This window comes from Cherax quadricarinatus, chromosome 15 (genome assembly GCF_038502225.1).
Source record: "Cherax quadricarinatus isolate ZL_2023a chromosome 15, ASM3850222v1, whole genome shotgun sequence".
NCBI lineage: Eukaryota > Metazoa > Arthropoda > Malacostraca > Decapoda > Parastacidae > Cherax > Cherax quadricarinatus.
The window spans coordinates 20,874,581-21,126,983 of record NC_091306.1 but is presented as its reverse complement, the minus strand read 5'-3'; the positions used below and the strand labels follow the sequence as shown (position 1 = coordinate 21,126,983).

Genomic DNA, 252,403 nt, shown 5'->3' with positions numbered 1-252,403 from the left:
TAATGATAATAATAATAATAATAATAATAATAATGATAATAATAATAATAATAATAATAATAATAATAATAATAATAATAATAATAATAATGATAATAATAATAATATTGATAATAATAACAATAATAATAATAATAATAATAATGATAATAATAATAATAATAATAATAATAATAATAATAATAATAATAATAATAATGATATAATAATAATAATAATAATAATAATAATAATAATAATAATATAATAATAATAATAATAATAATAATAATAATAATAATAATAATGATAATAATAATAATAATAATAATAATAATAATAATAATAATAATATGTTTTTTAGTACAAAACATTATTCACAGTTTTGTCTTGTACGTCGGGAGGCATGAGAAATGTCTCTCCCGACGCAGGTCATTTTCTGATGACCCGCTGAGTGATCAAGTATTTGCTAACTTATCGTCGCTAAAAACCATGAGAATGTACTGGCCATTGCTAGGTAGGCCCAACTTACACCCAACAACGCTCACTCGTGTACACATCCAGCCAATTTTTAAAGCTACCCAAAGTTCCTGCTTCAGTGATGCTGCTTGAGAGATTATTCAAGCAATCCGCTGTTGTGTTGTTCAGTTTGCATTTAATTTTAAATGGTATAGTGTGTAATGTTGCGCTGATTGATAATCTCTGATGAAATACCTTTTTATATAATTAATGTTTGTTCGTATATGTATACCTCTGATAACTGCTCGTGTATATATATATATATATGTATATATATATATATATATATATATATATATATATATATATATATATATATATATATATATATATCTATATATATCTATATATATGTATATATATATATCTATATATATATATATATATATATATATATATATATATATATATATATATATATATATATATATATACATATATGTGTGTGTGTGTGTGTCGTGCCGAATAGGTAAAACTTGCTATTTTTGGCTTAAAAAGCAACGCTCTTCTTGCCGAATAAGGTAAGCGAACATTTCTGTATGCAATAATTTCGCAAAAATCATTCTGATCCTAACGAAAAAAAAATATATTCCATTGTTTTTGTGTATAATAAACTCGCTATCCTATTCATTTTTAATATATTCAATAGTTTTTTCTTTTTTAAAAACACTCGAGCTGAGCTAACAATTTTGCACTCTGGAATAGGTTGAATTTATTCGTTGATTTATATATACTGAAGGTATATATAACGATTTTAAAAAAACTTATGGAAAAGATAAAATTAATTAAATGTAAGGAATGTTAGCCATTTGTGTCGCGTTCGACCTGCAACTCGGGAAGTTAGCTTTCCGTCACATTATTTTTACTTTCGTTTTGTACACCGCATCTTGTAAGGTGATATATATATATATATATATATATATATATATATATATATATATATATATATATATATATATATATATATATATATATATATATATATGTCGTGCCGAATATATAAAACTGGTCAATTAGCAAGAACTCATTTAAAATTAAGTCCTTTCTAAAATTTTCTCTTATACGTTTAAAGATATATTTTTTCATTAATGTTAATGTATTTTTTTTAATTTTGCTCCAAAAGAATCTTAGAAAACTTACCTAACCTTATTATAACAAGAACAATTTATTTTAGCCTAACCCAACTATATATATTTTAGATTTGTTTACAGTAATTTAATATCAAACAAACACAATCAAATATATTTTTTTCGTTAGGTTCAGAATGATTTTGGCGAAATTATTGCATACACAAATTTTCACTTGTCCTATATGGCAAGATGAACGTTGCTATTTAAGCCAAGATCGCAGATTCTGCCTATTCGGCACGACATATATATATATATATATATATATATATATATGTCGTGCCGAATATGTAAAACTGGTCAATTAGCAAGAACTTATTTAAAATTAAGTCCTTTTTAAAATTTTCTCTTGTAAGTTTAAAGATGTATTTTTTTGATTAATGTTAATGTAAAAAATTTTAATTTTGCACCTAAAGGTACTTAGAAAACTTACCTAACCTTATTATAACAAGAACAATTTATTTTAGCCTAGCCCAACTAAATATATTTTAGATTTGTTCACAATAATTTAATACTAAACAAACACAGTGAAATATATTTTTTTCGCTATGTTCAGAATGATTTTGGCGAAATTATTGCATACACAAATTTTCGCTTGTCCTATATGGCAAGATGAGCGTTGCTATTTAAGCCAAGATCGCAAGTTCTGCCTATTCGGCACGACATATATATATATATATATATATATATATATATATATATATATATATATATATATATATATATATATATATATATATATATATATATTAATCATGTATTTATATACATGAGAGAGAGATAGAGAGAGAGACAGAGAGAGAAGGGTAAGGTGATACAGTTGAACAGACAAATAGATGCTGATATAGACGGTTTTATAGACATTTGGACAGACAGACAACAAGACAGGTGACAGTGACAGACCCCAGACGTCGCCCACCGGGAATAACTACAGAACCACTAAGAGGATATTCCCTATTCTAGCAACGCCTTGTCCCTCTACCTACATTCTCTCATTTTTTCCTGGAGAGGTGGAACACACTCAGAAAAAAACAGACAAAACCCTATCGTCCATGACAGCTCTACTGCCTGTTTCCTATAAATAGAATACAGCGAGTTTTGAGGAAAAAGAAATTATATACATGACACAGTAGGAATCCAGGTTGACAAAGTATTGTGTAAATATTAAATTCCATAGTTTCCAATAACTGAAATCTCAATACAAATGACTAGAGATACTGACAATCGATGTAAATCATCCTCGGCAACTATGATTTATGTTAGACTCTAATGGGATATAATAAATCGGCTGGGCTTTCAGTATGCCATTTAGATAGTCTTGCTTTGATGCATCGTCAAGGCTTCAGTCAGAGGCTTTTCAAAGATTTCGAAATGAATATATTTGGATTCTGACACATTTCCGCTTCTGATGTATTAAATCAAAATTTACCTATTCCCTGCTGGAGTTATGTTCCCACAACGTAACAATAACTTTACATATATATATATATTATATGCATTCGAGTCCTGGTATTATGGTTACTAAGATGTTAGGCACGAAGCACCTGATGTTCGGGTGACACCAGGAGGTATCATATTACCATAATACTTCGTGAATCTCCTTTTACATTGTTTTCTCAATGTTTTAACAACCGTACAGGAGTAACAGTGAATACAAGAAAGTGACCAGGCTTTACTGACAGTTCCATAATAAAATTATAACTTCCTGATGTTCCTATCTCTGCTGTCCTCCTCACACCTCTGTAAACCAGGTATACCAGGTATACCAGGTATACCAGGTATACCAGGTATACCAGGTATACCAGGTATACCAGAAAATGCTTATGATAAATCACTTGTTTTTTATCCCAGGTTGGAAACCATGATCTAGTGTCTCACAGCTCACACCCTTGTTCTAGTCTCTCACAGCTCACACCCTTGTTCTAGTCTCTCACAGCTCACACCCTTGTTCTAGTCTCTCACAGCTCACACCCTTGTTCTAGTCTCTCACAGCTCACACCCTTGTTCTAGTCTCTCACAGCTCACACCCTTGTTCTAGTCTCTCACAGCTCACACCCTTGTTCTAGTCTCTCACAGCTCACACCCTTGTTCTAGTCTCTCACAGCTCACACCCTTGTTCTAGTCTCTCACAGCTCACACCCTTGTTCTAGTCTCTCACAGCTCACACCCTTGTTCTAGTCTCTCACAGCTCACACCCTTGTTCTAGTCTCTCACAGCTCACACCCGTGTTCTAGTCTCCACAGCTCACGCCCTTGTTCTAGTCTCTCACAGCTCACACCCTTGTTCTAGTCTCTCACAGCTCACACCCTTGTTCTAGTTTCTCACAGCTCACACCCTTGTTCTAGTCTCTCACAGCTCACACCCTTGCTCTAGTCTCTCACAGCTCACACCCTTGTTCTAGTCTCTCACAGCTCACACCCTTGTTCTAGTCTCTCACAGCTCACACCTTTGTTCTAGTCTCTCACAGCTCACACCCTTGCTCTAGTCTCTCACAGCTCACACCCATGCTCTAGTCTCTCACAGCTCACACCCTTGCTCTAGTCTCTCACAGCTCACACCCTTGTTCTAGTCTCTCACAGCTCATACCCTTGTTCTAGTCTCTCACAGCTCACACCCTTGTTCTAGTCTCTCACAGCTCACACCCTTGTTCTAGTCTCTCACAGCTCACACCCTTGTTCTAGTCTCTCACAGCTCACACCCTTGTTCTAGTCTCTCACAGCTCACACCCTTGTTCTAGTCTCTCACAGCTCACACCCTTGTTCTAGTCTCTCACAGCTCACACCCTTGTTCTAGTCTCTCACAGCTCACACCCTTGTTCTAGTCACTCACAGCTCACACCCGTGTTCTAGTCTCCACAGCTCACGCCCTTGTTCTAGTCTCTCACAGCTCACACCCTTGTTCTAGTCTCTCACAGCTCACACCCTTGTTCTAGTTTCTCACAGCTCACACCCTTGTTCTAGTCTCTCACAGCTCACACCCTTGCTCTAGTCTCTCACAGCTCACACCCTTGTTCTAGTCTCTCACAGCTCACACCCTTGTTCTAGTCTCTCACAGCTCACACCTTTGTTCTAGTCTCTCACAGCTCACACCCTTGCTCTAGTCTCTCACAGCTCACACCCTTGCTCTAGTCTCTCACAGCTCACACCCTTGCTCTAGTCTCTCACAGCTCACACCCTTGTTCTAGTCTCTCACAGCTCATACCCTTGTTCTAGTCTCTCACAGCTCACACACTTGTTCTAGTCTCTCACAGCTCACACCCTTGTTCTAGTCTCTCACAGCTCACACCCTTGTTCTAGTCTCTCACAGCTCACACCCTTGTTCTAGTCTCTCACAGCTCACACCCTTGTTCTAGTCTCTCACAGCTCACACCCTTGTTCTAGTCTCTCACAGCTCACACCCTTGTTCTAGTCTCTCACAGCTCACACCCTTGTTCTAGTCTCTCACAGCTCACACCCTTGTTCTAGTCTCTCACAGCTCACACCCTTGTTCTAGTCTCTCACAGCTCACACCCTTGTTCTAGTCTCTCACAGCTCACACCCTTGTTCTAGTCTCTCACAGCTCACACCCTTGTTCTAGTCTCTCACAGCTCACACCCTTGTTCTAGTCTCTCACAGCTCACACCTTTGTTCTAGTCTCTCACAGCTCACACCCTTGCTCTAGTCTCTCACAGCTCACACCCTTGCTCTAGTCTCTCACAGCTCACACCCTTGCTCTAGTCTCTCACAGCTCACACCCTTGCTCTAGTCTCTCACAGGTCACACCCTTGTTCTAGTCTCTCACAGCTCACACCCTTGTTCTAGTCTCTCACAGCTCACACCCTTGCTCTAGTCTCTCACAGCTCACACCCTTGCTCTAGTCTCTCACAGCTCACACCCTTGCTCTAGTCTCTCACAGCTCACACCCTTGTTCTAGTCTCTCACAGCTCACACCCTTGTTCTAGTCTCTCACAGCTCACACCCTTGTTCTAATCTCTCACAGCTCACGCCCTTGTTCTAGTCTCTCACAGCTTACACCCTTGTTCTAGTCTCTCACAGCTCACACCCTTGTTCTAGTCTCTCACAGCTCACACCCTTGTTCTAGTCTCTCACAGCTCACACCCTTGTTCTAGTCTCTCACAGCTCACACCCTTGCTCTAGTCTCTCACAGCTCACACCCTTGTTCTAGTCTCTCACAGCTCACACCCTTGTTCTAGTCTCTCACAGCTCACACCCTTGTTCTAGTCTCTCACAGCTCACACCCTTGTTCTAGTCTCTCACAGCTCACACCCTTGTTCTAGTCTCTCACAGCTCACACCCTTGTTCTAGTCTCTCACAGCTCACACCCTTGTTCTAGTCTCTCACAGTTCACACCCTTGCTCTAGTCTCTCACAGCTCACACCCTTGTTCTAGTCTCTCACAGCTCACACCCTTGTTCTAGTCTCTCACAGCTCACACCCTTGTTCTAGTCTCTCACAGCTCACACCCTTGTTCTAGTCTCTCACAGCTCACACCCGTGTTCTAGTCTCCACAGCTCACGCCCTTGTTCTAGTCTCTCACAGCTCACACCCTTGTTCTAGTCTCTCACAGCTCACACCCTTGTTCTAGTCTCTCACAGCTCACACCCTTGTTCTAGTTTCTCACAGCTCACACCCTTGTTCTAGTCTCTCACAGCTCACACCCTTGCTCTAGTCTCTCACAGCTCACACCCTTGTTCTAGTCTCTCACAGCTCACACCCTTGTTCTAGTCTCTCACAGCTCACACCTTTGTTCTAGTCTCTCACAGCTCACACCCTTGCTCTAGTCTCTCACAGCTCACACCCTTGCTCTAGTCTCTCACAGCTCACTCCCTTGCTCTAGTCTCTCACAGCTCACACCCTTGCTCTAGTCTCTCACAGGTCACACCCTTGTTCTAGTCTCTCACAGGTCACACCCTTGTTCTAGTCTCTCACAGCTCAAACCCTTGCTCTAGTCTCTCACAGCTCACACCCTTGCTCTAGTCTCTCACAGCTCACACCCTTGCTCTAGTCTCTCACAGCTCACACCCTTGTTCTAGTCTCTCACAGCTCACACCCTTGTTCTAGTCTCTCACAGCTCACACCTTTGTTCTAATCTCTCACAGCTCACGCCCTTGTTCTAGTCTCTCACAGCTTACACCCTTGTTCTAGTCTCTCACAGCTCACACCCTTGTTCTAGTCTCTCACAGCTCACACCCTTGTTCTAGTCTCTCACAGCTCACACCCTTGTTCTAGTCTCTCACAGCTCACACCCTTTCTCTAGTCTCTCACAGCTCACACCCTTGTTCTAGTCTCTCACAGCTCACACCCTTGTTCTAGTCTCTCACAGCTCACACCCTTGTTCTAGTCTCTCACAGCTCACACCCTTGTTCTAGTCTCTCACAGCTCACACCCTTGTTCTAGTCTCTCACAGCTCACACCCTTGTTCTAGTCTCTCACAGCTCACACCCTTGTTCAAGTCTCTCACAGTTCACACCCTTGCTCTAGTCTCTCACAGCTCACACCCTTGTTCTAGTCTCTCACAGCTCACACCCTTGCTTTAGTCTCTCACAGCTCACACCCTTGCTCTAGTCTCTCACAGGTCACACCCTTTCTCTAGTCTCTCACAGCTCACACCCTTGTTCTAGTCTCTCACAGCTCACACCCTTGCTCTAGTCTCTCACAGCTCACACCCTTGTTCTAGTCTCTCACAGCTCACACCCTTGTTCTAGTCTCTCACAGCTCACACCCCTCACGTCTCAGACTAGTATCGTTACAAACGTTTGCACCTTCTCCATCTTTTTGACTTACGTTCTCAGATGTGGGCTCCACACTGGCGCTGTGTACTCCTAGATGAGCTTAACAAATGCAACTATATTGTGTCATAAATGCCTCCTTATTGAGATTCCCTAAGCTTCTTTGTGTTTTGGTCACTGCGTGATCTCAGTGTGATATCCCGGTATTCCACAAGCCCAGCTCCATCTACCTCAATTTACGAAAAAGGAATAGGGCAGAGTATGACGTCAGTTTCAAATGCAGTTAAATATTACTACTGAAGATCTGACACCAATCGGAAGAGGTATTTATTGAAGATCTGAAGCCAATCAGAAGAGGTATTTATTGAAGATCTGAAGCCAATCAGAAGATGTATTTATTGAAGATCTGAAGCCAATCAGAAGAGGTATTTATTGAAGATCTGAAGCCAATCGGAAGAGGTATTTATTGAAGATCTGAAGCCAATCGGAAGAGGTATTTATTGAAGATCTGTAGCCAATCAGAAGAGGTATTTATTGAAGATTTGAAGCCAATCAGAAGAGGTATTTATTGAAGATCTGAAGCCAATCAGAAGAGGTATTTATTGAAGATCTGAAGCCAATCAGAAGAGGTATTTATTGAAGATCTGAAGCCAATCAGAAGAGGTATTTATTGAAGATCTGAAGCCAATCAGAAGAGGTATTTATTGAAGATTTGAAGCCAATCAGAAGAGGTATTTATTGAAGATCTGAAGCCAATCAGAAGAGGTATTTATTGAAGATCTGAAGCCAATCAGAAGAGGTATTTATTGAAGATCTGAAGCCAATCAGAAGAGGTATTTATTGAAGATCTGTAGCCAATCAGAAGAGGTATTTATTGAAGATTTGAAGCCAATCAGAAGAGGTATTTATTGAAGGTCTGAAGCAAATCAGAAGAGGTACTTATTGAAGATCTGAAGCCAATCAGAAGAGTTATTTATTGAAGATCTGAAGCCAATCAGAAGAGGTATTTATTGAAGATCTGTAGCCAATCAGAAGAGGTATTTATTGAAGATCTGAAGCCAATCAGAAGAGGTATTCCAAAGCCAATGAATAAAAATTAACATCCCAGCTTTCTCAATAAAAAGTTGCAAATCCGCACTATAAAGCCCAAACCCACTCAAAAATTTCACTAAGGCGCATCTTAAAAAATCCCACACAGTTTAAAAAAAAAAGAAATGACGCCTACACACTTTAGTAAAAATTCAAACTTTTTTTCTAAAAGTGGTGCTGAAAGTTTGAAGTCGATCAGAAGAGGCTTTCTCAAGTTAACACATAAACCAAAATCGGAAAGAGTTTATACAAATTTAACTAGAGGTCGCCTGCGCATGCTAGTGGTTGCTCGAACCTTTACCCAGAGACAAGTCAACAGAATTTAAAATGTGAAGTCGACTAGATGAAGCGATTTTAAGATCAAAAGAAAGCCTTGGAGGAAGACAAAAATACTGTAGCAGAGTACGTGTACCGTCTCTGGTACATGTACCGTCTCTGGTACATGTACTAGAGTACATGTACTGTCTCTGGTACATGTACTAGAGTACATGTACTGTCTCTGGTACATGTACCAGAGTACATGTACTGTCTCTGGTACATGTACCACAGTACATGTACCGTCTCTGGTACATGTACCAGAGTACATGTACTGTCTCTGGTACATGTACCAGAGTACATGTACCGTCTCTGGTACATGTACCACAGTACATGTACCGTCTCTGGTACATGTACCGTCTCTGGTACATGTACTAGAGTACATGTACCGTCTCTGGTACATGTACCGTCTCTGGTACATGTACCGTCTCTGGTACATGTACCACAGTACATGTACCGTCTCTGGTACATGTACCGTCTCTGGTACATGTACCACAGTACATGTACCGTCTCTGGTACATGTACTAGAGTACATGTACCGTCTCTGGTACATGTACCACAGTACATGTACCGTCTCTGGTACATGTAACCAGAGTACATGTACCGTCTCTGGTACATGTACTAGAGTACATGTACCGTCTCTGGTACATGTACCACAGTACATGTACCGTCTCTGGTACATGTACTAGAGTACATGTACCGTCTCTGGTACATGTACCACAGTACATGTACCGTCTCTGGTACATGTAACCAGAGTACATGTACCGTCTCTGGTACATGTACTAGAGTACATGTACCGTCTCTGGTACATGTACTAGAGTACATGTACCGTCTCTGGTACATGTACCACAGTACATGTACCGTCTCTGGTACATGTACTAGAGTACATGTACCGTCTCTGGTACATGTACCACAGTACATGTACCGTCTCTGGTACATGTAACCAGAGTACATGTACCGTCTCTGATACATGTACCACAGTACATGTACCGTCTCTGGTACATGTACCAGAGTACATGTACCGTCTCTGGTACATGTACTAGAGTACATGTACCGTCTCTGGTACATGTACTAGAGTACATGTACCGTCTCTGGTACATGTACTAGAGTACATGTACCGTCTCTGGTACATGTACCAGAGTACATGTACCGTCTCTGGTACATGTACCAGAGTACATGTACCGTCTCTGGTACATGTACTAGAGTACATGTACCGTCTCTGGTACATGTACTAGAGTACATGTACCGTCTCTGGTACATGTACCAGAGTACATGTACCGTCTCTGGTACATGTACTAGAGTACATGTACCGTCTCTGGAACATGTACCACAGTACATGTACCGTCTCTGGTACATGTACCACAGTACATGTACCGTCTCTGGTACATGTACCACAGTACATCTACCGTCTCTGGAACATGTACCACAGTACATGTACCGTCTCTGGTACATGTAACCAGAGTACATGTACCGTCTCTGATACATGTACCACAGTACATGTACCGTCTCTGGTACATGTAACCAGAGTACATGTACCGTCTCTGGTACATGTACTAGAGTACATGTACCGTCTCTGGTACATGTACCACAGTACATGTACCGTCTCTGGTACATGTACCACTGTACATGTACCGTCTCTGGTACATGTACCACAGTACATGTACCGTCTCTGGTACATGTACCACAGTACATGTACCGTCTCTGGTACATGTACCACAGTACATGTACCGTCTCTGGTACATGTACCACAGTACATGTACCGTCTCTGGTACATGTAACCAGAGTACATGTACCGTCTCTGATACATGTACCACAGTACATGTACCGTCTCTGGTACATGTAACCAGAGTACATGTACCGTCTCTGGTACATGTACTAGAGTACATGTACCGTCTCTGGTACATGTACCAGAGTACATGTACCGTCTCTGGTACATGTACCACAGTACATGTACCGTCTCTGATACATGTAACCAGAGCTCATGTGCCGTCTCTGGTACATGTACCACAGTACATGTGCCATCTCTGGTACATGTACCGCCTCTGGTACATGTACCAGAGTACATGTACCGTCTCTGGTACATGTACTACAGTACATGTACCGTCTCTGGTACATGTACCACAGTACATGTACCGTCTCTGGTACATGTACCACAGTACATGTACCGTCTCTGGTACATGTAACCAGAGTACATGTACGGTCTCTGGTACATGAACCACAGTACATGTACCGTCTCTGGTACATGTACCACAGTACATGTACCGTCTCTAGTACATGAACCAGAGTATACATACCGTCTCTGGTACATGTAACCAGAGTACATGTACCGTCTCTGGTACATGAACCAGAGTACACGTACCGTCTCTGGTACATGTAACCAGAGTACATGTACCGTCTCTGGTACATATACCACAGTACATATACCGTCTCTGGTACATGTACCACAGTACATGTTCCGTCTCTGGTACATGTAACCAGAGTACATGTACCGTCTCTGGTACATGTACCACAATACATGTACCGTCTCTGGTACATGTACCACAGTACATGTACCGTCTCTGGTACATGTACCACAGTACATGTACCGTCTCTGGTACATGTAACCAGAGTACATGTACCGTCTCTGGTACATGAACCAGAGTACATGTACCGTCTCTGGTACATGTAACCAGAGTATACATACCGTCTCTGGTACATATAACCAGAGTACATGTATCGTCTCTGGTACATGAACCAGAGTACACGTACCGTCTCTGGTACATGTAACCAGAGTACATGTACCGTCTCTGGTACATAAACCAGAGTACACGTACCGTCTCTGGTACATGTACCGGAGTACATGTGCCGTCTCTGGTACATAACCCAGAGTACACGTACCGTCTCTGGTACATGTACCAGAGTACATGTACCGTCTCTGGTACATGAACCAGAGTACACGTACCGTCTCTGGTACATGTACCAGAGTACATGTGCCGTCTCTGGTACATGAACCAGAGTACACGTTCCGTCTCTGGTACATGAACCAGAGTACACGTTCCGTCTCTGGTACATGAACCAGAGTACACGTACCGTCTCTGGTACATGTACCAGAGTACATGTGCCGTCTCTGGTATACCACTGTATGAAAATATATTTCTGGACTCAATAACCTCGTGAATTTACAACTGCCATAAAAATGCGAGTTTTCAATATTTCTCAGTTATATTCTCATTTAAATTCTGTACAATCCTATGTTTTTTTAAGTGAAATTTGGACACTCGTCTGAGCTAGCAGACAGGGATCGTTGAGTTGTTGTTATTGGACACTTTAAGTGTCCAATAACAATACAATGCTTCCACTAAGAACGATACATCAGCACTTAAGGTTAGAAGCCGATCAGATGAGACAATCACAAATTATCACATGGAAATCAATATTTTATATTTCGCAAATTACTCAATAAAATTTCGACGTATATTGTGGAGGAGCATTGTGAGTGACCTCCCGACGGAGGAGCTAACCATCCCATGGGAAATATGCCACACTGCTTGGCTTCCGTTATCCCGGGTTACTGACCTTCCAAGGTTAGTAACCTTACATGTCTTCTACCTTTTCCTTGTTATTGCACGATGATTCTTCAGTGTAACATCTAAATGATAAAACTGCATCCCTGTAACTCTTAAAATAAAACCACAAAATGTGTTCCAGTTATAAACGTGTGAGTAAATCAGCTTTGTTTACGGTCGTTGGGTAGTGCTGGCATTTGCATACTAGTCATGTAAGTTCCGCGAAGCAGTGAGTAACAGGTTGTGAGAGCACCCCTTCCTCTCCCTCCCCCTCCCTCATGAACCACTCTGACTCATCACTCCCCAGGAATTTAGACAACATGCGAAAAAGTAATCGATTGGTGGAGGTGGGGGGTGAAGGAGGAGGGAAAGGGGGAGATGGAGGGGTCGTGGGAGGGAGGAAGGGAGGGACATAGGGAGGGTACTCTCTCGCCATGGAGGGGAAACAAAGCGGCTGTGATGGCAACTGGCTTACGGACGGTCAGCCTGAGGTCCCCAGTTACCCTCTGCGTTAGTTTCCCTCCAGCCGTCAGAGAGTAGGGAGGTTGGTGTGCTTGGTGCCGTCTCCTGACTGAGCGAGACTCTTAACTAACTTCTCGCTTCCTAGGATAAGTTTCAGTGTAGTGCCTTGGTCTGGGATTACGATGGATATGAGTGTGATCACATTTACCGGTGTGACTTGACAGTTGACATGCGTCGCCAGTTGCCAAGACCTCAGTAACCCTGTCAACTGCCGTGTCCAAGACGAACCATGAATACCATCGATAATATGAACTGGAAAAACTGGTTAATGGAGGTAAGATCTATAACAGCTTTGTAGCAACTACTAATACACAATTTTCTGCGTTTCTACACCCATAGCATCAATGTGCCCTCAAAACTATTGTAAAAAAATTGTTTGTAAAATCATTTTCACATATTCCTACATACCAGCAGTCCTACATAAAAAATTACGAACATAGACGAACTTTATCTCTGGTTTTTCGAGGTTTGCGAGTTCACAACGTATGATATATGTGAGGTATATGTAAACAAAGGAGCAGAGACGAACTATCAGGCAAACTGGAAAACATTGACATATCTGTCCCATCTACCACAAACGATGGTCTTGGAAGTGACATTCCGTCTCATGGAGGCGACAGTTCAATTCTTCTTAGTGAGGTTCTGGCCTAACGATTACTCGTGTTTGCGGTCTGGTAAAAATTATGAATGTAGACGTGAATTATACAAGTTTTTGCGTTATTGTACATTTATATATATTTTTTTACACATCAGTTTTACAGGTTAAACGCTGTTATCCCACCTCGGCTCATTTCAAATGAACACCTACGTACCTACCTACATACTAGGTGAACAGGGACAGCAGACGTAAGATAATATTCCTAATGTTTCTATCGGTGCCAGGGATCGAACAACGGGACATCTTACATGTATGGGTATTTATATTCAGGGGTATATTTTTATATATGTACAATGTACATGTATGCACTACGAATACGCACGCGTACACACGCGCCCGCGCAGGCACATGCACATTACACAGAGATATATGCCCTTGAAGCTGGGAGAGTGGACCTTGTAACGCTCAGCGAAGAGGCGGGGCCAAGAGCTGTGAATCGACCCCTGCAACCATATATAGGCGAGTACATACATGTGCGCCCACAAACGAAAATTCGTACTTGCCCTAATGTTTTTAATTTAAAAAGATGACTCGACAAAAGGAACGGAAAACTGTGTTAATATTTTTGCAGGTGATGCAGAAAAAGTTTAGGTGAAATCAATAATACAAATGACTGTGAACCTCGACAGGATAACTTGGGTAAATTAAACAAATGTAATGATGGATGACAGATTTCATTGTTATATGGGGAACAAGACAATGAAACTTTTGTTACTCCCAGAAGGTGTGTCTTGGGCTGCATTTGATAAAGAATACAAAAAAAAAAAAAAAAGATGCAAATCGAAATAAAGTTCGAGAGAGGTCAGAGAGAACAAAGGTGTGATGAATGGTTTTGAAACCGACAAATTGAAGACTGAGACACTTATGCAACATATGGGAATCTTTAATGAGGAAACGTTTCGCCACACAGTGGCTTCATCACTCCAATACAAAGTAGAAAGATGAACATCAAAATGGTATACAATACCGACAGGTTGTTAGGTAACAAAGTAGAAAGGTGTAAGGAGAGGAGTAGTTTGAGGTAATCAGTCCCTCAGCCTGGAGTCGATGTGTTCAGTCCATCAATCTGTCAGACACTACATCATCATGGGATCTTGTTACAAAGAATTCTTCTACACTTGTCCAACCTGTGGATGAAGACCTACTTCGACTAGTGGATGGTACCACTATGACCCCGCCTCCTCCTGCTTCGCCTCACCTGACTACAGTATATAAGCCACGTCTGCGGCCCTATGCTGTACATTCTACAAGATTGATGGACTGAACATATCGACTTCAGGCTGAGGGACTGATTACCTCAAACTCCTCCTCTCCTTACACCTTTCTACTTTGTATTGGACTGATGAAGCCACTGTGTGGCGAAACGTTTCCTCAATAAAGATTCCCATATGTTGTATAAGTGTCTCAACCAGGACAAGGTGGGGTAAAGCACAAGGTCCACGGGCGACGTACGTGGCGAGACGCTAGGGATGGGGTAATCTCTAATATAATCGTGGATAATATGAGTGATGGTTTCAGCTATCACCTGGAAAATGCTGACGCACCGTCCATCATCACTCGGTTACCCAGATACACTGTTCCACACTGAGACCCAGGCACTCAGTCCAGGGCTTATGTTTTCCACAGACATCCAGTAGCCTGGCCAACACATGATCTTCGTCAACTGAAACTACAGACACAGCTATTCACAATGTATGAAAGGTTACATGTAAGGTATCGTCGCTGGGAATAAAAACACTGGTAGCAGAGAATCTTTATAAATACAACCGGACTTTATTCCCGCTTGTCGGCTTTTGCCATTGTCTACCTACCAGGTAGTATTATCTCTGTTCCTGACGCCAGTCTCTCGCACCTCTATCTATAAATAACAAAAAGGCACAATACCGTGACTGGAATAATACACAGATAAGAACATAAGAAAGAAGGAACACTGCAGGAGGCCTACTGGCCCATGCGAGGCAGGTCCAGTTCACCCACCGGCTTAATCCAATGTCTTAAGGTAGTCAGGTCACGTCCCATTCACTAAGGAAGGAGCACGGCAATTGACCTAGTAGCACAGGCTGGTCAGGTCAACTCACATCCACTCATGCATTTATCTAACCTATTTTTAAAACTACATAACGTCTTAGCTTCGGTCCGACTTGGACCATTTACAAACTTTGTAAATGGTCCAAGTCTGACCGAAACGTCGCCGTAAGCTCCTCTCTCCTATGTGCGGGCTATTTATGTATAATACTACTCTGTCTAAAAGATGCATCATTGACCTTGAAGTCTTAGCCATGAACACTGACATTAGAATAACCACCTCAAACATGGACGGAGGTGTTATCATTCTTGATAGTGATCACTACTGTGCTTCTCTTAATAAGTGACCAAGACACTTCTGAAACCACAGCACCTGACACTCTACCAAAGGATACCAATTCCTTTGAGAAACCGGGAAGATTCTCACCTTTACCACACAAGAAAACTGCTACCACCTTATGAAGCCAAACTTCCACACTTCTTGGCTTCCCGTACGCACACAAACTTGAGCCGTTACGTATGGGATTGGCAGTGTTCTTCACTGCTTGGTGGGCTTTTTCGCCAGACACATTTCCAAACTTCTGGGCATCTTTAGCAACTCTCATCTACGCCACTCCTGGGACCTCCTCCACACTCAACCAGTTGATCATCAAGAATAAAAGACTTCACAGTCTGTATGTCACTTCTCTCTTCACCTGGGTCTCCACTGACCCATGTGAAGGACCTTTCTCCCTAAACAGGATTCTATGGACCTTGTAGTCTTCCGATAGGTTTAACCTTTTTTTTCCTTTCAGTGATGACCTTTATAACAAAAGTATAAAAATTAGACACGTGCGACATCTGAGCTTTATCAATACAGTGGTAGTAGTAGTTGCAGTAGCCGTGAAGAAGGTTATGTAGATGTCCTCTGACCCAAGACTCCATGATGTTGCAGTGTCTGACAAGTTGTACGTGAATAGTATATAATTTTCATCTTGTCGGTATTATATACCATTCATGTACAACAAAAGTATAACATGGTACAGGGATCACTCCTCAGTGCTGTATGGGCCAACATGTATAACATAAGAATGGCGGAACACTGCAGCATCCATATTGACCCATGCTAGGCACTTCCTAATCTCACCCACCCGCACTTAGTAATGTACTTCTCCAACTTATCATAGTTCTTGCTTCTTTGACGCTAGGATTTTGTTCCATTTGTTCACAACACTACTGACACACCAGAGTTCTCCTATATCCTTTCTGTGTTTAAATTTGTTCCATTTGAGTGCACTTCTGCAAGTCCTGGCGTGGTTATTTTTAGAACATTATGTCCTTTATTTATTCCAAGTTTCCATTTACGCACTACAGTCATTCCCCCTCCTAATTCTACGTTTTTCCAAAGAGTGCAAATTGAATGCCTTAAGTCTATCTTCGTAGGAAACGCTTCTGATACAGGGCTTAACTGCGTCATCCTTCTCTGTATGAACGTGAGGACTTCTATTATTTACAGTTTTTGGTAAGACACCAGGCGCCTGGAAAAAGACCGGCTCAGCAATATTATTGCAGGCATCATGTGACTGTGGTATGTGGATGACACTGAGGTCGTCGTCCATTGACTTGTCGACCTTCACCAATCCAAGAAAGCTCTCAAGGAGCAGATCGGCGAGTCTTTGCCAGTAAGGATTATCTAATTTCTCCTCCCAAGCACGGCGTCGTCAGGGATTTCTTCTGTCGAGCCCTCAGGATTTGTGATGACAAATTCCTGCCATGTGAGCAGAAATGCGTGGAGGAGACTTGCCTCTCAAGTTTTCCTCCACACGTCATCGACGCCTGTAATAGGAAGGCCCTACTAACTCACACAACTGCCATTGAGTGCCTCGGTATACCACTGCCATTGAGTGCCTCGGCATACCACTGCCATTGAGTGCCTCGGCATACCACTGCCATTGAGTGCCTCGGCATTCCACTGCCATTGAGTGCCTCAGCATACCACTGCCATTGAGTGCCTCGGCATACCACTGCCATTGAGTGCCTCGGCATACCACTGCCATTGAGTGCCTCGGCATACCACTGCCATTGAGTGCCTCGGCATACCACTGCCATTGAGTGCCTCGGCATACACCCTCGTCTTGTTGTCCTTAAAGAACAAGTAGCCGCATCTGTCACCCCGTTTTTCATTTAGACCTATTGCAGCGAGAGCGCACGCAAACACAAATATACATACACACATCACATAACATCACCACACATCACATCACACACATATCATCTCACATCACACATCACATTACACACATATCACATTACACACACATCACATTACACACATCACATCACACACATCACACATTACATCACCACACATCACATTACACACACATCACATATCACCACACATCACATCACACATCACCACACATCACATCACGCATCACACACATCACCACACATCACATCACACATCACCACACATCACATCACGCATCACACACATCACCACACATCACATCACATCACATTACACACACCACACATCACACATCACACCCCATCACATAATCACATACATTCACATCACATCACATAACACAATCATTCCCACACATTACACACACACGATCACACACACAAATGCACACACACACACACACACACACACACACACACACACACACACACACACACACACACACACACACACACACACACACACACACACAAACACCGTCAGTCAACGATAAGATCACGTAATTGCTTCAACAATCCTGACAATCTGTTCATGGCGACTGACACCTTACAGAGACAAGCAATTTCCTTGGCTCCGGGGACAAGTTATATATTAGAGGGTGATATTCCAAGTTACACTTGTGTCAACAAGAGTGATTGAAACCCCTGGCCGTAACAGTATTGATTGGTGTTACTGGTGACCCTGCTGGCGACACCTGCCAGCGACCAGCACAGCTACACTCTCCTCTTGTTAATGTAATAGCCAGACTTTACTGTTTCTTTATAAATTGAAGTGCAAGATTTTCATGACTGTAAAGTGCTGATTGTAAAGTGCAAGACTTTCATGACTGTAAAGTGCTGATTGTTTGTAAAGTGCAAGACTTTCATGACTGTAAAGTACTGATTGTTTGTAAAGTGCAAGACTTTCATGACTGTAAAGTACTGATTGTTTGTAAAGTGCAAGACTTTCATGACTGTAAAGTGCTGATTGTAAAGTGCAAGATTTTCATGACTGTAAAGTGCTGATTGTAAAGTGCAAGATTTTCATGACTGTAAAGTGCTGATTGTAAAGTGCAAGATTTTCATGACTGTAAAGTGCTGATTGTAAAGTGCAAGACTTTCATGACTGTAAAGTACTGATTGTCTGTAAAGTGCAAGATTTTCATGACTGTAAAGTACTGATTGTCTGTAAAGTGCAAGATTTTCATGACTGTAAAGTGCTGATTGTAAAGTGCAAGATTTTCATGACTGTAAAGTGCTGATTGTAAAGTGCAAGATTTTCATGACTGTAAAGTGCTGATTGTAAAGTGCAAGATTTTCATGACTGTAAAGTGCAAGATTTTCATGACTGTAAAGTACTGATTGTCTGTAAAGTGCAAGATTTTCATGACTGTAAAGTACTGATTGTCTGTAAAGTGCAAGATTTTCATGACTGTAAAGTGCTGACTAAAGTGCAAAACTTTCATGATTGTTTGTAAAGTGTTGATTGTTTAACAGTAAATTAAAGAGCAAGACTGTCACGGGTGTTTGTCAGTGTAACAGCGAGACTTGACTCATTGTTACCAACTAGACTCTGCTGACTGCAAATTAAATCCAGATCGATATTATAGATTAGTTGTGGTTTAGTTGTTAATTATATGTATATTACTGTTGTACTGACGTTAGTGTTGTATTAACTATCGTAATTTATTGCTAATTATAATACTGATAATGCATTGAAGACTATTATCATTATAATATTTTTCTTCCTTCATGTCTATAGGTGCTCCAGATTATATACAGATTATATACATTCGTAAAAATTATATTACGAATAAATGCACTTGATTAAAAATTATATTTTAGTTCTTATCTGTTCATATCAGCAATTTTTGTTTTATCTTCATAAATCAGCATATATATCTGAGTTTAATTAATTGTTAATACATATGTATAAATGTAAATACAGTAAGATGTTTATCAGTGTGTAAATATCTATATATATATATATATATATATATATATATATATATATATATATATATATATATATATATATCTATATATATGTCGTGCCGAATATGTAAAACTGGTCAATTACCAAGAACACATTTAAAATTAAATCCTTTTAGAAATTTTCTCTTATACGTTTAAAGATATATTTTTTTTTCATTAATGTTAATGTAAAAATTTTTAATTTTGCACCGAAAGAATCTTAGAAAAATTACCTAACCTTATTATAACAAGCACAATTTATTTTAGCCAAATCCAACTAAATATATTTTAGATTTGTTTACAGTAATTTAATACTAAACAAACACAGTGAAATATATTTTTTTTCGTTAGGTTCAGAATGATTTTGGCGAAATTATTGCATACAAAAATTTTCACTTGTCCTATATGGCAAGATGAACGTTGCTATTTAAGCCACGATCGCAAGTTCTGCCTATTCGGCACGACATATACATATTTATACATATGTATATATATATATATCTATATATATATATATATATATATATATATATATATATATATATATATACACATATATATATATATATATATATATATACACATATATATATATATATATATATATATACACATATATATATATATATATATATATATATATATATATATATATATATATATATATATATATAAATATATATATATATATATATATATATATATATATATATATATATATATCACCCTGCCTCGGTGGGAGACGGCCGACTTGTTGAAAAAAAAAAAAAAAAAAAAAAAAAAAAAAAAAAATATATATATATATATATATATATATATCCATAATGTACATACACCCAGGGGCATCTCTCAGTATATAAATGCGTATATTTAGTATCACTTGAATGTGTATGAAGTCATACTTGTATATTTCTTTGTGTGTATCTCTCAGCGAATATCTTTTAGTGTATAAAATCCTGAATATATGCGTCTCTGTATATATAATGAGGCGTGTATTTCTGTACAAATACACTGAGTTTACCTTAATTCCTGTTTTAGGTATTAAAGTATTCTTGATGTCAGTGTACAGGTGAAGTGCAGTCTTAATGACTCACCTGCAGTCGATAAGTTTTGCAACTATAAAAATATTGATTGCTTATGACTGTTGTACACTACCTGGAGAGTATCTTAGAAACCAGTGATTGTACATGATTGTTGTCCTGGAAGAATTCACATAAGGAAGGAATACATCCTGTATGGCTTTAATAAATTTGTTGTAGGAACAAGGAAGCAGAGTCAACTAGCCCCTTCCGAGAGGGCAAAACCCCTCACAGGGCTGAAGGGGCTGAGAGATAACCCCCTCCCATTAAACTTGGAGATTTTTTCTCCACAATTATTGTACACTACCTGGAGAGTCTCTACGAAATCAGTGATTGTACATGATTGTTGTACACTACCTGGAGAGTATCTTAGAAACCAGTGATTGTACGTACAGAATACCTCATTCACAAGTTGCTGTCGCAGAAGAATTGATCAGTGCTTGATGATGGAGTTATCGTACCTAGCAATTCACCTTGGAATGCGCCCTTGATCCTAGTACCTAAGAAGGACGGTACTTGGCGCCCAGTGATTGACTTTAGGAAGTTAAATGCAAAAACTATTCCAGATTGCTTACCACTTCCTGTACTTGGTGATCTTTTATGTAACATCGGAGATAGCAAAGTCTTTTCGACCCTGGACTTGTTACAAGGGTTTTGGCAAGTCCCTCTTCACGAGGACAGCCAAGAGTTAACTGCATTCTCCACTCCTACAGGTCATTATCACTTCCTCCATATGGCCTTTGGATTACAATCCTCCCCTATGACGTTCTTAAGGCTCATGACTAATATCTCTAGAGGTCTCATAGGTAATGCACTTATGATGTACTTAGATGATGTAATCGTCATGTCTAAAGACGTGGATACACACTTGAAAAGACTTGATGTAGTACTTGGCAAGCTTGAAGAAGCCAATTTAAAGATCAAACTGTCTAAATGTCAATTTTTCAGATCAGAAATCAAGTCTCTTGGTCATGTAGTCACTCCTAGAGGGGTTACGACTGACCAAAGTAAAATAACTGCAGTACTTAATTTTCCAACTCCCAAAACTGCTGATGCCATAAGATCCTTTGTGGGCTTAGCAGGTTTTTATAGATCTTTCATTGCCAATTTTTCTTCCATAGCTGCTCCTCTAACTGAGTTGCTTAAGAAAGATGCTCCTTTCGTTTGGACCTTCTGTCACGAAAGAGCATTCCAAACTCTAAAAGAAAAGCTAACATCTCCAATTTTGAAATTCCCAGATTTTTCTAAGCCCTTCTGTCTGACAACTGATGCTAGTTCTATTGGCATAGGTGTCGTACTAGCTCAGAAGACTGATGGCAAGTACAATGCAGTTGCATTTGCTGAGTCCTTACGAAGGCTGAATGTAATTATACAGTAACTGAGCAAGAAGCTTTAGCAATAGTATGGTCTTTAAAGCACTTCCGAGACATTGTTTATCAGTACCCTGTCTTGACAGACCACGCTCCACTGATACCTTTATTCCACAACAAACAACCTACTGGAAGGTTAGCCAGATGGACCTTGACTATCCAAGAGTTCAATCCTACCTCTGAACACTTGGCAAGTCAAATGTAGTCGCAGATGCTTTATCGTGACATGTTAGTCTAGTAACTGCAGACCCTCCATTTACTGCCGAGGATGTAAAGAATGCTCAACGAACAGATCCCATGTGGTCTGGTGTGATTCGATTCCTGCTCCAGGAAGATCTTATTCTGACTGTAAAGCCACCAGCACCCATTAGTGACTTTGTCATGAACCAAGAATTATTGCATCGAACAGCCGAGTTCGGTGCTCCTAGCAGAAGGGTATACCAGTTAGTAATTCCACAGTCACTAGTGAATGTAGCCTTACAGCTAGTTCACGATGTACCAGGTGTTGCACACCCTGGTATGGATCGTTCAGTAAAACAAGCCAGATTGAAATACTTTTGGCCTCGTATGGCAACTGATATTTCTGAGTATGTTAAGAAATGTAGTGTCTTCATGCAACATAAAGGTAATGATAATGGTCCTAATCCAATCCAAGTGTATCCAACTACTAGCGAACCATGGGAAAGAGTTGTGCTAGATTTGTTAACTAATTTCCAACGTTCCCTCCAGGGCAACAAACATCTGTGTGTTATGGTAGACCATTTCACCAGATATTGCGAGTTGGTTCCTATTGCAGATAAGACAGCCAAGACAGCAGCTAAAGCATTTAAAGAACACATTATCTGCAGGCATACCACCCCTAAGACCATAGTAACAGATAATGGAGGTGAATTCTGCAATGATATTCTTGAAAATTTGTGCACCTTGTACAAGATCTCTAAATCCACCATTGTTCCTCATCATCCTGCCAGCAATGGGTAACAGAACAAACCAATAAGAAAATACTTGATGTCTTGAGAGCCACTATCAATCCCAACAGTGAAACTTGGGATGAAGTTATACCTGATGTGCAGTGCGCTATAAATTCTGCTTACAGTGTTTCCATAGGTTACACTCCATATTATGCATGGTATGGTGTAGATAAACGTTTGCTTTATGAGTTGTTATATTCTAACTCGAAACCAAATTACAACCCTGATGATTTCATTGCAACTCGTACCAGCTTAGCTCAAAGCGTCATTAGAAGAATCCATGAAACACTTAATAAATCAACAGCAGAATTTACAAGAGTCGCAAACACTCGAGCAAAGCCATCCAAAATCAAAGGTTCGAGAGTTATGCTGTCTAATTTTAACAAAACGTCTGCAATGTCTAAGCTTGATCAAAGGTTTGTTGGTCCTTATCGAGTAGTTGAACATATCAGTGGCAATAAGTATTAGAGAAATTAGTGCTGGTCAGTATAAAAAAATGCATTTAGATCATATGAAGTTAGTATGTGATGATAATGATGTTCCAACCCAGACTAATGTGACAGACTCTGACAATTCTCCTGACTCTGTACCCTCTACCTCTAATACTCAGTCAGACGATCAACCCGAATGTCATTATTCTCTACATACACGACAGGTATTGAGAAATCCTCAAGTATCATTTGTAACTACCAATTCAGAGCTGCCTCAAATACAGCATGAGTTAGCCAGTGCAAAAGAGTTTGATCCTCCCAGAGATGACACCCATTCTGCATATGTCAATCTCACCCTAGCAGAGTTGGGGTTAAATGTAAATAACCTGTATAGATGAATAATTACAGTATCAACTTATTAATATTCAAGAATTTTTTTTTGTGTTCACATTCTCTCCGAATTCTGAGATTTAACAGTCTAGATTTGAGTGCACCAAGTCTGCCTTTTCTGTTAAATACTTCTTTCTTTGTATATATTTCTTCCTCAGAATCCGTAAATCACATGAATACAGATCGATCAATCAAATTTTTTTTATCACTTCTATTGTGTAATCCCAGTGTTGAGTCTCATTCTATGAGTTGTGCTATATCATACCTTGTAATGCATTACAGTCAGTTTCATTACAGTAAATTACATTAGCTTCCATTACAATATTCTCCTTATGTATGTTATAATGTTCAGTTGTTGTGTACTTTGCCATTGTATAGAATCAGCCCAAGCCATTCGCCTGTCATCTCTAGTTAGTATTAGCTATATGTCGGGACAACATATGTTAGCGTCGCTGAGCTCTCAGTAGTATCAGTTCCCAGTAACTAGCTACCAGTGTCAGTAGTGACTCACTACCAACCGTCTGTGTGAATCACTTTATTCACTGTTGCTGACCATAGCATGTTTTTGAAAGCCGCTCACCCCTAGGCATCATTCGTGAGTCAGTCTTAAGATAGAGAGCAGAGAGGCAGGGCGGGCCTGTGCTTCCCATATTTTCCGTTATAATTATACATACTTAACAGCCTATGTGAGTATTCTTACCCAGTCCACATTTCGAACCCCCACATGATACCAGTGATTGTACATGATTGTTGTACACTACCTGGAGAGTACCTTGGAAACTAGTGATTGTGCATGATTGTTCTACACTACCTGGAGTGTATCTTAGAAACTAGTGATTGTACATGATTGTTGTACACTACCTGGAGAGTATCTTAGAAACCAGTGATTGTACATGATTGTTGTGCACTACCTGGAGAGTATCTTAGAAACCAGTGATTGTACATGATTGGTGTACACTACCTGGAGAATATCTTAGAAACCAGTGATTGTACATGATTGTTGTACACTACCTGGAGAGTATCTTAGAAACCAGTGATTGTACATGATTGCTGTACACTACCTGGAGAATATCTTAGAAACTAGTGATTGTACATGATTGTTGCACACTACCTGAAGACTATCTTAGAAACCAGTGATTGTACATGATTGTTGTACACTACCTGGAGAATGTCTTAGAAACCATTGATTGTACATTATTGCTGTACACTACCTGGAGAATATCTTAGAACTCGTAATGACACGATTGCAAACAAACCATACCACAGACGGGGATAGAACCCGCGATCAGAGAGTCTCAAAACTCCAGACCGTCGCGTTAGCCACTGGACCAGCTAGCCACAATAAGATTCATCCAACTAGGTATATTTCTACACCATAGGAAGGTTAGCATAGGCACCATGGTATAGTTTGCAATCGTGTCATTACGATTTCGTGAGTCATGTTGACGGCTTTGAGGGGACTTGAGCTAGAGTTCGTCACGGCCACGCTAGCTGGAGATTCGTATGTAAAAACTTGCATTTGTGGTCACAGTGGTGCCTATGCTAACCTTCCTATGGTGTAGAAATATACCTAGTTGGATGAATCTTATTGTGGCTAGCTGGTCCAGTGGCTAACGCGACGGTCTGGAGTTTTGAGACTCTCTGATCGCTGGTTCTATCCCCGTCCGTGGTATGGTTTAATATATTAAAAAAATTGTGATTGTACATGATTGTTGTACACTACCTGGAAAGTATCTTAGAAACCAGTGATTGTGCATGATTGTTGTACACTACCTGGAGAATATCTTAGAAACCAGTGATTGTACAAGATTGTTGTACACTACCTGGAGAGTATCTTAGAAATCAGTGATTGTACATGATTGTTGTACACTATTTGGAGAATATCTTAGAAACCAGTGATTGCACATGATTGTTGTACACTACCTGGAGAATATCTTAAAATTTAATTTAAGATTTCCATCACTTGAAATTAATCCTGCGAGTCTTCTCTTTAAGACAAAGTCATTCTTTTCATTATAACTTCATCCATCATTAAGATCTGTGATGTGATTTTTATCACATTGTAGGAAGCAAGATGGAGTGCTGGTTGTCACTGTATGTAGCAGGATGGAGTGCTGGTTGTCACTGTATGTAGCAGGATGGAGTGCTGGTTGTCACTGTATGTAGGAGGATGGAGTGCTGGTTGTCACTGTATGTAGCAGGATGGAGTGCTGGTTGTCACTGTATGTAGCAGGATGGAGTGCTGGTTGTCACTGTATGTAGCAGGATGGCGTGCTGGTTGTCACTGTATGTAGCAGGATGGAGTGCTGGTTGTCACTGTATGTAGCAAGATGGAGTGCTGGTTGTCACTGTATGTAGCAGGATGGAGTGCTGGTTGTCACTGTATGTAGCAAGATGGAGTGCTGGTTGTCACCGTAGGAAGCAGGATGTAGTTCTGGTTGTCACTGGTAATGGTACACAAACCGACATGTGTGAGACAACACTTGGGGATCTTTACTATGGACACGTATCGCCAACCAGTGTCTGTCAGTGCAACTGAGACTGTGGAAGACGTGAATAAGAAGTTTCAGGTGACAGTCCCTCAGCCTTGGAGCGACCTGATATCCGTCCTGGGCAACACGTGCGGTCGATCGGGAAGTTATTATTATTATTACAATCAAAATTAATCGGTGAATCCACAAGGATCATTGCGCTCGGAAGTTACAGAGGATCTGATATCCTTCCTGAGGGGATGGTACAGTACCTCCTGCACTTAGAGGATAGATCCTCCGTCCGCTAATTGTCAGGTAGAAGCCATAGTCTTGTAGTCAGGCTGTCTCAGGTTTGAAGTTCTGTTGTGGAGCCTCTGGCCAGCTGCTTATGGCAGGTGAGCCCAGGGTTCGTGTACTCAGATGTATCGCTGAGAGACACCAGTCCATACATGTGGTGTACATTCAACCACGAGGCTCTCTCTGCTCTTTAAGCCGTGGTAAACCTAGCTTCACCAAGCATAACAACCAAACTTGTTTATTCCCAATAAAAATACAGGCTTTAAACCCCACTTTAAAACTTTGCTCCACCTAAACCAGGTATCAATCAAGTGTTTTAACACTAAATAACTGCAGAGGATTCTTTCCACCAGTTAACTGATGATATAATGGACGTAGACTTCCTGTATATATATCGTGCCGAATAGATAAAACTGGTCAGTTAGCAAGAACTCATTTAAAATTAAGCCCTTTCTAAAAAAAATTCTTATACGTTTAAAGATAAATTTTTTCATTTATGTTTATGTAAAAATTAATAATTTTGTATCAAAAGAACCTTAGAAAGCTTACTTAACCTTATTATAATAAGCGCAATTTAATTTAGCCTAATCCAACTAAATGTATTTTAGATAAGTTTACAATAATTTAATAAACACAATGAAATATATGTCGAAATTATTGCATATACAAATTTTCGCTTGCCTTATTCGGCAAGAAGAGCGTTGCTATTTAACTCAATATCGCAAGTTTATATACCTGGAGAGAGTTCCGGGGGTCAACGCCCCCGCGGCCCGGTCTGTGACCAGGCTTAATGATGGATCAGTGCCTGATCAACCAGGCTGTTACTGCTGGCTGCACGCAATCCAACGTACGAGCCACAGCCGGGCTGGTCAGGTACCGACTTTAGGTGCTTGTCCAGTGCCTGCTTGAAGACAGCCAGGGGCCTATTGGTAATCCCCCTTATGTATGCTGGGAGGCAGTTGAACAGTCTTGGGCCTCTGACACTTATTCTATTGTCTCTTAACGTGTTAGTGACACCCCTGGATGTTGCATCATCTGCCGAGTCTTTTGCTTTCGTAGTGATTTATTTTCGTGTGCAAGTTCGGTACTAGTCCCTCTAGGATTTTCCAGGTGTATATAATCATGTATCTCTCCCGCCTGCATTCCAGGGAATACAGGTTCAGGAACCTCAAGCGCTCCCAGTAATTGAGGTGTTTTATCTCCATTATGCGCGCCGTGAAGGTTCTCTGTATATTTTCTAGGTCAGCAATTTCACCTACCTTGAAAGGTGCTGTTAGTGTGCAGCAATATTCCAGCCTAGATAGAACAAGCTACCTGAAGAGTGTCATCATGGGCTTGGCATCCCTAGTTTTGAAGGTTCTCATTATCCATCCTGTCGTTTTTCTAGCAGATGCGATTGATATAATGTTATGGTCCTTGAAGGTGAGATCCTCCGACATGATCACTCCCAGGTCTTTGACGTTAGTTTTTCGCTCTATTTTGTGGCTGGTTTTATACTCTGATGAAGTTTTAATTTCCTCATATCGGAGTAATTAAAATTTCTCATCGTTGAACTTCATATTGTTTTTTGCAGCCCATTGAAAGATTTGGTTGATGTTCATCTGGAGCCTTGCAGTGTCAGCAATGGAAGACACTGTTATGCAAATTCGGGTGTCATATGCAAAGGAAAACACGGTGCTGTGGATGACATCCTTGTCTTTGTCAGATATGAGGATGAGAAATAAGATAGGAGCGAGTACTGTGCCTTGCGGAACAGAGCTTTTCACCGTAGCCGCCTCAGACTTTACTCTGTTGACTACTACTCTTTGTTGTTAGGTAAGACACATATGCAACAGTTAGGTATCTTTATTTCGAAACGTTTCGCCTACACAGTAGGCTTCTTCAGTCGAGTACAGAAAAGTTGATAGAAGCAGAAGAGACTTGAAAACGATGTTATCAGTCCATCACCCTTAAAGTTTTGAGGTGGTCAGTCCCTCAGTCTGGAGAAGAGCATTGTTCCATAGTCTATGGAACAATGCTCTTCTCCAGACTGAGGGACTGACCACCTCAAAACTTTAAGGGTGATGGACTGATAACATCGTTTTCAAGTCTCTTCTGCTTCTATCAACTTTTCTGTACTCGACTGAAGAAGCCTACTGTGTAGGCGAAACGTTTCGAAATAAAGATACCTAACTGTTGCATATGTGTCTTACCTAACAACCTGTTGGTATTTTATACCATTTTAATACTACTCTTTGTGTTCTGTTTGTGAGGAAATTATAAATCCATCTACCAACTTTTCCTGGTATTCCTTTAGCACGCATTTTGTGCGCTATTACGGCATGGTCACACTTGTCGAAGGCTTTTGCAAAGTCTGTGTATATTACATCTGCATTCTTTTTGTCCTTTAGTGCATATAGGACCTTGTAGTGATTCAGTAGTTGGGACAAACAGGAGCGACCTGCTCTAAACCCATGTTGCCCTGGGTTGTGTAATTGATGGGTATATATATATATATATATATATATATATATATATATATATATATATATATATATATATATATATATATATATATATATATATATATATATATATATATATATATATATATATATATATATATATATATATATATATATATATATAGTATGAGATTGTAAATGTTTAGGTTAGAAGTAGGGAGTGTAAAATGGGGAGAGAGCCTTTGTTTTGCTATACTTACCAGAGCTATTTCGACAAATAGCGATATCTAAAGTATAGCAAATTTTAGTTTTCCCCTCAGCAGATCACCTCTGTATAGAACTTAAGGTCTTGCTTCATCGAGGTTCTCTCTCTCTCTCTCTCTTGCCTTGAGGGTTCAACACTCCTCACATCCCGGGGAACTGCTCCAGCGTACACCACTAACTCTTAAGAAATTTGCATGTCTCTAACACAAAGTTGGGCTGTAATGATAAGTTACTGTAGGCGTTGCTCAGGCCTCGCTACATGATGTTTTAACTGCGTGGAGAGAAAAAAAAAGAGAGGAAGAGGGGGGAGGGCGGGTACAAGAGATTGGTGATGCACCGCCGTGTGAAGTGTGAAAGTTCCTCTTAATGGTTGTAAGTAGAAGTGTAACATGAATATATATAATTTTTTACTTTATTTGGTGGAAGAGTCTCGCTTTCTTTGTCTCTCTCTGTCTCTCTCTCTCTCTCGTTTAATAACGGTATAATCAATCGTTTAATCACTGACAGGTTAATTAGTTCTTCAAATGATATGGATTAAAATATTATTGATGGTTAGATGGCTGCCTTGATGACCCAGGCAGTAGTTAGGTCCTTAATGACCCAGGCAGTAGTTAGGTCATTAGTGACCCAGGCAGTAGTTAGGTCCTTAATGACCCAGGCAGTAGTTAGGTCATTAGTGACCCAGGCAGTAGTTAGGTCCTTAATGACCCAGGCAGTAGTTAGGTCATTAGTGACCCAGGCAGTAGTTAGGTCCTTAATGACCCAGGCAGTAGTTAGGTCCTTAATGACCCAGGCAGTAGTTAGGTCCTTAATGACCCAGGCAGTAGTTAGGTCCTTAATGACCCAGGCAGTAGTTAGGTCCTTAATGACCCAGGCGGTAGTTAGGTCATTAGTGACCCAGGCAGTAGTTAGGTCCTTAGTAATCCAGGCAGTAGTTAGGTCATTAAGGTAAACACTTAACCCACTAACACCATTCAGAGATAAATAGTAAAAAGAAAAATACGCCACAGTACTGGAACACTTCAACGATAACTCGTACACAAGAGTGAGGCTCATGGCGACGGTTGGGTCCTACTTGGACCATTCCCAGGTCAGTCAGAGGTGTTTTAAGTGTATATATACCAGGAGTGTACTTTAAACTGTATGCTGGGAATAACATACATCTGAGGGTCACTATCATTTAGATTTTTAAGCTGAGAGAAGAGAGGTAGATCTATGTTTAAGTTTAGCGCAGTTGATGTGTCTGGGGATGATTGGTACAGTAATCATCTGTGTGTTTGTACAGTGATCTGTTTGTACATTGAAATGTGTTATTACAGTGATCTGTGCGTTTGTACAGTGAAATGTGTTAGTACAGTGAACTGTGAGTATACTGAATAAACACATCATTGTATACTCACAGTGATCTGAGTGTTTCAACAGTGATTTGTGAGTGTTTGTACAGTGACGTGTGTTTGCACATTGACGTGTGTTTGTACAGTGACGTGAGTGTAAAGTGATGTGTGTCTTCGTATAGTGATGTGTGTGTTCGTACAGTGATGTGTTCGTACAGTGATGTGTGTGTTCGTACAGTGATGTGTGTGTTAGTACAGTGATGTGTGTATTCGTACAGTGATGTGTGTGTTCGTACAGTGATGTGTGTGTTCGTACAGTAATGCGTGTTCTCGTACAATGATGTTTGTTCGTACAGTGATGTGTGTGCTCGTACAGTGATGTGTGTGTTCGTACAGTGATGTGTGTGTTCGTACAGTGATGTGTGTGTTCGTACAGTGGTGTGTGTGTTCGTACAGTGATGTGTGTGTTCGTACAGTGATGTGTGTGTTCGTACAGTGATGTGTGTTCGTACAGTGATGTGTGTGTTCGTACAGTGATGTGTGTGTTTGTATAGTGATGTGAGTGTTCGTACAGTGATGTGTGTGTTCGTACAGTGATATGTGTCTTCGTACAGTGATGTGTGTGTTCGTACAGTGATTTATGTTCGTACAGTGATGTGTGTTCGTACAGTGATATGTGTTCGTACAGTGATGTGTGTGTTCGTACAGTGATCTGTGTTCGTACAGTGATGTGTGTTTGTACAGTGATGTGTGTGTGTTTGTACAGTGATGTGTGTGTGTTTGTACAGTGATGTGTGTTCGTACAGTGATGTGTGTGTTCGTACAGTGATGTGTGTGTTCGTACAGTGATGTGTGTTCGTACAGTGATGTGTGTGTGTTTGTACAGTGATGTGTGTGTGTTTGTACAGTGATGTGTGTTCGTACAGTGATGTGTGTGTTCGTACAGTGATGTGTGTGTTCGTACAGTGTTGTGTGTGTTTGTACAGTGATGTGTGTTCGTACAGTGATGTGTGTGTTTGTACAGTGATGTGTTTTCGTACAGTGATGTGTGTGTTCCTACATTGATGTGTGTTCGTACAGTGACGTGAGTGTTCGTACAGTGATGTGTGTTCGTACAGTGACGTGAGTGTTCGTACAGTGATGTGTGTCTTCATACAGTGATGTGAGTGTTCGTACAGTGACGTGAGTGTTCGTACAGTGATGTGTGTGTTCGTACAGTGATGTGTGTCTTCGTACAGTGATGTGTGTATTCATACAGTGATGTGAGTGTTCGTACAGTGACGTGAGTGTTCGTTCAGTGATGTGTGTGTTCGTACGGTGATGTGTGTCTTCGTACAGTGATGTGAGTGTTCGTACAGTGATGTGTGTCTTCATACAGTGATGTGAGTGTTCGTACAGTGACGTGAGTGTTCGTACAGTGATGTGAGTGTTCGTACAGTGACGTGAGTCTTCGTACAGTGATGTGTGTTCGTACAGTGACGTGAGTGTTCGTACAGTGATGTGTCTTCATACAGTGATGTGAGTGTTCGTACAGTGACGTGAGTGTTCGTACAGTGATGTGAGTGTTCGTACAGTGATGTATGTCTTCATACAGTGATATGAGTGTTCGTACAGTGATGTGTGTCTTCGTACAGTGATGTGAGTGTTCATACAGTGATGTGTGTCTTTGTACAGTGATGTGTGTCTTCGTACAGTGATGTGTGTCTTCGTACAGTGATGTGTGTCTTCGTACAGTGATGTGTGTCTTCGTACAGTGATGTGAGTGTTCGTACAGTGATGTGTGTCTTCGTACAGTGATGTGTGTCTTCATACAGTGATGTGAGTGTTCGTACAGTGATGTGTGTCTTCGTACAGTGATGTGAGTGTTCGTACAGTGATGTGTGTCTTCGTACAGTGACGTGAGTGTTCGTACAGTGACGTGAGTGTTCGTACAGTGATGTGTGTCTTCGTACAGTGATGTGAGTGTTCGTACAGTGACGTGAGTGTTCGTACAGTGATGTGTGTCTTCGTACAGTGATGTGAGTGTTCGTACAGTGACGTGAGTGTTCGTACAGTGATGTGTGTGTTCGTACAGTGATATGTGTCTTCGTACAGTGATGTGAGTGTTCGTCCAGTGATGTGAGTGTTCGTCCAGTGATGTGTGTCTTCGTACAGTGATGTGAGTGTTCGTCCAGTGATGAGTGTTCGTAAAGAAGATAGTGAGAGTTGAGGGTAAGAATGATCACATCTGTGTCTCATTCATCTCTATTAGATCTCATGGAGTTTTGTGTGTGTGTGTGTGTGTGTGTGTGTGTGTGTGTGTGTGTGTGTGTGTGTGTGTGTACTCACCTAATTGTACTCTCCTAATTGTTGTTGTAGGGGTTGAGACTCGGCTCCTGGCGCCGCCTCTTCACTGATTGCTACTAGGTCTTCTCTCTCCCTGCTCTATGACCTTTATCATACCTCATCTTAAAGCTATGTATGGTTCCAGCCTCCACTACCTCACTTGCTAGGCTATTCCACTTCCTGACTACTCTATGACTGAAGAAATACTTCCTAACATCCCTTTGACTCCTGTGGGTCTTCAACTTCCAATTGTGGCCCCTTGTTTCTGTGTACCCTCTCTGGAACATCCTGTCTCTGTCCACCTTGGCTATTCCACACAGTATTTTGTATGTTGTTGTCATGTCTTCCCTAACCCTCCTGTTCTCCAGTGTCGTTAGGCCGATTTCCCTTAACCTTTCTTCACAGGACATTACCCTGAGCTCTGGAACTAACCTTGTCGCAAACCTTTGCACTTTCTCTAATTTCTTGACGTGCTTGATCAAGTGTGGGTTCCAAACAGGTGCTGCATACTCCAGTATGGGCCTGACGTACACGGTGTACAGTGTCTTGAACGATTCCTTACTAAGGTATCGGGACGCTATTCTCAGGTTTGCCAGGCTCCCGTATGCTGCAGCAGTTATCTGGTTGATAAGTGCTTCCGGAGACGTGCTCGGTGTTATACTCACCCCAAGATCTTTCTCCTTGAGCTAGGTTTGCAGTCTTTGGCCACCTAGCCTATACTCCGTCTGCGGTCTTCTTTGCCCTTCCCCGATCTTCATGACTTTGCATTTGGCAGGGTTAAATTCGAGAAGCTAGTTGCTGGACCAGGTGTCCAGCCTGACCAGGTCTTTTTGGAGTCCTGCCTGATCCTCATCTGATTTAATTCTCCTCATTAACTTCACATCATCTGCAAACAGGGACACTTCTGAGTCTAAATCTTCCATCAGGTCATTCACATATACCAGAAATTGCACTGGTCCCACTGATCCTAGGACCAGTGGGACCCCGCTCGTCACAGGCACCCACTGTGATACCTCATCACATACCATGACTCGTTGTTGCCTCCCTGTCAGGTATTCTTTGATCCATTGCAGCACCCTTCCTGTTATATGCGCCTGATCCTCTAGCTTCTGCACCAATCTCCTGTGAGGAACTGTGTCAAAGGCCTTCTTGCAGTCCAAGAAGATGCAATCAACCCACCCCTCTCTCTCCTGTCTTACTTCTGTTACTTTATCATAAAACTCCAGTAGGCTTGTGACACAGGATTTTCCTTCCATAAAACCGTGCTGGTTGGCATTTATACTCTTGTTCCGTTCCAGGTGCTCCACCACTTTCCTCCTGATAATCTTGCATACTATACACGTCATACTATACACGTCAGTGACACTGGTCTATAGTTTAGTGTCTCTTTTCTGTCACCTTTTTTAAATATGGGTACTACATTTGCCGTCTTCCATACTCAAGTAGTTGCCCAATTTCAAGGGATGTATTGAAGATTGTGGTTAGTGGCACACACAGCATTTCTGCTCCCTCTCTAAGGACCCATGGGGAGATGTTGTCTGGGTCCATTGCCTTTGAGGTATCAAGATCCCTTAGCAGCTTCTTCACCTCCTCCTCAGTTGATTGTATGTCATCTAACACTTATTGGTATATTCCTTGTTGGCGTCCCCCTCTGTTACTGTGTGTGTGTGTGTGTGTGTGTGTGTGTGTGCATGTGTGTACTCACCTATTTGTAGTTGAAAGGGTAGAGACATACCTCCTGGCCCTGCCTCTTCACTAATCAGTACTAGGTCCTCTCTCTCCCTGCTCCATGAGCTGTATCATACTTCGTCTTAAAACTGTGTATGGTTACTGCCTGCACTACGTCGCTTGACAGACTGTTCCACTTCCTGACAACTCTATGACTAAAAAAATACTTCTTAACATCTCTGTGACTCATTTGAGTCTTCAACTTCCAATTGTGACCCCCTTGTTTCTGTGTCTCATTTCTGGATCATTCTGTCTCTGTCCACGTTGTCAATTCCTCGCAGTATTTTGTATGTCGTTATCATTTCTCCCCTAACCCTCCTGTCCTCCAGTGTCGACAAGCCAATTTCCCTTAACCTTTTTTCGTAGAACATTTCCCTTAGGCCTGGGACTAGCCTTGTTGCAAACCTTTGCACTTTCTCTAATTTCTTGACGTGCTTGACCAGGTGTGGGCTCCAAACTGGTGATGCATACTCCAGTATGGGCCTGACGTACACTGTGTGTAGAGTCTTGAACGATTCTTGAGGTATCGGAATGCTATTCTTAGGTTTGCCAGGCACCCATATGCTGCAGCAGTTATCTTGGTGACGTGCGCCTCAGGAGATGTGCTCGGTATTATACTCACCCCAAGATCCTTTTCCTTTTTTTTTTTTTTTTTTTTATTCGTCGGTATTCTTCCGGCCCGGGTCTTTTCCAAGTAGTCATGACTTTGCATTTGGCGGGGTTAAATTCGATGAGCCAGTTGCTGGACCAGGCTTGCAGCCTGTCCAGATTCCTTTGTAGTCCTGCCTGATCTTCATCGGATTTAATTCTCATCATTAACTTCATATCATCTGCAAACAGGGTCACTTTTGTGTCTATCCCTTCTGCCATGTCATTCACACATCAAAAACAGCACTGGTTCTAGGACTGACCCCCTGTGGAACCCCGCTCGTCACAGGCGCCCACTCTGACACCTCATCACGTACCATGACTCGTTGTTGCCTCCCTGTCAGGTATTCTCTGATCCATTTTCCTGTTATGCGTGCCTGATCCTCTAGCTTTTGCACTAATCTCTTGTGAGGAACTGTGTCGAAGGTCTTCCTGCAGTCCAAGAAAACACAATATACCCACCCCTCTATCTCGTGTCGTACTTCCGTTACCTTGTCATAAAAATCCAGTAGACTTGTGACACAGGATTTCCCTTCTCTGAGACCTTGCTAGTTGTCGTTTATAAGCTTGTTCCTTTCTAGGTGCTCCACCACTCTCCTCCTGATAATCTTCTCTATTAATTTGCATATTATACACTTCAGTGACACTGGTCTGTAGTTTAATGCCTCGTGTCTGTCTCCTTTTTTAAAAATTGGGACTTCATTTGCCATCTTCCATACCTCAGGTAGTTGCCCAGTTGTTAGTGGCACAGTGTCTCTGCTCCCTCTATGAGGATCCTCGGAGAGATGTCCGGTCCCACCACCTTTGAGATATCAAGTTCACTTAGCAGCTTAACATCCTCTTCAGTTGTGTGTATTTCATCCAGTAGCTGTTGGTACATCTCTTGTTGGTGTTCCCCACTATTCTGACTTCCCGGAGTGCTTTCTGTCTCCAGTGTAAATACTTCTTTAAATTTCATGTTGAGATCCTCACATACTTCTTGGTTGCTTCTTGTGAGCTCCCCACCTTCCTTCCTGATTACCTGGTCCTTGACTGTCTTTTTCCTCCTGATGTGGCTATACAACAGCTTCAGGTCAGATTTGACTATGTGTGTGTGTGTGTGTACTCACCTATTTGTGGTTGCAGAGGTCGATTCATAGCTCCTGGCCCTGCCTCTTCACTGATTGCTACTAGGTCCTCTCTCTCCCTGCTCCATGAGCTTTATCATACCTCCCCTTAAAACTATGTATGGTTCCCGCCTCCACTACTTCACTTTCTAGGCTATTCCACGGCTTGACTACTCTATGACTGAAGAAATACTTCCTAACATCCCTTTGATTCATCTGAGTCTTCAACTTCCAATTGTGACCTCTTGTGTCTGTGTCCCATCTCTGGAACATCCCGTCTTTGTCCACCTCGTCTATTCCGCACAGTATTTTATATGTCGTTATCATGTCTCCCCTGACCCTCCTGGCCTCCAGTGTCGTCAGGCCGATTTCCCTCAACCTTTCTTCGTAGGACAATCCCCGTAGCTCTGGGACTAGTCTTGTTGCAAACCTTTGCACTTTCTCCAATTTCTTGACGTGCTTGACTAGGTGTGGATTCCAAACTGGTGCTGCATACTCCAGTATGGGCCTGACGTAAATGGTATACAGAGTCTTGAAGGAATCCTTACTGAGGTATCGGAACGCTATCCGTAGGTTTGCCAGGCGCCCGTATGCTGTAGCAGTTATCTGACTGATGTGCACCTCAGGAGATATGCTCGGTGTTATACTCACCCCCAGATCTTTTTCCTTGAGTGAGGTTTGCAGACTTTGGCCATCTAAACTATATTGTGTCTGCGGTCTTCTTTACCCTTCCCCAATCTTCATGACTTTGCATTTGGCAGGGTTAAACTCAAGGAGCCAGTTGCTGGACCAGGCTTGTAGCCTGTCCAGGTCTCTTTGTAGTCCTGCCTGATCCTCATTCGATTTGATTCTTCTCATTAACTTCACATCGTCCGCAAACAAGGACACGTCTGAGTCTATCCCTTCCGTTATGTCATTCACATATACCAAGAACAGCACAGGTCCTAGGACTGACCCCTGTGGAACCCCGCTTGTCACAGGCGCCCACTCTGACACCTCGTCACGTACCATGACTCGTTGTTGCCTCCCTGTCAGGTATTCTCTGATCCATTGCAGTGCCTTTCCTGTTATGTGTGCCTGATCCTCTAGCTTTTGCAGTAACCTCTTGTGAGGAACTGTGTCGAAGGCCTTCTTGCAGTCCAAAAAAATGCAGTCGATCCACCCCTCTCTCTCTTGTCTTACTTCTGTCACCTTGTCATAAAACTCTAGTAGGTTTGTGACACAGGATTTTCCCTCCCTGAAACCATGCTGGTTGTCAATATACACTTGTTTCTTTCCAGGTGCTCCACCACTCTCCTCCTGATGATCTTCTCCATGACCTTGCATACTATACACGTTAGTGATACAGGTCTGTAGTTTAGTGCCTCATGTCTGTCTCCCTTTTTAAAAATTGGGACTACATTTGCCATCTTCCATACCTCGGGGAGTTGCCCAGTTTCAAATGATGTGTTGAAGATCTTTGTTAATGGTACACACGATGTCTTGGCTTCCTCTTTAAGGACCCATGGAGAGATGTTGTCTGGTCCCACCGCCTTTGAGTTGTCAAGTTCGCATAGCAGCTTCTTCACCTCCTCCTTGGTTATATGTACCTCATCCAGCACTTGCTGGTGCACCCCCTGCTCTGATTTCATGGAGTCCTACTGGTTTCCACTGTAAATACTTCTTTAAATCTTGTGTTGAGCTCCTGACATACCTCCCGGTCGTTTCTTGTGAATTCCCCATCACCCTTCCTCAGTCTGATTACCTGGTCCTTGACTGTTGTTTTCCTCCTGATGTGGCTGTACAACAGCTTCGGGTCAGTCTTGACTTTCGATGCTATGTCATTTTCGTATTGCCGCTGAGCCTCCCTTCTTATCTGTGCATATTCGTTTCTGGCTCTTCGGCTAATCTCTTTATTTTCCTGAGTTCTCTGTCTTCTGTAACTTTTCCATTCTCTAGTACACCTAGTTTTTGCCTCCCTACACCTTTGGGTGAACCAAGGACTCGTTCTGTTCTTCCCATTATTTCTGTTTCCCTTGGGAACAAACCTCTCCTCTGCCTCCTTGCATTTTGTTGCCACATAGTCCATCATTTCTTGAACTGGTTTTCCTGTCAGTTCCCTCTCCCACTGAATGTCTTGAAAGAAGTTCCTCAAGCCTGAGTAGTTTCCCCTTTTGTAGTTTGTTTTTTTCCTACCCTATTCCTGCTGCTCTCTCCACTTGGAGCTCAACTATGTAGTCAAAGGACAGAACCACATGATCACTAGCTCCCAGGGGCCTTTCATACATGATATCCTCGATGTCAGAACTACTCAAGGTGAATACAAGGTCCAGTCCTGCTGGTTCATCCTCTCCTCTCTCTCTCTGGTAGTGTCTCTAACATGTTGATGCATGAGGTTTTCCAGTACCACATCCATCATCTTGGCTCTCCATGTTTTGGGACCCCCATGGGGCTCCAGGTTTTCCCAGTCAATCTCCTTGTGATTGAAATCACCCATAACTAGTAACTTTGCTCCCCCCATGTGTGCTCTCCTGGCCACCTCGGCTAGTGTGTCGACCATTGCTCTGTTGCTCTCATCGTATTCTTCTCTTGGCCTCCTGCAGTTCTGTGGTGGGTTGTACATTACTGCAATTATCACCTTATGTCCCTCAGACTGGATTGTTTCTACTAAGTAGTCCCTTTCGCCCGTGCCATCCATTCCTTCCATTTTCTCAACCCCCCACTGGTTTTTAATGAACAGTGCAACTCCTCCCCCCCCTCTCCTCCCTCTGTCTTTCCTGAGGATTTGATATCCGGATGGAAAGATTGAATCTGTTATTATTCTGGTGAGTTTTGTTTCTGTGAGTGCTATTATGTCTGGGGATGTCTCCTTGATTCTTTTGTGCCACTCCTCATACTTATTTGTTATTCCATCTGCATTTGTATACCACACCTTCAACTTCTTTTCTAAGATTGTGGTCTGGGAGGTGTATTGTGGTTGGGGAAGTGGGAGACCTGATAAGGAACTATGGATGGTTGCTGTGGGGGTGGAGTTTGTAATGCAGTGGGTGGGGGCATTGGATGTGGCATGGGTGTTTTGGTTTAGAGTCTTTGGTTGCACTGGGGTTGACCTGGTTGGGAGGCTTCTATAGGAAGTTGTGAGGGAGGCTGTATTTGATCTTCCTGTGTCTGGGATCTCCTGTCTGTCTTCTCCATCCCCTCTCTTTCCTCCTTTGTACCATCTCTCTCTGTTTCTGCCTTTCTGCTTGTGTTCTGTCGCGGTCGAGATACACCTTCCTGTATGCCGGCATGTCCCTTAATCGTGCTTTCTCCTGCAGGATCCTGTTCCGAGTCAATTCTGCCTTGAAGGTCACTTTCACTGGCCGGGTTCTTTTTTTTACAAACCCCCCTATTCTCTGAAAATTTTCCAGCTGGGTCATGTCATCTTCTCCTATTGCTTTCATGATGCTTCCAATTGCTTTTTTTCCCCTTGTTTTCTTGCTTCATATGTTTCCCCTTCAACTTCCTGGAGCCCATACACAAAGACTGACCTCACCCTTTCATTCTCCCACTGCATATCCCTGTGTATCCCCTCATTCAAATTGATTTCCTCCATTGCAGCTTTCCTTTCTTCAGTTTCACTAGCTAATGAAGTTGGGCTCAGTGGCCTGTCATTTTCCCTTCTCGGCTTTCTCTGGGCTCTGCTGTGGTCTGTTAGGGCCTCCACATTTAGCTTAGCTCTTTCATTTACTACAGTCTCCACTGATTGAACTTCTACATGCAGTTTAGCTCCTTCTTTCCCTACAGTCCCCTTATTTGTGACTGAGGTAGCAGTCTCTGTTGTCAATCCCAAAATGTTCTTCAGTACTTTAGGCTGTTTCAGATTTTTCAGTTCCTCTTCTAAACTCTGTATCCTGGCCTCTGCTGCTTTGACTTGCACCTCCCACTTCCTGCTTTCCATGTCTATCCTCTCTTCCATTCTCATGCTAAGTTCTTCTAGTTTCTTTTCCCATTCATATTCCCTTTTTGTGAGCTCTGCTGCCCAATCTTCCTTTGCAGTTTCCTCCTCCTGTCCCTTGGTTTTTTTTGTTGCTCTCTGGCAACTCATTTTTGTTTTATCCTGATTGCCTCAGAGTGGGAAACCTATGTAATTCTGTATGTTAGGTTAGTATTGTGTATGTCAGAGTGTGGGGGGGGAGGTAGTGGAGGAACTGTGGCTATGTGGGAGAGTAGTGGGGAGGGGGAGTGGGAAGGAGGGAGAAGCAAGTTGGCGAGTGGGAGAGGGAGAGAGGGAAGGAGGGAGAGGTGGGGAGGGTGAAAGAGGGAGGGGAGGGATCAGGTGAAGGAGTGAGATGCTGGTGGGGGAGGGGGGGGAGTGTATGTGTGAGTCTGGCAATGTGTGTGTGTGTGTATGTTGTGTGTGTGTGTGTGTGTTGTGTGTGTTGCATGTGTGTGTGTTGTGTGTGTGTGTTGTGTGTGTGTGTGTGTTGTGTGTGTGTGTGTGTGTTATGTGTTTGTGTATGTTGTGTGTGTGTGTGTGTGTGTGTGTGTGTGTGTGTGTGTGTGTGTGTGTGTGTGTGTGTGTGTGTGTGTGTGTGTGTGTTATGTGTGTGTGTCAGTGGTCCTTGACTGGCCACAACTTCTTGTGACCTGACCCCCACTCTCCTGGGACTTGACCCCACCTACTTACAATGTTGCCCTTAAAAGCTGTGTGTGTATGTGTGTATATGTGTGTATTCGTGTGTATGGGGGAGGTATGATGGGGAATACTGTTAATACATGTCAGTAATTCTGGGTTGTAAAAAGTGGAAATTGCTACTAGGATCCAAAGCTTCTATGAGTGTCTGCCCTTGTGTGTGTGAGAGAGAGAGGGATGGTTAGGGGGTGGGGTAGATGGTGTGGTTTAAAGATCCATTATACCTCTCTGTTCCAACTGTCTTTCCTAGAAATGCTACTCTCTCCACTTATTGCCCTTTCTGGATTTAAGTATCAATTATTGCTGGTTATTATCCTATTCCTTGTTCACGTTGAGAGAGGACTTCCTAAGTATTCTTACTACTAATAACTACTGTAATAGCTTGCAGGAGTGAGTGACCAGTATCTAACAGCGATGCAAGGCCAGAACAAGCCTGCAACATGCAAACCACAAAATAGGTGAGTGATACTTGCGCTGGCAACGGTCGTGACAAGTTGCCAGATGCTGATGACGAAGTCGTCGTACGTAGTCCTTAAATCCCTATTTTGGAGATCTTCACCCGTGTTGATTATAGCCACATGTCCTCATACATCCCTCGTTCCTCACGCGATTTCACTTTTCACTTATGATAGTATACACTTCACATTATATACACTTCACTTTATATGTATAATGGCACACAACTTGTCTTGACGTCACTGCTTAAGCAGGCCTACTGCTGCCACCTTCCTTTGTTATATATTTTATTTTTCCTTTCCCCTTTTGCTTATTAACTTTTTCACTCTCACTGTATGGTGCCTCACATTTCACTTGTTAGCCAAACGCTGATAATTCTTGAACAGCCGCTTCCACACTCACTTTGATCTTTGTATGTTTGAATCTGTGTGGCAACAGCGCCTATAGACTCACAACGGCTTGGTGCTTTGAAATATTGAAAATTTCAGCTTCCTCTCGACTATTTTTAACTAATAACTTTAGTTATCACTCATATTATTGTTCACTGACTATGTCACTATCACTGATTACTGCTAGCATTTACTGCACGCCTTAAAAACACTAGGGTTCTCGGAGCCTAGTTACCCATGTCTGCAACCCACAAACCTCCCTATTCTCCGAAAAATTTTCCAGCTGGGTCATGTCGTCTTCTCCTATTGCTTTCATGATGCTTTCAATTGCTTTTTTTTCCCCTTGTTTTCTTGCTTCATATGTTTCCCCTTCAACTTCCTGGAGCCCATACACAAAGACTGACCTCACCCTTTCATTCTCCCACTGCATATCCCTGTGTATCCCCTCATTCAATTTGATTTCCTCCATTGCAGCTTTCCTTTCTTCAGTTTCACTAGCTAATGTACTTGTGTGTGTGTGTGTGTGTGTGTGTGTGTGTGTGTGTGTGTGTGTGTGTGTGTGTGTACCTATATTTGGTTTCGGGGGTCGAGTCTGCGTTCCTGGCCATGCCTCAGTTTGGTGCTTGCCACATTCACTCACACACAGCTTCGTGGACTGCCATATCTACTCTCTGCAACTACGCCCAGAGCCTGGCACCACCACTTCTTCGTCCAGATCATTACACTTCCTCACCACCCTGAGACTGAAGAACTTCCTCACATCCCTGTACCTGTTTCCCGTCTGTCTACCCAATCACTTCCTCTGAATATTTTACGTAGTTATTATGTGTGGGAGAGGGGAGGGGGTTACTGGTAGAGGATGACATGTAGGTGTAACATGCATCCCCCTCTTCCCCCCCCCCACACACACAAGCTACGAACAAAAGCTTTGAAATGAAAGTTTTTTCCTCTGTTTGCCGACTTTTGTCGTGTCATTTGCACCTTGTTAAAAGTTAGTAACAAACATACATGAGACACTTTACAACTCGTGCCTTCTTGATTCTCTGATATAAATTTATCTTTTCTATTATTTTAGCTCCTCATGATCAGGTTCTTCCCCGGTCAGCGGGAGGCACAATGCCCACAAGTCGTTATAAAAACACTTAGAACAATTAATTATTAAAGATATTTATTAACACTTACATAGCCACTTCTAAGGTGTCGATCACTAATGAGTTTCTTCAAGTAATGTCTTTTATTACAAGGTCATCTTCGTGAGTCACTGTATATTAAAAATATTTTCACAGAAACAAGCGAAAGTATATGCAAGGGAATATGATAGCCAGCAGGATGGCAGTCAGCTCTCCACGAGTAGCTGGCTGCCATTCTGACGCCTTAAACCACTCAGCTACTGTTTCCCATAAATAACGTGAGGTAGCGTGCTGGACTGCAAGCAATGTTTCTTCTACGCCCGGCACGCTAGTCAGCCTCGAGAATAAATTGAAGTATACATATGTCGTGCCGAATATGTAAAACTTGTCAGTTAGCAAGAACTCATTTAAAATTAAGTCCTTTCTAAAATTTTCTCTTATACGTTTAAAGATATATTTTTTTCATTAATGTTAATGTAAAAAAATTTAATTTTGCACCAAAAGATTCTTAGAAAACTTACCTAACCTTATTATAACAAGAACAATTTATTTTAGCCTAACCTAACTAAATATATTTTAGATTTGTTTACAATAATTTAATACTGAACAAACACAGTGAAATATATTTTTTGTTTAGGTTTAGAATGATCTTGGCAAAATTATTGCATACACAAATTTTCTCTTGTCTTATATGGCAAGATGAGCGTTGCTATTTAAGCAAAGAAAGCAAGTTCTGCCTTTTCGGCACGACATATATATATATATATATATATATATATATATATATATATATATGTTGGAGTGTGAGCAGGGTAATATTTAGTGAAGGGATTCAGGGAAACCGGTTATTTTATATAACCGGACTTGAGTCCTGGAAATGGGAAGTACAGTTCCTGCACTCTAAAGGAGGGGTTTGAGATATTGGCAGTTTGGAGAGATATATTGTGGATTTTTATACGTATATACTTCTAAACTGTTGTATTCTGAGCACCTCTGCAAAAACAGTGATTATGTGTGAGTGAGGTGAAAGTGTTGAATGATGATGAAAGTATTTTCTTTTTGGGGATTTTCTTTCTCTTTGGGTCAATCTGCCTCGGTGGGAGACGGCCGACTTGTTGAAATAAATATATATATATATATATATATATATATATATATATATATATATATATATATATATATATATATATATATATATATATATATATATATATATGTCGTGCCGAATATGTAAAACTGGTCAATTAGCAAGAACTCATTTAAAATTAAGTCCCTTCTAAAATTTTCTCTTATACGTTTAAAGATATATTTTTTTCATTAATGTTGATGTAAAAATTCATAATTTTGCACCAAAAGTAACTTAGAAAACTTACCTAACCTTATTATAACAAGCGCAATTTATTTTAGCCTAACCCAACTAAATATATTTTAGATTTGTTTACAGCAATTTAATACTAAACAAACACGGTGAAATTTATTTTTTTCGTTAGGTTCAGAGTGATTTTGGCGAGATTATTGCATACACAAATTTTCACTTGCCTTATATGGCAAGATGAGCGTTGCTATTTAAGCCAAGATCGCAAGTTCTGCCTGGATTGTGTGGCGTCAGTAAGCTGTGTCAGGGACGGTAGGTGCTAATTTCTTACCACATATAGGTACCAGGTGGTCATCTACAGTACTATATCTGTAATCTGCTTGTGTGAGAATGTTGCCTGAGAGAGGTAGAATGATGCAAAATATGCTGCCAGGTACATGGCAACTTTGTTGCCATTTTGACATTTTTCATCAATAAAGTTAAAATTTCATTCTCACCTGCGGATATGAAGCCCTTTTGCTTATTAACTTTTTCACTCTCACTGTATGGTGCCTCACATTTCACTTGTTAGCCAAACGCTGATAATTCTTGAACAGCCGCTTCCACACTCACTTTGATCTTTGTATGTTTGAATCTGTGTGGCAACAGCGCCTATAGACTCACAACGGCTTGGTGCTTTGAAATATTGAAAATTTCAGCTTCCTCTCGACTATTTTTAACTAATAACTTTAGTTATCACTCATATTATTGTTCACTGACTATGTCACTACCACTGATTACTGCTAGCATTTACTGCACGCCTTAAAAACACTAGGGTTCTCGGAGCCTAGTTACCCATGTCTGCAACCCACAAACCTCCCTATTCTCCGAAAATTTTCCAGCTGGGTCATGTCGTCTTCTCCTATTGCTTTCATGATGCTTTCAATTGCTTTTTTTTCCCCTTGTTTTCTTGCTTCATATGTTTCCCCTTCAACTTCCTGGAGCCCATACACAAAGACTGACCTCACCCTTTCATTCTCCCACTGCTTATCCCTGTGTATCCCCTCATTCAATTTGATTTCTTCCATTGCAGCTTTCCTTTCTTCAGTTTCACTAGCTAATGTACTTGTGTGTGTGTGTGTGTGTGTGTGTGTGTGTGTGTGTGTGTGTGTGTGTGTGTGTGTGTGTGTGTGTGTGTGTGTGTGTGTGTGTGTGTGTGTGTACCTATATTTGGTTTCGGGGGTCGAGTCTGCGTTCCTGGCCATGCCTCAGTTTGGTGCTTGCCACATTCACTCACACACAGCTTCGTGGACTGCCATATCTACTCTCTGCAACTACGCCCAGAGCCTGGCACCACCACTTCTTCGTCCAGATCATTACACTTCCTCACCACCCTGAGACTGAAGAACTTCCTCACATCCCTGTACCTGTTTCCCGTCTGTCTACCCAATCACTTCCTCTGAATATTTTACGTAGTTATTATGTGTGGGAGAGGGGAGGGGGTTACTGGTAGAGGATGACATGTAGGTGTAACATGCATCCCCCTCTTCCCCCCCCCCACACACACAAGCTACGAACAAAAGCTTTGAAATGAAAGTTTTTTCCTCTGTTTGCCGACTTTTGTCGTGTCATTTGCACCTTGTTAAAAGTTAGTAACAAACATACATGAGACACTTTACAACTCGTGCCTTCTTGATTCTCTGATATAAATTTATCTTTTCTATTATTTTAGCTCCTCATGATCAGGTTCTTCCCCGGTCAGCGGGAGGCACAATGCCCACAAGTCGTTATAAAAACACTTAGAACAATTAATTATTAAAGATATTTATTAACACTTACATAGCCACTTCTAAGGTGTCGATCACTAATGAGTTTCTTCAAGTAATGTCTTTTATTACAAGGTCATCTTCGTGAGTCACTGTATATTAAAAATATTTTCACAGAAACAAGCGAAAGTATATGCAAGGGAATATGATAGCCAGCAGGATGGCAGTCAGCTCTCCACGAGTAGCTGGCTGCCATTCTGACGCCTTAAACCACTCAGCTACTGTTTCCCATAAATAACGTGAGGTAGCGTGCTGGACTGCAAGCAATGTTTCTTCTACGCCCGGCACGCTAGTCAGCCTCGAGAATAAATTGAAGTATACATATGTCGTGCCGAATATGTAAAACTTGTCAGTTAGCAAGAACTCATTTAAAATTAAGTCCTTTCTAAAATTTTCTCTTATACGTTTAAAGATATATTTTTTTCATTAATGTTAATGTAAAAAAATTTAATTTTGCACCAAAAGATTCTTAGAAAACTTACCTAACCTTATTATAACAAGAACAATTTATTTTAGCCTAACCTAACTAAATATATTTTAGATTTGTTTACAATAATTTAATACTGAACAAACACAGTGAAATATATTTTTTGTTTAGGTTTAGAATGATCTTGGCAAAATTATTGCATACACAAATTTTCTCTTGTCTTATATGGCAAGATGAGCGTTGCTATTTAAGCAAAGAAAGCAAGTTCTGCCTTTTCGGCACGACATATATATATATATATATCTATATATATATATATATATATATATATATATGTTGGAGTGTGAGCAGGGTAATATTTAGTGAAGGGATTCAGGGAAACCGGTTATTTTATATAACCGGACTTGAGTCCTGGAAATGGGAAGTACAGTTCCTGCACTCTAAAGGAGGGGTTTGAGATATTGGCAGTTTGGAGAGATATATTGTGGATTTTTATACGTATATACTTCTAAACTGTTGTATTCTGAGCACCTCTGCAAAAACAGTGATTATGTGTGAGTGAGGTGAAAGTGTTGAATGATGATGAAAGTATTTTCTTTTTGGGGATTTTCTTTCTCTTTGGGTCAATCTGCCTCGGTGGGAGACGGCCGACTTGTTGAAATAAATATATATATATATATATATATATATATATATATATATATATATATATATATATATATATTTATATATATATATATATGTCGTGCCGAATATGTAAAACTGGTCAATTAGCAAGAACTCATTTAAAATTAAGTCCCTTCTAAAATTTTCTCTTATACGTTTAAAGATATATTTTTTTCATTAATGTTGATGTAAAAATTCATAATTTTGCACCAAAAGTAACTTAGAAAACTTACCTAACCTTATTATAACAAGCGCAATTTATTTTAGCCTAACCCAACTAAATATATTTTAGATTTGTTTACAGCAATTTAATACTAAACAAACACGGTGAAATTTATTTTTTTCGTTAGGTTCAGAGTGATTTTGGCGAGATTATTGCATACACAAATTTTCACTTGCCTTATATGGCAAGATGAGCGTTGCTATTTAAGCCAAGATCGCAAGTTCTGCCTGGATTGTGTGGCGTCAGTAAGCTGTGTCAGGGACGGTAGGTGCTAATTTCTTACCACATATAGGTACCAGGTGGTCATCTACAGTACTATATCTGTAATCTGCTTGTGTGAGAATGTTGCCTGAGAGAGGTAGAATGATGCAAAATATGCTGCCAGGTACATGGCAACTTTGTTGCCATTTTGACATTTTTCATCAATAAAGTTAAAATTTCATTCTCACCTGCGGATATGAAGCCCTTTTGCTTATTAACTTTTTCACTCTCACTGTATGGTGCCTCACATTTCACTTGTTAGCCAAACGCTGATAATTCTTGAACAGCCGCTTCCACACTCACTTTGATCTTTGTATGTTTGAATCTGTGTGGCAACAGCGCCTATAGACTCACAACGGCTTGGTGCTTTGAAATATTGAAAATTTCAGCTTCCTCTCGACTATTTTTAACTAATAACTTTAGTTATCACTCATATTATTGTTCACTGACTATGTCACTACCACTGATTACTGCTAGCATTTACTGCACGCCTTAAAAACACTAGGGTTCTCGGAGCCTAGTTACCCATGTCTGCAACCCACAAACCTCCCTATTCTCCGAAAATTTTCCAGCTGGGTCATGTCGTCTTCTCCTATTGCTTTCATGATGCTTTCAATTGCTTTTTTTTCCCCTTGTTTTCTTGCTTCATATGTTTCCCCTTCAACTTCCTGGAGCCCATACACAAAGACTGACCTCACCCTTTCATTCTCCCACTGCTTATCCCTGTGTATCCCCTCATTCAATTTGATTTCTTCCATTGCAGCTTTCCTTTCTTCAGTTTCACTAGCTAATGTACTTGTGTGTGTGTGTGTGTGTGTGTGTGTGTGTGTGTGTGTGTGTGTGTGTGTGTGTGTGTGTGTGTGTGTGTGTGTGTGTGTGTGTGTACCTATATTTGGTTTCGGGGGTCGAGTCTGCGTTCCTGGCCATGCCTCAGTTTGGTGCTTGCCACATTCACTCACACACAGCTTCGTGGACTGCCATATCTACTCTCTGCAACTACGCCCAGAGCCTGGCACCACCACTTCTTCGTCCAGATCATTACACTTCCTCACCACCCTGAGACTGAAGAAATTCCTCACATCCCTGTACCTGTTTCCCGTCTGTCTACCCAATCACTTCCTCTGAATATTTTACGTAGTTATTATGTGTGGGAGAGGGGAGGGGGTTACTGGTAGAGGATGACATGTAGGTGTAACATGCATCCCCCTCTTCCCCCCCCCCCCACACACACAAGCTACGAACAAAAGCTTTGAAATGAAAGTTTTTTCCTCTGTTTGCCGACTTTTGTCGTGTCATTTGCACCTTGTTAAAAGTTAGTAACAAACATACATGAGACACTTTACAACTCGTGCCTTCTTGATTCTCTGATATAAATTTATCTTTTCTATTATTTTAGCTCCTCATGATCAGGTTCTTCCCCGGTCAGCGGGAGGCACAATGCCCACAAGTCGTTATAAAAACACTTAGAACAATTAATTATTAAAGATATTTATTAACACTTACATAGCCACTTCTAAGGTGTCGATCACTAATGAGTTTCTTCAAGTAATGTCTTTTATTACAAGGTCATCTTCGTGAGTCACTGTATATTAAAAATATTTTCACAGAAACAAGCGAAAGTATATGCAAGGGAATATGATAGCCAGCAGGATGGCAGTCAGCTCTCCACGAGTAGCTGGCTGCCATTCTGACGCCTTAAACCACTCAGCTACTGTTTCCCATAAATAACGTGAGGTAGCGTGCTGGACTGCAAGCAATGTTTCTTCTACGCCCGGCACGCTAGTCAGCCTCGAGAATAAATTGAAGTATACATATGTCGTGCCGAATATGTAAAACTTGTCAGTTAGCAAGAACTCATTTAAAATTAAGTCCTTTCTAAAATTTTCTCTTATACGTTTAAAGATATATTTTTTTCATTAATGTTAATGTAAAAAAATTTAATTTTGCACCAAAAGATTCTTAGAAAACTTACCTAACCTTATTATAACAAGAACAATTTATTTTAGCCTAACCTAACTAAATATATTTTAGATTTGTTTACAATAATTTAATACTGAACAAACACAGTGAAATATATTTTTTGTTTAGGTTTAGAATGATCTTGGCAAAATTATTGCATACACAAATTTTCTCTTGTCTTATATGGCAAGATGAGCGTTGCTATTTAAGCAAAGAAAGCAAGTTCTGCCTTTTCGGCACGACATATATATATATATATATATATATATATATATATATATATATATATATATATATATATATATATATATATATATATATATATATATATATATATATGTTGGAGTGTGAGCAGGGTAATATTTAGTGAAGGGATTCAGGGAAACCGGTTATTTTATATAACCGGACTTGAGTCCTGGAAATGGGAAGTACAGTTCCTGCACTCTAAAGGAGGGGTTTGAGATATTGGCAGTTTGGAGAGATATATTGTGGATTTTTATACGTATATACTTCTAAACTGTTGTATTCTGAGCACCTCTGCAAAAACAGTGATTATGTGTGAGTGAGGTGAAAGTGTTGAATGATGATGAAAGTATTTTCTTTTTGGGGATTTTCTTTCTCTTTGGGTCAATCTGCCTCGGTGGGAGACGGCCGACTTGTTGAAATAAATATATATATATATATATATATATATATATATATATATATATATATATATATATATATATATATATATATATATATATATATATATATATGTCGTGCCGAATATGTAAAACTGGTCAATTAGCAAGAACTCATTTAAAATTAAGTCCCTTCTAAAATTTTCTCTTATACGTTTAAAGATATATTTTTTTCATTAATGTTGATGTAAAAATTCATAATTTTGCACCAAAAGTAACTTAGAAAACTTACCTAACCTTATTATAACAAGCGCAATTTATTTTAGCCTAACCCAACTAAATATATTTTAGATTTGTTTACAGCAATTTAATACTAAACAAACACGGTGAAATTTATTTTTTTCGTTAGGTTCAGAGTGATTTTGGCGAGATTATTGCATACACAAATTTTCACTTGCCTTATATGGCAAGATGAGCGTTGCTATTTAAGCCAAGATCGCAAGTTCTGCCTGGATTGTGTGGCGTCAGTAAGCTGTGTCAGGGACGGTAGGTGCTAATTTCTTACCACATATAGGTACCAGGTGGTCATCTACAGTACTATATCTGTAATCTGCTTGTGTGAGAATGTTGCCTGAGAGAGGTAGAATGATGCAAAATATGCTGCCAGGTACATGGCAACTTTGTTGCCATTTTGACATTTTTCATCAATAAAGTTAAAATTTCATTCTCACCTGCGGATATGAAGCCATTTTTGACGCCATCTCATCAGTGTCAATGTTTGCAACAAATAAGAAACATAAATGTTGTCGAAATCTCTGATAACGTAGTGTAACTCTTTCAACATATCAAATATTGATGAATAAGACAGATGTGCAACACTGGGTATCCTTAGTGACGAGTCCTTTAGCTGCTCAACAAACTTTGGCAATCATATTCAGAGGTGACTTTTAAAACACTGGAGAACGTGGATTGAGAGAGAGTTTTGAGGCTTTCAGTTCACCAGGCTTGATACAAGGCTACAGAAACATCTTCAACTCGTCTTCCAGCTCTTTGTAATCATTAATCGTCTATCTAACGATCTACCAACACTGTTCTACGGTCTACTGGTAGATTGTGATGGTGCTTTAGCCTCACCTGCTCTACATCCCCCTCCCACCCCACCCACTGACATTACATGCCAGCCAGCAGATATTCACAAATAATATTGCCATGCTTCACCTAAAATGCAGTTAAGCCATTACTGCAATTCACGAATGGGATTAATTAACTAGAATTACCACTCATTCATTGTTCATATCTCATTTTTTCGTTATAACTTGATTACTTGGAAATGAATTAAGTTAGAAGAGCAACTCAATGCCATGCCAAATCTGGCGTGTGTTAAAATATTTAATTATCTTTTTTCTTGTTATTTTCTTTGTATATATATATATATATATATATATATATATATATATATATATATATATATATATATATATATATATATATATATATATATATATGTCTATATGTCGTGCCGAATAGGCAGAATTTGAGATGTTGGCTTAAATAGCAACGCTCATCTTGCCATATAGGACAAGTGAAAATTTGTGTATGCAATAATTTCGCCAAAATCGTTCTAAACCTAACGAAAAAAATATATTTCACTGTGTTTGTTTAGTATTAAATTATTGTAAACAAATCTAAAATATATTTAGCTGGGTTAGGCTAAAATAAATTGCGTTTGTTACAATAAGGTTAGGTAAGTTTTCTAAGTTCCTTTTGGTGCAAAATTATAAATTTTTACATTAACATTAATGAAAAAATATATCTTTAAACGTATGAGAAAATTTTACAAAGGACTTAATTTTAAATGAGTTCTTGCTAATTGACCAGTTTTACATATTCAGCACGACATATATATATATATTATATAATATATATTATTTATATATATTATATATATATATATATATATATATATATATTGAGGTGGTTCGGACATGTAGAGAGAATGGAGCGAAACAGAATGACTTCAAGAGTGTATCAGTCTGTAGTGGAAGGAAGGCGGGGTAGGGGTCGGCCTAGGAATTGTTAGAGGGAGGGGGTAAAGGAGGTTTTGTGTGCGAGGCGCTTGGACTTCCAGCGGACATGCGTGAGCGTGTTTGATAGGAGTGAATGGAGACAAATGGTTTTTAATACTTAACGTGCTGTTGGAGTGTGAGCAAAGTAACATTTATGAAGGGGTTCAGGGAAACCGGCAGGCCGGACTTGAGTCCTGGAGATGGGAAGTACAGTGCCTGCACTCTGAAGGAGGGGTGTTAATGTTGCAGTTTAAAAACTGTAGTGTAAAGCACCCTTCTGGCAAGACAGTGATGGAGTGAATGATGGTGAAAGTTTTTCTTTTTCGGGCCACCCTGCCTTGGTGGGAATCGGCCGGTGTGTTAATAAAAATAAATAATATGTATATATATATGTATATATATATATATATATATATATATATATATATATATATATATATATAATTATATATACAGTATATATATATGTATATATATATATATATATGTCGTGCCGAATATGTAAAACTGGTCAATTAGCAAGAACTCATTTAAAATTCAGTCCTTTCCAAAATTTTCTCTTATACGTTTAAAGATATATTTTTTCATTAATGTTGATGAAAATTTTTTTAATTTTGCACCAAAAGAATCTTAGAAAACTTACCTAACCTTATTATAACAAGAACAATTTATTTTAGCCTAACCCAACTAAATATATTTTAAATACGTTTATAATAATTTAGTACTAAACAAACACAATCAAATATATTTTTTTCGTTAGATTCAGAATGATTTTGGCGAAATTTTTGCATACACAAATTTTCACTTGTCCTATATGGCAAGATGAGCGTTGCTATTTAAGCCAAGATCGCAAGTTCTGCCTATTCGGCACGACATATATATATATATATATATATATATATATATATATATATATATATATATATATATATATATATATAATATATACAGTATGTATATATATATATATATATATATATATATATATATATATATATATATATATATATATATATATGTATATATGTATATATATATATACAGTATGTATGTATGTATATATATATATATATATATATATATATATATATATATATATATATATATTTATATATATTTATATATATATATATATATATATATATATATATATATATATATATATATATATATATATATATATATATATATATATATGGGGAGGTACCACCTCTAGAACTGTCATGGGGACCCTCATCCTCAGAGAAAAGAATAAACTTGCTTCAGGGAAAACTCAAGGTTTTCCCTGAAGCTGTTTGAGAATTTTCTCCTACCACCCCCTATATTTCAAGTATGTTTTATTTAAAGACAAAAATGCATTGGCCAAACATTCACAAAAATACAACAGAACGCAAAACAACATAGGTAACTCAGAGGTTCATCTCGAATACTTCGTCCAGCTCCCCTGCAGTGGGCCGCATGCCCAGAATGCTGCAGGCATTTCCTCTCTGGATCGCAACACTGAGTCTCTGAAAGAGAAAGCTGGTCGCCCTGTGGTCCTTGGTTTCTATGATGAGCTTTTCACCCAGCTCTTTGAGGAACTTTAGAGCACACTTGCCCCATGCTCCAAGGGTCTCCGACCCTATTGGAATGAAGTTATAGCAAGGAGGAAGGTCTTCATGTTTTCGGATCTTCTGGGTCTCCCTGTGGCTGGCAGCTCCACCTCCTTCCACTACGGAGTATGACAAGTAGGTGTCTGCCAATGTGGCAGCACAGGTGTAGTCCCAGGCAATCTGCTTTCCATCCTTCCAGGGTAGCATAGTGGCTCCATCAGGACGCTTTTGACTTCCATCAGACCTCTGTACTTGGGGTTCCCGTTGAGCTGGGCAACGGGCTGTGGCGAGGCTTCTCTTTATGATGTCATTGACCTCCTCATGTCTGGCATACTTCCCTTCTGCTGTGTGACACACAAGACCATGGAATCCGAATTGATCAGCTGTCGCCCTGCCGCAAATACACCTATGTTCAATGAGGATGGGGGCGGCTAGGCGAAGAGCAACACCAATCCCAATGGCCTGTGGGTCGAGACGGGTGCCCATGGAGGAATTGGGAACAGCTAACAGGAAATCTCCTGAGTGTGGTGCCTTCACTGCCATGAGACGAGCTTTGTCCTTTCCTGAAGCATTGGAGAGCATTGTGTTGGCGAGTTTTTCCATGATCGGTTTGTCCCAGTGGGACTGTTTGTGCTGTTTGGGAGGAGCTGGTCTACTGGAGAAGTCTGTAAGGGTGTCCCACCGAATCACTGCTTCAGTAAACCTGGTGTCTTGAGCTCCTACCACGTCTCTCAAGCGTTCGGGTACTATCTTCTTGACTAATGCACCGGAAGCCAAACACGAAGACAGAAAATCAGGTAAAGCAACATGCGTTGCTTCACGCACCCCTATACCTCCCAGTCGCACTGGGAGGGTTGCCTGATCCCATTGCTCATCCTCTAGTGACAGGTTCAGTGCCTTCTTAAAAGTTGATCTCAGGTGTGCGTCATATTCATCGAGTGTTGGGTTGTCAAAAGAGGGTGCACACCTCAAGAAGTAAGTGAGTCTTGGCATAGTAAGACACCTTGTGAGGAGATACAGAGCATCATGGGCATCAAGATCGCTTATTCTCTCCTCCATTCTCATCAGGTCATTCAATTTGTCCCTGAGGACAGTGTCGATGGTCCTGGTGACCCAGCGGTGCCCCCAGGAGGGTACTGTTGGACGGAGTGGTAGTTGAGACTTCCGGGAGGATTCTTCGCACAGCAATGATTATTTCCTGGTTCGCTATGATGATTTCACATTTGAAGGGATTGAGGATGAGTCCAAAGTCTTCTCCCTGTGTTTTCACCAGTTGTAGGTCCCCCACCAGGGACTCTTCAGTACCTGCCAGAGTGCCGTCATCCAGGTACCAGATATTGAGCTCACTGCGTAGGCTGGAAATTAGTTCTCTTACTGCCAAGCAGAAGAGAAGTGGAGCGAGTGGGTCACCCTGCTGAACACCCTCTGATGATTGAATTTCATGTTCTCCAAACAAAAGAATTGAGGGTTTGCTGTAGCCGGCTGAAATGAAGGGAAAAAGACTGGGGTACCGATCCCGAACAACTGGCAAAACAGCATCTCTCTTCACCATATTAAAGGCATTTCTAAAATCAAGTTTGACTATAGCCTTGTCTTCTGGTAGGTCCCTGATGTAGGCCCTTGCGGCATGAGCTGCAGCTTCACTGCCTTGAGAGACCCCAAAGCCCAGTTGGTGTGGCTGGAGTAAAGTGGCAGCTTCTAGGCGAATGTTTCTCACTGCTGCTTTGGCAACGAGACGGCGAAGGGTTTTTCCAACTGCAATGGGTCTGATTCCCCCATCCCTCTTCTTCACAGCACATAGTGAGGCTCAAAAAAAGAAAGGTTTAATTTCTTCTGGGATTCGCCCAGCCAGGCAATTGTTGACGAAAGTTGTTAACTCGGTGAGAAGAATTGATGCAGATTCACCGAGTACTGGATTTACCATCTCTTCGAGGTGCTGAGGTCGAATTATAGTGTAACCTCCTGCAGATCCTGCTGGAAATGACACGATCGCCTTATAGACTTCCCATTCTGGCAAAATTAATTGTTCAATGATATATATGTATATATATATATATATATATATATATATATATATATATATATATATATATATATATATATATTTATTTATTTTTTTATTATCACACTGGCCGATTCCCACCAAGGCAGGGTGGCCCGAAAAAGAAAAACTTTCACCATCATTCACTCCATCACTGTCTTGCCAGAAGGGTGCTTTACACTACAGTTTTTAAACTGCAACATTAACACCCCTCCTTCAGAGTGCAGGCACTGTACTTCCCATCTCCAGGACTCAAGTCCGGCCTGCCGGTTTCCCTGAACCCCTTCATAAATGTTACTTTGCTCACACTCCAACAGCACGTCATGTATTAAAAACCATTTGTCTCCATTCACTCCTATCAAACACGCTCACGCATGCCTGCTGGAAGTCCAAGCCCCTCGCACACAAAACCTCCTTTACCCCCTCCCTCCAACCTTTCCTAGGCCGACCCCTACCCCGCCTTCCTTCCACTACAGACTGATACACTCTTAAAGTTATTCTGTTTCGCTCCATTCTCTCCACATGTCCGAACCACCTCAACAACCCCTCCTCAGCCCTCTGGACAACAGTTTTGGTAATCCCGCACCTCCTCCTAACTTCCAAACTACGAATTCTCTGCATTATATTCACACCACACATTGCCCTCAGACATGACATCTCCACTGCCTCCAGCCTTCTCCTCGCTGCAACATTCATCACCCATGCTTCACACCCATATAAGAGCGTTGGTAAAACTATACTCTCATACATTCCCCTCTTTGCCTCCAAGGACAAAGTTCTTTGTCTCCACAGACTCCTAAGTGCACCACTCACTCTTTTTCCCTCATCAATTCTATGATTCACCTCATCTTTCATAGACCCATCTGCTGACACGTCCACTCCCAAATATCTGAATACATTCACCTCCTCCATACTCTCTCCCTCCAATCTGATATTCAATCTTTCATCACCTAATCTTTTTGTTATCCTCATAACCTTACTCTTTCCTGTATTCACCTTTAATTTTCTTCTTTTGCACACCCTACCAAATTCATCCACCAATCTCTGCAACTTCTCTTCAGAATCTCCCAAGAGCACAGTGTCATCAGCAAAGAGCAGCTGTGACAACTCCCACTTTGTGTGTGATTCTTTATCTTTTAACTCCACGCCTCTTGTCAAGACCCTCGCATTTACTTCTCTTACAACCTCATCTATAAATATATTAAACAACCACGGTGACATCATACATCCTTGTCTAAGGCCTACTTTTACTGGGAAATAATTTCCCTCTTTCCTACATACTCTAACTTGAGCCTCACTATCCTCGTAAAAACTCTTCACTGCTTTCAGTAACCTACCTCCTACACCATACACTTGCAACATCTGCCACATTGCCCCCCTATCCACCCTGTCATACGCCTTTTCCAAATCCATAAATGCCACAAAGACCTCTTTAGCCTTATCTAAATACTGTTCACTTATATGTTTCACTGTAAACACCTGGTCCACACACCCCCTACCTTTCCTAAAGCCTCCTTGTTCATCTGCTATCCTATTCTCCGTCTTACTCTTAATTCTTTCAATAATAATTCTACCATACACTTTACCAGGTATACTCAGCAGACTTATCCCCCTATAATTTTTGCACTCTCTTTTATCCCCTTTGCCTTTATACAAAGGAACTATGCATGCTCTCTGCCAATCCCTAGGTACCTTACCCTCTTCCATACATTTATTAAATAATTGCACCAACCACTCCAAAACTATATCCCCACCTGCTTTTAACATTTCTATCTTTATCCCATCAATCCCGGCTGCCTTACCCCCTTTCATTTTACCTACTGCCTCACGAACTTCCCCCACACTCACAACTGCCTCTTCCTCACTCCTACAAGATGTTATTCCTCCTTGTCCTATACACGAAATCACAGCTTCCCTATCTTCATCAACATTTAACAATTCCTCAAAATATTCCCTCCATCTTCCCAATACCTCTAACTCTCCATTTAATAACTCTCCTCTCCTATTTTTAACTGACAAATCCATTTGTTCTCTAGGCTTTCTTAACTTGTTAATCTCACTCCAAAACTTTTTCTTATTTTCAACAAAATTTGTTGATAACATCTCACCCACTCTCTCATTTGCTCTCTTTTTACATTGCTTCACCACTCTCTTAACCTCTCTCTTTTTCTCCATATACTCTTCCCTCCTTGCATCACTTCTACTTTGTAAAAACTTCTCATATGCTAACTTTTTCTCCCTTACTACTCTCTTTACATCATCATTCCACCAATCACTCCTCTTCCCTCCCGCACCCACTTTCCTGTAACCACAAACTTCTGCTGAACACTCTAACACTACATTTTTAAACCTTCCCCATACCTCTTCGACCCCATTGCCTATGCTGTCATTAGCCCATCTATCCTCCAATAGCTGTTTATATCTTACCCTAACTGCCTCCTCTTTTAGTTTATAAACCTTCACCTCTCTTTTCCCTGATGCTTCTATTCTCCTTGTATCCCATCTACCTTTTACTCTCAGTGTAGCTACAACTAGAAAGTGATCTGATATATCTGTGGCCCCTCTATAAACATGTACATCCTGAAGTCTACTCAACAGTCTTTTATCTACTAATACATAATCCAACAAACTACTGTCATTTCGCCCTACATCATACCTTGTATACTTATTTATCCTCTTTTTCTTAAAATATGTATTACCTATAACTAAACCCCTTTCTATACAAAGTTCAATCAAAGGGCTCCCATTATCATTTACACCTGGCACCCCAAACTTACCTACCACACCCTCTCTAAAAGTTTCTCCCACTTTAGCATTCAGGTCCCCTACCACAATTACTCTCTCACTTGGTTCAAAGGCTCCTATACATTCACTTAACATCTCCCAAAATCTCTCTCTCTCCTCTGCATTCCTCTCTTCTCCAGGTGCATACACGCTTATTATGACCCACTTCTCGCATCCAACCTTTACTTTAATCCACATAATTCTTGAATTTACACATTCATATTCTCTTTTCTCCTTCCATAACTGATCATTTAACATTACTGCTACCCCTTCCTTTGCTCTAACTCTCTCAGATACTCCAGATTTAATCCCATTTATTTCCCCCCACTGAAACTCTCCTACCCCCTTCAGCTTTGTTTCGCTTAGGGCCAGGACATCCAACTTCTTTTCATTCATAACATCAGCAATCATCTGTTTCTTGTCATCCGCACTACATCCACGCACATTTAAGCATCCCAGTTTTATAAAGTTTTTCTTCTTCTCTTTTTTAGTAAGTGTCTACAGGAGAAGGGGTTACTAGCCCATTGCTCCCGGCATTTTAGTCGCCTCATACGACACGCATGGCTTACGGAGGAAAGATTCTTTTCCACTTCCTCATGGACAATAGAAGAAATACAGAAGAACAAGAGCTATTTAGAAAAAGGAGAAAAACCTAGATGTATGTATATATATATGCATGTGCGTGTCTGTCAAGTGTGACCAAAGTGTAAGTAGGAGTAGCAAGATATCCCTGTTATCTAGCGTGTTTATGAGACAGAAAAAGAAACCAGCAATCCTACCATCATGCAAAACAGTTACAGGTTTCTGTTTCACAGTCATCTGGCAGGACGGTAGTACTTCCCTGGGTGGTTGCTGTCTACCAACCTACTACCTACATATATATATATATATATATATATATATATATCTATATATATATATATATATATATATATATATATATATATATATATATATATATATATATATATATATGTCGGGCCGAATATGTAAAACTGGTCAATTAGCAAGAACTCATTTAAAATTATGTCCTTTCTAAAATTTTCTCTTATACGTTTAAAGATATATATTTTTTTTCATTAATGATAATGCAAAAATTTTTAATTTTGCACCAAAAGAATCTTAGAAAACTTACCTAACCTTATTATAACAAGAACAATTTATTTTAGCCTAACCAAACTAAATATATTTTAGATTTGTTTATAATTTAATATTAAACACAGTGAAATATATTTTTTTCGTTAGGTTCAGAATGATTTTGGCAAAATTATTGCATACACAAATTTTCACTTGTCCTATATGGCAAGATGAGCGTTGCTATTTATGCCAAGATTGCAAGCTCTGCCTATTCGGCAAGACATATATGTGTGTGTGTCGTGCCGAATATGTAAAACTGGTCAATTAGCAACAACTCATTTTAAATTAAGTCCTTTCTGAAATTTTCTCTTATACGTTTAAAGATATATATTTTTTTATTAATATTAATGTAAAAAATTTTAATTTTTCTCTAAAAGAATCTTAGAAAACTTACCTAACCTTATTATAACAAGAACAATTTATTTTAGCCTAACCCAACCAAATATATTTTAGATTTGTTTACAGTAATTTAATACTAAACAAACACAGTGAAATATATTTTTTTCGTTAGGTTCAGAATAATTTTGGCGAAATTATTGCATACACAAATTTTCACTTGTCCTATATGGCAAGATGAACGTTACTATTTAAGCCAAGATTGCAAGTTCTGCCTATTCGGCACGACATATGTATATATATATATATATATATATATATATATATATATATATATATATATATATATATATATATATATATATATATATATATATATATATGTCGTGCCGAATATGTAAAACTGGCCAATTAGCAAGAACTCATTTAAAATTAAGTCCTTTCTAAAATTTTCTCTTATACGTTTAAAGATATATTTTTTTCATTAATGTTGATGTAAAAATTTATAATTTTGCACTAAAAGGAACTTAGAAAACTTACCTAACCTTATTATAACAAGAGCAATTTATTTTAGCCTAACCCAACTAAATATATTTTAGATTTGTTTACAATAATTTAATACTAAACAAACACAGTGAAATATATTTTTTTCATTAGGTTCAGAATGATTTTGGCGAAATTATTGCATACACAAATTTTCACTTGTCCTATATGGCAAGATGAGCGTTGCTATTTAAGCCAAGATCGCAAGTTCTGCCTATTCGGCACGACATATATATATATATATAAGTAGTCAAAAAAGCGGCTGGGGGCACCCTTCCGGAAAAGGCCTTCCACTGAGCGGTGTATCCGGTTTAGGGGCCTTCCACTGAGCGGTGTATCCGGTTTAGGGGCCTTCCACTGAGCGGTGTATCCGGTTTAGGGGCCTTCCACTGAGCGGTGTATCCGGTTTAGGGCCTTCCACTGAGCGGTGTATCCGGTTTAGGACCTTCCACTGAGCGGTGTATCCGGTCTAGGACCAGCGGCTGGAGGGTCACCTTTTCACACCTAGGTGTTACTTCCGGTTTTGACCATGACCTCGCCCTCGAGACTACCTCACCCTTGACCCCCCAACCAATACCTCCACCCACGACCCCCCCTTCGCAACCCCCGTCGCGCCGCGCGCCCGCGCGCCCGCCCGAGCACCCGCCCGCGCCCACCCGCGCCCTTCGCGACCCCCGCCCCCCGTCGCGCCGCGCGCCCGCCCGCGCGCCCACCCGCGCCCTTCGCGACCCCCGCCCGCGCCCGCCCGCGCGCCCGCCCGCGCCCTTCGCGACCCCCGCCCGCGCCTTCTGCTGCGCCTTCTGCAGCGTCGTCCGGATCGCCCCTGCGCCTCGAATTTTTTTTCTTATGATCTCCTTGGATCAAGGTTTTTGGATTCTCCCCTATGGGGTTTCGATTTTTTTTTGAATTTCGTTTTCTTGTGCTCTCCATCTCCTCAGATCAAATTTTTGAGGTTCCCCCTCCCACTTTCACCCCCCATCCCAAAATTTCTCGAAATCAAAGTCTCCACTTCCTCGGATCCCCCTCCCACTTTCACCCCCCCAACCCCAAAAATTTCTCAATATTACAAGTTTTTGGATTCCCCCCTATGGGGGTTTTCGAAATTCTCCATCTCCTTGGATCAAGGTTTTTTGGATTGTCCCTCCTTCCACCCCCACCCCCCAATCCCAAAAATTTCTCAATATTACCAAGTTTTTGGATTCCCCCCTATGGGGGTTTCGAAATTCTCCAATTCCTCGGATCAAGTTTTTGGATTCCCCCCTATGGGGTTTTCGAAATTCTCCATCTCCTCGGATCAAGTTTTTGGATTTCCCCCCCTATGGGGTTTTCGAAATTCTCCAATTCCTCGGATCAAGTTTTTGGAATCCCCCCTCTGGGGGTAAGCATGCTTACTACAGGTCTAAACAAGTCAAATGAAGGGTGTTTACTCGGCGGTCAGTATTCCTCTCATTAAGTTAAATGAACTAAAAAGGACCACGTGCACACAGGTTGAATCTTGTCGACCCTTTTAATTAATAAGGGGACATAGTAGTGACGTCACGCGCACACAGGCTGAATCTTGTCGATCCTTTTAGTTCATTAAAGTTAATAAGGGGACACAGTACATCAGAAAGTCACATTTTTTTTTCGTTAATACCCACAATTTCTTTACAACACAAGTCTAGACATTTTTCATCTCAGGTCACTCCCCACGAAGTAACCTCCTCCCCACCCTCCCAAACCCTCACACTCCAACCAACACCTCACAATTTTCTCTCATAACCCCCAATTTTTCTCGTTTTAACCCTTTTACTTCATTAAAGTTAATAAGGGGACACAGTGCATCAGAAAGTCACCACATCGCTTACATCCACTTTCGTTAAATTCACTACTCACAATTTTACATATTACGAAGTTAAATACGCACTTTTACTTTGAACATCTTCAAAAACACTCTCATAAATCATCTGAATACTTACAAAAATACCTTTATACATTTCCAAACAACACTGAAATACTCCAAAAACATCATTCGAACACCCCCAAATCACCTCTGAATATTCCCAGAACACCTTCATAAGTACTCTTGCACATCATTTTGAACACCTTCATAAGTACTCTCATAATCATTTGTACACCTTCAAAAAACACCTTTGAATACTCACATAAACACCCTTGAACACCTTCAAAACACCTTCAAAGCACTCTCATAATCATTTGAGCACACTCAAAACACCTTTGAATAACCTAAAAACACCTTTGAACACCTTCAAAACATCCTTGAACACCTTCAAAAACACCCTTGAACACTTTCAAAAAACAACATTTGAACACACTCAAAAACACCTTTGAACACCTTTGAACATTTTCCAAAAACACTATTTGAGTACTCCCAAATAAGATTTGACATCTCTAATTTATCTGCACTTACACATTTCATTAAATTACAACTCATCCCTCAGTCTCCAGACTAGGCATTTTCTCGTTTTTTACCCTTTTAGTTCATTAAAGTTATTAAGGGGACACAATACATCAGAAAAAAAGTCACAAAAACTAACTCAAACACTTTACTTTGAACACCCCCAAAACACTCTAATAATCATTTGAATACTCATATAAACACCCTTGAACACCTTCAAAACACCTTTGAATATCGTTTTTAAACTAATTTCATCACAACCTACTTATATCATCTTTTTTCGGTAACTCTAATTCGAGTACACTACCCTCATCAATTACCAACAAATTTTACTCGTTTTAACTAATGTCATCACTGTAACCAAGATTTTCACAAAAAAAAAACTCTATGACACCTAACACACACGCACACACACACCCCACAACACCCACAATTTTTCTCGTTTTAACCCTTTTAGTTCATTAAAATTAATAAGGGGGCACAGCACATCAGAAAGTCACAACAACAACAACCCACAACCCACAACATCCACAACCCACAATTTTTTCTCGTTTTAGCTAATTTCATCAGAAAAAGTCCCAACAACAACCCACAGCACCCACAACACCCACAACCCACAACACCCCACAACCCACAATTTTTTCTCGTTTTAACCCTTTTAGTTCATTAAAGTTAATAAGGGGACACAGTACATCAGAAAGTCACAACACCCACAACCCACTTCACCCACACCCCACAACACCCCACATCACCCACATCCCACAATTTTTTTTTCTCGTTTTAACCCTTTTAGTTCATTAAAGTTAATAAGGGGACACACTACATCAGAAAAAGTCACAAAAACAACCCACTTATATCATCTTTTTCGGTATCTCTAATTCGACTACATTACCCACAACCCTCATCAATTACCAATTTATTCACATTTTTTTCCCCTTCTTTTTACTACTAAAATTCTAATAAAATCCTCTCCATACCCATCTCCTTGTATCCACATAAATTAATATTATACTCGCATCAACTACCCAACTATTGCGACATGTTTTCAACACCCCTCCATTCTTTTTCCAATATATCATAACTTTTCAATTCTATAATTTCTTTTTAAAATATTCACACATTACCTTTATATTCAGTAAAATCTTCCCAATATTTCTAATTACAACCCTCCCCATACCCCTCTCCATCTCACCCGCATTTCTTCACATCCACTCACCCATCTCCCAACACACCTCTTCTGAACACACACAAAAAAATCACATTTCACATCCACAAATGCATCTCAAATCCACTAAAATCACTGTAACCAAGATATTCACAAAACTCTATGACCACCTAACACACACACACACACACACACACACACACACACACACACACACACACACACACACACACACACACGCACCTAACCTAACCTAACCTAACCTAACCTAACCTAACCTAACCTAGCCTAACCTAACCGAACCTATCCTAACCTTACCTAACTTATCCTAACCTAACCTAACTTATCCTAACCTAACCTAACCGAACCTATCCTAACCTAACCCTACCTAACTTATCCTAACCTAACCTAACCTAACCTAGCCTAACCTAACCTAACTTAACCTAACCTAACCTAACCTAACCGAACCTACCCTAACCTAACATTACCTAACATAACCTAACCTAGCCTAACCTAACCTAACCTAACTTAACCTAACCTAACCTAACCTAACTTAACCTAACCTAACCTAACCTACCCTAACCTAACTTATCCTAACCTAACCTAACCTATCTTAACCTAACCTAACCTAGCCGAACCTATCCTAACCGTTCCTAACTTAACTAACTTAACCTAACCTTTACCTAACCTTTACCTAACTTAACCTAACCTAACCTAACCTAACCTAACCTAACCTAACCTAACCTAACCTAACCTAACCTAACCTTACCTAACCTAACCTAACTCACTCACAAACACCTTTGAACATTTCCAAACAACACTGAAGCACTTCCAAAATATCATTTTGATTACTCCCAAATAAGATTTGACAGCTCTAATTTATCTACACTTACACATTTCATTAAATTACAACTCATCCCCCCAAACTCCTCCCTCATTCTCCAGACTTTACAACATTAGCACAAAAAAAAAACTAACTCATACACTTATGACATGAGACATTACCATATCTAACACACTGACTAACTTTGAACCAACTCTGAACACTACTGATCTTCTTCAAAAATACTCTGCACATCATTTGAACACCTTCAAAAAACACCATCAAACACCTCCGAATACTCCCAAGAACACTACTGATTACTACCAAATCACCACTGATTACTACCAAATCACCGTCAAAATCACCAGAGACTAAGTTTAACATCACCATCTAACATCCTTTTTATAGAAGTCCCCTCAAATCACTATAACCAAGAACTCCCTCCCCATTTGGCGCATAAAAAAAAAGCATGAACACAAACCTAATACGCAAACACTTAGTACATGATCACCATCAACTGAAAACATATCTTGTACACACACATAATCTAAGACAACCACCAACTACATTCACCCATGTTCACTTACCTCAAAATCACTAATATCACAAAAAACAATCATTTTTATAAACATTTCACACACACACACAAAAAAAAATCATATTTGACAATATCTAAGCGCACTCACCTCACTACCACCAACACACGATGTCACACCTCACAGGACCGACGAGCTCACCTCCAGTGACGTCACACTCCCATTGTGTTACTTGGTGGTTGGTAACATCACACCCAACCCACCTTGTTTCAACCTGTTGTACCCTACATTATCTAAGAACACTATATCCAAGACGATTACCGGATTTTATGATCCCCAACACCAAGATCACAGAAAACACACATTTTTATAATTATTCACACAAAAATCACGATCACCAATTCCATATCATGTTTACCGTCATCTATCAACACTAATCACCAAGATCACCAAAAATCTAAGATCATGCAGCTCAAAACTACTATGATCACTGAAAACACTTATTTTTAAACATTCGCACAAAAATAAGACATACACAAAAATACCACAACACTTCCACCAACATCTATAACATACCATGAGCACTATAACATATCACTATCACAAAAAAAAACAAAAAAAAAATAATACACAGACACCCACATATTATACATTTCAATCACAAATTTAAGACATGAGACATACACACCAAATCTAAGACATTCACCTCCAACTAAGACATACACCTCACCCCTAAAACATCCTTCCTTATTCATTCCGTATATCTCCTAGAGCTGTTTTAACCCCGACGGACCCATCACGACGTAGGAGCCAGAGTGTAGTAGGTGGTGTTGGAGTGGTGATACTACACTCTGGCTCCTACGTCGTGATGGGTCCGTCGGGGTTAAAACAGCTCTAGGAGATATACGGAATGAATAAGGAAGGATGTTTTAGGGGTGAGGTGTATGTCTTAGTTGGAGGTGAATGTCTTAGATTTGGTGTGTATGTCTCATGTCTTAAATTTGTGATTGAAATGTATAATATGTGGGTGTCTGTGTATTATTTTTTTTTGTTTTTTTGTGATAGTGATATGTTATAGTGCTCATGTTATGTTATAGATGTTGGTGGAAGTGTTGTGGTATTTTTGTGTATGTCTTATTTTTGTGCGAATGTTTAAAAATAAGTGTTTTCAGTGATCATAGTAGTTTTGAGCTGCATGATCTTAGATTTTTGGTGATCTTGGTGATTAGTGTTGATAGATGACGGTAAACATGATATGGAATTGGTGATCGTGATTTTTGTGTGAATAATTATAAAAATGTGTGTTTTCTGTGATCTTGGTGTTGGGGATCATAAAATCCGGTAATCGTCTTGGATATAGTGTTCTTAGATAATGTAGGGTACAACAGGTTGAAACAAGGTGGGTTGGGTGTGATGTTACCAACCACCAAGTAACACAATGGGAGTGTGACGTCACTGGAGGTGAGCTCGTCGGTCCTGTGAGGTGTGACATCGTGTGTTGGTGGTAGTGAGGTGAGTGCGCTTAGATATTGTCAAATATGATTTTTTTTTATGTGTGTGTGAAATGTTTATAAAAATGATTGTTTTTTGTGATATTAGTGATTTTGAGGTAAGTGAACATGGGTGAATGTAGTTGGTGGTTGTCTTAGATTATGTGTGTGTACAAGATATGTTTTCAGTTGATGGTGATCATGTACTAAGTGTTTGCGTATTAGGTTTGTGTTCATGCTTTTTTTTTTTTATGCGCCAAATGGGGAGGGAGTTCTTGGTTATAGTGATTTGAGGGGATTTCTATAAAAAGGATGTTAGATGGTGATGTTAAACTTAGTTTCTGGTGATTTTGACGGTGATTTGGTAGTAATCAGTGGTGATTTGGTAGTAATCAGTAGTGTTTTTGGGAGTATTCGGAGGTGTTTGATGGTGTTTTTTGAAGGTGTTCAAATGATGTGCAGAGTATTTTTGAAGAAGATCAGTGGTGTTCAGAGTTGGTTCAAAGTTAGTCAGTGTGTTAGATATGGTAATGTCTCATGTCATAAGTGTATGAGTTAGTTTTTTTTTTTGTGCTAATGTTGTAAAGTCTGGAGAATGAGGGAGGAGTTTGGGGGGATGAGTTGTAATTTAATGAAATGTGTAAGTGTAGATAAATTAGAGCTGTCAAATCTTATTTGGGAGTAATCAAAATGATATTTTGGAAGTGCTTCAGTGTTGTTTGGAAATGTTCAAAGGTGTTTGTGAGTGAGTTAGGTTAGGTTAGGTAAGGTTAGGTTAGGTTAGGTTAGGTTAGGTTAGGATAGGTTAGATTAGGATAAGTTAGGTTAGGTTAGGTTAGGTTAGGTTAGGTTAGGTTAGGTTAGGATAGGTTAGGTTAGGTTAGGTTCGGTAGGTTAGGTAAGGTTAGGTTAAGGTTAAGTTAGGTAGTATTCGAGGTATTTGATGGAGTTAGGTTAGGTAAGGTTAGGTTAGGTTAGGTTAGGTTAGGTTAGGTTAGGATAGAGGTGTTTGATTTAGGTTAGGTTAGGTTAGGTTCGGTAGGTTAGGTAAGGTTAGGTTAGGTTAAGTTAGGTAGTATTCGAGGTGTTTAATGGAGTTAGGTAAGGTTAGGTTAGGTTAGGTTAGGATAGGTTAGGAATTAGGTTAGGTTAGGTTAGGTTAGGTTAGGTTAGGTTAGGATAGACAGTTGGTCTGGAAAGAGATGATTTTCTACCTTGGATGTTACCCGCATTTCATGGCGTCTGTCTGTCCTGAGTTGACGCAGGTGTTCATGATTATCTTAAATCTACCTTGGGTGTGAACCGCATTACACAGTGTGTTGGGGGAAGGGGTGACCCACAATGAGTCTCTCAGAGCGAGGAAAGTGTTTCTATTCGGAAATCGAGTAAATATTTCTACCATTGAGTGTGTTTACCAACAAGAAAATAATGTTCGATTTTACGATAAAGTTTTCAAAACTAATTTGGAAATATCCAAAAATGGAGTCGTTCAAAGTAATTCTGGAGTACTCTAATGTATTTTGGAAGTGTTCCAATATATTTTAGGTTAGGTTAGGATAGGTTCGGCTAGGTTAGGTTGGGTTAGGTTAAGATAGGTTAGGTTAGGTTAGGTAATGGTTAGGCAAGGTTAGATTAGGATAAGATAGGTTAGGTTAGGTTAGGTTAGGTTAGGTTAAGTTAGGTAAAGGTTAGGTAAAGGTTAGGTTAAGTTAGTTAAGTTAGGAACGGTTAGGATAGGTTCGGCTAGGTTAGGTTAGGTTAGGTTAAGATAGGTTAGGTTAGGTTAGGATAAGTTAGGTTAGGGTAGGTTAGGTTAGGTTAGGTTAAGTTAGGTTAGGCTAGGTTAGGTTAGGTTAGGTTAGGTTAGGTTAGGTTAAGTTAGGTTAGGTTAGGTTAGGCTAGGTTAGGTTATGTTAGGTAAGGTTAGGTTAGGGTAGGTTTGGTTAGGTTAGGTTAGGTTAGGTTAGGTTAAGTTAGGTTAGGTTAGGCTAGGTTAGGTTAGGTTAGGTTAGGATAAGTTAGGTAAGGTTAGGTTAGGATAGGTTCGGTTAGGTTAGGTTAGGCTAGGTTAGGATAAGTTAGGTTAGGTTAGGATAAGTTAGGTAAGGTTAGGATAGGTTCGGTTAGGTTAGGTTAGGTTAGGTTAGGTTAGGTTAGGTTAGGTTAGGTGCGTGTGTGTGTGTGTGTGTGTGTGTGTGTGTGTGTGTGTTAGGTGGTCATAGAGTTTTGTGAATATCTTGGTTACAGTGATTTTAGTGGATTTGAGATGCATTTGTGGATGTGAAATGTGATTTTTTTGTGTGTGTTCAGAAGAGGTGTGTTGGGAGATGGGTGAGTGGATGTGAAGAAATGCGGGTGAGATGGAGAGGGGTATGGGGAGGGTTGTAATTAGAAATATGGGGAGATTTTACTGAATATAAAGGTAATGTGTGAATATTTTAAAAAGAAATTATAGAATTGAAAAGTTATGATATATTGGAAAAAGAATGGAGGGGTGTTGAAAACATGTCGCAATAGTTGGGTAGTTGATGCGAGTATAATATTAATTTATGTGGATACAAGGAGATGGGTATGGAGAGGATTTTATTAGAATTTTAGTAGTAAAAAGAAGGGGAAAAAAATGTGAATAAATTGGTAATTGATGAGGGTTGTGGGTAATGTAGTCGAATTAGAGATACCGAAAAAGATGATATAAGTGGGTTGTTTTTGTGACTTTTTCTGATGTAGTGTGTCCCCTTATTAACTTTAATGAACTAAAAGGGTTAAAACGAGAAAAAAAATTGTGGGATGTGGGTGATGTGGGTGTTGTGGGGTGTGGGTGAAGTGGGTTGTGGGTGTTGTGACTTTCTGATGTACTGTGTCCCCTTATTAACTTTAATGAACTAAAAGGGTTAAAACGAGAAAAAAAATGTGGGTTGTGGGGTGTTGTGGGTGTTGTGGGTGCTGTGGGTTGTGGGTGTTGTGGGTTGTTGTTGTTGTTGTGACTTTCTGATGTACTGCATCCCCTTATTAACTTTAATGAACTAAAAGGGTTAAAACGAGAAAAAAATTGTGGGTTGTGGATGTTGTTGTTGTGACTTTCTGATGTACTGTGTCCCCTTATTAACTTTAATGAACTAAAAGGGTTAAAACGAGAAAAATTGTGGGTGTTGTGGGTTGTGGGTGCGTGTGTGTTAGGTGACATAGAGTTTTTTTTTTGTGAAAATCTTGGTTACAGTGATGACATTAGTTAAAACGAGTTAAATTTGTTGGTAATTGATGAGGGTAGTGTAGTCGAATTAGAGTTACCGAAAAAAAGATGATATAAGTGGGTTGTGATGAAATTAGTTTAAAAACGATATTCAAAGGTGTTTTGAAGGTGTTCAAGGGTGTTATGTGAGTATTCAAATGATTATGAGAGTGTTTTGGGGGTGTTCAAAGTAAAGTGTTTGAGTTAGTTTTTGTGACTTTTTTTCTGATGTATTGTGTCCCCTTAATAACTTTAATGAACTAAAAGGGTAAAAACGAGAAAATGCCTAGTCTGGAGACTGAGGGATGAGTTGTAATTTAATGAAATGTGTAAGTGCAGATAAATTAGAGATGTCAAATCTTATTTGGGAGTACTCAAATAGTGTTTTGGAAATGTTCAAAGGTGTTCAAAGGTGTTTTGAGTGTGTTCAAATGTTGTTTTTGAAGGTGTTCAAGGGTGTTTTGAAGGTGTTCAAGGGTGTTTTGAAGGTGTTCAAAGGTGTTTTGAGGTTATTCAAAGGTGTTTTGAAGGTGTTCAAGGGTGTTTATGTGAGTATTCAAAGGTGTTTTTTGAAGGTGTACAAATGATTATGAGAGTACTTATGAAGGTGTTCAAATGATGTGCAAGAGTACTTATGAAGGTGTTCTGGGAGTATTCAGAGGTGATTTGGGGGTGTTCGAATGATGTTTTTGGAGTATTTCAGTGTTGTTTGGAAATGTATAAAGGTATTTTTGTGAGTATTCAAATGATTTATGAGAGTGTTTTTGAAGATGTTCAAAGTAAAAGTGCGTATTTAACTTCGTAATATGTAAAATTGTGAGTAGTGAATTTAACGAAAGTGGATGTAAGCGATGTGGTGACTTTCTGATGTACTGTGTCCCCTTATTAACTTTAATGAACTAAAAGGGTTAAAACGAGAAAAATTGGGGGTTATGAGAGAAAATTGTGAGGTGTTGGTTGGAGTGTGAGGGTTTGGGAGGGTGGGGAGGAGGTTACTTCGTGGGGAGTGACCTGAGATGAAAAATGTCTAGACTTGTGTTGTAAAGAAATTGTGGGTATTAACGAAAAAAAAAATGTGACTTTCTGATGTACTGTGTCCCCTTATTAACTTTAATGAACTAAAAGGATCGACAAGATTCAGCCTGTGTTCGCGTGACGTCACTACTATGTCCCCTTATTAATTAAAAGGGTCGACAAGATTCAACCTGTGTGCGCTTGGTCCTTTTTAGTTCATTTAACTTAATGAGAGGAATACTGACCGCCGAGTAAACACCCTTCATTTGACTTGTTTAGACCTGTAGTAAGCATGCTTACCCCCAGAGGGGGGATTCCAAAAACTTGATCCGAGGAATTGGAGAATTTCGAAAACCCCATAGGGGGGGAAATCCAAAAACTTGATCCGAGGAGATGGAGAATTTCGAAAACCCCATAGGGGGGAATCCAAAAACTTGATCCGAGGAATTGGAGAATTTCGAAACCCCCATAGGGGGGAATCCAAAAACTTGGTAATATTGAGAAATTTTTGGGATTGGGGGGTGGGGGTGGAAGGAGGGACAATCCAAAAAACCTTGATCCAAGGAGATGGAGAATTTCGAAAACCCCCATAGGGGGGAATCCAAAAACTTGTAATATTGAGAAATTTTTGGGGTTGGGGGGGTGAAAGTGGGAGGGGGATCCGAGGAAGTGGAGACTTTGATTTCGAGAAATTTTGGGATGGGGGTGAAAGTGGGAGGGGGAACCTCAAAAATTTGATCTGAGGAGATGGAGAGCACAAGAAAACGAAATTCAAAAAAAAATCGAAACCCCATAGGGGAGAATCCAAAAACCTTGATCCAAGGAGATCATAAGAAAAAAAATTCGAGGCGCAGGGGCGATCCGGACGACGCTGCAGAAGGCGCAGCAGAAGGCGCGGGCGGGGGTCGCGAAGGGCGCGGGCGGGCGCGCGGGCGGGCGCGGGCGGGGGTCGCGAAGGGCGCGGCTGGGCGCGCGGGCGGGCGAGCGGCGCGACGGGGGGCGGGGGTCGCGAAGGGCGCGGGTGGGCGCGCGGGCGGGCGAGCGGCGCGCGGCGCGACGGGGGTTGCGAAGGGGGGGGGTCGTGGGTGGGGGTATTGGTTGGGGGGTCAAGGGTGAGGTAGTCTCGAGGGCGAGGTCATGGTCAAAACCGGAAGTAACACCTAGGTGTGAAAAGGTGACCCTCCAGCCGCTGGTCCTAGACCGGATACACCGCTCAGTGGAAGGTCCTAAACCGGATACACCGCTCAGTGGAAGGCCCTAAACCGGATACACCGCTCAGTGGAAGGCCCCTAAACCGGATACACCGCACAGTGGAAGGCCCCTAAACCGGATACACCGCTCAGTGGAAGGCCTTTTCCGGAAGGGTGCCCCCAGCCGCTTTTTTGACTACTTATATATATAATGTCGTGCCGAATATGTAAAACTGGTCAATTAGCAAGAACTCATTTAAAATTAAGTCCTTTCCTAAATTTTCTCTTATACGTTTAAAGATATATTTTTTTCATTAATATTAATGTGAAAATTTTTAATTTTGCACCAAAAGAAACTTAGAAAACTCACCTAACCTTATTATAACAAGAACAATTTATTTTAGCCTAACCCAACTAAATATATTTTAGATTTGTTTACAATAAATTAATACTAAACAAGCACAGTGAAATATATTTTTTTCATTAGGTTCAGATTGATTTTGGCGAAATTATTGCATACACAAATTTTCACTTGTCCTATATGGCAAGATGAGCGTTGCTATTTAAGCCAAGATCTCAAGTTCTGCCTATTCGGCACGACACACACACACACACATATATATATATATATATATATATACACACACATATATATATATATATATATATATATATATATATATATATATATATATATATATATATATATATATATATATATATTATATGTAATATATATGGCAGATATTGTGGCAAGTGTATGGGATATGTGATAGGTTTCTGAAAGCAGTTAAGAGTTTATATGAGGATAGTGACGTTGTGGCCTGGCTGGCAAAGCTCTCGCTTCGCTGGCAAAGCCCGGGTTCGATTCCCTGCAGAATATAAACGTTTCGACGCGTTTTCTTACACCTGTTGTCTTGTTCACCTAGCAGCAAGTGGGTACCTGGGTGTTAGTCGACTGGTGTGGGTCGCATCCTGGGGAGCAAGATTCAAGACCCCAATAGAAATTAGACAGTCCTCGATGATGCACTGCCTTTCTTGGGTTATGCTGGGTGGCTAACCCTGCGGGGTTAAAAATCCGAACGAAATCTTATCTTAGTGAGGCCCTGGTTAGTGTGTAGGAGAGAGGACTATTTTCCAGTAAAAGTAGGCCTTAGACAGAGCTGTTTGATGTCACCATGGTTGTTCAGTATACTTATAAATAGGGTTGTAAAATTGAATGCTGGGGTGTTGGGAAGAGGTGTGGGATTAAAATATAGAGAATCTAATACAAAGTGGGAGTTGTCACACCGTGCTTTTAGGAGATTCTGAAGTTACGAAGGTTGGTGGACGAATTTTGGAGAGTATGAAAACGAAGGAAATTAAAAGTGGGGATAGGAAAGTGCAAGGTGATGAGGGTAACACAAAGACTAGGTAATGAAAGATTGGATATCAGATTGGAAGGAGGGAGTATGAAGTGGTGAATGTGTTCAGATATTTGGGAATGGATTTGTCGGCGGATGAAGTGAACCACTGAACTGACGAGGGAAAAAAGGGGAGTGGTGGATTGAGGCATCTGTGGAGAACATTATCTATGGAGGCAATAAGGGGAATGTATGAGAGTATACTATACCTGGAGGGTGTTTCGGAGGTCAAAGCTCATGCGGCCCGGTCCATGACCTGGTTTCATGAGTTGTGAATAAACCACCGAAAGGATGGTTTGAACCCATGACGAGTGAGTCATAAAACTCCAGGCCAGTGCATAAGCCACTCGTCATGGGTTCCAAACAAACTTGTGCCATGGTTTGTTTGCACTCGTGCTATTACGATTTCGTGAGTCATGAATGTTGCAGCGAGAAGAAGGCTGGAGGGAGTGGAGATGTCGTGTCTGAGGGAAATGTGTGGTATGAATATTGTGCAGAGAATTTGCAACTTGGAGATCAGGAAGTGCGGGGGTTACTAATGGTGTTGTCCAGAGATGGAGGAAAAGTTGTTTAGGTAGTTTGGATATTTAGAGAAGAGGGAGAAAAATAGGATGATTTAGAGGGTGTATAAATCTGTAATGGAAGGAAGGTGGGGTAGGGGTCTCCCTAGTAAAGGTTGGAGGGAGGAGCTAAAGGAGGTGTTGTGTGCGAGGGGCTTGGATATCCAATAGGTGTAAGCGTAGAGGTATATGCTTTTGGTACTTGACGAGATGTTGAAGTGTGAGTATGGTAACATCCTGTGAAGGGATTCAGGGGAACTGGTTACCCGGACTTGTGTCCTGGAGGTGGGAAGTACAGTGCCCTCACTCTGAAGGAAGGGTGGGGATATTTGCAGTTGGGAGGGACATCTGAACAGCAGTATTGGCGCTCCTATGCCAAGACAGTGATATAGTAAATGATGGTGAAAGTATTTTTTTTTTCTCGGGTCGTCCCACCTCGGTGGGAGACGGCCTGTATATATATATATATATATATATATATATATATATATATATATATATATATATATATATATATATATATGTATATATATATATATATATATGTCGTGCCGAATAGGCAGAATTTGCGATCTTGGCTTAAATAGCAACGCTCATCTTGCCATATAGGACAAGTGAAAATTTGTGTATGCAATAATTTCGCCAAAATCATTCTGAACCTAACGAAAAAAATATATTTCACTGTGTTTGTTTAGTATTAAATTACTGTAAACAAATCTAAAATAAATTGCTCTTGTTATAATAGGGTTAGGTAAGTTTTCTAAGATTCTTTTGGTGCAAAATTAAAAATTTTTACATTAACATTAATGAAAAAAATATATCTTTGAACCTATAAGAGAAAATTTTAGAAAGGACTTAATTTTAAATGAGTTCTTGCTAATTGACCAGTTTTACATAGTCGGCACGACATATCTATATATATATATATATATATATATATATATATATATATATATATATATATATATATATATATATATATATATATATATATATATATATATGTGTGTGTGTGTGTGTGTGTGTGTGTGTATATGTCGTGCCGAATAGGCAGAATTTGCGATCTTGGCGTAAATAGCAACGCTCCTCTTGCTATATAGGACAAGTGAAAATTTGTATATGCAATAATTTCGCCAAAATCATTCTGAACCTAACGAAAAAAATATATTTCACTGTGTTTGTTTAGTATTAAATTATTAAACAAATCTAAAATATATAAAGTTTGGTTAGGCTAAAATAAATTACTCTTATTATAATAAGGTTAGGTAAGTTTTTTAAGATTCTTTTGGTGCAAAATTAAAATTTTTTACATTAACATTAATGAAAAAAATATATCTCTAAACGTATAAGAGAAAATTTTAGAAAGGACTTAATTTTAAAAGAGTTCTTGCTAATTGACCAGTTTTACATATTCGGCACGACATATATATATATATATATATATATATATATATATATATATATATATATATATATATAGATATATATATATATATATATATATATATATATATATATATGTGTGTGTGTGTGTGTGTGTGTGTGTGTGTGTGTATATGTCGTGCCGAATAGGCAGAATTTGCGATCTTGGCTTAAATAGCAACGCTCATCTTGCTATATAGGACAAGTGAAAATTTGTGTATGCAATAATTTCGCCAAAATCATTCTGAACCTAACGAAAAAAATATATTTCACTGTGTTTGTTTAGTATTAAATTATTAAACAAATCTAAAATATATAAAGTTTGGTTAGGCTAAAATAAATTACTCTTATTATAATAAGGTTAGGTAAGTTTTTTAAGATTCTTTTGGTGCAAAATTAAAATTTTTTACATTAACATTAATGAAAAAAATATATCTCTAAACGTATAAGAGAAAATTTTAGAAAGGACTTAATTTTAAAAGAGTTCTTGCTAATTGACCAGTTTTACATATTCGGCACGACATATATATATATATATATATATATATATATATATATATATATATATATATATATATATATATATATATATAGATATATGTCTGTCTGTGTGTGTGTGTGTGTGTGTGTGTGTATATGTCGTGCCGAATAGGCAGAATTTGCGATCTTGGCTTAAATAGCAACGCTCATCTTGCTATATAGGACAAGTGAAAATTTGTGTATGCAATAATTTCGCCAAAATCATTCTGAACCTAACGAAAAAAATATATTTCACTGTGTTTGTTTAGTATTAAATTATTAAACAAATCTAAAATATATAAAGTTTGGTTAGGCTAAAATAAATTACTCTTATTATAATAAGGTTAGGTAAGTTTTTTAAGATTCTTTTGGTGCAAAATTAAAATTTTTTACATTAACATTAATGAAAAAAATATATCTCTAAACGTATAAGAGAAAATTTTAGAAAGGACTTAATTTTAAAAGAGTTCTTGCTAATTGACCAGTTTTACATATTCGGCACGACATATATATATATATATATATATATATATATATATATATATATATATATATATATATATATATATATACATATATTTATATATATATATATATGTATGTCATGCCGAATAGGCAGAACTTGCGATCTTGGCTTAAATAGCAACGCTCATCTTGCCATATAGGACAAGTGAAAATTTGTGTATGCAATAATTTCGCCAAAATCATTCTGAACCTAACGAAAAAAATATATTTCACTGTGTTTGTTTAGTATTAAATTATTGTAAACAAATCTATAATATATTTCGTTGGGTTAGGCTAAAATAAATTGCGCTTGTTTTAAAAAGTTAGGTAAGTTTTCTAAGTTCATTTTGGTGCAAAATTATAAATTTTTACATCAACATTAATGAAAAAAATATATCTTTAAACGTAAAAGAGAAAATTATAGAAAGGACTTAATTTTAAATGAGTTCTTGCTAATTGACCAGTTTTACATATTCGGCACGACATATATATATATATACATATATATATATATATATACATATATATATATACATATATATATATATATATATATATATATATATATATATACATATATATATATATATATACATATATATATATACATATATATATATATACATATATATATATATAAATATATATATATATGTATATATATATATATATATATATAAATATATATAAATATATATATATATATATATATATATCTAGGAAAGATTAATAGGGGTCGTCCCAGGAAGAGATATTTTACAATTAAGAATAAAACTAAGTCTGCCCGAAATGCCTAGCCATGCTAAGCGTTCTAGTGGTACACTCTGTAATCACAATTTTACTACATGTAAACCACACAATAACCAAATTTCTGTAAACTCAGCATTGTAATCCTTATAGAGAATAAACTTTGAAGTATGTTAACGAGGTTCCAGGTGAGATGCTTGAGTATCCAGCAGACGTGTGTGTGTTTGATCTTAGTAAAAATAAGTGGTTTTTAGGCTTTGACGTGTTATCGACATGTAAACAAGGTAACATTTATATAGACATGGAAATTGGCTAGTCGGATTTGAGTCCTGGAGGTGAACATCACAATACCTGTACTTTGAAGGGAGGGTGATCATAAACTTCTGGGGAAGTTCATCTGAATTTTAATGGTTGTATAATTCGGGTAAAACAGCTACGGACTGAGTGATGGTGATATTTTTTTTATCATATTGCTGTGAGAGATGTCCAGTGTCATTTAACAAAGGAAACTAATATTAAATTATAAAGATTCATCATAGGATCCGCCAGTAGAGCCAGACAGAATTATTTCCATTCGGTGAACCTATTTCCATACTCGTCATGCAGTATGGTGGTGCCTGGCTGGCCGAGGCACCAATCTTAGCAAGAACAATGACTGCTGGCTGGCACTAAGGGCCAACAACACCCAGTAATAACACCCGGTATTACTGGTACCCCTGAGGTGGCCATCGCCAAAGTGGCCACAAGGACCGGGCCACAAAACACCCTTTATTAGGTCTTCGCTGACAGTAAAGACTCATTTGGTCCTCAACGGGGCCGCTCCACCGGACTGGTCAGACACGATTAGTTTTTCGGGCGCTGGGCTTTATTTCTTATTGTAGGTAGCAGAGAGGCTCCCGGGCCGTGCTGCTACGAGGCATCGTAGAGGCCTCGCTCATGCTGTCTGCTGTTCAGGTGATACCTGAGTGTTGTACACGTGTCAAGCTTCACTGTACGTCGTTATTTATATATTTGGCTCTCGTCTGGGAGGTCAGAGGCTCGTGTCCCTCCGAGGAGGATCGAGTCCCTCCGAGGAGGATCGAGTCCCTCCGAGGAGGATCGAGTCCCTCCGAGGAGGATCGAGTCTGCAGCGTTTCGCACACCTGCACATTTTTTTGTGATTTATTTTATGAATTTATTTTGTTATACTGTTTTATAAACATATTTATTGACACAGAAATCCGTACATAACAGCCTTCCGCGATGCTTTAATTGTTTCTTATATGGAATCAGTTGGCTGTCTTCCACCTGTCCTCCCATGCAGTGACCAACACAGGTGGCAGTCTTCCACCTGTCCTCCCATGCAGTGACCAACACAGGTGACAGTCTTCCACCTGTCCTCCCATGCAGTGACCAACACAGGTGGCAGTCTTCCACCTGTCCTCCCATGCAATGATCAACACAGGTGACAGTCTTCCACCTGTCCTCCCATGCAGTGACCAACACAGGTGGCAGTCTTCCACCTGTCCTCACATGCAGTGATCAACACAGGTGACAGTCTTCCACCTGTCCTCCCATGCAGTGACCAACACAGGTGGCAGTCTTCCACCTGTCCTCCCATGCAATGATCAACACAGGTGGCAGTTTTCCACCTGTCCTCCCATGCAGTGATCAACACAGGTGGCAGTCTTCCACAGTGTCCTCCCATGCAGTGATCAACACAGGTGGCAGTCTTCCACCTGTCCTCCCATGCAGTGACCAACACAGGTGGCAGTCTTCCACCTGTCCTCCCATGCAGTGACCAACACAGGTGGCAGTCTTCTACCTGTCCTCCCATGCAGTGACCAATACAGGTGGCAGTCTTCCACCTGTCCTCCCATGCAGTGACTAACACAGGTGGCAGTCTTCCACCTGTCCTCGCATGCTGTGATCAACACAGGTGGCAGTCTTCCACCTGTCCTCCCATGCAGTGATCAACACAGGTAGCAGTCTTCCACCTGTCCTCCCATGCAGTGATCAACACAGGTGGCAGTCTTCCACCTGTCCTCCCATGCAGTGACGAACACAGGTAGCAGTCTTCCACCTGTCCTCCCATGCAGTGACGAAAACAGGTGGCAGTCTTCCACCTGTCCTCCCATGCAGTGATCAACACAGGTGGCAGTCTTCCACCTGTCCTCCCATGCAGTGACCAACACAGGTGGCAGTCTTCCACCTGTCCTCCCATGCAGTGACCAACACAGGTGGCGGTCTTCCACCTGTCCTCCCATGCAGTGACCAACACAGATGGCAGTCTTCCACCTGTCCTCCCATGCAGTGACTAACACAGGTGGCAGTCTTCCACTTGTCCTCCCATGCAGTGACCAACACAGGTGGCAGTCTTCCACCTATCCTCCCATGCAGTGACCAACACAGGTGGCAGTCTCCCACCTCTCCTCCCATGCAATATTACACTTCTAAACCCCTCGTAAAAAAATACAAGATATTTTTTCAGCTTTTATGGGCATTTTTATTTTTTAACTGACAAATCGGGCGGTGATTGGTCGAGCAGGGGTGATATGAACTGGCACTGTGGCACTCTGCTGGACAGGTTGCTCACGGCACAGGCACTGCACGTCACATTACGTAGGGTAGGCTGCACGCACCCGTGAATATGGGAGGACAGGAAAGCATTGCCTGTAGGAGGGAAGGAGAGAGAGACCGAGTGAGAGAGAGAGAGAGAGAGAGATAGAAACTAAGAAAGGGGGGAGGAAGGAAGAGGAGCAGATTAAAAGAAGGTTGAGGCGGATGAGAGGAATTATTTCCGAGGCGGATAAAGCCGCACAAAATTCCCACAACGACCTGGCCGAGAGAGAGAAAAGTTGTGGCAGGAAGAGTTTTGTCGGGGGATGAATCTGTGGAGTGGGGAGGTAGGTGGTGGAGGTGCAGTCAGGATGGTGGTGGTGGTGCAGTCAGGATGGTGGTGGAGGTGCAGTCAGGATGGTGGTGGTGGTGCAGTCAGGATGGTGGTGGAGGTGCAGTCAGGATGGTGGTGGTGGTGCAGTCAGGATGGTGGTGGAGGTGCAGTCAGGATGGTGGTGGAGGTGCAGTCAGGATGGTGGTGGTGGTGCAGTCAGGATGGTGGTGGTGGTGCAGTCAGGATAGTGGTGGTGGTGCAATCAGGATGATGGTGGTGGTGCATTCAGGATGGTGGTGGTGGTGGAATCAGAATGATGGTGGTGGTGCATTCAGGATGGTGGTGGTGGTGCAGTCAGGATGGTGGTGGTGGTGCAGTCAGGATGATGGTGGTGGTGCATTCAGGATGGTGGTGGTGGTGCAATCAGGATGATGTTGGTGGTGCATTCAGGATGGTGGTGGTGGTGCAGTCAGGATGGTGGTGGTGGTGCAGTCAGGATTGTGCTGAGGTGCAGTCGGAATGGTGGCGGGGGTGTAGTCAGTATGGTGGTGGGGTGCAGTCAGGATGGTGGTGGGGTGCAGTCAGGATGGTGGTGGTGGGGTGCAGTCAGGATGGTGGTGGTGGGGTGCCGTCAGGATGGTGGTTGGGTGCAGTTTGGATGGTGGTGGTGGGGTGCAGTCAGGATGGTGGTGGGGTGCAGTCAGGATGGTGGTGGTGGGGTGCAGCCAGGATGGTGGTGGGGGTGCAGTCAGGATGGTGGTGTTGGGATGCAGTCAGGATGGTGGTGGAGGTGTAGTCAGGATGGTGGTGGTGTGGGTGGCGTCAGGATGGTGGTGGGGTGCAGTCAGGATTGTGGTGGTGGGGTACAGTCAGGATGGTGGTGGGGGTGCAGTCAGGATGGTAGTGGGGGTGCAGTCAGGATTGTGGTGGTGGGGTGCAGTCAGGATGGTGGTGGGGGTGCAGTCAGGATGTTGGTGGTGGGGTGCAGTCAGGATGGTGGTGGTGGTGCAGTCAGGATGATGGTGGTGGTGCATTCAGGATGGTGGTGGTGGTGCAATCAGGATGATGGTGGTGGTGCATTCAGGATGGTGGTGGTGGTGCAGTCAGGATGGTGGTGGTGGTGCAGGTAGGATTGTGCTGAGGTGCAGTCGGAATGGTGGCGGGGGTGTAGTCAGTATGGTGGTGGGGTGCAGTCAGGATGGTGGTGGGGTGCAGTCAGGATGGTGGTGGTGGGGTGCAGTCAGGATGGTGGTGGTGGGGTGCCATCAGGATGGTGGTTGGATGCAGTTTGGATGGTGGTGGTGGGGTGCAGTCAGGATGGTGGTGGGGTGCAGTCAGGATGGTGGTGGTGGGGTGCAGCCAGGATGGTGGTGGGGGTGCAGTCAGGATGGTGGTGTTGGGATGCAGTCAGGATGGTGGTGGAGGTGTAGTCAGGATGGTGGTGGTGTGGGTGGCGTCAGGATGGTGGTGGGGTGCAGTCAGGATTGTGGTGGTGGGGTACAGTCAGGAGGGGGGTGGGGGTGCAGTCAGGATGGTAGTGGGGGTGCAGTCAGGATTGTGGTGGTGGGGTGCAGTCAGAATGGTGGTGGGGGTGCAGTCAGGATGTTGGTGGTGGGGTGCAGTCAGGATGGTGGTGGGGTGCAGTCAGGATGGTGGTGGTGGGGTGCTGTCAGGATGGTGGTGGGGTGAGGTCAGGATGGTGGTGGGGTGCAGTCAGGATGGTAGTGGGGGTGCAGTCAGGATGGTGGTGGTGGGGTGCAGTCAGGATGGTGGTATGGTGCAGTCAGGATGGTGGTTGGGTGCAGTCAGGATTGTGATGGGGTGCAGTCAGGATGGTGGTGGTGGGGTGCCATCAGGATGGTGGTGGGGTGCAGTCAGGATGGTGGTGGAGGTCTCAGTAGTAGTACCAGTTCCAGTAACCAGTTACCAGTAACCAGTGTACCAGTAGATGACTCACTACCAACCGTCTCTGCGTGAATCACTGTCTGTATTTATATTGTTGCTGACCACAGCAGTATTCAAACACCCCCCTCACATATGGGTACTGGGGTTAGTTAGTCTTACGTGAGAGAGCAAGGAGGCAGTTCGCGGCTGATTGGCACTTCCCACATTATCTGTAATATACGTACTTCCAGCCTACGTGAGTATTTCTTTACCCTATCCACGTGTTCGAACCCCACATGATAAATGGTGGCAGCGGTGTGGGAGCGTGGATTTAAGCTTTTTAAGGGTATTTCAAGACGTTAGAAGACTGTTTGTGAGTAGCCGGCGGGTCAAAAGGTGAACCGTAGCTAGCCGCTTACCCTCACTCACCACCTCCACCCTGTACTCCAGCCTGCAAGCCTGTTGCAGCTGTTTTTCAAGCTTCCTGGCTTAGTTCGTGTGCTAATTGCTTCAATCTCCGAGGGGTTGACCCGGATTTTGCAATTAAGCCAATCAGTAAACCAGACTGTGGAAGTGAACGCCAGTCAGTCTGTCATCCAGCCTGTCTCCTGTCATCCACCTGCTCCTTCATGCTGTGTGCATCGTTACCCGTCTTCCATTCAGCCATTCTCGTGGGTTAAGCCAGTCAGCCAACCCAGCTTCTAACCCAGCTGAGAGAGAGAAGTAAGCCACGCAAGTTCCTCTGAAGTATTGTTTCATGTATCGCTTTGTGCGCCCTGTTGGATGCTAAGAGTGAATTTCACCATTCCTGTGGCATAGAGTGGCTTATCAAGCCACCTTCGTGGGTAGTGAGTGGAGTGCGCGCCAGTGAGCGCCAGCGAGCGTCACTCCCACCACCACCCATCCACTCTACTCACACCACCACCAGCCATCCACCTCATCTACCTGTGGTTGTTTGCACCCTTGTACCGGGTCCTAATACTGTTTTGGCTCACATAATTGGTCAAGATTGTAGCTGAGCGCGAACGATAAAGCCAGTTATGTGAGTTCACCGAAAGCGCATTTCTTCCGACAACAGTGAGTGTAGGAGGCGTCAGTCATCACCGCGTAGGACAACCTTCGACAACCTACCCTCGTCGTCACCATCACCGTCGACTACTCCAGACTCCATAATTTTCTGTTTCGAGACATTTTTCTTGCATTTAAAGACATTTGCGGGTGTGAGCCATTTATAGTGAATTTCTTGTGTACTCTAAACCTTGTATTTTCAGTGTAGACTCAGTGTTTCTTTGACTCATTATTTTTTGCAATTTTTTCAGTGTTTTCGCTCATCTTATTTTTTTTTATCTGTGTTTTTTTTTATGCTACTCTCTGTCTGTAGTAAGTATTATTGTGTAGTGTACCAGTCAGTCACTCTGTGTGAAGTGATTCATTTTTATTGTATTCTTTCAGCATTGTATTCTCCAGTAATTGTCATTGTATTTCATGCAGTGATATTCACCCCAGTTTACCAAATTATCCATTTATTTCTATGTGTGTCTTTTTTCGTATGCCAGCAGTGTCTCATTCCTCTAATTTTTTCGCAGACTTGTGTACCATTATTTTTGCCAGCAAATTTTTGTCGTATCAGTCACAGCAAGATTTTGTTGTAAGAATATACTAAAATAATGAATACGTGATTAAGTGTTGTGTGCCCCGCCACTTGTAAGTGTTGTGTGCCCCGCCACTTGTAAGTGTTACACTTGCCTCACCACTTGTAAGTGTTACACTTCCCGTTTTGTTCCTTTGTTTTATTTTTATTCATATTTTTATATTTCTTTGAACAAATTCACTCTTGATGTAATTTCAATTTCTTTTTAACAAAGTGTTTTCTTTACTCTGTTTGAGTAAATTGTTTTGTCTAATTTACAATTAAGAGTTAAAGTGTTCAATCAGTTTTTCTTCATATTTTTATTTTATTATTTAACCTGAGTTTTCCCAGTGAGACTTTATTATTGCAGTGATTATTTCTACACCTTATTTTGTTGCACTTGTTCTGCAGTGAATTATTTTGTTGAACTTGTTCTGCAGTGAATTATTTTCTTTTATTGATATTTTTATGCATTATTATTCTCAGTTCATTATTGCATCTTGTTTTTCATTTTATTAATTTTCCTGATGTTATCTTTGCATTATATTTTAATTTTGTTTATGCATTCTTAGAAAATTAAAATTTCCCAGTTAACAATTTAGTGATTTTATTTTATACTTTTTACATTGATTTAAAATTTTATTAGTTAATTTCTTTATTAGCAAGAGTAAAGACAGCTCATTTTGCATTTAATTCAGTCTCCAGTAATATTTTTACTTGTAAATTTCAATGTAATTTTTATCTTGGCCAACAGTCCTTTACATTGAGTTGTCCTTCCTCTTGCAGTGTATCTTAGACATTTTTTTATTACTTATGCAGAATTGTTAAGCATTTTCTTCCACTTAAGCTTACTGTGTCATTTCTCTATTTTTTTTTTTTTGCCGTATGTCCTTGAGTAAGTTCACTGAGATCATGTCCCAGTCACTTTTGAATGTTCACTTAGTGTATCATGCCAGTCAAAGTCAATATGAATCAGTCCACAGTACCAACATTCCCTTACTGACTGAAAGACAATACCTAGCCCTTGAGCAATGTGTTTGTTCTCACAGCTTGTATCTGAGATTTGTTAAAGTGCTGCGAAATGTGAAGTTCAGATTAAGTTCCTATAGATCCGTGAATTACTTATTAACGTAGCTGAGCGGTCAGGCACTAGTAATATTGTCACTCCTGTCTGGACTCCGTGTTTCAGATTGTGATCCCATCCTAGTTGACAGTAATCAGTGCATTGTAAGAAGTTATTTCTCAAGTAACTTCCACGTTGTTAACGTTTGTAAGTGAAGTTTATAGCTGATACCTCGTGTCACTGTGTGCGACTCAGATTGAATATCAGCATTGTTCACCGTGTTCATTTCTTTTCTCCTGTGCTTGCAGTTTGAGATAGTAGATTCGTTCTCCCTTGCTCATATTGCGTGTTATAGCGTTAATTTTTTTCAACCGGGGGGAGTCATCCACTCCACCGAGTTTGTTCATTCCTCCAGTAAGAAAGAACCGATCCCTTGTGTTCTGGTGATTCGATTCCTGCTCCAGGAAGATCTTATTCTGACTGAAGCCACCGGCACCCATCAGTGACTTTGTCATGAACCAAGAATTACTGTATCGAACAGCCGAGTTGGGTACTCCTAGCAGAAGAGTATACCAGTTAGTAATTCCACAGTCACTAGTGAATGTAGCCTTACAGCTAGTTCACGATGTACCAGGTGTTGCACACCCTGGTATGGATCGTTCAGTAAAACAAGCCAGATTGAAATACTTTTGGCCTCGTATGGCAACTGATATTTCTGAGTATGTTAAGAAATGTAGTGTCTGCATGCAACATAAAGGTAATGCTAATGGTCCTAATCCAATCCAAGTGTATCCAACTACTAGCGAACCGTGGGAAAGAGTTGTGCTAGATTTGTTAACTAATTTCCAATGTTCCCTCCAAGGCAACAAACATCTGTGTGTTATGGTAGACCATTTCACCAGGTATTGTGAGTTAGTTCCTATTGCAGATAAGACTGCCGAGACAGTAGCTATAGCGTTTAAAGAACGCATTATCTGCAGGCATACCACCCCTAAGTCCCTAGTAACAGATAATGGAGGTGAATTCTGTAATGAGATTCTTGAAAATTTGTGCACCTTGTACAAGATCTCTAAATCCACCATTGTTCCTCATCATCCTGCCAGCAATGGGTTAGCGGAACGAACCAATAAGAAAGTACTTGATGTCTTGAGAGCCACTATCAATCCCAACAGTGAAACTTGGGATGAAGTTATACCTGATGTGCAGTGTGCTATAAATTCTGCTTACAATGTTTCTATAGGTGACACTCCACATTATGCATTGTACGGTGTAGATAAACGTTTGCCTTATGAGTTGTTATATTCTAATCCGAAACCAAATTACAACCCTGATGATTTCATAGCAACTCGTACCAGCTTAGGTCAAAGTGTTTTTAGAAGAATCCGTGAAACACTTCATAAATCAACAGCAGAATTTACAAGAGTCGCAAACACTCGAGCAAAGCCATCCAAAATCAAAGTAGGTTCGAGAGTTATGCTGACTAACTTTAACAAAACGTCTGCAATGCCAAAGCTTGATCAAAAGTTTGTTGGTCCTTATCGAGTAGTTGAACATATCACTGGTAATAAGTATAAGGTTAGAGAAATTAGTACTGGTCAGTATAAAGAATCGCATTTAGATCATATGAAGTTAGTATGTGATGATAATGATGTTCCAACCCAGACTAATGTGACAGACTCTGACAATCCTCCTGATCCTGTACTCTCTTCCTCTGATACTCAGTCAGACGATCAACCTGAATGTCGTTATTCCCTACGTACACGACAGGTATTGAGAAATCCTCAAGTATCATTTGCAACTTCCAATTCAGATTTGCCTCAAATACAGCATGAGTTAGCCAATGCAACAGAGTTTGATCCTCCCAGAGATGACACCCATTCTGCATATGTCAATCTTACCCTAGCAGAGTTGGGATTAAATGTAAATAACCTGTATAGATAAATAATTACAGTATCAACTTATCAGTATTCAAGAATTTTTTTTTGTGTTTACGTTCTCTCCGAATTCTGAGAGTTAACAGTCTAGATTTGAGTGCACCGAATCTGCCTTTCTGTTAAACACTCTTTCTTTGTATATATTCCTTCCTCAGAATCCGTAGATCACATGAATACAGATCGATCGATCAAATTTTTTTTATCACTTCTATTGTGTAATCCCAACGTTGAGTTTCATTCGATGAGTTGTGCTATATTATACCTTGTATTGCATTACAGTTTCAGTTACGTAAGCTTCCATTCCAATGTTCTACTTATGTATGTTATAATGTTCAATTGTTGTGTACTTTGACATTGTATAGAATCAGCCCAAGCCGTATACCTGCCATCTTGTTGTATGCCGGGACGACATACGTTAGCGTCGCCGAGCTCTCAGTAGTAGTACCAGTTCCAGTAACCAGTGTACCAGTACATGACTCACTACCAACCATCTCTGCGTGAATCACTGTCTGTATTCATATTGTTGCTGACCACAGCAGTATTCAAACACTCCCCTCACATATGGGTACTGGGGTTAGTTAGTCTTACGTGAGAGAGCAAGGAGGCAGGTCGCGGCTGATTGGCGCTTCCCACATTATCTGTAATATACGTACTTCCAGACTACGTGAGTATTTCTTTACCCTATCCACGTGTTCGAACCCCACATGATAGAGGGGTGCCATCAGGATGGTGGTGGGGTGTAGTCAGGATGGTGGTGGGGTGCAGTCAGGATTGTGCTGAGGTGCAGTCAGAATGGTGGTGGGGGTGTAGTCAGTATGGTGGTGGGGTGCAGTCAGGATGGTGGTGGGGTGCAGTCAGGATGGTGGTGGTGGGGTGCAGTCAGGATGGTGGTGGTGGGGTGTCGTCAGGATGGTGGTGGGGTGCAGTCAGGATGGTGGTGGTGGGGTGCAGTCAGGATGGTGGTGGGGTGCAGTCAGGATGGTGGTGGTGGGGTGCAGCCAGGATGGTGGTGGGGGTGCAGTCAGGATGGTGGTGTTGGGATGCAGTCAGGATGGTGGTGGAGGTGCAGTCAGGATGTTGGTGGTGTGGGTGGCATCAGGATGGTGGTGGGGGGCAATCAGGATTGTGGTGGTGGGGTACAGTCAGGATGGTGGTGGGGGTGCAGTCAGGATGGTGGTGGTGGGGTGCAGTCAGGATGGTAGTGGGGGTGCAGTCAGGATTGTGGTGGTGGGGTGCAGTCAGGATGGTGGTTGGGGTGCAGTCAGGATGTTGGTGGTGGGGTGCAGTCAGGATGGTGGTGGGGTGCAGTCAGGATAGTGGTGGGGCTGCAGTCAGGATGGTGGTGGTGGGGTGCAGTCAGGATGGTGGTGAGAGTGCAGTCAGGATTATGGAGGTGGGGTGCCGTCTGGAGAGTGGTGGGGTGCCATCAGGATGGTGATTGGGTGCAGTCAGGATGGTGGTGGGGGTGCAGTCACGATGGTGGTGGTGGGGTGCAGTCAGGATGGTGGTGGTGGGGGTGCAGTCAGGATGGTGGTGGGGTGCAGTCAGGATGGTGGTGGTGGGGGTGCCATCAGGATGGTGGTGGGGTGCCATCAGGATGGTGGTGGGGTGCAGTCAGGATTGTGGTGGGGTGCAGTCAGGATGGTGGTGGGGGAATGGAGTGTGAATGGTGGTGATGTCGGGGTGGGGCTGTGGTGGTAAGGCTGTAGGAAGGATAGTGGTTGTGTGGGGGTGGTGCTGTGGTGGTAGTGGGGTTGTGAGTTGTGGCCTTAGACTGTGCTGGGAGACAAACGTTGAAGGGTGGGAGGGGAGGCTTGGTGTGTAAGAGAGCGACGGACGGGAGGCCTGGCGTCTCTGAGAGGAGGGAGAGATGGATGGATGGAGGAAGGAAGTGATGGAAGCAGAGGGGGGTGGGAGAATCTGTGATGTATATGGATGGAGGGCCTCCCGTCTCTTAAGATGAGGGATTTCTTTTATTTAAGTAAAATTGGATACACTAGTAGTGTGTTGCTGCAATATTCTGATTGTTACATAGTGGGAACAAAAGCTAGAGGGAGAGACGGATGAAAGGAGGGAGAGAAGAAGCAGTTCTGCGTATGGATATGAACACTGCCGAGGCTCCAGAATAGGCAGGACAGTTATTGGTAGGGGAAGCAAGATTGCTCATCCCCATGAATGGTAATATGGAACCCTAGAGAAGGCCAGACCGGCTTCTGGGCCGTCCCCGGAGCCAGTTAGAATGGAAATGACCGTCACACTTATTGTGGTGGAGAAAAAAAAAGTGTGTGGGGGTTAGGGGATGTTTATGCGCTCCTTTTGCGGTTTTGTACCCGTGTATAACAGCGACGTGTGGATTGCTGGCTCCAGGATATTAGATGGTTTATGGAGAGTATACGTGTTTCTGTAGAGCGGAAGGTGTTTACCATTATGGCCCTCATGAGGCATTGGTGTGAGGCGTAAAGTGGACGCAGATGTGTGTGTAGGAGAACCAGGCTTTGTGAGGTGCTACTCAGCGCGGGGAGAAATGGGTTGTTGTCACACACAATGGAGGACAGTACGCCTGCTGGACGACCTGACAAGTATACCAAAGACACCCTGTCAATTACGAAACTGCTGGATCTAGTATTAACTACATATCCTAAATTTGCTTGCGACAGAGAAAACAATTGTAGATATAAATCCAGATGTGCTTCTCTTAACCCTTCTAGGACCTAGTTTCTAGACCTTTTGTGTATCTGTCCACGGGATGGATATGGGGTGTACAATAAACTAGCAGCTTCGGCGGCAAAATCTATCCCCTCCCCTTCTCCCCCCAAAAAAGAAGTCCACAATCTAGACACGTGAATTTGCTTGGTGGTAACGAGGTCTGGTATGTGTGAAGATTTTAACGCAGGTCGGGAGGCGATCGAGCTGAGTTTGTTACCTGGAGGTTATTCAGGGGATCAACGCCCCCGCGGCCCGGTCCACGACCAGGCCTCCCGATGGATCAGGGCCTGATCAACTAGGCTGTTACTGCTGGCCGCACGCAGTCCAACGTACGAGCCACAGCCCGGCTGATCCGGCACTGACTTTAGGTATCTGTCCAGCTCTCTCTTGAAGGCAGCCAGGGGTTTATTGGCAATTCCCCTAATGCTTGATGGGAGGCTGTTGAACAGTCTTGGGCCCCGGACACTTATGGTGTTTTCCCTTAGTGTACCAATGGCGCCCCTACTTTTAACTGAGGGCATTTTGCATCGCCTGCCCAGTCTTTTACTTTCGTAGGGAGTGATTTCTGTGTGCAGATTTGGGACCATTCCTTCCAGGATTTTCCAATTGTAGATTATGATATATCTCTCCCTCCTGCGTTCCAACGAGTACAAGTCAAGTGCTTCCAAGCGTTCCCAGTAGTTAAGGTGCTTGACAGAACTTATACGTGCAGTGAAGGATCTCTGTACACTCTCTAGATCTGCGATTTCACCTGCTTTGAGTGAAGATGTTAATGTACAGCAGTATTCCAGCCTAGAGAGAACAAATGATTTGAAAAGGATCATCATTGGCTTGGCATCTCTCGTTTTGAACGTTCTCATTATCCATCCTACCATTTTCTTTGCACGTGCGATCGTGGCACTGTTGTGATCCTTGAAAGTGAGATCCTCAGACATTACTACTCCCAGGTCCCTTACATTATTTTTCCGCTCTATTGTATGGCCGGAGTCAGTAGTATACTCTGTTCTAGTTAATATCTCCTCTAGTTTTCCATAACGGAGTAGTTGGAATTTGTCCTCATTGAACATCATATTGTTTGCCGTTGCCCATTGGAAAACTTTGTTTATATCTTCTTGGAGGTTAACCGCGTCCTCAGCAGATGACAGCCTCATGCAGATCCTAGTATCATCCGCAAAGGATGATACGGTGCTGTGATGTATATCTCTGTCTATGTCTGATATGAGGATGAGGAATAAGATGGGGGCGAGTACTGTGCCTTGTGGAACAGAGCTCTTCACTATGGCAGCCTCCGATTTAACTCTGTTGACCACTACTCTTTGTGTTCAATTTGTTAGGAAGTTGAAGACCCATCTCCTCACTTTCCCAGTTATTTCTTTAGCACGTATTTTATGGGCTATTACACCATGATCGCATTTGTCAAATGCTTTTGCAAAGTCTGTGTATATTACATCTGCATTCTGATTTTCTTCCAGTGCATCCAAGGCCATATCATAGTGATCCAGTAGTTGTGAGAGGCAGGAGCGACCTATCCTGAACCCATGTTGCCCTGGATTGTGCAGATTTTGGGAATCCAGGTGATTTGCAATCCTGCTTCTTAGCACTCTTTCAAAGATTTTTATGATGTGGGACGTCAGAGCTTTTGGTCTACAGTTCTTAGCTAATGCTTTGCTGCCACCTTTATGGAGTGGGGCTATATCCGTTGTTTTAAGTGAATGTGGAATTTCACCCATGTCCAAGCTCCTCCTCCATAGTGTACTTTGGGTACGCGAGAGGGGTTTCTTGCAGTTCTTAATGATAACAGAGTTCCACGAGTCTGGGCCTAGGGCTGAGTGCATGGGCATGTTGTCAATGGCTTTTTCGAAATCTATCGGTGTTAGGGTAATGTCGGAAATCTGGCATACATTTATGGAGTTTTGAGGCTCATTCATGAAGAAATCATTTGGGTCGTCGATCCTCAGACTGATTAGTCGTTCACTAAACACAGAGTCGTACTGGGATATCAATATTTCACTCATTTCCTTGTTGTCATCTGTGTAAGTCCCATCCTGTCTGAGTAAGGGCCCGATACTAGATGTGGTATTTGCCTTGTTTCTGGCATATGAAAATAAATAATTTGAATTTCTTTCAATTTCACTAATAGCTTTAAGCTCCTCCTGTCTCTCCTGGTTCCTGTAAGAGCTGAGGCAGAAGTGATATAGGGAGAGAAGGTCAAGATCAAAGATCGAAGAGAGTATAGGTAAGACCCTTGTGGGGTGAGCAGGAAGTGGGGATAGGGGAAGAATAAGCTAGCGAGAGGAAAGGTTGTGAGAGAGAGGGATAGTACCAGGGTTTAACCCAGTTGCTAGGCAGATAGTGGATCAGGAGGTCAGGAGACTAGACTTGGCGAGGATGACTGCTAAGGCAGGAAGGCAGGCGAGTGCACACTCAACTGAGCAAGGTACCAGCGAGAACATCTAGTGAGAAGGGGAAAACAAAGAAAAAAGGGGCGTCTTTCAAAGTCCACACCTGTTAAGACAGGCTAGTGCAGGCAAATTTACTTATAAAGGGGACTTGGATCAGGAGCTAGCAGGGAGTAGACTAGACTGTATGGCTTGGCAGGTCTGCGATTGTCTTCGTCAAGGAGAATGGTCCAGTAGTCACATAGTCTCTAGTTTGTCAATCTGTCTGTCGCTGAGCATCTACCAGTACACGTTCAGTGCCGGAATGTTCGACTGGGCATGGAGTGACTCGTTTGCTATGAAGTTCTCCCAGCTGACATCAAACACCCAACGCAGAGCCTTGTTCTGAGGAAGAGAAGGTACGAGACGGAGCCTACCCATACTCCACTTACCCTACTCACACTCACTCAAGTCTACCCACACAACACACACACACACACCTCACATACACCCCACTCACCCACACTTTGCACCAGATGCCTTCAAGTTTACATTCTCCTGCGGCAAGTTGACTCAGTAATGTGTAGAGGCAGCAGGAGTCTGTTAGTGTGTCCAGGGGGACAAGACTGTCTCATTCTCTATTGTTGGTGCTGTAGTGCTGGAACTAGAAGTGCTATTGTTGTTGTTAGCATGTGTAGCAGTGTTGTTTGTGTTGTTTTTGTTAGTGTTGCTGCTCATTTTTATTATTTTGTTGTTGTTATTGTTGCTTGCTTTTACGGCTGTAAAAGTAAGTGATGTTCCCATTCTAAATTATGTTGTACCCATTCCCAGTGATGTTACCCCCATTATCAGTGATGTTACACCCATTCCCAATCGTGTTACACTCATTACTAGTGATGTTACATCCACGGAGTGCCCCGTGGCCTGGTGGCTAAAGCTCTCACTTCACACGGCGAGGGTCTGGGTTCGATTTCCAGCGAGGGTATGTAGAAACATTTTACGTGTTTCTTTACACCGGTTGTCTATGTTCCCCATCAGTAAAATGAGTACCTGGGAGTTAGTCGACTGGTGTGGGTCACATCCTGGGACAAAACTGACCTAATTTGCCAGAAATGCTCTTCATAACGAGTGGCTTTCTATGTAGTAGTATGTCACTGATGTCACCTAGACCTGTATACCTCGTACATGTACTTGTAGTAAATAACATTACTATTATTATTATTATTATTATTATTATTATTATTATTATTATTATTATAGTGATGCTACCCTTATTATCAGTGACGTTACACCTATTACCAGTGATGTTACGCCCATTCCCATTGATGCTACACCCACTCCTGGTGATGCTACGCCCGTTCCTAATAGTGGTGTTTCCATTCCAAGTGCTTTTACATCTTTTTCTAGCGTTCTTACACCTGTTCTAGTGCTTTCTACTATTCTTATTTTTTCAAATCCATTTCTATTGTTTTACATCCATTTCTAGTGATTTTCAATCAATTCTTATTAATTTTACTCTTATTCCTTGTAATTTTTATTTTGTTATCATTAGTGCTTTAACACCCATTCCTAGTACTTACTCATTCTAGATCTTTTACACCAATTCCTAGTGTTTATATACATTTCTAGTGTTTTTACACATTCCTAGTGTTATATACATTTTTAGTGTTTTATACATACCTAGTGTTTATATACATTTCTAGTGTTTTACACATTCCTGGTGTTTCTATACATTTCTAGTTATTTTACACATTCCTAGTGTTTATATACATTTCTAGTGTTTTTACACATTCCTAGTGTTTTACACCCATTCTTAGTTTTTTAAATCCATTCCCATTTTTTCACTTATCCCAATTGCTTTTACACCAATTCCCATTTTTTCCACACCCATTCCAAGTGCTTTTCGCACCCATCCCGGTGCTGATGTCCCCATTGCCATCTACTTGATAAATATTCAGAGTGGAAAACTCCCTAACACAGGCAGTACTCTCCGTAATGCTTTCCCCATTCACAACATAATTAGCCTAATAACATAACACGGCAGCTTAATTATAGGATTACTAACGGGTAACTGTGCTCCATTTGTTTACAATCTCCATTAATTATCAAGCTTAGTCCGGCGCATCAAACTAAAAAGTAATTTGAGCTAAGTGAGCAGACCTTTGTTTTCTCTCTTTTTTTTGGGGTGGGGGGGAAGGTTAATTCAAGGTTATTAATGCTTCAATTGACCTGCAGACTCGCATTAAAAATACGATGTCTCAAAAATAGGGATGAATGTAAAACTTTCAGTGCATATATGCCGAGAGATGGTTAGATGGTATAGTGGTTATTAAGGTTATCTACTGTGCGAGGGTCATTAAGACCATGTGTCACGTGTACATCGATAGTTAAATATGCCAAACTAGCCAATACAGGGATTAAAGCATACTATGTATAGACACTTAAGCTACATACCTCTCAGTGTATACACACCTGAAAGATCGTTGGTCATTTCATTTACAGTGGAACCTTGGTACTCGAACAGATCCGTACTAGAACAATTCGTTACTCGAACGCTTTGGTAAAAAAGAATCGCTCGGTAGTCGACCCTTTGCTCCGCACTCGACCAAACGCGACAGCTGCAGCTGTCACTCAGTGCAAAACTCCATTGAACTTGACTGTAAACTATTTTGTGTTTCTTCGCATTTTTTTTTTTTGGTGCTTTTTTATATTATTTATATAAATGTCACCATGGGGCCTAAGAAGATTATTGATAACAACCAACCAAAAAGAAAATTGATTAGAGTCACAGCAGAGATGAAAAAAGAGCTCGTAGCAAAATATAAAAGCGGTGCTGGTGTGTCTGATCTTCCTACCTGTGTAAAACATTCATTGTTTTATATTTGCTGTGAAAATCATTTCACTTCATTCATTATTAACGGTGCCACGTCAAGAAATAGGTCAGTATCTAGGAAAACGCGCACTTAATATAGGACTCAGGAAAAAAAAATATTCGGGAAAAATCATGCTCTTTGTGAGCTTTTTGTTAAGATAAATATGATCTAAGTGTGTTTGCCCTGATGTAAACACCGCCTCCACCTCTCCATATAATATGCCTTTTATTATTAATTTTTGGGCCTTTATTGTGCTTCTAGGTTATCTATCATGTTTATATCAAGTTGGAATAAATGTGATAGAGAGATTACCTTTATTACTAATATTAGCGTAATTACACAACATTGTATTCGTGCCATCGCTAGTATCCAGCTATCGAGACGACTCGTCAGATAAATGCTCCTTCTGCTGGCCCCTCCCTCTCTCTCCTATAGCTCCTCCCACTTCGGGCCCCTCTTATATTACGCTTGCTTTCCATTTTGAATTTTTATTCACACAAAAAAATAAAAGATTTACTGTTATGCAGACTACTGCAATATTGTGAAAATGGTATAAATAATATCAGCGCATTTGTGAAAGCACATCAGACGTGTACTGGACGCGTGATGTAATTTGTTTACTCTCGAACATCAGCAAAAATCGAACATTTCTGCTGTTTGAGCTTAATTTCAAGGTACTTGTAAACCATTCAAAGTCATCTCTATTTCTGTAGTATATCTTTCATTCTATCAAATGAGACAAAGAAAACAAGAATACAACCATAAATACCGTAAGAAAATATACCGCAAATTCGCTGTAAGTATATTTTTGTGGGTCTGAAACGGATTAATCTAATTTACATTATTCTTTATGGGAAAAATTCGTTCGGTACTCAAACAGATTGGCACTCGAACAGCCTTCTGGAACGAATTAAGTTCGAGTACCGAGGTTCCACTGTACTTTAAAACGTATCGTATATACCATAGTCATTAAGAGGTGCGTGAGTTTCCCTATCTTCTAATATCATGTTTATTTTTTCCCTGTAATCTATCTTGTCTATAATTACTATCACATTTGCTTTGTCTGCTCTCGTAAGGTGAAATCTAGGATTTTTCCTAATTCATGTTATAACTTACCAAATCTTGCAGATCTGAGCTTCGCTCAGATCTCTGTACACTTCTGTGTACACTTCTCAGTGTACATACCTTTGATGCGTGACTTGTGTGGTTGGTTGCTTAATGGGTGTTTAGCTTATCAACTACACGAGGGTCGTTAAAGGCGCAGGTAACCTGTTCACCACCGAACACGAATAATTTAATGCCGAAAACAGTAATTAATCTTTCGGCATATATACTCTGAGAGATATACACCTCTCAGTGTATATATCCTGTAATAAGAGATGATACACCTCTCGGTTGGCTGGTTAATGGGGTTTAAAACCTATCGACTACACGAGGGTCATGAAGGTTGCACGGTAACCTTTTCACCGCCAGACAAAAATACATTAATTCCTAAAATAGGAATTAAAGTATATACTCAGCATATACTGCCAAGAAAAATACACCCCTCAGGGTGTATATCCTGTGATCTCTCGGTATATATATTCTGTGACTGATAGCACTGTGGTATTTTCATTTTAAATATTAATTTTTGGGTTACACCTATACAATTTTATTCAAATCAGAGGCTCTTAAACTGGCTATAATAACAATGATGTTGCCTAATAAAACATATAATAGATATAGGTGAAAGAACAGTGGTAAAGACTATGCAGAGTCCACGTAACTTTAGAAAAATTAAAAAAAAGCTAGCCCAGATTTTGATATTAAATAAACTATAAAGAGAATAAATCACATTGGCTGCTCTATCAGAAACCTGCAATGGTTTCATCTCGCACGCGTCTATTCATCGCTGGAAAAAGAAAAGCTATCCTCTCATTTTTAACAGGCTAGTTACTTTAATATCAAACAATAGGGACCATTTATTTCTGCAAACCCGTTTTCTGTGGGGGGAAACATTGTGGAGAAAACGAGGTCACTATGGGACGCAGAAAAGTGCTCTCTTTTTCCACTTTTCATTCATTTCTTTGCGGTATTTGCCTAGCGATGGCTCCCACAAGTGTGGTGAGGAGAAATGAGCCAGAAATTGGGTCTAGGAAATAGTGGAAAGACTGGAGATATTTGTGGAATGGAAACTTGGGGGAAGCATTGTAATTTTTTTCCCAGGCAATGAAGGTGGTAGTCATCCGGAGACAATTCCTAAGTGTCCTGGCGGCCCCGGGTCCACGTCAAGTCTTCTGGTGGAAATATATGGTTAGGTAGGACGCGGGTCTTGGATGATGACCCGCCGTTGGAGCTTTTGATCATCTGACCAAGGCCTTCCGCTGGCTTACCAGTCCACCCCTTTAAAAATTAATGGTTATTATTATAACTATTTCTTTACTCAGGAATGATATCTCTCAGGAAACAGGACAAGAGTCATGGCACAGCTCTCTGTGACCAATGTCACACAGAGAGAGCTCTGTCTCTCAGTATATATATACTGAGAGTTTAATTTATATTTTAGGGATTAAAATATTCCAGACTGTTTGAAGAGGTCACATGACTGCCATCACATGAGTGCCGTCGCATGAGTGTCGCTGACTGCCACTAACGGCCGTCACATGACTGCCGCTGACGGCTGTCACATGACTACCACTGACGGCTACCACATGACTGCCACTGACGACCGTCACATAACTACCACTGACGGCTACCACATGACTGCCACTGACGGCCGTCACATGACTACCGCTGACGGCCGTCACATGACTGAAACTGACGGCCGTCACATTACCACTGACGGCCACCACATGACTGCCACTGACGGCCACCACATGACTGCCACTGACGGCCGTCACATGACTGCCACTGACGGCCTTCACGACTGCCACTGACGGTCGTCACATGAATGCTGACGACCGTCACATGACTGCCACTGACGGCCGTCACATAACTGCCACTGACGCCCACCACATAACTGCCACTGACTGCCGTCACATGACTGCCACTGACTGCCGTCACATGACTGCCACTACGGCCGTCACATGTCTGGCACTGACGGCCACCACATGACTGCCACTGATGGCCGTTACATGACTGCCACTGACGGCCGTCACATAACTGCCTCTGACGGCCATCACATGACTGCCGCTGACGGTCATCACATGACTGCCACTACGCCCGTCACATGACTGCCACTGACGGCCGTCACATGACTGCCACTGACGGCCGTCACATGACTGCCACTGACGGCCACCACATGACTGCCACTGACGGCCGTTACATGACTGCCACTGACGGCCGTCACATAACTGCCACTGACGGTCGTCACATGACTACCACTGACGACCGTCACATAACTACCACTGACGGCCGTCACATGACTGCCACTGACGGCCGTCACATGACTGCCACTGACGGTCGTCACGACTGCCACTGACGGTCATCACATAACTGCTGACGACCGTCACATGACTGCCACTGACGGCCGTCACATAACTGCCACTGACGCCCACCACATAACAGCCCCTGACTGCCGTCACATGACTGCCACTGACTGCCGTCACATGACTGCCACTACGGCCGTCACATGTCTGGCACTGACGGCCACTACATGACTGCCTCTGACGGCCATCACATGACTGCCACTGACGGTCGTCACATGACTGTGACATGACTGCCACTACGACCGTGACATGACTGCCACTGACGGTCGTCACATGACTTCCACTGACGGTCGTCACATGACTGCCACTGACGGTCGTCACATGACTTCCACTGACGGTCGTCACATGACTGCCACTGACGGTCGTTACATGACTGCCACTGACGGTCGTCACATGACTGCCACTGACGGCCGTCACATGACTGCCACTGACGGCCGTCACATGACTGCCACTGACGGTCGTCACATGACTGCCACTGACGGTCGTCACATGACTGCCACTGATGGTCGTCACATTACTGCCACTGACGGTCGTCACATTACTGCCACTGACGGTCGTCACATGACTGCCACTGACGGTCGTCACATGACTGCCACTGACGGTCGTCACATTACTGCCACTGACGGTCGTCACATTACTGCCACTGACGGTCGTCACATGACTGCCACTGACGGTCGTCACATGACTGCCACTGACGGTCGTCACATGACTGTCACTGACGGTCGTCACATGACTGCCACTGACGGCCGTCACATTACTACCACTGACGGTCGTCACATTACTGTCACTGACGGTCGTCACATGACTGCCACTGACGGTCGTCACATGACTGCCACTGACGGTCGTCACATGACTGCCACTGACGGTCGTCACATTACTGCCACTGACGATCGTCACATGACTGCCACTGACGGTCGTCACATGACTGCCACTGACGGTCGTCACATGACTGCCACTGACGGTCGTCACATGACTGCCACTGACGGTCGTCACATGACTGCCACTGACGGTCGTCACATGACTGCCACTGACGGCCACCACATGACTGCCACTGATGGCCGTTACATGACTGCCACTGACGGCCGTCACATAACTGCCTCTGACGGCCATCACATGACTGCCGCTGACGGTCATCACATGACTGCCACTACGGCCGTCACATGACTGCCACTGACGGCCGTCACATGACTGCCACTGACGGCCGTCACATGACTGCCACTGACGGTCGTCACATGACTGCCACTGACGGCCACCACATGACTGCCACTGATGGCCGTTACATGACTGCCACTGACGGCCGTCACATAACTGCCTCTGACGGCCATCACATGACTGCCGCTGACGGTCATTACATGACTGCCACTACGGCCGTCACATGACTGCCACTGACGGCCGTCACATGACTGCCACTGACGGCCGTCACATGACTGCCACTGACGGCCACCACATGACTGCCACTGACGGCCGTTACATGACTGCCACTGACGGCCGTCACATAACTGCCACTGACGGTCGTCACATGACTACCACTGACGACCGTCACATAACTACCACTGACGGCCGTCACATGACTGCCACTGACGGCCGTCACATGACTGCCACTGACGGTCGTCACGACTGCCACTGACGGTCATCACATAACTGCTGACGACCGTCACATGACTGCCACTGACGGCCGTCACATAACTGCCACTGACGCCCACCACATAACAGCCCCTGACTGCCGTCACATGACTGCCACTGACTGCCGTCACATGACTGCCACTACGGCCGTCACATGTCTGGCACTGACGGCCACTACATGACTGCCTCTGACGGCCATCACATGACTGCCACTGACGGTCGTCACATGACTGCCACTGACGACCGTGACATGACTGCCACTACGACCGTGACATGACTGCCACTGACGGTCGTCACATGACTTCCACTGACGGTCGTCACATGACTGCCACTGACGGTCGTCACATGACTTCCACTGACGGTCGTCACATGACTGCCACTGACGGTCGTTACATGACTGCCACTGACGGTCGTCACATGACTGCCACTGACGGCCGTCACATGACTGCCACTGACGGCCGTCACATGACTGCCACTGACGGTCGTCACATGACTGCTACTGACGGTCGTCACATGACTGCCACTGACGGCCGTCACATGACTGCCACTGACGGTCGTCACATGACTTCCACTGACAGTCGTCACATGACTGCCACTGACGGCCGTCACATGACTGCCACTGACGGTCGTCACATGACTGCCACTGACGGTCGTCACATGACTTCCACTGACGGTCGTCACATGACTGCCACTGACGGCCGTCACATGACTGCCACTGACGGTCGTCACATGACTTCCACTGGCGGTCGTCACATGACTGCCACTGACGGTCGTCACATTACTGCCACTGACGGTCGTCACATGACTGCCACTGACGGTCGTCACATGACTGCCACTGACGGTCATCACATTACTGCCACTGACGGTCGTCACATGACTGCCACTGACGGTCGTCACATGACTGCCACTGACGGTCGTCACATGACTGCCACTGATGGTCGTCACATTACTGCCACTGACGGTCGTCACATTACTGCCACTGACGGTCGTCACATGACTGCCACTGACGGTCGTCACATTACTGCCACTGACGGTCGTCACATGACTGCCACTGACGGTCGTCACATGACTGCCACTGACGGTCGTCACATGACTGCCACTGACGGTCGTCACATTACTGCCACTGACGGTCGTCACATGACTGCCACTGACGGTCGTCACATTACTGCCACTGACGGTCGTCACATGACTGCCACTGACGGTCGTCACATTACTGCCACTGACGGTCGTCACATTACTGCCACTGACGGTCGTCACATGACTGCCACTGACGGTCGTCACATTACTGCCACTGACGGTCGTCACATGACTGCCACTGACGGTCGTCACATTACTGCCACTGACGGTCGTCACATGACTGCCACTGACGGTCGTCACATTACTGCCACTGACGGTCGTCACATTACTGCCACTGACGGTCGTCACATTACTGTCACTGACGGTCGTCACATGACTGTCACTGACGGTCGTCACATGACTGCCACTGACGGTCGTCACATTACTGCCACTGACGGTCGTCACATGACTGCCACTGACGGTCGTCACATTACTGCCACTGACGGTCGTCACATGACTGCCACTGACGGTCGTCACATGACTGCCACTGACGGTCGTCACATGACTGCCACTGACGGTCGTCACATGACTGCCACTGACGGTCGTCACATTACTGCCCCTGACGGTCGTCACATTACTGCCACTGACGGTCGTCACATGACTGCCACTGACGGTCGTCACATGACTGCCACTGACGGTCGTCACATGACTGCCACTGACGGTCGTCACATGACTTCCACTGACGGTCGTCACATGACTGCCACTGACGGCCGTCACATGACTGCCACTGACGGTCGTCACATGACTGCCACTGACGGTCGTCACATTACTGCCACTGACGGTCGTCACATGACTGCCACTGACGGTCGTCACATTACTGCCACTGACGGTCGTCACATGACTGCCACTGACGGTCGTCACATTACTGCCACTGACGGTCGTCACATTACTGCCACTGACGGTCGTCACATTACTGCCACTGACGGTCGTCACATTACTGCCACTGACGGTCGTCACATGACTGCCACTGACGGTCGTCACATGACTGCCACTGACGGTCGTCACATTACTGCCACTGACGGTCGTCACATGACTGCCACTGACGGTCGTCACATGACTGCCACTGACGGTCGTCACATGACTGCCACTGACGGTCGTCACATTACTGCCACTGACGGTCGTCACATTACTGCCACTGACGGTCGTCACATGACTGCCACTGACGGTCGTCACATTACTGGCACTGACGGTCGTCACATGACTGCCACTGACGGTCGTCACATGACTGCCACTGACGGTCGTCACATGACTGCCACTGACGGTCGTCACATGACTGCCACTGACGGTCGTCACATTACTGCCACTGACGGTCGTCACATTACTGCCACTGACGGTCGTCACATGACTGCCACTGACGGTCGTCACATTACTGCCACTGACGGTCGTCACATGACTGCCACTGACGGTCGTCACATGACTGCCACTGACGGTCGTCACATGACTGCCACTGACGGTCGTCACATGACTGCCACTGACGGTCGTCACATTACTGCCACTGACGGTCGTCACATTACTGCCACTGACGGTCGTCACATGACTGCCACTAACGGTCGTCACATTACTGCCACTGACGGTCGTCACATGACTGCCACTGATGGTCGTCACATGACTGCCACTGACGGTCGTCACATGACTGCCACTGACGGTCGTCACATGACTGCCACTGACGGTCGTCACATGACTGCCACTGACGGTCGTCACATGACTGCCACTGACGGTCGTCACATGACTGCCACTGACGGTCGTCACATGACTGCCACTGACGGTCGTCACATGACTGCCACTGACGGTCGTCACATGACTGCCACTGACGGTCGTCACATGACTGCCACTGACGGTCGTCACATGACTGCCACTGACGGTCGTCACATGACTGCCACTGACGGTCGTCACATGACTGCCACTGACGGTCGTCACATGACTGCCACTGACGGTCGTCACATGACTGCCACTGACGGTCGTCACATGACTGCCACTGACGGTCGTCACATGACTGCCACTGACGGTCGTCACATGACTGCCACTGACGGTCGTCACATGACTGCCACTGACGGTCGTCACATGACTGCCACTGACGGTCGTCACATGACTGCCACTGACGGTCGTCACATGACTGCCACTGACGGTCGTCACATGACTGCCACTGACGGTCGTCACATGACTGCCACTGACGGTCGTCACATGACTGCCACTGACGGTCGTCACATGACTGCCACTGACGGTCGTCACATGACTGCCACTGACGGTCGTCACATGACTACCACTGACGGTCGTCACATGACTGCCACTGACGGTCGTCACATGACTGCCACTGACGGTCGTCACATGACTGCCACTGACGGTCGTCACATGACTGCCACTGACGGTCGTGACATGACTGCCACTGACGGTCGTCACATGACTGCCACTGACGGTCGTGACATGACTGCCACTGACGGTCGTGACATGACTGCCACTGACGGTCGTCACATGACTGCCACTGACGGTCGTCACATGACTGCCACTGACGGTCGTCACATGACTGCCACTGACGGTCGTCACATGACTGCCACTGACGGTCGTCACATGACTGCCACTGACGGTCGTCACATGACTGCCACTGACGGTCGTCACATGACTGCCACTGACGGTCGTCACATGACTGCCACTGACGGTCGTCACATGACTGCCACTGACGGTCGTCACATGACTGCCACTGACGGTCGTCACATGACTGCCACTGACGGCACTCGAGGCTCAACACTTCTAAAGAAACAGTCTTATACTCTGCGAAATTCAAAGTGGAATGTACTTTAGAAATACCTGTTGAAACCTGTTTTACAATCTATTGTGAGTTAAGATTTTCCTCTCTCTCTCTCTCTCTCTCTCTCTCTCTCTCTCTCTCTCTCTCTCTCTCTCTCTCTCTCTCTCTCTCTCTCTCTCTCTCTCTCTCTCTCTCTCTCGTTTAGTTTAGTGATTACGTTCGTCCAAAAAAAAAATTGATTTTGAAAAACCGGTTTTCATTATTTCCTTTGATTTTGAAAGATCAATTTTATTACATATTCTTTTATTACATATTCTTTTATTACATATTCTTTTATTACATAGTCTTTTATTACATATTCCTTTATTACATATTCTTTTATTACATATTCTTTTATTACATATTATGAGGTCACAGAGTCTGAGCTGATGAATTTATTGATCTGTTACTGTTGCTGTCTTTTATCTCCTTTTACTGTTTATCTTCTGTTAGTGTTGCTGTTTATCTCCTCTTATTATTGCTGTCTCTAATCTGTTACTGTTTTTCTTCTTTGTTATATATTGTTTTCCTCTTCTTGTTAATAACTGTAAGGTTTGTTATTGCTTTCTTCTTCTCTGTTATTGCTTTCCACCTCTCTGTTATTGCTTTCTTCTTCTCTGTTATTGCTTTCCACTTCTCTGTTATTGCTTTCTTCTTCTCTGTTATTGCTTTCCACTTCTCTGTTATTGCTTTCTTCTTCTCTGTTATTGCTTTCCACCTCTCTGTTATTGCTTTCTTCTTCTCTGTTATTGCTTTCCACTTCTCTGTTATTGCTTTCTTCTTCTCTGTTATTGCTTTCTTCTTCTCTGTTATTGCTTTCTTCTTCTCTGTTATTGCTTTCCTCTTCTCTGTTATTGCTTTCTTCTTCTCTGTTATTGCTTTCTTCTTCTCTGTTATTGCTTTCCTCTTCTCTGTTATTGCTTTCCACTTCTCTGTTATTGCTTTCCACTTCTCTGTTATTGCTTTCTTCTTCTCTGTTATTGCTTTCTTCTTCTCTGTTATTGCTTTCCTCTTCTCTGTTATTGCTTTCCACTTCTCTGTTATTGCTTTCCACTTCTCTGTTATTGCTTTCCACTTCTCTGTTATTGCTTTCTTCTTCTCTGTTATTGCTTTCCACTTCTCTGTTATTGCTTTCTTCTTCTCTGTTATTGCTTTCCACTTCTCTGTTATTGCTTTCCACTTCTCTGTTATTGCTTTCCACTTCTCTGTTATTGCTTTCCACTTCTCTGTTATTGCTTTCTTCTTCTCTGTTATTGCTTTCCACTTCTCTGTTATTGCTTTCCACTTCTCTGTTATTGCTTTCCACTTCTCTGTTATTGCTTTCCACTTCTCTGTTATTGCTTTCGTCTTCTCTGTTATTGCTTTCCACTTCTCTGTTATTGCTTTCCACTTCTCTGTTATTGCTTTCCACTTCTCTGTTATTGCTTTCTTCTTCTCTGTTATTGCTTTCCACTTCTCTGTTATTGCTTTCCACTTCTCTGTTATTGCTTTCCACTTCTCTGTTATTGCTTTCTTCTTCTCTGTTATTGCTTTCCACTTCTCTGTTATTGCTTTCCACTTCTCTGTTATTGCTTTCCACTTCTCTGTTATTGCTTTCCACTTCTCTGTTATTGCTTTCTTCTTCTCTGTTATTGCTTTCCACTTCTCTGTTATTGCTTTCCACTTCTCTGTTATTGCTTTCCACTTCTCTGTTATTGCTTTCTTCTTCTCTGTTATTGCTTTTCCACTTCTCTGTTATTGCTTTCCACTTCTCTGTTATTGCTTTCCACTTCTCTGTTATTGCTTTCTTCTTCTCTGTTATTGCTTTCCACTTCTCTGTTATTGCTTTCCACTTCTCTGTTATTGCTTTCCACTTCTCTGTTATTGCTTTCCACTTCTCTGTTATTGCTTTCCACTTCTCTGTTATTGCTTTCCACTTCTCTGTTATTGCTTTCCACTTCTCTGTTATTGCTTTCCACTTCTCTGTTATTGTTTTCCACTTCTCTGTTATTGCTTTCCACTTCTCTGTTATTGCTTTCTTCTTCTCTGTTATTGCTTTCCACTTCTCTGTTATTGCTTTCCACTTCTCTGTTATTGCTTTCCACTTCTCTGTTATTGCTTTCCACTTCTCTGTTATTGCTTTCCACTTCTCTGTTATTGCTTTCCACTTCTCTGTTATTGTTTTCCACTTCTCTGTTATTGCTTTCCACTTCTCTGTTATTGCTTTCCACTTCTCTATTATTGCTTTCCTCTTCTCTGTTATTGCTTTCCACTTCTCTGTTATTGCTTTCCTCTTCTCTGTTATTGCTTTCCACTTCTCTGTTATTGCTTTCCACTTCTCTGTTATTGCTTTCCACTTCTCTGTTATTGCTTTCCACTTCTCTGTTATTGCTTTCCACTTCTCTGTTATTGCTTTCCACTTCTCTGTTATTGCTTTCCACTTCTCTGTTATTGCTTTCCACTTCTCTGTTATTGCTTTCCACTTCTCTGTTATTGCTTTCCACTTCTCTGTTATTGCTTTCCACTTCTCTGTTATTGCTTTCCACTTCTCTGTTATTGCTTTCCACTTCTCTGTTATTACTTTCCTCTTCCGTTACTGCTTTCCTCTCCTCTCTTACTGCTTTTACTCTTCTCTCATGTTACGTCTTTGTTAATGGTGGCACCATTAACATCTGTTATCGCTGGAACCATCCACCTGCACAACACACAATGATGGCAGCAACAAACATTTAATCAATGTAAAAAATGTTTTAAACGATGTTTACGCTCGGCTTATTCTCTCGTACACATCCCAATAATTTTCCACCCAATTGCTTTCACTTTAGAGAAGCCTCGTTCTTCCTCTCGTAGAATACTGATGCTGAGGCTCATCTCAGCTCTCTACTTCTTGACTTCTTCAGGAACTGGTCGTCTCAGTTCTGTACTTCTTGACTTCTTCAGGAAGTGGTCGTCTCAGTTCTCTACTTCTTGACTTCTTCAGGAAGTGGTCGTCTCAGTTCTGTACTTCTTGACTTCTTCAGGAAGTGGTCGTCTCAGCTCTCTACTTCTTGACTTCTTCAGGAACTGGTCGTCTCAGTTCTCTACCTCTTGACTTCTTCAGGAAGTGGTCGTCTCAGTTCTCTACTTCTTGACTTCTCCAGGAACTGGTCGTCTCAGTTCTCTACTTCTTGACTTCTTCAGGAAGTGGTCGTCTCAGCTCTCTACTTCTTGACTTCTTCAGGAACTGGTCGTCTCAGTTCTCTACTTCTTGACTTCTCCAGGAACTGGTCGTATCAGTTCTCTTCTTCTTGGCTTCAAGAAGTGGTCGTCTCAGTTCTGTACTTCTTGACTTCTTCAGGAAGTGGTCGTCTCAGTTCTGTACTTCTTGACTTCTTCAGGAACTGGTCGTATCAGTTCTCTACTTCTTGACTTCTTCAGGAAGTGGTCGTCTCAGTTCTGTACTTCTTGACTTTTCCAGGAACTGGTCGTATCAGTTCTCTTCTTCTTGGCTTCAAGAAGTGGTCGTCTCAGCTCTCTACTTCAAGAAGTGTCTCAGCAAGTGTCACAGCGTCCCCTCAGTGGTCCTGAAGGGATACAGATGTTAGGGACGTAAACATACTTTATGTAAGTTAAACCAAGCATAATAAACACTGACTTATTTCTCATCAAAAGGGATTTTCCTCAGTTATTTCACATAAACCAATCTGACCGATAAACCTGACACGTGAAAACTTGTACAACCTTAAATCAAGGTGAAGTTTCCCTTGAGGAAAACACATCAACACTAGAAGTTGGAAGTTGACCAGGAGAGACATTCTCCTGTTATTGAACAAAAGTAAAAATAAAAAAAAAAGTAAGCCTACACAGCCTAAAACCGAAAAACGTTTCATCCATTTCAATAGCTCATCAGGATTTAAAGACTGATGCCATTTTGATTTTTTAACAAGTGGAAAGCGCTGAACCCGTAGGGGGTCACATAGCGCCTGAGGAATGGGAGGTATTCGGATTCGACCCAAGGTAAGACAGAATAAATCTGGTTCCTTGGATCAAGAGCCCCTCACCATCATCAGAGAACATACCCCCCCCCCACCTTGAGGAATGCTAAAGTTATTAAATAAAAAATTAAACTATACTATTTCGAGATTTAAACATGGAAAAAGGCTCCCCCCCCCCCACTCCATTAACAACACCAATGTTGTAAGTAGCCTAGACTAGTTGAACATCAAAATGGTATACAATACCGACAGGTTGTTAGGTAAGACACATATGCAACAGTTAGACAACTTTATTCCGAAACGTTTCGCCTACACAGTAGGCTTCTTCAGTCGAATACAGAAAGTAGGCAGGAACAGTAGAGATGTGAAGACGATGTAATCAGTCCATCACCCTTAAAGTCGTAGAATTTGAGGTTGTCAGTCCCTCGGCCTGGAGAAGTTCAGTTCCATAGTCAGGAACTATCTGAAGATCAAGCGACAGTGCGGAGACTTAAATACTGTCGGAAGGAGAGGTGCAGGGTAGTAGTAGTAGTAGTAGTAATAGTAGTAGTGAGAGGCAACTGAGAGGTCATGTCCCTCTCAGATCCAACCCTTCTTACTTGAAAAGCTTGTTCAAGGTGTTTTCTGTACCAAGATGCCACGTGTTGCAGTGTCTGACAAGATGAACATCAAAATGGTATACAATACCGACAGGTTGTTAGGTAAGACACATATGCAACAGTTAGACAACTTTATTCCGAAACGTTTCGCCTACACAGTAGGCTTCTTCAGTCGAATACAGAAAGTAGGCAGGAACAGTAGAGATGTGAAGACGATGTAATCAGTCCATCACCCTTAAAGTCGTAGAATTTGAGGTTGTCAGTCCCTCGGCCTGGAGAAGTTCAGTTCCATAGTCAGGAACTATCTGAAGATCAAGCGACAGTGCGGAGACTTAAATACTGTCGGAAGGAGAGGTGCAGGGTAGTAGTAGTAGTAGTAATAGTAGTAGTGAGAGGCAACTGAGAGGTCATGTCCCTCTCAGATCCAACCCTTCTTACTTGAAAAGCTTGTTCAAGGTGTTTTCTGTACCAAGATGCCACGTGTTGCAGTGTCTGACAAGATGAACATCAAAATGGTATACAATACCGACAGGTTGTTAGGTAAGACACATATGCAACAGTTAGACAACTTTATTCCGAAACGTTTCGCCTACACAGTAGGCTTCTTCAGTCGAATACAGAAAGTATTGTATACCATTTTGATGTTCATCTTGTCAGACACTGCAACACGTGGCATCTTGGTACAGAAAACACCTTGAACAAGCTTTTCAAGTAAGAAGGGTTGGATCTGAGAGGGACATGACCTCTCAGTTGCCTCTCACTACTACTATTACTACTACTACTACTACCCTGCACCTCTCCTTCCGACAGTATTTAAGTCTCCGCACTGTCGCTTGATCTTCAGATAGTTCCTGACTATGGAACTGAACTTCTCCAGGCCGAGGGACTGACAACCTCAAATTCTACGACTTTAAGGGTGATGGACTGATTACATCGTCTTCACATCTCTACTGTTCCTGCCTACTTTCTGTATTCGACTGAAGAAGCCTACTGTGTAGGCGAAACGTTTCGGAATAAAGTTGTCTAACTGTTGCATATGTGTCTTACCTAACAACCTGTCGGTATTGTATACCATTTTGATGTTCATCTTGTCAGACACTGCAACACGTGGCATCTTGGTACAGAAAACACCTTGAACAAGCTTTTCAAGTAAGAAGGGTCGGATCTGAGAGGGACATGACCTCTCAGTTGCCTCTCACTACTACTATTACTACTACTACTACTACCCTGCACCTCTCCTTCCGACAGTATTTAAGTCTCCGCACTGTCGCTTGATCTTCAGATAGTTCCTGACTATGGAACTGAACTTCTCCAGGCCGAGGGACTGACAACCTCAAATTCTACGACTTTAAGGGTGATGGACTGATTACATCGTCTTCACATCTCTACTGTTCCTGCCTACTTTCTGTATTCGACTGAAGAAGCCTACTGTGTAGGCGAAACGTTTCGGAATAAAGTTGTCTAACTGTTGCATATGTGTCTTACCTAACAACCTGTCGGTATTGTATACCATTTTGATGTTCATCTTGTCAGACACTGCAACACGTGGCATCTTGGTACAGAAAACACCTTGAACAAGCTTTTCAAGTAAGAAGGGTTGGATCTGAGAGGGACATGACCTCTCAGTTGCCTCTCACTACTACTATTACTACTACTACTACTACCCTGCACCTCTCCTTCCGACAGTATTTAAGTCTCCGCACTGTCGCTTGATCTTCAGATAGTTCCTGACTATGGAACTGAACTTCTCCAGGCCGAGGGACTGACAACCTCAAATTCTACGACTTTAAGGGTGATGGACTGATTACATCGTCTTCACATCTCTACTGTTCCTGCCTACTTTCTGTATTCGACTGAAGAAGCCTACTGTGTAGGCGAAACGTTTCGGAATAAAGTTGTCTAACTGTTGCATATGTGTCTTACCTAACAGCCTAGACTAGTGTTGAGAGTTTGAAGCCGATCCTAAGAGGCTTTCCAGATCCACTGCTTGGAAACCTATTTTTGGGAATGGTCTTGATAAAATGAACAGAAGGCACCTACCTACCTGTACATGCAAAATTTCCCGTGAACTTTCACCTAATTACTGTATACGTGAACTTTCACCTAATTACTGTATACGTGAACTTTCACCTAATTACTTTATACGTGAACTTTCACCTAATTACTGTATATTTCACCAAGGTAGAAAATTTGAAGGTGCTCGGGTAATGCGTTGTGAAGTTATAAAGGAAAGTCTTGAAGGAGGTTATTAAGAGACGAGAAAAATGTATAACGTGGCGACTGTGTCAGGAAATCGACCGAATATTTAGTCATTGAAGGATATCTAAACCTGTGAAACGAAAAAAACGCCATAAAAACGCTAGTTTTTTTTTTCAAAATTTCTCATTTTTCTTTCTTCAGTTTTATCCTTTTTTTAAAGTTCATCACACTCCTGTAAGTAATTTTTTTCATCAAGTTCAATTCGAAAAGAAATCTATATCACCCATATTAAACAGGAAAATATTTGCAGTTTCAAGACACCTGTGTTAGTGTCTCAAGACACCTGTGTTAGTGTCTCAAGACAACTGTGTTAGTGTCTCAAGACACCTGTGTTAGTGTCTCAAGACAACTGTGTTAGTGTCTCAAGACACCTGTGTTAGTGTCTCAAGACAACTGTGTTAGTGTCTCAAGACAACTGTGTTAGTGTCTCAAGACACCTGTGTTAGTGTCTCAAGACAACTGTGTTAGTGTCTCAAGACAACTGTGTTAGTGTCTCAAGACACCTGTGTCAGTGTCTCAAGACACCTGTGTTAGTGTCTCAAAACACCTGTGTTAGTGTCTCAAGACACCTGTGTTAGTTTCTCAAGACACATGTGTTATTGTCTCAAGACACCTGTGTTATTGTCTCAAGACACCTGTTATTTTCTCAAGACACCTGTGTTAGTGTCTCAAGACACATGTGTTATTATCTCAAGACACCTGTGTTAGTGTCTCATGAAACCTGTGTCAGTGTCTCAAGACACCTGTGTTAGTGTCTCAAAACACCTGTGTTAGTTTCTCAAGACACCTGTGTCAGTGTCTCAAGACACCTGTGTCAGTGTCTCAAGAAACCTGTGTTAGTGTCTCAAGACACCTGTGTTAGTTTCTCAAGACACCTGTGTTATTGTCTCAAGACACCTGTGTTATTGTCTCAAGACACCTGTTATTTTCTCAAGACACCTGTGTTATTGTCTCAAGACACCTGTGTTATTGTCTCAAGACACCTGTGTTAGTGTCTCAAGACACCTGTGTTAGTGTCTCAAGACACCTGTGTTAGTGCCTCAAGACACCTGTGTCACTGTCTCAAGACACCTGTGTTAGTGTCTCAAAACACCTGTGTTAGTGTCTCAAGACACCTGTGTCAGTGTCTCAAGACACCTGTGTCAGTGTCTCAAGACACCTGTGTCAGTGTCTCAAGAAACCTGTGTTAGTGTCTCAAGACACCTGTGTTATTATCTCAAGACACCTGTGTTATTGTCTCAAGACACCTGTGTTAGTGTCTCAAGACACCTGTGTTAGTATCTAAAGGCACCTGTCTTATTGTCTCAGGACACCTGTGATAGTGTCTCAAGACACTTCTGTTATTGTCTCAAGACACCTGTGTTAGTATCTCAAACCACCTGTCTTATTGTCTCAAGACACCTGTGATAGTGTCTCAAGACACCTGTGTTATCATCTCAAGACACCTGTGTTAGTGTCTCAAGACACCTGTGTTATTGTCTCAAAACACCTGTGTTAGTGTCTCAAGACACCTGTGTTATTGTCTCAAGACACCTGTGATAGTGTCTCAAGACACCTGTGATAGTGTCTCAAGACACCTGTGTTATTGTCTCAAGACACCTGTGTTATTGTCTCAAGACACCTGTGTTATTTTCTCAAGACACCTGTGTTAGTGTCTCAAGACACCTGTGTTATTGTCTCAAGACACCTGTGTTATTGTCTCAAGACACCTGTGATAGTGTCTCAAGACACCTGTGATAGTGTCTCAAGACACCTGTGTTATTGTCTCAAGACACCTGTGTTATTGTCTCAAGACACCTGTGTTATTGTCTCAAGACACCTGTGTTAGTGTCTCAAGACACCTGTGTTATTGTCTCAAGACACCTGTGATAGTGTCTCAAGACACCTGTGTTATTGTCTCAAGACACCTGTGTTATTGTCTCAAGACACCTGTGTTATTGTCTCAAGACACCTGTGTTATTGTCTCAAGACACCTGTGTTAGTGTCTCAAGACACCTGTGTTATTGTCTCAAGACACCTGTGTTATTGTCTCAAGACACCTGTGATAGTGTCTCAAGACACCTGTGATAGTGTCTCAAGACACCTGTGTTATTGTCTCAAGACACCTGTGTTATTGTCTCAAGACACCTGTGATAGTCTCAAGACACCTGTGATAGTGTCTCAAGACACCTGTGATAGTGTCTCAAGACACCTGTGTTATTGTCTCAAGACACCTGTGTTATTGTCTCAAGACACCTGTGTTATTGTCTCAAGACACCTGTGTTATTGTCTCAAGACACCTGTGTTATTGTCTCAAGACACCTGTGTTATTGTCTCAAGACACCTGTGTTAGTGTCTCAAGACAAAACACACATGTTCCTGAGTTGTTGCATGGGAATCAATTTATTTAATAATATGAGCAGTTTAAAACTCGACAACGCTGAAAGTTTGAACCCTATCCGAGAAGACATTCTCTAGATATTGCTTTGAATTCAACTATTTAAAAAAATTTTTAACAACTTAATTTTAACTTAATTTTATGTTAAGCTCTAAACCCATGTGGGTCAGTCAGCACAAGACATGGTGGAGGCTCGATCCTTCGTCTGCTGAATGCCAGATAGACGCGTTTCCTATTTGTGCTGACCTACATGTTAAGCTTTTAACAATGTCAATAAACTTTCAAATTTACACTTACAATGTGTCATCCTTCAGTGTGTCATCCTTCAGTGTGTGTCATCCTTCAGTGTGTCATCCTTCAGTGTGTCACCCTTCAGTGTGTCATCCTTCAGTGTGTCACCCTTCAGTGTGTGTCATCCTTCAGTGTGTCATCCTTCAGTGTGTCACCCTTCAGTGTGTGTCATCCTTCAGTGTGTCATCCTTCAGTGTGTCACCCTTCAGTGTGTGTCATCCTTCACTGTGTGTCATCCTTCAGTGTGTGTTGTGTGTCATCTTTCTGAGTGTGTCACCCTTCAGTGTGTGTCATCCTTCAGTGTGTGTCATCCTTCAGTGTGTGTCATCCTTCAGTGTGTGTCATCCTTCAGTGTGTGTCAATCTTCAGTGTGTGTCATCCTTCAGTGTGTGTCACCCTTCAGTGTGTGTCGTCCTTCAGTGTCATGCTTCAGTGTGTGTCACCCTTCAGTGTGTGTCACCCTTCAGTGTGTGTCGTCCTTCAGTATCATGCTTCAGTGTGTGTCACCCTTCAGTGTGTGTCTTCCTTCAGTGTGTGTCACCCTTCAGTGTGTGTCTTCCTTCAGTGTGTGTCATCCTTCACTGTGTGTCATCCTTCAGTGTGTGTTGTGTGTCATCTTTCTGAGTGTGTCACCCTTCAGTGTGTGTCATCTTTCAGTGTGTGTCACCCTTCAGTGTGTGTCATCCTTCAGTGTGTGTCATCCTTCAGTGTGTGTCATCCTTCAGTGTGTGTCATCCTTCAGTGTGTGTCATCCTTCAGTGTGTGTCATCCTTCAGTGTGTCTCATCCTTCAGTGTGTGTCAATCTTCAGTGTGTGTCATCCTTCAGTGTGTGTCATCCTTCAGTGTGTGTCATCCTTCAGTGTGTGTCATCCTTCAGTGTGTGTCAATCTTCAGTGTGTGTCATCCTTCAGTGTGTGTCTTCCTTCAGTGTGTGTCACCCTTCAGTGTGTGTCATCCTTCGGTGTGTGTCATCCTTCAGTGTGTGTCATCCTCAGTGTGTGTGTCACCCTTCAGTGTTTGTCATCCTTAAGTGCGTGTCATCCTTCGCTTTGTGTCATCCTTCACTGTGTGTCATCCTTCAGTGTATGTCACCCTTCAGGGTGTGTCACCCTTCAGTGTTTGTCATCCTTAAGTGCGTGTCATCCTTCTCTTTATGTCATCCTTCAGTGTATGTCACCCTTCAGTGTGTGTCACCCTTCAGTGTATGTCACCCTTCACTGTGTGTCGTCCTTCAGTGTGTGTCATCCTTCAGTGTGTGTCATCCTTCAGTGTGTGTCAATCTTCAGTGTGTGTCATCCTTCAGTGTGTGTCACCCTTCAGGGTGTGTCATCCTTCAGTGTGTCATCCTTTAGTGTGTGTCATCCTTCAGTGTGTGTCACCCTTCAGTGTGTGTCATCCTTCAGTGTGTGTCACGCTTCAGTGTGTGTCATCCTTTAGTGTGTGTCATCCTTCAGTGTGTGTCACCCTTCAGTGTGTGTCACCCTTCAGTGTGTGTCACCATTCAGTGCTTGTCATCCTTCAGTGTGTGTCATCCTTCAGTGTGTGTCATCCTTCAGTTTGTGTCATCCTTCAGTGCGTGTCATCCTTCACTGTGTGTCATCCTTTACTGTGTGTCATCCTTCAGTGTATGTCACCCTTCAGGGTGTGTCACCCTTCAGTGTGTGTCATCCTTCAGTGTGTGTCATCCCTCAGTGTGTGTCATCCTTCAGTGTGTGTCATGCTTCAGTGTGTGTCACCCTTCAGGGTGTGTCATCCTTCAGTGTGTGTCATCCTTCAGTGTGTGTCATCCTTCAGTGTGTGTCATCCTTCAGTGTGTGTGTGTCACCCTTCAGTGTGTGTCATCCTTCAGTGTGTGTCACCCTTCAGTGTGTGTCACCCTTCAGTGTGTGTCGTCCTTCAGTGTCATGCTTCAGTATGTCATTCTTCAGTGAGTGTCACCCTTCAGTGTGTGTCATCTTTCAGTGTATCATCATTCAGTGTGTGTATCATCCTTCAGTGTGTGTCATCCTTCAGTGTATGTCATCCTTCAGTGTATGTCATCCTTCAGTGTGTCATCATTATGTGTCATTCTTCAGTGTGTCATCATTATGTGTCATCTTTCAGTGTGTCATCCTTCAGTGTGCCACCCTTAATTGTGTCATCCTTTAGTGTGTCATCCTTCTGTGTGTCATCCTTCAGTGTGTCATCCTTCAGTGTGTCATTATTCAGTGTGTCATCCTTCTGTGTGTCATCCTTCAGTGTGTCATCCTTCAGTGTGTCATCTTTCAGTGTGTCATTCTTCTGTGTGTCATCCTTCAGTGTGTCATCCTTCAGTGTTTCATCCTTCAGTGTGTCATCCTTCAGTGTGTCATCCTTCAATGTGTGATCCTTCAGTGTCATCTTTCAGTGTGTCATCCTTCAGAGAGTTATCCTTCAGTGTGTCATCCTTCAGTGTGTCATCCTTCAGTGTTTCATCCTTCAGTGTGTCATCCTTCAGAGAGTTATCCTTCAGTGTGTCATCCTTCAGTGTGTCATCCTTCAGTGTTTCATCCTTCAGTGTGTCATCCTTCAGTGTGTGTCATCTTTCAGTGTCATCCTACAGTGTGTCACCCTTAATTGTGTGTCAACCTTTAGTGTGTCATCCTTCAGTGTGTCATCCTTCTGTGTGTTATCCTTCTGTGTGTCATCGTTAAGTGTGTCATCCTTCTGTGTGTCATCCTTCAGTGTGTCATCATTCTGTGTGTCATCCTTCAGTGTGTCATCATTCAGTGTGTCATCCTTCTGTGTGTCATCCTTCATTGTATCTCATCCCTCAGTGTGTTGTCCTTCTGTGTTTCATCCTTCTGTGTGTCATCCTTCATTGTGTCATCCTTCTGTGTGACATCCTTCAGTGTGTCATCCTTCAGTGTGTCATCCTTCAGTGTGTCATCCTTCAGTGTGCCATCTTCAGTGTAACATCCTTCATTGTGTGTCATCCTTCAGAATATCATCCTTCAATGTGTCATCGATTAGTGTGTCATCCTTCTGTGTGTCATTCTTCAGTGTGTCATCCTTCAGTGTGTCATGCTTCACTGTCATTCTTCAGTGTTTCATCCTTCAGTGTTTCATCCTTTAGTGTGTCATCCTTCAGTGTGTGCCACAATTCAGTGCGTGTCATCTTTCAGTGTGTGTCATCGTTCAGTGTGTGTCATCCGTCAGTGTTTGTCATCCTTCAGTGTGTGTCCTCCTTCAGTGTGTGTCATGCTTCAGTGCGTTTCATCCTTCAGTGTGTGTCATCCTTCAGTGTGTGTCATCCTTCAGTGTGTGTCACCCTTCAGTGTGTGTCATTCTTCAGTGTGTGTCATGCTTCAGTGTGTGTCACCCTTCAGGGTGTGTCATCCTTCAGTGTGTGTCATCCTTCAGTGTGTGTCATCCTTCAGTGTGTGTCATGCTTCAGTGTGTGTCACCCTTCAGGGTGTGTCATCCTTCAGTGTGTGTCATCCTTCAGTGTGTGTCATCCTTCAGTGTGTGTCATCCTTCAGTGTGTGTGTGTCACCCTTCAGTGTGTGTCATCCTTCAGTGTGTGTCACCCTTCAGTGTGTGTCACCCTTCAGTGTGTGTCGTCCTTCAGTGTCATGCTTCAGTGTGTCATTCTTCAGTGAGTGTCACCCTTCAGTGTGTGTCATCTTTCAGTGTATCATCATTCAGTGTGTGTATCATCCTTCAGTGTGTGTCATCCTTCAGTGTATGTCATCCTTCAGTGTGTCATCCTTCAGTGTGTCATTATTCAGTGTGTCATCCTTCTGTGTGTCATCCTTCAGTTTGTCATCCTTCAGTGTGTCATCTTTCAGTGTGTCATTCTTCTGTGTGTCATCCTTCAGTGTGTCATCCTTCAGTGTTTCATCCTTCAGTGTGTTATCCTTCAGTGTGTCATCCTTCAATGTGTGATCCTTCAGAGTGTCATCTTTCAGTGTGTCATCCTTCAGAGAGTTATCCTTCAGTGTGTCATCCTTCAGTGTGTCATCCTTCAGTGTTTCATCCTTCAGTGTGTCATCCTTCAGTGTGTGTCATCTTTTAGTGTGTGTCATCTTTCAGTGTCATCCTACAGTGTGTCACCCTTAATTGTGTGTCAACCTTTAGTGTGTCATCCTTCAGTGTGTCATCCTTCTGTGTGTTATCCTTCTGTGTGTCATCCTTAAGTGTGTCATCCTTCTGTGTGTCATCCTTCAGTGTGTCATCATTCTGTGTGTCATCCTTCAGTGTGTCATCATTCAGTGTGTCATCCTTCTGTGTGTCATCCTTCATTGTATCTCATCCCTCAGTGTGTCATCCTTCTGTGTTTCATCCTTCTGTGTGTCATCCTTCATTGTGTCATCCTTCTGTGTGACATCCTTCAGTGTGTCATCCTTCAGTGTGTCATCCTTCAGTGTGTCATCCTTCAGTGTGCCATCTTCAGTGTAACATCCTTCATTGTGTGTCATCCTTCAGTGTGCCATCTTCAGTGTAACATCCTTCATTGTGTGTCATCCTTCAGAATATCATCCTTCAATGTGTCATCGATTAGTGTGTCATCCTTCTGTGTGTCATTCTTCAGTGTGTCATCCTTCAGTGTGTCATCCTTCACTGTCATTCTTCAGTGTTTCATCCTTCAGTGTTTCATCCTTTAGTGTGTCATCCTTCAGTGTGTGCCACAATTCAGTGCGTGTCATCTTTCAGTGTGTGTCATCCGTCAGTGTTTGTCATCCTTCAGTGTGTGTCATCCTTCAGTGTGTGTCATCCTTCAGTGCGTGTCATCCTTCAGTGTGTGTCATCCTTCAGTGTGTGTCATCCTTCAGTGTGTGTCACCCTTCAGTGTGTGTCATTCTTCAGTGTGTCATCCTTCAGTGTGTCATCCTTCAGTGTGTGTCATTCTTCAGCGTGTCATCATTATGTGTCATCTTTCTGTGTGTCATCCTTCAGTGTGTCAACCATAATTGTGTGTCAACCCTTAGTGTGTCATCCTTTAGTGTGTCATCCTTCTGTGTGTCATCCTTCTGTGTGTCATCCTTCTCTGTGTCATCCTTCTGTGTGTCATCCTTCTGTGTGTCATCCTTCTGTGTGTCATACTTTAGTGTGTCATCCTTCAGTGTGTCATCCTTCTGTTTGTCATCCTTCAGTATGTCATTCTTCAGTGTGTCATACTTCTGTGTGTCATCCTTCAGTGTGTCATCCTTCAGTATTTCATCCTTCAGTGTGTCATCCTTCAGTGTGTCATCCTTGAGTGTCATTCTTCTGTGTGTCATCCTTCAGTGTTTCATCCTTCAGTGTTTCATCCTTCAGTGTTTAATCCTTCAGTGTGTCATCCTTCAGTGTGTCATCCTTCACTGTGTGTCATCCTTCAGTGTTTCATCCTTCAGTGTTTCATCCTTCAGTGTCATCTTTTAGTGTGTCATCCTTCACAGTGTGTCATCCTTCAGCGTTTGTCATCGTTCAGTGTGTCACGCTTCAGTGTGTGTAATTATGTGTCATATTTCAGTGTGTCATCCTTCAGTGTGTGTCATCCTTCAGTGTGTCATCAGTATGTGTCATCTTTCAGCGTGTCATCCTTCAGTGTGTCACCCTTAATTGTGTGTCATCCATTATGTGTTATCCTTCAGGGTGTCATCCTTTTATGTGTCATCCTTCTGTGTGTCATCCTTCTGTGTGTCATCCTTCAGTGTGTCATCCTTCTGTGTGTCATCCTTCAGTGTGTCATCCTTCAATGCGTCATTCTTCTGTGTGTCATCCATCAGTATGTCATCCTTCAGTGTGTCATCCTTCTGTGTGTCATCCTTCAGTGTGTCATCCTTCAATGTGTCATCTTTAAGTGTGTCATTCTTCTGTGTGTCATCCTTCAGTGTGTCATCCTTCAGTGTGTCATCTTTCAGTGTGTCATTCTTCAGTGTGTCATCCTTCAGTGTGTCATCTTTCAGTGTGTCATTCTTCTGTGTGTCATCCTTCAGTGTGTCATCTTTCAGTGTGTCATTCTTCTGTGTGTCATCCTTCAGTGTGTCATCCTTCAGTGTGTCATCCTTCAGTGTGTCATCCTTCAGTGTGTCATCCTTCAGTGTGTCATCCTTCAGTGTGTCATCCTTCAGTGTGTCATCCTTCAGTGTGTTATCCTTCAGTGTGTCATCCTTCAGTGTTTCATCCTTCAGTGTGTCATCCTTCAGTGTGTCATCCTTCAGTGTGTCATCCTTCAGTGTGTCATCAGCATGTGTCATCTTTCAGCGTGTCATCCTTCAGTGTGTCATCTTTCAGTATGTCATTCTTCTGTGTGTCATCCTTCAGTGTTTCATCCTTCAGTGTGTCATCCTTCAGTGTGTCATCTTTCAGTGTGTCATTCTTCTGTGTGTCATCCTTCAGTGTGTCATCCTTCAGTGCGTCACCTTTCAGTGTGTCATTCTTCTGTGTGTCATCCTTCAGTGTTTCATCCTTCAGTGTGTCATCCTTCGGTGTGTCATCCTTCAGTGTGTCATCCTTCAGTGTGGCATCTTTCAGTGTGTCATTCTTCTGTGTGTCATCCTTCAGTGTGTCATCCTTCAGTGTGTCATCCTTCAGTGTGTCATCCTTCAGTGTGTCATCTTTCAGTGTGTCATCCTTCAGTGTGTCATCCTTCAGTGTGTCATCCTTCAGTGTGTCATCCTTCAGTGTGTCATCCTTCAGTGTGTCATCCTTCAGTGTGTCATCCTTCAGTGTGTCATCCTTCAGTGTGTCATCCTTCAGTGTGTCATCTTTCAGTGTTTCATCCTTCAGTGTGTCATCCTTCAGTGTATGTCATCTTTTAGTGTGTCATCTTTCAATTTCATCCTTCAGTGTGTCACCCTTAATTGTGTGTCATCCTTTAGTGTGTCATACTTCAGTGTGTCATCCTTCTGTGTGTCATCTTTCTGTGTGTCATCCTTCTGTGTGTCATCCTTAAGTGTGTCATCCTTCTGTGTGTCATCCTTCAGTGTGTCATCTTTCAGTGTGTCATCCTTCTGTGTGTCATCCTTCATTGTGTCTCACCCTTCAGTGTGTCATCCTTCTTTGTGTCATCCTTCTGTGTGTCATCCTTCATTGTGTCATCCTTCTGTGTTTCATTCTTCAGTGTGTCATCCTTCAGTTTGTCATCCATCAGTGTGTCCTCCTTCAGTGTGTCATCCTTCAGTGTGTCATCCTTCAGGATGTTATCCTTCAGTGTGCCATCCTTCAGGATGTCATCCTTCAGTGTGCCATCCTTCAGTGTGACATCCTTCACTGTGTGTCATCCTTCAAGAATGTCATCCTTCAGTGTATCATCGATCAGTGTGTCATCCTTCAGAATGTCATTCTTCAGTGTGTCATCCTTCAGTGTGTCATCCTTCAGTGTCATTCTTCAGTGTGTCATTCTTCAGTGTTTCATCCTTCAGTGTGTCATCCTTTAGTGTGTCATCCTTCAGTGTGTGCCACAATTCAGTGCGTGTCATCTTTCATTGTGTGTCATCGTTCAGTGTGTGTCAACCGTCAGTGTTTGTCATCCTTCAGCGTGTGTCATCCTTCAGTGTGTGTCATCCTTCAGTGCGTGTCATCCTTCAGTGTGTGTCATCCTTCAATGTGTGTCATTCTTCAGTGTGTCATCATTATGTGTCATCTTTCAGTGTGTCATCCTTCAGTGTGTGTCATTCTTCAGTGTGTGTCACCCTTCAGTGTGTCATTCTTCAGTGTGTCATCATTATGTGTCATCTTTCAGTGTGTCATCCTTCAGTGTGTGTCATCCTTCAGTGTGTGTCACCCTTCAGTGTGTGTCATTCTTCAGTGTGTCATCATTATGTGTCATCTTTCTGTGTGTCATCCTTCAGTGTGTCAACCATAATTGTATGTCAACCTTTAGTGTGTCATTCATTAGTGTGTCATCCTTCTGTGTGTCATCCTTCTGTGTGTCATCCTTCTGTGTGTCATCTTTCTGTGTGTCATCCTTCTGTGTGTCATCCTTCTTTGTGTCATACTTTAGTGTGTCATCCTTCAGTGTGTTATCCTTCTGTTTGTTATCCTTCAGTATTTCATCCTTCAGTGTGTCATCCTTCTGTGTGTCATTCTTCAGTGTGTCATCCTTGAGTGTGTCATCTTTCAGTGTGTCATCCTTCAGTATTTCATCCTTCAGTGTGTCATCCTTCAGTGTGTCATCCTTGAGTGTGTCATTCTTCTTTGTGTCATCCTTCAGTGTTTCATCCTTCAGTGTTTCATCCTTCAGTGTTTCATCCTTCAGTGTTTCATCCTTCAGTGTGTCATCCTTCAGTGTGTCATCCTTCACTGTGTGTCATCCTTCAGTGTTTCATCCTTCAGTGCTTCATCCTTCAGTGTTTCATCCTTCAGTGTCATCTTTTAGTGTGTCATCCTTCACTGTGTGTCATCCTTCAGTTTTTGTCATCCTTCAGTGTGTGTAATTATGTGTCATATTTCAGTGTGTCATCCTTCAGTGTGTGTCATCCTTCAGTGTGTCATCAGTATGTGTCATCTTTCAGCGTGTCATCCTTCAGTGTGTCACCCTTAATTGTGTGTCATCCATTAGTGTGTTATCCTTCAGGGTGTCATCCTTCTGTGTGTCATCCTTCAGTGTGTCATCCTTCTGTGTGTCATCCTTCAGTGTGTCATCCTTCAGTGTTTCATCCTTCAGTGTGTCATCTTTCAGTCATCCTTCTGTGTGTCATCCTTCAGTGTGTCATCTTTCAGTGTTTCATCCTTCAGTGTGTCATCTTTCAGTCATCCTTCTGTGTGTCATCCTTCAGTGTGTCATCCTTCAGTGTTTCATCCTTCAGTGTGTCATCTTTCAGTCATCCTTCTGTGTGTCATCCTTCAGTGTGTGTCATCCTTCAGTGTGTGTCATCCTTCAGTGTGTCATCAGTATGTGTCATCTTTCAGCGTGTCATCCTTCAGTGTGTCACCCTTAATTGTGTGTCATCCATTAGTGTGTTATCCTTCAGGGTGTCATCCTTCTGTGTGTCATCCTTCAGTGTGTCATCCTTCTGTGTGTCATCCTTCAGTGTGTCATCCTTCAGTGTTTCATCCTTCAGTGTGTCATCTTTCAGTCATCCTTCTGTGTGTCATCCTTCAGTGTGTCATCTTTCAGTGTTTCATCCTTCAGTGTGTCATCTTTCAGTCATCCTTATGTGTGTCATCCTTCAGTGTGTCATCCTTCAGTGTTTCATCCTTCAGTGTGTCATCTTTCAGTCATCCTTCTGTGTGTCATTCTTCAGTGTGTGTCATCCTTCAGTGTGTGTCATCCTTCAGTGTGTCATCAGTATGTGTCATCTTTCAGCGTGTCATCCTTTAGTGTGTCACCCTTAATTGTGTGTCATTCATTAGTGTGTTATCCTTCAGGGTGTCATCCTTCGGTGTGTCATCCTTCTGTGTTTCATCCTTCTGTGTGTCATCCTTCAGTGTGTCATCCTTCTGTGTGTCATCCTTCAGTGTGTCATCCTTCAATGCGTCATTCTTCTGTGTGTCATCCATCAGTATGTCATCCTTCAGTGTGTCATCCTTCTGTGTGTCATCCTTCAGTGTGTCATCCTTCAGTGTGTCATCTTTCAGTGTGTCATTCTTCTGTGTGTCATCCTTCAGTGTGTCATCCTTCAGTGTGTCATCCTTCAGTGTGTCATCCTTCAGTGTGTCATCCTTCAGTGTTTCATCCTTCAGTGTGTCATCCTTCTGTGTGTCATCCTTCAGTGTGTCATCCTTCAGTGTGTCGTCCTTCAGTGTGTCATCTTTCAGTGTGTCATTCTTCTGTGTGTCATCCTTCAGTGTATCATCCTTCAGTGTGTCATCCTTCAGTGTTTCATCCTTCAGTGTGTCATCCTTCAGTGTGTCATCCTTCAGTGTGTCATCCTTCAGTGTGTCATCCTTCAGTGTATCATCAGCATGTGTCATCTTTCAGCGTGTCATCCTTCAGTGTGTCATCCTTCAGTGTGTCATCTTTCAGTGTGTCATCCTTCAGTGTGTCATCTTTCAGTGTGTCATCCTTCAGTGTTTCATCCTTCAGTGTGTCATCCTTCAGTGTGTCATCCTTCAGCGTGTCATCCTTCAGTGTGTCATCTTTCAGTGTGTCATCCTTCAGTGTGTCATCCTGCAGTGTGTCATCCTTCAGTGTGTCATCCTTCAGTGTGTCATCCTTCAGTGTGTCCTCCTTCAGTGTGTCATCGTTCATGTGTCATCTTTCAGTGTTTCATCCTTCAGTGTGTCATCCTTCAGTGTATGTCATCTTTTAGTGTGTCATCTTTCAATTTCATCCTTCAGTGTGTCATCCTTTAGTGTGTCATACTTCAGTGTGTCATCTTTCTGTGTGTCATCCTTCTGTGTGTCATTCTTAAGTGTGTCATCCTTCTGTGTGTCATCCTTCAGTGTGTCATCTTTCAGTGTGTCATCCTTCTGTGTGTCATCCTTCATTGTGTCTCATCCTTTAGTGTGTCATCCTTCTGTGTGTCATCCTTCTGTGTGTCATCCTTCAGTGTGTCATCCTTCAGTGTTTCATTCTTCAGTGTGTCATCCTTCAGTTTGTCATCCTTCAGTGTGTCCTCCTTCAGTGTGTCATCCTTCAGTGTGGCATCCTTCAGGGTGTCATCCTTCAGTGTGCCATCCTTCAGGATGTCATCCTTCAGTGTGCCATCCTTCAGTGTGACATCCTTCATTGTGTGTTATCCTTCAAGAATGTCATCCTTCAGTGTATCATCGATCAGTGTGTCATCCTTCAGAATGTCATTCTTCAATGTTTCATCCTTCAGTGTGTCATCCTTCAGTGTCATTCTTCAGTGTGTCATTCTTCAGTGTGTCATTCTTCAGTGTGTCATCCTTTAGTGTGTGCCACAATTCAGTGCGTGTCATCTTTCATTGTGTGTCATCGTTCAGTGTGTGTCAACCGTCAGTGTTTGTCATCCTTCAGTGTGTGTCATGCTTCAGTGTGTGTCATCCTTCAGTGTGTGTCATCCTTCAGTGTGTTTCATCCTTCAGTGCGTGTCATCCTTCAGTGTGTGTCATCCTTCAGTGTGTCATCAGTATGTGTCATCTTTCAGTGTGTCATCCTTCAGTGTGTCAACCTTTAGTGTGTCATCCTTTAGTGTGTCATCCTTCTGTGTGTCATCCTTCTTTGTGTCATCCTTCTGTGTGTCATCCTTCTGTGTGTCATCCTTCTGTGTGTCATACTTTAGTGTGTCATCCTTCAGTGTGTCATCCTTCTGTTTGTCATCCTTCAGTATGTCAATCTTCAATGTGTCATCGTTCTGTGTGTCATCCTTCAGTGTGTCATCCTTCAGTATTTCATCCTTCAGTGTGTCATCCTTCAGTGTGTCATCCTTGAGTGTGTCATTCTTCTCTGTGTCATCCTTCAGTGTTTCGTCCTTCAGTGTTTCATCCTTCAGTGTTTCATCCTTCAGTGTGTCATCCTTCACTGTGTCATCCTTCACTGTGTGTCATCCTTCAGTGTTTCATCCATCAGTGCTTCATCCTTCAGTGTCATCTTTTAGTGTGTCATCCTTCACTGTGTGTCATCCTTCAGTGTTTGTCATCCCTCAGTGTGTCACGCTTCAGTGTGTGTAATTATGTGTCATATTTCAGTGTGTCATCCTTCAGTGTGTGTCATCCTTCAGTGTGTGTCATCTTTCAGTGTGTCATCAGTATGTGTCATCTTTCAGCGTGTCATCCTTCAGTGTGTCACCCTTAATTGTGTGTCATCCATTAGTGTATTATCCTTCAGGGTGTCATCCTTCTGTGTGTCATCCTTCAATGTGTCATACTTCAGTGTGTCATCGCTCAGTGTGTCATCCTTCAGAATGTCATACTTCAGTGTGTCATCCTTCATTTTGTGTCATCCTTCAGTGTGTCATCCTTCAGTGTGTGTCATCCTTCAATGAGTAATCCTTCATTGTGTGTCATCCTTCAGTGTGTCATCCTTCAGTGTGTGTCAACCTTCAATGAGTAATCCTTCATTGTGTCATCCTTCAGTGTGTCATCCTTCAGTGTGTGTCAACCTTCAATGAGTAATCCTTCATTGTGTGTCATCCTTCAGTGTGTCATCCTTCAGTGTTTGTCAACCTTCAATGAGTAATCCTTCATTTTGTGTCATCCTTAAGTGTGTCGTCCTTCAGTGTGTGTCAACCTTCAATGAGTAATCCTTCATTTTGTGTCATCCTTCAGTGTGTCATCCTTCAGTGTGTGTCAACCTTCAATGACTAATCCTTCATTTTGTGTCATCCTTAAGTGTGTCGTCCTTCAGTGTGTGTCATCCTTCAATGAGTAATCCTTCAGTGTGTCATCCTTCAGTGTGTCATCCTTTAGAATGTCATCCTTCAGTGTGTCATCCTTCATTGTATGTTACTCTTAAGTGTGCCATCCTTCAGTGTGTAATCCTTTAGAATGTCATCCTTCAGTGTGTCATCCTTCAGTGTGTCATCCTTTAGAATGTCATCCTTTATAATGTCATCCTTCAGTGTGTCATCCTTTAGAATGTCATCCTTCAGTGTGTCATCCTTCAGTGTGTCATATTTCTTACAGCATAAACCAGCGTTAAAATTCTAAGTTCACTCAGAAGAGATATTATTTTAGTTACATGAAGTAAATAAATATCACAACTCATTTAATCACATTATCAAATATACTCACATGCAGCCCAATAACATCACGAACCTTGCGGTTAGAAAAACACAATACCACTACAAATTCGTAGCCGATCAGAAGAGGCAATCCTCAGTTAGCGCACAGATACCACTTCGATTTCAGTCGCCACAGTCGTCTTGTCTGAACGGTGCAAACAAGCAGCAGAGGCTTTTGCAAGTTATCGGACCTGCTCCCGGAATCTTACATGAAGAATCTTGAAATCAGTTAGTATCAGCTTTGGTTATATGACATCTGTGCGTGGCAATAGTTACGCTGCTTGCGTCGTATACTAGCTACCCTGCATCTTGCACTAGCTACCCTGCGTCTTACACTGGCTACCCTGCAACTTGCACTAGCTACCCTGCATCTTACACTGGCTACCCTGCATCTTGCACTAGCTACCCTGCATCTTGCACTAGCTACCCTGCAACTTACACTAGCTACCCTGCATCTTGCATTAGCTACCCTGCATCTTACACTGGCTACCCTGCAACTTGCACTAACTACCCTGCATCTTGCACTACCTACAATGCATCTTACACTGGCTACCCTGCAGCTTGCACTAGCTACCCTGGATCTTGTACTAGCTACCCTGCAACTTACACTAGCTACCCTGCATCTTGCACTAGCTACCCTGCATCTTACACTGGCTACCCTGCAACTTGCACTAGCTACCCTGCATCTTGCACTAGCTACCGTGCATCTTGCACTAGCTACCCTGCATCTTACACTGGCTACCCTGCAACTTGCACTAGCTACCCTGCATCTTACACTGGCTACCCTGCAACTTGCACTAGCTACCCTGCATCTTGCACTAGCTACCCTGCATCTTACACTGGCTACCCTGCAACTTGCACTAGCTACTCTGCATCTTACACTGGGTACCCTGCATCTTGCACTAGCTACCCTGCATCTTGTACTAGCTACCCTGCATCTTGCACTGGCTACCCTGCATCTTGCACTAGCTACTCTGCATCTTGCACTGGCTACCCTACATCTTGCACTGGCTACCCTGCATCTTGCACTGGCTACCCTGTATCTTACACTGACTACCCTGCATCTTGCACTAGCTACCCTGCGTCTTGCACTAGCTACCCTGCATCTTGCACTAGCTACCCTGGGTCTTGCACTAGCTACCCTGCATCTTGCACTGGCTACCCTGCATCTTTCACTAGCTACCCTGCGTCTTGCATTAGCTACCCTGCATCTTGCACTAGCTACCCTGCATCTTGCACTGGCTACCCTGCATCTTGCACTATCTACCCTGCATCTTGCATTGGCTACCCTGCATCATGCACTAGCTACCCTGCATCTTGCACTGGCTACCCTGCATCTTACACTGGCTACCTTGCATCTTGCACTAGCTACCCTGCATCTTGCACTAGCTACCCTGCGTCTTACACTGGCTACCCTGCAACTTGCACTAGCTACCCTGCATCTTACACTGGCTACCCTGCACCTTGCACTAGCTACCCTGCATCTTGCACTAGCTACCCTGCAACTTACACTAGCTACCCTGCATCTTGCACTAGCTACCCTGCATCTTACACTGGCTACCCTGCAACTTGCACTAGCTACCCTGCATCTTGCACTAGCTACCCTGCATCTTACACTGGCTACCCTTCATCTTGCACTAGCTAACCTGCGTCTTACACTGGCTACCCTGCATCTTGCACTAGCTACCCTGCATCTTGCACTAGCTACCCTGCAACTTACACTAGCTACCCTGCATCTTGCATTAGCTACCCTGCATCTTACACTGGCTACCCTGCAACTTGCACTAGCTACCCTGCATCTTGCACTACCTACCCTGCATCTTACACTGGCTACCCTGCAGCTTGCACTAGCTACCCTGCATCTTGTACTAGCTACCCTGCAACTTACACTAGCTACCCTGCATCTTGCACTAGCTACCCTGCATCTTACACTGGCTACCCTGCAACTTGCACTAGCTACCCTGCATCTTGCACTAGCTACCGTGCATCTTGCACTAGCTACCCTGCATCTTACACTGGCTACCCTGCAACTTGCACTAGCTACCCTGCATCTTACACTGGCTACCCTGCAACTTGCACTAGCTACCCTGCATCTTGCACTAGCTACCCTGCATCTTACACTGGCTACCCTGCAACTTGCACTAGCTACTCTGCATCTTACACTGGGTACCCTGCATCTTGCACTAGCTACCCTGCATCTTGTACTAGCTACCCTGCATCTTGCACTGGCTACCCTGCATCTTGCACTAGCTACTCTGCATCTTGCACTGGCTACCCTACATCTTGCACTGGCTACCCTGCATCTTGCACTGGCTACCCTGTATCTTACACTGACTACCCTGCATCTTGCACTAGCTACCCTGCGTCTTGCACTAGCTACCCTGCATCTTGCACTAGCTACCCTGCGTCTTGCACTAGCTACCCTGCATCTTGCACTGGCTACCCTGCATCTTTCACTAGCTACCCTGCGTCTTGCATTAGCTACCCTGCATCTTGCACTAGCTACCCTGCATCTTGCACTGGCTACCCTGCATCTTGCACTATCTACCCTGCATCTTGCATTGGCTACCCTGCATCATGCACTAGCTACCCTGCATCTTGCACTGGCTACCCTGCATCTTACACTGGCTACCTTGCATCTTGCACTAGCTACCCTGCATCTTGCACTAGCTACCCTGCGTCTTACACTGGCTACCCTGCAACTTGCACTAGCTACCCTGCATCTTACACTGGCTACCCTGCACCTTGCACTAGCTACCCTGCATCTTGCACTAGCTACCCTGCAACTTACACTAGCTACCCTGCATCTTGCACTAGCTACCCTGCATCTTACACTGGCTACCCTGCAACTTGCACTAGCTACCCTGCATCTTGCACTAGCTACCCTGCATCTTACACTGGCTACCCTGCATCTTGCACTAGCTAACCTGCGTCTTACACTGGCTACCCTGCAACTTGCACTAGCTACCCTGCATCTTGCACTACCTACGCTGCATCTTACACTGGCTACCCTGCAGCTTGCACTAGCTACCCTGCATCTTGTACTAGCTACCCTGCAACTTACACTAGCTACCCTGCATCTTGCACTAGCTACCCTGCATCTTACACTGGCTACCCTGCAACTTGCACTAGCTACTCTTCATCTTACACTGGGTACCCTGCATCTTGCACTAGCTACCCTGCATCTTGCACTGGCTACCCTGCATCTTGCACTGGCTACCCTGGATCTTACACTGACTACCCTGCATCTTGCACTAGCTACCCTGCGTCTTGCACTAGCTACCCTGCATCTTGCACTAGCTACCCTGCGTCTTGCACTAGCTACCCTGCATCTTGCACTGGCTACCCTGCATCTTTCACTAGCTACCCTGCATCTTGCATTGGCTACCCTGCATCTTACACTGGCTACCTTGCATCTTGCACTAGCTACCCTGCATCTTGCACTAGCTACCCTGCATCTTGCACTGGCTACCTTGCATCTTACACTGGCTACCTTGCATCTTGCACTAGCTACCCTGCATCTTGCACTAGCTACCCTGCATCTTGCACTGGCTACCCTGCATTTTGCACTATCTACCCTGCATCTTGCATTGGCTACCCTGCATCTTGTACTAGCTACCCTGCAACTTGCACTAGCTACCCTGCATCTTGCACTAGCTACCCTGCATCTTACACTGGCTACCCTGCAACTTGCACTAGCTACCCTGCATCTTGCACTAGCTACCCTGCATCTTACACTGGCTACCCTGCAACTTGCAATAGCTACCCTGCATCTTGCACTAGCTACCCTGCATCTTGCACTAGCTACCCTGCATCTTGCACTAGCTACCCTGCATCTTGCACTGGCTACCCTGCATCTTGCACTACCTTCCCTGCATCTTACACTGGCTACCCTGGATCTTACACTGACTAGCCTGCATCTTGCACTAGCTACCCTGCGTCATGCACTAGCTACCCTGCATCTTGCACTGGCTACCCTGCATCTTGCACTAGCTACCCTGCATCTTGCACTAGCTACCTTGCATCTTACACTGGCTACCTTGCATCTTGCACTAGCTACCCAGCATCTTGCACTAGCTACCCTGCATCTTGCACTGGCTACCCTGCATTTTGCACTATCTACCCTGCATCTTGCATTGGCTACCCTGCATCTTGTACTAGCTACCCTGCAACTTGCACTAGCTACCCTGCATCTTGCACTAGCTACCCTGCATCTTACACTGGCTACCCTGCAACTTGCACTAGCTACCCTGCATCTTGCACTAGCTACCCTGCATCTTACACTGGCTACCCTGCAACTTGCAATAGCTACCCTGCATCTTGCACTAGCTACCCTGCATCTTGCACTAGCTACCCTGGATCTTACACTGGCTACCCTGCATCTTGCACCGGCTACCCCGCATCTTGCACTGGCTACCCTGCATCTTGCACTGGCTACCCTGGATCTTACACTGACTAGCCTGCATCTTGCACTAGCTACCCTGCGTCATGCACTAGCTACCCTGCATCTTGCACTGGCTACCCTGCATCTTGCACTAGCTACCCTGCATCTTGCACTAGCTACCCTGCATCTTGCACTGGCCACCCTGCATCTTACACTAGCTACCCTGCGTCTTGCACTAGCTACCCTGCATCGTGCACTAGCCACCTTACATCTTGCACTAGCTACCCTGCATCTTACACTGGCTACCCTGCATCTTGCACTAGCTACCCTGCGTCTTGCACTGGCTACCCTGCATCTTGCAATGGCTATCCTGCATCTTGCACTGGCTACCCTGCATCTTGCACTGGCTACCCTGCATCTTACACTGGCTACCCTGCATCTTGCACTAGCTACCTTGCATCTTGCACTGGCTACCCTGCATCTTGCACTGGCTACCCTGCATCTTACACTGGCTACCCTGCATCTTACACTGGCTGCCCTGCATCTTGCACTGGCTACCCTGCATCTTACACTGGCTGCCCTGCATCTTGCACTAGCTACCCTGCATCTTGCACTAGCTACCCTGCATCTTGGACTACCTACCCTGTATTTGCACTAGCTACCCTGCATCTTGCACTGTCTCCCCTGGATCTTACACTGGCTAACATGCATCTTGCACTAGCTATCCTGCATCTTGCACTGGCTACCCTGCATCTTACACTGGCTACCCTGCATCTTGCACTGGCTACCCTGCATCTTGCACTGTCTCTTCTGGATCTTACACTGGATACCCTTCATCTTGCACTAGCTACCCTACATCTTGCACTTGCTACCCTGCATCTTGCACTGGCTACCATGCATATTGCACTGGCTACCCTGTATCTTGCACTGCCTACCCTGGATCTTACACTGGCTACCCTGCATCTTGCACTGGCTACCCTGCATCTTGCACTGGCTACCCTGCATCTTGCACTAGCTACCCTGCATCTTGCACTGGCTACCCTGGATCTTACACTGGTTACCCTGCATCTCGCACTAGCTACCCTGCATCTTGCACTGACTGCCCTGCATCTTACACGGGCTACCTTGCATCTTGCACTGGCTACCCTGCATATTGCACTGGCTACCCTGCATCTTGCACTGGCTACCCTGCATCTTGCACTGGCTACCCTGCATCTTACACTGGCTGCCCTGCATCTTACACTTGCTACCCTGCATCTTGCACTGGCTACCCTGCATCTTGCACTGGCTACCCTGCATCTTGCACTGGCTACCCTGCATCTTGCACTGGCTACCCTGCATCGTGCACTGGCTACCCTGCATCTTACACTGGCTACCCTGCATCTTACACTGGCTACCCTGCATCTTGCACTGGCTTCCCTGCATTTTGCACTGGCTACCCTGCATTTTGCACTGTCTACCCTGCATCTTGCACTGGCTACCCTGCATCTTACACTGGCTACTCTGCATCTTGCACTGGCTACCCTGCATCTTACACTGGCTGCCCTTCGTCTTACACTTGCTACCCTGCATCTTGCACTGGCTAACCTGCATCTTGCACTGGCTACCCTGCATCTTGCACTGGCTACCCTGGATCTTACCCTGGCTACCCTGCATCTTGCACTGGCTACCCTGCATCTTACACTGGCTATCCTGCATCTTGCACTGGCTACCCTGTATCTTGCACTGGCTACCCTGCATCTTTCACTGGCTACCCTGGATCTTACACTGGCTACCCTGGATCTTACACTGGCTACCCTGCATCTTGCACTGGCTACCCTGCGTCTTGCACTAGCTACCCTGCATCTTGCACTGGCTACCCTGCATCTTACACTGGCTGTCCTGCATCTTGCACTGGCTACCTTGCATCTTACACTGGCTACCCTGCATCTTGCACTGGCTGCCCTGCATCTTACACTGGCTGCCCTGCATCTTACGCTGGCTACCTTGCATCTTACACCGGCTACCCTGCATCTTGCACTAGCTACCCTGTATCTTGCACTGGCTACTTTGCATCTTGCACTGGCTACCCTGCATCTTGCACTGGCTACCCTGCATCTTGTACTGGCTACTCTGCATCTTACACTGGCTGCCCTGCATCTTACACTGGCTACCCTGCATCTTGCACTGGCTACCTTGCATCTTGCTCTGGCTACCCTGCATCTTACACTGGCTACCCTGCATCTTGCACTGGCTACCCTGCATCTTGCACTGGCTACCCTGGATCTTACACTGGCTACCCTGCATCTTACACTGGCTACCCTGCATCTTGCACTGGCTACCCTGCATCTTACACTGGCTGCCCTGCATCTTGCACTGGCTACCTTGCATCTTACACTGGCTACCCTGCATCTTGCACTAGCTACCCTGCATCTTACACTAGCTACGCTGCATCTTGCACTAGCTACCCTGCATCTTACACTGGCTACCCTGCATCTTGCACTAGCTACCCTGCATCTTACACTGGCTACCCTGCATCTTGCACTAGCTACCCTGCATCTTGCACTGGCTACCCTGCGTCTTGCACTGGCTACCCTGCATCTTACACTGGCTGCCCTGCATCTTACACTGGCTACCCTGCATCTTGCACTGGCTACCCTGCATCTTGTACTGGCTACCCTGGATCTTACACTGGCTACTCTGGATCTTACACTGGCTACCTTGCATCTTGCAATGGCTACCCTGCATCTTGCACTAGCTACCCTGCATCTTGCACTGGCTACCCTGCATCTTACAATGGCTGCCCTGCATCTTGCACTCGGTACCTTGCATCTTACACGGGCTACCCTGCATCTTGCACTAGCTACCCTGCATCATACACTAGCTACCCTGCATCTTGCACTAGCTACCCTGCATCTTAGACTGGCTACCCTGCATCTTGCACTAGCTACCCTGCATCTTACACTGGCTACCCTGCATCTTGCACTAGCTACCCTGCATCTTGCACTGGCTACCCTGCATCTTGCCCTGGCTACCCTGGATCTTACACTGGCTACCCTGCATCTTACACTAGCTACCCTGCACCTTGCACTGGCTACCCTGCATCTTTCACTGGCTACCCTGCATCTTACACTGGCTACCCTGCATCTTACACTAGCTACCCTGCACCTTGCACTGGCTACCCTGCATCTTTCACTGGCTACCCTGCATCTTACACTAGCTACCCTGCACCTTGCACTGGCTACCCTGCATCTTTCACTGGCTACCCTGCATCTTGCACTGGCTACCCTGCATCTTTCACTGGCTACCCTGCATCTAACACTGGCTACCCTGCATCTTGCACTGGCTACTCTACATCTTGCACTGGCTACCCTGCATCTTGCACTGGCTTCCCTGCATCTTGCACTGGCTTCCCTGCATCTTACACTGGCTACCCTGCATCTTGCACTGGCTTCCCTGCATCTTACACTGGCTACCCTGCATCTTGCACTAACTACCCTGCAGCTTGCACTAGCTACCCTGCATCTTGCACTAGCTACCCTACATCTTGCACTAGCTACCCTGCATCTTGCACTAGCTACCCTGCATCTTGCACTGGCTACCCTTCATCTTGCACTAGCTACCCTGTATTTGCACTAGCTACCCTGAATCTTGCACTGGCTACTCTGCATCTTACACTGGCTACCCTGCATCTTGCACTGTCTCCCCTGGATCTTACAATGGCTACCCTGCATCTTGCACTAGCTATCATGCATCTTGCACTGGCTACCCTGCATCTTGCACTGGCTACCCTACATCTTGCACTGGCTACCCTGCATCTTGCACTGGCTGCCCTGCATCTTACACTGGCTACCTTGCATCTTGCACTGGCTGCCCTGCATCTTACACTGGCTACCCTGCATCTTGCACTGGCTACCCTGCATCTTGCACTGGCTACCCTGCATCTTACACTGGCTACGCTGCATCTTGCACTGGCTACCCTGCATCTTGCACTGGCTACCCTGCATCTTACACTGGCTACCCTGCATCTTACACTGGCTACCCTGCATCTTACACTGGCTACCCTGCATCTTGCACTGGCTACCCTGCATCTTACGCTGGCTGCCCTTTATCTTACACTGGTTACCCTGCATCTTGCACTGGCTACCCTGCATCTTTCACTGGCTACCCTGCATCTTGCACTGGCTACCCTGGATCTTACACTGGCTACCTTGCATCTTGCACTGGCTACCCTGCATCTTGCACTCGCTACCCTGCATCTTGCTCTGGCTACCCTGCATCTTACACTGGCTACCTTGCATCTTACACTGGCTTCCCTGCATCTTGCACTGGCTACCCTGCATCTTACACTGGCTGCCCTGCATCTTTCACTGGCTACCTTGCATCTTACACTGGCTACCCTGCATCTTGCACTAGCTACCCTGTATCTTGCACTGGCTACCTTGCATATTACACTGGCTACCCTGCAACTTACGCTGGCTACCCTGCATCTTGCACTGGCTACCCTGCATCTTGCACTGGCTACCCTGCATCTTGCACTGGCTACCCTGCATCTTACACTGGCTGCCCTGCATCTTACACTGGCTACCCTGCATCTTGCACTGGCTACCTTGCATCTTGCACTGGCTACCCTGCATCTTGCACTGGCTACCCTGCATCTTGCACTGGCTATCCTGCATCTTGCACTGCCTACCCTGCATCTTGCAATGGCTACCCTGCATCTTACACTGGCTGCCCTGCATCTTACACTGGCTACCCTGCATCTTGCACTGGCTGCCCTGCATCTTGCACTGGCTACCCTGCATCTTGCACTGGCTACCCTGCATCTTACACTGGCTGCTCTGCATCTTACATTGGCTACCCTGCATCTTGCACTGGCTACCCTGCATCTTACACTGGCTGCCCTGCATCTTACACTGGCTACCCTGCACCTTGCACTGGCTACCCTGCATCTTGCACTGGCTACCCTGGATCTTACACTGACTACCCTGCATCTTGCACTGGCTACCCTGCATCTTGCACTGGCTACCCTGCATCTTACATTGGCTTCCCTGCATCTTGCACTGGCTACCCTGCATCTTGCACTGGCTGCCCTGGATCTTACACTGGCTATCTTGCATCTTACACTGGCTGCCCTGCATCTTACACTGGCTACCATGCATCTTGCACTGGCTACCCTGCATCTTACACTGGCTACCCTGCATCTTGCACTGGCTACCTTGCATCTTGCACTGGCTACCCTGCATCTTGCACTGGCTACCCTGCATCTTGCACTTCCTACCCTGCATCTTGCACTGGCTACCCTGCATCTTACAATGGCTGCCCTGCATCTTACACTGGCTACCCTGCATCTTGCACTGGCTTCCCTGCCTCTTGCACTGGCTACCCTGCATCTTGCACTGGCTACCCTACATCTTACACTGGCTGCCCTGCATCTTACACTGGCTACCCTGCATCTTGCACTGGCTACCCTGCATCTTACACTGGCTGCCCTGCATCTTACTCTGACTACCCTGCATCTTGCACTGGCTACCCTGCATCTTGCACTGGCTACCCTGCATCTTGCACTGGCTACCCTGGATCTTACACTGGCTACCCTGCATCTTGCACTGGCTACCCTGCATCTTGCACTGGCTACCCTGCATCTTGCACTGGCTACCCTGCATCTTACACTGGCTTCCCTGCATCTTGCACTGGCTACCCTGCATCTTGCACTGTCTCTCCTGGATCTTGCACTGGCTACCCTGGATCTTACACTGGCTACCCTGGATCTTACACTGGCTACCTTGCATCTTGCACTAGCTGCCCTGCATCTTGCACTGGCTACCCTGTATCTTACACTGGCTGCCCTGCATCTTGCACTGGCTACCTTGCATCTTACACTGGCTACCCTGCATCTTGCACTGGCTACCCTGCATCTTACACTGGCTACCTTGCATCTTACACTGGCTACCCTGCATCTTGCACTGGCTACCCTGCATCTTACACTTGCTACCTTGCATCTTACACTGGCTACTTTGCATTTTGCACTAGCTACCCTGCATCTTGCACTAGCTTCCTTGCATCTTGCACTGGCTACCCTGCATCAGCGTTAGAAACTTGAAGGTGATTGGATGAGGATTTCCTGTGTTATGACCCGAAACTTTGGAAGGTACTTAAAGTCAGTTTCGGATCAGCCGGGCTATGGGTCGTACGTTGGAGTACGTGCGGCCAGCAGTAACAGCCCTGTTGTTCAGCCCCTGATAGAGAAAAAATCTGGCAATCGCTTAAAAATTCCCCATCAATGATTGTCAATAATTGTAATAAATAATAATAATTATAATAATAATAATAATAATTATAATAACTTATTATTATTATTATTATTATTATTATTATTATTATTAATTGATTTTTCAATTAATTATGGTATTTACTCTATTACGGTGCCACTGATGGTCAAATTATACAAGTTGCCTCTAACATGTTGACTTGACTCAACTTAGCGGCGCCATGATTGTGTCAGTGGCACGCTGCAGGGTGGCTGCCGTCATGCAGGTGAAAGGCCATTGTTCCAAGGAACTGGAGCTGCCCCCTCTTTCATTGGCTCATGTCTGGTTGCCTCCCATTTCCCATGAGCTCTGCGACCCATACGGGTTTAGAGCTACGAATGTCATGATAAGGATTATCAGTGTAAACACTGAATGAGTCTTGTTACTCTTGACTTTGGGTCTGCCCGCTGGTTCCAGGGCATCATCGCCATGATCATCCAGGCTGTTGGAACTCGCTGCAAACATTCGTCAGTTTTTTTTTTTTTTTTGGTGCAGCAGTGATGATATCATTATTTTAATGGTATAAAATAGCGATGAGCTGATGAGTAAGACACGTGTGTAATAGTTCGGTATCTTTATAGACCAGAGGATTTAAATCATTTCTGTATTTCGACTGAAGACGCCTGCTGAGCAGGCGAAACGTTTCGCTGATATATATACTAAAACGTCGCTCCTGTATCTTACTCAGCAATGATAGTGTATAGCAATATTCTAGTTTAGATAACCCCCTCAAGGGAGGTTCCTTGACGCTGGTGAGGGGCTCTTGATCTAGGGAATTGGATCTGTGCTCCAGTTCCCTGAATTTTGCCTCAATACCCTCCATCCCCTCCTCCCCACAGGCGCTGTATAATCCTACGGGTTTATCGCTCCCCATGATTATATAATATAGTTTAGATAATACAAGGTTGTCTAGTAGGGCAGTGAGAGCGACGCTTCTAACTTCACTGCTAACATCACTCAGTGTACTTATCCACCTGTTATCTCCTCTACATTCACTGGCACATTGAACACGTACTATAGATAAGAACCTTTATTACTGCGGATTTTTCTGCGTGTTTCACTATGGTTCTAGACACAGTATTAATCCTCGGGTTGGCACTTATTTTTAGGGATTTTTTCCTTTGTTATCCAATGGTGTTGTGACAGTAGCATTCTTGTGCTTATTGAGCTCCGATTTACCAATACATTCCCAGGTCCTTCACATTCCTCTTCCACTCTATTCAGTATTTTCCTTACGTTTTTTTCCCTTACTATTTTCCATTTTTCATTTACTTATTTTTTTCCACAGTGACTGAAATGTATCTTTGTTGAAGGTCACGTTAAGTATTTTATGTCGCCAACTGGATGACTTGGTAATGGTTGGCTTGGAGGTTTCTTGGGTTCCTGACCGAGGCTTCCATCGTACAATATTCTCCAGCTTTGTGATTTATGTCTGAGAATACGAGAGCAAGAGAATAAAAGGGCACCGGGGCGAGTAATTTCCCCTGAAGAACAGACATTTTTCACCGTGATGGCCTCAGATTTTGCTTTGTTGACTATTACTGTTTGTGCCGTGTTTCTTCAAAATTTAAAAGTCATTCCTTCAGCATTCCTCAGTGTGCTCTCATACCACGTTCACAAGTGTCAAATTCTTTCGCTAAATCAGTACATACCAAGTTTTGTCTACCTTCTAATGTGACCAAAATCTGTGTCTAACAATGTAACAAACTGTTTTACAAACTTTACTCTATTGTAAACATACATCACATATTTCGAGCCCAGCAAATGCACTCTAACAGATTGTTATTCTTGTGAAATTGTGATCTCTGGGTGAGTAATGACAGGGAGTAACACTGGAATATGAACTCGGTGTTATAGCTTCAGTAACGAGCATTGCGTAAATCATTTTGTCCTATTGTCAGCGTACAATTTTTTTGTATGTATTTATGCAGGTTTCTCTGTATACTTTATTTGGGTTAGGTTAGGTAAGGGTGTCACTGAATAGTATACAATACCGAGAAGATGAAGAATTAGATACATGTGCAACATCTGGGTATCTTTATTTGTACACGTTTCCCGTCCAGTGACTTTATCAATACAAATTTAAGGACATAGTGGGAATACTGTAGATGAGCACCGTACTTTTGAAAATTCTGAAGCACAGGCATGAAGACTGGCGCTTATATCCTGGCGTCAGGTGAGGGAGGTGCAGCAGACGAAGGCAGTCACTGGTAGGCGGGTAAATTAGATTAATTTCATTTAACTAAACATAAGTGGTAAATGTAAAAAATGCATTAAGTCGAAACTATACTTTGAAAACCAAAACAAAAAACGGGGACTTAACGAACGTAAAAAAAAAAAAATTACAATTTAGTGTCAGTCACTTAACGGAGGATCTTGAAGCGCAGCAAAACCCGATCTGCCTTATGTGGTTTCAAGGTCCCGAGTCTTAGCTCAACCTGCTATTCTCCATATTCACTCGCTCTTAGCCTTGTGGGGATCCTGTCGTACCTACTCTTAAATCTGTATAGAGCCTACCTCCCCCACTTCCACCCTGAGACTAAAGATATACTTGTGACGCATCTGTGTCTTTAACTTATAGCCGTGCTCCCCAGTACTTGTTTCCCGCCTCTCAAACAGCTTATTCCTGTCTACCCTATTAATTCCACTGAGTATTTTGTATATCATGTTTCCCCTAGACTTTAGTCTTCTTAAATCTAGACTTAATCTTTCTACTTCTAGATTTCTAGTTCTGCCTCTCCTCCTCCACCAAGATTTCTACCAATATATATTAATATACTGTTGGCAAGGAGCCATCTTAGGGGGATAAAAGTCTCAGGCAATAATCTTGGAAGTCATAGTCTGGAGCCTTGATAAAGGCTGAGTCATCACTGAAGTCTGACCCCGGAGCAACTTTGTGCAATCTCGTGCCAGGAAGAGAAATGCAACGAAGCTTTTTCCACCGCTCGGGGCGGAGTTAATTAAGCTTGAAGAGTGTGACACCAAGATCAAATGCCGCTCATGGCTGAGTTTGGTGACAGTATTCACCATTCTTGTATGTGCAGACACTACCTGAACGGTGTTCCAGGGGCCAACACCTCTGCGGTTCGGTCCTTGATCAGGCGTCCCGGTGGATCAGGACCTGATCAACCAGGCTGTTACTGCTGGCCGCATGCAATCCAACGAACGAACCACAGCTCGGATGGTCGGGCACTGACTTTAAATATCTATAAAGTTCCCTCTTGAAGACAGCCGGGGCCAATATCTCCCTTATGCATGATGGAAACCTGCTGAACAATCTTGGGCCCCAGACACTAATTTTGTTTTCTCTTAGTGTACTCACGGCACCTCTGCTTTTCATTGAAGGGATGTTGCACCGTCTACCGAGTCTTCTGCTTTCGTAGGTAGTAATTCCTGAGTGCAGATTTAGGATCAAGCCTTCTATGATTTTCCAAATGTAAATTATAATGTATCTTTCTCGCCTGCATTCCAAGGGACTTCAAATGTTACCAGTTGTCAAGGTGCTTGACTCAACTTATACTTGCTGTGAAGGTTCTTTCTACATTTTCTAGAGCTGCAACTTGCCTGCCTTGAATGGGGTTGTTAGTGTACACTAGTGTTCCAGCCTAGACAGGGCAAGTGACGTAAAGATAATCGATCAACACACATTTTCTGGCCAGTGATATTACACCGCTTTTAGGATAAGTTTCTGGTGAGTCCGAATATGTCATCAATTTTGCTTGATTGGCTCTAGTTTTTGATAAATTTGGTATCCCATTGAAGAACATAAAAGGTGTAAAAAATATATTGATCAGGCGGGGCTAACTTACAAATCGCATTGATTTTTTTTAGATCATGTAAAAGTCAAATAATGTAATACATAATAGCACTTCATTCTATATAATAACAGAATAATATAATAAGACAATTCAGATACCACTAATTACTGCATATGAAAACGTTGTTTGTACTATTTTCTTCTATGTTGCTCATTAACATAGATTTGTTGAGTGAGCAGTTGGAAGAGATGTACATTGGTTACCATTGTGCAATAAGACACATTTCAAGGCTCTAACTCAGCTGTTTATAAAAACCCGCCAATCTCCTGGTCAATATTCAAGTCTTATTCGACGAAGAAGTCCAGGGATGTTATTTCAGTATACAAGTTCTTCATCTTGGCAGAAGTAAGGAAAGAGTTCAACGTCTCTTGTCCGATACGCTGTTATTTTAACTTATTGTTGTAGACAGTTATTTTTCTTTTAGTCTGGATGTTAAAAGTTGTGATGCTGACTCTGACAGGCTGAGGTCACGATCAGATCATTGAGTTCTTCTTGGGAGAACTGCTGAAGTGTTCAAATGTTTACTTCATATTCACTTCCACTGCTAACACCTGTGTTACATCCAAAACCCTGAGTTTCTTCAACATCTGACAACGTAGGGTCAAGCAGTGTTGTAAACACTGGTATGGGAACATCTTCACTGTGTGGCACAGGTCTTCTTGCTGACTCTAAATCAGGATATTCCCACTTGACTTTCTTGTATCGACTGAAAATTTTCACATTCACCATACACATATAACAATCATCGTGATGGTTTTTCGGGTCTCTCCACACCATAGACACACCCAAGTTTAAAATTTTTCCTGTGCCTGTTTTTTCATTGTCGTAAGCATTCTACACAGATGTTGCAAACCATATGAGGAGCCCAAGACTTGTCTTGTTCTCCAAGTTCTCCAAGTTCTCCAAGTTCTCCAAGTTCTCCAAGCTTGTTTTACAAAATCTGTAATGTTTTTTGTTTTTGCTTTTGCTAAGAGTATTAGCCAAAAATGGTGCAAAATGCACTGGGATTGTTTAAGCAGACTCTTTGTGAAGAACTCATGTTTATCTGGAGAAAAAATTACAAAATAAAAGTTAGAATATTGTCAGGTGATCGTTGTTGATACAACTACTGTCTTTAAATACTAAATAATTTAAAAATAAATTCTAATCTTCATTAAAACTTTCTGTATATACAAATTGTCACTACATATGTATATACGCGCGTTATGGCTAACTTCCCTGTTACTTGAAGTATGCAGTTTATCACAAACTTGAGCTAATTTTAAAAACCTACTGCCATTTTCTAATTCATCAACCTCAAAATACCTTAAATACCTTCACATATCTTTGATAACGAATATTTTCGTTGTTGACCAGGATGGATAATGAGAACTTTCGATGCCATGATATATATATATATATATATATATATATATATATATATATATATATATATATATATATATATATATATATAATCATTGGCATGGCATCCCTTGTTTTGAAGGTTTTCATTATTCATCGTATCATTTTCCTTGCAGATGTGATGGCGACACAGTTGTGATCCTGAAAGGTGTGAACCTCTGACATTATCAATTCCTTTTCCTTCACATTAGTTTTTCGCTCTGTTGTATAGTTAAAAATCTGTATTATATTCTGTTCTAGCTTTTATTTCCTCAAGTTTTCCATAATGGTGTAGCTGAAATTTGCCCTCATTGAACATCATATTGTTTTCTGAAGCCCATTAGTTGTCTTGATTTATATCCGCCTGGAGATTTACAGTGGCTTTAATGGATGTCACTCATGCAGACTCTGGTATCGTCAGCAAAGATACTACGTACTATGGCTTACATCTCTATGTCAAACATGAGGATGAGGAATAGGATGGGGCCGAGTACTGTACCTTATGGAACACAGCTTTTTCACTGTGCCAGCCTCCGAATTAACTCTGTTCATTATTACCCTTTATGTTCAGTTGGTTAGAAAATTTTAGATACATTTGCTAACTTTTAAAGTTAGCCCTCGGGCACGCATTTTGTGCGCTGTTACACCGTGATGGCACTTGTCGAAGGCTTTTGCACAGTTTCTGTATACTACGTCTGCATTCTGTTTGTCCTACAGTGCATCCAAGACCATATCATAGTGGTCCAGTAGTTGTGAAAGGCAGGAGCAACTTGCTCTAAACCCGTGCTGCCCTGGGTTATGCAAATGTTGGGAATGAAATTGGTTGGCGATCTTGCTTCTTAGAATCCCCTTTTCTCAGAAGAATGTGCCTTGAGGATATTTCAACTGGTTTGAATTGAATCCATGTTATTTAAGATATTTTTCCCAGCATGTATCATTAAGGACGTAATTAATTTGATCTCAGTTGATGTTCTTGTTTTCACTTTGTTGGTCACCGTGATCACATCAAAACCACGAAGGTGATGGAGTGTTGGATAGTGGAGAGAGAGAGAGAGAGAGAGAGAGAGAGTGGAGGTAGTTCATGACGGGTGGTGAGCGAGGAAGGATGAGAGGTGAGGGAGAGTGTTGGATAGTGGAGAGAGAGAGAGTGGAGGTAGTTCATGACGGGTGGTGAGCGAGGAAGGGTGAGAGGTGAGGGAGAGTGAGAGGTGGTGGAGAGTGAGGGAGAGTGAGAGGTGGTGGAGAGGAACGGTTTCGATTACTGCTTGGTGTCCTTGTGTACTACCAGTACTTGATATCATCATCACCCTACTGAAGTCTCCCAGCTCAGGCTGACACTACTGAAGTCTCCCAGCTCAGGCTGACACTACTGAAGTCTCCCAGCTCAGGCTGACACTACTGAAGTCTCCCAGCTCAGGCTGACACTACTGAAGTCTCCCAGCTCAGGCTGACACTACTGAAGTCTCCCAGCTCAGGCTGACACTACTGAAGTCTCCCAGCTCAGGCTGACACTACTGAAGTCTCCCAGCTCAGGCTGACACTAATGAAGTCTCCCAGCTCAGGCTAACACTGCTGAAGTCTCCAAGCTAAGGCTGACACTACTGAAGTCTCCCAGCTCAGGCTGACACTACTGAAGTCTCCCAGCTCAGGCTGACACTACTGAAGTCTCCCAGCTCAGGCTGACACTACTGAAGTCTCCCAGCTCAGGCTGACACTACTGAAGTCTCCCAGCTCAGGCTGACACTACTGAAGTCTCCCAGCTCAGGCTGACACTACTGAAGTCTCCCAGCTCAGGCTGACACTAATGAAGTCTCCCAGCTCAGGCTGACACTGCTGAAGTCTCCAAGCTAAGGCTGACACTACTGAAGTCTCCCAGCTCAGGCTGACACTACTGAAGTCTCCCAGCTCAGGCTGACACTACTGAAGTCTTCCAGCTCAGGCTGACACTACTGAAGTCTCCCAGCTCAGGCTGACACTGATGAGGTCTCCCAGCTCAAACTGACACTACTGAAGTCTCCCAGCTCAGGCTGACGCTACTGAAGTCTCCCAGCTCAGGCTCAGACTACTGAAGTCTCCCAGCTCAGGCTCAGACTACTGAAGTCTCCCAGCTCAGGCTCAGACTACTGAAGTCTCCCAGCTCAGGCTCAGACTACTGAAGTCTCCCAGCTCAGGCTGACGCTACTGAAGTCTCCCAGCTCAGGCTCAGACTACTGAAGTCTCCCAGCTCAGGCTCAGACTACTGAAGTCTCACAGCTCAGGCTGACACTAATGAAGTCTCCCAGCTCAGGCTAACACTGCTGAAGTCTCCAAGCTAAGGCTGACACTACTGAAGTCTCCCAGCTCAGGCTGACACTACTGAAGTCTCCCAGCTCAGGCTGACACTACTGAAGTCTCCCAGCTCAGGCTGACACTACTGAAGTCTCCCAGCTCAGGCTGACACTGATGAGGTCTCCCAGCTCAAACTGACACTACTGAAGTCTCCCAGCTCAGGCTGACGCTACTGAAGTCTCCCAGCTCAGGCTCAGACTACTGAAGTCTCCCAGCTCAGGCTCAGACTACTGAAGTCTCCCAGCTCAGGCTCAGACTACTGAAGTCTCCCAGCTCAGGCTCAGACTACTGAAGTCTCCCAGCTCAGGCTGATGCTACTGAAGTCTCCCAGCTCAGGCTCAGACTACTGAAGTCTCCCAGCTCAGGCTCAGACTACTGAAGTCTCACAGCTCAGGCTCAGACTACTGAAGTCTCCCAGCTCAGGCTCAGACTACTGAAGTCTCCCAGCTCAGGCTGACACTACTGAAGTCTCCCAGCTCAAGCTGACACTACTGAAGTCTCCCAGCTCAGACTGACACTACTGAAGTCTCCCAGCTCAGACTCAGACTACTGAAGTCTCCCAGCTCAAGCTGACACTACTGAAGTCTCCCAGCTCAGGCTGACACTACTGAAGTCTCCCAGCTCAGGCTCAGACTACTGAAGTCTCCCAGCTCAGGCTGACACTACTGAAGTCTCCCAGCTCAGACTGACACTACTGAAGTCTCCCAGCTCAGGCTGACACTACTGAAGTCTCCCAGCTCAGGCTCAGACTACTGAGGTCTCCCAGCTCAGGTTGACACTACTGAAGTCTCCCAGCTGAGGCTGACACTACTGAAGTCTCCCAGCTCAGACTGACACTACTGAAGTCTCCCAGCTCAGGCTCAGACTACTGAGGTCTCCCAGCTCAGGTTGACACTACTGAAGTCTCCCAGCTCAGGCTGACACTACTGAAGTCTCCCAGCTGAGGCTGACACAGTTCAGCACAGGAATGTGACGTCCTGTGTGATGGAACATGACAGTCATGTGCTGAAGAACATTGTAGCAGCACACTGCAGATATATACAATTTTGTTAAACAAATATACAATTTCCTGGCCAGGTTGCCTCTCCTGAGGAAGGTCACATCTCCTACCTTACTTTCCCTGACTTATCTCTCCTCCTTTCTCATTTCTTTCGTTACTTTTCATTCTTCCTTCACATTCAATCTTCTTTAATAAAGACCCAGTCGAAGTTCCAATATTCTCTTAGGACTTTCTTCTCAATGACATTTTTCATCGTGACTCCAGTGGCAGCGGCTTTGACTCTCGTCTAAAGGATTCGAGTTCGGTTCCAGTGCCAGTGGAAACGTTGGCCATGTTTCCTTATACTTGTTGCCCCTGTGTCACCGTGCAGTGGACAAGTATGTGGGTGTTTATCGACTGCTGTGGGTGGCATCCTGGGAGGATTCACTGTGTACCTTAAACAGAGCTAGACTTTGAAATAAGCTGAGATAAGATAACAGCCCGTGAACTATACACTGACTCAACTGTGTAGAAAAATCGTTAAATCAGTGGACGTAGTTGTGAAAAATGAGAAGAGTAAGAGGGTCATTATGTCCTCAACGGCGACATTTATAATGTTAAGTGCTATTTAACATCTAGTGTTTAACATTTATTTAGTCCTCTGTAAACCGAGTATAAATAATTTTTTACAAAAAAAAAAAACAATATTGTATTTTGTTAGAAAAAGATACTATGATTTTTGTTTGAGTCGATGTAGGGAAAAACTCCCAGCTCACCCTCGGAAAAAAAATTAGTTGTGAAGGGCAGACGAGGCTTGGACGGAGGTGAAAACAAAAGAGGATCACAAAATACTCCATGTGACGGGAAGCGGGTTGCCAGTGAGTCTTTTTTTTTTTTTATCTTTGGAAATATAATAGGTAGAAATAGAATCCTAAAATTCCCCTTTCCCCCTTTTTTTGAGGTGGAGGAGGAAGGTCATGTTTCTATTTTTTCTAAGGGAGAAGGGTGGATGTTGGTCTTTTTTCTTTTTGGAAAGGGGATATGTTACTCTTTTTTGGGAAAGGGGAAGAATCTCTTTTGTTGTTGTTGTTGAGAGGGGTTGTTAGTCTTTCTTGAAGCCTACGGGAACCTTGACTACCCTAACTAAACCTAGCTTAACTGAGTCTAACTTGACATTGTAAGGTAGCACATGACCCTCGGTGCTACCCTCCCACTTAGTGGGTAGCACATGACCCTCGGTGCTACCCTCCCACTTAGTGGGTAGCACATGACCCTCGGTGCTACCCTCCCACTTAGTGGATAGCACATGACCCTCGGTGCTACCCTCCCACTTAGTGGGTAGCACATGACCCTCGGTGCTACCCTCCCACTTAGTGGATAGCACATGACCCCTCGGTGCTACCCTCCCACTTAGTGGGTAGCACATGACCCTCGGTGCTACCCTCCCACTTAGTGGATAGCACATGACCCCTCGGTGCTACCCTCCCACTTAGTGGGTAGCACATGACCCTCGGTGCTACCCTCCCACTTAGTGGGTAGCACATGACCCTCGGTGCTACCCTCCCACTTAGTGGGTAGCACATGACCCTCGGTGCTACCCTCCCACTTAGTGGGTAGCACATGACCCTCGGTGCTACCCTCCCACTTAATGGGTAGCGCAGAACTTATTTTTAGTTAAAACTTAATTACTCGTCTTCTCTGCTATTCCTCAGTAGTTGTATAACTTCCCGTCAGTACAATAATTAACCCTCGAGTTAATCTAATGTAGTGAAGTCAACCTAATCTGACGTGACTCAACATAATCTAACCGAAAAAAAACATGACCTCATTTAACTGCCCTAACAAACTCTAACTTAACCTTATCTAACAACATCTAATATACTTTAATCGAACAAATTAATGTAATGTAACCTAATTTATTCTAAAGAAATAAATCTTAACCTAACTTACTGCAGCTTAAATTACCAGCAGTTTTCGCTCACATGAAAGGGGAGAGAAATCAATACAGAAGAAAAAAAACGAAAAATTTAGAAAAAAAAATCTTACCACAAAATAGTGTATAAATCTGGCAACATGTTCATGCAATCAGCTTGTTTTTATTACATTTCTAAGTATCTTTTTTCGAAAATGTATTTTTTTATGTTCTTGCTGTCATCAAGAGGACATGATGCCAATTCGTGTTTGTTTTACTTTAAAAATTACGATTTTTATGATTGTTAATTTCGAAATACACAGCATGGCATCATGTCTGTACACTCCATATTAGTGCTCAGAGTGAGAGCTGCTCAGTCGCCTTCGGGCTTCCCTCAGGAGTGGGTGTGTATGGTGCACCGTGCACTCATACAAGTATAAGTTATTGACCTTTCGATACACAATGGTTCTACACATTGGTAACGGGGATTTGCGATATTCCTTACCGTTTTGTTTTTATTGATTTTTTTACCAAAAAAAAACATTAAAAATAAAAAAAATCAATATTTTTTTAATAGACATGGTATGGACACAATGATAATACCCCGTTGCCACGCAACTATCATGGTCTTTATCTTTCATGTGAGGTCAATTAAAACATTGCCTATCAACCCAGTTGTGCATTAGGCGTATCGAAAAATATCCCATAAAACAGCCAACATTTTTTTTCTCTATTTTTGAAGGCAATCTTCGTAATAACAACGGTTATTATGAATCCTTTGAAGTTCATTTCACAGACACAGCAAATGTTGTTACCATCAACACGTACCGCCAGTCACCCCGTGAAGGTTTCTTTGTGTTCTAAGCACTTTTAATTCGGTATTGTTGGACATCACTTACAACATGATACAGTGCATGATCTAAATGCGTCACTTGATGTTTTACTGCTTATCTTAGAAGAAATTTACAAGTTTAACATCTCTCCTCGTTCATCCAAAACTCCTCAGAGATCAGCCCTCGTTTATTGTTATGCATTTTACTCACTGAAGAGTCACAGGCTCAGACGACGGCTTTAAGCAGGGACGTCAAAGGTTTCCAATAGTGGGCCACATAACCAGAAATGCGTATGTGTGCCCGCCGCATGAATCTTGCACTGATAACAACGGCAAAGTATAGCCCACTTGTTATTCAAAAATATATTTATAGCCGTGTATTGAATTAGGGAAGCGCTCTTCAGTTGTGACTTGTGCTTTACAGAAGGTAGTGACGGGGAGTTGGTTAGACGCTGCTGGCGTAGTTCATGTGTCCTAGCTAATTATGTATACAACAATTTGCTAAAAATCTAAAGTGGTCCCGCACATTGGATGGCCCGGATACCTTTATAAAGTAAATATCAACCTTCCATGTGTAAGAAACACTGGGTGATGGACCGTCGTCCTCGCTGTTACAACGGCCCACCACACTATCTGTACCACCTCAGTTACTTCCTTTATATGCCTGACATTATCTCTTTTTTTTATCCTTCCATTTTTAGGAAGGAGGCAAACAGGATGGCGAATAAAACATGCAAGAGGATAATGGATGGTTAATGGTGTTTTAAGCCTATCTACTACACAAAGGTCACCACCACACAGAAATTATTAAATTCATAAAATAGAACTTAAACTCACAGCAAACATGCCCTTAAAAACACCTCTCAGTGATGGATAAATGGCCCCACAGCACTATACAAGCACTTTACTAGTCAGTTTTGCTCTCGTATTGAGACACAAGTGAGAACAAACTTTTAATTCTCGCTGCTTTTCAGTTTGTAAACAATCTTTTAAGCAGTTCAGATCCAAGCTACACAAAAACCGCATTTTCATTTATTTTTCATCATTGAATTGAATTTATATCGAGTCAACAAATTTATGGAGCAGGGAACACTCAGGAGAACACATTAAATGAACGAGTTTCGTAAACGAATTTCTGGAAATGTAGTGAGCGAACTCGTTTATATAATTGGTGTGAGCGCTTCCAGTATTTAATATGAAATGCAATCATTTTCCAATACAAAAATATTTCTTCATCAGATCTACCTGGAAAATTAACAGATATTAATTGAGGAATGCAGGGATAAGGAATGGAGAGAGAGAGAGAGAGAGAAAGAAAGAATTTGCCCCAGCATACTCTTATTAGTACTCGTATATCAGCACTTGTTCTACTCGTTACATTTTTACTTTCTACAATATTCATTTCCGTAACTGACAGCACTGCTGTGTCTACCCTCTCTGTACTGCTTCTCTCAACAATAAATACTCCCATGCGTTAAATACATACCTTCCATATAGATCCTTGCTGCTTTATTTCTCACTTGTTTTCTCCTACTCAAGTGAGCAACTCTCTCCTCAACCCTTTCCATCCCCCCTCAACCCTCTCCATCCCCCTCAACCCTCTCCATCCCCCTCAACCCTCTCCATCCCCCCTCAACCCTCTCCACCCCCGCTCAACACACTCCATCCCACCTCAACTGTCCCAACTAGCACACTCTATCACGCCTCTCACCTCGTTTCAGTGGCTACTTAATTGCCTTGTTTGTGACATTTTCCAGTGACTTCGAATTCTGGGCGTCAATTGGTAATTTCTGCAGCTGCAGTGACTTGAACTGACTGGAGGCTTAAAAACAAATAACCCGGGGCAAAAGCCAATACTTGAGAAGATTAACTCCCTTCTTCTAATCTATTCACTTTAGATCGTTTGGTTTATTAAGTTTAAAGCCTATCGACTACACGAGGGTCATGAAGGCCTCATGACACCAACCGTAGATATTTTAATCCCTGATGTAAGGATCTAAGTAAACCCTTAAGTGTGTATGTATTGTGGTGTGCACATTACTGTGTATGTACTGTGTGCACATTACTGTGTATGTACTGTGGTGTGCACGCTTGTGTATGTACTGTGGTGTGCACACTTGTGTATGTACTGTGTTGTGCACGCTTGTGTATGTACTGTGGTGTGCACGCTTGTGTATGTACTGTGGTGTGCACGCTTGTGTATATACTATGGTGTACACGCTTGTGTATGTACTGTGGTGTGCACGCTTGTGTATGTGCTGTGGTGTGCACGCTTGTGTATGTACGGTGGTGTACACGCTTGTGTATGTACTGTGGTATACACGCTTGTGTATGTACTGTGGTGTGCATGCTTGTGTATGTACTGTGGTGTGCACGCTTGTGTATATACTGTGGTGTGCATATTACTGCGTATGCACTGTGGTGTGCACGCTTATGTATGTACTGTGGTGTGCACGCTTATGTACTGTGGTGTGCACGCTTATGTATGTGCTGTGGTGTGCACGCTTATGTATGTACTGTGGTGTGCACATATCATAAGAAAGAAGGAACACTGCAACAGGCCTACTGGCCTATGCGAGGCAGGTCCAATTCTCCCACAGGCTTAAGCCAATGCCTTGACCTAGTGAGGTCAGACACGTCACTTAAGGGAGGAGCACGGCATCCGACCTAGTAGCTCAAGCTAGTCAGGTCCAACTCACTCCACCCACACCCACTCATGTATTTATCCAACCTATTTTTAAAACTACACAACGTTTTAGCTTCTATGACGGTACTCGGGAGGTTGTTCCACTCATCCACAACTCTATCACCAAACCAGTGCTTTCCTATATCCTTCCTGAATCTGATTTTTTCCAATTTACAACCATTGCTGCGAGTTCTGTCTGTGTTAGATATTTTTAGCACGCTATTTACATCCCCCTCTATTAATCCCTGTTTTCCATTTATACACCTCAATCATATCCCCCCTAATTCTACGCCTTTCTAGAGAGTGCAGATTCAGGGCCCTGTGTCTATTCTTATAGGGAAGATTTCTGGTACATGGGATCAACTTTGTCAACCTCCTTTGTACGTTTTCCAGTGTATTTATATCCATTCTGTAATACTGTGACCAAAACTGCGCAGCATAATCTAAATGAGGCCTAACCAAGGATATATAGAGTTGAAGAACAACCTGAGGACTTCTATTACTTATACTTCTTGCTATGAAGTCAAGGATTCTGTTAGCTTTATTGCGAACACTTATGCACTGTTGTCTTGGTTTCAGATTACTGCTAACCAGAACTCCTAAATCCTTTCGTAATCCGTAATATTAAGAATTACATTATTTAGTATATATGTGGCATGGTTATTTTCCAGTCCAACATTTAGAACTTTGCATTTGTCAATATTAAACTGCATCTGCCAGTTCTCCGACCATTGTATCAGTCTATTCAAATCATCCTGGAGTGCTCTAGTGTCCTCATTAGAATGAATTGGACGGCCTATTTTGGTGTCATCAGCAAATTTGCTTATGTTGCTGTTTATTCCCTCATCTATGTTGTTCATGTAGAAAGTGAACAGCAAGGGGCCCAACACTGACGCCTGTGGATCACCGCTTGTGATGTGCCCCCATTCTGATTTCTCCCCATTTATGCAAACCCTCTGCTGCCTATTTGTCAACCATGTCTCTACCCAGGAAAAAATTTCTCCTATTCTGTGTGCCTTAATTTTCGTCAATAGTTTCTGATGTGGAACTCTATCGAAAGCCTTACTGAAGTCCATATACACAATATCATATTCAGTACCATGATCTACCTCCTCAAATACCTTAGTTAAGAAAGTTAGTAAATTCGTAAAACAGGAACGCCCCTTTGTAAAACCGTGTTGAGATTCATTAATCACTCTGTGCCTATCAAGATGGCTACGAATTGCTTCGGCAATTATCGATTCCATAAATTTATCAAATATAGAGATAAGGCTTATTGGCCTATAGTTCGAAGCTAAGGACCTGTCACCTGCTTTGTAAATAGGCATTACATTTGTCATTTTCCACTTATCAGGCACTATGCCAGTTTGTAGTGATATATTGAAAAGATTAGCCAAAGGTATGCTAAGTTCCTCTTTACATTCCTTTAAACACCTGGGGATTTGTTAGACTTTAATTTCTCTATTTATCTGAGGACCATGTCACTAGTTGCCCTAATCGTGCATAGTTTATTATCGCCCTGTTCTACGTAATTTATTATTTCTGGCATTTCGCTAGTATCTTCCTGAGTAAAAAGTGAGAGGAAGTAGGTACTGAAAAGTTCACACATTTCCTTATCACTGTCAGTGATCTGACCAGAGTTACTCTTAAGTGGGCCAATCTTGTCCCTAATCTTACTTCTGTATACCTGAAAGAACACTTTTGGGTTAGTCTTCGAATCCCTTGCGACTTTAGCCTCATAATCCCTTTTTGCTTTTCTTATTCCTTTTTTTATTTCTCTTTAATTGAATATATTGATTTCTTAACTGTCCTTTCCCTCTTTTGATACGCCTATATATGCCTCTCTTTGAACCAGTGAGATGTTCTTATCTCTTGTTTATCCATTTGAGATCATTTTTGTTAGATCTAATTTCCCTACTTGGGACAAAAGTCGTCTGGTCAGCCAGCACTATGCTCTGAAATGCGTCATATTGGCAACCAACCCTACCTAGCTGACACATAGTAAGGTCGTCCCAATTTAGCCCACCCCGGTGATTTCTCATACCTATGAAGTCGGCCAAACAGAAATCGGGGACAGTGATTTGATTGCAGTTATCTGGGCAATTCCTTGATACATTGAAACTAAGTGATTTGTGATCACTTTCCTCTAGCTCATCACTATCCTCAGCATTATTAACTAGTGATTCTTTGTTGACAAGAACCAAGTCAAGCAGATTGTTTCCCCTAGTTCTGTCACAAACTATTTTCAAAAGCCGTCTTGAACTGTATCAAGAAAGTCACTAGACTCAAGATTTCCTGTCACATTGTTCCAATCAGTTTGTCTAAAGTTAAAATCTCTCATTAACACATTTTCGTATCTAGACTCCTTATGAATTTCGTCCCATAGCAGCCTACCATACTCCCTATCAAGGTTTGGGGGCCTATAAATTACACCCAAAGTTAATTTTCACAACCTTCGAGAAACTGTAGCCAAACACAGTCTGTGTCCGATGTTTCTAATCTTACATCATGTCTAACACAACAATTTAAATTATCTCTGACATACATCGTCACTCAACCACCCTTCCTGTTGACCCTATCAGTGTGGAATAGTTTATAACCCTTTAGATTGCATTCAGAACGTATTTCTCAATCTTTCAAGTTGAACCAGGTCTCTGTTATAGCAATAATATCTATATTACCTGCAATTGCAAGTAATCTTAGCTCATCTATCTTATTTCTTAGACTATTACTATTTGTATAGTAAACCTTAAGGGAGCTAGTCACTCGTTGCCCTCTACTCTCTTTGTTGAGCAATTGCTTTGCCTTTACTAGCAACTGTATTTTAAATATTGCCTTTTAAACATATCCCTGTGGTATCCTGGTAATATCTGATGTTTTCAACCCTAATACTGCAGTCTGATTGTTTCCCACAGACACCCATACCTCTATAATTTATCAATTTAAATTCCTAGACAAGTCATCAATAACCCACTTAATTGAATTGGCTAATGCAACCACTCAAGAACCAGAGAGATGAACCCCATCCCTTGCATACATATCATGCTTCCCATAGAATTTGTCCCAGTTATCAATAAATGGGATTGCAAGTTCCTTGCAGTACATGTATAGTCAGGGATTGCCCACACTTGTGTATGTACTGTGGTGTGTATGCTTGTGTATGTACTGTAGTGTGCACATTACTGTGTATGTACTGTGGTGTACACGCTTGTGTATGTACTGTGGTGTGCACGCTTGATGGATGTGTCTATAAGTTTCCTTGTAAAATTTGTGATAAAGTTTATTACGGTCAAACTGGTAAAAATCTCGAACTAAGATTAAAACAACATAAATATAGCATTAGAACTGGACAAGATTCCAATGCTCTATTTATTCATGTAAGAGATTTTAACCATCCAATTGATTTTCAAAAAGTTGAGAAAGTAGTATCAAGCAAGTCCATGGTCGACAGGAATATAATTGAATCTTGTTTCATAAAAAGGAGTTTTGACAATAATATGAATATTTCTTTTGGTTTATATAAATTAGATGCATTTATAATTAATAGAATTTGGGAAGAATTTAATAATACAATGGACAAATAATAATTTTTAAAATTCTTACTTCTTGGGTAGAATAGTTTGTTGGTGGGTTGTGTGAAGGACCCGTCTAGTTGGGCCGGCGGGCCTGCTGCAGTGTTCCCTTTCTTATGAGTCGCACGTCAGGTGTTTCTTTGTTGTGGGATCTGATAGTGAGTTGTGGGCTACCCCTTTATATACCTTCCTTTGATGCTTTACTTTCATTGTTCCTTGATAATGTGAGTAGTCACGAAAGCGCTTGGAATTTCTCTATTCTTTCACAGTGGTTGTTTTGCATATATATATATATATATATATATATATATATATATATATATATATATATATATATATATATATATATATATATATATATATGTATATACATACACTAAGAGTTTAATTCCTATTTAAGGGATTAAAAGTATTTTTGAATTTAAATGCAATGTGAAAGATCCGTCTTCAGTCGATAGGCGTTAATGTAACAAACTAACTAGGGTGTAAAATTCTAGGAGGCTGTTATGGTATGCTTCAATGTTTCATATTGGGTGGCCATCTACTCATAAATCTTATATAATAGAATCGTTAAATCTTCTATAGTGTGGACCGGAAAACCAGTGAGTGGGTCATCCCATAACTAAGACTCACAGCATTGGATTCAAGTTGGAAAAATTTGGATTTAGAGAGTATATAGGGAAATACTGGTTTGGCAATAGAGTTTTATGTGATTGGAACAAACCCTCAGGCAGCGTCACCGAGATAAGAACCTTTGTGTGACTAAGAATGTAGGTTGGATGGACACGAGTGGGTGTGGGTGGGTTAAAGTTAGATCTACCTAGCACGGGCCAGTAGTACTGGTCAACAGAGTCAGTGGTGAGCATAATTACCAACACGTCTCACGGCAGAGTTCCTTCATTCTTGTTTTCCTCTGTGTGTTCTCGGGACAAATAAATTACAGTATGTACTACCTTCACCACTTAGGATGTGAAATAAATTTTCGACTGCTGGAGCAGCTTGTAGCCTCATTCGTGTATATATGTTCCAATTTCATATATTTTTAGCTGTGATAAAAATGTATGAACCTAACCTTAGTCTTCTCTGGCTTATGTACTGATTTTACGAGGCTCTGAAAATAAAAAAGTTTCCGCTTCACACGTACAAAACATTACATAAAATGACTTGTAAGTTGTTTCGCTAGTTTTATTTCCTCATCTGTTAGAATAAAATTTTACAACGGAAAATAAAGTTTTATAACAATATGCATTTTTGAAGAAGAATTTTTTTATCATTTTGTAGTTGTTACTGTTGTGTCATTCTCATATATTTACCTTCATAATCAGTTGTAACATTCTTTAATATAATGATTCAAGTCAATGGAGTCATTACCACTCATGACCAGTGATTCATCGACACCATGCCTGACCCTTCTAGGGTAGGGTAGGTGCCTGAGCCCGAGCCTTTAGCTCATAAGACTGTCATTCCCATTTGCTCCCTTGGGGCGGGGATGGCAGACCAGAGAGGCCTAGCTTGTGGCTAGGCCTGGGGACAGTTGGTCCCAAAGATGAGGAGGTACTTGTGCCTCCTCCCATGGGAGACTTAAGTCTCAGACACTCCCTAAAAAGGGAGCCAAGGCCGGGCCACCACTTGGACAAGGCCCGGGCCGGGAGAATACCGGCTAATCTTTAATAATAATAATAATTACCAGTGAAGGGAGCCAAGGCCGGGTCACCACTACTTGGAAAAGACCCGGGCCGGGAGAATACCGGTGAATAAAAAAAAAAAAATACCAGTGATTTCGTCTTATAATGAATTCTTGTTACTTCATTATTTCTGTAATTATTGTGACACCAATTGAACAGCATCAGTTTATCGGATTTTTCCCTACTTAGAATTTAGTTACGAGAGTCACTTAAGGATGCACAAGAGAATCTGTACAATACTATCAAGGATAATCTAATTCTTAACAGAGGGATTAAAAATAACTCGTAATTGTGCACATGCTAAGATATACACCGTTCCAGGTGTATACACACCGCTGCTTTCAATACATACAAATGAAAAAGATATATACACCTCAAAACATATACAAGGTGAGCAAATGTTGGTTGGTTAATGGGGAATAAAGCATATTGACTACACTAAGGTCACTAAGGCTGCAAGTAACCTTTTAAATACCAGACAAAAATATTTTAATCCCTAAAACGGGGATTAAAGTAAACTCTCAGCATAGATAAGCAGAGGGAAACACACCTCAGACTGTGTATGCTGTGAGAGGATGTGTGTATTAACTAAGGATTCGCTCGTCTTACCCAGGGACAATAATTTAATAAGCAATTTTCTGATACGCGAATTTTTAATTTTCTCGAAAAATAAGCCTATTTTTTGGCACGACACATATATATGTATATATATATATATATATATATATATATATATATATATATATATATATATATATATATATATATATATATATATATAAATATATATTTATATATATATATGTATATATATATATATATATATATATATATATATATATATATATATATATATATATATATATATATATATATATATATATATAATGTGATAATGGGAGCCCTTTGATTGAACTTTGTATAGAAAGGGGTTTAGTTATAGGTAATACATATTTTAAGAAAAAGAGGATAAATAAGTATACAAGATATGATGTAGGGCAAAATGACAGTAGTTTGTTGGAATATTTATTGGTAGATAAAAGACTGTTGAGTAGACTTCAGGATGTACATGTTTATAGAGGGGCCACAGATATATCAGATCACTTTCTAGTTGTAGCTACACTGAGAGTAAAAGGTAGATGGGATACAAGGAGAATAGAAGCATCAGGGAAGAGAGAGGTGAAGGTTTATAAACTAAAAGAGGAGGCAGTTAGGGTAAGATATAAACAGCTATTGGAGGATAGATGGGCTAATGAGAGCATAGGCAATGGGATCGAAGAGGTATGGGGTAGGTTTAAAAATGTAGTGTTAGAGTGTTCAGCAGAAGTTTGTGGTTACAGGAAAGTGGGTGCGGGAGGGAAGAGGAGCGATTGGTGGAATGATGATGTAAAGAGAGTAGTAAGGGAGAAAAAGTTAGCATATGAGAAGTTTTTACAAAGTAGAAGTGATGCAAGGAGGGAAGAGTATATGGAGAAAAAGAGAGAGGTTAAGAGAGTGGTGAAGCAATGTAAAAAGAGAGCAAATGAGAGAGTGGGTGAGATGTTATGGAGTGAGATTAACAAGTTAAGAAAGCCTAGAGAACAAATGGATTTGTCAGTTAAAAATAGGAGAGGAGAGTTATTAAATGGAGAGTTAGAGGTATTGGGAAGATGGAGGGAATATTTTGAGGAATTGTTAAATGTTGATGAAGATAGGGAAGCTGTGATTTCGTCTATAGGACAGGGAGGAATAACATCTTGTAGGAGTGAGGAAGAGCTAGTTGTGAGTGTGGGGGAAGTTCGTGAGGCAGTAAGTAAAATGAAAGGGGGTAAGGCAGCCGGGATTGATGGGATAAAGATAGAAATGTTAAAAGCAGGTGGGGATATAGTTTTGGAGTGGTTGGTGCAATTATTTAATAAATGTATGGAAGAGGGTAAGGTACCTAGGGATTGGCAGAGAGCATGCATAGTTCCTTTGTATAAAGGCAAAGGGGATAAAAGAGAGTGCAAAAATTATAGGGGGATAAGTCTTCTGAGTATACCTGGTAAAGTGTATTGTAGAGTTATTATTGAAAGAATTAAGAGTAAGACGGAGAATAGGATAGCAGATGAACAAGGAGGCTTTAGGAAAGGTAGGGGGTGTGTTGACCAGGTGTTTACAGTGAAACATATAAGTGAACAGTATTTAGGTAAGGCTAAAGAGGTCTTTGTGGCATTTATGGATTTGGAAAAGGCGTATGACAGGGTGAATAGGGGGGCAATGTGGCAGATCTTGAAGGTGTATGGTGTAGGAGGTAGGTTACTGAAAGCAGTGAAGAGTTTTTACGAGGATAGTGAGGCTCAAGTTAGAGTATGTAGGAAAGAGGGAAATTATTTCCCAGTAAAAGTAGGCCTTAGACAAGGATGTGTGATGTCACCGTGGTTGTTTAATATATTTATAGATGGGGTTGTAAGAGAAGTAAATGCGAGGGTCTTGGCAAGAGGCGTGGAGTTAAAAGATAAAGAATCACACACAAAGTGGGAGTTGTCACAGCTGCTCTTTGCTGATGACACTGTGCTCTTGGGAGATTCTGAAGAGAAGTTGCAGAGATTGGTGGATGAATTTGGAAGGGTGTGCAAAAGAAGAAAATTAAAGGTGAATACAGGAAAGAGTAAGGTTATGAGGATAACAAAAAGATTAGGTGATGAAAGATTGAATATCAGATTGGAGGGAGAGAGTATGGAGGAGGTGAATGTATTCAGATATTTGGGAGTGGACGTGTCAGCGGATGGGTCTATGAAAGATGAGGTGAATCATAGAATTGATGAGGGGAAAAGAGTGAGTGGTGCACTTAGGAGTCTGTGGAGACAAAGAACTTTGTCCTTGGAGGCAAAGAGGGGAATGTATGAGAGTATAGTTTTACCAACGCTCTTATATGGGTGTGAAGCATGGGTGATGAATGTTGCAGCGAGGAGAAGGCTGGAGGCAGTGGAGATGTCATGTCTGAGGGCAATGTGTGGTGTGAATATAATGCAGAGAATTCGTAGTTTGGAAGTTAGGAGGAGGTGCGGGATTACCAAAACTGTTGTCCAGAGGGCTGAGGAAGGGTTGTTGAGGTGGTTCGGACATGTAGAGAGAATGGAGCAAAACAGAATGACTTCAAGAGTGTATCAGTCTGTAGTGGAAGGAAGGCGGGGTAGGGGTCGGCCTAGGAAAGGTTGGAGAGAGGGGGTAAAGGAGGTTTTGTGTGCGAGGGGCTTGGACTTCCAGCAGGCATGCGTGAGCGTGTTTGATAGGAGTGAATGGAGACAAATGGTTTCTAATACTTGACGTGCTGTTGGAGTGTGAGCAAAGTAACATTTATGAAGGGGTTCTGGGAAACCGGCAGGCCGGACTTGAGTCCTGGAGATGGGAAGTACAGTGCCTGCACTCTGAAGGAGGGGTGTTAATGTTGCAGTTTAAAAACTGTAGTGTAAAGCACCCTTCTGGCAAGACAGTGATGGAGCGAATGATGGTGAAAGTTTTTCTTTTTCGGGCCACCCTGCCTTGGTGGGAATCGGCCAGTGTGATAAAATATATATATATATATATATATATATATATATATATATATATATATATATATATATATATATATATATATATATATATGTATGTATGTCGTGCCGAATATGTAAAACTGGTCAATTAGCAAGAACTCACTTAAAATTAAGTCCTTTCTAAAATTTTCTCTTATACGTTTAAAGATATATTTTTATCATTAATGTTAATGTAAAAAATTTTAATTTTGCACCAAAAGGAACTTAGAAAACTTACCTAACCTTATTATAACAAGAACAATTTATTTTAGCCTAACCCAACTAAATAAATTTTAGAATTGTTTACAATAATTTAATACTAAACAAACACAGTGAAATATATTTTTTTCGTTAGGTTCAGAATGATTTTGGCGAAATTATTGCATACACAAATTTTCACTTGTCCTATATGGCAAGATGAGCGTTGCTATTTAAGCCAAGATCGCAAGTTCTGCCTATTCGACACGACATATATATATATATATATATATATATATATATATATATATATATATATATATATATATATATATATATATATATATATATATATATATATATATATATATATATATATATCGTGGTGAATAGGTAAAATTTGCTATTTTGGCTTAAATAGCAACGCTCTTCTTGCCGAATAAGACAAGTGAAAATTTGTGTATGCAATAATATCGCAAAAATCTTTCTCAACCTAACGAAAAAATATATTTCTTTGTGTTTGTTTATTATTAAATTATAGTAAGCGTATCTAAAATATAGTTACATGGATTATGCTAAATTAAATTGCGCTTGTTATAATAAGGTTAGGTAAGTTTTCTAAGTTCCTTTTGGTGCAAAATTATTAATTTTTACTTTAAAACAAATGAAAAAATGTATATCTTTAAACGCACAAGAGAAAATTTTAGAAAGGACGTATTTTTAAATGAGTTCTTGTTAATTGGTAGACAGCAACCGCCCAGGGAGGTACTACCGTCCTGCCAAGTGAGTGTAAAACGAAAGCCTGTAATTGTTTTACATGATGGTAGGATTGCTGGTGTCTTTTATCTGTCTCATAAATATGCAAGATTACAGGTACGTCTTGCTACTTCTACTTACACTTAGGTCACACTACACATACATGTACATGTTTATTTATACACACTCATCTGAGTTTTCTTTGATTTTATCTTAATAGTTCTCGGTCTTATTACTTTTCCTTTTATATCCATGGGGAAGTGGAATAAGAATCTTTCCTCCGTAAGCCATGCGTGTTGTAAAAGTCAACTAAAATGCCGGGAACAATGGGCTAGTAACCCCTTTTCCTGTAATAATTACTAAAGATAATAATAAGAAAATTGCCAAAGTGTGAAGTCTGAATGTGCGTGGATGTTGTGCAAATGATAAGAAAGAGATGATTGTGGATGTTATGAGTGAGAAGAAGCTGGATGTCCTGGCTTTAAGTGAAACAAAGCTGAAGGGGGTGGGAGAGCTTCAGTGGAGAGGAATAAATGGGATTAGGTCAGGGGTTTCAAATAGAGTTAGAGCTGAAGAAGAAGTAGCAATAATGTTGAAGGATAAGCTATGGCAGGAAAAGAGGGACTATAAATGTATTAATTCAAGGATTATGTGGAGTAAAATAAAGGTTGGATGTGAGAAGTGGGTTATAGTAAGCGTATATGTACGTGGGGAAGAGAGATTATGGGAAATGTTGAGTGAATGCGTGAGGAGTTTTGAACCAAGTGTGAGAGTACTTGTAGTTGGGGATTTTAATGCTAAAGTGGGTAAAAATGTTGTGGAGGGAGTAGTAGGTAAATTTGGGGTGCCAGGGGTAAATGAAAATGGGGAGCCTTTAATTGAGCTATGTGTAGAAAGAAGTTTGGTAATAAGTAATACATATTTTATGAAAAAGAGGATAAATAAATATACAAGGTATGAAGTAGCACGTAATGAAAGTTGTTTGTTAGATTATGTATTGGTGGATAAAAGGTTGATGGGTAGGCTCCAGGATGTACATGTTTATAGAAGGGCAACTGATATATCGGATCATTATTTAGTTGTAGCTACAGTTAGAGTAAGAGGTAGATGGGACAAGAGGAAAATGACAACAACAAGTAAGAGGGAAGTGAAAGTGTATAAACTAAGGGAGGAGGAAGTTCGGGTGAAATATAAGCAACTGTTGGCAGAAAGGTGGGCTGGTGCAAGTATAAGTAGTGGGGGGGGGGGTTGAAGAGGGTTGGAATAGTTTTAAAAATGCAGTATTAGAATGTGGGGCAGAAGTTTATGGTTATAGGAGGGTGGGTGCAGGAGGAAAGAGGAGTGATTGGTGGAATGATGAAGTAAAGGGTGTGATAAAAGAGAAAAAGGTAGGTTATGAGAGGTATTTACAAAGCAGAAGTGTTATAAGAAGAGCAGAGTATATGGAGAGTAAAAGAAAGGTGAAGAGAGTGAAAAAGGAGAGCGTACTGTCAAGAAATTTTAATGAAAATAAGAAAAAATTTTGGAGTGAGTTAAACAAGTTAAGAAAGCCTAGGGAACAAATGGATTTGTCAGTTAAAAACAAAGTAGGGGAGTTAGTAGATGGGGAGATGGGGGTTTTGGGTAGATGGCGAGAATATTTTGAGGAACTTTTAAATGTCGATGAAGGGAGGCGGTAATTTCATGCACTGGCCAGGGAGGTATACCATCTTTTAGGAGTGAAGAAGAGCAGGATGTGAGTGTGGGGGAGGTACGTGAGGCATTACGTAGAATGAAAGGGGGTAAAGCAGCTGGAACTGACGGGATCATGACAGAAATGTTAAAAGCAGGGGGGGAGACTAGTTGAAATATATATATATATATATATATATATATATATATATATATATATATATATATATATATATATATATATATATATATATATATATATATATATATAAGGAGGGGTGTTAATGTTGCAGTTTAAAAACTGTAGTGTAAAGCACCCTTCTGGCAAGACAGTAATGGAGTGAATGATGGTGAAAGTTTTTCTTTTTCGGGCCACCCTGCCTTGGTTGGAATCGGCCAGTGTGATAATAAATAATAAAAAAATATATTTCAATAAAAACACTGCGACTAGCCAAGGACTCGAACCCATGTTGTTTTGGCCCGCTTCATGCTGAGCGAAAACCACGTGACCCCGTAACCCATAGGATCACCAAATCCTACAAGAATCGCAGCAGAGCTAGGTGTTTTGCCGTGATCCGAGGACATACGGTGGTGTGGACGCCTCTGAGCTAGTTTCATTCTACTCCCCTTTTAGTGTACTAGCCTCAGCGAGCAGTATTTTATATTATTGTAACCACGAACAAGTTGTATTGATCAATAACAACACTGCGACTAGCCATGGGTTCGAGTACTTGGCTAGTTGCAGTGTTGTTGTTGATCAATACAACTTGTTCGTGGTTACAATAATATGAAATACTGCTCGCTGAGGCTAGTACACCAAACGGGGAGTAGAATGAAATCAGCTCAGAGGCACCTACACCACCGTATGTCGTCTGATCACGTTAAAATACCTAGCTCTACTGGGTGTGCGATTCTTGTAGGATTTGGTGGTCCTGTGGGTTAGAACATGGTGTGGTTTTCGCTCACCATGGGGCGGGCCAAAACAACATGGGTTCGAGTCCTTGGCTGGTGCAGTGATGTTATTGATAAATTTAACTTCTTGTGTAATGTCATATAGCAGTTTACTGCGTCATTTTCAATGTTCACTTGCTATAATTAATAAAACTAATAGCATAAAACAGCAGTTAAGTGCCCGAAGGTAATGATGGATATGATATTACATGCAACTGCTGTCACTCATTAAATGTCAACTTCACATGTTGCAAATTTTAGCTCATTTCAGATATATCGAGAAATGTACGAACCATTAAACACTTTATTTCTAATACTATTACTACCCCCTCCCTCCCTTCTTCCACTGCCCCCCTCCCACACTGTCTTCTGGCCTTCTCTTCGTTTCTCGCCCCAGTTGTAACTAGACAATGGTCCGGGAAGGACCGAAACACCGTCATACCTAGAGATCTGTATTAATAAACTCCAGAATGTATTACTGGTACATAAATACATACAAATGATAACCGGAGTGACGTAAACAAAGTAATAATAATAATATAATAATAATAATAGAATGTAGCAGCTCTTAGCTTGTCAATAAAGCTACGGATCCTTAACCTAACCTTGTCAAACCCTGTGTGAAAAAAAAGACAGAGAAAGAAAATAGAATGTAGCTTTGAAGAGAGAATTTAATATAGCTTTGAAGAGAGAATATAATATAGCTTTTTTTTTTTTTTTTTTTTTTTTTAAAAAGGGTTTGACAAGGTTAAGGATCCCTAGCTTTATTAATAAGCTATTTACAGGTTTAGAATTCCTAACTTTATTGGCAAGCTAAGAGCTGTTACCTACATCAACTCATTTGAAAGCATTTTTATTGTTATGAGACATACAAGTAGGGAACAGGATGAAGTTGGAGCCATCTGTGGGCCAGCATTTTCATTTGATCAACTGACTTTATCTCGTTGACATCATTATGTTGTACGAATGTGTTCCATACTCGAGTCATCCTGGGTATGTATGATCTCAGATGGAGTGATGTTCTGGAGAAGGGTACAGCCAGAGTGAAGTTGCTGCTTTCTGCCCGTCTTGTGGCATAAAAGCTTGTTTCACACTGCCCTCGAAGTGGATCCAAGTGTGGTACTTTGACAATATTGGCCTTGTACATAACAGTAAGGCCACCCACATCCCTCCTATGTTGAAGGCTCTGCTGAAATGACAGATCCATCCAGGATGGGTCCAGGCGAGAGATGAGACGTCTTGCTCTGTTTTCTACTCTGTCAAGCAGTCGCAGATGAGAGGGGGGGGGGCAGGCAAACCAAGAAAGTGGAGCATACTCAAGGTGTGAGCGTAGTTGTGCCTCGTACAAAATCTTGCAACCCCTACTGTCAAGCAGATGCGAGATACGGCGAAGTGCTGTAAGCTTCCTGGCTGCCTTGTTTGCAAGATTTACAACATGGTTCTTCATGGTTAGTTTGGAGTCAAATTTCACCCCAAGGATATCAACTTCTTCTCCAGGTGCCAACACCCTCCCATTCATCCTTACTACTGCACCAGCATTACCATCATGGTGCCTAGAGACGATCATCATTTGCGTTTTCTCAGGTGCAAATGTTACTTGCCATCTATTTCCCCAAGCTGATATAGCTCTCAGCTGGTGATTGATGTAGCTTAGAGCAGCTGGCATTTCTTCTCTTGGATAAGTGAATGTCAGTGTGCAGTCGTCTGCATATGCATGTGATTTTGGGATGAGATGAAGAAGGTCGTTGAAGTAGACATTTCATAACAATGGACCCAGCACGCTTCCTTGTGGAACACTTGCCCCAATAGGATGTCTTGCTGATTCCGTTCCATTGAGAACCACACTTAGAGATCTACCATGAAGGTAATCACTGAGGAGACATAGCGTAGAGCCTGCAATTCCCAGTGCTTGAAGTTTTGCTAAGAGGCCCTGGTGCCACACCCGGTCGAAAGCGCCAGCAATGTCCAGTGCTACCACACAGCTGACTTTGGATTCATCCAGTGACTGGTGCCACTTAGTGGAGAGGTTTAACAACAGATCAGCAGCAGAGTAACCTTTCCTGAAGCCATATTGACGATCACAAAGTAGTGAGTGGTAGTGAAAAAACTGTCATTTGTCTTGAGATTATTGTCTCGAGGATCTTACCAATGATAGACAGAAGTGACACTGGTCTGTAGTTGCTGATTTCTGCTTTGCTCTTCTTTTTGTGAACAGGGACTACATTTGTCTCTTTCCATAGAGAGGGCCATTTACACTGTACTAGGCAGTGCTGAAAGATGCGAGTTAGAGGTGCTGCTAGCTGGTCTGCACATCTTCTCAACAATCTTGGGCTCAACTTGTCTGGGCCCACAGCCTTTTCTTGGTCAAGTGATTTAAGAAGGAAATGCTTTGAAGAGAAAATAGAATGTAGCTTTGAAGAGAGAATATAATGTAGCTTTGAAGAGAGAATATAATGTAGCTTTGAAGAGAAAATATAATGTAGCTTTGAAGAGAGAATATAATGTAGCTTTGAAGAGAAAATATAATGTAGCTTTGAAGAGAGAATATAATGTAGCTTTGAAGAGAGAATAGAATGTAGCTTTGAAGAGAGAATATAATGTAGCTTTGAAGAGAGAATATAATGTAGCTTTGAAGAGAAAATAGAATGTAACTCTTGAGAAAGAATTGAATATAGCAGTTCGGAGAACAGAATGTAGCTTTTAAGAGAACAGAATATAGCTTTTGAGAGAGAATGTAATGTAGATATTGAGAGAATAGAATGTAGTTCTTGAGAGAACAGAATGTATCATTGCGAGAGAGAACAATGTAGCTCTTGAGAGAGAACAGTGTAGTTCTTGAGAGAGAGAACAATGTTGTTATTGAGAGAGAGAACAGAATGTAGCTTTTAAGAGAATAGAAGGCAGGTTTTGAGAGAGGCCGCAGTGATGGAGTCGGACCTCCAACATTCCACCACCTCCGGAGATGTGATACCAGACTAGTCCATGAGCTAAGAGGAATGTACAAGGGAGAAGGATTAAAGCAGTTAATCCTTGCAACACTGAGAGACCAAAGCCAGGGGAGAGATGTTTATAATGTACAATATATATGCAGAGGACTCCATATGGCAGACGCTGTTTGAAAGGAGAGAGACAAACAAAACCCAGTGTATCACAGGAGAGAGACAAACAAGACCCAGTGTATCACAGGAGAGAGACAAACAAAACCCAGTGTATCACAGAAGAGAGACAAACAAAACCCAGTGTATCACAGGAGAGAGACAAACAAGACCCAGTGAATCACAGGAGAGAGACAAACAATTCCCAGTGTATCACAGAAGAGAGACAAACAAAACCCAGTGTATCACAGGAGAGAGACAAACAAGACCCAGTGAATCACAGGAGAGAGACAAACAATTCCCAGTGTATCACAGAAGAGAGACAAACAAAATCCAGTGTATCACAGGAGAGAGACAAACAAGACCCAGTGTATCACAGGAGAGAGACAAACAATTCCCAGTGTATCACAGAAGAGAGACAAACAAAATCCAGTGTATCACAGGAGAGAGACAAACAAGACCCAGTGTATCACAGGAGAGAGACAAACAAGACCCAGTGAATCACAGGAGAGAGACAAACAATTCCCAGTGTATCACAGGAGAGAGACAAACAAAATCCAGTGTATCACAGGAGAGAGACAAACAAGACCCAGTGTATCACAGGAGACAAAAAATTCCCAGTGTATCACAGGAGAGAGACAAACAAAATCCAGTGTATCACAGGAGAGAGACAAACATGACCCAGTGTATCACAGGAGAGAGACAAACAAAATCCAGTGTATCACTAGAGAGAGACAAACAAGACCCAGTGTATCACAGGAGAGAGACAAACAAAATCCAGTGTATCACAGGAGAGAGGCAAACAAGATCTAGTGTATCACAGGAGAGAGACAAACAAGACCCAGTGTATCACAGGAGAGAGACAAACAAGACCCAGTGTATCACAGGAGAGAGACAAACAAGACCCAGTGTATCACAGGAGAGAGACAAACAAGACCCAGTGTATCACAGGAGAGAGGCAAACAAGACCCAGTGTATCACAGGAGAGAGACAAACAAGACCCAGTGTATCACAGGAGAGAGACAAACAAGACCCAGTGTATCACAGGAGACAAACAAGACCCAGTGTATCACAGAAGAGAGACAAACAAGACCCAGTGTATCACAGGAGAGAGACAAACAAGACCCAGTGTATCACAGGAGAGAGGCAAACAAGACCCAGTGTATCACAGGAGAGAGACAAACAAGACCCAGTGTATCACAGGAGAGAGACAAACAAGACCCAGTGTATCACAGGAGAAAAACAAGACCCAGTATATCACAGGAGAGAGACAAACAAGACCCAGTGTATCACAGGAGAGAGACAAACAAGACCCAGTGTATCAGAGGAGAGAGACAAACAAGACCCAGTGTATCACAGGAGAGAGACAAACAAGACCCAGTGTATCACAGGAGAGAGACAAACAAGATCCAGTGTATCACAGGAGAGAGACAAACAAGACCCAGTGTATCACAGGAGAGAGGCAAACAAGACCCAGTGTATCACAGGAGAGAGGCAAACAAGACCCAGTGTATCACAGGAGAGAGACAAACAAGACCCAGTGTATCACAGGAGAGAGACAAACAAGACCCAGTGTATCACAGGAGAGAGACAAACAAGACCCAGTGTATCACAGGAGAGAGACAAACAAGACCCAGTGTATCACAGGAGAGAGACAAACAAGACCCAGTGTATCACAGAAGTGACAGAAAGTACTTCTTCAGTTTGTAGGTGATATGGATACGAGTGGTTCGTCAGAGGAATGATCCGGATGACTGAATAGGAAGTGGAATGATCCGGATGACGAAGTGGTGAAGGTAGAGTCCATATAAAGTATGGACTCGGCAATGCTTTAAACACTCACTTATATGTTGTTGTGAGAGGCTGAGAATCGACCCCCTGCCAATCACAAAGGTAAACATACATACATACATACATACATACATGAAGTGGAATAGTTTGGGAAGCGATTTAGGCAGGATCCATTCATAGCTTTAAGCAGAGGTATGATAAAGGTCATAGTGCAGGGAGAGTGACCCAGTTGCGGCCAGTGAAGAGGCGGGGCCAGGAGCTGTGGCTCGACCCCAGCAACCACAACTAGGTGAGTACATACATGTATACGTTACACACAAAAAAACTGACAAGTTCAAGGTAAAAACAGAGAGAAAAATCATTCAGACTGAGCGTGGAACATGTACTGTGAAAACTACTGATACTAAAAACTATTAATGAAGATATAGACAAAGAGCAGCAGCAATAAAGGCGTCAACAAGGTGAAATTTACTAATATTGGTTTAAAGCAAAACAAATAATTGGACATCGGGTACAAAAAACACTGATATTTCCATACTTACTATTGTAATACTCCCTTCTTTGTTATTATTATTATTATTATTATTATTATTATTATAAGAAGCAGTAGTAGTAGTAATGGTGGTGATGGTAGGAATAGTGGTGCTGGTCATGGTAGTAGTAGTGGTGGTGGTGATGATAGTAGTAGTGGTGGTGGTGATGGTATTAGTAGTGGTGGTGGTGATGGTTGTGGTAGTAGTGGTGGTGATGGTAGTAGTAGTGGTGGTGGTGATGGTAGTAGTGGTAATGGTGATGGTAGTAGTAGTGGTGGTGGTGATGGTAGTAGTAGTGGTGGTGGTGATGGTAGTAGTAGTGGTGGTGGTGATGGTAGTAGTAGTGGTGGTGGTGATGGTAGTAGTGGTAATGGTGATGGTAGTAGTAGTGGTGGTGGTGATGGTAGTAGTAGTGGTGGTGGTGATGGTAGTAGTAGTGGTGGTGGTGATGGTAGTAGTAGTGGTGGTGGTGATGGTAGTAGTAGTGGTGGTGATGGTAGCAGTGGTAATGGTGATGGTAGTAGTAGTGGTGGTGGTGATGGTTGTGGTAGTAGTGGTGATGGTGATGGTAGTAGTAGTGGTGGTGGTGATGGTTGTGGTAGTAGTGGTGATGGTGATGGTAGTAGTAGTGGTGGTGGTGATGGTTGTGGTAGTAGTGGTGATGGTGATGGTAGTAGTAGTGGTGGTGGTGATGGTAGTAGTAGTGGTGGTGGTGATGGTAGCAGTGGTAATGGTGATGGTAGTAGTAGTGGTGATGGTAGTGGTAGTAGTGGTGGTGGTGATAGTAGTAGTAGTAGTGGTGGTGATGGTAGCAGTGGTAATGGTGATGGTAGTAGTAGTGGTGGTGGTGATGGTTGTGGTAGTAGTGGTGATGGTGATGGTGGTAGTAGTAGTGGTGGTGGTGATGGTAGTAATGGTAATGGTGATGGTAGTAGTAGTGGTGGTGGTGATGGTAGTAATGGCAATGGTGATGGTGGTGATGGTAGTAGTGGTAATGGTGATGGTAGTAGTAGTGGTGGTGGTGATGGTAGTGGTAGTAGTGGTGGTGGTGATAGTAGTAGTAGTGGTGGTGGTGATGGTAGTGGTAGTAGTGGTGGTGGTGATGTTAGTAGTAGTGGTGGTGGGGATGGTAGTGGTAGTAGTGGTGGTGGTGATGGTAGTAGTAGTGGTGGTGGGGATGGTAGTGGTAGTAGTGGTGGTGGTGATGGTAGTAGTAGTGGTGGTGGGGATGGTAGTAGTAGTGGTGGTGGTGATGGTAGTGGTGGTGGTGATGGTAGTTGTAGTGGTAGTGGCGATGGTAGTAGTAGTGGTGGTGATGGTAATAGTAGTAGTACTGTTGGTGACAGTATAGTGCTGGTTGTGATATTAGTAGTAATAGTAGTAATGGTGGTGATGGTAGTAGATGTGGTAGTGGTGGTGATGGTAGTAGTAGTAATGGTGATGGTAGTTGTATTAGTGGATGTAGTGATGGTAGTCGTATTAGTGGGTGTGGTGATGGTAGTAGCAGTGGCTGTTGTGAAGGTAGTAGTAGTTTTTGTGGTGATGTTACTAGTAGTGTTGGTGATGATAGTAGTAGTAGTAGTAGTGCTGATGGTTGTAGTAGTAGTGGGTGGTGATGGTAGCAGTAGTGGTGGTGGTGATGGTAGTAATAGTAGTGGTGATGAGAGTAGTAGTAGGAGTGGGGGTTATGGTAGTAGTAGTAATAGTGATGGTGATGAAATTAGTAGTAGCGGTGGATATGATACTAGTAGTGGTGGGGTTGATGGAAGTAGTAGTAGTAACGGTGGTGTTGGTGATGGTAGTAGTAGTAGTAAAGGTGATGATGATGGTAGTAGTAGTAGTGGTAGTGGTGGTAGTAGTGGTGGTAGTGGTGGTGATGGTAGTAGTAGCGGTAGTGGTAGTGATGGTAGTAGTAGTGGTGGTGGTGGTGACGGTAGTAGTAGTAGTGGCAGTGATGGTAGTAGTAGTGGTAGTAGTGGTGATGGTAGTAGTAGTGGTAGTAATGGTAGTAGTAGTTGTAGTGATGGTAGTGATAGTAGCAGTGGTAGTAGTGGTGATGGTAGTAGTAATGGTGGTGGTGGTGATGGTAGCAATAGTAGTGGTAGTGATGGTAGTAGTGGTGGTAGTGGTGGTGATGGTAGTAGTAGCGGTAGTGGTAGTGATGGTAGTAGTAGTGGTGGTGGTGGTGACGGTAGTAGTAGTAGTGGCAGTGATGGTAGTAGTAGTGGTAGTAGTGGTGATGGTAGTAGTAGTGGTAGTAATGGTAGTAGTAGTTGTAGTGATGGTAGTGATAGTAGCAGTGGTAGTGGTGGTGATGGTAGTAGCAGTGGTAGTGATGGTAGTAGTAGTGGTGGTGATAGTAGTAGTGGTGGTGATGGTAGTAGTAGTGGTGGTGATGGTAGTAGTAGTGGTAGTGATGGTGATGGTAGTAGTAGTGATAGTGATGGTGAGGGTAGTAGTAGTAGTGGTAGTGATAGTAATAGTGGTGGTGATGGTAGTAGTGGTGGTGGTGGTGACGGTAGTAGTAGTGGTGGTGGTGGTGGTGGTGGTGGTGATGGTAGTAGTGGTGGTGGTGGTGATGGTAGTAGTTGTGGTGGTGATGGTAGTAGTAGTGGTGGTGGCGATAGTAGTAGTAGTGGTGATGGTAGTAGTAGTGGTGATAATAGTAGTAGTGGTGGTGATGGTACTAGTAGTGGTGGTAATGGTAGTACTAGTGGTTGTGATGGTAGTAGTAGCAGTGGTGATGGTAGTAGTAGTAGTGGTGATAGTAGTAGCAGTAGTAGTGGTGATGGTACTAGTAGTGGTGGTAATGGTAGCACTAGTGGTGGTGATGGTAGTAGTAGCAGTGGTGATGCTAGTAGTCGTAGTAGTGGTGATGGTAGCAGTAGTAGTGGTGATGGTAGTAGTAGTAGTGGTGATGGTAGCAGTAGTAGTGGTGATGGTAGTATTAGTAGTGGTGATGGTACTAGTAGTAGTGGTGATGGTAGTAGTAGTAGTGGTGATGGTAGCAGTAGTAGTGGTGATGGTACTAGTAGTAGTGGTGATGGTAGTAGTAGTAGTGGTGATGGTAGTAGTAGTAGTGGTGATGGTACTAGTAGTGGTGGTAATGGTAGTACTAGTGGTGGTGATGGTAGTAGTAGCAGTGGTGATGGTAGTAGTAGTAGTGGTGATGGTAGCAGTAGTAGTGGTGATGGCAGCAGTAGTAGTGGTGATGGTAGTAGTAGTAGTGGTGATGGTAGCAGTAATAGTGGTGATGGTACTAGTAGTAGTGGTGATGGTAGCAGAAGTAGTGGTGATGGTAGCAGTAGTAGTGGTGATGGTAGCAGTAGTAGTGGTGATGGTAGTAGTGGTGATGGGGGCAGTAGTAGTGGTGATGGTAGTAGTAGTAGTGGTGATGGTAGCAGTAGTAGTGGTGATGGTAGCAGTAGTAGTGGTGATGGTAGCAGTAGTAGTGGTGATGGTAGTAGTAGTAGTGGTGATGGTAGTAGTAGTAGTGGTGATGGTAGCAGTAATAGTGGTGATGGTAGCAGTAGTAGTGGTGATGGTAGCAGTAGTAGTGGTGATGGTAGTAGTAGTAGTGGTGATGGTAGCAGTAGTAGTGGTGATGGTAGTAGTAGTAGTGGTGATGGTAGCAGTAGTAGTGGTGATGGTAGCAGTAGTAGTGGTGATGGTAGTAGTAGTAGTGGTGATGGTAGCAGTAGTAGTGGTGATGGTAGTAGTAGTGGTGGTGATGGTAGCAGTAGTAGTGGTGATGGTAGTAGTAGTAGTGGTGATGGTAGCAGTAGTAGTGGTGATGGTACTAGTAGTAGTGGTGATGGTAGCAGTAGTAGTGGTGATGGTAGCAGTAGTAGTGGTGATAGTAGCAGTAGTAGTGGTGATGGTAGCAGTAGTAGTGGTGATGGTAGTAGTAGTAGTGGTGATGGTAGCAGTAATAGTGGTGATGGTACTAGTAGTAGTGGTGATGGTAGCAGTAGTAGTGGTGATGGTAGCAGTAGTAGTGGTGATGGTAGCAGTAGTAGTGGTGATGGTAGCAGTAGTAGTGGTGATGGTAGTAGTGGTGATGGGGGCAGTAGTAGTGGTGATGGTAGTAGTAGTAGTGGTGATGGTAGCAGTAGTAGTGGTGATGGTAGCAGTAGTAGTGGTGATGGTAGCAGTAGTAGTTGTGATGGTAGTAGTAGTAGTGGTGATGGTAGTAGTAGTAGTGGTGATGGTAGCAGTAATAGTGGTGATGGTAGCAGTAGTAGTGGTGATGGTAGCAGTAGTAGTGGTGATGGTAGTAGTAGTAGTGGTGATGGTAGCAGTAGTAGTGGTGATGGTAGTAGTAGTAGTGGTGATGGTAGCAGTAGTAGTGGTGATGGTAGCAGTAGTAGTGGTGATGGTAGTAGTAGTAGTGGTGATGGTAGCAGTAGTAGTGGTGATGGTAGTAGTAGTGGTGGTGATGGTAGCAGTAGTAGTGGTGATGGTAGTAGTAGTAGTGGTGATAGTAGCAGTAGTAGTGGTGATGGTAGCAGTAGTAGTGGTGATGGTAGTAGTAGTAGTAGTGGTGATGGTAGCAGTAGTAGTGGTGATGGTAGCAGTAGTAGTGGTGATGGTAGCAGTAGTAGTGGTGATGGTAGTAGTAGTAGTAGTGGTGATGGTAGCAGTAGTAGTGGTGATGGTAGCAGTAGTAGTGGTGATGGTAGTAGTAGTAGTGGTGATGGTAGTAGTAGTAGTGGTAATGGTAGCAGTAGTAGTGGTGATGGTAGCAGTAGTAGTGGTGATGGTAGCAGTAGTAGTGGTGATGGTAGTGGTAGTAGTGGTGATGGTAGCAGTAGTAGTGGTGATGGTAGTAGTAGTAGTGGTAATGGTAGCAGTAGTAGTGGTGATGGTAGCAGTAGTAGTGGTGATGGTAGTAGTAGTAGTGGTGATGGTAGCAGTAGTAGTGGTGATGGTAGTAGTAGTAGTGGTGATGGTAGCAGTAGTAGTGGTGATGGTAGCAGTAGTAGTGGTGATGGTAGTAGTAGTAGGCAGGAAGGAGAGAGATACGTTCATGGAAACTAACCACAATTAGAAATGTAATGTTGCTTGGTTACTACACCTGTCATCATACAGTGCTACTTGGTTACTACACCTACCATCATACAGTGCTACTTGGTTACTACACCTGCCATCATACAGTGCTACTTGGTTACTACACCTACCATCATACAGTGCTACTTGGTTACTACACCTGCCATCATACAGTGCTACTTGGTTACTACACCTGCCATCATACAGTGCTACTTGGTTACTACACCTGCCATCATACAGTGCTACTTGGTTACTACACCTGTCATCATACAGTGCTACTTGGTTACTACACCTACCATCATACAGTGCTACTTGGTTACTACACCTGTCATCATACAGTGCTACTTGGTTACTACACCTGCCATCATACAGTGCTACTTGGTTACTACACCTGTCATCATACAGTGCTACTTGGTTACTACACCTGCCATCATACAGTACTACTTGGTTACTACACCTGCCATCATACAGTACTACTTGGTTACTACACCTGCCATTATACAGTACTACTTGGTTACTACACCTGCCATCATACAGTACTACTTGGTTACTACACCTGCCATTATACAGTACTACTTGGTTACTACACCTGCCATCATACAGTACTACTTGGTTACTACACCTGCCATTATACAGTGCTACTTGGTTACTACACCTGCCATCATACAGTACTACTTGGTTACTCCACCTGCCATTATACAGTGCTACTTGGTTACTACACCTGTCATCATACAGTACTACTTGGTTACTACACCTGCCATTATACAGTGCTACTTGGTTACTACACCTGTCATCATACAGTGCTACTTGGTTATTACAACTGCTATCATACAGTGCTACTAGGTTACTACACCTGTCATTATACAGTGCTACTTGGTTACTACACCTGCCATCATACAGTGCTACTTGGTTACTACAACTGCTATCATACAGTGCTACTAGGTTACTACACCTGCCATCATACAGTGCTACTTGTTTACTACACCTGCCATCATACAGTGCTACTTGGTTACTACACCTGTCATCATACAGTGCTACTTGGTTACTACACCTGTCATCATACAGTACTACTTGGTTACTACAATTGTCATCATACAGTGCTTCTTGTTTACTACACCTGCCATCATACAGTGCTACTTGTTTACTACACCTGCCATCATACAGTGCTACTTGGTTACTACACCTGTCATCATACAGTACTACTTGGTTACTACACCTGCCATCCTACAGTGCTACTTGGTTACTACACCTGTCATCATACAGTACTACTTGGTTACTACACCTGCCATTATGCAGTGTTACTTGGTTACTACACCTGCCATCATACAGTGCTACTTGGTTACTACACCTGTCATCATACAGTACTACTTGGTTACTACACCTGCCATTATACAGTGCTACTTGGTTACTACACCTGTCATCATACAGTGCTACTTGGTTACTACACCTGCCATTATACAGTGCTACTTGGTTACTACACCTGTCATCATACAGTGCTACTTGGTTACTACAACTGCTATCATACAGTGCTACTAGGTTACTACACCTGTCATTATACAGTGCTACTTGGTTACTACACCTGCCATCATACAGTGCTACTTGGTTACTACAACTGCTATCATACAGTGCTACTAGGTTACTACACCTGCCATCATACAGTGCTACTTGTTTACTACACCTGCCATCATACAGTGCTACTTGGTTACTACACCTGTCATCATACAGTGCTACTTGGTTACTACACCTGTCATCATACAGTACTACTTGGTTACTACAATTGTCATCATACAGTGCTTCTTGTTTACTACACCTGCCATCATACAGTGCTACTTGTTTACTACACCTGCCATCATACAGTGCTACTTGGTTACTACACCTGTCATCATACAGTACTACTTGGTTACTACACCTGCCATCCTACAGTGCTACTTGGTTACTACACCTGTCATCATACAGTGCTACTTGGTTACTACAACTGCTATCATACAGTGCTACTTGGTTAGTACACCTGTCATTATACAGGGCTACTTGGTTACTACACCTGCCATTATATAGTGCTACTTGGTTACTACACCTGTCATCATACAGTACTACTTGGTTACTACAATTGTCATCATACAGTGCTTCTTGTTTACTACACCTGCCATCATACAGTGCTACTTGTTTACTACACCTGCCATCTATTACAACCTAGGATTTCAAATGGCCTGTTATCCCAGGTGTAATGGGAGCAAATAAACACAGTAGAAAAAGTTTAGACTTATATTATCCTTCACCAATTATAACAGCAATATGTACACTATGTACAGTGATAAATATAGTGCACTCCACGGTAAGCAAGGCAGAAATAGAAGCCACAAGATAGCAGACCGTGCTTCAACCAGCTCTAGAGTGGGAATTACAAGGGCAGACAGGAGAGCCGTATCCACATAACCTCTGCGATTGTCAATCCCACCTTCTTATTGGCTAGAACCTGGTCACTAGTTGAACGATGGGGCCCCATCATCAACTCTTAGCAACCTGGTTCGCTGGTTGGGGGAGATAGCCTGTAAATGAGGGTGTGTCCATGCGCCGAATAAAGGTTACGTACTCTTTGCATGCCACACCCCCACCCCCGAGAAGGCTCAGGATTAGGCTGCCACCTCCCAGTGGTAACCGTGCCGCCATGGCACCAAATAATGGGACCGCCTATCCTCTCCACCATCCAACTCTTAGATAGAGCTCAGCTTTCCTAGTGACCAAAAGCCAAACCCTAAACTCAGAGTGAGACAGCAGTCAGATAGGCCAACATAGGTCCAAGATACAAGCGGACGGTAGCCCGTATCCCCTCACTAAAAAAAAACCCCACATCAGGGGATAAAAAAAAGAGCTTGAAAGGGGGGTTACCACAAATACATCCTAACCTAAATAAAATATTAAACTAGACTCTTGACAAAGAGTCTGCCAACACATTTTCTTTGCCGGCAATATAATGAATTCTGATATTGTAGGGCTGCAGCCTGAGCGTCCAACGCATAAGCCTTGTGTTGTGATTCTTCATGGCTTGGAGATAGACTAACGGGTTGTGATCACTGTAGACTGTGACCACCTGCGATGTCTGGCCCACATAAACATCGAAATGCTCCAAAGCCATTACCAGCGCGAGGGCTTCTTTTTCAATGGTAGAGTAAGCTCTCTGATGTGGCTGGAACTTAGCTGAAAAGTATGCGATTGGCTGCAGCTCCTTGTTCCCGATTTGTAATAGTACCGCCCCAACCCCAGACTCACAAGCATCAACCTGTAATGAAAAAGGTTTGGAGAAGTCTGGAGACAGGAGAATGGGTGCAGAGCACAATAATCTTTTTGCTTTATTAAAAGCAGTGTTACAATCTGACGTCCAATTAAAGGGAACTTTATGACTGGTAAGAGAGGTAAGAGGGGCTACAATATCTGAGAAATTCTTACAGAATCTTCTGTAAAATCCTATCATGCCTAGGAAACGTTGAAGAGATTTCCTATCATGAGGAACTGGATAATCTTTAATAGAAAGAACTTTAGCAAGTTTAGGTGCAACATTACCACTACCTACTTCATGGCCTAGAAAAGTGATAGTGGCCTGGCCAAAGGAAGATTTAGATAAATTAACTGTTAATTGGGAATTCTTAAAGGTCTCAAACAGAGCTTTAAGTCTAAGTAGGTGTTGATCCCAAGTATCAGACACCACAACAATATCATCTAGGTATGCTGCCGTGCCTTCAAGTCCTTTAATAGCCTGATGGATGAGTTTCTGGAATGAAGAGGGGGAATTTTTCATTCCGAAGGGGGTAACTGTATACTGATAATGACCTCCTGGAATCACGAAGGCAGAGATTTCCTTCGCCTTATCTGTCAAAGGTACCTGATAGTAACCTTTAAGGAGATCTAATTTGGACACAAAAGTAGCCTTACCCACAAAGTCAATTACGTCATCCAGACGAGGAAGAGGGTAAGCATCTGTGATTGTGACCTCGTTCACTTTACGGTAGTCTGTGCACATACGAAACCCTCCATCAGCCTTTTTTACTAGGATGCACGGTGAAGCCCATGGACTAGATGACTCCTCCACTAAACCATGTTCTAACAAGAAGTCTACTTCCTGCTGAAGTAGCCTTTGCTTTTCAGGATTAGCTCTGTAGGGGGAGAGTTTAATTGGTTTAGATTTTCCCACATCTACATCATGGTAACCTAACGTACATTTTTTCGGCACATCCGAAAAAATATTAGGATATGACTGTAGAAGCTCAGTTAAATTGGTTGCTTGTATTTCAGATAATCCAGCCATTAAAGGGCTAGGATCCTTGAGGAGGATAGAATTTGAAAGTTTAGTATTAATTTCAGAGATAGAGTGCAAAGAGTCAGAGTCGTCCTCAGAGGTAGAGGACAGAGTCATTACTGGGACTTTATCTGGTGTATGAAAGGCCTTGATTTGATTAATGTGGTAAGTTTTTGTTTTTGAGGTCTTATCAATGGGAGCTACCACATAATTTAAATCAGATAATCTACTTACTATCTGCATAGGTCCCGTAAATCTAGCTTTCAAGGTGTGGCCAGGTATAGGTTCCTGCACCAACACCTTGTCTCCTGGATGGAAGGAGCGGAATTGTGCACTTTTGTCATACCTCTGTTTCATCTTACTTTGAGCTATCTTTAGGTTAGCCGTGGCTAACTCACGTGCCACCTGCAACCTTGAAGACGGGTTGTAGAGTGCTGAGCTTACGTCTTCTCCCATCCATCCTTCTTTGAGCACCCGAAGAGGACCTCGTACATTGTGCCCAAAGATCAGCTCAAACGGACTATACCCTGTAGACTCTTGCACCGTCTCTCGTACTGAGAACAGCAACAAAGGTAGAGATTCATCCCAATCTGTCGGAAAGTGCATGCAAAAACTTCTCATCATTGTTTTTAATGTTTGGTGGAATCTTTCCAAGGCGCCTTGGGACTGAGGGTGATAGGCAGTGGATAAGTTGTGAATTATCCCTAACCTAGTTAATACTTCCCTAAATGCTTTGGCAGTGAAGTTAGTACCTTGATCACTTTGTATAGTTTTAGGAATGCCAAAACAAGAAATGAATTTTGTTAAAGCTTTGAGAATAGCTTTAGTATTGATACTACGCATTGGGATCGCTTCAGGATATCTGGTTACTTTATCCATAATTGTAAATAAATACTGATTTCCAGACTTTGACTTAGGTAGTGGACCTACACAATCTATAATTAAATCTGCAAAAGGTTCTCCATCAGCAGGTATGGGTTGGAGAGGTGCAGGTTTAATGGAATGTCCAGGTTTCCCAACTTGCTGACATTCTCGGCAACACCTAATATGATTCTTCACATCTTTCTTTAATTTTGGCCAATAAAATTCTTTTGTGATTCTATACAAGGTTTTTGTAATTCCTAAGTGACCTCCTGATGACGTATTATGAGCTATATTTAATATCTGAGGTCTATACTTGGTTGGAACCACTAACCTGTCGTATAATTGCCGGCTCTCTATCTCCTTACCAGTCTCAGTGCAAACCAAATAATCATTTTTAACTTCATACTTGACTGGATGACCCAAAGAGGATTTACCCATGGCTGCCTGAAAAGCGAATTTTAAAGAAGGGTCCTTTCGTTGTTCCTCCCGGAAGGACAGTCCCTCGGGCATGGAAACAGAGACATCTGGCAATCCTGCAACCTGGGAATAGGAAGGCTTGATCGGGGTCTGTTCACTTGATTTACGAGACTCCGGCCGGTGTGTCTCATAAAACAACGTGGCTATTCCGAGATCGGAGTCGTCCAAGGATAGGTCAACATTCTCCCCAGACAACCCTTGGGATGTTGCCCGAGTTATGGCCAACACTGGAGAAGCATTAATCATTATAGGTTCAGGACACGAAGTAACAGTAGTAATGTTATTACCCAGTAATAACATGGCATTTTTCATGGGAAATCCTTTTGAGATACCTACAGTCAAGTACCCAGTGTAATATTTGCACTGTACATAAATTTTATGCAAAGGAACTGAATATATAGCTCCTCCGTAAGCTTCCAATAAAACTGAGGAATTCAAGGAAGTATTCTCTGAAAGGGGTAATTTTCCTTCTCTGACAAGTGAGCAATATGCTCCAGTATCTCTAAAGGTATTTACTTTAATTGGTTCTGAGTTTTCCTGAAGGGAAATAAGACTTTCGCAATAATAAGGGGCCATACCTTTTTCTACTTCTCTAGGGGACATGTTACTAGGGATATTAGAGATTTTCCCGATGGGTTGAGGTTTTTGGGGGCAGTTGGAACTGATGTGACCTACTTTATTGCACCTGAAGCAGACGACAGGCTTGCCCTTTACTCCCTGATGACGTTGCAAGTGGTGTCGTTCTGGCTGGTGCCTCTCTGGATATTGTTGTCGAGATGCTCCATAAGTAGTTTGCCTCTCCGCAGGGGGACCATATGTTGAGAAGCGTGGCTCACCAGGTGACTTGGTTGGATGACGTAGACGCTCTCCCTCCGGCTGGCACTTCATTCTCCAATGTTGTCGATCTCTGCTCACGCCAGACTGTTGAAAAGAGAGACGGGACCGCTCGGACAAGGAGCGGTTCGTTTCGAAGGTATCAGCCAACCTGGCCGCCTCCAATGCAGTGGTTAAGTCACGATCCTGCAGAAAGACACGAACCTCTGGTCCCACAGACTCCAGCAGGTTATCAATCAGAATAAGCTGCACCAGCTCCTCAAAGTTAGAGACACCACTCGCTTTATACCAGCTGGTAAAAGCTTTGGTTTGCTGTCTCACAAAGTCCACCAGGGATTGACCAAGCTGCCGCCTGTTCAATTTGAAGGTCTTACGATATTTAGCTGGGATACATGTATATGCTCCCAACACTGTGGTCTTCACTACTTGATAATCAGAGAATTCAGCGTCAGTTAATACCGACGTAAATTCCTGTGCCTTACCCAATAATGCTGTATGAACCAACGCTGCCCAGTGCTGTTCCGGCCACCTCAAGGCTCGAGCCTGATTTTCGAAGCTTTCGAAAAATTGCTCTGGTTCGGCCTCATTGAAGCGGGGAACAAGCTGTACTGCTTTTTGTAAACTGAAATCGTTTACAGAATGCGAAAACTGCCTCCTTTCTCTTTCCCTATCAAATTCTTCCCTTGCGAATGCTCTCTGTTCCCTAGTTTGCTCAAGATTGATTTTTGCCAGCTCAAGTGCCAACGACGCTGATTCACCCTGAGACAACCCAGCTGCACTATACTGACCATTTTGCTCCGTAGGTATATCATCTTCCTCCTGCGAGAACATAGTAGTTTTTGCCCTAGCTCCCGTAGAGGGAGGAGTTTGATGTGCCATCTCTTCTTCAATAAGTATGTCAGCAATAAGTGAACGCAGTTGCGCAGCTGTGAGAGTGCGTTTATAGGGAATGCCAATGGAACGAGCAATTTGCCAACAACGCTGTAGAGACAATTTAGGTAGGTTATGCAAAGTATATGCCGACACCAGGCGTCTGACTCGTCTAGGTGGCATAAGTTATTCGCTATGCACAGTACGAATACCCCAACGTAACACGTTAATTTGCAGAACACGCTTAGCTATGCACAGTACGAATACCCCAACGTAACACTTTAATTTGCAGAATACGCATACAAGCAAAGCCGACTGCACACAAGATTGACCGTAGCGAAGCGAGCACACTGAACAAGCTAGTAGCGAGCTGTTGAACGATCACACAATAGCAAGGCTGATCATAAGCAACTGACACGCAAAATTTGTAAAGCGAAGCGAAACAGCAAGCTACACAATGTTCCTGCTACAAGCTTCACCCTAAGCTCAACCGTTTCTCTAAGTCCAGCTCTCGGACAGGCTACCCATATTACAACCTAAGATTTCAAATGGCCTGTTATCCCAGGTGTAATGGGAGCAAATAAACACAGTAGAAAAAGTTTAGACTTATATTATCCTTCACCAATTATAACAGCAATATGTACACTATGTACAGTGATAAATATAGTGCACTCCACGGTAAGCAAGGCAGAAATAGAAGCCACAAGATAGCAGACCGTGCTTCAACCAGCTCTAGAGTGGGAATGACAAGGGCAGACAGGAGAGCGGTATCCACATAACCTCTGCGATTGTCAATCCCACCTTCTTATTGGCTAGAACCTGGTCACTAGTTGAACGATGGGGCCCCATCATCAACTCTTAGCAACCTGGTTCGCTGGTTGGGGGAGATAGCCTGTAAATGAGGGTGTGTCCATGCGCCGAATAAAGGTTACGTACTCTTTGCATGCCACACCATCATACAGTGCTACTTGGTTACTACACCTGTCATCATACAGTACTACTTGGTTACTACACCTGCCATCCTACAGTGCTACTTGGTTACTACACCTGTCATCATACAGTGCTACTTGGTTACTACAACTGCTATCATACAGTGCTACTTGGTTAGTACACCTGTCATTATACAGGGCTACTTGGTTACTACACCTGCCATTATATAGTGCTACTTGGTTACTACACCTGTCATCATACAGTGCTTCTTGGTTACTACACCTGTCATCATACAGTGCTACTTGGTTACTACACCTGCCACTGCCATCATATAGTGGTACTTGGTTACTACACCTGCCACTGCCCTCATACAGTGCTACTTGGTTACTACACCTGCCACTGCCATCATACAGTGCTACTTGGTTACTACACCTGCCACTGCCATCATACAGTGCTACTTGGTTATTACACCTGCCATCATACAGTACTACTCGGTTACTACACCTGCCATCATACAGTGGTACTTCGTTACTACACCTGCCACTGCCATCTTACAGTGCTACTTGGTTACTACATCTGCCATCATACAGTGGTACTTGGTTACTACACCTGCCACTGCTATCATACAGTGGTACTTGGTTACTACACCTGCCATCATACAGTGGTACTTGGTTACTTCTCCTTCCATTGCTATCATACAGTGGTACTTGGTTACTACACCTGTCACTGCCATCATACAGTGGTACTTGGTTACTACACCTGCCACTGCTATCATACAGTGGTACTTGGTTACTACACCTTGTACTGGCATCATTTAGTGGTACTTGGTTACTACACCTGTCACTGCCATCATACAGTGGTACTTGGTTACTACACCTGCCACTGCCATCATACAGTGGTACTTGGTTACTACACCTGGTACTGGCATCATGTAGTGGTACTTGGTTACTACACCTGTCACTGCCATCATACAGTGGTACTTGGTTACTACACCTGGTGCTGCCATCATTCAGTGCTACTTGGTTACTACACCTGCCGCTGCCATCATTCAGTGCTACTTGGTTACTACACCTGTCACTGCCATCATACAGTGGTACTTGGTTACTACACCTGCCACTGCCATCATACAGTGCTACTTGGTTACTACACCTGCCACTGCCATCATTCAGTGCTACTTGGTTACTACACCTGTCACTGCCATCATACAGTGGTACTTGGTTACTACACCTGTCACTGCCATCATTCAGTGCTACTTGGTTACTACACCTGTCACTGCCATCATTCAGTGCTACTTGGTTACTACACCTGCCACTGCCATCATACAGTGGTACTTGGTTACTACACCTGGTACTGCCATCATTTAGTGGTACTTGGTTACTACACCTGTCACTGCCATCATACAGTGGTACTTGGTTACTACACCTGCCACTGCCATCATACAGTGGTACTTGGTTACTACACCTGGCGCTGCCATCATTCAGTGCTACTTGGTTACTACACCTGTCACTGCCATCATTCAGTGCTACTTGGTTACTACACCTGTCACTGCCATCATACAGTGGTACTTGGTTACTACACCTGCCATTGCCATCATACAGTGGTACTTGGTTACTACACCTGCCACTGCCATCATTCAGTGCTACTTGGTTACTACACCTGTCACTGACATCATACAGTGGTACTTGGTTACTACACCTGTCACTGCCATCATTCAGTGCTACTTGGTTACTACACCTGTCACTGCCATCATTCAGTGTTACTTGGTTACTACACCTGTCACTGCCATCATACAGTGGTACTTGGTTACTACACCTGCCACTGCCATCATACAGTGCTACTTGGCTACTACACCTGCCACTGCCATCATTCAGTGCTACTTGGTTACTACACCTGCCACTGCCATCATACAGTGCTACTTGGTTACTACACCTGCCACTGCCATCATGCAGTGCTACTTGGTTACTACACCTGCCACTGTCATCATGCAGTGGTACTTGGTTACTACACCTGCCACTGCCATCATACAGTGCTACTTGGTTACTACACCTGCCACTGCCATTATACAGTGCTACCTTGTTACTACAACTGCCACTGCCATCGCACAGTGCTACTTGGTTACTACACCTGTCACTGCCATCATACAGTGCTACTTGGTTACTACATCTGCCCCTGCCATCATACAGTGCTACTTGGTTACTACAACTGCCACTGCCATCATGCAGTGCTACTTGGCTACTACACCTGCCACTGCCATCATACAGTGCTACTTGGTTACTACACCTGCCACTGCCATCGTACAGTGCTACTTGGTTACTACACCTGTCACTGCCATCATGCAGTGCTACTTGGTTACTACACCTGCCACTGCCATTGCTAATGAACCTAAAGGTGAGAAACGCTTTGGGAAGTGGAGGTGGTGACGACACTGCTCTGGGAGCACCTCTCACTCTCCTCCACCACACTCACTATCCTCCCCACACACTCACTATCCTCCCTGATCTCACTCTTCTCCCTACACTCACCATCCTCCTCACACTCTCAGTATCCTTTTCCACATTCACTCTCCTACCCCACACTCACTATCCTCCCTCACACACTATCCTCCCCCACACTCACTATCCTCCCCCTCACTTACTATCTTCCCCCACACTCACTATCCTTCCCACACTCTCTATCATCCCCCGCACTCTCACTATCCCCCCCCCGCACTCTTACTATCCTCCCTCACACTCACTCTCTCCTCCCCCATTCCCACTCCATTCCCCCCCCCCCATGTACACATACTCTCTCCTCCTTCCCAGTTTCTAAGTGATAGTAACTTCAGATGTTCTGCAACGAGACCTCTGAAACTCCAGATGAACCCTGTCTAGAATACTTGACGATATCGTCATTGTCCTACTGAAGTCTTCCAGTTCAGGCTGACACTACTGAAGTCTCCCAGCTCAGGCTGACACTACTGAAGTCTTCCAGTTCAGGCTGACACTACTGAAGTCTCCCAGCTCAGGCTGACACTACTGAAGTCTCCCAGTTCAGGCTGACACTACTGAAGTCTCCCAGTTCAGACTGACACTACTGAAGTCTCCCAGCTCAGGCTGACACTACTGAAGTCTCCCAGCTCAGGCTGACACTACTGAAGTCTCCCAGTTCAGGCTGACACTACTGAAGTCTCCCAGTTCAGACTGACACTACTGAAGTCTCCCAGTTCAGACTGACACTACTGAAGTCTCCCAGCTCAGGCTGACACTACTGAAGTCTCCCAGCTCAGGCTGGCACTACTGAAGTCTCCCAACTCAAACTGACACTACTGAAGTCTCCCAGCTCAGGCTGGCACTACTGAAGTCTCCCAGTTCAGGCTGACACTACTGAAGTCTCCCAGTTCAGACTGACACTACTGAAGTCTCCCAGTTCAGACTGACACTACTGAAGTCTCCCAGCTCAGGCTGACACTACTGAAGTCTCCCAGCTCAGGCTGACACTACTGAAGTCTCCCAGTTCAGGCTGACACTACTGAAGTCTCCCAGTTCAGACTGACACTACTGAAGTCTCCCAGTTCAGACTGACACTACTGAAGTCTCCCAGCTCAGGCTGACACTACTGAAGTCTCCCAGCTCAGGCTGGCACTACTGAAGTCTCCCAACTCAAACTGACACTACTGAAGTCTCCCAGCTCAGGCTGGCACTACTAAAGTCTCCCAGCTCAGATTGACACTACTGAAGTCTCCCAGCTCAAACTGACACTACTGAAGTCTCCCAGCTCAGGCTGGCACTATTGAAGTCTATCAGCTCAGGCTGGCACTACTGAAGTCTCCCAGCTCAGGCTGGCACTACTAAAGTCTCCCAGCTCAAACTGACACTACTGAAGTCTCCCAGCTCAGGCTGACACTACTGATGTCTCCTAGCTCAGACTGACAGTACTGAAGTCTCCCAGCTCAGGCTGGCACTACTGAAGTCTCCCAGCTCAGATTGACACTACTGAAGTCTCCCAGCTCAAAATGACACTACTGAAGTCTCCCAGCTCAGGCTGGCACTATTGAAGTCTATCAGCTCAGGCTGGCACTACTGAAGTCTCCCAGCTCAGGCTGACACTACTGAAGTCTCCCAGCTCAAACTGACACTACTGAAGTCTCCCAGCTCAGGCTGACACTAGTGACGTCTCCCAGCTCAGGCTGGCACTACTGAAGTCTCCCAGCTCAGATTGGCACTACTGAAGTCTCCCAGCTCAAACTAACACCACTGAAGTTTCCCAGCTCAGATTGGCACTACTGAAGTCTCCCAGCTCAGATTGGCACTACTGATGTCTCCCAGCTCAGATTGGCACTACTCAAGTCTCCCAGCTCAGATTGGCACTACTCAAGTCTCCCAGCTCAGGCTGACAATACTGATGTCTCCCAGCTCAAACTGACAATACTGAAGTCTCCCAGCTCAGGCTGACACTACTGATGTCTCCCAGCTCAAACTGATAATACTGAAGTCTCCCAGCTGAGGCTGATACCACTGAAGTCTCCGAGCTCAAGCTGGCACTACTGAAGTCTCCGAGCTAAGGCTGACACCACTGAAGTCTCTCAGCTCAAACTGACACTACTGAAGTCTCCCAGCTCAGACTGAAACTACTGAAGTCTCCCAGCTCAGGCTGACAGTACTGATGTCTCCCAGCTCAAACTGACAATACTGAAGTCTCCCAGCTCAGGCTGGCACTACTGAAGTCTCCCAGCTCAGACTGACACTACTGAAGTCTCCCATCTCAGGCTGATACCACTGAAGTCTCCCAGCTCAGGCTGGCACTACTGATGTCTCTCAGCTAAGGCTGACACCACTGAAGTCTCTCGGCTCAAACTGACAATACTGAAGTCTCCCAGCTCAGGCTGACACATTTTAACACCCTGTATGACTCCCATCCTGTGAGATGAAATGTGACAAGGGAACAGTTAACAGTGTAACTCTCATATAGACCAGGGCAGCAGCACACTGCTGGTGTATCCAATTTTGTTCAAAATAGATATAAACACTCGTCGAACCTTCATATATACACGCGTTACCCCCCCCCCCCTCAAACCTACCTGTCATATACCTCTCACACTCCCTCTCCCAGGCACCTCGCACCTGTGCCTGCCCCCGTGTACCAGCATTCCTATACTGCGTGTACCAGCATTCCTATACGGGTTCAATCCCGGCCGGGATTGAACCCGCGGTCATAGAGTCTCAAAACTCCAGCCCGTCGCGTTAGCCACTAGACCAGCTAGCCACAATAAGATTCATCCAACTAGGTATATTTCTACACCATAGGAAAGTTAGCACAGGCACCTCTGTGACCACAAATGCAAGTTTTTACAGACGAATCTCCAGCTAGCATGGCCGTGACGAACTCTAGCTCAAGTCCCTTCACTGCCGTCAACATGACTCAAGAAATCGTAATGACACGATTGCAAATAAACCATACCCGGCCGGGGGTATGGTTTATTTGCAATCGTGTCATTACGATTTCTTGAGTCATACTGGAGTACTTCCCTTCCTCCTCCATCTCTGCCTACTTCCCTCTATCTTTACCAAATGTCCTCCATCTCTACCTACTTCCCTTCATCTCTACCTACTTGCCTCTGCTTCAGCTTTTCTTCTATACTTATCTATCTCACGGCCTTCATATATACTTTTCTCATTCGCTCCCTGTCTACCTTCTTCCCGCCCACGAGCCTTCCGTGGGTATCCTCCCTGTCCGCCCACACACCTCCCTCACCACAAACATTCCCACCCTGGCCGCCCACAAACTCTGGCCGCCCACACACCTCCCTGACTGTCCCTACCCCTACGGTGGGAGGTGTGGCAATGCGTGGTGCCGAGCCAGGGGGAAAGCACACGACCCACATAACAATTATAGTAGCGAGAGTGCCACAAACTGCCACGTTACTTCAGGCGATGTGTCGCTACTGTCACGACCAACGACCTTACCAGCCCTGACGCACGACCCCTCCCTCCCTTTCCCCTCCCCAAGGTAATGTTCAACTCATCGTCCCTCACCCCTTGTTCCCCCTTATACCACTTTGCTGCAGACTCACAGTTCATCACTGACTCAGGTAGGTTTGTTGATTAGTTGAGTTTGAAACCTATCGACTGCACATTAATCGCTGCATTAATCTATTCATCTCCAAATAAACCAAATAGACCTCTCGGTGCATGTACATCCTGCTGCCTCACACCTAGCTACCCGCCATGCTACAGGTGCTGCCTCTCACCTGGCTACCAGCCATGCTCCAGGTGCTGCCTCTCACCTGGCTACCCGCCATGCTCCAGGTGCTGCCTCTCACCTGGCTACCAGCCATGCTCCAGGCGCTGCCTCACACCTGGCTACCCGCCATGCTCCAGGCGCTGCCTCTCACCTGGCTACCCGCCAAGCTCCAGGTGCTGCTTCTCACCTGGCTACCCGCCATGCTCCAGGCGCTGCCTCACATCTGGCTACCCGCCATGCTCCAGGCGCTGCCTCTCATCTGGCTACCTGCCATGCTCCAGGCGCTGCCTCTCACCTGGCTACCTGCCATGCTCCAGGTGCTGCCTCTCACCTGGCTACCCGCCATGCTCCAGGCGCTGCCTCACACCTGGCTACCTGCCATGCTCCAGGTCCTGCCTCTCACCTGGCTACCTGCCATGCTCCAGGTGCTGCCTCTCACCTGGCTACCTGTCATGCTCCAGGCGCTGCCTCACACTTGGCTACCCGCCATGCTCCAGGCGCTGCCTCACACTTGGCTACCCGCCATGTTCCAGGCGCTGCCTCACACCTGGCTACCCGCCATGCTCCAGGTCCTGCCTCTCACCTGGCTACCTGTCATGCTCCAGGTGCTGCCTCTCACCTGGCTACCTGCCATGCTCCAGGCGCTGCCTCACACCTGGCTACCTGCCATGCTCCAGGTGCTGCCTCTCTCCTGGCTACCTGCCATGCTCCAGGCGCTGCCTCTCACCTGGCTACCTGCCATGCTCCAGGTGCTGCCTCACACCTGGCTACCCGCCATGCTCCAGGTCCTGCCTCTCACCTGGCTACCTGTCATGCTCCAGGCGCTGCCTCACACCTGGCTACCCGCCATGCTCCAGGCGCTGCCTCACACCTGGCTACCTGCCATGCTCCAGGTGCTGCCTCACACCTGGCTACCCGCCATGCTCCAGGTGCTGCCTCACACCTGGCTACCCGCCATGCTCCAGGTCCTGCCTCTCACCTGGCTACCTGCCATGCTCCAGGTGCTGCCTCTCACCTGGCTACCTGTCATGCTCCAGGCGCTGCCTCACACCTGGCTACCCGCCATGTTCCAGGCGCTGCCTCACACCTGGCTACCCGCCATGCTCCAGATCCTGCCTCTCACCTGGCTACCTGTCATGCTCCAGGTGCTGCCTCTCACCTGGCTACCTGCCATGCTCCAGGCGCTGCCTCTCACCTGGCTACCTGCCATGCTCCAGGTGCTGCCTCACCCCTGACTACCCGCCATGCTCCAGGTCCTGTCTCTCACCTGTTTACCTGTCATGCTCCAGGCGCTGCCTCACACCTGGCTACCCGCCATGCTCTAGGCGCTGCCTCACACCTGGCTACCCGCCATGCTCCAGGCGCTGCCTCACACCTGGCTACCCGCTATGCTCCAGGCGCTGCCTCACACCTGGCTACCCGCCATGCTCCAGGTGCTGCCTCACACCTGGCTACCCGCCATGCTCCAGGTGCTGCCTCACACCTGGCTACCCGCCATGCTCCAGGTGCTGCCTCACACCTGGCCACCCGTCATGCTCTAGGCGCTGCCTCACACCTGGCTACCCGTCATGCTCTAGGCGCTGCCTCACACCTGGCCACCCGTCATGCTCTAGGCGCTGCCTCACACCTGGCCACCCGCCATGCTCTAGGCGCTGCCTCACACCTGGCCACCCGTCATGCTCTAGGCGCTGCCTCACACCTGGCCACCCGTCATGCTCTAGGCGCTGCCTCACACCTGGCCACCCGTCATGCTCTAGGCGCTGCCTCACACCTGGCCACCCGCCATGCTCCAGGTGCTGCCTCACACCTGGCTACCCGCCATGCTCCAGGCGCTACCTCACACCTGGGTACCCGTCATGCTCCAGGCGCTACCTCACACCTGGCTACCCGCCATGCTCCAGGCGCTGCCTCACACCTGGCTACCCGCCATGCTCCAGGTGCTGCCTCACACCTGGCCACCCGTCATGCTCTAGGCGCTGCCTCACACCTGGCCACCCGCCATGCTCCAGGTGCTGCCTCACACCTGGCTACCCGCCATGCTCCAGGCGCTACCTCACACCTGGCTACCCGTCATGCTCCAGGCGCTACCTCACACCTGGCTACCCGCCATGCTCGAGGTGCTGCCTCACACCTGGCTACCCGCCATGCTCCAGGTGCTGCCTCACACCTGGCCACCCGTCATGCTCTAGGCGCTGCCTCATACCTGGCCACCCGCCATGCTCCAGGCGCTGCCTCACACCTGGCCACCCATCATGCTCCAGGCGCTGCCTCACACCTGGCTACCCGCCATGCTCCAGGCGCTGCCTCACACCTGGCTACCCGCCATGCTCCAGGCGCTGCCTCACCCCATACTGCTACTAATAATTAAATTATGAAGTGGCTCAGAAGAAACATTCTATTGTTACCTAACGCAATCAAACCATTCCAATATTTTAAAACTGTTAGTATACTGGAAAATTTTCACCTACTCAGCCTAGACGTAGAAACCCATCATGATCCTCGCAAGAAAACATCAAGAGTTAACTACCGGAGCGGTATAAACGAGGCGCAGTCAGCATTAAAAGTTGTAATGAACGACTATGGATGAATCAGGAGAATACTGGGCGGGGGACTCGAACCGTGGTCCTGGGGCCCGGTATGCACGGTTGGAATCCCCCGCCCAGGATGCTCCTTGTGCATAGTCAAGATCATTATATCTTACGAGGCACAGTAGGCCACACTTTTTTATGGAATATAATTGGCAAATTCACATCTACACACACTAATAACGATAATAGTGTTCTTCTAAGTAAGGTACATTAGCGTTGAAAGTTTGAAGACGATCGAATGAGGCGTTCTTAATTTACAAATTATGACTCTGGAGGAATAAAAAAAAATCAGGCAACTATTAATAGGTATACCTTCAGGGATACCTCTTAATAATATTATATATGCCTTCGGTGACACCTATTAACAATATTAATATTAGGTATCCTTTCAGGGATACCTAATATTAATAGTTATACCTGTTAAATTTAGGTATGCCCTCAGGCATACCTATTAACATTAATATTAGATATACCTTCAGGGATACCTATTAATAATAATAGATGTACCTTCTGGGATACCTATTAATGTTAATAATATACCTTCAGTGATACCTATTAATAATAGATATACCTTCATTGATACCTATTAATAATAATTATACCTTCATGGATACCTACTGATAATATTAGGTATACCTTCAAGGATACATATTAATAATATTAATATCAACTTTCTCAATCTTCAGGAAATGACGTAAAATTTGAAGAAAGAAAAAATACTTGGTCTAAAAAGTCAAATTCCAGCTGAAGTAGCCATTTGTAGCCTAGAACAACACAATGGAGCACCAGTATGAGCTGTGTTTCCAGGCTGACTTGGCTCGACTTCAATTAATTTGTGCCTGGAAATATGACTTGGTAAAGCTGTGTTCTTTTTAGCCTGCTGGTGGAGTCCAGGCTGCTGGTGGAGTCCAGGCTGCTGGTGGAGCCCAGGCTGCTGGTGGAGCCCAGCATGCTGGTGGAGTCCAGCCCATGCTGCTGGTGAAGTCCAGGCTGCTGGTGGAGCCCAGCATGCTGGTGGAGCCCAGGCTACTGGTGTAGCCCATGCTGCTGGTGGAGTCCAGCCTGCTGGTGGAGTCCAGCCTGCTGGTGGAGTCCAGCCTGCTGGTGGAGTCCAGCCTGCTGGTGGAGTCCAGCCTGTTGGTGAAGTTCATGCTGCTGTTTAAGTCCAGCCTGCTGGTGGAGTCCAGGCTGCTGGTGAAACTCATGCTACTGGTGGAGTCCAGGGTGCTGGTGGAGTCCAACCTGCTGATGGAGCTCATGCTACTGCTGGAGTTCAGGCTGCTGGTGGAGCCCAGCCTGCTGATGGAGCTCATGCTACTGCTGGAGTTCAGGCTGCTGGTGGAGCCCAGCCTGCTGCTGGTATATCTTACCTTTGATAAGTTATCAGAGTTTTCCTACTTCTGGAGCCCGGCCCTGGGCCAGGCTTGTCTGGTTAACCAGGTTGTTGCTGCTGGCGGCTCCTTGGCCTATATTTTCATCACAGCCTGACTGATCTGGTACCTTGTGTAGATACTTGTCCAGTTTCCTCTTGACTACTTCTACACTTGTCCCAGCAGTGTTTCTGATATCTTCTGGTAAGACGTATAGTCTGGAACCACGGATGTTGATATAACGTTTCCTTATTGCGTCCACAGTGCCTTTGATTTTCACTGGATTTATTTTATACTCCCTCCAATATCTATCAGTCCAGTATCTTGTTATGGTAGTGTGCATATTCGGAAGAGTACTTTCGCATAAATATTACCACTACCACCATCACTGCCACCACCATCACCACCACCATCACCACCATCACCACCACCATCACCACCACCATCGCCACCACCATCACCATCACTGCCACCACCATAACCACCATCATTGCCACCAGTACCACTATCACTGCCACCACTATCACAACCACCACGATTACCACCACCATCACTGCCATTACCGCCATCACTGCCACCATTATCACCACCACAATCATTGCCACCACTATCATCACTGCTACAACTGCCATCAGCACTGCCACCAATATCACTGCACCACTACCACCACCACTGTCACTACCATCATCACTGCTACCAACGCCATCACTACCATAGCGACCACCACGACTACCACTACAGAGAACGATCCACAGCACACCTTCACTCACACATCTCTGAAGCCAGTATTGAATTCCCGTGGTCTGTTTTCCTATCACTGGGTTTACATACATACACACACACACACACACACACACACACACACACACACACACACACACACACACACACACACACACACACACACACACACACACACACACATACACACACACACACACACACATACACACACACACACACACACATACACATAGTAAGGAATCATTCAAGACACTGTACACCGTGTATGTCAGGCCCATACTGGAGTATGCAGCACCTGTTTGGAACCCGCACTTGATAAAGCACGTCAAGAAACTAGAGAAAGTACAAAGGTTTGCGACAAGGTTAGTTCCAGAGCTAAGGGGAATGTCCTATGAAGAAAGATTAAGGGAAATCGGCCTGAAGACACTGGAGGACAGGAGGGTCAGGGGAGACATGATAACGACATATAAAATACTGCGTGGAATAGACAAGGTGGACAAAGACAGGATGTTCCAGGGAGGGGACACAGAAACAAGAGGCCACAATTGGAAGTTGAAGACACAAATGAGTCAGAGAGATAGTAGGAAGTATTTCTTCAGTCATAGAGTTGTAAGGTAGTGGAATAGCCTAGAAAATGACGTAGTGGAGGCAGGAACCATACACAGTTTTAAGACGAGGTTTGATAAAGCTCATGGAGCGGGGAGAGAGAGGGTCTAGTAGCAACCGGTGAAGAGGCGGGGCCAGGAGCTAGGACTCGACCCCTGCAACCACAAATAGGTGAGTACAAATAGGTGAGTACACACACACACACACACACACACACACACACACACACACACACACACACACACACACACACACACACACACACACACACACACACACACACAAACCCTAAGGAAGGTAGAGAAAGAGGGAGACTTGCCCTTCATCAGCCTTACCCTCTCTTTGTTAGCCCTGCCCTCTCTTTGTTAGCCCTGCCCTCTCTTTGTAAGCCATGCCCTCTCTTTGTAAGCCATGCCCTCTCTTTGTAAGCCATGCCCTCTCTTTGTTAGCCCTGCCCTCTCTTTGTTAGCCCTGCCCTCTCTTTGTAAGCCATGCCCTCTCTTTGTTAGCCCTGCCCTCTCTTTGTTAGCCCTGCCCTCTCTTTGTTAGCCCTGCCCTCTCTTTGTTAGCCCTGCCCTCTCTTTGTTAGCCCTGCCCTCTCTTTGTTAGCCCTGCCCTCTCTTTGTTAGCCCTGCCCTCTCTTTGTTAGCCCTGCCCTCTCTTTGTTAGCCCTGCCCTCTCTTTGTTAGCCCTGCCCTCTCTTTGTTAGCCCTGCCCTCTCTTTGTTAGCCCTGCCCTCTCTTTGTTAGCCCTGCCCTCTCTTTGTTAGCCCTGCCCTCTCTTTGTTAGCCCTGCCCTCTCTTTGTTAGCCCTGCCCTCTCTTTGTCAGCCCTGCCCTCTCTTTGTTAGCCCTGCCCTCTCTTTGTTAGCCCTGCCCTCTCTTTGTCAGCCCTGCCCTCTCTTTGTTAGCCCTGCCCTCTCTTTGTTAGCCCTGCCCTCTCTTTGTTAGCCCTGCCCTCTCTTTGTTAGCCCTGCCCTCTCTTTGTTAGCCCTGCCCTCTCTTTGTTAGCCCTGCCCTCTCTTTGTTAGCCCTGCCCTCTCTTTGTCAGCCCTGCCCTCTCTTTGTTAGCCCTGCCCTCTCTTTGTTAGCCCTGCCCTCTCTTTGTCAGCCCTGCCCTCTCTTTGTTAGCCCTGCCCTCTCTTTGTTAGCCCTGCCCTCTCTTTGTTAGCCCTGCCCTCTCTTTGTCAGCCCTGCCCTCTCTTTGTTAGCCCTGCCCTCTCTTTGTTAGCCCTGCCCTCTCTTTGTTAGCCCTGCCCTCTCTTTGTTAGCCCTGCCCTCTCTTTGTTAGCCCTGCCCTCTCTTTGTTAGCCCTGCCCTCTCTTTGTCAGCCCTGCCCTCTCTTTGTTAGCCCTGCCCTCTCTTTGTTAGCCCTGCCCTCTCTTTGTTAGCCCTGCCCTCTCTTTGTTAGCCCTGCCCTCTCTTTGTTAGCCCTGCCCTCTCTTTGTTAGCCCTGCCCTCTCTTTGTCAGCCCTGCCCTCTCTTTGTTAGCCCTGCCCTCTCTTTGTTAGCCCTGCCCTCTCTTTGTTAGCCCTGCCCTCTCTTTGTTAGCCCTGCCCTCTATTTGTTAGCCCTGCCCTCTCTTTGTTAGCCCTGCCCTCTCTTTGTTAGCCCTGCCCTCTCTTTGTTAGCCCTGCCCTCTCTTTGTTAGCCCTGCCCTCTCTTTGTTAGCCCTGCCCTCTCTTTGTTAGCCCTGCCCTCTCTTTGTTAGCCCTGCCCTCTCTTTGTTAGCCCTGCCCTCTCTTTGTTAGCCCTGCCCTCTCTTTGTTAGCCCTGCCCTCTCTTTGTTAGCCCTTCCCTCTCTTTGTTAGCCCTTCCCTCTCTTTGTTAGCCCTGCCCTCTCTTTGTTAGCCCTGCCCTCTCTTTGTCAGCCCTGCCCTCTCTTTGTTAGCCCTGCCCTCTCTTTGTTAGCCCTGCCCTCTCTTTGTTAGCCCTGCCCTCTCTTTGTTAGCCCTGCCCTCTCTTTGTTAGCCCTGCCCTCTCTTTGTTAGCCCTGCCCTCTCTTTGTTAGCCCTGCCCTCTCTTTGTTAGCCCTGCCCTCTCTTTGTTAGCCCTGCCCTCTCTTTGTCAGCCCTGCCCTCTCTTTGTTAGCCCTGCCCTCTCTTTGTTAGCCCTGCCCTCTCTTTGTTAGCCCTGCCCTCTCTTTGTTAGCCCTTCCCTCTCTTTGTTAGCCCTGCCCTCTCTTTGTTAGCCCTGCCCTCTCTTTGTTATCCCTGCCCTCTCTTTGTTAGCCCTGCCCTCTCTTTGTAAGCCATGCCCTCTCTTTGTTAGCCCTGCCCTCTCTTTGTTAGCCCTTCCCTCTCTTTGTTAGCCCTGCCCTCTCTTTGTTAGCCCTGCCCTCTCTTTGTTAGCCCTTCCCTCTCTTTGTTAGCCCTGCCCTCTCTTTGTTAGCCCTGCCCTCTCTTTGTTAGCCCTTCCCTCTCTTTGTTAGCCCTGCCCTCTCTTTGTCAGCCCTGCCCTCTCTTTATTAGCCCTGCCCTCTCTTTGTTAGCACTGCCCTCTCTTTGTCAGCCCTGCCCATTCTTTGTCAGCCCTGCCCTCTCTATGTCAGCCCTGCCCTCTCCTTGTGAGTCCTTCCCTTTCTTTATGAGCCCTGCCCTCTCTTTGCCAGTCCTGCCCTCTCTCCTTGCCAGTCCTGCCCTCTCTTTGCCAGCCCTGCCCTCTCATTGTCAGTCCTGCCCTCTCTTTGCCAGTCCTGCCCTCTCTTTGTCAGCCCTGCCCTCTGTCAGTCCTGCCCTCTCTTTGCCAGTCCTGCCCTCTCATTGTCAGTCCTACCCTCTCTTTGCCAGTCCTGCCCTCTCTTTGTCAGTCCTGCCCTCTCTTTGCCAATCCTGCCCTCTCTTTGTCAGCCCTGCCCGCTCTATGCCAGCCCTGCCCTCTCTTTGTCAACCCTGCCCTCTCTTTGGCAGTCCTACCCTCTGTTTGTCAGTCCTGCCCTCTCTTTGCCAGTCCTGCCCTCTCATTGTCAGTCCTGCCCTCTCTTTGCAAGTCCTGCCCTCTCTTTGTCAGCCCTGCCCTCTCTTTGTCAGCCCTGCCCTCTCTTTGTCAGCCCTGCTCTCTCTTTGTTAGCCCTGCCCTCTCTTTGCCATCCCTGCCCTCCCTTTGTCAGTCTTGCCCTCTCTTTGCCAGTCCTGCCCTCAATTGCCAGTCCTGCCCTCTCTTTTTCAGTCCTGCCCTCTCTTTGTCAGTCCTGCCCTCTATTTGTCAGTCCTGCCCTCCCTTTGTCAGTCCTGCCCTCTCTTTGCCAGTCCTATCCTCTCTTTGTCAGTCCTGCCCTCTCTTTGTCAGTCCTGCCCTCTCTTTGTCAGTCCTGCACTCGCTTTGTCAGTCCTACCCTCTTTGCCAGTCCTACCCTCTCTTTGTCAGTCCTACCCTCTCTTTGTCAGTCCTACCCTCTCATTGTCAGTCCTGCCCTCTGTTTGCCAGTCCTGCCCTCTGTTTGTCAATCCTGCCCTCTCTTTGTGAGCCCTGCCCTCTCTATGCCAGCCTTGCCCTATCTTTGTCAGCTCTGCCCTCTCTTTGCCAGTCCTGCCCTCTCTTTGTCAACCCTGCCCTCTCTTTGCCAGTCCTACCCTCTCTTTGCTAGTCCTGCCCTCTCTTTGTCAGTCCTGCCCTCTCTTTGCCAGTCCTGCCCTCTCTTTGCCAATCCTGCCCTCTCTTTGTGAGCCCTGCACTCTCTTTGTGAGCCCTGCCCTCTCTTTGCCAGCTCTGCCCTCTTTTTGTCAGACCTGCCCTCTCTTTGTCAGTCCTGCCCTCTCTTTGCTAGTCCTCCCCTCTCTTTGCTAGTCCTCCCCTCTCTTTGCCAGCTCTGCCCTCTCTTTGTCAGCCCTACCCTCTCTTTGTCAGCCTGCCCTCTCTTTGCCATCCCTACCCTCTCATTGTCAGTCCTGCCCTCTCTTTGCCATTCCTGCCCTCTCTTTGTCAGTCCTGCCCTCTCTTTGTCAGTCCTGCCCTCTTTTTGCTAGTCCTTCCCTCTCTTTGTCAGTCCTGCCCTCTCTTTGTGAGTCCTGCCCTCTCTTTGCCAGTCCTGCCCTCTCTTTGCCAATCCTGCCCTCTCTTTGTGAGCCCTGCACTCTCTTTGTGAGCCCTGCCCTCTCTTTGCCAGCTCTGCCCTCTCTTTGTCAGACCTGCCCTCTCTTTGTCAGTCCTGCCCTCTCTGCCAGTCCTGCCCTCTCTTTGCCAGTCCTGCTTTCTCTTTGCTAGTCCTACCCTCTCTTTGTCAGTCCTGCCCTCTCATTGTCAGACCTACACTCTCTTTGCCAATCCTGCCCTCTCTTTGTGAGCCCTGCCCTCTCTTTGTAAGCCCTGCCCTCTCTTTGCCAGCTCTGCCCTCTCTTTGTCAGACGTGCCCTCTCATTGTCAGTCCTGCCCTCTCTTTGCCACTCCTGCCCTCTCTTTGTCAGTTTTGCTCTCTCTTTGCCAGTCCTGCCCTCTCTTTGTCAGTCCTGCCCTCTCTTTGTCAGTGCTGCCCTCTCTTTGCCAGCCCTGCCCTCTCTTTGTTAGTCCTGCCCTCTCTTTGCCAGTCCTGCTCTCTCTTTGTCAGTCCTGCCCTCTCTTTGCCAGCCCTGCCCTCTCATTGTCAGTCCTGTTCTCTCTTTGTCAGTCCTGCCCTCTCTTTGCCAGCCCTGCCCTCCCTTTGTCAGTCCTGCCATCTCTTTGTCAGTCCTGCCCTCTCTTTGTCAGTCCTGCACTCTCTTTGACAGCCCTGCCTTCTCATTGTCACTCCTGCCCTCTCTTTGCCAGTCCTTCCCTCTCTTTCCCAGTCCTGCCCTCTCTTTGTCAGTCCTGCCCTCCCTTTGTCAGTCCTGTCCTCTCTTTGCCAGTCCTGCCCTCTATTTGTCATTCCTGCCCTCTCTTTGTCAGCCCTGCCCTCTCTTTGTCAGCCCTGCTCCCTCTTTGTCAGCCCTGCCCTCTCTTTGCCATCCCTGCCCTCTCTTTGCCATCCCTGCCCTCTCTTTGCCAGTCCTGCCCTTTCTTTGTTAGTCCTGCCCTCTCTTTGTCAGTCCTGCCCTCTCTTTGTTAGTCCTGCCCTCTCTTTGTCAGTCCTGCCCTCTCTTTGTCAGTCCTGCCCTTTCTTTGTCAGTCCTACCCTCTCTTTGCCAGTCCTACCCTTTCTTTGTCAGTCTTGCCCTCTCTTTGCCAGTCCTACCCTCTCTTTGTCAGTCTTGCCCTCTCTTTGTCAGTCCTGCCCTCTCTTTGTCAGTCCTGCCCTCTCTTTGTCAGTCCTGCCCTCTCTTTGTCAGTCCTACCCTCTCTTTGCCAATCCTGCCCTCTCTTTGTGAGCCCTGCCCTCTCTTTGTGAGCCCTGCCCTCTCTTTGTCAGCTCTTCCCTCACTTTCCCAGTCCTGCCCTCTCTTTGTCAGCCCTGCCCTCTCTTTGGCAGCCATACCCTCTCTTTGTCAGTCCTGCTCTGTCTTTGCCAATCCTGCCCTCTCTTTGTGAGCCCTGCCCTCACTTTGTGAGCCCTGCCCTCTCTTTGTCAGCTCTGCCCTCTCTTTACCAGTCCTGCCCTCTCTTTGTCAGCCCTGCCCTCTCTTTGTCAGTCCTACCCTCTCTTTGTCAGTCCTGCCCTCTCTTTGTCAGTCCTGCCCTCTCTTTGTGAGTCCTGCCCTCTCTTTGTCAGTCCGACCCTCTCATTGCCAGTCCTACCCTTTCTTTGTCAGTCCTGCCCTCTCTTTGCCAGTCCTACCCTCTCTTTGTCAGTCCTGCCCTCTCTTTGTCAGTCCTGCCCTCTCTTTGTCAGTCCTGCCCTCTCTTTGCCAGCCCTACCCTCTCTTTGTCAGTCCTGCCCTCTCTTTGCCAATCCTGCCCTCTCTTTGTGAGCCCTGCTCTCTCTCTGTGAGCCCTGCCCTCTCTTTGTCAGCTCTGCCCTCTCTTTGCCAGTCCTGCCCTCTCTTTGTCAGCCCTGCCCTCTCTTTTCCAGTCCTACCCTCTCTTTGTCAGTCCTGCCCTCTCTTTGCCAGTCCTGCCCTCTCTTTGTCAGTCCTACCCTCTCTTTGCCAATCCTGCCCTCTCTTTGTCAGACCTAATCTCTCTTCGTCAGTCCTGCCCTCTCTTTGTCAGTTCTGAGCTCTTTTTGCCAGTCCTACCCTCTCTTTGTCAGTCCTCCCCTCTCTTTGTCAGTCCTACCCTTTCTTTGTCAGTCCTGCCCTCTCTTTGCCAATCCTGCCCTCTCTTTGTGAGCCCTGCTCTCTCTTTGTGAGCCCTGGCCTCTCTTTGCCAGCTCTGCCCTCTCTTTGTCAGACCTGCCATCTCTTTGTCAGTCCTACCCTCTCTTTTCCACTCTTGCCCTCTCTTTGTCAGCTCTGCCCTCTCTTTGTCAGCTCTGCCCTCTCTGCCTGTCTTGCCCTCTCTCTGCCAGTCCTGCCTTCTCTTTGCTAGTCCTACCCTCTCTTTGTCAGTCCTGCCCTCTCTTTGTCAGTCCTGACCTCTCTTTGCCAATCCTGCTCTCTCTTTGTGAGCCCTGCCCTCTCTTTGTGAGCCCTGCCCTCTCTTAGTGAGCCCTGCCCTCTCTTTGCCAGCTCTGCCCTCTCTTTGTCAGACCTGCCCTCTCTTTGTTTGTCCTGCCCTCTCTTTGCCAGTCCTGCCCTCTCTTTGTCAGCCCTGCCCTCTGTTTGCCAACCTTGCCCTCTCATTGTCAGTCCTGCCCTCTCTTTGCCAGTCCTTCCCTGTATTTCTCAGTCCTGCCCTCTCTTTGCCAGTCCTACCCTCTCTTTGTCAGTCCTGCCCTCTCTTTGCCAGTCCTGCCCTCTCTTTGTCAGTCCTGCCCTCTCTTTGCCACTCCTGCCTTCTCTTTGTCAGTCCTGCCCTCTCTTTGCCAGCGCTCCTTTCTCATTGTCAGTCCTGCCCTCTCTTTGTCAGTCCTGCCCTCTCTTTGCCAGCCCTGCCCTCTCTTTGTCAGTCCTGCCCTGTCTTTGTCAGTCCTGCCCTCTCTTTGCCAGCCCTGCCCTCTCTTTGTCAGTCCTGCCCTGTCTTTGCCAGCCCTTCCCTCTCAATATCAGTCCTGCCCTCTCCTTGTCAGTCCTGCCCTCTCTTTGCCAGCCCTTCCCTCTCAATATCAGTCCTGCCCTCTCTTTGTCAGTCCTGCCCTCTCTTTGTCAGTCCTGCCCTCTCTTTGCCAGTCCTGCCCTCTCTTTGTCAGTCCTACCCTCTCTTTGCCAATCCTGCCCTCTCTTTGTCAGTCCTGCCCTCTCTTTGTCAGTCCTGCCCTCTCTTTGCCAGTCCTGCCCTCTCATTGTCAGTCCTGCCCTCTCTTTGTCAGTCCTACCCTCTCTTTGCCAGCTCTGCCCTCTCATTGTCAGTCCTTCCCTCTCTTTGTCAGTCCTGCCCTCTCTTTGCGAATCCTACCCTCTCATTGTCAGTCCTGCCCTCTCTTTGTCAGTCCTGCCATCTCTTTGCCAGCCCTGCCCTCTCATTGTCAGTCCTGCCATCTCTTTGTCAGTGCTACCCTCTCTTTGCCAGCCCTGCCCTCTCATTGTCAGTCCTGCCCTCTCTTTGTAAGTCCTGTCCTCTCTTTGCCAGCCCTGCCCTCTCATTGCTAGCCCTGCCCTCTCTTTGCCAGCCCTGCCCTCTCATTGTCAGTCCTGCCCTCTCTTTTTCAATCCTGCCCTCTCTTTGCCAGCACTGCCCTCTCATTTTCATTCCTGCCTCTCTTTGTCAGTCCTGCCCTCTCTTTGCCAGCCCTGCCCTCTCATTGTCAGTCCTGCCCTCTCTTTGTCAGTCCCGCCCTCTTTTTGCCAGCCCTGCCCTCTCATTGTCAGTCCTGTCCTCTCTTTGTCAGTCCTGCCCTCTCTTTGTCAGCCCTGCCCTCTCATTGTCAGTCCTGCCCTCTGTTTGCCACTCCTGCCCTCTCTTTGCCGCTCCTGCCCTCTTTTCGCCAAATTTGCCTTCTCTTCGCCAGTCCTTCCCCATCCCTCGTATGTTGTCCCTTTCGGTCCGGTCTCTGCCTTTCATTTCACCATCTCTCCCCCTCCCCTTCCCCTCCCCCTCCCCTTCCCCTCCCCCTCCTCCATCCTCCTCCCCCGTCCCCCTCCCCCGTCCTCCTCCCCCGTCCCCCTTCCCCTCCCCCTGCCCCTCACAACCGTCAGTGGTTATTCCCAACAATAGAGGCGTCGACGAATCCAGTAAGATATTTCACAGGCTGTTGTCATCGCTTCCGCCCCGATTGTGTTATGGCGGCACATATTTACCTGGTAACTGCCTACCCGAGTGTACAAACCTGTTTGTCTCCACACTGACGCTAGACCAGTGCAGCAGTGCGTCAGCAGAATACTGCTGCTTGTCTCTACACTGACGCTAGACCAGTGCAGCAGTGCGTCAGCAGAATACTGCTTGCTGCTTGTCTCTACGCTGACGTCAGTAGAATACTGCTGCTTGTCTCTACACTGACGTCAGTAGAATACTACTGCTTGTCTCTACACTGACGTCAGTAGAATACTGCTGGTTGTCTCTACACTGACATCAGTAGAATACCGCTGGTTGCCTGTACAATGACGCCAGACCAGTGCAGTAGCGCGTCAGTAGCGGCTAACAGCTGCCTCGTGACTAATTTTCTGGTGTCCCTCTGAAGGCCAAGCTTAGTACCAATAATGTAGAAATCTGCGTTTGGTCAATACCATGAATCACTCTGCTGATGGAAATGATGTCTCTGCTGCCTGAAATGTGGTGGAGGACGAATTTCTACCCTGGGAATATCAGGTATACTGATGTTCTGTACACTTACTGCGTGTTCACGGGTCCAAGTACAGTGTGTCACACCACGGGCGAGTCGGGAGGCCCTTGTACCCGCAGTCTGGGGAAGTATGAGCAGTGAGTTAAGAGGCACGTCAGTTCTTCCGTCTTGTAATAACATGTTCATTTTCCACTATAATCTACCTTGTCCATAGTTACTATCGCATTTGCTTTGTCTGTTTCGTAAGGTGAAGTCCAGGATCTTTCTTTACTTCATGGTATGACTTAACAAATCTTAAGAAAGTGAAGACATCATCTCACTTCACACTATTGGGGCCTCGACTCAGTTCCACTTAACTAGGTAGTCACAAATCACTCTTATAGTACAACAAATTAAAAATGGGGAAACTGAATACAGTATTTCACACTTACAATTTATTGAAACTTACTGCAACAATATATGTACTCGGTCAAGCTATGATGGATCTGATACTAAGATAACTAGGTAAGATACAAGATAATTGAGACAGGGGAATACAATATACTAAACCCAACTGATTATTCACTTACAGTATAAAACAGAGCCCTTGGTAGATCACTCTAGAAAGCCGGTGAGGCTCTTAGTCCCAGGTCCTAAGTCCTCACACGTTCTGTGTGAGGACTTAGGACCTGGCCACCGAATCTCCACACGCAATCTCCCGCTCTGCGCTCAACCAACTCTCCTCACCAAGTCTTCTTAGATACTTATCCTGAGCTTATAAAGGCTTCTACGCCCTCAATCCCCATAACTTCTTGCTAGAGGTCAGTACCCATGAAAAAACTGACCACGTGGCCTTCACAGAGGATCGAACCCCTGAAAGAACTCAGGTGTAAAGGTATATCAGCACTTATGATACTGGCTTCTTCAGTCGACTACAGAAGAATTTTGCTCCACAGTCCGGAACATAGTACCAGACTATGGGGCAAAACCTCTCTCCAGGCTGAGGGACTGACCACCTCAAAACTATGTCTTCAAAGGATGTTGGACTGATTACGTCGTCTCCACCTAGCTGGGTTTTTTTGTTTGTTTTTTTTTACACAGGGTTTGACAAGGTTAAGGATCCCTAGCTTTATTGACAGCTATTTACAGGTTAAGGATTCCTAACTTTATTGTCAAGCTAAGAGCTGTTACCTACATCAGCTCATTTGAAAGCATTTTTATTGTTATGAGACATACAAGTACGGAACAGGATGAAGTTGGAGCCATCTGTGGGCCAGCATTTTCATTTGATCAACTGACTTTATCTCGTTGACATCATTATGCTGTACGAATGTGTTCCATACTCGAGTCATCCTGGGTATGTATGATCTCAGATGGAGTGATGTTCTGGAGAAGGGTACAGCATGTGTCTTACTTATCAACCTGTCGGTATTGTATAACATTATCATATTCACTGAAGCCGCAAGTTTCAAGACATCACCAGTGTCTCTGTGTCAGGACGTGGTCCACACATCACAAGTGTCTCTGTGTCTGGACGTGATCCACACATCACCAGTGTCTCTGTGTCTGGACGTGGTCCACACATCACCAGTGTCTCTGTGTCTGGACGTGGTCCACACATCACCAGTGTCTCTGTGTCTGGACGTGGTCCACACATCACCAGTGTCTCTGTGTCAGGACGTGGTCCACACATCACCAGTGTCTCTGTGTCTGGACGTGGTCCACACATCACCAGTGTCTCTGTGTCAGGACGTGGTCCACACATCACCAATGTCTCTGTGTCAGGACGTGGTCCACACATCACCAGTGTCTCTGTGTCAGGACGTGGTCCACACATCACCAGTGTCTCTGTGTCTGGACGTGGTCCACACATCACCAGTGTCTCTGTGTCTGGACGTGATCCACACATCACCAGTGTCTCTGTGTCTGGACGTGGTCCACACATCACCAGTGTCTCTGTGTCTGGACGTGGTCCACACATCACCAGTGTCTCTGTGTCTGGACGTGGTCCACACATCACCAGTGTCTCTGTGTCTGGACGTGATCCACACATCACCAGTGTCTCTGTGTCTGGACGTGATCCACACATCACCAGCGTCTCTGTGTCTGGACGTGGTCCACACATCACCAGTGTCTCTGTGTCAGGACGTGGTCCACACATCACCAGTGTCTCTGTGTCAGGACGTGGTCCACACATCACCAGTGTCTCTGTGTCTGGACGTGGTCCACACATCACCAGTGTCTCTGTGTCTGGACGTGATCCACACATCACCAGTGTCTCTGTGTCTGGACGTGGTCCACACATCACCAGTGTCTCTGTGTCAGGACGTGGTCCACACATCACCAGTGTCTCTGTGTCTGGACGTGGTCCACACATCACCAGTGTCTCTGTGTCTGGACGTGATCCACACATCACCAGTGTCTCTGTGTCAGGACGTGGTCCACACATCACCAGTGTCTCTGTGTCAGGACGTGGTCCACACATCACCAGTGTCTCTGTGTCTGGACGTGGTCCACACATCACCAGTGTCTCTGTGTCTGGACGTGGTCCACACATCACCAGTGTCTCTGTGTCAGGACGTGGTCCACACATCACCAGTGTCTCTGTGTCAGGACGTGGTCCACACATCACCAGTGTCTCTGTGTCTGGACGTGGTCCACACATCACCAGTGTCTCTGTGTCAGGACGTGGTCCACACATCACCAGTGTCTCTGTGTCAGGACGTGGTCCACACATCACCAGTGTCTCTGTGTCTGGACGTGGTCCACACATCACCAGTGTCTCTGTGTCAGGACGTGGTCCACACATCACCAGTGTCTCTGTGTCTGGACGTGGTCCACACATCACCAGTGTCTCTGTGTCTGGACGTGGTCCACACATCACCAGTGTCTCTGTGTCAGGACGTGGTCCACACATCACCAGTGTCTCTGTGTCTGGACGTGGTCCACACATCACCAGTGTCTCTGTGTCTGGACGTGGTCCACACATCACCAGTGTCTCTGTGTCAGGACGTGGTCCACACATCACCAGTGTCTCTGTGTCTGGACGTGGTCCACACATCACCAGTGTCTCTGTGTCAGGACGTGGTCCACACATCACCAGTGTCTCTGTGTCTGGACGTGGTCCACACATCACCAGTGTCTCTGTGTCTGGACGTGGTCCACACATCACCAGTGTCTCTGTGTCAGGACGTGGTCCACACATCACCAGTGTCTCTGTGTCTGGACGTGGTCCACACATCACCAGTGTCTCTGTGTCTGGACGTGGTCCACACATCACCAGTGTCTCTGTGTCAGGACGTGGTCCACACATCACCAGTGTCTCTGTGTCTGGACGTGGTCCACACATCACCAGTGTCTCTGTGTCAGGACGTGGTCCACACATCACCAGTGTCTCTGTGTCTGGACGTGGTCCACACATCACCAGTGTCTCTGTGTCAGGACGTGGTCCACACATCACCAGTGTCTCTGTGTCTGGACGTGGTCCACACATCACCAGTGTCTCTGTGTCAGGACGTGGTCCACACATCACCAGTGTCTCTGTGTCTGGACGTGGTCCACACATCACCAGTGTCTCTGTGTCTGGACGTTGTCCACACATCACCAGTGTCTGTGTCAGGACGTGGGCCACACATCGCCAATGTCTCTGTGTCAGGACGTGGTCCACACATCACCAGTGTCTGTGTCAGGACGTGGTCCACACATCACCAATGTCTCTGTGTCAGGACGTGGTCCACACATCACCAGTGTCTCTGTGTCAGGACGTGGTCCACACATCACCAGTGTCTCTGTGTCTGGACGTGGTACACACATCACCAGTGTCTCTGTGTCAGGACGTAGTCCACACATCACCAGTATCTCTGTGTCAGGACGTCGTCCACACATCACCAGTGCACTGCCTGTGTGTACCATTTCGTTTTCCACATACATACCTCTTTGTGTAGATGCATACATTGAAAAACATATAGTGCTAGTCACGGCATTATGCCGGCATAATGCAGTGACGAAAACCAAAGGCCTACCATACAGGGGGTCTTTTTTCGTCAGTGCATTATGCCGGGTAGCAGCCGTTAGCATGACGTCACGGCCTGCCGCCACACTCCACAGTGACTCCTCAGTGTTCACGTGGCTGCCCCATCTTTTGTCCAGTGTTTCCTTTGATTTTGGGGCTATACATGTTTCATTATAGATAAAAGGAAGTTTTTAACGCCTGAAACTATAGCTCAAATCATAGGGTTTCACAAAGCTGGGCACCAGACGAAAGAAATAGTGGAGAATGTTGGTGTGTGTGAGCGTTCAGAGAGGAACTGGGTGCAGCGTTTCAAGGCTGATGGCGGTGTCGAGTTACCGTCTGCCAAACCTCGGCCTGGCCCCTCGAAGAAGACATCTGTTCATACCTTAATTAACTGTGTTAAAGAAGCAGTTAGAGAGTACACCTAAGATAACTGCTAGAGAACTGAAAGAAAAGAACCCACATCTTCTCTCAGAGGTGTCTGTAAGAACTGTTAACAGACGTGTGTCAGAACTGGGCTACAGTAGTCACCGCCAGGTTAAGAAACCGATCCTCTCCAAGCCACATAAGAAAGGTAGGCTGGATTATGCAAAGAAATATCTTCACTGGAATTCTCAACAGTGGTTTGAAGTACCTTGGAGTGATGAAACCTTCCCCGTCACCTGTAACCGTGGGGGGACATGTGTACCGGCCCAGAGGTAGTGACCTACTAGACCCACACTACACCTGTGGGACCACCAAACACCCAGACTCGCTCATGGTTTGTGGGTGTTTCAGTACTCAGAGTGTTGGTGAACTCATTGTGCTTGCCAAAAAGCAGTATATGAACCAGTATAATTACCTGGAGTTATTGTCTGACAATTTACCTGAGATGTTTGACAAATATGGGGCTACTGTTTTTATGCAGGACGGTGCACCGTGTCATACTGCCAAATCTATAGTTCAGTGGCTTAAGGACTGTGAATTGAGGTTCTTTAATGACTGGCCAGGCAATTCCCCAGACCTAAACCCTATTGAGAACCTCTGGCCAAGAGTGAAACGAAGTTTACTGGGCAAGGATATCAGTTCCATCCCGCAGCTGGAGGCTGCTCTACATGAGGCATGGAATAATATGCCTCTCCAAACCCTCAAGAATTTGTGTGAAAGTTTTCCTACACGACTGAGGGACATGATTAAGTATAAAGGACGCAGCACCAGGTATTAAAACCTCAGTAAGTATGCAAATATATCTATTATAATCTTCCATGGTATGTGTTTGTGTTCTGGTACGTGTGGGGGGGCGGCATAATGCCGTGACTAGCACTGTATATAATAGTAATAATAATAATAATGATGTCTTTATTTACTACAAGTACAAGGTATACAGTTCTAGCTGACATCAATGACATACTACTATATAGAAAGCCTCTTGTTATGCAGAGCATTACGGGCAAATTAGGTCAGTGTCCCAGGATGCGACCCACACCAGTCGACTAACACCCAGGTACCCATTTTACTGATGGAGAACATAGACAACAGGTGTAAAGAAACACGCCCAATGTTTCTACCCTGGCTGGGAATCGAACCCAGCCTCTCGAAGTAATCTATATACACTAATATATATACATATATACAAATAAGTTTATACCTCTGTGTATACATACATATACCTACATGCATATATTCATGTGAGCGAGAACGCACCTCAATTAAGGCCATGACATTAAAAATATAATATAAAGAATCGTTGTAAAACAATGCAAATGTATCTCCAGATCCAGTTATATAACAGTAAAAGAAACACAAGAAGCAAAATTTAACATGTGAATTATATACACAGCATTTCAGTCAAAAATTAAAGGTGAGACTTGCTGAAATTTTGTGATGTTTGCAATAAAATCACAATATGCAAAATAATCACTGTGAAAAAAATAAGTGAAATTGGAGGTGCTTTCGTGATTTGTCACAGCATCAAGGAACTGTAGAAATAATAAAGACAACAAGAGGCTTGTAAGGCCAAGACAACACCTCACGGTCAAAATCAAACACCTCACGGTCAAAATCAAACACCTCATCCGTTCCTTTTTGATGATGCGGGTGAAATGGTCAAGCACTTGTCAAACATAGTTTAAATTCTTCCCAAATTTTATTAATTATAAATGAATCTAGTTTATATAATCCTAAACCAATATTCATATGAAAATCAAAGCTATTTTTTATGAAACTTGATTCACTTATATTTCTCTCAACCACAGAGCTGAGTGATACAACTTTATCAGTCTTCGGAAAACAACTGGATGGTTAAAAACTCTCACATGAATAAACAGAGCATTAGACTCTTGTTCAATGCTCTGTTTATTCATGTAAGAAATTTTAACTATAAACAGTGAGATGAACAACTCTGTGTATATACACTGATGTGAACAACTGTCTGTATACACTGAAGTGAACAACTGTGTATAACTTTTTATAAACTAAGATAAACAACTTGTGTATATACACTAAAAGATAATCGGCTGTGTATATATACTGATAAAAACAAATGTATATATAGGCTCAGATATAAACATCTATGTATATACACTGGTGTCCTTAAAACTGGGCAGCAAAACGTAAAGGCAATATTAAACGACTCGTTATTACTCTCCATCCCACTGTCAGGTAATTAAGTCTAAACTCCAGAGATATCACCAACAATTTTTTAAGAGAACATAGTAAGGTATTAGGCAATATTATGCAGGGAGAGACATGTAGATCCCAGGCTCTGAGAACCACTACAGCGGGTTAAAAGGGAAATAGTAATTAAAAACAAAGGTAATGAAATAAATGAGAGAGAGAGAAGTTAAGAGCTTGACTGTAAAATATTACAAAATATTACAAGTAACATTATTACAGTAGCTTCCACGAGACGAGACTTGTAAACATGATTAGGAAGGTAGAATACACGAATAACCCGCACATAGGAGACAGGAGCTTACGACGACGTTTCGGTCCGGCTTGGACCATTTAAGTTGCGCTGTGACTTAAATGGTCCAAGTAGGGCCGAAACATCGTCATAAGTTTCTCTCTTCTATGTGCGGGTCATTTGTGTATCGTTGCAGTCACGGTATTGTGACTTTTTGTTCTTTAGGAAGTTAGAAGTCTGACATTATTTAGTTTATAGCTGAAATGAGTAAATTATCACACTTTTAATAGAAACTGCTGCTACAATTGCATTTTATGAATTTATCTAAAATTTGAGACGATAGTGGCCAGGACTCGTTCAGGTACCCTTCTGTTCTCCTTCAGGATAGGTGCAGTGTCCTTAGTTTCCTTGTCCTCCCGATGTGGAGTGACACTAATTGTGTTGATTGAGTCGTGTGTCCTGTAACTCCTATAATTGCTTGTTGGATTCAACGACAATGAGTTCTTCTTAGTCTCTTCCCCTCAAGGAAGGTTCCTTGATGCTGGTGAGGGGCTCTTGATCTAGGGAACTGGATCTGTGCTCCAGTTCCCTGAGTTAAACCTGAATACTTTCCATCCCTCCCCCAAGCACTGTATAATCCTATGGGTTTAGTGCTTCCCCCTTGATTATAATAATAATAATAATTCTTAGTCTCTTCTGAGTGGATATTGTGCAGGTTTGTCCCTTTTAATTCTTTCTGGATATACTCATTTTATTGTTAGTGTTTTGATACCAGCTATTGCCTAGTTTTGTGATTGAAGGAATTTTTTTTTTTATATTTTATTTAAAACAATGCATACAAATATACATATATAGTCATGTATATAAAAATGATATATGTATAAAAATAGACATCATCAGTGACTGTTCCAGTCCACAAAGTAACACTATTCATAATGGTGCTGATATAATGGTGCTGATATACACCTGACCACAGTACGAAGCAGGTGACTCACCCCCCCCCCCCAATTTTACTTTATTGTTATTAATATACTCAAAAAGTTGCGCTAAACCACAAGGACGAACATTTACTTTAACAGTTTCATGTACTCCATATTTTATTGTTTTATTTTAAAACATTACGATACTTTTATTAAATATAAGAAGCCTCGTCTAGTTCTCCACAGAAAAAGAGAATTTTTTATACTTGCAATACACAAACACAATTATCTTTGCTCTTACAAAATATCCCTCAACCTATGCTTTTTATCCTTTTACGAAATACAAGATTACACAATAATATACTTTGTATCATTATTTGAAGGAATTGGGTGAATGGTTTTGCTATTTTCTACTTTGAACCTTAAACCCGCGTGTGGCAGGTTGGTGCAGCAACTCCAGGTGTGGGTCACGACGTACAGCACACGAGGATCAACACTCCGTACGATACTTTCAAAAATAAACGAGTATGGGAATACGTAATTCATACAACTTTACATTTACGAACTAATATTCGTTACATTCTGCAAACATTTATTGCAGTTATATAATCGTAAATTATATAGGCGGTTATACCTGAGTGACGCAAATGCCACACTGGTGATAAATTAGCTGCGTGGATATATTCTAAGTTAAAGACAAAAAAGTTCACTCACAGTTGAGTGGCACTTCTTGATAATGACGGTATGAGAGTATATCGTTAACAGCATGAGCAGCACTGCCCACATCTGAGTCTATAGTGGTATATTCACTCACTGGATGACTGGTACTGACCACAAGCGATTGTATGGTGGTATATTCACTCATGGGACGAGTGGCGCTGCCCAATACTACCTTTATGGTTTGTAAGTTCTCACACAGTATGACTGGCATCGCTCCATTACTTTCTCCTTTTGGGCGATATATATATATATATATATATATATATATATATATATATATATATATATATATATATATATATATATATATATATATATATATATATATATATACATATGTATATATGTCGTGCCGAATAGGCAGAACTTGCGATCTTGGCTTAAATAGCAACGCTCATCTTGCCATATAGGACAAGCGAAAATTTGTGTATGCAATAATTTCGCCAAAATCATTCTTAACCTAACGAAAAAAATATATTTCACTGTGTTTGTTTAGTATTAAATTATTGTAAACAAATCTAAAATATATTTAGTTGGGTTAGGCTAAAATAAATTGTTCTTGTTATAATAAGGTTAGGTAAGTTTTCTAAGATTCTTTTGTTGCAAAATTATAAATTTTTACATCAACATTAATGAAAAAAATATGTTTAAAAGTATAAGAGAAAATTTTAGAAAAGACTTAATTTTAAATGAGTTCTTGCAAATTGACTAGTTTTACATATTCGGCACGACACACACACACACACACACACGACATACACACACACACACACACACACACACACACACACACACACACACACACACACACACACACACACACACATATATATATATATATATATATATATATATATATATATATATATATATATATATATATATATATATATATATTTTTTTTTTTTTTTCAACAAGTCGGCAGTCTCCCACCGAGGCAGGGTGACCCAAAAAAGAAAGAAAATCCCCAAAAAGAAAATACTTTCATCATCATTCAACACTTTCACCACACTCACACATTATCACTGCTTTTGCAGAGGTGCTCAGAATACAACAGTTTAGAAGCATATACGTATAAAGATACACAACATATCCCTCCAAACTGCCAATATCCCAAACCCCTCGTTTAAAGTGCAGGCATTGTACTTCCCATTTCCAGGACTCAAGTCCGACTATATGAAAATAACCGGTTTCCCTGAATCCCTTCACTAAATATTACCCTGCTCACACTCCAACAGATCGTCAGGTCCCAAGTATCATTCGTCTCCATTCACTCCTATCTAACACGCTTATGCACGCTTGCTGGAAGTCCAAGCCCCTTGCCCACAAAATCTTTTTACCCCCTCTTTCCAACCCTTTCGAGGACGACCCCTACTCCTCCTTCCTTCCCCTATCGATTTATATGCTTTCCATGTCATTCTACTTTGATCCATTCTCTCTAAATGACCAAACCACCTCAACAACCCCTCTTCTGCCCTCTGACTAATGCTTTTATTAACTCCACACCTTCTCCTAATTTCCACACTCCGAATTTTCTGCATAATATTTACACCACACATTGCCCTTAGACAGGACATCTCCACTGCCTCCAACCGTCTCCTCGCTGCTGCATTTACCACCCAAGCTTCACATCCATATAAGAGTGTTGGTACTACTATACTTTCAAACATTCCCTTCTTTGCCTCCACAGATAACGTTTTTTGACTCCACATATACCTCAACGCACCACTCACCTTTTTTCCCTCATCAATTCTATGATTAACCTCATCCTTCATAAATCCATCCGCCGACACGTCAACTCCCAAGTATCTGAAAACATTCACTTCTTCCATACTCCTCCTCCCCAATTTGATATCCAATTTTTCTTTATCTAAATCATTTGATACCCTCATCACCTTACTCTTTTCTATGTTCACTTTCAACTTTCTACCTTTACACACATTCTCAAACTCATCCACTAGCCTTTGTAATTTTTCTTTAGAATCTCCCATAAGCACAGTATCATCAGCAAAAAGTAACTGTGTCAATTCCCATTTTGAATTTGATTCCTCATAATTTAATCCCACCCCTCTCCCGAACACCCTAGCATTTACTTCTTTTACAACCCCATCTATAAATATATTAAACAACCATGGTGACATTACACATCCCTGTCTAAGACCTACTTTTACCGGGAAGTATTCTCCCTCTCTTCTACACACCCTAACCTGAGCCTCACTATCCTCATAAAAGCTCTTTACAGCATTTAGTAGCTTACCACCTATTCCATATACTTGCAACATCTGCCACATTGCTCCTCTATCCACTCTATCATATGCCTTTTCTAAATCCATAAATGCAATAAAAACTTCCCTACCTTTATCTAAATACTGTTCACATATATGCTTCAATGTAAACACTTGATCTACACATCCCCTACCCACTCTGAAGCCTCCCTGCTCATCCGCAATCCTACATTCTGTCTTACCTCTAATTCTTTCAATTATAACCCTACCGTATACTTTTCCTGGTATACTCAGTAAACTTATTCCTCTATAATTTTTACATTCTCTTTTGTCCCCCTTCCCTTTATATAAAGGGACTATACATGCTCTCCGCCAATCCCTAGGTACCTTCCCCTCTTTCATACATTTATTAAATAAAAGTACCAACCACTCCAACACTATATCCCCCCCTGCTTTTAACATTTCTGTCATGATCCCATCAGTTCCAGCTGCTTTACCCCCTTTCATTCTACGTAATGCCTCACGTACCTCCACCACACTTACATTCTGCTCTTCTTCACTCCTAAAAGATGGTATACCTCCCTGGCCAGTGCATGAAATTACCACCTCCCTTTCTTCCTTAACATTTAAAAGTTCCTGAAAATATTCTCGCCATCTACCTAATACCTCCCTCTCCCCATCTACTAACTCCCCTACTCTGTTTTTAACAGACAAATCCATACTTTCCCTAGGCTTTCTTAACTTGTTTAACTCACTCCAAAATTTTTTCTTATTTTCATTAAAATTTCTTGACAGTGCCTCTCCCACTCTTTCATCTGCTCTCCTTTTGCACTCTCTCACCACTCTCTTCACCTTTCTTTTACTCTCCATATACTCTGCTCTTCTTATAACACTTCTGCTTTGTAAAAACCTCTCGTAAGCTACCTTTTTCTCTTTTATCACACCCTTTACTTCATCATTCCACCAATCACTCCTCTTTCCTCCTGCCCCCACCCTCCTATAACCACAAACTTCTGCCCCACATTCTAATACTGCATTTTTAAAACTATATATATATATATATATATATATATATATATATATATATATATATATATATATATATATATATATATATATATATGCAATAAGATCACAGTAAACAGGTGATTGATTTTCAAAAAGTTGAGAAAGTAGTATCAAGCAAGTCTATGGTCGACAGGAATGTAATTGAATCTTGTTTCATAAAAAGCAGTTTTGACAGTAATATGAATATTTCCTTTGGTTTATATAAATTAGATCCATTTATAATTAATAGAATTTGGGTAGAATTTAATAATACACTGGACAAATAAATAGCTTGGGGGTGAGTTTTGCAAAGGACCTATCCAAGTTGGCTCGCCGCGCGTCACGTGTTTAACCGTTGTGGGATCTGATAGTTAGGTGCTGGCCGACCCCTTATATAGCTTCCTTGGATGCTTCACTTTCATAGTTCCTTGATAATGTGAGTAGTCACGAAAGCGCTTGGAATTTCTCTATTCTTTCAGAGTGGTTGTTTTGCGCATATATATATATATATATATATATATATATATATATATATATATATATATATATATATATATATATATATATATATATATATATATATATATATATGTACCTAGGGCCTTGCTTTCCTGTATTGGCCTGGTTTAATTTCACTATGGTCGTCGTATTTACACAAACAACTGTATTCAACAAAACACACAATACCATCCATACATCCGCACCATTAACTGCATTTCCACCTAATCTCGTGCTCCCTGAAAATAAAATCCGCGAACGATTCCTACTGCAAATTACTCTGAATAGACATCCTAAAATTTAAGAAAAAATGGAGATAATTTTACCCCAGCGTTCAATTACCGCTTACTCGGCTATTCATTTGCATTTTAAAACCATGGAATGCTCGGGCAAAATTAGTGCTTTCGCTCTCGCATGTGGGCTTATCTTTAACGTTAAAAACGTGGCAGGGAGAAGACCCATGCGCAGGCTTCACCAGGAAGACCCATGCGCAGGCTTCACCAGGAAGACCAATGCGCAGGCTTCACCAGGAAGACCCATGTGCAGGCTTCACCAGGAAGACCCATGCGCAGGCTTCACCAGGAAGACCCATGCATAGGCTTCACCAGGAAGACCCATGCGTAGGCTTCACCAGGAAAGCCCATGCGTAGGCTTCACCAGGAAGACCCATGCACAGGCTTCACCAGGAAGACCCATGCGCAGGCTTCACCAGGAAGACCCATGCGTAGGCTTCACCAGGAAGACCCATGCGCAGGCTTCACCAGGAAGACCCATGTGCAGGCTTCACCAGGAAGACCCATATGCAGGCTTCACCAGAAAGACCCATGCGCAGGCTTCACCAGAAAGACCCATGCGGAGGCTTCACCAGGAAGACCCATACGCAGGCTTCACCAGGAAGACCCATGCGCAGGCTTCACCAGGAAGACCCATGCGTAGGCTTCACCAGGAAGACCCATATGCAGGCTTCACCAGGAAGACCCATGCGTAGGCTTCACCAGGAAGACCCATGCACAGGCTTCACCAGGAAGACCCATGTGCAGGCTTCACCAGGAAGACCCATGCGCAGGCTTCACCAGGAAGACACATGCGCAGGCTTCACCAGGAAGACCCATGCTCAGGCTTCACCAGGAAGACCCATGCTCAGGCTTCACCAGGAAGACCCATGCGCAGGCTTCACCAGGAAGACCCATGCGCAGGCTTCACCAGGAAGACCCATGCATAGGCTTCACCAGGAAGACCCATGCGTAGGCTTCACCAAGAAGACCCATGCACAGGCTTCACCAGGAAAACCTATGAGCAGGCTTCACCAGGAAGACCCATGCGCAGGTTTCACCAGGAAGACCCATGCGCAGGATTCACCAGGAAGACCCATGCGTAAGCTTCACCAGGAAGACCCATGTTCAGGCTTCACCAGGAAGACCCATGTTCAGGCTTCACCGGGAAGACCCATGCACAGGCTTCACCAGGAAGACCCATGTGCAGGCTTCACCAGGAAAACCTATGCGCAGGCTTCACCAGGAAGACACATGCGCAGGCTTCACCAGGAAGACCCATGCTCAGGCTTCACCAGGAAGACCCATGCTCAGGCTTCACCAGGAAGACCCATGCGTAGGCTTCACCAGGAAGACCCATGCGCAGGCTTCACCAGGAAGACCCATGCGCAGGCTTCACCAGGAAGACCCATGGGCAGGCTTCACCAGGAAGACACATGCGTAAGCTTCACCAGGAAGACCCATGTTCAGGCTTCACCAGGAAGACCCATGTTCAGGCTTCACCAGGAAGACCCATGCACAGGCTTCACCAGGAAGACCCATGCTCAGGCTTCACCAGGAAGACCCATGCGTAGGCTTCACCAGGAAGACCCATGCGCAGGCTTCACCAGGAAGACCCATGTTCAGGCTTCACCAGGAAGACCCATGCACAGGCTTCACCAGGAAGACCCATGTGCAGGCTTCACCAGGAAAACCTATGCACAGGCTTCACCAGGAAGACACATGCGCAGGCTTCACCAGGAAGACCCATGCTCAGGCTTCACCAGGAAGACCCATGCTCAGGCTTCACCAGGAAGACCCATGCGTAGGCTTCACCAGGAAGACCCATGCGCAGGCTTCACCAGGAAGACCCATGTGCAGGCTTCACCAGGAAGACCCATATGCAGGCTTCACCAGAAAGACCCATGCGCAGGCTTCACCAGGAAGACACATGCGCAGGCTTCACCAGGAAGACCCATGCGTAGGCTTCACCAGGAAGACCCATGCGTAGGCTTCACCAAGAAGACCCATGCACAGGCTTCACCAGGAAAACCTATGCACAGGATTCACCAGGAAGACCCATGCGCAGGCTTCACCAGGAAGACCCATGGGCAGGCTTCACCAGGAAGACCCATGCATAAGCTTCACCGGGAAGACCCATGTTCAGGCTTCATCAGGAAGACCCATGTTCAGGCTTCACCAGGAAGACCCATGCACAAGCTTCACCAGGAAGACCCATGCGCAAGCTTCACCAAGAAGACCTATGCACAAACTTCACCAGGAAGACCCATGCGCAGGCTTCACCAGGAAGACCCATGCACAGACTTCACCAGGAAGACCCATGTGCAGGCTTCATCAGGAAGACCCATCCCCAGGCTTCACCAGGAAGACCCATGTTCAGGCTTCACCAGGAAGACCCATGCACAAGCTTCACCAGGAAGACCCATGCACAAGCTTCACCAGGAAGACCCATGCACAAGCTTCACCAGGAAGACCCATGCACAAGCTTCACCAGGAAGACCCATGCACAAGCTTCACCAGGAACCATGCACAAGCTTCACCAGGAATACCCATGCACAAGCTTCACCAGGAAGACCCATGCACAAGCTTCACCAGGAAGTCCCATGCACAAGCTTCACCAGGAAGACCCATGCACAAGCTTCACCAGGAAGACCCATGCACAAGCTTCACCAGGAAGACCCATGCACAAGCTTCACCAGGAAGACCCATGCACAAGCTTCACCAGGAAGACCCATGCACAAGCTTCACCAGGAAGAACCATGCACAAGTTTCACCAGGAAGACCCATGCACAAGCTTCACCAGGAAGACCCATGCACAAGCTTCACCAGGAAGTCCCATGCACAAGCTTCACCAGGAAGTCTCATACACAAGCTTCACTAGGAAGACCCATGCACAAGCTTCACCAGGAAGACCCATGCACAAGCTTCAGGAAGACCCATGCACAAGCTTCACCAGGAAGACCCATGCACAAGCTTCACCAGGAAGACTCGTGCACAAGCTTCACCAGGAAGACCCATGCACAAGCTTCACCAGGAAGACCCATGCACAAGCTTCACCAGGAAGACTCGTGCACAAGCTTCACCAGGAAGAACCATGCACAAGCTTTACCAGGAAGAACCATGCACAAGCTTCACCAGGAAGACCCATGCACAAGCTTCACCAGGAAGACCCATGCACAAGCTTCACCAGGAAGACCCCTACACAAGCTTCACCAGGAAGACTCGTGCACAAGCTTCACCAGGAAGAACCATGCACAAGCTTCACCAGGAAGAACCATGCACAAGCTTCACCAGGAAGAACCATGCACAAGCTTCACCAGGAAGACCCATGCACAAGCTTCACCAGGAAGACTCGTGCACAAGCTTCACCAGGAAGAACCATGCACAAGCTTCACCAGGAAGACCCATGCACAAGCTTCACCAGGAAGACTCGTGCACAAGCTTCACCAGGAAGAACCATGCACAAGCTTCACCAGGAAGAACCATGCACAAGCTTCACCAGGAAGAACCATGCACAAGCTTCACCAGGAAGAACCATGCACAAGCTTCACCAGGAAGAACCATGCACAAGCTTCACCAGGAAGAACCATGCACAAGCTTCACCAGGAAGAACCATGCACAAGCTTCACCAGGAAGAACCATGCACAAGCTTCACCAGGAAGAACCATGCACAAGCTTCACCAGGAAGAACCATGCACAAGCTTCACCAGGAAGAACCATGCACAAGCTTCACCAGGAAGAACCATGCACAAGCTTCACCAGGAAGAACCATGCACAAGCTTCACCAGGAAGAACCATGCACAAGCTTCACCAGGAAGAACCATGCACAAGCTTCACCAGGAAGAACCATGCACAAGCTTCACCAGGAAGAACCATGCACAAGCTTCACCAGGAAGAACCATGCACAAGCTTCACCAGGAAGAACCATGCACAAGCTTCACCAGGAAGAACCATGCACAAGCTTCACCAGGAAGAACCATGCACAAGCTTCACCAGGAAGAACCATGCACAAGCTTCACCAGGAAGAACCATGCACAAGCTTCACCAGGAAGAATACAAGCTTAAAATATTTGATTGCAAATAATATGTTTTACTTGGAAAGATAATAACACAAGTTATATAGATGTATAGATCTCGTAGTATATACAGAAGGGCCCCGCTTTACAGCACTTCACTCTGTAGTGTTTCGCTTTACAGCACTTCACTCTGTAGTGTTTCGCTTTACAGCACTTCACTCTGTAGTGTTTCGCTTTACAGCACTTCACTCTGTAGTGTTTCGCTTTACAGCACTTCACTCTGTAGTGTTTCGCTTTACAGCACTTCACTCTGTAGTGTTTCGCTTTACAGCACTTCACTCTGTAGTGTTTCGCTTTACAGCACTTCACTCTGTAGTGTTTCGCTTTACAGCACTTCACTCTGTAGTGTTTCGCTTTACAGCACTTCACTCTGTAGTGTTTCGCTTTACAGCACTTCACTCTGTAGTGTTTCGCTTTACAGCACTTCACTCTGTAGTGTTTTGCTTTACAGTACTTCACTCTGTAGTGTTTCGCTTTACAGCACTTCACTCTGTAGTGTTTTGCTTTACAGCACTTCACTCTGTAGTGTTTTGCTTTACAGCACTTCACTCTGTAGTGTTTTGCTTTACAGCACTTCACTTTATAGTGTTTTGCTTTACAGCACTTCACTCTATAGTGTTTTGCTTTACAGCACTTCACTCTATAGTGTTTTGCTTTACAGCACTTCACTCTATAGTGTTTTGCTTTACAGCACTTCACTTTATAGTGTTTTGCTTTACAGCACTTCACTTTATAGTGTTTTGCTTTACAGCACTTCACTCTATAGTGTTTTGCTTTACAGCACTTCACTCTATAGTGTTTTGCTTTACAGCACTTCACTCTATAGTGTTTTGCTTTACAGCACTTCACTTTATAGTGTTTTGCTTTACAGCACTTCACTCTATAGTGTTTTGCTTTACAGCACTTCACTCTATAGTGTTTTGCTTTACAGCACTTCACTCTATAGTGTTTTGCTTTACAGCACTTCACTCTATAGTGTTTTGCTTTACAGCACTTCACTCTATAGTGTTTTGCTTTACAGCACTTCACTCTGTAGTGTTTCTCTTTACAGCACTTCACTCTATAGTGTTTTGCTTTACAGCACTTCACTCTGTAGTGTTTCTCTTTACAGCACTTCACTCTATAGTGTTTTGCTTTACAGCACTTCACTTTATAGTGTTTTGCTTTACAGCACTTCACTCTATAGTGTTTTGCTTTACAGCACTTCACTCTATAGTGTTTTGCTTTACAGCACTTCACTCTGTAGTGTTTCGCTTTACAGCACTTCACTCTATAGTGTTTTGCTTTACAGCACTTCACTTTATAGTGTTTTGCTTTACAGCACTTCACTTTATAGTGTTTTGCTTTACAGCACTTCACTCTATAGTGTTTTGCTTTACAGCACTTCACTTTATAGTGTTTTGCTTTACAGCACTTCACTCTATAGTGTTTTGCTTTACAGCACTTCACTCTATAGTGTTTTGCTTTACAGCACTTCACTTTATAGTGTTTTGCTTTACAGCACTTCACTCTATAGTGTTTTGCTTTACAGCACTTCACTTTATAGTGTTTTGCTTTACAGCACTTCACTCTGTAGTGTTTCGCTTTACAGCACTTCACTTTATAGTGTTTTGCTTTACAGCACTTCACTCTGTAGTGTTTCGCTTTACAGCACTTCACTTTATAGTGTTTTGCTTTACAGCACTTCACTCTGTAGTGTTTTGCTTTACAGCACTTCACTCTGTAGTGTTTTGCTTTACAGCACTTCACTTTATAGTGTTTTGCTTTACAGCACTTCACTCTATAGTGTTTTGCTTTACAGCACTTCACTTTATAGTGTTTTGCTTTACAGCACTTCACTCTATAGTGTTTTGCTTTACAGCACTTCACTCTATAGTGTTTTGCTTTACAGCACTTCACTTTATAGTGTTTTGCTTTACAGCACTTCACTCTATAGTGTTTTGCTTTACAGCACTTCACTTTATAGTGTTTTGCTTTACAGCACTTCACTCTGTAGTGTTTCGCTTTACAGCACTTCACTTTATAGTGTTTTGCTTTACAGCACTTCACTCTGTAGTGTTTCGCTTTACAGCACTTCACTTTATAGTGTTTTGCTTTACAGCACTTCACTCTGTAGTGTTTTGCTTTACAGCACTTCACTCTGTAGTGTTTCGCTTTACAGCACTTCACTCTGTAGAGTTTCGCTTTACAGCACTTCACTCTATAGTGTTTTGCTTTACAGCACTTCACTTTATAGTGTTTTGCTTTACAGCACTTCACTCTATAGTGTTTCACTTTACAGCACTTCACTCTATAGTCTTTTGCTTTACAGCACTTCACTTTATAGTGTTTTGCTTTACAGCACTTCACTCTATAGTGTTTTGCTTTACAGCACTTCACTCTATAGTGTTTTGCTTTACAGCACTTCACTCTATAGTGTTTCGCTTTACAGCACTTCACTCTATAGTGTTTCGCTTTACAGCACTTCACTCTATAGTGTTTTGCTTTACAGCACTTCACTTTATAGTGTTTTGCTTTACAGCACTTCACTTTATAGTGTTTTGCTTTACAGCACTTCACTCTATAGTGTTTTGCTTTACAGCACTTCACTTTATAGTGTTTTGCTTTACAGCACTTCACTCTATAGTGTTTTGCTTTACAGCACTTCACTCTATAGTGTTTTGCTTTACAGCACTTCACTCTATAGTGTTTTGCTTTACAGCACTTCACTCTGTAGTGTTTCGCTTTACAGCACTTCACTCTATAGTGTTCTGCTTTACAGCACTTCACTTTATAGTGTTTTGCTTTACAGCACTTCACTCTATAGTGTTTTGCTTTACAGCACTTCACTCTATAGTGTTTTGCTTTACAGCACTTCACTTTATAGTGTTTTGCTTTACAGCACTTCACTTTATAGTGTTTTGCTTTACAGCACTTCACTTTATAGTGTTTTGCTTTACAGCACTTCACTCTGTAGTGTTTTGCTTTACAGCACTTCACTTTATAGTGTTTTGCTTTACAGCACTTCACTCTATAGTGTTTTGCTTTACAGCACTTCACTTTATAGTGTTTTGCTTTACAGCACTTCACTCTGTAGTGTTTCGCTTTACAGCACTTCACTCTATAGTGTTTTGCTTTACAGCACTTCACTCTATAGTGTTTTGCTTTACAGCACTTCACTTTATAGTGTTTTGCTTTACAGCACTTCACTCTGTAGTGTTTTGCTTTACAGCACTTCACTTTATAGTGTTTTGCTTTACAGCACTTCACTCTGTAGTGTTTCGCTTTACAGCACTTCACTTTATAGTGTTTTGCTTTACAGCACTTCACTCTGTAGTGTTTTGCTTTACAGCACTTCACTCTGTAGTGTTTCGCTTTACAGCACTTCACTCTATAGTGTTTCGCTTTACAGCACTTCACTCTATAGTGTTTTGCTTTACAGCACTTCACTTTATAGTGTTTTGCTTTACAGCACTTCTCTCTGTAGTGTTTCGCTTTACAGCACTTCACTCTATAGTGTTTTGCTTTACAGCACTTCACTTTATAGTGTTTTGCTTTACAGCACTTCACTCTATAGTGTTTCACTTTACAGCACTTCACTCTATAGTGTTTTGCTTTACAGCACTTCACTTTATAGTGTTTTGCTTTACAGCACTTCACTCTATAGTGTTTTGCTTTACAGCACTTCACTCTATAGTGTTTTGCTTTACAGCACTTCACTCTATAGTGTTTCGCTTTACAGCACTTCACTCTATAGTGTTTCGCTTTACAGCACTTCACTCTATAGTGTTTTGCTTTACAGCACTTCACTTTATAGTGTTTTGCTTTACAGCACTTCACTTTATAGTGTTTTGCTTTACAGCACTTCACTCTATAGTGTTTTGCTTTACAGCACTTCACTTTATAGTGTTTTGCTTTACAGCACTTCACTCTATAGTGTTTTGCTTTACAGCACTTCACTCTATAGTGTTTTGCTTTACAGCACTTCACTCTATAGTGTTTTGCTTTACAGCACTTCACTCTGTAGTGTTTCGCTTTACAGCACTTCACTCTATAGTGTTTTGCTTTACAGCACTTCACTTTATAGTGTTTTGCTTTACAGCACTTCACTCTATAGTGTTTTGCTTTACAGCACTTCACTCTATAGTGTTTTGCTTTACAGCACTTCACTTTATAGTGTTTTGCTTTACAGCACTTCACTTTATAGTGTTTTGCTTTACAGCACTTCACTTTATAGTGTTTTGCTTTACAGCACTTCACTCTGTAGTGTTTTGCTTTACAGCACTTCACTTTATAGTGTTTTGCTTTACAGCACTTCACTCTGTAGTGTTTTGCTTTACAGCACTTCACTTTATAGTGTTTTGCTTTACAGCACTTCACTCTGTAGTGTTTCGCTTTACAGCACTTCACTCTATAGTGTTTTGCTTTACAGCACTTCACTCTATAGTGTTTTGCTTTACAGCACTTCACTTTATAGTGTTTTGCTTTACAGCACTTCACTCTGTAGTGTTTCGCTTTACAGCACTTCACTCTATAGTGTTTTGCTTTACAGCACTTCACTCTATAGTGTTTTGCTTTACAGCACTTCACTCTATAGTGTTTCGCTTTACAGCACTTCACTCTATAGTGTTTTGCTTTACAGCACTTCACTCTGTAGTGTTTCGCTTTACAGCACTTCACTCTATAGTGTTTCGCTTTACAGCACTTCACTCTGTAGTGTTTCGCTTTACAGCACTTCACTCTGTAGTGTTTCGCTTTACAGCACTTCACTCTGTAGTGTTTCGCTTTACAGCACTTCACTCTATAGTGTTTCGCTTTACAGCACTTCACTCTATAGTGTTTCGCTTTACAGCACTTCAATATATAGTGTTTCGCTTTACAGCACTTCACTCTATAGTGTTTTGCTTTACAGCACTTCACTCTATAGTGTTTTGCTTTACAGCACTTCACTCTATAGTGTTTTGCTTTACAGCACTTCACTCTATAGTGTTTTGCTTTACAGCACTTCACTCTATAGTGTTTTGCTTTACAGCACTTCACTCTATAGTGTTTCGCTTTACAGCACTTCACTCTATAGTGTTTCGCTTTACAGCACTTCACTCTATAGTGTTTCGCTTTACAGCACTTCACTCTATAGTGTTTTGCTTTACAGCACTTCACTCTATAGTGTTTCGCTTTACAGCACTGCGCTCTACAGCATTTCGCTAATGAAGCAGTTTTTAATTATACCTGTTCTTCATTGAGACTTTCCTACATTATATTCATCATTCACTACAAACTAAGGTAGAAAATATTTTAAGGTAAGTAATGTGTGCATTGTACAAGAATTTTTAGGCCTAGCTCTATTAATAAATTATTATTGTAATCAAAAAGAAGCGCTAAGCCAACAAGAGTCATACATCGCAGTCACTTAATATATGATAGTGTAAACATGTTATCAGAGTTTTATATGCATTTCAAAGTGAAAAATAAAAGCTGTTTCACTTTACAGCGATTTTCACTATACAACTGTGGCCCAGAACCTCACCTGCTGTATAAGCGGGACCCGGCTGTGCATTGAGTTTGCTTTTGTCTCCATTGTTAGAAGGCTTTTGTCTCCATCGTTAGAAGGCTTTTGTCTTCATTGTAAGAATTAAAGTATTTTTGACTTTAGTTAATAGCTGGAATGCATCCCTAATGACCCTAGTGCAGCAGACAGGAGTTATAACTCACATCTTTTTTTCAGGTGTTGCTGGTGACATCAGCTGTATGGTTGTGTGCGGGCGCGGCGCGGGCGTGTCCAGAGGTGTGCAGGTGTAGTCTGGATGGTCGTGGGCGGCGGTCAGTGAGATGCGAGGCTGGTGGAATGCTCGACCCCATCCCTGTGATGAAGATGGCTGTGGACACCGAGGTGCTGGTCATCACTGGGCCGCCCTACCACCCTAACACCCTCACACTTGGACCAATCTTTAAGGAGCTCCGGCGCCTCGAAGAAATCCACATTACCTGGGCCAGCATTCCAGCCCTTGGGGCTCACTCCTTCTGGGGACTTCAGAGGCTTCACGTGCTCAACCTGACGCATAACCACATAGCTACCCTGATGGACACCAACTTCCGAGGCGCTGACGTATTGCAACACCTCGACCTGAGTCATAATCTCATCGAGTCGGTGCCGTCGGCTGTGTTCCGGCACGTACGACGCTTGCAGTCACTTACGTTAGCTCACAACATGGTTCCCGAGCTGGTGCCCAGAATATTCTTCGGCCTCACTCGGCTAGAAAAGCTAGATTTGAGCTACAATCCCCTCGGAGATCTCCAGCCAGAGCAGTTCTCTGACGTGCCCGAGCTACAGAAGCTAGTGTGCGCAGGCTGTGGGCTTTCCTCCCTCAGTAGTTCCCTCCTCCAAGCTCTGACAAACTTGCATACCCTCGACCTACATAACAACCGGCTGACGCAGGTTCCATCAGGGGTAGCCACCACATTCCTGCCCAAACTCATCAAGCTCAATTTGGACGCTAATCTGATCTCATTCGTCGAGCATGGAGTAATTGCAGGCTCGTCACTCAGCTATTTACATCTAGCGCACAACAGGATCAATCGTGTGGAGCCTGGAGCCTTTGCTAACAGCTCCCTCAAGTATCTTGACCTCTCCTACAACCGTCTTGTGAATGTTGACAATGAAGCTATTAGGGACGCCTTGGACGACCTGTACGAACTTGATCTCTCTGGGAATTCCTTGCATATAGAGCAGCTCTTGTTTGTGTTACCGGCAGCACAGAAACTTCAACGACTTGGTCTAGGTGACATGGGGCTCATGCGTCTGCCTCCGGGACTGCTTCAGAATTTGAGTAACCTACTTCACCTGAACGTCTCTTCTAACTACCTTTCAGTCTTCCCCACCGAAGCATTACTGAACGCACCACAACTACGTTCCCTTGATCTTTCCCGCAATAGCTTCAGAGGACTCGATGACAAAATGGTTTCTGCAATAAGTGCCTCAAAAAAACTGTGGAAACTACGATTAGAGGGCAACCCCTGGCACTGTGACCAGTGCCACATTGGACCTTTACTTCGCTGGCTACAAGACGCGCCCGACCAAGAATCAGGCTGTGATGAACCTCGAGTGTGGACGTGTCTAAAGTGTGTGAGTCCCAGTGGTGTGGAGGGTCTGGAACTGGCTCTGCTGCCTCTAGGTGACCTACCTATGTGCCCGCAAGAACTGCCAGCAGCAGCACCATCATGGAACACACCGGCTCTCAGTGAGGCCACCATTGAGCCAATGTTACCCAGGAGCCAACTCACAATACAGGAAGACGTTGGTGCGGACTGGTCCATGACAAGGCTCTTTAAAGAGAAGCTACATATGGTAATTGTCATAGGCTGCTGCATAGTGCTTCTGTTACTCATCCTGGTGATTGTGGCTGTAGTGGCTTACAGTCGCCACTCAGCTTTTTACTATACCTGCGAAGGACAGTCTCTCGATGTAAAGAAACTGAAAGCAAAGGAGGCGAAAAACAATAACAAGCCAAGTGTGCAGAGTGCGAGCCGTCCAGACGTGACCATCGCCACCATAGACGAGATGACAGACATAGCAGGCTCCCAGGAACTGCTAGAAGAGAAACTCCCACACACTGAATATTTTGGTTAGCTTCATAAAACGCTAAAGAAAACGGTGAAAACAAAAACAAAAAGTACTTTGATGTTATATACTTACTTGGGAAATGGATTAAATAGAGCGGGATATTTCTGTTCCTCTCTGAGAGCTCTTTAGTGCTTCAGTGAGAAAGACTGTGCATGAAGACTTGCAAGTCTTCACATTCTTTAGATATTGCACGAGTTTCAGTTCGCAAAACTATGCCGAGAAACAAAATAAACACATGATAATATTCGGCTTGCTATTTTTCTGAAAAATCGGTGAATACCAGAGTTTTATTTCACGAATATGTGCGCGCGTGTGTGGGAGAGATTGAGATAGATTATTGATTTATGATTACCTGTTTGTATTGACAGGAGCAGATATGCTCGTGGTGTTCCGTCTTGTGTTTGTGTGCTTTATGGCTGTCAGTTATTTTTCCATTTTGTCTTTAGTGCCAATGGAAGAGAAAATGATGAAAAAAAAGACAGAAACTATGCTCTCGTCTTACAGTTTTTCAATTCTTCGTGTAGTAAAATTATTAAAAGTTGTAAATGCATATAAAACGGAATGCATAAAATGGGATTAAGAAATAGTGTTCATCTGTTTAAGTCTTGAGTCAAGACTGAAAATATTTTAAGAGCCATACAACTGAAAGGAAAATCTCTCTTGCCAAGTGTCGACACGCATATCAGCCCATTCAGTGATTTTTTTTTATCAGTGTGAGTTTGTGTGTCATCGAATTATCCCCCAACAAAACTGGAAAAAGTTGTAATGTTACTTTCAGTGCATCCGCCCAATCCCAGACTTTCTCTCTTTCTCTTTTTCGCTCTCACACATATACATCAAACCTCGCTTTAGAGACAAAGACCTTGGAGTAAGCACAGTGCCGAGCATATTGCCTGAGGTGCATATCAACTTTATACTATCTGCGCCTTGGAATATGCTGCACCAGCATGGAACTCATACCTGATACAGCATATCAAGAAAATGGAAAAAGTGCAAAGACTTACAATAAAACTACTTCCATAGCTAAGAGTAATAAGCTACGAGGAAAGAGTAAGACAACTGAATCTGACGACATTAGAAGATAGAACCTATTAACATGTTATAACATAAAATATTCAAGAGGATTTGATAGGTTGGCCATAGAGTATTCGAGGCGAGAAACAGGTACACAAGGGAACAGGTGAACTTTAAAAACATGAGTGACAGATATCAAGAAGAATTTCTTTAGTTTCAGGAAGTGGAATGACCCTGACGACATAGTGGAGGCAGCTCCATATATAGTTTTAAGAATAGGTATGATAAGGTCATAGACGCTAGGAAGGAATAAATCCGGCAAACAACCAGTTAAGAGGCAGGGGCCAGGAGCTGAGACTCGACCCCTGGAACCACAAAAAAGCGAGTGTAAACAGATGAGTACACACAGGAGGGACTCCGGAGCGAAGGCTTGTGTGAGAGGCATAACTTTTTCAAACTTTTTGAAGGAAATTTTTGAGTTGGAATGGGGGAAAGAGAGAGAAACAGAGAGTAGTTCCTACTCAACTCCAGCTAACTTACCCGAGTTGCAGCAACCTAAGCGAAGAGATGTGTTATCAGTCTTGTGTGATGTAACCACCTCCATCACCCTACTGTTGGGTGGTCTTGTAACTACATCTATCACCCTACTGTCGTGTGGTCTTGTAACCACCTCTATCACCCTACTGTTGTGTGGTCTTGTGACCACCTCCATCACCCTACTGTTGTGTGATCTTGTGACCACCTCCATCACCCTACTGTTGTGTGATCTTGTGACCACCTCCATCACCCTACTGTTGTGTGATCTTGTGACCACCTCCATCACCCTACTGTTGGGTGGTCTTGTAACTACATCTATCACCCTACTGTTGTGTGATCTTGTGACCACCTCCATCACCCTACTGTTGGGTGGTCTTGTAACTACATCTATCACCCTACTGTTGTGTGATCTTGTGACCACCTCCATCACCCTACTGTTGGGTGGTCTTGTAACCACCTCCATCACCCTACTGTTGGGTGGTCTTGTAACCACCTCCATCACCCTACTGTTGGGTGGTCTTGTAACCACCTCCATCACCCTACTGTTGGGTGGTCTTGTAACCACCTCCATCACCCTACTGTTGGGTGGTCTTGTAACCACCTCCATCACCCTACTGTTGGGTGGTCTTGTAACCACCTCCATCACCCTACTGTTGTGTGGTCTTGTAACCACCTCCATCACCCTACTGTTGTGTGGTCTTGTAACCACCTCTATCACCCTACTGTTGTGTGATCTTGTGACCACCTCCATCACCCTACTGTTGTGTGGTCTTGTAACCACCTCCATCACCCTACTGTTGTGTGGTCTTGTAACCACCTCCATCACCCTACTGTTGTGTGGTCTTGTAACCACCTCCATCACCCTACTGTTGTGTGGTCTTGTAACCACCTCCATCACCCTACTGTTGTGTGGTCTTGTAACCACCTCCATCACCCTACTGTTGTGTGGTCTTGTAACCACCTCCATCACCCTACTGTTGTGTGGTCTTGTAACCACCTCCATCACCCTACTGTTGTGTGGTCTTGTAACCACCTCCATCACCCTACTGTTGTGTGGTCTTGTAACCACCTCCATCACCCTACTGTTGTGTGGTCTTGTAACCACCTCCATCACCCTACTGTTGTGTGGTCTTGTAACCACCTCCATCACCCTACTGTTGTGTGGTCTTGTAACCACCTCCATCACCCTACTGTTGTGTGGTCTTGTAACCACCTCCATCACCCTACTTTTGTGTGGTCTTGTAACCACCTCCATCACCCTACTGTTGTGTGGTCTTGTAACCACCTCTATCACCCTACTGTTGTGTGGTCTTGTAACCACCTCCATCACCCTACTGTTGTGTGGTCTTGTAACCACCTCTATCACCCTACTGTTGTGTGATCTTGTGACCACCTCCATCACCATACTGTTGTGTGGTCTTGTAACCAAATCCATCTCCCTACTGTTTTGTGGTCTTGTAACCGCCTCCATCACTACTGTTGTGATCACCTCTGTCACACTACTGTTGTGATCACCTCCGTCACACTACTGATGTGATCACCTTCATCACACTACTGTTGTGATCACCACCATCACACTACTGTTGTGATCACCACCATCACACTACTGTTGTGATCACCACCATCACACTACTGTTGTGATCACCACCATCACACTACTGTTGTGATCACCACCATCACACTACTGTTGTGATCACCACCATCACACTACTGTTGTGATCACCACCATCACACTACTGTTGTGATCACCTCTGTCACACTACTGTTGTGATCACCACCATCACACTACTGTTGTGATCACCACCATCACACTACTGTTGTGATCACCACCATCACACTACTGTTGTGATCACCTCTGTCACACTACTGTTGTGATCACCACCATCACACTACTGATGTGATCACCACCATCACACTACTGTTGTGATCACCACCATCACACTACTGTTGTGATCACCACCATCACACTACTGTTGTGATCACCACCATTACACTACTGTTGTGATCACCACCATCACACTACTGTTGTGATCACCACCATCACACTACTGTTGTGATCACCACCATCACACTACTGTTGTGATCACCACCATCACACTACTGTTGTGATCACCACCATCACACTACTGTTGTGATCACCACCATCACACTACTGTTGTGATCACCTCTGTCACACTACTGTTGTGATCACCACCATCACACTACTGTTGTGATCACCACCATCACTACTGTTGTGATCACCACCATCACACTACTGTTGTGATCACCACCATCACACTACTGTTGTGATCACCACCATCACACTACTGATGTGATCACCACCATCACACTACTGTTGTGATCACCACCATCACACTACTGTTGTGATCACCACCATCACACTACTGTTGTGATCACCTCTGTCACACTACTGTTGTGATCACCACCATCACACTACTGTTGTGATCACCACCATCACACTACTGTTGTGATCACCACCATCACTACTGTTGTGATCACCACCATCACTACTGTTGTGATCACCACCATCACACTACTGTTGTGATCACCACCATCACACTACTGTTGTGATCACCACCATCACACTACTGTTGTGATCACCACCATCACTACTGTTGTGATCACCACCATCACACTACTGTTGTGATCACCACCATCACTACTGTTGTGATCACCACCATCACTACTGTTGTGATCACCACCATCACACTACTGTTGTGATCACCACCATCACACTACTGTTGTGATCACCACCATCACACTACTGATGTGATCACCACCATCACACTACTGTTGTGATCACCACCATCACATTACTGTTGTGATCACCACCATCACATTACTGTTGTGATCACCACCATTACACTACTGTTGTGATCACCTCCATCACACTACTGTTGTGATCACCACCATCACATTACTGTTGTGATCACCACCATCACATTACTGTTGTGATCACCACCATCACATTACTGTTGTGATCACCACCATCACATTACTGTTGTGATCACCACCATCACATTACTGTTGTGATCACCACCATCACACTACTGTTGTGATCACCACCATCACAATACTGTTGTGATCACCACCATCACATTACTGTTGTGATCACCACCATCACACTACTGTTGTGATCACCACCATCACATTACTGTTGTGATCACCACCATCACACTACTGTTGTGATCACCACCATCACACTACTGTTGTGATCACCACCATCACATTACTGTTGTGATCACCACCATCACAATACTGTTGTGATCACCACCATCACACTACTGTTGGGATCACCACCATCACACTACTGTTGTGATCACCTCCATCACACTACTGTTGGGATCACCACCATCACACTACTGTTGTGATCACCACCATCACACTACTGTTGTGATCACCACCATCACACTACTGTTGTGATCACCACCATCACACTACTGTTGTGATCACCACCATCACACTACTGTTGTGATCACCTCCATCACACTACTGTTGTGATCACCACCATCACACTACTGTTGTGATCACCACCATCACACTACTGTTGTGATCACCACCATCACACTACTGTTGTGATCACCACCATCACACTACTGTTGTGATCACCACCATCACACTACTGTTGTGATCACCACCATCACACTACTGTTGTGATCACCACCATCACACTACTGTTGTGATCACCACCATCACACTACTGTTGTGATCACCACCACCACACTACTGTTGTGATCACCACCATCACACTACTGTTGTGATCACCACCATCACACTACTGTTGTGATCACCACCATCACACTACTGTTGTGATCACCACCATCACACTACTGTTGTGATCACCACCATCACACTACTGTTGTGATCACCTCCATCACACTACTGTTGTGATGTGACCACCTCCATCACACTACTGTTGTGATCACCACCATCACACTACTGTTGTGATCACCACCATCACACTACTGTTGTGATGTGACCACCTCCATCACACTACTGTTGTGATCACCTCCATCACACTACTGTTGTGATCACCACCATCACACTACTGTTGTGATGTGACCACCTCCATCACACTACTGTTGTGATGTGACCACCTCCATCACACTACTGTTGTGATGTGACCACCTCCATCACACTACTGTTGTGATGTGACCACCTCCATCACACTACTGTTGTGATGTGACCACCTCCATCACACTACTGTTGTGATGTGACCACCTCCATCACACTACTGTTGTGATGTGACCACCTCCTTCACACTACTGTTGTGATGTGACCACCTCCATCACACTACTGTTGTGATGTGATCACCTCCATCACACTACTGTTGTGATGTGACCACCTCCATCACACTACTGTTGTGATGTGACCACCTCCATCACACTACTGTTGTGATGTGACCACCTCCATCACACTACTGTTGTGATGTGACCACCTCCATCACACTACTGTTGTGATGTGACCACCTCCATCACACTACTTTTGTGATGTGACTACCTCCATCACACTACTGTTGTGATGTGACCACCTCCATCACACTACTGTTGTGATGTGACCACCTCCATCACACTACTGTTGTGATGTGACTACCTCCATCACACTACTGTTGTGATGTGACCACCTCCATCACACTACTGTTGTGATGTGACCACCTCCATCACACTACTGTTGTGATGTGACCACTTCCATCACACTACTGTTGTGATGTGACCACCTCCATCACACTACTGTTGTGATGTGACCACCTCCATCACACTACTGTTGTGATGTGACCACCTCCATCACACTACTGTTGTGATGTGACCACCTCCATCACACTACTGTTGTGATGTGACCACCTCCATCACACTACTGTTGTGATGTGACCACCTCCATCACACTACTGTTGTGATGTGACCACCTCCATCACACTACTGTTGTGATGTGACCACCTCCATCACACTACTGTTGTGATGTGACCACCTCCATCACACTACTGTTGTGATGTGACCACCTCCATCACACTACTGTTGTGATGTGACCACCTCCATCACACTACTGTTGTGTTGTGACCACCTCCATCACACTACTGTTGTGTTGTGACCACCTACATCACACTACTGTTGTGATGTGACCACCTCCATCACACTACTGTTGTGATGTGACCACCTCCATCACACTACTGTTGTGATGTGACCACCTCCATCACACTACTGTTGTGATGTGACCACTTCCATCACACTACTGTTGTGATGTGACCACCTCCATCACACTACTGTTGTGATGTGACCACCTCCATCACACTACTTTTGTGATGTGACCACCTCCATCACACTACTGTTGTGATGTGACCACCTCCATCACACTACTGTTGTGATGTGACCACCTCCATCACACTACTGTTGTGATGTGACCACCTCCATCACACTACTGTTGTGATGTGACCACTTCCATCACACTACTGTTGTGATGTGACCACCTCCATCACACTACTGTTGTGATGTGACCACCTCCATCACACTACTTTTGTGATGTGACCACCTCCATCACGCTACTGTTGTGATGTGACCACCTCCATCACACTACTGTTGTGATGTGACCACCTCCATCACACTACTGTTGTGATGTGACCACCTCCATCACACTACTGTTGTGATGTGACCACCTCCATCACACTACTGTTGTGATGTGACCACCTCCATCACACTACTGTTGTGATGTGACCACCTCCATCACACTACTGTTGTGATGTGACCACTTCCATCACACTACTGTTGTGATGTGACCACCTCCATCACACTACTGTTGTGATGTGACCACCTCCATCACACTACTTTTGTGATGTGACCACCTCCATCACGCTACTGTTGTGATGTGACCACCTCCATCACACTACTGTTGTGATGTGACCACCTCCATCACACTACTGTTGTGTTGTGACCACCTCCATCACACTACTGTTGTGTTGTGACCACCTCCATCACACTACTTTTGTGATGTGACCACCTCCATCACGCTACTGTTGTGATGTGACCACCTCCATCACACTACTGTTGTGATGTGACCACCTCCATCACACTACTGTTGTGTTGTGACCACCTCCATCACACTACTGTTGTGATGTGACCACCTCCATCACACTACTTTTGTGATGTGACCACCTCCATCACGCTACTGTTGTGATGTGACCACTTCCATCACACTACTGTTGTGATGTGACCACCTCCATCACACTACTGTTGTGATGTGACCACCTCCATCACACTACTTTTGTGATGTGACCACCTCCATCACGCTACTGTTGTGATGTGACCACCTCCATCACACTACTGTTGTGATGTGACCACCTCCATCACACTACTGTTGTGTTGTGACCACCTCCATCACACTACTGTTGTGTTGTGACCACCTCCATCACACTACTTTTGTGATGTGACCACCTCCATCACGCTACTGTTGTGATGTGACCACCTCCATCACACTACTGTTGTGATGTGACCACCTCCATCACACTACTGTTGTGTTGTGACCACCTCCATCACACTACTGTTGTGATGTGACCACCTCCATCACACTACTTTTGTGATGTGACCACCTCCATCACGCTACTGTTGTGATGTGACCACTTCCATCACACTACTGTTGTGATGTGACCACCTCCATCACACTACTGTTGTGATGTGACCACCTCCATCACACTACTTTTGTGATGTGACCACCTCCATCACGCTACTGTTGTGATGTGACCACCTCCATCACACTACTGTTGTGATGTGACCACCTCCATCACACTACTGTTGTGATGTGACCACCTCCATCACACTACTGTTGTGATGTGACCACCTCCATCACACTACTGGTTTCCTGTTCATTGGGTTTCTCTCTAACGTAAAGAATTAGATTTACCCATTTACTCAACGATACGCTTTCACGAGTTTTTTTTATTCCGTATCGAGTGTGCTGGAGTGGGGGGGAGACGGATGTAGTTGTCTCAGATATATATATATATATATATATATATATATATATATATATATATATATATATATATATATATATATATATATATATATATATATATATATGTCGTGCCGATTAGGTAAAACTGTTCAGTTAGCAAGAATCCATTTACAATTAGTCCTTTCTAAATTTTTCTCTTCTCTCATACGATTAAAGATATATTTGGTCATTTATGTTAATGTAAAAATTAATAATTTTGTACCAAAAGAACCTTAGAAAACTTACCAAACCTTATTATAACAAGCCCAATTTAATTTAGCCTAATCCAACTAAATATATTTTAGATAAGTTTACAATAATTTAATAAACAAACACAATGAAATATATATATATTTTTTTCGTTAGGTTCAGAATGATTTTTGCGAAATTATTGCATACACAAATTTTCGCTTGTCTTATTCGGCAAGAAGTGCTATGCTTTTAAACCAAAATCGCAAGTTTTACTTATTCGGCACGATATATATATATATATATATATATATATATATATATATATATATATATATATATATATATATATATATATATATATTTAAACCAAAATCGCAAGTTTTACTTATTCGGCACGATATATATATATATATATATATATATATATATATATATATATATATATATATATATATATATATATATATATATATATATATATATATATATATATGTATATATATATATATATATATATATATATATATATATATATATATATATATATATATATATTATTTATAGCAAGACTATTTAAAAAATTAGTAACTTTAATTATATTCACTTGAGACAGCAACAGTTAGATAAGGACTCGAAGGCACACAGGATTCCACAGCATTTGCTGTGTCGTGGTGGTCCAGTCACAAGTTATAAGAGGAACAATTTACGAAGGCTAACTGAGTTACGGAGTCTCGTGTGTTGTACCACGGGCACACAAGTATTGTATGACCAAACATTCTGAATTAGGAATTCCACAGGAAAGTATCCCAGTCCAACTATATATAATATTCATATTATTGCTACTAGGGTGAGAAGAGTGAAAACGATATATTCTGCTTACATCAATCATCACAGTAAATTATTATTACCGCACCCATCCTTGATCTTGGCTCAAACAGGGCAAAACGAAGAGATGATGATCATCCTAGGATGTCCATGTACTACTAAAATGCTAAACATGTGGAAAGAACTTGATATCACGAGCATCAGAGATCGTATCACTGGAAGAACCACAATGGTGACAAATATGCTCAGGCAAACCCATCCAAACTTGCTCATCAGCCTTCCAATCTTCACCACAGGTGAGCACTCCTCCAAATGGCTCATAGATACTGAAATTGACCTACGAACGAATCAGATACACGATCCACGACAAATATAGCAACAGCGACACTTTCCTGCACCGTGGAAATTACCTCTTACCAAATCACTATCCATCGCTTCCCCCTAAAGAATATTATTAGATAAAAATCAAAGCTTCGTCTTCAAGCTAAGCATGATGCTTTTTTCCCTCCAACTTCCATGGGATACCCAAGTCTTTTTTATTCTCTGTGTCTTAGTAAAGTCCCTACTGGAAGAACGTCTAACAAATAAAATGCCATAACCTGTATTGTGTCTTGTCTTAATCACTCGGCATTTTGTTTCACAAATTATATATGTTGCTGAATCTGTCCACCAATCTACTGGTGCAGTTGGTAGTGCCGTCGTTGTCATGCAGTGATGGGTTTTCACCGTGTCTGATATACTCCACGCATCCTATTACGTCCAAATATCTGAAGTTGACAGCTTAGCATGACACCCTATCATCCACAAATGCTTTTAATCTCATGTCATTTGTGATATTCTCGTATCAGAAGCCAGATACAGGTATGGTAAGCCTTTATGCAGAGGAATTAGATTACACCTTTTGTAGATTCCCTCTGATGAATTGCTAAAGATGTATGTCTTCTAGAAGATAGTAAATTACAATAATACAAAAACTTCAGATGAGCTTCACTGACAGAGACTGACGCCAGTCAATCCATCCATGCAGAAGCCACATATCCACGGTGCAGGCAATCAAGTCAGACTCCTGGAAGTCAGTATTTTCTGGCTTCGGCTGGGCTGCAAGTACCTCTTGGAGTCTGAACGGTGAACCACCAGCTGGTGCAGATCTAACCAGATGCAAACGTTGCCAGAGGAACTTTTGTCACACTGAGTCGTATGTGCTGACATGCGACCAAAAAAAAAAAAAAACGTGAATTCGTAAACAGCTCACTCACACATGTTCAAGAATTTCTAAGTATTTATAAACAGCGTCACATTTCAAGCCACTCTGGAAAAATACCCTCAGTTTATTATATATAACTAACAAGGACCTTAAATATATTTGACTAATTCCAACCATATCTTACTAAATGTTGGATACTACAAAAAAGAAAAACTCTTAAGCACATATAATTACACTGTAATGTTGTTGAATTTATGACTGTAAACTCATTACTAATGCTCTGAAGTCAAGAAATTTTTAAATACCTCAGGACCGCTGCAACTTGCTTAGCAAACACACATGCTGGAGTCCAGTCCCTGGACCCACTATGCCTCAGGAATCCACTGATCGCCATCCACAGGAATGGCATGGGATGACAACCGCCCATAGGATGGGTATTTGAGGCTAATAAACTAGACTAATAAGCACTGAGCCACCACAATAAGGTGTAGCTGGAAGACACCAGAAGGACAAGTAAGGTACTATGAAGCTGGAAGCTACAAGTTCAGCTTTCTCATCACTTTTAAGCTAAACATAAAAACATGGTGTGCTGTGTCTGGATTACCCAACTGTATGGCGGTGCCTGCTGATATCAATGAATGGCGGAAAGTTGGTTAATGTAATATTCGTGGAGAGGCGCTAAACCCATAAGGATCACACAGCTCCTGGAGAATAGGGGAAGCGGCGTATTGATTTACTGGAAGTTGAGCTCCAGTTCATTTCATCAAGAGCCTCTCACCAGAGCATCAAGGCACTCCCCTCCCCCCTCCCCCTTCCCCCTCCCCCTCCCCCTTCCCCCTCCCCCTACCCCCACCCCCGTCCCCTCCCCCCTCCCCCTTCCCCTCCCACTTCCCCCCTCCCCCTCCCCCCTCCTCCTCCCCCTCTCCCCTCCCCCTCTTAGGGAAAAATGGAGGTGTGAGAATTTTATACCTTTGATACGTTTCGAGAGTTTTGCTACTCCGCAGCCCGGCCTTGGGCCAGGCTTGTCTGGTGCACCAGGTTGTTGCTGCTGGCGGCGTGTTTTGGTTCTTGAGACTTACACAGTAAACATCCGTCTTTAAATTACATTACTTTAGTTGTTTTTCCAATAATATAAACAGAGCTGGTCAGTAAATGTACTTAATGGATGTTCTTCCCAATGTATCACGCAACGTTGACCAGCTTACTGTCTCTCATGACTGTCTTTCCCAGTGTTCCATACACCAAGTTTCTCATGACTGTCTTTTCCAGTGTTCCATACACCAAGTTTCTCATGACTGTCTTTTCCAGTGTTCCATACACCAAGTTTCTCATGACTGTCTTTTCCAGTGTTCCATACACCAAGTTTCTCATGACTGTCTTTTCCAGTGTTCCATACACCAAGTTTCTCATGACTGTCTTTTCCAGTGTTCCATACACCAAGTTTCTCATGACTGTCTTTTCCAGTGTTCCATACACCAAGTTTCTCATGACTGTCTTTTCCAGTGTTCCATACACCAAGTTTCTCATGACTGTCTTTTCCAGTGTTCCATACACCAAGTTTCTCATGACTGTCTTTTCCAGTGTTCCATACACCAAGTTTCTCATGACTGTCTTTTCCAGTGTTCCATACACCAAGTTTCTCATGACTGTCTTTTCCAGTGTTCCATACACCAAGTTTCTCATGACTGTCTTTTCCAGTGTTCCATACACCAAGTTTCTCATGACTGTCTTTTCCAGTGTTCCATACACCAAGTTTCTCATGACTGTCTTTTCCAGTGTTCCAAACACCAAGTTTCTCATGACTGTCTTTCCCAGTGTTCCATACACCAAGTTTCTCATGACTGTCTTTTCCAGTGTTCCATACACCAAGTTTCTCATGACTGTCTTTTCCAGTGTTCCATACACCAAGTTTCTCATGACTGTCTTTCCCAGTGTTCCATACACCAAGTCTCTCATGACTGTCTTTCCCAGTGTTCCAAACACCAAGTCTCTCATGACTGTCTTTTCCAGTGTTCCATACACCAAGTTTCTCATGACTGTCTTTTCCAGTGTTCCATACACCAAGTCTCTCATGACTGTCTTTTCCAGTGTTCCATACATCAAGTCTCTCATGACTGTCTTTTCCAGTGTTCCAAACACCAAGTTTCTCATGACTGTCTTTTCCAGTGTTCCATACACCAAGTTTCTCATGACTGTCTTTTCCAGTGTTCCATACACCAAGTTTCTCATGACTGTCTTTCCCAGTGTTCCATACACCAAGTCTCTCATGACTGTCTTTCCCAGTGTTCCAAACACCAAGTCTCTCATGACTGTCTTTCCCAGTGTTCCAAACACCAAGTCTCTCATGACTGTCTTTCACAGTCGCGCAGCTTTGTGTCATACAGAAAAAAAAAGAACATGAAATATTTTCATTCTTGAGATTTAGACAATTGGTTTTTAATTACGTAATAAATTGACAAATGGTTAATATATATCAATAACAACACTGCACTAGCCAAGGACTCGAACCCATGCTGCTTTGGCCTGCCTCATAAAATACTGTTCCTTGAGCTAGTACACCAAACAGGGACTAGAATGAAATCAGCCTAGAGTCATCCACACCATCGTGTGTCCTTGGGTAGGGAGTACAACATCCAGTTCCGCTGGATGGGCTACTTGTAAGGATCGTATGGGCCTGTGGATTAGGGCGTCATGCGTTTTCGCCCACCATGAGGCAGGCCAATGCAGCATGGGTTCGAGTCCTTGGCTAGTGCAGTGTTGTTATTGATCAATACCACTCGTTCGTGGTCACAATAATATATATATATATATATATATATATATATATGTCGTGCCGAATATGTAAAACTGGTCAATTAGCAAGAACTCATTTAAAATTAAGTCCTTTCCAAAATTTTCTTTTATACGTTTAAAGATATATTTTTTTCATTAATGATAATGTAAAAAATTTTAATTTTGCACCAAAAGAATCTTAGAAAACTTACCTAACCTTATTATAACAAGAACAATTTATTTTAGTCTAACCTAACTAAATATATTTCAGATTCGTTTACAGTAATTTAATACTAAACAAATAATGTGAAATATATTTTTTTCGTTAGGTTCAGAATGATTTTGGCGATATTACTGCATACACAAATTTTCTCTTGTCCTATATGGCAAGATGAACGTTGCTATTTAAGCCAAGATCGCAAGTTCTGCCTATTCGGCACGACACATATATATTATATATATATATATATATATATATATATATATATATATATATATATATATATATATATATATATATATATATATATATATATATATATATATATATATATATATATATATATGGCGGAACTAGTCAAACGTTTTAATAATGATTATAAATGACAGGGCATTTTCTAAATACACACAAATAAGGTAATTATCAAATACATATGTACTTCTTCTGATAATAGCCACTAATTAGCATGTTGGTGTTCTTAAGTGTTCATAATGACAATGTCCATTTATTATCTCGGGTCTCCTAAGTTGCGCCCCTCCTCAGCTTAGTAAAGAAAATAAATTATGCAAATTCTTGGATAGGTTAGGTGAGACAATTTACATTACATTACGTATAGTTTAGCGACTTAATATTAGGTTGCAAGGTCGCCCTTGGAGCAAAAATAACACATTGGAATATTTAAAACTGGCTTAATTTTACCTTACTGAAGTATAATCTAGCCTACAAGTGGTAAAATAAGGAAGGAGGGACCCACCATAATATATAAACATTGAGAGATGTATTCCCATAGTATATATACATCGAGAAATGTATCGCTATAGTATATATACATCGAGAGGTGTATTCCCATAGTGTATGTACATCGAGAAGTGTATGTCTGTCAGGGTATATACACTGAGATTTTACTTTAATCCTTATTTTAGTAATGAAGGTCAGGTGCAACCTTCATCATCTTAGTATGTTTGATAGGCTTAAATTCCACTGACCAACCTAAGAGCTTTACCAGTACGATGTTTCGCCTTCATGAGGCTTCATGAAGCATCGATGAAGCCTCGGCTAAGTGAAACATCGTTACTAGTAAAGGTCTAATTCTTGTGTGATGTTTTTTTAATCATGTATAATTCTAGTCAAGATTTTTCCCTGGTAAGTGATGGGGAGGGGACATCTTAGGCTGATTCAAATTGTCTAACAAAAAAAAAATAAACTTGTATTTCATTCCATATCTAGGAAATATTTTCTTGACAATAGAGAAACAAAATTGTGTTGTAAATAACATTTCACGATCCTGTATAATTAGAATAAATTTATAAAAAAAAAAAAAACTTTTCTCGTAACTCGTGAATGTTTTTTTAGTATGATTTGTAAATAGTGTGTTCGCAGTGTAGGTCATTTTGGTGCTTGTCGTCAATTCGAAAACATTTTATACCACTGATGTATCATAATAAATTCAGTAAATATTTTAACACTCGACTTTCTCTTTAATCCTCACGTTTATTTCTCGTGGTAAAATACAGTAGCTGATTTACTGTTTTATTCATTATTATTATCATTACTATTATTATTATTTTTAACAAATACAATTTACCGTTTATTAACTTCTTAATGACTGCCTCACACTTAGAATTAAAAACAGACTTCCTTCACCTCAGTGTTTAAATATTACATTTAGTTCTAAATGTACCAACTGATCGTTGTTGTATATTGGTAATTCTTAATGAAACCTCAAAACTCAAAATATGTGAGCATTAAGGTGTTTCTCCTAGAACTGGTCTCCTGATTAACCCGTCTTATTTTGAAATTTGTGAGCATTCGATTAACTAATCACTCATTATATATTTAAATATATACACACACATATATTATATATATCAATGAAATATGGCAGCCAGCAAGCTTGGAACCTACGTTGGACGCTGTCCACGAGAGTGACTTAACTCCAGTGACGCTCTAGAGGCAAGAACATACAGGAGTAAGTGAAGTTTATATTTTTGTAAATGTTACAATGTGTAATTACAATTTTGATTTGGTAAGTACAAAGATAGCCACTATCATGCCCCGCATTTTGGCCAAACTAATCCTAATACACGGTAACTAATTAAAACTAGATAAGATAATAGCACATAGTAACTATACTTAAAACTAGACAAGAAGTAGTGGTTAACTGTTTTACACTCTTATTTAAACTTAATACAAGTGAGAGGTAGTAAGGTGCAGTAGGGTTCGGTAAAATAATTTTGAAATTGCATACAAAATCTACCTTACAAGTAATGGTGCAGGTGGTAATATTTTTTGGACTGGCAGAATTAAAAGCCAGGAGGTCACATAATAAAACTAGTTAGCAGATGTTTTGGTTGATTTGGTTAATATTTAGAGATAAGATGATTTTTTACCAAAGTCCTTAATTTATAAGCTGTCAGGGGTTCCTTGACCTGTTTCGGTAGTGAGTTCCAGATCTTATGGCCCTTTATGTGCATAGCGTTCTTGCATAGTGAGAGTCTGACTCGAGGGATGTTGAAAAGTACCTTATGCCTTGTATTGTGGCTGTGCATTCTGTTGTAACTGTCAAGGAGTAGTTTTAGGGAAGGGTTTACAGTGGAGTTTAATGTTCTGTATATGTAGTAGGCACAATAATAAGAGTGTATGTCTTGTATATTTAGCAAGTTGAGTCTTTTGAAAAGTGGTGGTGTGTGTTGTCTAGCACAGGAGATGGTTATCACAATCACAACAGCTTTTTGTTGGATTATTAATGGTCTAAGGAGGTTGGTTGTGGTTGAGCCCCAGGCACAAATACCATAGGTGAGGTAAGGATATATTAGAGAGTGGTACAGGGTAAGGAGAGTCGTTTGTGGTACATAGTATCGTATCTTGGAAAGGATTCCTACTGATTTGGAAATTTTCTTGGTTATGTGATGGGTATGGGACTGAAATTTAAGATTACAGATAAGGAGAAGATCTAGGAATTTGCCCTCCATGTTTCTTGATATAGGGGAACCATTTAACAATATGGATATTTAAGGCTCTGTTGCCAAACAGCATAAAGTATGTTTTGTCTATGTTGATGGTGAGTTTGTTGGTTATCTTTAGCAGTTCATTGTTTACAGTGTTTCTAAGTACAGCTGGGTCTGAATGGGAATAGACATATGTAGTGTCATCTGCGAATATAACTGGTTTAAGTTGGATGCATTGGGGAGATGATTGATGTAGATGAGAAAGAGGAGTGGGCCAAGGACACTACCCTGGGGTACTCCTACAGCTACAGGTTGGATAGCGGAATTGACTCCATTTGCATGTACATACTGGTGTCTGTCGTTAAGACAGGATTTTAGGTAGTCAAAAGAATGTCCTCTGATGCCGTAATGATTCAGTTTGAGGTGCAAGAGATTGTGGTCGACTGTATCAAACGCTTTTCGTAGGTCGATAAAGAGTCCCAGAGGATATTAATTTTTATTGAGAGCTGTGTATATTAGCTCAAGCATTTGTATAATAGCGTCATTCGTACTTTTTTTTTTTTTTGGTCTAAACCCAAACTGGTATGTGTTAAGTATGTTGTTGGATGTAAGGTAGGAGTAAAGTCGCTTGTGTATTATTTTTTCAATTATCTTGGAAAGTAAGGTCAAGTTTGATATGGGTCTATAGTTGTTCAAGTCAGTTGGATCACCTCCTTTGTGGATCGGGGTGATTCTTGCTGTCTTGAGTATGGATGGGAAGGTTGAGGATGCTACAGATTTGTTAAACATTGTTGCAATAATGGGCGACAGCTCATGTGCAGCTTTTTTATATTCGAATGGTGGCAAGTTATCTAGATCACCTGCTTTGTTTTTTAATGATTTAATGACGAGTGAGACTTCAGTGGAATTAGTTGTATCTATAAATAGAGTATTTGGGTAATTGCCAGTGAGGTATTCGCTCGACTGGGAAGACATTAAATTTGTCGGCTGTGTTTATAGGTTGTATGTAAGGTTCATCTGGTTCATTTCCAGATGGTTTCCTTGAGCCCAAAATCTTGGAGAGGGTTTGCCAGGCACTTTTCATATCACCTTTTATTTCACTAAATCTATTTTCATAATACATTTGCTTTGATTTTCGTATTAGTTTTGTGAGTATTGATGTGTATCTTAGTAAATTCTTTAGTAATTAGGCCTAATCTGAACTGTTTTTCAATTTGGTGTTTTTTATTAATAGATTTGAGGATACTTTTTGTTAGCCATGGGCTGTTTAGTCTCTTCTGTGATCTGTTTTGTTTTGATTGGACAATGCTTGTTATAGAGGTTCAGGGTTTTATATAAAAAATTTTTACATCTTTATCAATATTATTACTGTCATCTAGCTCTCTCTGCTAATCAATGGCACCTAGTGCTAGTTTTAGGTTATTTATCGATGTCTCATCATGCAGGCGAAATGAGATCTTTCTTGTTTCTTGAGGTAATTTAGATAAGTTGGTTATGAGAATGGTAGGGTAGTGGTCCCGGTGTTGTCCCAGTGTTGTCCCGGTGTTGTCCCAGTGTTGTCCCGGCTCGAGTCTTCTCCAGATGGTGACCCGTTAATGAGCATAAAGGAGGAGAATGAAATAACCTAAGGCTCACTGGTGTGCCCGGCGTTAGGAAGAAACATGTCTGGCAGTCAAGCAGACTATCTAATGTTATGAGTCTTCTGCAGCTGAGTGGTTTAAGATGTCATGTTTCGAGCTAAGACATTCTCGTGAACAGCATCCAACATAGGTTCGAATCCTGCTGGCTGGAATATTTTTATTTTTTTGTATATAATTTCGCTTGTTTCTGCGAGGTGTACTGTATACACACACACACACACACACACACACACACACACACACACACACACACACACACACACACACACACACACATATATATATATATATATATATATATATATATATATATATATATATATATATATATATATATATTTATATATATAGGGAAGTACCACCTCTATAGCTGGAATGGGGACCCTCATCCTCAGAGAAGACAATAAACGTACCTCAGGGAAAACTCAAGGTTCTCCCCGGAGCTGTTTGAATATTTTCTTCTCCTACCAACCCCTATATATTTTTTATTCTATGTGAACATTTATTAATAAACAAAATACATTTACAGAAAAAAATATAAACATGAATACAATGGCACAATGTATCAAAGATCATGAATTTCCTCCAGCTCCTCCGAGGCTGGACGTGAGCCAAGTATACAGCAAGCATTTCCCCTCTGGATGGCGACGCTGAGGCGCTGGAACATGAAAGTGGCTGCCCTTGGGTCCCTGGTGGGTGTCGATGAGTCTGGAACCCAATTCTTTAAGGAAACGTGTGGCATTTTTCCCCATGATCCCAAGGTCTCTGATCCCACTGGGACAAATTGATACTGTTGGCTAATGTCCCTGTACTTGCTGATCTTGTACTCCTCCCTGTGGTCAGCAGCTCCTCCCTGTCGCCCCACACTGTGATGGATATAGGTGTCAGCCAGTGTGGACACACAGGTATAGTCCCATGCTAAGAGCTTGCCATTCTTCCAAGGATAGATGGTGATCCCGTCGGGGCGGTTTGCTGGGTTGTGGGTATTGTTTGCTGCAAGGGATCGTGGCTCCCTTTCGGCAGGGCATCCAGCTGTAGCAAGGGTTCTCTTAATGATGTCATTGACCTCATTGTGTCTTGCATGCCAGCCCTTGGTTTTGGAACAGTTAAGACCATGTAGACCGTATTGGTCTGCTTGCACTTCGCCGCAAATACACATATATTCTGTGTGAATTGGGGCAGGAAGGCGCAGAGCCACTGCAATACGGAGGGTCTTAGGGTCGAGTCGCGTTCCCATTGCCGATATGGGAACTGTTTGGAGGAAGTCCCCGGAGTGAGGTGCACTCACAGCCTGGAGACGGGCAATCTCCCTATCGGATGTTGCAGCCCTGAGCATGTTGGCAAGCACCTTTTCAGCAATTGGGCCATCCCAGCTTGACTGTTTGTGAGCCAGTGCTGCACTAGGGTTTGGTGCTGGAGCAGCAAGAGTCTCCCATTCGGTGATGGCACTGACATAGCTAGGGTCTTCTATTCTTGCTGAGTCACTGAGGGTGTCAGGAAGAATTTGTCTTATCAACTCGTTTGATGCAATGGAAGAGGACAGGAAAGCTGGTAGAGCAATCTGTGAGGATCTGCGTACTCCTACCCCTCCAAGCCTGACCGGAAGTGAGGCTTGCAACCACTGTCCATCGTCAAGGGAAAGATTCAATACACTCTCTAGCATGGCCTTCAGGAGAGAATCATATTCCTTGAGTTTTGGACTGCTGAAGGCTGGGGAGCATCTCAGAAAATAGGTAAGTTTTGGGATTGACAGGCACCTGGTGAGTAGGTAGAAGGCATCGTGTGTGTCAATGTCTTTCATCCTGCTTTCCATCGTCCGGAAGTCTGAGACTTTTTTTCCTAGGATCAGATCGATGGCATTGGACCCAAGAGGAGCACCGAGGAGAGTGCTATTGGCTGGATCAATGGCTCGTGCTCCTGGTAAAACGGCACTAATATTCTGGATCATCTGTTGATTGGTAGAAACTATTTCACATTTGGTGGGGTTTAAAGAAAGGCCCAGGCTTTCTCCCATGTCTTTAATTTTACTGATGTCCTCTAGGAGAGATTCTGTTGTGCCAGCCAGGGTACCGTCGTCCAGGAACCAGATATTGAGCTCGCTGGAGAGTGCCTCCGTGACTTCCTTGATGACCAAACAAAATAGAAAGGGGGCGAGAGGGTCCCCCTGTTGCACGCCCTCACACGAGTCAATTTCATGGTCCCCAAACAATAGTTTGGAAGTCACACTATAACACGATTCTATGAAGGGATAAAGGGAAGGGAAGTTTCTATAAACTGCTTGGAGAGCAGCATCCCTTCTGACTGAGTTGAAAGCATTTGCAAAGTCCAATTTGACCAAGGCTTTTTCATAGGACATGTTTTTGATATATACTCGTGCTGCGTGGGCAGCTGCTTCACAGCCCTGTTGAACGCCGAAATATATATATATATATATATATATATATATATATATATATATATATATATATATAGATATAGATAGATAGATGGATAGATATACGTATATATTCTCTTATACATTTAAAGATATATTTTTTCTCATTTATGTTAAAATAAAAATTAATGATTCTATATCAAAAGAACCTTAGGAAACTTAGTTGGATTAGGCTAAATTAAATTGCGCTTGTTATAATAAGGCTAGGTAAGTTTTCTAAGGCTCTTTTGGTACAAAATTGTTAATTTTTACATTAAAATAAATGAAAAAATACACCTTTAAACGTATAAGAGAAAATTTTAGAAAGGACTTTATTTTAAATGAGTTCTTGCAAACTGACCAGTTTTATCTATTCGACAAGACATCATATATATATATATATATATATATATATATATATATATATATATATATATATATATATATATATATATATATATATATATCGTGCAGTATACATATTATTGTAGCCATAAACGAGTGGTATTTAATCATTTACAGCACTGGTACTAGCCGAGGACTCGAACCCATGTCGTTTTGGCCCACCTCATGGTGAACAAAAATCCCATGACGTTCTAACCCACAGGATCACTCAATCCTAAAAGAATCAAGGATTGAGTAGTTCTGTGGGATAGAGCGTCATGTGATTTTCGAAAGCTATGAGGCGTGCCAAAACAGCATGGGATAGAGTCCTCTGCTAGTCGCAGTGTGGTTATATACCACTCGTTCATGGTTACAACAATATATGTATATATATATATATATATATATATATATATATATATATATATATATATATATATATATATATACATATATATATATATATATATATATATATATATATATATATATATATATATATATATATATATATATATATATGTATATATATATATATATCGTGCCGTATACGTAAAACTGGTCAATTAGCAAGAACTCATTTAAAATTAAGTCCTTTCTAAAAAAATTCTTATACGTTTAAAGATATATTTTTTCATTAATGTTAATGTAAAAAATTTAATTTTGTACCAAAAGATTCTTAGAAAACTTACCTAACCTTATTTTAAAAAGAACAATTTATTTTAGCCTAACCCAACTAAATATATTTTAGATACGTTTACAATAATTTAATACTAAACAAACACAGTGAAATATATTTTTTTCGTTATGTTCAGAATGATTTTGGCGAAATTATTGCATACACAAATTTTCACTAGTCTTATATGGCAAGATGAGCGTTGGTATTTAAGCTAAGATCGCAAGTTCTGCCTATTCGGCACGACATATATATATATATATATATATATATATATATATATATATATATATATATATATATATATATATATATATATATATATATATATATATATATTCATTTGAGGAATTGTTAAATGTTGACAATGATAGGGAAGCTGTGATTTCGTGTATAGGGCAAGGAGGAATAACATCTTGTAGGAGTGAGGAAGAGCCAGTTGTGAGTGTGGGGAAAGTTCGTGAGGCAGTGGGTAGAATTTATCAACCAAGTCTATGTTGTTTTTAACATTAAAGTTAGAAATTTTGCCAACAATAGGGCTCAAAATATCAACAAGCCATTTGGATAATTTATATGAAACTGACCCTATGGAGCTAATAATTGGTCTGACTGGATTCCCTGGTTTGTGTGTTTTTATTAGTCCATACCAATTATTAGCTCCATAGGGTCAGTTTCATATAAATTATCCAAATGGCTTGTTGATATTTTGAGCCCTATTGTTGGAAAAATTTCTAACTTTAATGTTAAAAACAACATAGACTTGGTTGATAAATTAAGCTCCTTGACTGACTTAAATGATTTTAACATGGTTAGTTTTGATGTTACTTCCTTGTTTACGAAAGTTTCTGTTGATGATTTATTAAGTTTCTTATCTGAAGAACTCGTTAACTATGATTTACCATTGCCAGTTCCTACTATCATTAAACTTATTAAACTTTGCATTGTTGATGCAAAATTTGTATTTAATGATAAGTTTTACACTCAGAAGTTTGGTATGGCAATGGGAAATCCTCTTTCACCTGTTCTTAGTAACCTATACATGGAATTTTTTGAAACAAGTTTGCTTAACACAATCCTCCCTAATAGAGCTAAATGGTTCAGATATGTTGATGATATTTTGTGTCTTATGCCCAAAAATGTAGATATACACCATTTTCTTGGAAAATTAAATAGCTTAGCCCATTCTATAAACTTTACTGTTGAGTTTGAAGAAAATAACTCATTGCCTTTCCTAGATGTTTTAATTATTAAGGGTAATAATGAATTCAAATTTAAAATTTACAGAAAACCTACAAATAACTGTTCCTATGTCCACTATTATTCCTCGCATCAAGATAGAGTCAAACTGTCTGTTTTCTCATCAATGTTTTTGAGAGCTTTACGAATTTGTAGTCCTGAGTTCATAGATGAGGAAATATCCAAAATTTATGAAATAGGTAATGATTTAAAATACCCAAGAAATGTAATTGATAAATCTTTTAAAGTTGCTAGAAACACTTTTTATAATCCAAAAAGGGGCAACCAGCCTTACTCAACTAAAAATATGTTGGTTCTCCCTTACCATGAAAACTTGGTTGATATGCCTTCTCTTCTTAAGACTTTTAATATTAAAGTTGTATTCAAAAATCTTGATACAGTAAAAAAACTTTTGATTAAGAATTCCCCCCAAAATGCTGATGGATGTGTCTATAAGATTCCTTGTAAAATTTGCGATAAAGTTTATGGTCAAACTGGTAAAAATCTCGAACTAAGATTAAAACAACATAAATATAGCATTAGAACTGGACAAGATTCCAATGCTCTATTTATTCATGTAAGAGATTTTAACCATCCAATTGATTTTCAAAAAGTTGAGAAAGTAGTATCAAGCAAGTCCATGGTCGACAGGAATATAATTGAATCTTGTTTCATAAAAAGCAGTTTTGACAATAATATGAATATTTCCTTTGGTTTATATAAATTAGATCCATTTATAATTAATAGAATTTGGGTAGAATTTAATAATACACTGGACAAATAAATAGCTTGGGGGTGAGATTCGCAAAGGACCTGTCCAAGTTGGCTCGCCGCGCGTCACGTGTTTAACCGTTGTGGGATCTGATAGTGAGGTGCTGGCCGACCCCTTATATAGCTTCCTTGGATGCTTCACTTTCATAGTTCCTTGATAATGTGAGTAGTCACGAAAGCGCTTGGAATTTCTCTATTCTTTCAGAGTGGTTGTTTTGCATATATATATATATATATATATATATATATATATATATATATATATATATATATATATATATATATATATATATATATATATATATATATATATATATATGTCATGTGATCTACAGATTCTGAGGAAGGAATATATACAAAGAAAGAAGTGTTTAACAGAAAGACAGATTCGGTGCACTCAAATCTAGACTGTTAACTCTCAGAATTCGGAGAGAACGTGAACACACACAAAAAAATTCTTGAAAACTGATAAGTTGATACTGTAATTATTCTTCTATACAGGTTATTTACATTTAACCCCAACTCTGCTAGGGTGAGATTGACATATGTAGAATGGGTGTCATCTCTGGGAGGATCAAGCTCTGTAGAACTGGCTAACTCATGCTGTATTTGAGGCATATCTGAATTGGTAGTAACAAATGATACTTGAGGATATCTGAATACCTGTCGTGTACATAGGGAATAACGACATTCAGGTTGATCATCTGACTGAGTATCAGAGGTAGAGAGTACAGGATCAGAAGGATTGTCAGAGTCTGTCACATTAGTCTGGGTTGGAACATCATTATCATCACATACTAACTTCATATGATCTAAATGCGATTCTTTATACTGACCAGTACTAATTTCTCTAACCTTTTATTTATTACCAGTGATATGTTCAACTACTCGATGAGGACCAACAAACTTTTGATCAAGCTTAGGCATTGCAGACGTTTTGCTAAAGTTAGTCAGCATAACTCTCGAACCTACTTTGATTTTGGACGGCTTTGCTCGAGTGTTTGCGACTCTTGTAAATTCTGCTGTTGATTTATGAAGTGTTTCATGAATTCTTCTAAAAACACTTTGAGCTAAGCTGGTACGAGTTGCTATGAAATCATCAGGGTTGTAATTTGGTTTCGGATTAGAATATAACAACTCATTAGGCAAACGTTTATCTACACTGTACAATGCATAATGTGGAGTATCACCTATGGAAACATTGTAAGCAGAATTTATAGCACACTGCACATCAGGTATAACTTCATCCCAAGTTTCACTGTTGGGATTGATAGTGGCTCTCAAGACATCAAGTACTTTCTTATTGGTTCGTTCCGCTAACCCATTGCTGGCAGGATGATGAGGAACAATGGTGGATTTAGAGATCTTGTACAAGGTACACAAATTTTCAAGAATCTCATTACAGAATTCACCTCCATTATCTGTTACTAGGGACTTAGGGGTGGTATGCCTGCAGATAATGCGTTCTTTAAATGCTTTAGCTACTGTCTCTGCAGTCTCATCTGCACTAGGAACTAACTCACAATATCTGGTGAAATGGTCTACCATAACACACAGATGTTTGTTGCCTTGGAGGGAACATTGGAAATTAGTTAACAAATCTAGCGCAACTCTTTCCCATGGTTCGCTAGTAGTTGGATACACTTGGATTGGATTAGGGTCATTAGCATTACCTTTATGTTGCATGCAGACACTACATTTCTTAACATACTCAGAAATATCAGTTGCCATACGAGGCCAAAAGTATTTCAATTTGGCTTGTTTTACTGAACGATCCATACCCCGGTGCGCAACACCTGGTACATCGTGAACTAGCTGTAAGGCTACATTCACTAGTGACTGTGGAATTACTAACTGGTAAACTCTTCTGCTGGGAGTACCCAACTCGGCTGTTCAATACAGTAATTCTTGGTTCATGAAAAGTCACGGATGGGTGCTGGTGGCTTCACAGTCAGAATAAGATCTTCCTGGAGCAGGAATCGAATCACACCAGACCACATGGGATCTGTTCATTGAGCATTCTTTACATCCTCAGCACTAAATGGAGGGTCTGCAGTTACTATACTAACATGCCATGATAAGGCATCTGCGACTACATTTGACTTGC

General features: G+C 43.1%; 1 protein-coding gene across 1 annotated transcript; it reads left to right on the top strand.

The window, feature by feature from the left end:
- The first annotated feature begins 12,670 nt into the window (after positions 1 to 12,670).
- Positions 12,671 to 228,850, top strand: LOC138852723 (insulin-like growth factor-binding protein complex acid labile subunit). The gene is made up of 2 exons (XM_070085204.1): positions 12,671 to 13,097; positions 224,588 to 228,850. Exons 1-2 carry the CDS (start codon positions 13,053 to 13,055, stop codon positions 226,487 to 226,489), a joined length of 1,947 nt encoding a protein of 648 aa, XP_069941305.1. The 5' UTR covers positions 12,671 to 13,052; the 3' UTR covers positions 226,490 to 228,850.
- Positions 228,851 to 252,403: the final 23,553 nt, after the last annotated feature.

Bases quoted from the DNA above. Each gene is read 5' to 3' on its own strand.
- LOC138852723 (XM_070085204.1), top strand. From the start codon at position 13,053: ATGAATACCATCGATAATATGAACTGGAAAAACTGGTTAATGGAG. The intron at 13,098-224,587 runs GTAAGATCTATA...TCTTTTTTTCAG, and splicing joins GGAAAAACTGGTTAATGGAG to GTGTTGCTGGTGACATCAGC.